The sequence below is a fragment of the Eublepharis macularius genome, chromosome 2, assembly GCF_028583425.1.
Source record: "Eublepharis macularius isolate TG4126 chromosome 2, MPM_Emac_v1.0, whole genome shotgun sequence".
In the NCBI taxonomy this organism is placed as follows: domain Eukaryota; kingdom Metazoa; phylum Chordata; class Lepidosauria; order Squamata; family Eublepharidae; genus Eublepharis; species Eublepharis macularius.
In genome coordinates this window covers 66,765,188-67,053,545 of record NC_072791.1, presented here as the reverse complement: position 1 = coordinate 67,053,545, position 288,358 = coordinate 66,765,188, and the positions used below count along the sequence as shown (strand labels likewise).

General features: G+C 43.4%; 1 protein-coding gene across 1 annotated transcript; it reads left to right on the top strand.

Moving 5' to 3' along the window:
- The first annotated feature begins 113,954 nt into the window (after positions 1–113,954).
- LTK (leukocyte receptor tyrosine kinase) lies at positions 113,955–285,000 on the top strand. Its single transcript, XM_054969925.1, has 29 exons — positions 113,955–114,909; positions 158,249–158,362; positions 163,611–163,763; positions 171,139–171,355; positions 182,090–182,229; positions 183,751–183,888; positions 184,580–184,729; positions 186,738–186,838; positions 189,030–189,196; positions 210,219–210,313; positions 216,394–216,495; positions 217,180–217,357; positions 219,376–219,526; positions 224,979–225,110; positions 227,243–227,399; positions 230,066–230,248; positions 232,480–232,578; positions 233,680–233,832; positions 253,736–253,846; positions 256,855–257,041; positions 259,988–260,078; positions 264,457–264,521; positions 268,655–268,784; positions 272,806–272,903; positions 277,568–277,660; positions 279,155–279,256; positions 280,682–280,816; positions 283,230–283,320; positions 283,704–285,000. The coding sequence occupies exons 1-29, from the start codon at positions 113,955–113,957 to the stop codon at positions 284,475–284,477; spliced, it is 5,262 nt and encodes a 1,753-aa protein (XP_054825900.1). The 3' UTR covers positions 284,478–285,000.
- The last annotated feature ends 3,358 nt before the right edge of the window (positions 285,001–288,358 follow it).

The following is a 288,358-nucleotide window of genomic DNA, read 5'->3' as shown; positions in this document are numbered from 1 at the left end:
AGTACAACATTTCAAATTACATAAATACAGTTAAAAACAGACAAAACAGTATACAAATAACATTTAAAAAACTTTATACAATACAGCTTCTCTTCAGATGGCGATGATAAAATACTGCTTTTCAAGCCCTGGCTCATATGTAGGGTGGTGGACAGGTCTTTAGTGTGTAATTGGGCATTACAAGTGATCCTAGTTATATCCAGAAATTTAATACTTATGGTGGCTAAAGAGAGGTGTAATCTCTGTTTAACTTATATGTAATATGATCGAATCTATTGATTAACCCCAATTCAGCAATTTCTCATTGGAGTTTCCCTTTGAAGTTCCTTTGGCAAAGAATGATGGCTTCCATGTCAGCAGAAGAATATCCCAGTAGACTAAAATGTTCTCCAACAGATTTTGAATGTTACCATTTTAATGTCAATTTTGTATTCATTCTTTTGCATTTAGGCTGACCTGTTTTCCCTATGTAGACTGCAGAAGGATATTGCTTATAGATGATTGCATATATTATAGTAAAGAGTCCAGTAGCACCTTTAAGACTAACCAACTTTACTGTAGCATAAGCTTTCGAGAACCACAGTTCTCTTCGTCAGATGCATATATTATGTTGAGCAATGAGCTGGTGAATGAACACACGCTGCCTATTGATAAGAAATAGGTGGAAACTAATGGCATAATCACAGAAAAGTCTGCTCTAGACCAGTACTGGATATTGTCCCACCTAATTAAAAAATATGCCAGTGGGACAAGGAAATCTTTGCATATAGCTTTTGTGCGGCAAACATTGGTGTTTCACCCCACTCACTAAAGTCTGTTCTGGTACAAATAGTTGTATATGAACAATTATAAATGTTTGATGATCCTGATTTGAACCTGGGAAGCTATACTGAGAATCATAAAAAGCCTCAATAGCAATGCTCTGGTTTCTCTTCAGATCACATAAATCTTTTGCCTTTTAATTAAGGCAAAGTTTCCAACAAGTAATAATACTGCAAGTGGACTCCATCAAAGATATTGACTGACCTCATTTCACTCAAGTTTTGTGCAAACAAAGAAATACAAGCGGTATCTTTTCTATTGTTAATAGTTCTTGGGTAGTTTCTCTTCTGAGGACTGGCCAAGTTTTGTTATTATTTATTAAATTTTTTTAAAAAAGGACTGGCCAAGCTTGCATAGCTTCAGCAATCTTAACTTCATCATGTGTCTTCTTCAGTCTATGACTGTGGAGATGGGTCATCATCTGATGTGAAGCCATCAGGGCTCTAGTGGTGCTCAAATGAGACTACAGTTTACAAAGTGATTTTAATAATGGGTTGTGTGAAAGTTTGCAGAGCAGGGCAATTGCATCAGAAGCTCGGATCTTACAGCTGGAAAAATGCAGTTTCCTCACACTGCATATGCCAGACATGATAAAATGTTAGGTTTGGAATGACTAGCTGTAAAGAAGACTTTTGAGTCCTCTGTAGCATTTTAGAAGTAGTTGGACATTTTCTGTGTAAGAAACAATTTCTAGCCCCTCCCCCGCCCTTTGCTGTGGTTTCTGGTCTTCCATTAGGACGAGCAGGAAGAGATAATCAGTCCATTCCCGCCTTTATTATATTCAGGTCACTGCAGCGGCATTATTTTTCTTAAAATGTTGCTTAAAAGGTTTCAGGATGGTTGTGGAACACAATGTAGTGATTCAAGAGTGCACATTTTAAAATGCCTCATTTGTTTAAAATATTGATGGAGGGAAATTTTGGTCTGCTGACCATGCTGGTTTGCAGTGCAGTCCTATCAGTTATACACACATTCCTGCAATTTTTAGTGCAATACAGCAGAAACTTGAAATGTATTTTTTCATTTTAAATTTAAGAACTGCTTGGCATCTGCCATTTCTAATGGTCTGCTGAATACCCCGCTATTGATTTTATTTAGAAGATTTATGCGCCACCTCTCCAGAAACCTGCTCAATGTGGCTATCAAAGTAAACAATGACAAAACAAAAGACAAGCAAACAAAACATAAAACAAATTCATAAAACCTCTCAAACTATTGATAAACTCCCTATATAGAAGCATAAAACAGGAATAAGTTGTTCAAAAAGAAGTCCTAAAACAGTGATAGTCCTAGAAGCTATCATATGGAGGACATAACTCACCCCCCCCCCCAGGTAATAAAAGATGAGATAAAATTTCAATTAAAAGAGAAATATTTTGACCAGGCCTCACAGGGACCAGGCAGGCCTACTTTTATTTTCTCTAGATTAAGTTTATTCACTGGATGCTTAACGGCTCTCATCCAGTATGTTACTGGATAGCACAGGGACATCTTCGCTTCACACAGAGGGGGAAATTATTTATTTATCTATTTGTTTGTTTGTTTTTTGTTGTTAACAACATTTCTACTCACTTTTCTGCCCAGCCAGGGACACCAAGATGGTTAACAATTAAAACAACATAATAAATACATATATAAAACAGAGGGCAGCAAAATAAAATACAAGGTAGGAAGGAGGGTAATGAAGTTGAATATCATTCAACATTGGAGAGACACTGCATTTCATGCACTGCATTCCTACTATTCTGCTCAGCACTGGAAGAAGGCTTCAAATTTTGCTAAGAGAAGAGGTAGGATACAAGCTCATCATGACCTTGGCTATTTCACATGGACATTAGACAGGGAGACCAAACAGATACGCCTCAGAAGAACTTCCATAGAATGTAACAAATGGTCTACTCAGAATTCCCCAAGCTCCTTCTTGGAACCTGCTTTCCTGGAAGAGGAGAACCATCACAAAGAAATTCCCTCTCATACCCCATGAGAAAATAAAAAAGGATACTAGTGTAAATGGCATCAGAAACTACTGAGAGGTCCAGAAGAATTAAGAGGATCACAGTCTATTACTTCCAACACAGATTAATCCATCAGGACAACCAAAGCACTTTCTGTCAACAAACCTGGTCTGAAACTAGATCGGAATGTCACTATAGGTGAAACTAGAAGGAAATTCTGTGAGCATTAAAGGTCTTAATTGTCTCTTACAGTGTGTTCAAACTAGCCAATTTTTATTTTGCCAGGCTTATTGTCTCTGAGCTTGTTCAGAGCACTTTTGTAAACTCCCATGTAAAAAAGGCTAGTCCATATGTTTAGAATTGGGGGAAATTGTGGGCTGTGTCTTGCAGACTAGCTTGAGCCTGGGATGTCTTTTGTTTTGGAAGTTAATCATGGACTAATGGGCTGTCTTGTATTCTATGAAGGGAAGCAAGAGTAAGGAGCCACGTGTGAATAGATGTCCACAATCTCTAAAGGGTTAATATTCTCAGGTTGTCCTTTTGCACTTTGACTGGAATAAACCTACTCAGCTTTATTGCTTCAGTATTTCATGTCTTCAGTAGATGAGGCTGTGACTTGCTGTCAGGACGGAGGTTTATTGCTTTTGAAGGGGATGAGGTTTCTTGCAAAGTGTGTTTGCCAGCACTGTAGTGTTTACTTCCTGTTTAGAGACTATTGCTGACATTTGCATTTTGTTTTCTTTTCTGTGTACAAACATCCCTCCCCCAATTTGACTTGTTTTATTCCTTTAAATTTTTGTTTGAATTCTTTAATATTGTTAAGTCGTTGTTTGGGGTTGTGTGACTGAATCCAAGTGATGTTTGGAAAACTCATTTCCATCTGTAAGAATTGGGATGAAATTCTCAAAGATTGTATCCCTCACCCAAGGGATCCTCTCTCCCAATTTTCAGAGAGAAGATATGATCTTCATTTTATAAACTATTTAAATTCTTTCTTCTACAGCAGGTGCACATAAACATGGTGATGAGGTTTCTTTCCTTCAGCCTTTCCCACTGACGGGATCATGTTACAGAAGGGCTTGATGGGGCCTATTTCAAATGGAAACAGCAAGTATTGCTAAGCCCTGCACCCACACATGAACGCTCCACTACCTTCATTCGTTTCAGCATGTTTTTCTAGCCTTATTCTATCTTATGTTAACTTTCTTCCTAGTATCAGTTGAGGAGCTGGTAGACTTGCTTGGAAAAAGCTAAATATTTGACACTGCAGGGTTCAGCATGATAAGGGCTGAATCCACACAGCTCAAGTTTGCTGCTATTTTCCTGCCATTTATGCGCTTCTCAGAGGGCTGTTCACATACTCTTACCTCAGTCCCGCCATTCTATCGTATCTATTGCGCTGCGCCTCAGATGAGGTTGTCACGCTTTCAAATGCTTCTCTTGCGCAGTTCTCATCATGGATGTGAACAAACAGATGCGGTTCCCAAAGAGACTGCCCCCTCTTAACCACCCCCACTTCCTTGTTTCTTGCCTTTCCGGAACACCGTCCCTCTTTGCCAAGTGATTCTTATGGTCCTAACTCTGTCCGAGGCATGCCCGCACCCACGCCCTGTTTATTTTTTTTAAAAGGGGGGGGGCATTCCTAGCGCTATTGCACAATCCCATTCATGAAGATCACCCACATGTGGTAAAAAGTCCGTGGAGGCATCAAGGGGGGGGTGTTGCCATTTTTTTTACAGTAAATTATGTTTCACTGCCGAAAGAGAGCCTAGGTAATTTCTGATAAGCGGACTGTGCCTGCAAAGGTTGACTCTCCGGTTTTTTTTTAAAAAATTAAAATTATCAGTATAGTGAAAAATTGCTACCCTATAATTATAGTTGAGCAGTAACATTAACCAATCACAGGCCTCAATGGGGGTGTAGCCCCGCCATTGCAATTGAGCAGAAAATCAATATAGTGAAAATCTAGCATTAAATTTTTTTAAAAAGGCTACGTGATGTCGTCTTTGGCGATGGCGGATCTAAACCCGTCCTGTATCGCACGATTCTCCCAGGGATGTGAATGGAGTATATAGTGTGATGCTGGTGCAGTAAAAGAGGGGATGTGAACACAGACTGGGACATTGTGGGATAGAATCCAGCACAATTATTGCATATGAAAAGCGGAAGGTAGGGAAGTGTGGATTCAGCCAAGATACAAGAGTGTGCATGCTCCATTTTTGGTCTGTATGCTCCACTTTGTTTTTAAAAAACTGACTACTTAAATAAAAATGGGCAGTAAAGCTGTAAGCCAGCAATGAGATAGGCATTTCTATTCAGAGAACTTCCACTAGCTGGGGGTGATGTTGTGTGGTGTAATCATGAGCTAAGTGTTTTGGTTGGTGAGTGTACCTGTCAGAGGCACATCTTTTCCATCTCCTGGTCAGTTTAACCTGTCAATGCAGAGTCAGTAGCAGCAATTATCACATTGCTATATATTGTTTAGCAGTGGCCCCAGCATGCCCATATTAACCATAGGTAAAGGGATGGGGACTGTAGACTTTACGGCTATGTACTGTGTTGCTGTAGGAATGATCCTGCTGGGTAGTTTCTGTAGATAGGGACTATAGACTTTATTTCTATGCATTGTCTGTTGCTGTAAGTGTGGTCCTACTTACCAGTTTGTTGTCAAGCTTAGAATTGCTTGTGCTCTATTTCAGCGTTTCTTTTGCTGTGTTGGATTTCTGCTGTTTTTAAATCTTTGCAAATTTGCATTTATATACTCCATTATATTATTTATTGAAATATCTTTTGAACTGACTGTGCTGACTCTCACTGTGTAATCTACCCTGAGTCTCAGTGAGAAAGGTGGACTATAAATACTGTAAATAAATAAATATCCTTTGTAGCCAAATAACTGACTACTGGGGAGTAGGGTTGCCAGGTCACCTGCGCTCCCAAGTGGTGCAGTGACGTCACTTCCCAGAAGTGACATTGCTGCGCAGGCCTGGGAATGCGTGCGCTTTGCAGCGGGCCAGTTTCCCCTCCCCAGATGGGCCCAGTTTGGCCTGCTGCAAAGCAGGGGAGCAGCCACTCTCCCCTGCTCTCATTGCACAGCCAGTGGGAGGGCAGCCCAGCTCACCCCAGGTGCCATGTGAGCTCTGTTGCAGCGGTGCAAAAGTGGCCAGGGTATGCCAAGACAGCCTGCTATCAGGAGGCAGCTTCAGGCCGGGTGGCATCTCTCTACTGGGGCTGGTCACTGCCATGGGAGAACCACATCCCTTGCTCCACCATCTATTTTCCTTCCCTTGCTCAATTGCTCTCGCTCAGCTACCCATTCCTCCTTCCCTCTCCCAGAGCATGCTGTGGCTGCTGTGGTGCCCTCTAGTAACTGAAGTCCAGCATGCCAAGGCAATGAGCCGTGTGAAAATTGGTTAGCTAGACTACAAGCCCCATGATGCTCTGTGTGCCACCCTCTTAGAAACTTCCTGGGAAATGTAGCCCCAACAGACAGGCCCTGGAGAGCGTGTATGCTTCACAGTGGGCTGATGTGGGCCCCAAATGGGTCCGCTCCAGCCTGTTTGGGGCCCAAATTGGCCCGCTGCGAAGCATGGGAATGCTCTCAGGGCAGCACAATGACATCATTGTGATGCCTCGGGAACGCACCCAGGAGACCTGTTCCCCGGTCTTTCCCCTGTTAGCCAGGTGAGTGGTGGTGGGGGCTAAGGGTTGGAGCGGGGTATCCCCCACCCCCTCCGGAGGAATGGCAACCCTACAGGAAGGTAGTAGAAAGAGGGGAGGAAGACCTCAGGTGCTATCAATCCCTTCCCCTCTCTGGTCAGAGGGCTGAGGCTTCCACAAGCAGGGTCTGGAGTCTGTGTCGGCCCTGCCTGATGTTAACAGCATAACAGATGTTCATACGTATAAGCAGGAAGGAATGGATGACAGGACTAAGTCTTCCTTTAACAGATAATGTGTATTATGTTCTGATGCACCTGTATGCAAGAAGGATCACAGCAAAAATGGTTTATCTGGGATAGAAATTGCTAACTTCACTCATTTCTCTCTCACATACATACACAGACCTTTGTCAGTTCATCTGTGTTGTCTCAGCTCTGATCCTCTGCAGACCGAAGTAGTTCATCTCGAGTAGTGCTTGTAGAAATGTTATCTACTAGCCAGTGAGCTGGTTTCATCCCCTTTAATAAACAGGCTTACAGCAGGCAATCTCTAGGTAATCTTCTCTGGCCTAGTTACCAGCACATCACTTCCTAATGCAGATCTGAACAATATGAACCACTAATCCTCCTACAGAGTGCCATTCATGGCATGTGGGTGCTTGGTAATGGTCCTTTTTTTTTTTTTAGTCCTAAAACAATTGCAATAAATATGAGGCTTATCAAGCCCTTGTTGAACCACCATATCTATCTGATGTGCTATATTGGCTTGTTAGGGTACCAGATGTCCAGACCTGATATAAAGGACTCAATACCCCTTGGTTTAGACAAATTACAAAGAAGGGGAGAAGCGCATACCTGCATTTGTTTGAGTACCACTGAACAGAAAAGGAGATTAATTGAATTAATGTCTATTATTGATGCTAAAACCCTAGCGTAAGTGTGTCAAGTAAGAAAACCAAAATATAGCCCTTACTACTAGACTTCTCTGGAAAGTCAAATGATGTCCTGTCAGTACACAGAAGTGCCACATCACTGGTTCACCTAATTCCATTGAAGAATATCCATTTTGTATGTTTGTAAATGTCAGGAGGTTTCCTACACCGTAATGATCACCAACAATGGGAATGAACCATAAAGTCTTGCAAAAATGTGCTGTGTGATCTTTAATGGCCCAAAGAGAGCAAGACCTCCAATTTTATGTCTCATCTGAAACGTAAAGAATTTATAACTTACAATGTTCTTGGTGACTGATCTGTATCTCCATTTTTGAGGTTGTCGTTCCTTTCAAGAGATTAATATTGTAGCGCCTTTCCCTCCTTTTCTTCCACTCAATTCCTTGCCTAAAGGAATTTCTGATTGCTTTCTGTCTTAATATATTTTATCCTCTGCCCAATTTCTTGTCCTCATGGCAGAAAGCATTGAAATATGAATTGATGTGAGTCATTTTATACTAAAGTGTATAGATGCAATTTCTCACCGTTACATTTACAGGTTATCTTATTGGGAAAGATTTACTTGGGGGCTTTCTCATTTCACACACATATTCAGTGTCCATTTCCTGTTTTGAAATGAAGTAACCTTCCATCATCACATACTGTGATTTTTTTTTAAAAAAAACACTCTTAACTGCCCACTCACACTCAGTATCAGCTCACGTTAGGCCGGTATAGTGTACGAAATCCTAGCAATTAGTAAGTTAAAAGCCTCTGTCTGTCTGTCTGTGTTCAGATTAAAATTGATGTGTTCTTACAGGCTCTTTTTTCTAGTAGCTTGTTATTCTTTAGATTTGTTGATTTAGAATCTGAGATCTGCTTTCCTACCTGTTTTGCAACTAACAAAGAGTCCTTACTGTGGATCCTATTGGAGAATGGGTTGTAAATTATTAGAATGGCTTTTGGCTCCTCTGGCTCTGAATGGCAGCCGCCTGAATGCTGTTTAAAGTTGTTATTGCTGGCTACTTTAATGGTTTATTTTTAAATGAGGTAATAATTTTATTTATATTTTTCATCATCCTTGGTATTTTGACCCTGCTTGGTCACTGCTACCCAGTCTTATACAGTGAAACCCATTAGTCAAGATCTCTTCTTCCTTTCCATTCCTTTCCATTCTGGAAGCATTGCAATTTTTTTTGGCATTAACATATTGGCTTCCAATTTTTTTGGCAGTATAGCTATTATTATAGCAACATGATACAAAAATTCAGGAGCAGGTAGAAATATTCTCAATCATTACACTTAAACTCTGATGTGCCTCTTAGCCTCAATTTAAATTATCTTAAATAGTTGAAACTATAAGATGCTAGTGACAACCCCTATCCCCATACTGATTTCCCAGACACTGACTGAATCCACATGCTGTTGAATATCGCACCATTGTAATAAATTACCACCTGGGTTTTCCTCTGCTCTGTAAGATCCAGGAGATGACCAATTATAATTGCACAATATCCAAAACCAGGTGGATCCTAACTTATTTATTTATTTATTTTATTTGATGTATACCCTGCCTTCCCCACTGATGGGCTCAGGGTGGCTAACAACATTAAAAAATACTTTAAAATCACAAAAACATAAAACCAACAATAATTTTTAAAAAATCATTAAAATAGTCCAGGAGCAGGCTACTTAGACAAATATTGGGAGTCCATATACGGGCATAGCAGATGGCTGAGGGCAGCCCCAGAAGAAGTGGTGGTCTTAGATGGAAGAACGAGGACACCCACTGGCACTCGGCCGAAGGCCCGGCAGAACATCTCCATTTTACTGGCCCTGCGAAGCTGAAACAGGTCCTGCAGGGCCCGGATCTTCAGCGGGACAGCGTTCCACCAGGCTGGGGCCAGGGCAGAAAAAGCCCTGGCCCTGGTTGAAGCCAGATGGATGTCCTTTGGGCCGGGACCACCAGGAGTTGCTTGTCTGCAGAGCGCAACACCCTGCATGGGATGTAATGGAAGAGGCGGTCCCACAGGTATGCAGGTCCCAGTCCGTGAAGGGCTTTAAACACCAAGGTTAACACCTTGAACCGGATCCAGAACTCCACTGGGAGCAAGTGCAGCTGGCACAGCACAGGATGAATGTGAGCTCGGATTGGCGTTCCGGTAAGGACGTGTGCTGCTGCATTCTGGACCAGCTGTAACTTTCGGGTCAGGACCAAGGGCAGCCCAGCATAGAGTGAGTTGCAGTAGTCTAGCCTGGAGGTGACTGTTGCATGGATTACTGTGGTCAGGTCCTGGGGCGAAAGATAGGGCACCAGTTGCCTGGCCTGTCAAAGATGAAAAAAGGCAGACCTGGCAACGGTCGTGACCTGGGCCTCCATTGAAAGTGTGGCATCCAAGGTCACACCCAGGCTCCTCACCGTTGGCGAAGGTTTCAATTGTACCCCGTCGAGGGCTGGGAGCCGGGTCCCCAGCTTGATTGCCCCACGACCCACACACAGAACCTCCGTCTTCAGGGGATTCAATTTCAGGAGACTCTGATGTAACCTTACCGTCACAGCCTCAAGACCCTTGGCCAAGGAATCCAGAGCAAGATCAGACTGGCCGTCCATCAGCAGATAGAGCTGAGTGTCATCCTCATACTGGTGACAACCCAGCCCAAAGCTGTGGGCTAACCGGGCGAGGGGGTGCATATAGATGTTAAATAGCATCAGGGAAAGAATCGCCCCCTGAGGGACACCACATACCAAAGAATGGCGAGCGGACATCTGTTCCTCGAGTGCCACCCTCTGTCCCCGATTGTGAAGGAAGGAGTTCAGCCATTGCAGGGCTGTTCCACAAATCCCCACATTGGCAAGGCGGTGGGTCAGAACATTATGATCAGGGCCGGCCCGTCCATTGAGGCCAGTGAGGTGGCCGCTTCAGGGTGCTAAGGCGCCAAAGGGGTGCCAACCTGGGGGCAGGGGCGTGTGCCACTGAGCTGCCGCTGCTGCTGCCGGCCAGGAGCGTGTGCTGGCAGCGGCAGCGTGGGGCAGCTGAGCAGGCAGCCTCCCGTTCAGTTGCTCTGCGGGCCAGGCGCAGCCGGCGGCCAGGGCCACCGGCTGTGCCTGGCCCACAGAGCAACTGAATGGGAGGGCTGGAAGGCTCCCCATGCTCCTGCAGCCCCTGCATGATGACATCACGCGCAGTGACATCATCACGCAGTCTGGTGTGTGCGCGCGCATGCGTGCACGCTCAGAGAGGCAGCATTAAGCTGCCTCGGGTGCCAGCAATGCTGGAGCCAGCCCTGATTATGATTGACCATGTCAAATGCTGCTGTAAGATCTAAAAGTATCAGCAGTGCCGACCCACTCCGGTCCAGGTGTCGCCGCAGATCATCTGTGAGGGCGATCAGAGCTGTCTCTGTACCATGGCCAGGCCTGAAGCTGGACTGGAATGGATCCAGGATAGAGGCATCATCCAGGTATACCTGCAGCTGTTCTGCTACCGCCCTCTCAATTACCTTACCCAGGAAAGGAAGATTCGAAACTGGGTGGTAATTGGCTGGATCAACAGGATCTAGTGCTGCTTTTTTAAATAAGGGCCGCACCACTGCCTCCTTCAGTGAGTCTGGAAAAAACCCAGAACTCAGAGAAAGATTAATGATGTCAGCTAATGGTGCCCGACATCAGATTTATGTCTGTTGAAATACCCCAAAGTGTGAAATAAGTGTTTCCATTGCATTAAAGTTGAATGTTCATAGTCCTCTTCAGTTGTCCAGACTGACATGATTTAATTGCTCTTTCTTGATCCCCATCTATCCTTCTCTGACCCACCATCCTTCAACAAGCTTTTACTAGTGAACTTACCTAGAGTGTCAGTTAAATGTTTAACCAATGAAGCTATGTAGACAGAGGTATAGAAGCAAAAAAGATAAAAGTATTTTTAAACTTTCACTAACTTGGAACCAAACAAAAAAAGTACTCCCCGCTCACTGCTCATCTAATCTTTTCTATGTTTGAGTTACAGCAGCACGAGGAAACAATATTGAAATCAGGAGGTCTTCATTTCATCAAAATAAAGGGCTCTTCTCCCAGGAGTCACCACTTTATTATTATCGTTTATTGAATTGGAAAGATGCTTATGCTGTTAGTCCATGTGGCTGGCTGGTGGTCTGTGAAACTTCATCGTTGATCACTTTATGAATAGTGAGTTGTGTAGAGGTAGTCACCTCATGGTTCCGGAGTCAAGCTCTGGAAAGGTCAGAGTATATAATCTCAATGGATGAGTCTGGCTTATTTTACAGGTGCTGAGTGGAAAGAAAGCATTGCAAAACAGAAATACTGGTGCGGAGGTCAACGTTGATCTCAGTGCATAACATCTCCCAGAGTTAGTAAACTGCATTGTTTTTGTACTTTGGTGGCACAAGAGCCATCAGCTGGGTTTGGTGAATCACACAACTAAGGAAGAAGGTTTGCAGACAGTTAAGGGGAGCAGAAGTATTATATGCTCATATATTACAAGACTAATTTAACTGGGCACTCTGTTCTGTTTCTGATACAGTAGCAGGCAGTTCTTCCTTACAGACTTCCTTATAGACTTCCTCTTCTTGAACTTCTTGCCTTGAACATGTGGAAAGCATCCATAGCTTAGTGGCACAGCATACTATGATTTCCATGTTGAAGATCCTGCACTGAATCCCTAAATCTCCAAGGCAGCAGGAATGAATGTTTCTAAAAAACAAGTGAGGGCTGAAGTATAATTGCTGTGCTAGGAAAACAACAGAGCTTTGTTCTTGCAAGATATAGGAAGCATAAGGTCCAACTGTGAGCTCCTGTGACCAGTGGTCGCACCCAGCCTGGATTGCACACTCCACCTCTTTCATAACTTTTGCAACTGATTTACATTTACATGGCCCTCGTCTTGCACCATCTTTCCCCTCCCCTCCCCATCTATATATCTCTTACCAGTTTCTTCATATCCTCCATGCATCTGATGAAGAGAGCTGTGGTTAGTCTTAAAGGTGCTACTGGACTCTTTACTATCCTGTAGACAATGATAACTGCTGGAGTATGGAAAAGCACGTGTTTGAGGGTGAGAACTTTGAGATTGCTTTGGAAAATTACAAGGATATGGTACATTTATTTGTGAGGATTGGATAATAGGTGAACATCAAAACTACCACAAAGGTGCATTACAGTAAAATTAACCCATATTGTTAACTAGGACATTTTACCCTAAGAAGTGAGAAGAGGTGGGGGCTGGTGCAAATGTCGTAACAAATCAGCTGATGAGAATATACTCATAGACAGATAGTGTTGTGGGCCAGGTCAGCACAGGCAGGATAGTCTGAGTCCGGTCCAAGGTCAGTGCACAAGTTTCAAGTCCAAGCCAGGTGAGTTTCAAGTCCAAAGTCCAGAATCAAGAATCCAAGTCAAGAGGTCCATATGTCAGTGACCAGTCAGAGCAAGGGCTATCCAGAAGCAGAGTCAAGTCACGGTCCGGTGGTCACACGGCAAGGCAAGGGCAGAGCAAGGTTCAGCGGAGAGGTCGCAGCAGGAACAGGATTCCAACATGTTACTTCCACACTTCCTGGTTGTCTGTGGCAGGGTTTTATAGGTAGGCTGGGCTGGCAGGCAGCTGCTGGGGAGCTATCCTGTGCTTACTTCCTCATCACTCTCCACAAGCAGCTGGCGTCTGGCCAGGAGGTGTGCACTTTCCTGCCTCTCCTGCAGCTCCATCTGCTGCTTCTGTCTACAGCGCTCTCTGGGTGAAGCTGGGGGTTTGGGCGTCCTTGGCAGTGCTTCACCAGTGGTGGTGGAACTGGAGGGCATTGGTGCTGCTGGCTCAGCTGCTGACTAGACATGGGCACGATCGGAATTACGGTCTGAAAATTGCCCCAATTTTGGCGTTTGCACCATTGGGACTGGGCTGATTGGTTCTGTCCACGGCTCCGGTTCAGCAGTCGGGTGGGGCGCTCTATCGGGTCTCGATCGGATCGATCGGTTTACATTCAGGATTGCAGTCTGCAGACAGTCTGGCGCCAGCCAACTGTTCCCGAGGGAACGGAGCCCTGTGGAAACGGAGCCTGGGGAATGCCGGAGCTGTTTGCCCTCCTTCTGTCGCCCTGGAAACGCGAATGGAAGCCCAGCTTTCCTTGATCAGCAGGGCTTCCTTCCAACCACGGAGCAGCCAGAAAAGCGCATGCCCATCTCGTCCATTTGGGAGAAGAGAGGGGAGGGCGGGGGAAGGGGGTGTTCTTCTGTAGCCATGGGCACTCGAATCTCATCCCTGCAAAGCCTGAGAGGCAGCTCTTACGGCCAAACACAGCCCTCCAGCATAGCAGACCCAGGCTTTATAAATAGCCATGTTCTGCGCAACAAAGTTTCACTTTCCGCTCGCGGGTGGAGTGGAACATAGGCGAGCTCTCGCTTGCCGCTTTTGGAGAGAGAAAGCGCATGAGAGAGAGAGAGGGAGCTTTAGCTTTGGGCTTCAGCGGATAGGGAATTAGGGAACAGGGAGCTATCTCCTCTGGTTCCAGGGCTGCCGCCTAGCTCTGGGGCCAAGCTCGGTGGGCACCTCGGCTGAGGGCTCAGGTCTGGGGTGTGTGTGTTGCAGCTGGGGTTGGGCTCTATTCCTATTCTCTCTCTCTGCTTCCAGGGCTGCCGTCTAGCTCTGGGGCCAAGCTCAGTGGGCACCTCCTTGGCTGAGGGCTCACACAGTATTACACACTCTAGTGCCTGGTCACTCTGGTCTGGGGGAGTGTTGGTGGTGGGGCGCCCTCCCGCGTCGGCCTTCCTGATTCCCGATTCCCAATTCTGTAGCGGAAATGGTACTTGATCGGCGAGGTTCGGGTACCTGGGTTTGGCGCCGCCGCAGAATCATGATCAGCTAAATCGGGATTATTTTTTGGATCGTGCCCATATCTACTGCTGACTGAGGGCTTTGGGTAACTGCTGGCTGGGCTTCACCAGTGCTGTTTTGGCTGCAGGGTGTTGGGGCTGCTGGCTCAGCTGCTGGCCGTGGACTCTTATCTGCCAGCAGCTCTTCCTCCTGATTACCGGCTTCAGCTGCATCATGGCTGGCTTGGCTGGTTATACGAGGCTCCTCTTCCTCTGAGGAGTCCTCACCCTCACTGAGCCCCATGACAGATAGTAAACTTTCAAGCAACTTAGGGAAGAACACAGTCAGGGCTAAGCAGAATGAGCAAGGTGCTTGCTGTCATTCCTGGGAGATCTTGAACCAGGAACTAGGGATGGCAGCCCCCACATGGAAGGAGCTCCAAAGCATGTGGTGAAATGGCACACACATGCCCCCAGAGGCCACAATAATGTCACTTTCTGTGAAAAATTGGAAGTGATAGGGTCTCAGCAGGACCAAATTGGCCCCAAACATAGTAAAAATGTTATGTTTGGGACTGATTTGACTCCAAAGAGACACTATTGCTTCTAATTCTACACTGGAAGTGACATCACTGGAGGGCCTCCGCAGCGTGTGCATGAGTAGCAGAGATCAGAGGCTGCCACCCACCTACCACCCCACACCCCTTGCTTTCAACGTAAGGAGGGCTGACAAACCTACCACGAATTGTGACTTCCAAATTGTGCTACTCAGTAGAATAACTGACATTTATACATCAATATTGACAAGAGAACTTTATTCTTTCCCATAGGCAAACTTGTATGTAAGAATATATGAAGAGCCCTGCCAGATCAGACCAGTGGTCCATCTAGTCTAGTATCCTGTCTCACACAGTGGCCAACCTGTTGTTCTGGAGGGCTGACAACAGGACAGATGCTGTGGCCTTTCCTTGATGCTACTGCCTGGCATTGGTATTCAGAGGTTTATTCCCTCTGAATGTGAAGCTTCCCTTTAGGCAAAATAACTTCTGAATAAATTATCTGAATCACAAATCAACTTGTTTACCCAGACCCCCCCCCGCCAGGCCTAATTACCCTCCCTAATTATCACTCCCTCCCCCTAAGAAGAACCCAGGTTTTAGATCAAACTCTTTGGATCAAGATCCAGGTCTTTGCTGGAGCAAGAATTCATTTGGCTCTGTGCTCTTTCATGATGCATCAGCAACTGACCTCTTCCTTACTGCATTAAGTGGCAGTAATCTTTCTTGTTCTTTCTCCAGGTTCCCTGGGACTGACTGCCTGGCAGTTGACTGCTCACTGGTTACCCCTCCTTCCCAGTGATCTGTTATCTGTATTGGGTGGTGCGTGACTTTCTGACCGTGGCTGCCTTCCAGCAATTTTTCTTTCACTTGCCTCTGGGAAACTTGCTCAGAGAATACCCTTACAGATTATCAAATCTTGTGTCTAACAATAATAAGGGGGGATTGAAACTATGATTTGCAAACTTCAAATTCTCTGGGCTTCACAGAATTGCAAGGAGTATAAAAATGGTTCAAGTGAAACTAATAATTCAAACCAGGCTTGGTGTTTTGTAAGCATTGTTTATTTCAGCTGCGTGATCTGCTGAATGAAAAAGGGGGAAAGGAGTCATTCAGAAGGGTCCAATGAAGGAAGGGGAGGGAAACCTAAATAAGGCCAAAACTAATATTTAAAAATAGGACATCTGGGGGATATTATGCAAGGCACACAAGGAGAAAAAGATAAATGTGCATAGAGAGAATTTTCTCTCTCTGAAAATAATAGAACTTGAGTGCACCCAATGAAGAAGGTAAGCAGTAGATTCAGAATAGACAAAAGAAAGTGTTTTTTTCACACAATAGATCATTCTTTACTTATTTTCCCACCAAAATAGAGTCCCGAAGGAGGCGAACATCAAAACATTTCAACATTTAAATAGAATTTAAAATAAAGCATACATAAAATAAACAATTCAATAAAGTATCTAAACGGATAAACACACATAACACAATAAATGAGGAGGGGACCAATAATAGTTACCGGGGGTGTGCCATGCAAAACAAAAACAAAAACATTACTTGCTAGTGGAAGATAACAAGAGGATAACAATTATAACATTACAGCAATGCAGCATTTACTATTTTTTTAAAAAATTGGAAAAGCCATTAGTGGTAGAGGGGGGAGGAATGGGATGCTTCAGCAAGGAAAGTACAGTGATATCTGCTGTGTGGATGCTCCATTACCACTGTGAACACTTCTGCATTTGCAGTGGCAGAAAGCGCTACACAGAGGATCACTACAGTGTGGAAGCAGCCATAGGACTGCATGGAAGATACTAATCAAATTCTCCACAAAAACTCTGTGTTTGTGAGACCTGGGCAGAGAAAGCTGAGCGTGTGCCAGCGCAAACCCTTGTCTCTGGTGTGTCCGAAAGTTCATTTACAGTCACACATAATAGAGAAGCATTGGCACAACACAGAGTTAGGTTCTACCCACCAACAAACTCATCATTCTTTTGTGTGTCTAGAATAGCTGCAACGTATTTGGCCATACTGAAGTAAGCAAACAAGTGCCTTGACAGGATTCTCTTTTCTTTTAAAAGTCACACATTCTTTGTATGCTCTTAAATTATGTCCTTTGTAATACAGCTTTACCAGTGACACAGCCTTTTATGTGTGTGTGTGTGTGTGTGGCATTCTGTGATCTGTTTGTTGGATTATCAGAAGCTCTGTCCTATCCATGGGTTCCCTCCTGTTTTGTTTTGCTGCTGATCTGTCTTCCTCTGTCTCCATAATTGTTTCTTTTGTTTTATTTTTAATGGAATTGCTGTGGACCCATTTCCTATGCTTCAGAGATAAGCCAATCAATTCTAATTAAAGTACAAACAAAGCTAATTCCCTGGGGGTGGGGAGCATTGATGACTTAATGTGCCCTGTACAATACAGCTCAACTGTCCCTAATAATTGTGCATCTTGTTGAGAGCAGTTAATGAGAGTTAAACATATTCCTGCCTCTGGGTTTGATTGCAGAGGGTTGGGTGTGGATTAAGGCAGAAGATGGGTGCAGCAGTGAGTAATGTGGGACTGTGTTTATATACTCTGTTCTCTGGCTAGGTGACCCATCATTGTCCTAAAGAAGCCCCTCCATCATCAGCAAGGTCAGGGATCTGGCTGAATCAGAGAGGATGCTTTTTGTCCAATGAAGTGTGAAATAGCATTCAGAGCGTGGCTTTATAAATATTGATTCAGAAAATGTCTCTGACCACTGGCTTTACAAATAGTTTCTTCTATCCAGCAAATGGGAAAGAAGACAAGGCAGAACTGGTTCACCCTGACAGAAGGGATAGGAAATGATGGGTTTTTAAGCAGTACCAGCCCTTAATAGCAGGTAGATTCAATGAAGTCATCCTTCCCCAAGACCATCATGAAAACTGGAAGAATACAAAATTCCCAGACTAGACAGCATAACTGTTACATTAGCAAACATCCCCATCCCACCATCTAGAAAGATTGCCTAACTTCATAGAGAAGGTTTACTTTGCCAAAAGTAGACCAAAGATGTCAATTTAATGGTGGTAATAATAATAACTCCGCTTATACACCGCTCTTCTAGACAGATTAGTGCCTCACCCAGAGAAGTGAACAAGTTAGTGTTGTTGTTATCCCCACAATACAGCTGGGTAGCTGAGGCTGAGAGGAGTGGCTTACCCAAGGCTACCTACTGAGCTCATGGCAGTAGAGGGATTCGAACCAGCAGAGTGCTGATTCACAACCCAACCACTTAACCACTATGCTACAGCTGTTGGGAAAGATCATGACATAGACAGAGCTTGCTATGGCCTATACATACCAAATTCAGAGAATCAGCTCTAAACATCATAATTTTTAAAAATACATTAATCCTGAGGGGTAAAGAGACATTGTTATAGTAAAATTATTTATAAGCCCATTTTCTCTAGTGGTCCTAGGAGTGGGGCAGCCTTTACTTCTGGGTAGTGCTGCCCCACCCACTTGCTCCCCTGCTCCCACCTGCCCCTTCTCCCACCCTCCCCCTGCCCCCACTTACCTGGCTGGCAGGGGGCGTGCTTCCTGGAGTATCCCCCTGGGTGGTGTGGTGCACCCCCAGGCGGTGTGGTGAGCTCCCATGCTCACAGCAACTCAATTAGCACCCCATAGCGGGCCGATTTGTCCCCCTGGTGAGCACAGGAGTGCTCCCAGGCTGCCCTTTGACCCGCTCAATGACATCACTTCCCATCATCGTGCAAGCCTGGGAACAGGGACACAGGAATACAGCTAGGTACGTGCCAGGCTCCTGTTCTCCTGCTGGGGGAGTTGGGGGACCTGGCAACTCTACTTCTGGGATATAGTTCCCCCTCTCTGAAGGTAGGGTCAGTCAGCTGATTTTGATCCTAGAGGGAAGGGACCTAGCCAGCTCTCAGGCCTCAGAGAGCATTATCTGTGGCCAAACTCCCTAGCCTTGGCCTCCTTCCAGGCCTTTCAACAGGCTAGTGAAAGGAAGAAGGTCCAGGGTCTGGTCCTGTCAGGCAAGGACACAAAAAAGAGAGAGACGGAGAGCTACTGTAGCTACTACTGTAGCATAGTGGTGAAGTGGCTGGGCCTCAAATCACCACTCTGCTGGTTTGCGTCCCATGATTGCCATGAGCTTAGTAGGTGGCTCTGGTAAGCCACTCCTCTCAGCCTCAGCTCCACAGCAGTATTGGAGGGATAATTATAATACTGACCTTGTTCACTGCTCTGGTTGGCACTATTCTGCCTAGAAGAGCAATTTGTGCAGTTGTTGTTGTTATAACAGACCTACTGGTGTGGCTCAGGACAGAAATAAGAAGGAATTCAAAGAGGCCTTGAATGAGTACAGACAAGTAGCCTACTGGCTGAATCCTCAAATAGACAAGAGGGGTAATTCAGGGAGGATCTGACTCAAAGAAAAGAAAAAAGGGTTGGGATCTCTCCCTGCCCTAGATCAAAGAGGAGGCAAGTGCCATAGAGAGCACAGCCCTCTGTTAAGCCTCCAACCTGAGAACTCTGAGTTATCTTATACTTCCTCAGCCAAGGAGGAAGGGGAACTGCCTCCCCCTGGGATACTCGGTCCTTCATCAGTCTTGAACAGGAAGCTGTGGTGGGGAGGTGTGGCAATCTTTATCTGAGAGGCTTTCTCCCTCAGGCCACTCCTTCTCCCTGAGATCTCTGGCATTGATTGTGTAGGACTGGTGTGGAATGCTGAAGAAAGTTTGGCTATCTGCTTGGTGTACTGACTGCCCAGCGCACCAGCAGATACCCTGCCATGCCTGCTAGAGGTGGTCACTGGGTGGGCCTTGGAGTATGCCAGACTGATAGTGTTGGGGGACTTCAATGTCCACGCTGACGATGCCGCCTCGGTGCAGGCTGCGGACCTGGTGTCGGCCATGGCAACTCTAGGACTTTCCCAATTTGTATCAGCTCCCACACATAAAGCAGGCCACATGCTAGACTTGATCTTTGGGGTGGGGTTGGATGTGGTTCTGGATAGAGTAGAGTTGGTGCCATGGTCAGACCATGCAGTCTTGAAGGCTCAGCTGGGGATGCCACACACACCCTGCAAGGACTGGGAGCTAATTTATGCTCACCCGCGGAGACTCATGAGTCCAATTGGTTTCCAGAATGCTCTGCAGGAACTGATGCTCCATGATGGTTCATTGGATGAGCTGGTGGAGGACTGGCAAAGCCGGCTCTCTGAAGCCATCGATGAAGTTGCACCCCATCGTCCTCTTCGCCCCCGAAGTCGCCGAGCTCCTTGAAATATGGAGGAGCTTCAGCAGAGGAAGCGGGAGCTAAGACAACTTGCGCGTGTGTGGCAGCAATCTCAGGACGAAGAGGCAAGAACATCTTATAGGTTGCTTATGAAATCCTACAAGGTGGCAGTGAAAGCTGTGAAGAAGGAATTCTACGCAGCTTCCATTGCGTCAGCTAGCTCACGCCCAGCTAAATTGTTTAATGTGGTACATTCATTGGTCTCCTTATTGGGTGGAGAACATCAAAATTTGAATTCAGCCATTAGCTGTGAGGCTTTTGCAAGCTTTTTTGCTGATAAAGTCCTGTCTCTCCACTACGATCTGCCGGTCACAGTTGACATGGTATGTGAACTAGAGGCCCCTTGGCCGTCTTTGGGGTTGGTATTCGATCATTTCAGCCCTCTCTCTGGGGAGGAGGTGGACAGGATCCTGCAGGCGGTGAGGCCTGCCTCTTGCCTCCTGGACCCGTGTCCGTCGCAGCTGGTGAAAGCCAGTGTTGGTGGACTACGGGATTCCTTGGAGGCTATTGTCAACACATCCTTGGGGTCTGGGGTTTTTCCCGGGGCACTAAAGGAGGCTGTGATGAGGCCTCTGTTAAAGAAACCATCACTGGATCCCGCCGACCCGCTCAGTTACCGCCCAGTCTTGAACTTCCCGTTTCTGGGTAAGGTGATAGTGTGGGCGGCGGAGAAACAGCTGCAGAGTTTCCCGAAGGAGACCTTGGCCCTGGATCCCTTCCAGTCCAGCTTCCACCCGGATCATGGGACCGAGACACTGCTGGTCGTTCTCACAGATGATCTTCACAGATACCTGGATCAAGGTGGAACGGCACTGCTGATTTTACTAAATCTTTCGGCAGCATTTGATACGGTCGATTATGATCTTCTGACCCACCGCCCTGCCGACGTTGGAATTCAAGGGATGGCATTACAGTGGCTTGTCTCCTTTCTCCATGGTCGGGGACAGAGGGTGGCGCTAGGGAAGAAGTTGTCATCCCGCTATCCACTAGTGTGTAGTGTGCCGCAGGAGGCAATACTCTCCTCGTTATTGTTCAACATCTATATGAGCCCCCTCGCCCAGCTAGTGCGAAGTTTCGGGCTTGAGTGACATCAGTATGATGATGACACCCAGCTATACCTGTTGATGGACGGCCAGCCTGGATTGGCCCCGGATGTCCTGGAGCATGCTTTTGAAGCTGTGGCTGGATGGTTGAGGGAAAGTCGGCTGAAGTTAAACCCCTCGAAGACAGAGATCCTGTACATGAGTCGCGGGAGTGTGGATTTGGGGCCCAGGGTCCCTACACTCGATGGGTTGGTGCTTACACCAGCTCTCCGAGAGTTAGGAACCTGGGGGTGATCCTGGATACCTCCTTGAAAATGGAGGCCCAGGTCATGTCGGTTGCCAGGTCGTCGTTCTTCCATCTCCGACAGACCAGACAACTTGCCCCCTATCTTTCAACCAGCGACTTAACTACAGTGGTCCAGGCAATGATCACCTCTAGGTTAGACTACTGTAACATGCTCTACGCAGGACTTCCATTGAACTTGATCCAGCAGTTACAACTGGTCCAAAATGCGGTGGTGCGTGTCATCACTGGAGTACCTTCTAATGCACACGTTACACCGGTATTGCGCCAGCTGCATTGGTTACCGGTGGAGTACCGGATCAGATTCAAGGTTTTGGTATTAACCTATAAAGCCCTATGCGGACTGGGACCGGGACCGCCTCTCCCTATACGAGCCCCAGGATGGTTCGATCCAGCAACAAACAGCTGTTAATGATCCTTGGCCCCAGGGAGGCCCACCTAACGTCGACCAGGGCCAGGGCCTTTTCAGTCCTGGCTCCAACCTGGTGGAACGCTCTGTCTAAAGAGACTAGGGCCCAGCTGGATCTGTTATCCTTCCGCCGGGCCTGCAAGATGGAGCTGTTCCGCCAGGCGTATGGTTGACACTGGTTTGACCTCCCCACCGGCCGACTAGAAAACATACCCCCCTACCCACCCAGTCTGTCAAATACTTTGGAGATGGTTGGGTGGTGGTTATTGGAGAAGTCTGCTTCTGTGTGTTTTAAATATTTATGTGGTTTTATTGGTTTTAAAGTTATATGTATTTTAAATTACTATACTGATTGTATTCCGCCCTGAGCCTGCTGATGCGGGGAGGGTGGAATATAAATTGAATTAAATAAATAAATTAAAAAAAAAACGATTAGAAGAGGGGAAACTCCCTAGTCCTGCTCAGACCCCACTTGAATCTCTCAACAGCTATTTTCTACTGTTTAATAATTCCCTAGTACAACATAGTCACCCTGATGCAAACAAGGCATTTTCTCCAGGAGCTGTATACTAGACTGTTTCTTAAGGTGCTAAAGATCCTAGAGATTTCCCATAAAGCCAATCTGCTCCTCAAATTCTCTTCTTGCATACCTAATTATTAACTAACACTTCTTTTGCCAGAGCCTGTGGTCCCTTCTGTTCACTTCATGAGGCAGACCCTCCACTTTTAAAAAGAACCCTTTTTGCTTTTTATTGTTTTTTTTACTTGGGCCGTTAATCATGTAGGATTTTTTTTAGACTTGACAGTACCTTTCCCAACCTGACATATGCATTCTATCTGGGTTTCAATTACTGTGACTTTAAATAGCTTCCATGTATCCTCTAGGGATTTGACTTGTGTATTCCTTTCAGCTTCCAGGGGTTTTTTTTCCAGTGGGAACATATGGAACGGAGTTCCAGCACCTTTCATGTCAGGTGGCCCCACCCCCTTATCTCCAGACAGAGATAAGTTCCCATGGAGGAAATGGCTGTTTTATAAACGGGCCAGTGTGTTTCTCCCTCATTCCCCTCTTGAGAGTTCCACCACCTCTTTTCCCAGAAAAAAAGCCCCCATCATTTTTGTAAAGTTTCCTCTTTTGAATCAAGTGTGTGCTTTGGACTTTAGGGGTAACTTTCAATTGGTATGAATGCTGAAATTAATAGCATTTTGGTTGCTGTTCCCAATTGGTTCAATAACACCTATATCTCTCACTATGGCTTGAGCCCCAGTCTGAACAAAGTCCAAGGTTACTACCCTTCTGGTTAGTTCTGTGACCGTTCCAGTACACAGTCATTTATGATGTCTTGGAATCTCATTTCTACAGCATGGCTTAAGCACATGTTTATCCAGTAAGTATGAGGGTAGTTGAAGTTACCCTGTATCACCTTATCTGATTAAGCCACCTCCCTTATTTCCTTCTCCATCTTGAGATCAGCCTCAAGGGTTTGATCAGGAAGGTGATAGATCACCCCAACTTTTGTTACCTTGAGGACCCCGTATTTCCATCTATATCACCTCTTCAGGGGGGTTCATTCCCCTAATGTTTTCTAACTTATTTGCCCTCTTTAATATAAAATGCAACACCTCCTCAACATGTCCCTCCCTGTCATGGCTATATACCCTGGAATTGCCACATCCTATTGATTTTCCCCATTCCACCATGTTTCTGAGATGTCCACTGTATCTAATTTGTCATTTAGAACTAGCACTCCAGCTCTTCCATGCTGGCGAGGAATCTTCTAGCATTGGCATGTAGACACCAGCAACACGTTTCCCTCTCCAGCCACCCTCACCTCCTTTGGCCCCTTTATTATTTCTACATGTGGTCGTCCATTGCCATCCTACTCTCACTCCCAAGTTCTGTTGTGCTCCTGCCGCTATTACCCTGCATTTTATACGTACTATTGTTCTTTTGGACTGATTTTCCATAAACAGAGGCCCTTCCCAGCCCTGGCTCTTGTCAGCTTTCTCTCAGGATAAGTTTAGAAGCTGCTGTGCCACCTTTTTGATATTAAGTGTCAGCAGTGTGGTTCCCTTTTGGTTCAAGTGAAACCAGTCTCTTTTGTACAGATTCAGCTTGTCCCAGAAAGCTCCCCAGTACCTACCTAACAAATCTAAGCCCTTCCTCTTGGCACCACTTCCTCATCCATGTGTTGAGATCCCTGTCTAGTTGGCTCTGTGCATGGAATCAATAGCAATTCTGAGGATGCTACCTTTGAAGTCCTAGCCTTATCTTCCTGCCTAATAACTTAAATTTTTCCTCCAGTACCACATGAATACATTTCCCAGTGTAATTGGTGCCAACATGCTCAATGACCATTGACTCCTCCCCCTCACTATCAACCTAATTAGACAGTGTGTGAGGTCCACAGCCTTCACACTAGGCAGGCAAATCACCATGCAGTCAATACACTGGTTTCTATATTTCTAATAATTGAACCACTCACTATCAAAATTCCACCTTCCCCCAACCCCAGAGAGATATTCTTGGCATGAGAGGTAAGAGAGAATATTGCTCTCTCATCCAAGGAAGGATATTGGTCTGTCATCAAAAGGATCGTATTCTTCCTCCTCCTCTGCCTGAGGAGGCTTTTCATATCAACCACCCCTCCATTTAATCCTCACAACAACAATATTGTGAGGGTAGGTTAGGCTGAAAGAGTGTGACAGGCCCAAGGTCGCCTGGCATGCTTCCATAGTTGAGTGAGGGAGTAATCCCAGGTCCTAATCTGACATCCTAACCACTACACCCCACCATCTTTTCCTTGTTAGAAGTCCTGTTCAAAAGCACTGAATGCAAACCCCCGGAAACCTGTGTGCTTCTTATAGAGTCAGACCTCTAATGAACTCTGCTTTACAGTTGCCTCACCAGGAAGCTAGAAGGGCAGGGGACCTCTGACCTCTTCTGGGAAGCTATCAGGGTTTTGCTGAGTGGAGTTAACGAGGTTACCATTCTGTGCATTCCACAATATAGCTGTAGCCCTATTTGCATATTTACACTGATGAGATCAGTCTTATTTATTATTATTATTATTATACTTCCATCTCCTCAGAAATTCCTCCTTGTCGGCCCCTCATATTACTGCACAGTCTTGGTCCTTTGCTACAGTGTTTCTGACTTGGTGGAATGGTCTTCCTGAAAAGATCTGGAAATCTTCAGACAGTGCTCCCCTCTCCCAGCACTGTTTCCACATGTGATGCTCCTCTGTGATGCAATCCTGAATTGGTCCATTGCAGCACTTCTAAATACAGTTGCCACTGAGAACTCACAGCTGTAGTATGGCTGGTAGTTCCTGTGGCAAACTTGTGTAATTTGTAATGCGTAGTTTGGTCCTAAGGCTGAAATATTCAATAGGTCTTTGAGGAAAGTTAGAGGTGATGGATCATATTCTGCTCCTGAATGTGTTTTAGAGAGCAATCCTGAGCAAGTATGTTCAGTGAAGTTTACTTCCAGGAAAGTGTTATTAGGATGGCAGTGTTATGGTTGTTGTTTTTAAATTCTGTTATAAGTGTCTGTTATAAGTGTCTTTGAATCCCTTTTCTGGGAGAAAAAGAGGGTAGAGATTAGTTAAACTCAAAAATAATTTTAAAATACCAACAGAAAATATGGCATGGTATGAAATAAAGAATAATGCCATATTAACAGTGAAAACCCCAGCTGGGAAGGAAAAATACAGAAATCAATATTCCAGAGTGGGATACTTTCAAGAAAGAAAAACTTTTGAAACCTTATAAGCGTGAAATACTGAATTTAGTTCTCTTAGACACATTCCAGCTCTGTTTGCCATATGTTTGCCATAACTTGCTTTGTGTGGTACAAACACAAAACAACATCTCTTACTTTCATGCTTAGATCGTTTTTTTAAAAACTAAGGTACTAAGAAATATATTAATTTCATGGAGGCTGCCTAGAAGGTCTTGCTCTAGAGAGAGAATTTGTCATAATCAGGTATCTCTTCTCTGGGGTACAACCTTCACAGGTCATTGTGCACTAATATACTACCTGATAACCTCCTTCAACTAGCTGGATACACTCTGGGGACGATAAAGTAAATCTGTTTATTGTGTCTGACTAGAATCAAAAGAGCTTGAGTCTGTGTGTAGACATTAACTTTTTAGATCTTCTAAAAGTGTAATCACAAAAGCAATACTATAAATGAACTTTAGTTGTATGAATGTGTTTGTTGTTACTCTGTACAAGAGCCCCACTGCCTAAGGCTATAACAATGACATTCTAAATAGAGTTACCCCATTGTAATAGACTTAAAAGTGTGTATATCTACATAGGACAACATTGTTAAGATTTATCCTTGAGCTCACCCTGTGTCATTCCTGAAGACAAATTCCAGTTCATCTAACCCACAACTGGCTAGTTTCTTTTGTCTCACAGATTACATGGGTAACTGAAATGCAGGAGAGATTAAATGAACACTCACAAGCAGGTGGAACACTTTGCAAACTGATACACTGATACACTTTAATCTCAACAGCTGGAAAGCCCTTTAATCTCAACAGCTAATCAAAACATCAGGGAGCTCACTTTTACCATAACGCCCAAATCTATGCACATCATTCTCACTGGCATTCACTTGGTTTCATACACAGAACTTCTTTTCAGAACCTCTAGAACACTCAGATTTATTTAACTACTTTCCTTCCTTTAAACCCTATATTTCTCCCCAATGGGAATCCAAAGTGGCTTTTGTTGTTCCCCTCTCCTCTGTTTTATCCACATATCAACCCAATTCCCAGGGTGTGGAATGCTAAATACCGCAGGGTATGCGGTGTACTCCTGCAGAGGTATACTCCTGCAGTAGAGACCCCCTCACTTCTGCAGGAGTATACCACATACCCTGCAGCTGTGGACAAGTTTACATCGGGACCACACAGCGTAGCATCCAGACAAGAATAAAAGAACATGAAAGACACTGCAGACTTGGCCATCTGGAAAAATCAGCAGTGGCTGAACATAGCCTAACTCAAACAGGACACAGTATCCTATTCCAGGACACTAAAATACTGGACAACACTTCCAACTACTTTGTCAGATTGCACAGGGAAGCCATTGAAATTCATAAACATAAGCACAATTTCAACAGGAAAGAAGAGACTTTAAGAATGAATAGAGCATGGTTTCCAGTCCTGAAAAACACCAGGCTAACAAAATTCTCTATACCCTACAATAGCCCTGCACAGAAGATTAGCATATCAAGCACCAATCCATATGCAAAAGAACCTCCTCAGGATACAGTGAAGCCTCCCTCCATTAGCATTCCACACCCTGGGAAACTCTTACAGGATGACTCAGCCCAACCCCAACTTCCTGAGTAAATACAAATTACCTGCCAACATCTTTTCCACACTGTGACACTGAGAGATTTCTGTCTTTTGGTGCGACACCTCTGAAGATGCCAGTCACAGCTGCTGGCGAAACGTCAGGAACTACAATGCCAAGACCACAGCTATACAGCCCGGAAAATCCACAACAACCATGTTTTCATATGTCCATCATTCTTAGATAAGAGCATGGATGCCAGTGTACCAACTACAGGGAGCCAATACCGCTGTAGTTACAGCATTTCCTGAATATGTCCTATCAAACCATTGTTCTCTTTGTCGTATTTTGCTGCACAATTGCAGCATTTAATTAATAGTAATATAAGATTCTTAGAACCAATTATTAATGATCATGCAAGTATTGCTACAGCAATACTTGCATGATCATTAATAATTGGTTCTAAGAATGTTTGCAGCAATAACATTTTTCTCTAGAGCATTGGCTCTTCGGGTCCTGACAATCTCAATTACATTAAATTAGGATTTTCTTTTAATGAACCAAAATGCTAATGACAGGACAGATGAGATTCTAAATAATTTTAATAAAACACTGAGGGAAGCCAGCATGGTGTAATGGTTGGAGCGCCATACTAGGATCTGTGAGATCCACTTTTGAATCCCTGCTGTGCAAACTCACTGGGTGATAGGGTTGCCAACTCTGAGTTGGGAAGTTCCTGGAGATTTGGGGATGGAGATTGGGGAGCATATTCTTATTCCTGGTGTCAGGCGCCACTAGTCCTTCAAGCCCTCTTTAATTTTACCATCATTCAATGGCAAGAAAGACTTGGCCCATCCAAATAAAATCTCAGTCAAAGAAAGTTTTAAGCAGTTGACTGTAGACAGACTACAGTATTCTCCTTTTTCAGCATCATTATAGTCAACAACAACACACGAAATGTCCTCAAATGAACTTAATATTGTTTTTCTGTGTAGTTGGATAGAAAACAGGGCTGCATTTTATAACTAGATAAGAAATAACCTATTATCTCAAGCATGGCTATGACTTCCTCTAAAATGGGAATTGCAGGAACATTGCCATCCAGATGATCAGCATAATACACAGTTTTAAACTGGAAACAAGTGAACAAAAAGGCACAGGTCTAGAGCTGTCAACTAGAAGGTTCAAAACCCACCATCTACTCAAGATTCCCAGCCCTAGCCTCCTCACCACTACCACAACTAGTACTGATCTCTCTGTTCACGCATCCAGATCAGGTTAATCCCAACAGCCTGAAGTAAAAAAAGTCCTGTCAATTAGACAGAAGTAAAATGTGTGGAAACGGGCTGGTGAAGCTTTTCATGGCATGGAGGTAATTAACACTGGCTGTTTCCACACTACTTGCCTTCAGTCAGAACACTGTGGAACGTTGCTAAAAAACTGCGGAAGATAGCATTTTCTCGGGCGAGTTTTGTACGACATCACGCACAACTTGTGCGAGAAAACGCTATCTTCCGGTTTTTGTTCGCAATGTTCTGTGGTGTTCCGATTGAAGGTGAGTAGTGTGGAAACAGCCAATATCTGGTAAATAACATCCCATTACGCTTCTATTAAAAGGGTAGCACATTATTTTTCTCCAGGCGGTTGGCAACCCTATCTCCTATATGTAGTCAACATCTCCCATGCCCAGTTTTTCAGAGCAGCTTATTTCCCTCTCTTGAACAACTGCCATTCATTCCATAAAAGTTTTAGCAGGAGAAAGTGGGGTGGAAATAAAATCACTACAATGATCAAAACTATTTAAAAAAATCTCTTTCAGAACAACTTTAAGAGCATAAGTGCATAAGCAGAGCCTGCAGGATCACACTATTGGTCCATCTAGGTCAACATACTATTTCACACAGCAGCCTACTGGTTGCCTTAGAGGTAGGGTTGCCAGCCCCCCTCAACCTCCGGGCAGGGGATAGGGGCTGCACGTGCATGTGCCCCCCCCCACAGGCGCGATGATGTCACTTCAGAAGTGATGTCATCGCACAGCCCCTGGGAGCACGTCCAGGCTCCACAGGGGCTCAAATGGGCCCGATCCACGCTGTTTTTGAGGTGCTGCAGAGCACAGGAGCACTGCGCTCCACAGTGCCTCAAAACAGGCCAGTTTCAGTGTGGATTGGGCCTGTTTTTGAGGCGCTGTGAAGCGCAGGAGCGCTCCTGCGCTCCGCAGTGCCTGAAAACGGGCGCGATCAACGGCAGAACGGGCCCATTTTTAGGCGCTGTGGAGCACCTCAAAATGGGCCTGATTCGCACAGAAATGGGCCCATTTGGGGGCTTTGCGGAGCGCAGGAGCTGTCCTGCGCTCCACAGCACCCGAGCTCTCCAGTGCTCCACAGCGCCCGAAAACGGGCCCCTTCTGCCTTGGATCAGGCCCATTTTCAGGCGCTGTGGAGCACAGGAGCACTCCCATGCTCTGTAGCTTTCCTGATCCGGGCCAAAACGGGCCCGATCCCAGTGGCTGCTGCGCACAGGAGCGTGCAGTGCCGCGGGGGAGCCCGCAGGGAAGGTGCGCACCCCCTTCCAGTTAGGTAAGTGGGGTGAGGTGGGGGAGCGGGGGTGGGGAATCCCCGCCCCCACTGGGGGTCTGGGATCCCTACTTAGAGGGCCAACAAACAGGGCATGGAGGCCTTGGCCTTTCCTGGATGCAGCCTCCTAGCACTAGTATTTGGAGGTTTAAGATCTCTGTATATATGAAGGTTCCCTTTAGTCAACATGGTTAGTAGCCATTAATGGACCTCTCCTCCATGAAACTGTCTAATCCTATTTTAAAGCCATTTATGCTTGGGCCATCACTACCTCCACCAGCAGTGAATTCCACTGTTTCTTTCTTTTTAAAACAAATTCTATGCTGTTTCCACCAGAATAGAGCCTTTAAGGTGGCGAATGTGAAAACATTAGAACATTTCAACATTAAAACAGCATTTAAAATAAAGTATATATAAAACAATCTAATAAAAACATATAAACACACAAAATAATACCAAAACCAAAGTCTTCATCTGCTGGTAGAAGACAATATTAGAGGGAGACACACAAATCCCTCTGGGGAGGGATTTACAAATTTTGGCACCACAACTGAGAAGGCCCTTTCTTGGGTTGCCACGTGTCAAAACTCCGATAGCAAGGACACCTGAAACATAGCCTCCAAAGATGACCAGAAAGGACTGGTAGATTCATAGGGGAGAAGGTGTTCCTTAAGATCTGCTGGATCCAAACTATATAGTCCTTTAAAGGGCAATACCAGTATGAGCTCTCTATGTCCACTTTCTTCATGACATGTATAATTGTATAAATCTTTATCATGTCTCCCCTTAACCATTTTTGGTCTAGTCTGGAAAATCCCAGACTCTTTAGTATTTCCTCATAGGAACGGTACACCAACCCCTTAATCATCTTGGTTGTCCTCTTCTGTATTTTCCCCCATTGTGCAACGTTCCTTATGCGATATGGTGACCACCAGAACGGCACATCATATTCCAAATGAGGCCACCTCATATATTCATACAAGGGCATTATACAGTATTGGCCATTTTATTTTCAGCCGCTTTCCTAATAATTCGTAGCATGGAATTTGTCTTTTTCACCGCTGCAACACACTGGGTCAACATTTTCATCACACTTTGAATTACAGTCCAAAATCTCAATGTAGCCAGTTCAGACTGCATCAGCATATATTTAAATTAAGATTTTTTGTTTCAATGTGCATCACTTACATTTACCCACTTTCAAGGGTAAATTTGTTTATTTTTGATTTGTGGTGGTGCTCACCAGTATGGAGTACTGCAGGATCTGAGTCTAGTGGTCTGAAGAGGGGAACTCTGACTCTCGAAAGCTCGTACCCTGAATTTTTTTTTAGCCTCTAAAGTGTCACCGGACTCAAATCTTGCTGTTGTACAAGTCCTGAAGAGGGAATTGGTGGAAGTCAATGCAAATATATATGCATACCAACACCTTAAAAAAAAAAAAGCTGTGCTCACATTTAACTTTGATTGCCATCTTGTTGCCCACTCACTCCGTTTAGAGAGACTCTCTTGTTAACACTTTACAATCTGCCTTGGTTTTCACCATCCTGAGTAATTTACTATTGTCTGTATATCTGGATACTATACTGCTCGCTCCGAATTCCAAACCATTTATGAATAAATTAAATAGCACCCGTCCAATAGTGATCTTTGTGGATAACAAGAAAAAACACACATTTCTAAACATAACACACTAACAATACACACTAAACATAACATACTAACAATACATAGAGAACAATTCTTGTTCTCTATGTTTGTTGTTTATTGTCTTGTGGTGTGTAGTTTATAGTTTAAATAAAGAAAATTTTAGAGCAATAGTGACCTTTGTGGGATCCGGCTGTTTACTTCCCACCGTTGCGAGAACAGTTCATTTATTCCTACTCTCTGCTTCCTGCTGTTTAACCAATTGTAATCCATAAGAGGACCCATCATCCCATGAATAAGGTTACTCATGAGTCTTTGGTGAGGTACCTTGTCAAAAGCCTTTTGTAAGTCCAAGTATGTGCTGTCTACCACATTGCCTTTATCCACATATTTGTTAACCTGATCAAAGAACACCAAAAGGCTAGTGACGCAGGACTTCCCTTTGCAGAAACCATGCTGATTTCCCCTTAGTAAGCTTTGTTCCTCAATATGCTTAATAATAACTTCCCCAGATTTGTACAATGCATCTAGAAAAGTTGAAGCATAGAGGCAAACATTACACTCGTATGGAGTGTATAATGTTTTCACAGAACTGATCTATAGATAGAAGACACAGCATTGTGTAAGTTGTGCCCCGGATGTACATGCATTCGCTTTAAATTGTTTAGAGTTTCATGTGAAGTTGTGTGAATGTACAGGAGTTTCTCAGAGTTTCCATTCACACATTTGTAAGCACATAAGACCATTGCACAGCTCCACTCAAATAGTACATACATCTAGGTGGAGCTTGTCATTTCAGTGCCACTTTGGGCATCTTGTTCACATTAAGTTTCCATGAATATGGTGTGTTAAAAGAACTCCCAGCACACACTGCATCCTAGTTTGGGGTCTCAATGTCAGGTCAGGATTTTATCCTTTTAAGGTAGAGCATCTCCCATCAAAAAGTTGATGGGGGGGGAGGGGGGAATAGGGAATAAACTACCAAGTGGCCAAGAAAAATGTTTCTCATGTGCTTTCAAAATGTACTTGGTGTTCTGAAATCAGCAGATAGAACATTTAATGCAAGCAATATTGCCAGTGAAGCTCCTATGTCTCTGCTTGGATTGTAATTTGACAGCAATTTACCTTTAAAACCTGGAAAAGTTAGGGTTTTTGAGGGGCTGGGATTTAAATTTTTCAATATGGAATGATAAATGCTTTGCACATATGCATACTCACAATATTTCTCTATTCTTCCATCCCCCATCTTAGATTATAAAAGTTATATTTCGATCCAGGTGGGTTGGGGACAGGACCTGTAAGCTGCATGGCTGTCTCTCTATTCCACGTTGCTTGTCTGATTCTGGGTTGCAACCAGCCAGCTTTTTCACCAGCCTTACCCAAATCTCTTTACCACTACAGTCTCTACCCCACATAGCTTTTGAACATACATTCCCCTTGATTCTCAGCATAGCCTTTTCAGGTGGTTGAAGAAGATACATTCTTTCTTTTTTGCCAGCACAAAGCTACCTGGATCCAACCCTCTATGTTCCTTCACGGAACTGTTCAAAAACAAGCTGTCTGGCTTAGTGCCAGTCTTCTTCCTTTTGCCTAATAATGTTGAGTACATTTATATTGAGATTCTTGCACTACTGCCTGAGAACCACACCTCGATCTTTTAAGTTCTGAGCATGTGTCAACTTGTTAAATGCCATTGTTTGATGAATGCCAACTGAGCCTCTGCAAAAGCAGCATGTACGCTCAAAGATAGTTGATTTTAAAGGATACATGACGTGACCTGCCCATTATGTCCTAGGAGCACAATCACCTTGGATATGTAAACCAATCAAATGTTGAGCATTCAGCAACTACCATTCCAGGTGCCAGGCTGAACACCCCCCATCCAACCACTCCTGCATACAGTTATTTAACTGCAAAGTTATTCAAAATACTGTTCACTTTAAATTGCAAGCAAATCTTTGAAGAGATTCCTGAATACCACTTTGCCTCAAGGAAAAAAATTGTCAGATTTCTTCAGAAGTATAATCGTTGTCTTGAACATATGAAGCTGCTTCATACTAAATCATACCTTTGGTCTATCAAGGACAATACTGTCTACATCTACTGTAACTGGCAGTGGCTCTCCAGAGTCTCAGATCAAGGTCTTGCATGACACTTACTTGATCCTTTTTGCTGGAAATATCAGGGATCTTGTGCATTCAATATCATTCATTTCAAAATAGCCAAGATAGGCCTTTTAACATGATATTTATATGCCACTCCTGAAGCATATAATATCTGCCTTGGATAATGAAAACCAGCATATCTTTCCATAGAGCGAAAGATTTCATGTTGCTTCTGAATGTTTCAGAGCCAGTCATTGTTGGGGGCAGAATGCCAAGGTTTATTTAATGCCAGTGCTGAGCTGACATTTTAGCGTGTAGTCTAATAAGAACTGCAGCAGATACCTCCTACTCCCAGAGCCATTAATTAGAGCTTTATTGACCTCTTTCTGAGCAAAAGGCAAGGAAATGAGCACTAGAGAATTTCCTACTGGCAATGTGTACTTTGAATCATGCTGACATGCTTTGGCCAGGTTTCCTCTGTGTACTCAAAAGACAATTTTCCTCCTGCCAACAGAAACATTTTTGAAGGCTGCTTTTGAACATTATTCTAAAATGTACCTTTCATGAGCAGAAGAGATTTTATACAGCTAATGCATATCTTACAATCTTCCTAATCAGAAAACCACAGCTTTCTGACCATCATAGGTATCTTGAAAGGGCGAGGTGCACATGTAACGATTCTGAAAGACTTTACATGTAGTTCCAATACGAAGTTCTTGAAATGGATAACATTGAGTAGAACTTTCAGATTTTCACATTATTTTCACAAATAATGCTAAGAATGCACCATAGTTCTTAATGTGGTTTCCGTATGCAAATATCATCAAAACAAATGGTATCAACAAAATGTAGTATATTGCTACAGTGTTCTTGTGTTACCTGAACAGGCAGTCTTCTAATTAGTTGGCGGAAGTTAGCTTAAAGGAGACAAGTGAGAGGGGGTAACAGGGATTCTCTACCAATGTTTATGGGGGGGTTTCCCTTAAAAGAACTCTTGAAATAAACCAGCCAGATGTTCACCCAGAAAGATTTTTTTATTAAAAGAGAAATAAAAGGGCAAACATACAATCACACATAGAACACATACAAGGCTAACTAAGAACTGAACTACACAAGACAAATCACACGTGGAGAACACGTGATTCCACTTATACTTGTTTTCCCCATTACTTTCCTGTTCATTTGCACACTTCAGGCACATGGCAATCAGATCCTGTGTAGGGACTGGCACAGGTTTCCTCCCTGTTCCTCTGATACGAGGGATGGTATTTCATGATGCAATTTCTCTTTGTCCATGCTCAAATCTTCCTCAGCAGTACAGAGCAAATTCTGTAAAATTTGGCCATTGTTTCCAATGGGAAATATGATTCATGGCTTTCTGGGAGACGGGGGTGGGGCTTTTTTGACCAAATTTTACCAAATTTGCTGGGGACCTATTCCTAACTGTCCTCTAGCAATCCCCCAAGTTCCATGAATATAGAACTTCAGGGGGGTGCATTTTATGGCCATCCAAAGAAGGTGCCCCAGCCACCTCTAATCACCATTATTCCATATGGGGAAAACTATGGGAACTATCCAGGGGGAGGGGGTGGCATCTTGTAAAACAACTCTTCAAAGTTTTCAGGGGACATACTCCTGACTGTCCTCTAAAGGCTCCCCAAGTTTCATGAAGATTGGACCCCGGAGGGCCATTATATGGCCCCCCAAAGAAGGCACCCCCCCAAACCATCTCCAATCTCCATTATTCCCTATGGGGAAACTAGGGGAGCTATCTAGGGGGCTGGGGTGGCATTTTGCAAGTAAAATCCACCAAATTTTCAAGGGGCCTACTCCTAACTGTCCTCTAAGGACCCTCCAAGTTTCAGGGAGATTGGACCCTGGGGGCATTTTATAACCCTGGAAAGAAGGTGCCCCCAGCTATGCCATTCATTTTTATTGTAGGAAAAAACTGACTCCCACTGCAGAAATACGTGGATTACGGCTACCATGGCCGCAGTCTCACTCTCAATTACAATCTACACACCAGAAAGCCCAACAGAACCAAAATTAAGCACCCTCAACCTGCCCCCCAGAGCAGGCGGAGCAGCCACTCTCCATTAGTTTCTATTGAGGGAAAATGATTTCCACTGCAGAAACACATGAATAATTGCCCCCCCACCAGGGTCCAATTTCCCTGAAATTTGAGGGGTCTAGAGGACAGTTAGGAGTAGCTCCCCTGCAAATTTGGTGGATTTTGCTTGCAAAATGCCACCCCCTGCCCCCTAGATAGCTCCTCTAGTTTTCCCCATAGGGAATAAAGGAGATTGGAGGTGGATGGGAGCATCTTCTTTGGGGAGCCATATAATGGCCCTCCAGAGTCCAATCTTCATGATGGATATAGATTTGAAGAAAAGGGATTTTATATACTTTTTATATACTACTTCTGTGCCTTTTCAGTATTACATGCCTTGCACTTTTTCTATGCTCAGGAGCCAATGTAGTATTTGTAATGCAACCTGTAAGAATATGACACTTGAAACAAGAAGAATGTATGCTGAACCTCTGTAAGAACTGAGGACTAAAAATATATATTGCTTGTAGAGCTGCACTTATAAGAATATTACACATATGTTACATTATTCTATAAGATTCCAATAGGAATCAGTATTAGAGAACCTTTTGTAGAAAACTGATTTGATGCAGCAAGCTGGTTTGGCCATCTGTGGCATTATCTCCCTTAAGGCTGCAGGAAAAACTGGGGGAAAGGGCAGAAACAGGGGAAACATCCCTTTCTGCCCACGGACTTCAGTTATCTGAAGGCACCAAGGCTGCCAGATTGAGACTCCCTGGCACCATTGAAGGTGAAAGTGTTATGCCCAGAAGGAAGTAGGTAAAAGGTTGGAAGGTGTCCTTCCAAAATGAGGAAGGTGTCCTTCCAAAATGAGGACAAGATAAGAACCTGGAACCTGGGGGGTCTTTCAGGAGTATATCCCTTGTAAATTTTGTACATTTCTTTTGGAAAATGCCACCCCCATCCCCTTGGATAGTCTCCATATTTTCCCCATAGGGAATAATGGTGTTTAGAGGTGGCTGGGGTACCTTCTTTGGGTGGTCATAAAATGGTTATGCTGACCAAAATCAGCACTCTGCACTGGTGACTCTCTGATTATGACCATGGACACTCGCAAATGCTGCTACATGAAGTTACAGGACACATGCATGGACTGAAGTTACAGGACACATGCTCAGCTTGGAGAAAAGTCAACATCAGGAGGTTGGAGCACACATACTTCTAATCACTTGCACAATCTTGCATAAGTCATCTTGTGTAGCTTAGCTCTAAGAGGAAATCAGGGAGAAGAGGGGAAAAAGCAATTTTGGGGAAGGCTATAATTACCAGTCTTAAAGATGGAGGTCTGCAGAGGCAGCAGCAAATCAACCAGTGTTTCATGGTGAGAAGAGAAACACAGATTTGGAGGTGTATGTATGGTCTCAGAGCACACTCACACACTGGTGGCTAGGGACTCCAGACATAGGTCCAAATGCTCCCTGGGACAAGTTGACATATTCACCCCCAAAACAATAATGTGATGGGTTTTTCAGAGGTGGATAATAGATGTAAATAGAGCTTGATGGCCCGGTGAGTATCAGATGGGAAAAGCTACCAGGTTTGGTGAATAGTGTTATATGTTGCTTAACTAGAGTAAATGGGTGAGGGGAAGTGAGGCCAGGCGTTGATGAGATTAGTCAAGGGCTTCTTGGGAGACCCATTGTCCCAAATTATGGCTTTCTTTGGGGCATGGAGGGCTCATAAGTCAGTCAGCCGCTCTGACTCCCTTTAAAATGGCATCCATTTTGTTTCATTTCAGGCCCGGCAGTGTATTTGAGGAAGGGTGTTTATAGTTTTATATCTATAAACTACCTCTCAGTGGGAGGAGGGGTCTGACTGCTAACACTTGCAGAGCTCCTATTCTTTTAAAGTGTGCACAAGAATTTTCATGTAGACTCTGAATATGAGGAGGTGTATACTGCAAGAAATGTCTACTGTTCATTTGAATCAATATTATATCTTTTATGTAAGTGTATATTCCTGGTTTTTGGAATGAAGATCTCCAGCAGAATCCTTTTGGGGAGAATATATGTGTGTCAGGCCAGGGGAGGGCAGTGGCGAGGGTACAACAAGGACAGCCCAGGGAAAGGAGGTGCAGGCAGTTAACGTCTACTTGCAGTTCTAACTGCTGCATTCTCAGCCACAGAGGCACGTGTCTTATCAATGAACCACCATATCAAAATGTGTTGTTGCTGAATTCCAAGTAGTCTGAGATAGAACATACCCAGAAGTTAATACCGGGGGGGGGGGGGGAAGGCTGATTCGATCTACACCACTATGACTTGGCTGGAGGAGAGTGTTGTTGTTGTTGGTGTGTGTGTGAGAGAGAAACCTTCTGAGATGTGCAGCACACAGATGAGTGGAGCTAATCCTACTTCCCCCTTATCTTCCTGTACACTGCTGTTTGAAACCCATCTGCCTTTAATACCGCTTGAGCTGGAAGAAAAATGTCAAAATATATGGAGCACAGTGAGGTAAGGTTTGTGAAAGGGAGGATTCAGCTCTCTTGCCATGGAGTCCATTTTTAATGTTTATAAAAAATGAGATTCACCTCACCCTCTGCTTGAAGATCTTAGAAAAGGATGAAACACCTCTCTCGCGCAAACCAATTCACATCTGACTGTGGCCAATGTATAAATAAGAATTTAATTTACTTTAAAGAGGGATATATTCTATTAACCTGAAAATTAGGAGGGAGAATTGTGTGAGAGGCACAGTCCCTGAGAATTTCAGCACAGTTGGATAGGACTAGCTTTGATAATTTTGTTATTGCAGACTTTAACTTTTTAAAAAATGACAGGTATTTCGAATGTGCATTTGACCTTCCTTGGTACCACCCTACCACATGCATAAAATCATACAGTTGAGAATTGTTTTGGTCCAATAAAAAATTAGCAATTTTAGATTACATTAACTTAAATTAACATAGGCTTAATTGCTCCATATAAATGAGTAGGACTGAAACATGTTTAACTTTGATAGTGCAACAGGAACATTTTGAAAAGCAGTAGAAATGGGAATAATTTTAAAGACAAATTATTCTGCTAGTCTAACTATACATAATTTACTCCAATTTATTTTCCTGAATTATGGAAACTGAACAGTCTCTAGAGCTAAAAGAAAAAGAATAAGATGATTCTAGGATGAATAGTCTGAAAAGGGATTAATATCTTCCAAGAAATCAGTCCTATCCCATCCAGATGCTATTGTATCCTGGTAAGATTGAATTATGTCAGACTTCTATAAGCTGAAATGAATATTAACTGCACTTAGCAAGTTTTTGCTCACAGGAAAATCTAATGATCAGTCATTGGAAGAAACAAATTCTGTTCTTTGGATGACCTTTGGAAGTGATTTACTAAGGGGCAAAGAACTGAGCAGCCAGGCAACCCAATCTTATGCATGTTTATTCAGAAGTCCCTCTGAGTTCAATGGAACATGCTCTCTAATAAACAATAATTCTAAGCATGCTTACACCCCATTGAAAGGCATTTTCAGACATTCAGTTCTGGCACTTCAAACATATGTATCACGAGTGCATGTTATGTGTGATCCTCCCAATATGCATGGTTGCCATTTTTTGTTGGCAATGCCATCTTTGGAATGTGCAAACATATTCCCTCAAAAATCAGGGCTTATTCATGCATGCCGAAGCTGAATGCACATGAAAATAGTGTGTGTTGTCCCATTCATAGAAAATACAGGAGGATTGCACATAACACATATTTCCATTATGTGTGTCAGGAGTGGCAAAACTGAATGTCTGAAAAGGTCTCAACTCAATAGAGAATTAAGATCTCATGTTATGCTGATGCCTTGAAAGTGGCTGCAGCATAGCTACTTACTGGCTGTGTTGCTAGGGTTACATAAGAAGTCCTGAGCCATGTGGGAGGAGACTGTACTCTGGCTTCTTTCCATTTTCCAGCAAGGACAATTGTGATGGGGGAAGAGCCACGGGATCAGCTTTCCACCTCCCGTGTCTCAATACTTCTCATGTTACCTTTGCAGAGCAGAACAAAGCTAAGACACAACAGGCTGCCAATGGAACATAAGCACAGGACCTAACTTCTCAGTGAACTAGAGCTGCAGCATTTTTATGCACAGAATAGCATTCTAAGACCTAAACCTTTTTAACTACTTGGCAGCATTATGGCTGGGATAAGGACTTCATGGACTGGGAAGAGAGTTTCCTAGTATTGCTTTTATTGCTATAGGCCTATATTAGCTAAGCAAACTGACTGCTTTGGGTCTAAGAGCCAGTGTGATCTAGTGGTTAAAATGTTGAACTAGGATCTTGGAGATCCAGGCTCAAATAACCACTCTGCCACAGAAGCTTGCTGGTCTCATGAGATTATCTAAACATTTTGAGGGTGGAGGGGTGAAGAGATGACTTATTTGAGTAAAAGTGCTTCCTAAGGATGCCCGGTCTGAAACCATTTAGGGTTTTATCTTACCTAATCACTGCAGTCAACCACCTTTTTAAAGATGCCCTTGTCATCTGAGGCTAAATGGGTAGAAACCTGAGAAAGGGCCTTCTCACTTGTGGCACCAAAATTATGGAACTCTGTCCCCAGAGAGATACCTCTGTCCTCCTTGATCTCTTTTGTTTGATGCTCCCTCTCTGACCTTACTTCTTGTTTATGTTTTCATTGCTTGTGTGTCATAATAGTTTATAAGCTTTGTTTGCTGACCCTAAAAATGATCTAAATAAATAATAAAGAATAAAGAAATAAATCCATTCATTTATCCTGCCGTTCTGATTCACCTGCATCCCTCAACAAATGTAGTATCGTGCAGCAAATATGGGAGAAAATTTGTCCTGTCTTTAGCCTCATATAAAGTCTAGAGATGGTAGGAAAAGTGGCAGCTGTCAGCATTCATCTCCTTTGCTCCACTTAGTTTATTCTGATGAAAATGAAGTTTCCGCTGCATTTGGACTTACTTGCTCAAGAGAGCCTCTTGAGAACAAGAAGAGCTGACAGAATGACATTTCCTGCTTAACTTTATTTGGCTGATGCTGCCTGCCCTCTTGTCCTTTGCATAGCCTGCTCTCACCAACTTCCAAGAGGCATCAGTGAATGAATCTATATCTCACGCAATCCATGAACACACGGATTGGGGATCTTTCAATCCTGGGAAAGCCGATTCTCCGGGTTACAGGAGCTGTATTGACTAATAGCCATGTGGGTGGGGCAGCTGCAGTGGGAAGGGAGGAAGGAGTGAAATCACACTTTTCTCCCTCAATTGTCAGTACAACGCTGCTGAAAAAAGAGGCAGAAAGGGGTATTTTCCCTTCCCCCTCCCCAGTCCCAATGCAAGCCGAACCAAGAAAGCCCAAAAGAACCAACATCAAACCAGAGAATCCCAGAAGAACCAAAGTGAAACAAGGGACACTGTTGCAAGCCCCCCAAAACAGCATCACTCGCAGAAGCCTGGCAGAACCCTGGGCCAATGATATGACAGAAGAGAACCAAGTACCAAGGCATCATTCAGCTGCACAGCAGCAGATCACAACTCCGCACAAACACTCAGCCCTATCAATGGCAAGCATGCACAGTTGTTGCAACTACCTAGAGCAAGCCACAAGCTGCTAGTGCAACAAACTCTGGAAAATGAACAGCAGGCAGGCAGCAGGAGAAAGCAACTCCTCCACTGCCGAAAAGCAGCAAAGAAGCAACCAACAAATTTAAAAAAAAACAGCAAATAATTCCCCCGCACACGCAGAACAGGAAAACCCTTAAAAATTCACAGTACCGAAAAACCTCTTCAACCAGGAAAAAAGCAATTCCTTCCACAAGAACATTCAGACAGCAAACTTAAAACAGCTAACAACAAGCTGTTTGTGCCTCTCCCCACCAAAACAATTTTTTATCAAAATTAACTTTCGTTAACAAAAAGGTTGTCTCCCTTTACCCTACCTCTCCCAAACCCCAAAGAAGGCCAACTCCTCCCCCTCCCAACAAGAAAAAAAGCATGTCTAAGACTCCAAACCTAGATGGTGCCCCCCTCCGTCAGGCAGACAGGCAGTTCTTTCCTCCAGGCAGGTAGCAGTATTCCAGCCAGGCAGTAGTTAACCCAAAAGCTTGGGAGCCGTGTTCGCTGAGTATCCTGCATACGTTCAGGATAGTCAACATTCAGACATATGGGATCCCGAATATATTCAGGATTCTCTAATTAGTTTCAGTATAGCAGGATATATGCCAAATTGGCATATATCCGGATGTATATTAGGTACAGTAATAACGAATCTCACACTCTTACTCCTAACCAATATATAGGCAGGCCATTAGTACTCTACTCATCAGTGTCCTTCAGCCATAAACTCTTGTTGCTCTCAAACTATCATCTGCTCACCTTCATGTCTGATCTCCAAAGTAGACAAGGAGGGATGTACTGTCTGACACCTATTTTGAGTTAGGCAGCGCTTTTCTTCTCTGAGAGGGTTCTTTCTCCATTTTCATGGGCCCAACTCTGTGTAGCTGGCTCTGCCATTGAATTATGTGCTGGGGCTGTGGTGTTTTTATTGTAGAAACCAGTTGCTCCCATCCCCGTATCTTCTTGCTAAGAAACGGATGTTGTTTTGAACACGCTCATTTCTGCTGTGTGAATCTAAGAACAGGAAGCAGAGCGAGTACTCTATTCTTATTTGCAAGCAGAAGGGAACATCACAGGGACTGCTTAGCTTGGACTTGTCTCAACTTTGGCCGAATCCACACTTCCCTACCTTCCGCTTTTCATGTGCATTAATTGCGCTGGATTCTATCCCGCAATGTCCTAGTCTTTGTTCACATCCCTTCTCTTACTGCTGCTGCCTCGCGCTACACTTCGTCCTCATCCCTGGTAGAATCGCACAATATGGGGCGGGTTTAGATCTGACATCGCCGATGACGACATCATGTTCATTTCCCCCCCATTTTTTCATCAGATTTCCACCATAGCATTTTTTTGCTAAATTGCTATGGCGAGGCCACACCCCTATGATGCCTGTGATTGGTTAATGTTATTCTATGCCTTCTTCTTTGAAATCCATTGGACCATTATTCTGGTGGGATAATTTGAACTGATATTTAAGGTGGGGGTGATCCAAACTCTCCAAACGGGCAGACTAATTATTTGACACTTGAATGTAATGTTAGAATGATGGATTTCCAATATAACGGTAATTTCAACAGTAAAAAACATATTAATTTTAACAGCCACCGATATTTCCGACTGTCTGGCATCCTAAAAATGACATGGAAATGGAAATGACGCCGCCCCTTGATGTCCCCGCAGGGATTTTGGAGCACCACAATTAAGATTTATGGCTGGGATTGTGCAACAATGCTGGGAAAGTCCCCTTTTAAAAAAAGTGGGGGGGAAAGGGCGGGTAGGCAGGCATGCGGTGGAGAGAGTGGAGAAACTTGATAATTGCACGGCAAAGAGGGATGGTGTTCCAGAAAGGCTGCAAACACGGAAGTGGGGTGGTTTGAAGGGGGCGGTCTCCTTATGAAACGCTTCTATTTGTCCACATCCACGGTGAGAACTGCGCAAGAGAAGCGTTTAAACGCATGACAAATTCGTCTGAGGTGCAATGCGAAAGACATGAGACAATGGCGGGATTGGGGTAAGAGTATGTGAACAGCCCTCTGAGAAGCAAATAATGGGCGGGGGAAAAGCGGAAAACTTGAGACGTGTGGATTCAGCCTTTGTCTCCCAAAGTTCTGATGAGGTGGCTGGGCTTCCATTGAAATCTTGGAAAGATTCTGAGATTGGAAAAGCAATTGCTGGTTCTGTTGCGCCATCTCTGGTTTAGCCACGAGCATCCTGTGCCCCCTCCTGGCACTCCCTTCCCCCCTCCATACAACTCATACTGAGACAAACAAGCTTCCAAGCCATTCATGCAGTAAAACTATTTCCATACAAATTCTAATACTTTTCACTTTTAAAAAAGGTCTACATTTAAATAATTACTCATCAATGTTGGAAAATATTACGAAGGGCTAGAGGGCAAGAGTAACAACATTGTTTGAAATATTCTATCATTTCTACTTTTAATTTAATAAACTACCTGAATTCTCAGTCTCTTACCCTGGTTTGTATGGTGCCTTTTTTAAAAATTTAAACCTTTGGACCTGTATAAGTGCCAATCAGGAAAAATTGCTGCCAATTTAGATTCATAATACTGATGTTTGGTTTTCTCTTGAAGGGGATTAAGAAGCACTTAAAATGAATCAAATATTTTTTTAAACATGGATTTTGCTGTAGCTACTTCAGGGAAGCTATTTGATTTGCTGGCAGGAGACAGAAGGGCAGGAGACGAGTGGGAAGTTTGCATACAAGGCATCCTGTATTTTATATGCCCATGCTGTGTATAGCTTAGCTTCTGTCCTGTTATTAACTATGATTTAAGATAAGTGATTCTAATTCTTATTCTCAATATTATGCAGCTGCGTTTAAAACTAAAATAGCGCTACCAAAGTCAGGGGCATTACATTGTTTTGAACTGGATGTTAGCAAGAAGAGAAGTTGACCTTTGGGGGAAATGAGAATGAGTAATAATCTTCCAAATCTAAAGATAAACATAAACTGTCCACGTAAAAACACCAGTAGAAAATATGACTCTTGAACATATCAATTTGGGTTTATCTCTGGAGTGTGCAGTCTCATTTTTAAAATATTATCTCTGGAGTGTGCAGTCTCATTTTTAAAATATTAGTCTTGCATGCCAGCGAAGGCCCTTTATTAGAGGAGACAATACAAAAATCCCACCCCAGCTGCCTGAAAATTTCCTCTCCAGGATTCTCTAAACTATCAGGGACTTTAATGGACTGGTTTGCCTGCTGTCCCTGCCATTTATTTTAGCTGATTCTCAGTTGCTCTCAACATTCCTTTTCTTCTGGAACATTTTCAGTCCTGATCAGGTTGGTTTTTTAGATTTTTTTTGTTAACTTGCAATGTCACATTGTATACCTGGGAGTTCTTGGAATTGGACAGAGACTTCTACTTTGCCACAGGTGGCCACATTGTGCTGCTTTCCTTATCTACAGATGGCCAGCCAGCTGATTATTAGATACTGTGAAGCTGTAAGAAAATAGGATAGCCCAGTGGGACAGTCTGGTTCTGTGGGCCCGGCATCCATTCTTTGCCTATCTTCCCCTTACCCTGTCCAATGAGAATGCCACTGGGTGGTAGTTGAAGTTTTGGTAAGTGAAACCATGTAGGGGTGAAAGAATTAAAATGTTAAAAGAGGAGAACAAATGCTGTCCCTCAAATTTCAGAGGGGGGGGGGAAACAAATAAGAAAGTTAGAGAGAGGTCAGAGATCTGTTTACTCTCTACCGCCTTGAACTATCCTTTGATGTGTAGATTGGTTCTTCCTCCTTGTGACACCTTCTTCCTTTCTTCATCACAATCCTCACACTCTCTCTCCTCTTCACAATCTTGCACCATAGATCTGCCCTGCCATCCAGTGCCATCCTTAAACTAGACAGATAGATAGGAATCTATCTCTCCTCTTTCCTATCAGAGTATGGAGTTCTTATGAAAAAACCCACTCATTTCTTTTCTAAACTTAAGTCAAGCCTCTGAGTGTAAATTTATTATTTTCTCCCTCACATGCACACTAGCCAGCAAAGCTCCTGAACACCCACGTTTCCCTGCAACAATGCAACTCATTTAATATAAAATCCTTCTCCCTTAAAGTGCCTGCCTTTGAATAAGATCAGCTAGGGCATGTACAAAGTGAGGGACAGAAGAACTGCATGCTTATGTGTTTCTTCTAGATCCCTTGCTGAATAAATTGCTGTGCAGAAAGTATGCATGTGGGATTCTTACTTTTAATAAATACTTTACTATTTTGAATGTTGGCAGTTGTTCTCCATGACACATACATCTCCAACATTCGAACATGCTATTTAAAATGGGAGCTAGGGGAAGGGAGCAGTCAGTTGCCAAACCACAATTTCTTACTCATTGTAAGAAACAGCAACCATGATAGACCTATGGGTTGGATCCAGGCTAAGTTTTCTGCTAACAGAAGGCACTTCCATCAGGAAAAAGAACCATTTTTGATTGTTCTCATCCTGCTGCACCCGATTACTGTCCCTGAAATGCCGTTTCTGGGTGGACAGGAGACCCTCAGGAATGTCACCAGGTCAGCAGCTGGAAGGGGGAATGGGCTGAAATTACATCTTCCCTTGCATTAGTGGAAAATTTAGTTTAGATCCATCCCAATATTATAATTCATTATAAGTCAGCTTTATATTTTTCATATGTGTTTGTCCAACAAAGCAGCTTTTTATTCACTGAATATCTTCTTTATTTGTGACAATCTCTTGATTATTTCTTCCAAACATTTTTATGGGCTTTGCCCCTCGTTCAAAAGTAAAATCGCTTTCTTGTTCCTGGGTGTGTTTGGAGTGGGAGTAGAGAAATTTCTATGGTGTTCTGCCATGGTTACAGCTAGAAATTGAAATTACGTGGGGCAGTATGATAAGGAACATGAACATGAAATCATAAGCACACATGGAACACTGTTACAAACTAAGTAAGAGAAAACTTTTTAAAAGGCTTGATGAGAAACCTAGTAATTATTGAGACTTTTTCAAATTGAACTGAAGGGAGTACAACCAATACTAATGCAAATAGTTTTGTCTGACAATTTGCAGTAACATACCTCTAAATATCATGCTGGCAAAAATCAGCTTTTGGCTGTCTGTCACAACTGATATTTGAACTTGGTCCCACAGGATATATGAATAGCTAATTTCTATTTTTTTCTCTTTCCATTAAAATATCTATATAGAAAGTTGGTTGGTATTAATTAATTTATCATTTTTAATTAGATTTTTATCCCACCTTTCTGCCATCACAGGGCCACCAAGGCAGCTAACAAATTTAAAACATACAAATTAAAACATTATCTTAAAAGCTGTGAATACAAACTCATACATGTATCGTTAACACAATTCAAAACTAGAATTTAAAATGAATACAGAAGTTAAAAACAACAGTTAAAAATATTGGGGAGGGAGGAGAGATCACTGAGGGAATGCCAAGTGAAACAAAGAAGTCTTCACCCATTGGCAGAAGATAGCAACAGAAGAGGATGGGCAAATCTTCCTGAGGAGAGAATTCCAAGGTTTGGTGCCACTACAGAGAAGGCCACCCTCCCAGGTTATCACTCGCTTAAGGCAGGGGCATTCCGAAGATGTCCCCAGTGGTCACGTGGGTTCATAAGAGAGAAGTCTGTCCTTCAGAGCTTCATTTCTTGACAGAGAAAAGAGGAAGCATTCCTGTTGTAGATGTGTGCTTGTTACATGGCTGGGTCTATCTATTCATCACATTTTTATCCCTTCGTTCCTTTATGACAGAATCTGTGGAAAGTGCACATAGCTTCCCACCTACGATTTTATCCTTACAACAATGCACTGATGCAGGCTAGGCTGAAAGAGAGCAACTGATCAGTTCTTACTCCTAGTTTGATGCTAAGCCCCACTGGATCTCACCAAAGGTGTGCACCTGCATGATGGAATAAACTGCTCCAGGAGAGAGGTCACCAAAGCAACTCTCTAGCTCTCTTCAAAGCCATTGCTATTTCCTGTATTCTGATACGATACTTCTACTCATCACTGAATGAGAAAAGGGAGATGCAATTGGATAAATGGAGCACGTAGAAATGGTGAGCAGGAAGGCAACATTTGGAGTCTTTTTATAACTAGTCACATAGTAACATAATTCCACAACAGTTAAAAGAAAACCTTAAAAGTTAGTCTTTATAATAACACCTTTCAAATAACCAAACATGGGCCATTTCCTCATGGGTAATTTGCTCTGGGTTCAATGCTGTTGGGAAGTGGGGTTTCCCACAGTATCATGGTGCTTTCATGAACTACTTGGGTTTTCCTTTTGTGCAATCTTTGCCAAACCTGCTTTGCTGCGATGTTTTGAGAAATAGTACAACAAACCCAGATAGGTCTTTGTGTGAGTAGGAAAGTTTGGATTTTCCCAGCCCTGCCCACACAGCAGCTATTTTCCCTGCTCCTGTACTTACAGAATCTATTCCTCTCCGCTGCATGCCACCATATCAATATAACGGTATATCAGTCTGGTATATTACTGGTTTTAAAAAAAACCTCAGAAAAGCCACAGACACCCCCAATAGCATGAGAGGGGAATGGCTGGCTTGGAAACTGAGTGAAGCAGACATCTGAAAGACCCACTGCTACTGTGCTGCATCAGCACTGGGGCTTCCACAGGGAAGCATCGCAAGTGTAAAAGGCTCTCAGAACTGCACAAACGACAAGCAGTTGCCACCTAAGGGCTATGTCGGACTGCGCTGCAGCTGAATAAACACACCAGACACTTGTGTGGGTTATAAATGGCCACAACTTTATTGATTACAGCTATATGGAGCATTGGCCTGGCATCTGGGCTGGATCCCCGTTGGCATCGTAGGCCTCACTGCCAAACCGATGCATCACCCGCCAGCCTGCCGCTGGCCATCACGGCACCTCTGCTCCGTCGCCGGCCCCGCCTGGTGACCCGTGCCTCCAGATCCGTCAGGGTGAGCAGCTCGCAGGCCCGCTCACCCTGCTGGGATCCAGCCCAATGCCTCAAAAACCGCCAACACCTAAAGTTGTGACAGAGCCCCCTCAAAAGCTCTGAAAATGCGGAGGGTGGGAGGGTGCATGTTGTTCCTGCAGATGCTCGAGCAGCAATGGCGCTGACCATGCGGCTGCTCCTTGCGGGATGGCTCCGCCTCCGTTCTTCGTCCCGCCTCCACTCCGTCCGGCCCCAGGTGGCAACTCAGCTTGCTGGTGAGTCAGCCGCTTCCTTTTAAATAGCCCTTGGATGGACTCTTTCCACTCACTTTGGGTATCTACTTAAGGCTGAGAAATAACAGTGAGGAAAAGAACAGTTTACTGTCAGTTTCCTACTTAAGCCATTCTCCCTCCTAATCAAAAGAAGATAATTAGCTGCAACTGTAACATCAATAATAACAATAATTATAATTCTCTTTTCTTACAACTGCCACATAAGGGGGAGAATTCAAATCTGCACAGGGTATCCAAGAGACAATGCCTCAGTGACTTCCCTCCCCCTGCTCCCAAACTCAACTGTGGGTGACTTTCTGCTTCATTATTTCCCCCATCTTGACTGCTTGTGAACAATGCAACAGAATAGATGGAACTATTAATTAGGGTTATATTTATATTAGAATTATAAAATGAGCAGTCATTTTCCTTTCTGTAAATGCCATTTAAATGTTTACATCATTGCAAATGTAAGTGACTGCTGAATTGTTCCCTTAAGATAAAGATAGTCATATTAAAGCAGCTGCGCTGTTGAGGAAGAGTTCAATCTTGGCTTTGTGTTTTTATCCGGAAGGGAAAGCCTTCATGGAGATAGAATAATTGTTTATCTGTTTCAAAGATTTGCATCTCGAACTTATTAGCCAAACATTTCTGAGGCAGCTTCCATCAGTTAAACATAACACAATGAATAACAATTAAGAAATACTAACTACAACATAGTTACATAAAATCAAATATACTATAGCAGCATTATAAAATCACCAACTACAGAATAACATTGGAACAACAGAATCATAAAGAAGGCAAGAACATAAATGATACATATTTTAAATGCCACAACAGTCTTCTCCTTCATGTTCCCGTGCATCACTCAGTAAGTACCGCCTTGTCTAAGACATGTTCAGCAACAGTTCAGGCTCAAGCCTTTTCAGAGGCTGCCCTATGCAGGGTTGCCTGGCCCCCCACTGTGGTCCCCTGCTGTCACTCACCTGGCTGGTGGGGGGGAAAGATGCCCTGAAAGGGGGAAGGCAGGCCAGCAGGCACGTGCATGAAGCCACATCATTTCTGGCATGACCCAGAAGTGACAGGTCAATCTGTGGCCAAGTTTTAAAGAACCAGCCCCTGGTGCAACCCATCACTTCAAGGTTATGCCAGAAATGACATAATCACAGGGGCTGCAAGCTCACTCCGATGAGTACCCCCACCCCCATTTTGACTTGTGGGTACTTTTCCACACTGGCCCCATGCCTCTGGAACACCCTCCTGGATGAGGTCAGGGGGACTCTAACTTCCTGGCTTTCTGGCGAGGGTTCAAAACAGTTATTCTAGAGAGCTTTGGGATAGCCTGGCCTGGACAAAGGGGGAAAACACTACTAGTGAGGGTATAAGGAATTTTAGATTGGTTTTTAATGTTTTTTATATTTGTTTTTTAATCATAGAATCATAGGGTTGAAAGGTACCTCTAGGATCATCTAGTCCAACCCCCAGCATAATGCAGGAAATTCACAACTACTTCCCGTTCCTCCCCACACACCCAGTGATTTTGCTCCATGCCCAGAATATGGCAAAACACTGTCAGGATCCCTAGCCAAACTGGCCTGGGGAAAATTGCTTCCTGGCCCCAAGGTGGCAATTGGCATGTAAGAAGGAGTCATAAGAACTAAGCACTGATGTAACTCTTTCTGCCCTCCCTCTTGTGACTTGCCTAAGTTCACAGAATCAGCATTGCTGTCAGATAGATGGCCATCTAGCCTCTGCTTAAAAACCTCCAAATAAGGAGAGCCCACCACCTCCTGAGGAAGCCTGCTTCACTGAGGGACTGCTCTAACTATCAGGAAGTTCTAGCCAAAAACTCTTTTGATGTGATTTCAACCCTTTGGTTCTGGTCCAACCTTCTGGGGCAATGGAAAACAACTCCACGCCATCCTCTATATGTCAGCCTTCAAGTACTTGAAGATGGTTATCATATCACCTCTCAGTCATCTCCTCTCCAGGCTAAATATACCAAGCTCCTTCAACCTTTCCTCATAGGACTTGGTCTCCAGACCTTTCACTATCTTTGTTGCCCTCCTCTAGACTTGCTCCAGCTTTTCTACATCCTTCTTAAGTTGTGATGCCCAAAACTGAACACAATACTCTAGGTGAGGTCTAACCAGAGCAGAGTAGAGTGATACCATCATTTTGCGTGAGCTGGACACTATACTTCTGTTAATACGGCCTAAAATTGCATTTGCCTTTTTAGCTACCACATCATACTGCTGACTCATGTTCAGAGTATGGTTACTAAGACCCCTAGATCCTTTTCACACATACTATTGCCAAGACAACTCTCCCCCATCCTATAATTATGCATTTGATTTTTCCTACCTGAATGCAGAACTTTAAATTTATCCCTGTCGAAATTCATTTTATTTGTTTTAGTCCAGTTTTCCAACCTGTCAAGATCATCCTGTATCCTGACTCTGTCTTTGACCATATTTGCTACCCCTCCCAATTTAGTATCATCTGCAAATTTAATAAGTATTCCTACTATTCCTTCATTCAAATCATTTATAAAAATATTGAACAGAACAGGTCCCAGGACTGATCCCTGAGGCACTTCACTTGGCACTCTTCTCCAAGAGGATGAGGAATCATTAACAAGCACTCTTTGGGTACAATCTGGCAACCAATTACAGATCCACCTAACAGTAATAGGATCCAAACCACATTTCACCAGCTTGTCAATAAGGATATTATGTGGAACCTTATCAAAAGCCTTACTGAAATCGAGATAAACTATGTCTACAGCTTTCCCCTTGTCCAGCAAGGTAGTAACTTTCTCAAAAAAAGAGATAAGGTTAGTCTGACATGACTTGTTCTTGAGAAACCCATGCTGGCTCTTAGTAATCACAGCCATCCTTTCTAAATGCTCAAGAACTGACTGTTTGATGATTTGTTCTAAAACTTTTCCAGGTATATACATCAACCTGACAGATTGGTAGTTACCTGGATCCTCCTTTTCCCCCTTCTTGAAGATAGGGACAACATTTGCCCACCTCCAGTCTTCTGGCACCTCACCTGTTCTCCACGAATTCTCAAAAAATGATGGACAAAGGCTCAGAAATTACGTCCGCAAGTTCTTTTAATACCCTTGGGTGCAATTCATCTAGCCCTGAGGATTTAGTTCCGTCTAAAGAAACTAGGTGTTTATGTACTACCCCTATGCCAATCTTAGGCTGTAACTCCCTTCCCCCATCATGTGTTCTGTTATTGCCATGTTGAGCACCATTTCCCTCATAGGAGAAGTCTGAGGAAAAGTAGGAACTGAGGTGCCCAAAACAGAACACAATACCCTAAACTGAACACAATGCCCAAAACTGAACACAATAATGTTTGTTTTATCAAATTATTTTTATGTCCATGTTACCCATCTTGGGTCTTGAGGTGCTCAGGAGAAAGGCAGGCATACAAATACTTTAAAATAAATCAACTGTAGGGAAAGGAAACTACCTATGGAGAAAACCAACCAATCCATAAATGCCTAGGATAATAAAATGTTTTCAGTTGATTTCTAAAGCTCAGGAAATTTAATGTCAGGCTATGAACTGCAGGAAGGGAGTTGAAAAAATAGTGCCCACAACAGTAAAAGTTCTTCACTGGAAGCCATTTGCCTTTCCTCAGAATGTAGGAGCACATGAAGCTGAGCCTTGAAGGACCATGGGCAGGCAGGATCAGATGGGTGTGGGTAGTCCCTAAGATACCCTGACCTCCAACTACAGTGTCTCTTCTCCCTACATACTGATAAGACGTCGGTTTAACTTTCCTTAATGTGAGAATTTTAATAATGGGAGTTCCATTCTAAGAGCTAAACTACAAGAGACAAAATAAATGAAGACACACACATAAAGGGAGTTGCAGTGTTAGCCGGGAGGCTGTTTTAAAAGACATATCAGAAAGCTTTGTCAATTTCCCCTCTCTACAGAGCCAGCAAAGATCCTCTTGGCCTCCCCAAGGCTCTGTCAGTTTCACCTACCCTTCTAGGAGGTGAAGAGGAAATAAACAAACCTTCTGAGGAGCAATCTTTGCAGCTTTGTTGAGAGGGGAAATTGACAAAGCTTTCTGATCTCTTTTAAAACTCAGTTTCCCAGCTAATATTGCAACTCCCTTCATGTGAGCGTCCTCATGTAATTTGTCTCTTGTAGTTTAGTTCTAAGAGGGATTAAGCAAGAACAGCGTGATTTTAGAAAATCTGTTCCCCTTTGTTCAAACACCAAGGATTATGTTGTGTTTACTCTTTAAAGAGCACATATCCATACTAATATTATCATAACATTACTATGAATTATTTATAGACTCATGGAGGATCTAAATGGGAAACGAGTCCTGCTATTTCTTCTACTTTACAAAGGTTGGATACCTTGCTATCCTTGGATAAGTAGGTGTCTACAGTGGTAATGTTGGCATTCTACCATCTTCACAGGGCTCAGCAGCTGGCCCCTTACCTGTCTCGGTCAGATCTGGCCCAGTGATTCATACCACAGTCACTTCCAGGTTAGACTATTGTAATTTGCTCAATGCAAGCGTGCCCTTGAATACGGTCCAGAAACTGCGAGTAATTCAGAATGCTGCTCCTAGGTGCCTAGCTATTCATCACACTCTGCCCATATAGATCAAATTCAAGGTGCTGGTTCTAACTTTTAAAGCCCTACATGGTCTGGAACTATCATACCTGAAGGACTGTGTCTTCCGATATGATCCCCCATGAAGTCTGTGTTCTTCTTCTTGTGGCTTATTGGTGGTGCTCAGCCCCAGAGTGGCTTGTCTCTCTTCCACCAGGTTGATGGCTTTCTCTGTGGTGGCCCCATCCTGGTGGAATGCTCTGTCTGACTGTGTACATGCCCTGCAGGACCTATCTAGGTTCCTCGGGGCATGCAAGGCAGAATTGTTTCAGCAGGCCTTTAATTAGCCATGATGTATTGTGGAATCTTTGCCACCTGGTTGTGTTCTTTTTACTATTGATTGTATGTTTGTGGGACCCCTCAATTGTAGTAATACGTTTTTCAGTTCTAATATATAATATTTATTGTTGTTTTTAATTCTGTAAACCGCTTTGGGCCTCATTCAATGGAGAGGTGGTATAAAGTCAAATAAATAAATAAAAATAAATGATATGCTTTTATTATAGGATTTTGCAGCCCATTCATTATCAATTACTTCGAAGTAATTCACACTGAGTTTAAGTGCCTACTCTTTGAGTATAATTTGTTTAATTACTGTTTGCAATGTTTACAGAGAATTTGTGGCAATTATTGGTGGAAAGGGATTATATGTATGGTATTGGTTGGATTAAAATCTTGCAGGAAAAGTGGAGAAACATGAGTAAGATACATCACGTGACAGCATTACAAACTCGTACGGTTGTATCCAGACTAAATTTTCCAATAATGAAAGGAACCTCCACCAGTGGAGTGGAGCTTTTTGCCCTCCCCATTCCTGATGCAGTCCTTTGACCTGAAAATGCTGCTCCTGGGGGACAGAGGACAATTCCAAGGAGCTCAGCGGGCTGGAATTGGAGAGGGGAGGCAGAAAAGTTCTATTCTGCTGATGCAGTTTCCTTCTGTTAATGGAAACTTGACTTTGTGCACAATGTACTACTGTGCCTGTTATGCAAGGGAGAATTTTATTTGCCTCTAAAATGGGAACTCTTCTTATTGTTGGAAATGTGGCCTAGAGAATCTTTAGTATGAAGAGAATTTTATGTGCGTGCTGTCAAGTTCCCCAATTGGACGGGGAAATAAAAAGTCAAAGCTGGAGATGTGTTGTGTCATTAAATGCCTATCTCTGATCTCCATGAGATTTTGTAGGCAGGATCTGTGGTCAAGGAGTACAATCCCCGAACATTTCCAGACAGGGTCCAAAACAGAAAAATTGCAGCTAAAAATGTATTTCACATTGAAACCAATGGAAACAAATAAAACTTAAAAAATGGAAACAACGAAAATGAATTAGAGTAATAACTATAATTTAAAAAATTAATAAAATGATTAATGAACTAAATTAATCAAAACCAAATGTGTGCGGAAAAAAACCAAACCAAATGTGTGTGCATATAGGATACAAATGGGTTCTATTGCCTGTCTGGGGATTTCATTTGGTATAGTGTGTGTGCGCGTGCGTGCGTGCTGTCAAGTTGCAGTCAATTTACGGCAATCCCAGCAAGATGTTTTCAAGGCAAGTGAGAAGCAAATGTGGTATAGACTGGGCAAGAAATATGACCACTTTCTAGATTGTCTGTAATGCTTTCTGGTAATATGGAAGTGTCAAGCTTAGTGATGAGTAAACTACCCCTGCCTTAAACTGAAATCCAGAAAATTATGAGCAACACTGGGAAACTGAGCGGTTTTTTTTTTTTTAGAGGGAGCTCTAAAAACTCTGGAAGAGTGAGAGCTCTAAAACTATCTGTAATTGCCATAATCCCTCCCCATGGTCCCTCTTTCTTCTGGCAGCTCTACCACCAGCAGCATGGGATGGAGGCCTGTCCCATGGGGCTACTGTGGCAACCCACTGCAGCAAGACACTTAATGGGAAGATCATGACCTCATCCTTTGTACCCTCCTTCCTGTTCCTCTCATTCTGAACTTTGCTACAGAAGCATAAAGGTGCTGGGGAAATGAGGTTGGAAGAGGGAGAGGAAGTGGGGCACAGCAGAGAGAAGAAAAATTAAAGCCTCTTCATCTCTCCTCCACAGTCCCAGGGGGAGAGAGGAAAAGGCACACTCTGCTCCTTCTGTGTCTCTGCCAGAGCTGTAGCAGTGGTCAAGTAAGTGCATGAGCATGTAAAGGGGACATTCACGTCAGTGAGGAGAACTCAAGGTTTAGCCGGTCCTTTCTGCTCAAAAAGACATCCCTCAAAAATCACTAGGCCAAAGCCTGGAACTGTGTACACAAGGAAGGACTGCAGACAAGGTAAAGGAAGTGGCCAGTCCCATTTGTGACACATCTTAGTGAAGATACTGAAGACAAATATATATGTCTGTGGGTCTCTCCAACATATGATGGTTCTTAACCAGTGAGTAAATAGTCACTTCTGCCATAGTTGTATCTTTGGGGGAAGATGGAGTCTGATCCAGATGTACCTATCAAAAAGCATTCTGGGAGCTGGCCTTAAAACAATGGACTACAGAGGCTCTTGGAAGGTACCATTTAAAAGAAATGAGAAATCTGCCAAGTGTTTCTGTCACTAAAGTATTGAAACTGGAAAAGCTCCAGTACTTGTTGGGTTTTTGCCCCCTTTCTGTATGTTTCTGAAAGATAACAGAACTCCCTGAGGTTCTGCTTCCTAATGATCTTTAAGAACAACCTCAGTAAACATAAAAAGGGTGTTCAGAGCTAAAAGAAAAACAAGCTCATTTTCTTTGGCAGCTGCATTCAGCATGCTGACTAATAACTACAAAACTCTTATCTAGCACGGCATGTGGATTTCATCTGCTCGGATAAAGGAGGAAGAGCTGCATCCAACTTCTTATTGCCGACGATGGCATATGGCTGTGCTCCCATGCACTTCCAGCAGAGGGCACTATTAGCTCTGAACTCCTTAATTACTTAGGAAGTTGGCTAGTGTGAAAGAAACAATATTCAAAATTAATGTTCTGCCTTGCAATTTTCACCTCCTTCTTTTCCTCCTGATTCAGCATAAAATACAGCTGAAATACCTCTTGACCTGTTCTTAGAACATAAAGCACTCCCAACCCAGCTTAAAAATGGATATCATGCCAAGTTCTGCTCTTGTTTATGCCCTCAAAACTTAGTGAAGCAATAATGTTGCACGGTTGTAGCTAGGAATGCAGCTTGGTCTGCTGCTGGGGGGAAAGTCATTTGTTTTTCAGGCACAGTACCCCTCTCTTCTCTCTCCTGCTCTTCTGTATTTGGCCAGTATCTGTATCAGGCATCTGACGAAGAGAACTTGATTCTCGAAAGCTTATGCTACAATAAAATTGGTTAGTCTTAAAGGTGCTACTGGACTCTTTTTGATTTTTTTACCAGGGCTGTATTATTCATAAGGCTGACTAGGCTGAAGCCTAGGGGCCCCGCAGGGACTAGGGGCCCGTCAATTTTTTTTGCTAAGGCACATTCCCACATAAATTACAACTAATTGATTCTCTTATATAACCTCTATTAATAAGATAATTAACTACTTTCTTATTGAAGTGAAACAAATTGTCTCTTATATTAAAACAATTATCCATAAATTATATATTTTTAATAAATAATAACAATTTATTCACTTCAAAATATTACAATATTGAACAATTATACCCCCAAAATGTACTTTCCTGAAGAATTCTACTCACGCAATAAAAATATTCTTAAAATGTGAATAGAATTCTTCAGGAGACCCTCAAAATGGATCCAGGGCTATGTACTGCGGCCCAGGACCTACCGTACCAGGGTCAGGCTGTCAGTTGTAGTGGGGTGAAAGACTGAAGTGCTGGAGGATGCCCAAAATACCTGAAAGCCAAGGGGCCCAGCCATGGGTTAATACAGCCCTGCACAGCACCCACATGCAGAGGATCCTAACAGGGCTCAATAAGGTCTGGTTTCCTTACCTTACTCCCATGTGCACAGGCACACACTTAAGCAGCAATTTGAGACCTTTTAAAGCATGGAGAGAAAAACTTGGATGGGAATATGGAGACAAATGTGGACTTCCAAATCCCTAACATCCCATTGTGCTTATGTACTAGTGTTTAGGTGGGGAGGGGAGAATGGGCTCCGGCCTACAGGAATTGTATTTGCAGCGCAAGTGGGCTATGCTCATGTTATCCATCCTAGAGCCACATGCATTTACATTTGTTTCCATATAGTGGCATTGATGGCCACTGAAACGTGTTACTACCTTGTAACACATCCCCCAGTGATGTTGCAAATAAAGCATTCATGGTTGCCCTCACTTATTCTTTCTCTAGTCCTGCCTTAGGAAGCAGAACTCCACAGCAGCTGCACTAGTGAAAGAAGAAGCGGGTAAGAGGACCAGAGGAGGGGGATGGGTGGCAGGCACCACCACAACCTTTTCTTCCTTTGTAGTGGGAGAGCTAAAGGTTTGTGTTAGGTTGTGAAGTGGCAAGAACATATTTAGTCCTGCAAGAATCTCATTTCCAGTGGGCAGATAGGGAAGGTTGAACAACAAAGGGAATCATCATACTGGAGCCCGTGTGGGGCAGTAGAGAGAATTTAGAACACCTGGGTTCAAGATCTTCAGACTGGGTGATCCTCCTGGGCCAGAAACACAGTCTCAGCCTAATTTACCTCATAGGCTATTTATGAGGTCAGAATGGGAGAAAAGAGTCAGGTACACTGCTTTGAGCTCCTTAGAAGATTAGATGGAATAAAATGTTCTAGATGGAAGATGGAATAATCCAAGTGTCAGGGTATATGAAGGGGCAGTGAGTTAGTCATGATGCAAGACTGTTTCTTGGCTAGAAATCTGGCTTCATGTCTCAAACCTGTTCCTTTATATGTTTGTATTTGTTTATGTGAAGTGTTTATCACTCTCCTTAGTCCTTTAGACTCATGGCAGCTAACAATGCAACGAGTTGCAAGGACCTAATAACATAAAGGAATCTGTTAAAAAAATAAACACACAGAAAACCTGCATGGACTATAAAAACAGCCAAATCTGCCAGAACACTTTGCTCCACTAGTTGCCCTCGTCAGGGTTTTTCTGCATGGGGCTTTTTCATCGGCTCTGGCCCGTACACCTTCAATTTATCCCGATTTCTGCATGCATTTTTGCCTTTAGTTTTCACCTTGGGTCTTTTTGTTTTCCCCAGTTTTTCCCCAATTCTTTTTACTGCAATCTTTTTTTAAAAAGCCGATTCTGAGTCACCTTTGTTCCTTCTGATGAATGTTTATTTTGGTTTAGTTTATCCTGTCCCATCCACCCACCTCTAACCCGCTTTCTGATGGTTGGTTGTTCATCATAGTCAAATCCCTCCTTCCCCCTTCCTTCTCCCTCTTGGTTTCTCTTTCAATATTTTTTAAATCATCAGTTTCATAATATTATAACAATTTAATGTTGTAATAATAGATGCAGAAAATTCTCTGAACCTCCAACTTTCATTTTTTTAAAAATAAGTCTCCAGCACAAGTGAAGGGATGCCTTTTTCCTTATATCTCTACAAGGGAAGGAGCTAGAGACTTTTATTACTGAAAACTGCGGATTCAGAGAACCTGCTCCATCTATTATGACAATGTTATCATAATGTTATAACAACCTAATGTTATGAAACTGACAATTTAAAAAAATCACAAAAGTCCCACAGGGGACTTAAGCATGTGCTAAAAAAATAAAAATAAAAAAGAAGAGGTGTCTGTGTAGAATAAGCCACATCTACATGCCTGGCTTGAGTACTTTGGTTCAGGCTCGTAAGTTCTCACAGGCCCAGTTCTGGCTTGCCACCCTGGGAATGGAATGAGCAGGCTCCTTAATTAATTGCACCTGCAGCCTGTTATCGCGGAGTAAGATGTCATTGGGTGGAAGGGAGTCTCAGCTCCGGTCGCCCTCCCCGCTTTCTCAGGCCTAGCAACGCTGATATCGAAGTGTGTCCTGTTTGGCTGACAACCCTAGAAAAGATGGCTCCTCACAGCACTCAGGAAGACACACGCTCTCACTTGGACACCTGGTTTGACCATTCTATTGCAACAATTATTCTACCAGCATGTAAGAGTCTTTGCTCCATGTCAGGCCCTATGATGACCAGAGCTGCCTGGCATGGTTTTGGAACTTTTTTTGTCAGTATGAACAACCTGAAAGCCTCAGAGAAATGTAAGTTAGCAAGCCTTCATGTCTAGTCAGTTAGTTTTAGCTAAAGTTAGGTAAGCTGTTATTTTATTGCCCTTTGCTTGTGCCTTATAGAGTGGTTCCTGCCCTGCATACACTCTCCTGAATTAATAAACAACATGGAGTCTCTGACCACTTGTGTGCAAGTTCTCCCAAAACGAACCCGGAGACTGGGAAAGTCTCAAACAAAAAAGAGGACCTCAACCCTCCAGAGGGCTGCTAGAGGTCTCAGGTGGCTGTGTTCAGCACTTGGGAATGGTAGCCAGGGGTTGAACCTCTAGACAGGGTGCTCTGATGCCACTGATGATGACAGCACCCTTGCTTGAAAATCCTGATTATTTAGGGCAGATTAGGAAGAAATATGACCCCCATGGCTTTTTTTCAGCTGGAACGTGGTGGAACGGAGTTCCGGAACCTCTTGAAAATGGTCACATGGCTGGTGGCCCTGCCACCTGATCTCCAGACAGAGGGGAGTTTAGATTGCCCTCCGTGCCGCAGAAGTGCGGAGGGCAATCTAAACTCCCCTCTGTCTGGAGATCAAGGGGCGGGGCCACCAGCCATGTGACCATTTTCTCTGAGGACAACCCATTGAGTTCCACCACCTCTTTTACCAGAAAAAAAGCCCTGATGACCCCACAACTGTTGAAATGAAAGGGAGGGCAATTGTGCAGAAGACCTTTACCCAAACCAACTCTAGTGTTTGTGGATCAACTGCTAAGAAAAGCCTGAAACTGGCCTGTCTTGCATGCCTTCCTAAATGCAACCAGGGAAGGTGCCCTCTACACCCACTGATGGGCCATTCCAGAAGACTGGACCTATCCAGGAGAAAGCCTATGACCTGTCAACATTCTGATAACACTAGAATGTTCATTCTATTGGGATCACTTCTCCTTTGAGTGTTAATCAGAGATCCAGGATATACATCCAGTTATTTCTCCTTATGCCCCACCTCTTGCCCCATCACTTGAGCTGAGTTGGAGAAGAGTAAAGGGGTTAGGAAAGATACAAGTGATACAGTCAGGGGCAGAGAGATCCATCTCTACTTAACTTTGTATAAGTGAAACATACAAGTACCTTATTACTGAAAGTTTGAAATGTTATAGTTAGATGTTCTAAAGAAACAGATTATATTCCTTTGGTTAAGAAGTTCACATTGACTATTGTTGCATACTTAGAACTGAATTCACACAGTGAATACCCAAACAACTGTGAGCTCAAAAGATGCATGACTGAGTTCTTCAAATAGAAATCTGTGCAAATTAATTGCAGCATGGTCTACAGAAATACAGACATGCTTGATTGTTTAAGTGTAACCAGCTGACTTACTGAGAAAGACTCTCAAATGCCATTTAACAGTTTGGCTTGCTTATTTGAAATCCTGCTTTCCTCTGTTTTCCCAATACGCAGTTTGCACCTTACTCTAGTTTTTCAAAGCAGCTTTGTAAGAAATTGAGATAAAATACCATGCTAGCAAAATGCTCACTTTCATTGCACCACTTTTGTTGTACTAACTACAATGGCATAAGGCTTCAGTGTAGGAGCACTTTATCCTAACGTGAACATGCTGGTGGTCTTTGCCGTGTGGCAGCCAGGACAGTTGCCCCAGGCTTCACACTAGCCCCCCCCCCCATTGCCACTCTGCAGTTGCCCTGGTGGCCATTACCATCTCTGCTGCTGCCACAGGAACAACTCAAGAAGTGTCAGAGAGGGATAGTGGCTGCCCTCTCCACTGGGCAGCTGGGCTGCCTCTGGTGTGTAGTGACCAAGGCAAGGGGCAGAAAGAGACAGGGTACTGCAGGGCTCCCACTCGTTCATACACCCACTGAGCCAGACCACCCCAATCATGCAAGTGAGCAAGATGAACTGCCTGGCTGGGGTTGGCTGGTGGGTGGGCAGGCAGGTGGGTGAGCAGGTGGGTGAGCAAGAGAGTACTATGCAGTGACCCCTCTTCCCTCTATGTCCCAGTACTGCCTTGTTGCAGGATCTTCCATTGTACAAATGTGGAGATAACAATTAATTAATTGTGTAAAAACTATACATCTTCTGCAAAGCAATACTTTCTGCAGGAATAGCACATTTTCCAGCACTGAAGCCATAATATTTTGCTGCTTGGAAAATATAGTTCTTCCTCCACTTACTGTATCCATTGTTACAGTACTGTTGCACATGGCCACCTATTAACTAGGGCTTGTGACATATGAGTGATGTAACTGCCTCTGCCATTTTGTCTAGAAAGGTTCTTAGCAATCATGTGAAAAAGCACTTCTAAGAACAAGATATTTGTAGCAGTTTTCAGCTTACTCTTTTCAGTCAAGGACAACCAATCAAAGCAACTCCTATCTTTATAGTCTTGCAGTGAATTTTTGCCATCTTGAATTGTGATATTGTATTTTGGTGGGAACCAGATCCTGTACAACAAATGAAGAATTGTATATTTGGGAAGACAAATAAGGGGATCTGTGCGTCAGCAAAAAGAAAAACAAAGAACAACTATGATATCCCCCCTTCCCCCTTTCAGCCTTTTTGGTGTCTTTAACAACTTAAATGGCACTGGAGGCGTTTTTAAATTCAAAAATAACTAAATATTTTATTTAACATAGAGGGGAAAAGTCTGGTGAAATTAGGGGTTGAAAATTACTGAGGTAACTCAACATAGATAACTTTATGGTGAAATCAGTACATACAGACTTTCTTATGTTTCAGACTAATAAGAGTTTCTTAAACTCTTCAAGGTACTTAAATCTTTATGTTGGGAGGCTTTTGTTCCAGTGTTTTTCCAGTCACTCTAGTACACTTTCTTTAAGTATTCTCTTACTCTTTTGGTTTTAAGAAGGCTGGTACCCTCTTTCCAGTACCCAAATTCCTTCTCTTCAAACACCATTACTCGTCTTCAGTTTTAAACTGAATCTTAAGGTCTCTAAAGGCAGTTTCTAACCACACCAGACCAGGGATCTCTTCACTCTTTAGAGCCAACTCCCTGTCTGACTCGGTAGGAAAATTCTCTTATCCTATCACTAGAATATCTATCCCCTTTCTTTGGCCCAAATAGAAGTCTTCACCTACTTCCCAAACTTCCTTCACCAACTTTCCCCCAGTTCTCCTGTCTGTGTTAATCTGCTCTCAGTCAGGGCTGAATCTCCAAACTGTCAGTACTTGATTTCTCTCAGCTATGGATGAAATCCAACTCCCCTCTCCCTAGCATCCATCTCAGAAGTCTTTCTCTGTTCAGCTCCTGCTACCTAATCAGATTCCTTGGAGTACCCTGTCACTCAAGGCTCTCTGTTTTTGTGAAGAATTAACTCTTAACAGCTGTTTGTACAGCACTTCTAAGCCTTTAAAAAGTGCAGCCCATCACAACAGCATCACAAAAAGGCATGTAAAACGAAGTCTAAAACAAATTCTAAAGTTAACTAAATACTCAAAAGTTGTCATTCATAATTTGTATTACAGCACAATTTGTTGTAGCAGTCAGATTTCTCAATACTGTTCGAGCCATCATATACCACAACCAGTGCCTCCTTCCTCATACTACTAACCAGCCTATGAGGGCAATGTGTGATTTCCACAAGTTTCATAGCAGGAAGGTAAGGCCATCAGGCCAGTAAAAAATGCCTGTCACAAACCCATCCCTTTATATTCTTAATGACAGGATCACCTTCCACTACCACCCCTTTTCAAACTCTAGATGGGTATCCTTGGTACAAACGGTTACCAGTTCTTCATCTAATGATGAAATGGTGGTAATGCAGCATGCAGAGTATCAGGGAAAGGTGTAAAAACTGCTCCTATAAACTCACCTCAGGGATGAAAGATTGAGTATAAGTCAATATTGGAAGCGTTTTGCTTGAGTGTGTGCATTAACTTCAATGGAAATAGTGGTATGTAATTCTGCTTAAAGTTGCAGTTAACATCCTAAGATTTTTATCCCTCTGAACATCCCATAGGATCTTACGACAGTTAGCAACGTATTAAAACCAATAGAAAATGCCACAAAACAATTCAGAATGATAAGACTACAAACGCTAAAATGGCAATGAAAAATCTGGACTGGGAAAGTGGGGTGAGGGCTAACTTTTCTGGAAACAGCTCTAGAATTTCCTGAGGAAGCATCTATAGGACCTGAAATGCATTAGATGTTAAAGAAAGATTCACATTTATGAAGTTCTATTTTCTTGTAGCATGTCTGTCTGCCCCAGACCACCTTAGTGTTCCTTATCCAAGCACTGGGGAGCTTTCATCTCCAAAATACTTCCATTTCAACTCTCCTGCTAATTAACTAACTTTTACAACACTGTAGATGTTGTGCCTCTCAATAATCCCCTATAGTAAATTTGCTTTACTTTTGTTCTCTTTCCTGCATGATGAAAAGCTTGCCTAGTCTAACAGTCAGCATTGGTTTCTTTTTCTTTCTTTCTTGGATTTTTAAGGTATCTTAACACTTACCCTATAACTTTTTGTGCCACTTTAATAAATGATTTTTCTCTTCTTTGTCATACAAGCTTTGCTCTGGATGCTTATTAGGATTTTGGATGTAACTGAGATGTCCTGGGTTGAGGACTGATGTTTTTTTTAAAAAAAATGGCAGTAAAAATCCTTTTCACACTATCTACCTGGCAGCTGCAAATATCTTGCCAGATACTTTTGTACTCCAATGCTTTTAGAATGTGTGTCCATTTTCACTTGAGATTTAGAAACTATGTACTTGGGGTTTTTTTATAAGAGATCAGATTTCATAAAATCAAGTGATTCTAAAATACTAATCTGGATTATGTTTGTTAAACTGGAGAGACAACGATATTGCAATTTAATATGTATTATACAAAGCGTGCTAGATGCTGTACAAAGCACCAAGTCCCTGCCCCCACTGCCCAGCAATCTAAATGAAATGAAGATGACAGCAATGAAAAAGAGGTCACAAATGGATTGGACTATGGTGGCAATAGTATAGACAAGCAGTTTTCAAGCCATGGGACACTCAGGTGGGGCATGGATCAGGGTGGCTGTTGGGGGCCAGGGCTTCTGGGAGGGCCTACTGCCACTGATCGCCGAGCACACACACCTGTGCACTCTTTCCCTGCCTGTTCACGAGCTCTCCACCACCAGTGCTCTTGGATGTATGTTCTGCCTGGTGCTGTCAAAGAAGGGTGGGGAATTGGGCACAATGTTGGATAGTGGTGGTGCTCCTAGAGGTCATGGCAGCAGCACTCCCAGCCTCACACACTGCCCAATCTTGTTGGGGAAAGGCTATGCAGGCAGCTGTGAATACAGGCAGTGAGATAGTTGGAGTTGCCAGCCCCTCACTGGTAGGAACGGGCTCTCCCACCCATAGACTGCACCCATGGCCACCATCAGGTGGCCAGTGGGGAAAAAATAGGGGGACTTACTGGTCACTCTCAAACCTTCCAGGTCATGTTGTGACATTACTGGCAATGAGATCACTTCTTGTTTGCCTGTTTGCCTAAAGAGTTTTTACCAAATAATCAGAGCAGTTCCAGCATGATTTCATTACTGGAAGAGATGTCATCATGTTGTTGGCAAGCACATGTGCAGATGTGCACATCATTGTAAGTCTACTCCACTGCCTGTTGTCTTTCCTGTGACCCAGCAACTCTGGAGAGGGTTCATGAGTGGGCAGGGAAGGATGTATGGTCAGCAGGGCTTTTTTTCAGCGGGAATGTGGTGGAACGGAGTTCCGGCACCTCTTGAAAATGGTCACATGGCCGGTGGCCCTGCCCCCTGATCTCCAGACAGAGGGGAGTTTAGATTGCCCTCCGCGCTGTTCCAGTGACCATTTTCACCGAGGGTGATTTAAACTTTTAAAAACTCCCCCCTTATTCCAGCTGACCCAAAGTGACATCATTGTACTCTCCTGAGTTCCACCACTGAGTTCCACCACCTCTTTTCCCAGAAAAAAGCCCTGATGGTCAGGTAAGGGGCTTCTCTGCCCAGTAGTCTTCAAAACTTGAAAACTGCCCTGGCAGCAGCAGGAAGGTGAGACAAGGTAGAAAGGTGAGAAGGATTAATTCATGGTTCTAATCCTTGGTTTGTTTGGTGCTTGGTTTATGTTTTCTGTACCCAGTTCTCTTGGGTCGAATCCACATTCACCCATTACCCGCATGTTTATCGGATATCTTCCGTTTGCCTCCAATCTGCGATTTTTTTCCTCTTCGTTCACATTCCTGCTTCCAATCCGTCTTTCTCGTGCGTCCCTCCAGTCACATGGCTGCTCGAAAACCGCTTTTTTGGGTGGGACCTTTTTTCCCGCCCATTTTTTTTATTTTTTTGAGCGCACTTTTCCGTTATTTCGATCTTGCCTTATAAAGAAACATCATTGAAGATAATGATGCCTCTCTTTCCCCCACTGACAGCACTGATGGCTCTCTCCCGTTTCTTTTTTGGAAATTTGGAAGCATGTGGGAAGCTTTCGTGGGCATTTCCTATGCAGGACAGTTCAGTGCCTGAATTTTACTGAAGTTTCACTTCCTTGGAGTGTCATTATTTCGATATTTCATAATTTTGATATTACAGTAATATAAAATATGAAAAATAAAAAACAGTTAAAAAGGAAGTTTCGCGAGTCCGTTCTGAGGATGGATTCACCCCAAAATGATTTTTCAAACTACCAGATTTGATTCAGAAACACCATAATCAATAAATCCAATGCTATGAAGTCAAAAACAGTCTTTTGCAGACTACGGAGCACTTGCAAGTTGAATCAGCCAATAGGAACTCTTGGAATGGCCGGAGAGACAGGAAGGGGTGTGTTTTTTAAAAAAACCGCGTAAATTGCGCATTGGCCCATTCACGGCCACCGTGAAACTCCCGTTGAAAACCTGTGACCACATATTCGGGAGAAATGCGAATGAAATGTGACCGGCACTCGGGATTGCGTGGGGAATGCGGGGAACATGCGACTTAGAATGAGTAATGTGGATTCGACCTTGGTCTGCTGCCCATGGCTCTTGCATTGAAACTAGTAATGTCCTCATTCTGGCTTCCTCTTTCCCTGTCTTTGATGTCATTCTTGCAGATCAGTGGGTCCCATGTTCAGTGGGTTCAGAATCTAGAAAGGCTGAAGACCACTGAGATATGTGAATCTCAGGAAATACTGGAGATACAGGTATGATATGGTTCAAGGAAAAATTTGCTAAAGAAGTGTACCTTGAAGGAAGAAAGGTGTCTTGATGAAGAGACGGCAGAACTGGTGTTCCTTGGCTAGCTGGTTGAAAGAATGTATTAGGAGAGATGACGATGATAAAAAGAGCCAACAGCAGACGAGTTTCTGCATACTAGGTCAAATGAGAGGAGATGAGGAAAAGGTAAGATCCTAGGAGTCATAAGAATAAAATGGAGAAATAAATTAATTAGTCCATATGCATATTTTTTTTTCTGGTGAGAATATGCAACATCTCTAATGAGGTCTTCATCTGGGAGGGAAAATACCACTTTAGATGTTTTTAAAAGACTCCCTATAGTTCTAAGAACAGATCAGAACGATATGGTTTGCTGAATTAAGAGTGATTTATTAATAGAGTACTTCCAATGACTGGTTAAGTTATGAAAAAATATCAAAAAGTACTATTTTTGTGACAAACTATTAGATGGGGCAGTTTCTTTCTAAGGGTTTGCTAGAACAGTATGTTTTGTCCCCTAATTTTTTCATGGTTAATCCATATGACTTTTCAGTAGAAAAACTGGCCTTCAAAAAGAGATTTGGATCTATAATGAATATCCTGCATAGATTTTAAATTCCTTCCTTCCTTCCTTCCTTCCTTCCTTCCTTCCTTCCTTCCTTCCTTCCTTCCTTCCTTCAACTTCTAGCCCACCCTCCCCACAAGCAGGCCCAGGGCAGGTTACAACAATTTAATACATATTAAAATCACAAAACAAACAATGACAGCATCAGTTATAATCAGGGCTTTTTTCTGGGAAAAGAGGTGGTGGAACTCAGTGGTGGAACTCAAGACCACACAATGATATCATTTTGGGTCAGCTGGAACAAGGGGGGAGTTTTTAAAAGTTTAAATCACCCTCGGCAAAAATGGTCACATGGCGGGTAGCCCCGCACCCTGATCTCCAGACAAAGGGGAGTTTAGATTGCCCTCCACACCGCTGGTTGTGTAGAGAGAGATTTGGTCACATGGTGGGTGGCCCCGCCCCCTGATCTCCAGACAGAGGGGAGTTTAGATTGCCCTTCGCACTACTGGAGCGCAGAGGGCAATCTAAACTCCCCTCTGTCTGGAGATCAGGGGCAGGGCCACCAGCCATGTGACCGGCCATGTGATCATTTTCAAGAGGTGCCGGAACTCCGTTCCACCACATTCCCGCTGAAAAAAATCCCTGGTTATAATAAAAAAACAATTTCAGAACAGCGACTTAGTGCAGCCCACCCCTACCAGTAGTGCACAGGGCAGGGCGGGGGGAGGAAGCCATCATTTCTTCCCCCACTACAACTCATATGAGGGGCCAAGATACTATACCACATTTACTGTGGAAGAAAGAAAATGGAAATCTAGCTATTGGAATTGTGTGTGATGGGCAAACAACTAGGGTAACCAAACTTGAGGTGGTGTCTAAAGATCTCCTAGAATTATAACTGATCTCCAGACTACAGAGATCAGTTCCCCTGGGGAAAATGGTTGCCTTGGAGGGTGGTCACTATGACATTATATCCTGCTGAGATCCCTCCCCAAACCTTGCCCTCCCCCAGGCTCCACCTATAAATCTTCAGAAATTTCCCAATGAGGACCGTTTTCACACACGCCCCGGGAGATCGCACAAACTCACAGCATGAAGCGTCTTCCTAGCATGATCTGCTGGCATGATCCCCTTTAATGGCCCGATGATGTCAGAAAAAGGGCCATCAAAGGGGATTGTGCTGAGAAATTGCGCTAGGAAGACGCTTTTATGCTGTGAGTTTCGTGCGATCTTCCAGGTGCCTGGCTGTGTGAAAACGGCCCTGGAGCTGGAAATGCTACAGATAACCCTAGTGAAGTTTGGCTATACTGATTTTGAGGCTTCCATACCAAAGTTCATTTTGACTTTATTAGCAAACTTGTGAGTAGACATGGGCACGAACCGCATTATGAACTTCAAAAACCCATGAAATTGGCGATTGCGTGATCGCAGTCTGGCAGATCGTGATTGTCCACGGCCAACAAACCAGCGTTCAGAAGAAGCCTGGTTCGGTGTGTTTGGCCACAGTTCGGGAAGCCAGACAGTCAGGCGCCATCAATCAATTCCCCTGGAAATGGAGCAGGGGGAATGCCTGAACTCTGTCTGCGCTCCTTCTGTCGACTTGGAAACCCGAATGGAAGCCCAGCTTACCTTGATCGGCAGGTCTTCCTTCCAACCATGGAGCTGCAAAGCGGTTACAAGTTGGGAGACGACACCTGGGGGAGGGAGGGGGGGAGGGGGTGTTCTGTAGCCACGGGCATTCCAATCTCATCTCTGCAAACCCTGATAGGCAGCTCTGACAGCCAAACACAGACCTCCTGCGTTGCTCAATGGGACCTCAGCTTATAAAAAGCACTGCGCTCCCAGTTCTGGTTTCACTTTCAGCGAGCAGTGGAGTGGGACGGCACTCTTGCTTGCTACTTGCTAGCCTTTGGGGAGAGACAGAGAGAGTATAATTGAGCTGGGATTTTTGGGATAGGCATCTATCTCCTCTGGTGCCAGGGCTGCTGCCAGGCCCTGGGGCCAAGCTCGGTGGGCACCTTGGCTGAGTGCTCACAGTATTATTACTAGTGCCTGATCTGGTCAGGCCTCTGGGAGTGGTGGGCTAGGGCTCTAGTTCCTCCCTCCCTCTGGTGCCAGGGCTGCTGCCAGGCCCTGGGGCCAAGCTCGGTGGGCACCTGGGCTGAGGGCTCACAGTATTATTTCCAGTGCCTGATCTGGTGGTCAGGCATCTTGGTGTGCTGGGCTAGGGCTCTAGCCTCAGCCTCTGGTTCCAGGGCTGCTGCCAGGCCCTGGGGCCAAGCTCAGTGGGCACCACGGCAGAGGGCACACAGAGTCATCTCCTTTCCTGTCCTCCTTAATTCTAGTTTGGTGGCACAATGAGTCTTCCTGTTGTGTTGGCCACAAAGGGTGGTTGTGGGGTGAAGTGCAATGGCAGTCCTCCTGGTTCAGTTGTGGAAAGCAGTATTGGGTGTGGCTCGGGGGCAGCAGAGAGTACTCTCGCTCCCCCCAATTCACCTGTGGGGGCTGTGGAGGAGGCCAAAGAGGTCTTTCTGCAGGGGGGAGAGAATCTCTCTCAACATTTTGAGGAGGGGTGGGTGGGCGATGGATCCCTGGAGGAATGGTTTGTGTGTTATGAAATATCCCTCCCGTCCCCATCCCAAACTCTTGGTGGTGTCTCCACCTGCAGTCCACCTCTCACCCCGTCATCTGTGGCCAGCGCTGCAGCGCAGCCTGTAACCGTTCGTCCTCCTTCCCCTGGGACAGTTAGCGGTCCACGTTTCAACGCCTCCGAATGGAGTCACTTTCAGGCCCTTCCTAATGACCCCCATGTGGTGCGGTGCCGTGCCTGTGATGTCCTGGTGCACAGGGGCAAAAACCCAAAGCACCTGTCTTCGACAGCCCTGACTCGGCACCTGAAGAAGCACCACCCGAGCCTGTCTCCCTCCTCACCCAGTGAAACATCCACTGGGGGGAGAAAGGGGGTGACCAGCTCTTCTGAATGGGGGTCAGTGGGAGGGTCACTTTGCCCTGAGGGTGACGCTGGTGGGAGCAGAGTGCTCTGGCAGGCCACACTCGTGGAGGTTGTCCCCTCGGGGTCTAGGACAGCACCGCTTAGAACCTTGAGGCTGATGGCTCAGGAGGTGGGCCTTCGCATCTTGGCAGAGACAATTGCCTTACATGGCTTGCCTTTATCCATCGTGGAGTGCGTGTGCTTCCGCAGGCTACTAAAACATTTCACCCCTTGGTTCTCCATGCCTTCGCCACGCACCCTTGCCCATCGAGTCCTGTGGGTATCTTGAATGAGGGCTGGCATGTTTGGGTCAGGTTTAGCCAGGTCCAGTCCCACTGCTAACAGGCTTCTGAGACCTTGATAGGCCTTCCTGGCCCAGCCAGGTCATCATGACACCTCCTTTCTGCGAAGGCAGGAAAGTGGGTGATGCTGGAGGCAGCCTCCTTTGGGCACTTCCGCAGCAGCTCAGGAACTGTTTCACATATAGTTGAGCTGCACAGTGCCCCTATCCATCGCAAATGCTGAGCCCTCTGAGCAAGGGGGAATGGGTCCCTTGACTCATGTCCTTCCCGCAAAGGCAGGAAGGTGGCCGATGTCAGCTGCTGCTGCTGCTGTCCCATTTCTGTCTCCCCCTCTCAGGAACCACTCTGACCTGTCCAAGCAATGTCTCCTGTCCTGCCCATCCCCTACTTTCTGCAAAGGCAGGATGGCGGGTCATGTCAGCTGCTGCTTCACGAGGGACTATCCTGTTACTGCTCCCTCCTTGGTTACACAGCTTGGTTGCGATCGCACAGCTGATTGTACCATTATAGGGATACAGTCGGTTGCACAGCGTGGCGGCTCCCCTGTCAACGGGACTGACGGGACCCCTTTCAGCTGGGTGGGAATGTGTCCCGCAACTCCCGTCCTTTTCGTCAAGGCAGGAAGGTGGGTGGTGCTAGCTGCCGCCAGAGAATTCCTCAATGGGACCCTCGGGTGAGGACCCGTGGTTGCTGGGGGATCTTGCTGCTCCCCCTCCACATGTCAGAACAAGACAGAGAGACAGATAGAAAGATGTATTGAAAAACAAAAACAAAACCATTTGAAAAAGATGGACACACAAGCATACATATAGATGAAGATAGAGAAAGGAATGTAGAAAACAATATAGTTATAGAAAGAAAAAAAAGACAGCTAGAGATGGAAAGAAATAATAAAGGGCAGATATACGTAGAAAGAGATAGATTCGGATAAATAGTGGTGGAATCACATAGGAAGAAACAGAGAGAGATAGACATTTGCAAATAGACAGTGAGAGGGAGAGACAGAGAAACAGATAGAAAGGGGCACGCAGATGTCAACTGTTCTAGAACTAGAAACAGAATGTGAATGCAACAAAGAGATATAGAATCGAACAGAACACGACACATCCATGGAGAAAAGGATTGAAAATCAAAAACAGAGAAAGAGACAAACATTACAGAATGTATAAGTAGAATGAACAATATGCTAGAATATATGCGCACACTGTAGAGAATGTCTGTTAACAGTGAGAGAATGGTATATATTGGGAAAATTGTATATAGAAAATGATAGAGATTGAAATAGAAAGAGAGGGGACATCACCTGCCCTCTGGCCCTCGCCAGGAATAACTGCGCGCTCCTGTGAGGCCAGGCGGCTGCTGGGAAATCTTCGCCCTCCCCCTCCACATGACATGTCCTCTCCCTCCCATCCTTTCTGGCAAGGCAGGAAGGTGGGTGTTGTTGGCTGCTGCCGTATTACTCCTCAGTGGGACCCCCGGGTGAGGACTCGCGGCTGCTGGGGGATCTTCCCACTCCCCCTCCAAATAGAAAAAAATAGGAAGGGGCAGATATACATAGAAAGATATAGATTCAGAAACACATAGGAAGAAACAGAGAGAGAGAGACAGTAGCGACTAGACAGTGAGAGGGAGATATAGAGAAACAGAAAGGGGCACACAGATGTCAACTGTTCTAGAAGTAGAAATAGAATGCGAATGCATCAAGGAGATATAGAATCGAATAGAACATGCCACATCCATGGAGAAAAGGATTGAAAATCAAAAACAGAGAAAGAGACAAACTTTACAGAATGTATAAGTATAATGAAAAATACACTAGAATGTATGTACATACATTGGAGAATGTATGTTAACAGTTAGAGAATGGTATATGGTTGGAGAACTGTATGTAGAAACAGATAGAGATTGAAATAGAAAGAGAGGGGATATCACCCACTCTCCACGCCGGGAATACCAGCACGCTCCTGTGAGGCCAGGCAGTTGCAGGGGGATCTTCCCACTTACCCCCCACATGACATGTTCTCTCCTTCCCATCCTTTCTGGCAAGGCAGGAAGGTGGGTACTGTTGGCTGCTGCCGCGCTGTTCCTCAGGGGGACCCTCAGGTGAGGACCCGCAGTTGCTGGGGGATCAGGCCCCCATCCGAATGACATGTCCTCTCCCTCCCAAGCCGCCATCATGACCCACTGTCCGGCCTGCACTGGGAATACCAGCACGCTCCTCTTTGGCCTGGCGGGTGGGCATATGGGGGATGCCACTGGCAAGCAGCCAGACCCCCGCCCCCTGAGGGGAGGGGGCTCGTCGCCACCTCCCCATGCCCGCCAGGCCTGGCGGCCACCGTCACAAACCACCTTCTGTACACTGGGCCAACGTCAACCAGTGGCTCTAATTGTATCAAGTGGGAGTTTCCTGGGGGCCTTGGATTGGAGAGGATATAACTCCAAGATCCCTTTTGCAATCATGTCCAAACATGGGTGATGGCTGTAGGAGAGCCTGCAAAACACTCCCAAGGAATATGGGCTCTCTAAGTGCAACTGGGGCCGTTCTGAGCCCCATGAACTGCGAACCGGTTCAGCAACAGAAAATGTTCATTGCAGTTCGCGATCTTGGGATCGTCGTTGTTGAGCGCTTTGCTGCCCTGGGCTGGCGCTGGCAGGTCCGTTCCTGGAGGGGGTGCATCAGGCAGGTCCATCTTCCTGGCGAGCCTGCTCTGGCGGCTCCTGTGGCAGGGCCCCTCCCACCTTGGAGTTCCGCTGTGGCCTCAGCCGGGGCACTTGCTCTGGAGTTCCTTCACTCCCGAGACTCCGTCCCCTCTTTACCCTCCTCGGCCCAGGTAGGAACCCGCCTAATATACCCTCCTCCCATCACCATCCCCACCCAGACTCCAACATTCCCGCCCCCAGCGTGCTTCCCATTACCTTGGCCAGGTGGGGCCACACCCCTGTGCCCCACCCTGCCTGGCTGCCCCCGTTGGCCCTCGTGCCTGTCTTCCCTCCTTTGCCCCTATCCTGTCTCCCCTTCCTAGTGGTTTCCCCGCCCGCCTTCTCTCTCCTCCTCCTACCCAGTTGTCCCTCCCCTAAGAGCGCCTGCTGCGCCTCTTCCCCTTCGCTCAGCCGGGCCTGCTGGCCCTTCCCCCGGCCTGGAGGGTGGGGCCGCAGCGGCGCCAGAGCTGTTTCAGTCCCCGTTGGGGAAGGTGAGGCCTGCTCGGAGGGTGCCTGTGTCGGCGGCCGCCGTGCGCCCTGCCATGCTTGTCGGGCAGCGCCGGCTCCTGCCCGTGTTGGCTGCGAGCCCCTGCCGGCAGGGCGCGCCTGGCCACAGCCTTGGCAGCGCCAGGCAGCAGGCTCTGTGCCACTCTTCCCTGGCCCTGGCCCTGGCCTGGCTTCAGCGGCAGTGGCAGCGGCATAGGAGGTGGCTGCTGCGACCGCGGCCACTTCGCTGCCCTTCCTTGGCATCTCGGCCCACTCGTCAGGGGGGGGAGGGTTCCACGTCGGCCGGGTAAGTTGCTGCTGGGACCTCAGTGGACCGCGGGAGTCCGGGGCAGGAGGGCTCGTCCCCGGACAGTCGTCGGCACCAAACCACGAACCACGGATTCGTTAAATTTTTTTGGTTCGTGCCCATGTCTACTTGTGAGTAAACATCTGCCTCATTGCTTGCGACAAATAAGACTCAGCGCCAGGCAAATGTCATCCAAAGAAGCTGAGAGAGTTACTTGGGATCCCCTGGCACTGCCAGCGTAGCAGTGCCAGGCTGCTGTGCCAGTGCAACTCTCACATTCACTCATGTGATGCCTAGTCAGCTCTCTGAATGCTCCCCTCCCTAGGATTGTAGTTCAAGCCTAACAGGAAGTACAGACTAGGTACATTTTTCACACTGGGGCAGCCACCCAGGATAATTTCAGCACAGCAGGGTCCCAGTTTGTTTCTGGATTTATTTAGCACATCTCCTACCCAAACTTGTGTGCAGAAATGAACTCCACATCCTTTTGAACTCTCGTTGTTAAGGCACAACAGGCAGACAGGCAGACAGACAGATAGGCAGACAGACTAATGACTTAACATGAGGAAAGGCTATTCAAGGTAATGGGAAGGAGCACCAGAACAGAAGACACTGGAAAAAAGAAGTGAAAATTAGAAAGCATTGAATACTGAAATGTGCTACGGAAATGATAAATTCACTATGCTCAGATAATTGTGTGAATTCTTCCTAGTGAGACTGAACATGTCACTGCGCAACCCCAATCTCTTTCATTTCATGCAGAATGATTCAATACATTTCCACTAAGCGATTCAATGTTTGGAGCTAATTAATTAAAAGGGTGTTGAATAAAGATCACAGTGGATATTTTTTTATCAAATGTTTCTATACTGGGATTGTGAGAGCAGAAAGTATGTCTTTTTAAATCTTGGGTGATGTTTTCCACAGCCATCCAGACAAATTAATTAGTCCCCCCATAAACTGTTTGGATTAAACAGGAATATTTTAACATTAGACATAATACAAATAGGAAACAGACTGAAATATCAATTAGTTTGGCCTGCATCAAATTATTTCAGATGTGTTCTATTATTTCTTGCATCTATTACATTTGTTGTGCATTTGCTAGTTTTTCTGGGACAAAATAGATGTGAAGGGGTAGCCAAGTGTATTTATTCTAGGACTGAGACAAGAGTTCACTGGCCCTGCTTTTCTAGAGGGGCCTCCAGGTTTTTACAGGATATGCTGTGTGGGTTAAAGGCAGAGAGGGGGAGGTGACTTTCCTTGCTGCAAAACTCTCTTTGACCAAGGATTACCTGGGAAGCACCCTGGTAATGTGTGCCACCACCACTCCAGGACTTCCTGGGAATGCTTAGACCTGCTAAGAAGGGTTCCTTCAAGGGCAGTAACTAGACCACTAAAGAAATAGCCTAGAGAATACCTTGTGGAAAACTGGGTAGTGTCTGTGCAGTCTAGCATGTAGGGAAGATATTCAGAGAAACATCCCAGAGAAATATAGTGTATTAAGGAAGCCAAAAAGCATCTTTTTTTTTTTAATAATTTTTTTAATTAAGCTTTATAACATACAACAAATAGAAATCAACGATGAACATCAACTGTAACACAACAACTAATCAATAATAGTTTACAAGTTTTGAAGAATATGAACATTACAATAACTTTTAAACAAAGCATACATAATATTACCAAATATCAGAAAACTGAGTCAACGTCTGAGCAATTCTTATTTTGGGATGCAAATCATGCATGTCTATAAATTCAAGAAAAGGGAACCATTTGTCATAGAAATTAGACCTGGCAGGAAAGCGTTCAGCATTGAGGAGATTGTCATCAATTTTATCCAGGATGAAATGGTCCCATATCTTAGAGAGCCCCATCTCTTTAGTTGGCACTTTCTTCAGATTCCAGACTGAAGCTATCGCTGATTTCGCTGCAACTAAAAATATTGCTATAAGATTCCTGATAGCTTTTGGGATCTGCGGAATATTCCATTGGTCTAGAAATATAATTGAAGGCGATAATGGAATATCGTAACTCGTAATCTGTTTTATTACTTCCAATATGTCTTTCCAAAATGTGGCTATCCGTGGACAACCCCACCAACAATGAGAGAAGGATCCTACCTCATTGCAACCCTTCCAACACAGGGGAGAGCAAGAGGATGATATTGTAGACAATCTTTTAGGCGTCAAGTGCCACCTGTGAATAATTTTAAACGTTTGGAGTCTTATAGAAATTACTTTTGATGTAAATATTGAAGATGACCAGATTTCCTCCCATTTTTCCTGTGTTTTTTCAGTATTGCAATCCTGATGCCATTTGGATTGGCAAGGTAAATCAGTACTTTTTAAACAAGAGAGCAGAATAGCATATATTTTAGATACCATCCCCTTTTTCTCCCTCTGTGTATAGTTTAAAATTTGTTCAAAATCAGTCAAAGGGGTACTCATAATTTTTTAAAGATTTATACTCTCTGTCATGTTTTTAATCTGCATGTAAACATACCAATGAATTTTCTTTTGCGTTTTATTTTCCAGTTCTTGTTTTGACATAATATCTTTCCCAGAAGTTATGTCTATAAGCCTATTGAGTTGCATATCTTTGAGGACCAAGTTATAATTACTGTTTTTTCCTGGTGGAAGCCATGTTTGATTGTGAAAAGAAGAGAATCTTGAAATCTTAGGAACTATTTTATCTCTTATTAAATCCCATTCTGATAGTACTGCTGACAGTAATATGTTATTATTTAATGGAGGGCGATCCTTTCTTTGATTCCAAATCAAGTCTCCAAGTGAGAATGATTTTGGGAGTGAACACAATGGTATATTCCAACTAGAGAGTTCAGGCGCTGATAAGAGTTGTAGAATGTTAAACAGACTAACTGCTTTTTGGTAAATTGCCAAGTCAGGAAAGTTTAAACCTCCTTTTGAATGTTTCAGCGAGAGGATATTAAAAGAGACCCGTGGAGGTTTGTCTTGCCACAAAAATCTATTCAGAATTGATTGCCATTTTTTCAGTTGGGTTGTTGATATTTTCACCAGAATAGATCTAAACAGGAATAGAAGTTTTGGTACATAGAAGGATTTAATTATGTGGAATCTATCCCACCAAGAAAGGTTCAGTTTTTTCTTATTTTGCATATCTGATTTTATGTCTGAAATTATTTTATCATGATTAACTTTAATAAGATCATTAACATCCACTGATATTTTAATACCTAGATAAGTTAACTGTTTATTAGTCCACTGGAAGTTGTATGAGTTTTTTATCTGAGTTATCCTGTGACTAGGCAAATTCACTGACAAAATTTGGGATTTTCCTTGATTTACTATCAGTCCTGAAATTCTACCAAAGATTTCTAAAAGGTGATGTAAATGCTTTAAAGACTGATTGGGGTTTTTCAGATAGAGCAACATATCGTCAGCGAATAAGCTGATTTTATACTTGGATGTCCCTATATCTATACCATTTATGGAGTCATTTTCTCTAATCGCTATCGCTAGTGGCTCAAGGGCGATGGCAAACAGTATAGGTGACAACGGGCATCGCTGCCTAGTACCACGTCCAATGTTGATTGAATTTGATAACTGCCCATTTACCTTGATATTTGCTTTTGGTTGATTATAGATAGATTGGATTATAGATAGAAAGTTATTGCCAAAGTTCATCATTTGCATAGTTTTAATTAGGTATTTGATTTCAACCGAATCAAAGGCCTTTTCCACATCTAAGGACAGAAAGGCCGCTTCTATTTTATTGAGTTTACAATGAGCCAGGAGATTTAAAGTTCTATGAATGTTATTAGTTATGTCACGTTTTGGGATGAAGCCTGCTTGATCTGAGTGGATATATTTGTCTATAAAAGTATTAAGACGTTTTGTCATTATTGCAGTAAGGAGTTTGTAGTCGTGATTAAGTATTGAGATAGGCCTGTAAGAAGCTGGATTTAATGGACCTTTACTGTGCTTTAGAATTATTATTATCGTAGCCATTTCCCAAGTAGGTGGTGTTTTCCCTGATATTACTATGGCGTTGCATGTCTTTGTTAGATGAATGGCTAGTAACTTTGCATATTTTTTATAAAATTCCACAGGGAACCCATCTGGACCTGTCGTTTTATTATTTTTGGCATTTTTTATAGCTTCTAAAATTTCTTGTTGGGCAATTGGTCTTTCTAGAAATTCTCTATCTGCCATAGTCAATTTAGTAAAATTTCTAATCTTTCCTAGAAAGTTGGTAATTCTAACCTCATCCGGGGCCTTTGAGGAGTATAAATTAGAATAGAAATCAGTGAAGATGTTTAAGATTTCCTTAGTAGTAGTTTGCACATTTCCTTTTTTAGCCTTAAGACTATTAATCATGGTAGACCCTCTTTTCTTTTTTATTCTGTTAGAAAGCATACGAAGGGCCTTAGGCGAGTTGAACCAGTATTTCTGTTTAAGATATAACAAGTTTTTGTGAATATCCCTTGTTTCTAATGTTTCCAAAACCTTACGTTTGTTAAGCAGTTTTCTATAGTTTTTTTCATTACCTGTTTTTTTATGGTTTGTTTCCAACTGTTTAATTTCGGCCAAGAGTTCCTGTTTTTGCTTTATTTTTTCCTTATTAATTCTGGAAGTTAGTGAAATTATATGTCCCCTAGCTACTGTTTTAATAGTAACCCAGAAAATGTGTGGGTCTACCTCTTGCGAACTATTCTCTGCTATGATTGTCTCTAAAAAATTTTCTATTTCTGCTGAACTTTGTTGATTATACAATAATTTTTTAGGAAAGCACCACTGCCTATTCTGAGATTGGCACCACTTATTTTCAAACGTTATGCTGACCCATGCATGATCTGATATTAATATATTACCCATTTCAGAACTTAAAAGTTTATCACCTAGAGAGGAAGAAACAAGGATATAATCTATCCTTGTATAAATTTTGTGTCTGGGGGAGTAATATGAAAAGTCTTTTTCTCCTACATGAGTGTGCCTCCATGCGTCTAGGAGATTGTTATTCTGAAGCAATGTGGCAAGCCTTGCAATAGATTTCCTTTTTTGTTTTTTCTTTTTGCTTTTAACTGTTTTGGTATTGAGCACTGTTTTGTCTAGAGAGTGGTTAATGATATAATTCAGGTCTCCTCCTATTATCAGCTGACCTTCCTGAAAGGAGGATAAGGTGTTAAGAGTTTCCTCTATGAAGACAAGTTGTTGGTTGTTTGGTGCATATATTGAAGCAAAAGTGTATGCTTGTCCTTCTATCATACCTTTAACAAAAATAAATCTCCCTTTGGGATCCTTGAGAAGCTTTTTCTTTTGGAAAGGTAGGTTTTTAGTTATTAGAATGGCAACTCCCCTAGATTTGGATGATCCTTCTGCATGAAATTGTGAACCTATCCAATTGGCTTTTAATATGTTGGAATTTCCTGGTCTGAAATGAGTTTCTTGTAGTAGACTTGACTTGTGTAGTAGAATGACTTGTGAGTTTGTTTTTGCTAGAGTGGAAATTATGCGCTTACGTTTAATGGGGTTTCCCAATCCTCTAACATTAAAAGATGTTATTTTAAGTTTAGTGCACATCCTGCACTCTTGTCCTCTTTTAAAGAGTTAAACAATTTTCTATTTATTAGTCCCAGTGTACTTGTAACAGAGTATACTATGCTTTAAAATACCCTTATAAAGTGATAGGATCTAGAATTATTCTAACCCACCAAGGGGATCTTATTTTGTATTTATTTATTATTGTACTTAATGTATTTATTTAATTATTCAAATTTGTCTAAGGTTGAGCAGGTTCTTTAGAGCATGTACAGAGTTCCTGGTAGTACCAAGATAGTGGAGGAAGCTTTAACCCCTACCAACTGGTTTCGGGGTCTCCAGATGTCATGCTGTTCCAAAGTGGGGATGAAAAAAAGGTCCAGAGCGCTGAGATATTTATTGGCAATGCACTCTGACCTAAGCCAGCCTCCTCTGTGAGACTGATTAGCAAATTCAACAAATCCAAGTAAAGCAACACCTCTGATGTAAGAGGCTACTGTAACCAATCAGAAACTTTTATCAAAATGATATTTACCACTCAGGAAATTCCCAAAATAGCAGTCCCATCCAATTAATGGCTTGGCACTTCCATGACAAATAGAGGATCTGGCCCAAACTGGTTGTCCTTTGTCAAAAAAAAGGATTAAATCTGACAAAGGTCACCCAGTGAGGACTGACAGTCAAACTAGACAAGACACCAGACATGAAAACAGCATGTGTCAGTTTTCCACAAGTTTTGATGGGAAATGCAGTGAGGTATCTCGTCTGACTGCTGCCTGTGCTGTTTGCTTCGCCTGGCCTGGGCCTGACGCCTTCCGCTTTCCTTCAAGTGGAAGGGCGAGAGCTCTGGGGCCTCGCCTGCACTGTGGCGCTCCCCAGCCACGGAGCAGCATGTGGACTGGCTCCCCGGCTCCCTCCCATGAGTTCTGCCTGCCAGCAACCCAGGCACTGGATGAGTGAGTGATGGGTGGGAAAGGGGGGAGCCACGGCTGTTCTTCTCCAGTGGCGGGGAGAGGCGTTTGGCTCTCACTGTCGAGGAGAAGCCAGCCAGTGTTGCCCACCACCTTCCACAGTCGGCGTCTGGTGGGCTGACCCACTGCCCTGTTCTCTATCCTGCCCAGGTCTGCATGGTGTGTTGCCTTACCCGCCCCGCCCCGCCCCTACTTTGACCAGCTCCGGTGCCATCCCAGAAGGGTGCTCTTCCAGCCCGGGCTGGGAAGGGGGGCATGTGGGGCAGCTGCACCTTCCTGGGCATGAGGCTTTGGCATGGTGCCAGGTGCCCTTCTTCTGCCAGGGCCAGCAGAGGTAGTCTGCTGAGAAGCCTCACTACATTTCCCATCAAAACTTGTAGGAAACTGACATGTGCTGTTTTTGGATCTGGTGTCTCATCTAGTTTGACTGTGAGTAACAAGGAGTTATTTTCCTGTAAACCAGAAGGGTTTGAGATTTCAGTTGCTTTAGGAGGCACTCGTGAATCATCCTAAATTTAACGTTTCTACCACACTAAGTAAGCTACAGTTTCAGGCCTAAGATAAAGATAATGCCATGCCATTATAACTAGTGTCATGCCCTTGTAGGCCCATTAACTCCCCCCCCCCACACACTCTTTTTCTTATTAGAAAGCAGATCTACACTGTTACTTTCAGCAAAAAGAAAAGCAAAACATCACCTTTAAGAGATGCAGTACTTTAAGCTACAGTTTGTTTAGATGGTTTCTTTCCTCATGCTCACATTTATTGCCTATCTTCCATCTTTCTGTGTTCAGTAGTCTGCAGGTACTGGATCTGAAGAATAAACCAAGTTCCATTGACTAGGGTCGCCAGATCTCCCTTACCTTCTCGGCAGGAGGTGGGGACCCAGCACAAACCTCTCTTTTTCACTTCTGACTTCTGGGAAATGACATCATTCTGCAGGCTCGGGAGTGAGCGTGCACTTCACACTGGCCAATTTCAGCCCGTTGGGGCCCAAATTGGACCCATGCAAAGTGTGAAAGTACTCCTGGGGCGGCATGATGACATTACTCCTAGGAACGATGTCATCACGCCGCCCTGGGAGCACGCCCGGGAAGCCTGTTTCCCTGCCTCCCCCACCCCGCCGGCCCACTGAGAGGTGTGGGGGAGAGTGGGAACTGGGGATCCCTTACCCCCACCGGGGGAACAGCAACCCTACCATTGACTCTCATTTAAACATCAATCTTGTGGTGAATAAATTTTCAAAAGAGAGGCAGATTGAGGCAGTACTGTAAAAAAAAGATAGGATCACTTCTGACACCTGCTACAAAGGGCTTTGTTTTTACTATCATCTGCTTTTGCAAAGCACATTGTGGATTTGTGAAATGTTATTTACCTTTGGAATCAAATATCTAATTCTCAGCCTGGTCCCAGGGTCAAAAAATCCACACAGTGTGAAAAGATTGGCAAAATGGCTCTGTAGGAAGTCTTAAGCTGAACCAAAAAGAGAGAAAGCGAAAAAAAATGAAATGAGGCTACATGGCGAGATATAAGTAGCTATTTTAGATTGCTAGGCAACCATAAATAACATCACTGATTTCTGTGATTGCCTAAACAATAGAGTTGTCACTGTCAGGCATCTGCTTGCAACAGCTAGAAGATTTCTGGGGTGGGGCTTGGGAAGTGTCACATCTGACCCAGAAGTGACATAAAAACCATAGAGATTTGAGAAATTCTTACAGTGTAACCCAAAAGTTACATCACTTCTTGGTCAAATGTTCCTCCCTGCTTTTCTCCCACTATTAACATTAGTGATTGTGGGAGTTGAAACATAGAGCTGGAAGTCAAGAGTCATCTAGTTCAGCCCCCTGCACAATGCAGAACATTCACAGCTACCCCCACCTCCCTCAGTGACTTCTGCTCTATGCCCAGAGGAAGGCAAAAACCCTCCATGATCCCTGGCCAATCTGGCCTGGAGGAAAATTCCTTCCTGACCCCAAAGTGGTGAACAGCATTACCCTGGGCATATAGGAAAGGGCCATGAGAGCCAAGCACCGGCTCATCCCTTCATGCACTCCCTCTCTTGATCTGGGTACGTTCATATTAAGTCAGAGAATCATCATAGCTGTCAGATGACCTCTTCTTAAATATCTCCAAGGAAGGACATCCCACCACCTCCTAAGGAAGCCTCTTCCATGGAGGAATTGGTCTGTCAGGAAGTCCTTCCTAATGTTTAGCCAAAAACTCTTTTGCTTTAATTTTAACCCACTGTTTCTGGTCCAACCCACTGGGGTAACAGAAAAAACTCTGCTCCATCCTCTATGTGACAGCCCTTCAAATACTTGAAGAGGGCTATCATATCACCTCTTAGTCACCGCCTCCTCTCCAAGCTAAACATACTGAGCTCCTCCAACCTTTCCTCATAGGACTTGGTCTCCAGACCCCTCACCCTCTTCATTGCCCTCCTTTGGACATGTTCCAGCTTGTCAACATCCTTCTTAAACGGTGGTGCCCAAACTGTACACAGTACTCCAAATGAGATCTAACCAGAACACAGTAAAGTGATGCCATCACCTCACATGATCTAGACACTAAACTTCTGTTGATACTGCCTAAATCACATTTGGCTTTTTAGCTACAGCATCACACTGCTGACTCATGTTCAGTGTATGATCTACTAAGACCCCTAGATCCTTTTCACATGTACTACTGCCAAGACAGGTCTCCCCCATCCTATAACTGTGCCTTTGATTTTTCCTACCTAAATGCAGAACTTTACATTTATCTCTGTTGAAATTGCATGGTGGCAAGAGACTCAGCCACTGGAAGCAGGAACTTGGTAAGCCTGTGAAGCAATCTAAAATAGTTGCTGAGATCCTATGGGGTAACATTGTGAAATTTCAGTGGTTGTTTGGAAGATGGTCATTGGATGGAGAGGAGTAGGTGAGCATGAAGATCAGGGGGTGGGTTGGTAGCACAGAAGCAGAGTCAGAAGCAAAGAAGGGAGGGAGCAGACTCTGCAATATTTAATGTTAATAGTGAAATCAAAAAGAGTCCAGTAGCACCTTTAAGACTAACCAATTTTATTGTAGCATAAGCTTTCGAGAATCAAGTTCTCTTCGTCAGATGCCTGATACAGAGACTGGTCAAATACAGAAGAGGAGGAGAGAGAAGAGGCAATTAGGGGGAGGAAGGGGGAGGGTGCAATCAAAACATTCCTTTGCTAGTATATGTAAACATCTCCTTTTAGTTTGTGTATCAGTTGGCTTCAAAGGAGTTTGCCGTGTTAGTTTGTAGCAGCCAAACAGCTAGACCATCCATTTCCAATGCAGTATGAGCCTTCGACAACCACAGCTCTCCCTGCCAGATGCATCTGACAAAGAGATCTGTGGTTCCCGAAAGCCCACGCCAGGTGCCACTGAGCTCCCCCAGACCCCACCTCTGTAAAGGAAATCTGTTACCTGTGGTAATGTGATAACCATTCATAGTCCCTATTCAGTCCCAGCTTGACAGAGTCAAATTTGCATATGAATTCCAGAACACCACTGGTTGTCACCTATAGCTCCCAGCTCAAACCCATCCAACGTATCATCAGTGAGCTACAACCCATCCTGGAAAATGATACCTCTCTCTCAGAAGCCCTGGGTGGAAGATCTTTCCTTGCCTACAGACAGCCCCCCAACCTTAAACGACTTCTCACTCACAACCATGAATCGGCCAGCAGAGTTACCAGCACAGGTACCAGGCCCTGCAACAGACCCAGATGCCAGCTCTGCCCCTATATCTACCCAGAAAATACAATTACAGGACCCAATGGCATCAACTACACTGTCTCTGGCTCTTACAGCTGCTCATCCTCCAATCTGCCCTCATGTGCCAACAATGTCCTTCTGCTCTGTACATTGGACAAACCAGCCAACCTCTACGCAAAAGAATAAATGGACACAAATCTGACATTAGAAATGGAAACGTCCAGAAACCAGTGGGAGAACACTTCAATCTACCAGGACATTCCATCAAAGACTTAAAGGTCGCTGTAGTTCAACAGAAACCTTTCAAAAACAAAATCCAACGGGAGGCTGCTGAACTGGAATTCATATGCAAATTTGACTCTGTCAAGCTGGGACTGAATAGGGACTATGAATGGTTATCACATTACCACAGGTAACAGAGTCTCCCTGCTTCATAACCAGGCGATACAGACGCCTCGTCAAGGCTATGAGGGATCCAGCAGACATTCTTGCATACACAGTTTTTAAAGCATCCCACGCTTGCTTTGCCGTCGTCTTCCCCCGCACATATAGCAGTTGGTCATCTGCCAGGCTTAATACAATGTGCACAAGGGCTTTTTCATCGGCAGTTATCTCGGCAGCTGTGGGAGCAACTGGAGAGTCGTTTACATACCTCCAGATTGACTCCTTCTTTAGATAATGCTCCATTTTGAAGGACCACATAGAGTAATTTGTTGCTGTTAGCTTATCCACCAGCACTTCAACCACACACTACACAACCAAAAAAGCTCACCCCAGGCGGAAAAATGCAACTTTAAGCAATTTAAATGTGTAATACGAAAAATACAAGGAACATTAAGTAATTCCAAAGAACAGTAATTATACAATATTATTGCCAATAATAGCTGAGGCTAGTATAGTCCCCAATTTCATAGAAAGGGCAACGGCCCTAGTAGACATATATAACAGCCGTAGTCCAACAAGCTGTCCCGGTCCAATACATGTAGAAACCGCTGAAGGTAAGCAAATTAAAGCCACTGAGGCAAAAAACGTCCCGGTCCGACGCTTGTAGGAGCCGCTGTAGAATGAGCGGGAACAGATGAGTAAGGCACTGGGCCAAACACAACAAGCCGTCTCAATCCGACGCTTGTAAGAGCCGCTGCAAGGTGAGCGGGAACGGAGAGCTGAGGCAACGAGCATAAGCCGGCCAAATCGTTCTCTTTATCTCGTTTCAGACCTAAATACGTCTTTCATCAGGCCATAACATCTAAGGAGTAACATAAAGCAATAATATGCGTCGGAGTTAAAGAAAACATGCTATAACGTAAAACACCCTCCCCCAAGAGGACATAAGAGTAGTACTTACAACATAAATTACAATTGTGAACTCCCAGGAAATTATCCAACATATGCGGAGTAAAGGGGGGTGGGGTAATACAAACGCTTAAATATATATCAGGGTGGGACCATAGTAACATACATACGTTCATTTTAAAGACACAGTACAGTAAATTATTTTAAAAGCACAGTACAATAAATTATTATTCACAAGGTAGTTAACAATTTATATACAAGATATTATTCAGTAGCGATTTATTTCGACCGTCAACCAGAGGAAGGGGGGAAAGGGGGGGGAAGAGAAAGGGAGGGAGGGAGGAGAGAAGGAGAGGAGGGGGGGAAGGAAGGGACTAAAAGGGCAGGGTACTGACGACCAGGGAAGAACAAGGATGGAAGATCAAAAAGGTCATAAAAAGGAGGAAAGTTCCAATTGGTTATTAAGGCCATGCGGGATCATGGACCGAAGTCTAACGATCCACCTAGTTTCAGCCTGGAGGAGAAACCGGTTACGAATTCCCGGTGTAGAAACAACTTCCAACACAGAAAAACGGAAGGGTCTGTCAGAAACATGTCTAGTCCTAAGGTGTTCATACAGTGGAAGGTCCACGCTTGGATTTTTACATCTAGAAATATGTTCTTGAATACGTAATCGCACCGGGCGGGTGGTGCAGCCAACATAAAGCTGATCACAATCACAAATGAGGAGATACACTACATTATGAGTGCTGCAGGTGGAAAAGAATCTGGAATAAAGATATTTTCCTGATATTGGATTTTTGACAGTGGTTAGTTCTATACTCAACGCGCAAATATTGCAATGCCCACAGGGAAAATGTCCCTGTGGCAAACTGGAAACCTCAGATTTAGGTCTAAAGTCAGAGTGGACTAAAAAATCTTTAAGATTCCTAGTACGCCGGTATCCAATCTGTGGAAAGTTGTTACACCCTGGCAAATCAGACAAAATGTGCCAATTCTTTCGGATGATATTGGAAATGGCACATGACAAGTGGGAGTAGTCCAACGCCCAAGTAATCCTGTCCAAGGACATATCCCGATGGCGGTAATTCAATATATTAACTCGGGGGGTAGCATCAGCCTTCTTCCTTGCTCTATTTATAACCCATGGGGGGTAGCCGCGGGTAGCAAAAGCCGAGCTCATGCGAGCCGCCTCGATGTAATAATCCTGCCAGCACGTAGCATTTCTCTTAGCGCGCAGGAACTGCCCCACTGGAATGTTCCGTTTTAAGGTGGGCCGATGATGGGAAGTATATTGAAGGTAGGCTGATCTATCTGTGGGCTTTCGATAGGGTTTAACCCCCAGCCCCCCGGAGGGCTGTTTGTAAACAACCACATCAAGAAAAGGAATACTCTCATTACTACTCTGATGGGTAAACTTAATATTAGAATCTAACCCATTTATCCATTCCATAAACTCTTGGATTTTATTGGACGTGCGCAGCACACAAAAGATGTCGTCAATGTACCTCCGAAAACAGACAATTTCTGAGTGGAACGGGTTGGCCTCTTCATTATAAATAAATTGCTCCTCCAAATTGGCCATATACAATATTGCAATGGAGGGGGCTGCCGGGCATCCCATGGTGACCCCCCTAATCTGATAGAAAAATTGAGAGTCAAATCTAAAGTAATTTCTCTCCATAATGATATCTAACAGATCGAGGAGGAAGGAGGTAGGTGGAAACTTACAGGTGCGCCGATCCAATGCCCCCTGAACAACTGTCCTAGCATCTGAATGGGGGATGGAAGTGTATAGAGATTGGACGTCCATAGTTAAAAGCTCCACTCCATGTGGAACGTCCATATTCTCCACCAATTGGATAAGTTCAGTGGTGTCTTTAATAAACGATTTGACTTGTGAAACTAAAGGTTGTAAAAATTGATCGAGATAGAGGGCCAAAGGTTCCAGGAGGGAGTTGCATGCCGAAATGATTGGTCTACCTGGGGGAGATATCAACGATTTATGAATTTTAGGAAGACAATAGAAAACAGGAGTTCTAGGTTCAGAAACGAGAAGGGCTCGGTGAACTGATTGATTTATAAAATTGTTCCCTAATGCATTATCTACTATTAATTTAATCACACGGCCGATCTCTTGTGTAGGATCATATTCTATAGGGCGATAGAATTCACTATCAGCCAGTTGACGCAAAACTTCCTCCTGATAATCAGTTCTATTGAGTAAAACAATCCCTCCCCCTTTGTCGGCAGGTTTTATAACCAAATTTGAATCTCGCTGTAGGGAGCGCAAGGCTGCCATCTCTTGGTGAGTCATATTATGCCACCGAGAGCGCTCCCTCCCTTCTAGTTTCTCCACCTCGCTAAGAACTAATTTTTCAAAAACATCCAGTCGTATATCAGAAACCTGAGGGATGAAAAAAGACTTGCTATTAAGGCCATGTGAAGGAGCCGAACCAGTGTTGCCAAAATATTTCTTTAATTTCAATTGTCTGAACAATTTGAACAAATCAACACGGGTGTTGAGGGAATTATACTGTGGGGTCGGGACGTAACCTAAGCCTTTATTCAAAACCTTACGTTCAATAGGGGAGAGCACATGAGAAGACAAGTTAAAAACTACGTCTTGTATCTCCCCCTGCGGGATAGCCGTCCCTTGGTCAAAAAAGGCCGTCTGGCTTGTGAGGTAGGAATTATACGACTTCTGAGAGTACGTCCCCCTTCATCTCCAGACTGCTCCGTATCCGAGGGGTCAGTAGTGTCGAAATCAGGACCCCCTGAGGTAGATGGCGCCCACGTGACCCTCTTTTTAAAGGCTGGTTCCTTCCAGTTGTAAACATTACCACTGGAGTAGTCACGTCTATCCCTATTTAGTTTTTTCATCTTCAAATCCTTTAGTTTCAGTTCACTATCTTTAATTAATCTATCAATCTCACTAGACCTGTTCTTAAATTCCTCCTCACTGTAATTAGACTGTAAGTTTATCTTTAGACTCTCCACTTCAGTACCCACCGTATCCTTTTCCTGGGCTATACGTTCAATTAATAGTAACATTAAATCAAATGAACACTTGTTAAGAATTGAAGCCCATCTTTTCTTAAAGATTTCATCCTCCTTATACATCCCCGGGGGCTTATGCATCCGAAGCCCCCTGGGGATGATATTTTCCTTGCTATACTCTGTAAGTGAAGCCGCATGTAAATTCAATTTAGTATATTTCATGAGTTGCTCCGTGAGGAGATCCCAGTCCTGGGATGAAGACCCACCCCGACCATCTGATAAGGAAGGGACAATGGACAAAATTCTTTCCCTCTCAGAATGAGAGAAGGCAAAAGTATCTCTGTAATCCGCCATGAGACCCGGGCACGACTAGAAAAATTGCAAAAAAGGGGGGGTAGAGAGCTTAGCCACAATTCAACCACACACTACACAACCAAAAAAGCTCACCCCAGGCGGAAAAATGCAACTTTAAGCAATTTAAATGTGTAATACGAAAAATACAAGGAACATTAAGTAATTCCAAAGAACAGTAATTATACAATATTATTGCCAATAATAGCTGAGGCTAGTATAGTCCCCAATTTCATAGAAAGGGCAACGGCCCTAGTAGACATATATAACAGCCGTAGTCCAACAAGCTGTCCCGGTCCAATACATGTAGAAACCGCTGAAGGTAAGCAAATTAAAGCCACTGAGGCAAAAAACGTCCCGGTCCGACGCTTGTAGGAGCCGCTGTAGAATGAGCGGGAACAGATGAGTAAGGCACTGGGCCAAACACAACAAGCCGTCTCAATCCGACACTTGTAAGAGCCGCTGCAAGGTGAGCAGGAACGGAGAGCTGAGGCAACGAGCATAAGCCGGCCAAATCGTTCTCGTTATCTCGTTTCAGACCTAAATACGTCTTTCATCAGGCCATAACATCTAAGGAGTAACATAAAGCAATAATATGCGTCGGAGTTAAAGAAAACATGCTATAACGTAAAACACCCTCCCCCAAGAGGACATAAGAGTAGTACTTACAACATAAATTACAATTGTGAACTCCCAGGAAATTATCCAACATATGCGGAGTAAAGGGGGGTGGGGTAATACAAACGCTTAAATATATATCAGGGTGGGACCATAGTAACATACACACGTTCATTTTAAAGACACAGTACAGTAAATTATTTTAAAAGCACAGTACAATAAATTATTATTCACAAGGTAGTTAACAATTTATATACAAGATATTATTCAGTAGCGATTTATTTCGACCGTCAACCAGAGGAAGGGGGGAAAGGGGGGGGGAAGAGAAAGGGAGGGAGGGAGGAGAGAAGGAGAGGAGGGGGGGAAGGAAGGGACTAAAAGGGCAGGGTACTGACGACCAGGGAAGAACAAGGATGGAAGATCAAAAAGGTCATAAAAAGGAGGAAAGTTCCAATTGGTTATTAAGGCCATGCGGGATCATGGACCGAAGTCTAACGATCCACCTAGTTTCAGCCTGGAGGAGAAACCGGTTACGAATTCCCGGTGTAGAAACAACTTCCAACACAGAAAAACGGAAGGGTCTGTCAGAAACATGTCTAGTCCTAAGGTGTTCATACAGTGGAAGGTCCACGCTTGGATTTTTACATCTAGAAATATGTTCTTGAATACGTAATCGCACCGGGCGGGTGGTGCAGCCAACATAAAGCTGATCACAATCACAAATGAGGAGATACACTACATTATGAGTGCTGCAGGTGGAAAAGAATCTGGAATAAAGATATTTTCCTGATATTGGATTTTTGACAGTGGTTAGTTCTATACTCAACGCGCAAATATTGCAATGCCCACAGGGAAAATGTCCCTGTGGCAAACTGGAAACCTCAGATTTAGGTCTAAAGTCAGAGTGGACTAAAAAATCTTTAAGATTCCTAGTACGCCGGTATCCAATCTGTGGAAAGTTGTTACACCCTGGTAAATCAGACAAAATGTGCCAATTCTTTCGGATGATATTGGAAATGGCACCTGACAAGTGGGAGTAGTCCAACGCCCAAGTAATCCTGTCCGAGGACATATCCCGATGGCGGTAATTCAATATATTAACTCGGGGGGTAGCATCAGCCTTCTTCCACACCGTCCAGCACATCCTCTGGGCTGCTCTCACCGTCGGATGTGGACATCCACCTTCTGCTCCAGGCTCTCTCGTTCTTTCTCTTGCTTCAGAACCTCCACAGCCTAGTGCAGCCACGCGGGAACTGGGCCCATAACCCTGTCGCGGTTTAGTATGCTACACAGGTGTCAGTGGCAGGTTCAAGAGAAGACACGACACACCAAGCTTCACTACAAATGGTGTATTATACAATTTACAGGTGGATACATTACAGATATATTACGTTGGCTGACAAAGTGCTTTGCCAGCAACCCACAGAGCTGGAGCTCTTTACAGTAAAAGACTCTGCATCTTTATATATTACTCAGTAGCCTATCCCCACACAGTGCTGACTCACTGTGCCAGCCCAGGTGTCCTTGACATTTACAGAGAAGTATATCACCTGGCTGGTATCACATGATAGCTACCTGTCATCACTCTGTAACTACTGATGATACAGATCAGTCACTGCTAGCTGCCTCATCTCGGTGTTTATTTTATTATCTTGACAGTTTCCTCTGGCTTTTTTGTGTGTCAGAAGCTCAGCGCCATCTCTCATTCATGGTGAGTGTTCCATCTCCCACTGTGGTGGTTCTGTTGCTTGGGCACTATGTCGACTGTTTCCAAAAATAACTTAACATCATAGTCCCTTTGCTAGGCTGAGGGAATGTGACATCAATTCATTTGTCTCTCTAACTTACCTGGCAGTGTGACAGCCTCTCCAACATCCCCATGCTCACTCTTGTCTTCAGTTGTCTCTCCAGAAGGAAGGTCTGTCTCCATCACAGTATCAGAGGAATCCACATAAATTGGGTCTTCACTTCGCTCAGGTTCTGACTGCGTTCCCCGCTCTTCTATGGGGTTTTTCCCATACAGTGCTGTAAACATGAGATTAGAGAAAGATAAAAACCGGCCACTTTTTCAAATCATCCATTGATGGTGTAACGGCAAGCTCTAGTCATGACAACAGTAATCTCTGACTCCATGCAAAACAACTGCGATCAGTTTGCTATGATCGGCTTACAGTCACCTCTCATTTATTCCACATTTTAAATGTAGCAAAGTAGATTTGGTTCTACAGCTCTCATGAGAAATGATCAGAAAAAGTATTGCTTTCAGAAAGCTTTACTTCCTGGTTGTTAGTTTGATTGCCAGTGTGGGCAGTGACACCACATTTGTCTGCACTATAAGTAATCAGGAAGAACAGTATTTAGGCATGGGGGAAATGTTATAAAGAGCAGTTATAAGGGCACGGCAGTCATGCCTTCTTGAAAACTTCGGCTTACCCTTGTGATTTCTGTCTTTCCATCATGGTCAGCCTGCCACCTCCCAAAGATGTATCATTTCCTTATGGTGTCGAATGCGACCGCTGCATCTCGAAATTCCTTCCCACTCCTCAAGTGAGGCGAAGAAGTCCGATTTCAGGCACTTAAATTTGGTCCTGCACTGTTCCGGCGTTTGTGGGAATCCGCAGCTGTGCAGCGTACGGGACAGGGTCAGGTATATCGACTGATTGCTTGCCATCAGTTTCCCCACATATCCTTTTTCTTGGGCAGTGTTCAGCAACAGGGACACCTCCGTCACCTGCCAGAAAGTTCCCCATTGTGAGGCGGCCATTTTTCCTCAATTGGTTTCTGTGTGCATACGCATGCACATGGGTGTTGTATGTCAATATTGATTGGCCAACAAAGGATGGCTAAACCTATTTTTAATTTACTCCTTCCCCCATCCCATGGGCTAAGCTACAATTGGACCTGATGAAAATTTTCACTGCTTCCGCATCTTGTAAACATTGATTAGTGTTTCAGTGGAGGTGATGCCATGAGTGGAACCTCTATCAACAATCATGTTAAGCGAGTATAATCTTTCACCTCGAGATCACTCTGAATTACAGCTGATCTCCATTAGATAAGACTGCAGAAATGAGGGCCTCCAAAGACATGCTCCCTGTGTAAGGCAAAATCAAATTCCCCCCCTCCACCCCAGTCACTCTGTGTCCACAAAGTGTTCCCTGTGTATCCCAGCACACACCTGGCATTGTTACATTTCTTTAGGGCACAAGCAAGAAATAAAAGCATGTTGGAAAAAACTGAGTTTTTAATAAAAATGAACAGGTTTGAACATGGAACACACAAGCAACATTTAGAACCCTCAGCACAGCATTGGTAGGGTTGTTTCTAGCAACAATCAACAGTCCAGAATGGTACTTGGAAATCCAAAGGCTATTACTGTTCAAAATGCAAACACAATTAGAGTGATCGATTGGAAAGGTGCTTCATGGCCTGTCCATAGTAGGTCACACCTTTCTTTCTATGAGGAGTCACAGGAGCTCTCTATGCCTATACATGTATTGAGCTACTGCATCCCTGACAACTTTCCCTTCCTCGCAATGGTGCCTGTAGTTCCTATCATAAATAACTTCCTCTTCCGGAATCGCCACTTGGGGATGGTCATTCGAGGTCAACATTATGACCCTTTTTTCACATATATTGTGAAGGATAACGCAGGCAGTAATTATTGCCACCACATTCTCTTCAAAGACATTAAATTTCGACTGCAGACAACGCCATCTCTATTTCAAGCATCCAAAAGAACATTCAACTATGTACCTCACCCTACTTAATTTACGGTCAAAGAATCACGAGTCTGCGGTCCTCCCATACAGCTTCATTAGCCACTTTAGCGGGTATGCCACGTCTGCAATGATCAATGGTGGAACGGTGATTCCGCCAAGATTGATACTGGGATTACCAGGTACAAAAACTCCAGAGTCCATTGCTGTGCAAAGCGCAGAGTTAACAAATACAAAGGCATCATGGTTTCAACCACTCCAGCCCACTTCGATGTCAATGAAGTGGCCAGAGTGGTCAACTGTGCTCTGGAGCAGCATTGAGCAAAATTTTTCCTGTTTCTGTATTCCTCTGCCATCCTCTGGGTGACCAGATTGGAATGTGGGTTCCATCCACCACGCCGATGCAGTTTGGGAAACCAAGGTGCAGGAATCCATCCATGAGCTGTTAAAAAACGAAAGCAAATGCCGATGTAAAATAATCAGTAATAGATAATACAGTGAGCACATCAAGCCATGAGAAATTCCTGAAACAAACAGCACAAGTGATCGTATTATAACGCTCAACCATTGTGGCATCATATGCTACAATGGTAAAGGGGAAAGAGGGCCGCACGCTGCTGGGGTACATGATAGCATTGAGGCGCTTTACTGTTAAACGGTGGTTACCTACCGACCCCACTGAGTTTCCCAGGCAAACAGTCTTCTGTAGAAGCTGCTTCTCCATTGTGAAGCACACTTTTAGCATGATCTCTCCCATGGTGGACAGTCCGAGGCCAAACTGCTCAGTAACTTTCTTGTAAGTGTTTGAATTTACAAGGTACCAAATTGTTGCCGCTACCCTTTGCTCCACAGACACGGGTTCCCTCATCACTGTTGACTGCCTCATCAGTCTTCCACGTAATGTGGCAACAATTTCCACGAAGGTACCTCATGTCATGCAGAACCGTGAAAGCCACTGCTCATCGTCCCAGAAGCTTTGAACAAAATTGTCCCAACAGTCAAGATTGCGTGGGTAAACCCAGTAGCGACAAGGCACCTGTATTCCTGCAAGAATAAACCAATTTTGCCATGATTTCCGACAGAACCTTCTGCGGTGCCTGACATCAAAGTGGTGCCTGGCACTGATGTAAAGAAGGGAGTTTTGAATCAAATGTTCCCGCTATCTATGGGAAAGCTTATGCATGAACAAAGCACATGCATCAATGGTTGCTTTCATGGCCAGCAGGATTACCCTTATCATAGCAAGCAGCAGAATGTATTTTGCCCGCATTATTGAGGGGGGAGAGAGGGGGGAGACCGGTGTCGCAATTAGAGAAGCAGTCCAGCACCAAGCGGGAGAGAGCCTAGACAGATGGAAATCTAACTGCTTGCAATTTTCCCTCCAATTTTCAACAGCCAGTCATATTAAGGGTCTGTAATCATGCAAGTGTCGGTCCAATCAGATGCAGCAAGCATTCAGAGTAGGAGGGGGAAACAGATCGGAACATGTCACCATTGAAGTGTTGATTTATAGGGGAAAACTTTTTTTTACAAGGGCTGGAAACTCAAGCCCAGAAAACTCAGGGCAGTGGCAGATTTGGGGATTTACGGAGGAACACCAAGCTGAAGTGAGCACAATGGTGTGGAAATGCTGGGAAACAAAGATGAATTAATCAACAGCGGATCTAAGGTGCAGAAACCACAAAGTAGGTATGCCGTACAGAAAGTCTCTTTGCCCAAGTGACTGCTAGGGCCGTTCAGAAAGGCATTGACCCTGCTCTTGCCAAAGAAGTGAGGTAAAATGACACTATGCACAGGGAGCTTCCTTTGTACTGCCTTGCGTAGGTAATATTCTACCACTAGCTCTCTTTTCTGGTGCCCAGCTTGGTAACTTCCTTATGCCAGATTAAAAGAATTTTGTTTGCCTGGGCTTTTGTGAATTGTTGGTGTGATGTTTTATATAATTTAGCAGGTTGTGTTTTGTGGGTATGTCCTTTTAACTTGTTCGGGTTTATGCCGCTGTTTTAGTGCTGGCCCTATTACTGCTGATGCTTAGTTTTAAAATGTTTTTTATGCCTTCAATGTTTGGTATGATTTTTTTTGGTCACTCATTTTTATCCTTCCCTTTCTCCAAGAAGCTTAGAATAGTGTTTATGGTTCTCCCCCCTCCATATTACCCTCACAACTGTTAGAAATTTCAATGTTGGTGTACTGCAGCAGCAAGGGAAGATGAGCCTTCTATGCAGGGTGCAGCAAGGATCACTTATTTAGGACAGTGAGAACAGCATCTCTTGTTTCCTGGGGGTCATTTCCTTGTCTTGTCTCCTATTGGGCTAAACAGGGCAATATCCTGCTTCTTCTCTCTCCTGCCTTATTCACTTCTTCTACAAGATGTAGTCAGATAGCAAGGACTCTATCCCTATTAGAGGTGGGCATGGACTGGCATTTTCCCACGGACCGCCGGTCCGGGGTTTGTGGGCTTCCACGGACCACGGTCCACGAACTTTTAACGGACCGGTCCCAGTTTGCGGGCCCGGTCCATGGACCGGTTCGGGTCAGAAAAGGCCTGGTTTTCCCACACATTTTCACTTCAGGCGACTTTCCCCACCAAAGGTTCTCATGTAACGCTCCTCAATTAGCACTTTTCCAAAGAGACAAACAACAATTGCCCCTCCCCTATTCTGACTGACCCTTACCCGCCCTTGGGGCAAGGAGGGAGACTTGTGCTCCTGTCCAGGAGAGGTGGCTGCACACAAAACCCACCTACATGGGGCTGCATCAACAAGAGATGCCCTTCCTGGGGCATCTCCATGATGGGAAATGAATGGATGGACTTGAGTGAAAGCCAACTCCAAAACAGGAGATCATGCAGCAATTCAAAGGCCCCTTGCTGGAATGGAAGGCACGCGAGGGAGGGAAAGGATGTCTTCCACACCTTGAGGGAAGGAACTCATGCTACCCTGTTCAGAAGGAGCCTCTTTGGGCAGTGGACAATGAGTCCCATTTCAGTGATGTGGTGTGTCAGCTTGCTTGCTTTCAAGCAAGCTGACCTGGGCCACTGTCCTCCTTGTCACCGGACTGTGGGGATTGACCCTCAGAGGGGCCCTTGCGCTCACGGGAGCAGGACAGTTGCCGACGAAACCCACTTCACCGAACGTGGCAGTGTTGTCAAAGGAAGGATATGCTGGTTGGGGTTCGAGTGGCTGGCGAGAGGGCAGCCACCATGTGGGAGAGGTGGGTTTCGATGGCAGCCACCCCCTCCTTGAGGGGGCCCCCTTCACTGGCCCTGGTTGGGCTTTGAGTGGCGGGCAAGAGGGGAGCAGGGTGGTATTCCCCACCAGGAAGGAAGGTGTCTGCTGGCAGCGGCTGCTGGGCCCAGCAGGCCCAGAGAGGTGGCACCCAGTCACCTCCCCTGAGGGGGCGGGGGGGTCTGGCTGCTTGCTGGTGGCACCCCCCATGTGCCTGGCTGCCAGGCCAAAGGAAAGCGGGGCGGAATGGGCCCGGCAAGCCCGGGGAGGTGGCACCCAGCTGCCTCCCCTGAGGGGGTGGGGGGTCTGGCCACTCGCTGGCAGCACCCCCCATGTGCCCGGCTGCCGGGCCAAAGGAGAGCAGGGCAAAATGGGCCTGGCAGGCCCAGGGAGGTGGCGCCTAGCTCCCTCCCCTGAGGGGGCGGGGGGTCTGGCCGGGCACATGGGGGCAGACGTGATGGGCCACACCCTGCCTCACCCCGCGGTCTGGGTCATGGTGGAATACCTGGGGGCGCTCCACCACATAGAGGTTGTCAAAGTAGCCCACTTACCCCATCCAATGCTACTGGGAAGAGATCCCCTGGAGTTCAACAAGCTACTCAGGAAGGCAGCGGAGGGGGTTGGCAAACCCCCAGTTCTCCAGGCTACTCAGGGAAGTGGCGGAGGGGTCGGCAAACCCACAAGTCACCCCAGTTCTGCAAGTAGAGGAGGCAACTGACCCAGACGAGGGTCCCTCTGTCAGACCAGGGGCAGACCCAGCTGGATCTCCACAGGACGGTCGGTCGCCGATGAAACCCACTTCACCAAACATGATGCAGTCAATCAAGGAAGCTCACCATGTGCCTTAGACTGTTTTGTAAGTATACAAATTCTAATGGAAGTAGTAAAGTTTATAAAGAATAAGAGGAGGTACTTAGAAGGAGCCAAGGACAGGGCTTGTCATCACGAGGAGGATACCAGGGACAAGGCGTGTCGTCAGGAGGAGGATACCAGGGACAGGGCTTGTCACCAGGAGGAGGATACCAGGGACAGGATGTGTTGTCAGGAGGAGGATACCAGGGGCAGAACTGGTCAAGAGGAGAATACCAGGGACAGGGCTTGTCGTTAGGAGGAGGATACCAGGGACAGGGCTTGTCATCAGGAGGATACCTGGGACAGGATGTGTCGTCAGGTGGAGGATACCAAGGACAGGACATGTCACAAGGAGGAGGATGCCAGGGACATCCATTCAGCTTTGAAAGAAGTGAAGCAGAGAGCCCCCCCCAAATCGAGCTGCTGGTCACCAGAGAGTAGGTGTTTAACAGAGGCCAGTAGCAATCTCCCCCTGCACCTCAAAAGCCAGGCTGGAAATATCCCCCCAAGTCACCCACTATTGAGGGAGTGAAAAAGGCTTTGAAAGGAGAGAAGCAGACACAGCCCCCCCCAAAACCTGCTGCCAGTGGTCCCAGAGAGTAGGTGTTTCACAGAGGCCAGTAACAATCGCCCCCTGCACCTCAAAAGCCAGGCTGGAAATATCCCCCCAAGTCACCCACTATTGAGGGAGTGAAAAAGGCTTTGAAAGGAGAGAAGCAGACACAGCCCCCCCAAAACCTGCTGCCAGTGCTCCCCGAGATTAGGTGTTTCACAGAGGCCAGTAGCAGTCTGCCCCCTGCACCTCAAAAGCCAGGCTGGAAATATCCCCCCAAGTCACCCACTATTGAGGGAGTGAAAAAGGCTTAGAAAGAAGTCAAGCAGACAGAGCCCCCCAAAACCTGCTGCCAGTGGTCCCAGAGAGGAGGTGTTTCACAGAGGCCAGTAGCAATCTCCCCCTGCACCTCAAAAGCCAGGCTGGAAATGTCCCCCCAAGTCACCCACTATTGAGGGAGTGAAAAAGGCTTTGAAAGGAGAGAAGCAGACACAGACCCCCCCCAAAACCTGCTGCCAGTGCTCCCCGAGAGTAGGTGTTTCACAGAGGCCAGTAGCAGTCTGCCCCCTGCACCTCAAAAGCCAGGCTGGAAATGTCCCCCCAAGTCACCCACTATTGAGGGAGTGAAAGGCTTTGAAAGGAATGAAGCAGAGAGCCCCCCCAAAGCGAGCTGCCGGTCACCAGAGAGTAGGTGTTTCACAGAGCCTAATAGCAGTCTTCCTCCCCTTGCATCTCATCAACAGCCAAAAAAAAAAAGTGCGGGAAAGATGGCAAGAACTGAAGCAGACAACGCCCAAAGCTGCCTTGCACCCACTGTGGGTCTATGAGTGGGGTGGTGTCACAGCACAATAGAACCCACCAGCAAACCCAGAAAAAAGGAAGAGATTTGGGGGGGGGAGGGGGGATTAAGCCCGAGAAGAACCCAAGGACTCCCAACGCAGAAAAAATCAGCGCGGTAAAAGGATTTTTTTTAAGTGCTCTGAATAGAAAGGAGGAGAAATGGAGAAAAGAGAAAGCTCTCTTGCAGCTGAAGCCCAAGCCGCGCTCTCTCTCACACACACACACACGCACACAAAAATTCCCCACAGCAAGCAGTTGCTGAGCTTAGAACTAACTCGCGTCCCCGCGCCAGGAGAATGGAGCCGACGCTTTGCGCGCGTTGTCTGTTATACAGAAAGAGTGATCTGTTTGGCTGACAGAGCTGCCAATCAAGGTTGTCTGTTATACAGAAAGGGTGATCTCTGTTTGGCTGACAGAGCTGCCAATCAAGGTTTCCTGAGCTAAGATTGGTGTGTTCCAAACGGGGAAGGTGTTTCCACCGTTGCCTAGGAAATTGTTTGAGAGGGAATCCTGGCATTAAGGGGCAACGGACACACGGACAGAAAGCCCCAATGTTCGGCGCTTTCGTGAGAAAAACACAAGCCCACGGCCCGCGTGTTCGCGAACCACGAACTGGGTAAGTTTGTGACGAAATTAGGTCCGTAATGCGGTCCGTGCCCATCTCTAATCCCTATCTCTCTTCTTCACTCTCAAGTATGTATTACTTAAATAAACTTTTTGCCTCTTTAATCAGCACAGCGTAACTTCTCTGCTCTGTTTACACTCCGCTAACAACAACCCTGTAAGTTAGGTTAGGCTGACTGAAGTGACCTGGTGAACATAATGACTGAGCAAATATTCAAACATGAGTCTTTCCAGTCTAGCCCAATGCTCTACCCACTAACCCACATTAGCCCTCCATTTGAATCCTGCCATTTGTATGCACTGGTTTTGTTGTGTGTTACTGTATCTTATTTTGTTGTTTTTTATCTATTGGATGTTGCCTCTAGAATCTTGAATAAGACTACAGTATAGAAATATAATTTCTTTAAATAGTAAGCTGGTGCCACAAACCCACGTCCAACACAGGCTTAGGCTGACCTTCCCCTACCCTGAGGTAAAACTTCTCTTTAAGCCCATGGAGCTATATACTGGGCTGGGAAGCCTCTGGTAGTGTGGTTGATGTTAAGCTTCAACTTTCCTTCTTGTCCCACCCTTAAGGATTATTAAAAATAGTTACCCAGCCAAGTCTTAGTAGGGAACAGATCAGGGGTTTGCGCTTCCCTTTAGCAAAAACTGGCACACAAGGCTTGGGGAGGTTCAAAAGGTAACAGAAGGTTTATTTACAGAAAGTTAAAGTCAAAAGGCAGGTAGGCAGGTGTTTGAACTGAAGAAACAGAAAGGTTTTTGTACAGGAACTTCACTGGTGTGAGGCACAAAACACTTGGAATAACACTAGGTTGCTGGCTTCGTTCAGAGGTTGACACTGCTTCACAGATGTTACACTTTATATACTCAAACACAAACACAGCACGACTTTCCCTCCTCTCCAGACCTTAAGGGTGCTCCACTGAGACAAACCCTTCCTAGATACTGGGCAGGCGTTATAGTTATGAGCTATAACCCTGTTCCTGGCACTGAAGGGGAGACTCCTCTCTACCTACTTCCTTGGCCCTCTACAATTCCCAGATCTCTTGAGTCTAAGTAGGAGTTAGTGCTGGTTTTCTCCACTTTAGTCCTAGGACTAAAAGTGTTTCACAAACATTATTTCCTCTCACAGAGGATTCTCTGGCTGACCCTCTCTGGTTTAAAGCCAGGCTCCAACTCCCTTTCACTCTCTTGTTTACTCTCCAACTCCAACTGACAGCTTCCCCAACATTCCACCCCCAACAGCCATTTCAGGCTATCCACATGGCGGGGGGAGGGGGGGAGGAAACATGTCAATCATAGCTCACTGACTGGCAATCTCAGCATCTGAAGCTGAGTCCGTCACAGCTGGTTTGCCCCTGTGCTGAGGACACAAGCAGTGAAACCAAGCCAAAGTAAGGGTCTCTATCTACTGGAGTGATTTCCCAGCTTTGCAGAAGACATATGACTTTGTAAATTACTTAAGGAAGAAACACTCTTTAAAAAGGGTCTTCTATGGACTAAATAGACTCTTAGAGCATGGAATATTAAGAGAACATGTAAAAGTCAGTATGGGACATATAAGAGAACATATAAGAGAAGGGGGAAAGGCAAACGAGCCTGCTCCTTCAAGAGAGGTAGTTTGGTGTAGTAGTTAAGAGCAGCAGGACTCTAAATCTGGAGAACTGGTTTTGATTCCCCACTCCTCCGCTTGAAGCCAGCTGGGTGACCTTGGGTCAGTCACAGCTTCTCGGAGCTCTCTCAGCCTCACCCACCTCACAGGGTGATTGTTGTGAGGATAATAATAACACACTTTGTAAACCACTCTGAGTGGGCATTAAGTTGTCCTGAAACACTAAGCATCAATCTCTTTTAGATAGCCCAGTTACTCAACAGGAAATATCAGACGCAATAAAATCATTGCCAAATAATAAATTGCCGGGTCCTGATGGATTTCCATCAGAATATTACAAAAAATTTATCATGCTTATAAGCAAACCTTTAACTGAAGTTTGTAATGAAGTCTTAGAATGTGGTAAGATGCCTCCTTCTTGGACAAATGCTTCAATTACTGTAATACCAAAACAGGGCAGAGATGTCACCAACCCGGAGTCTTATAGACCCATATCCCTTTTAAACCAAGATTATAAAATCTTCACTATGGTTCTAACTAAAAGGATAAATTCATTCATTTCCCGCTATATTCACCAGGACCAATCTGGTTTTATTCCATCTAGAGATCTGACTAACAATATTTACAAAACTCTAAACTTAATCTCATATTGCCAAACAAATAATATAGAGTCTGCTTTTATTTCTCTCGACATTGAAAAAGCTTTCGATTCCATTGAGATCCAATATTTTAAATCAGTGTTAAAACATATGTGTTTTGGTGATAAATTTCTAAGAATGATAGACACGATTTACTCACAAAATACAGCTCAAATTAAAATCAATGGTTTCTTTTCAAATAAAATTGCCATTCAGAGAGGTATGAGACAAGGTTGCCCACTTTCCCCCATTCTATTTATTTTGGCTATAGAACCCTTAGCAGAGACTGTTAGGAATGACACCCAAATACAAGGGATTACCACCAAAATTTACAACTTTAAATTAAGCCTTTTTGCTGATGACCTATTGCTCTATTTGGTAAATCCAATTAAATCGATTATTCCCCTACAAGAGACACTAACAAAATTCAGTAATATTTCAGGGTTAACAATTAACCAAATGAAATCTCAATTGCTCCCGGTCTATATTCAAAAAGATTCAATTACCCATCTAAAAAAAATCTGCAATTATCGCTGGGTTTCTAAATACATAAAATATTTGGGCATTAATATCTCTACAGATTTGAAGCAACTGTTTAAACTAAATCATAATGCAGTTATAGAACAAATAAAATTGAACTTAGGCAAATGGAACAAATTAAACCTCTCTTGGTTTGAAAGGTATCATATAATTAAAACATTTATTCTGCCAAAACTTTTATTTCTTATGAGAGCAATTCCACTCAAGATCCCGCAGAAAACGATAAAAAATTGGCAAAGTTTGTTAAATAAATTTTTATGGAACTATAAAAAACAGAGAATTGCTTTTACCACACTCCGACTGAAATATGGGAAAGGGGGTTTTAATTACCCAGACCTTAACACATACCAAGTAGCTACCAGGTTATTGAATGTAGTCCAGATTTTACGAACCCCAATTTCTTTGAATTGGGTTACAACGATACATCCTAATTATGCACCTCTTGTAATACAGAATTTAATATGGAATGTTAAAAATGATCATTTATGCAAATTGATAAATAATCCTTTTTTAGTGGATATACTGAGCATACTGAGCAATACAAAAAAAAGATTTTGCCAAAATTATCCCGGTTTTCATCCTTTTTAGGACAAACATGGTTTCCCCCAGGCCAATCTAATTCGTTTATGTCTTTCTGGCAACAACAGAATTTAACTCGTTTAATTGATATATCCACAACAGGTTTTTTAAGTAAACAAGACTTAGAACATAAATTACAACAAAAAATGCAATGGTTTACTTATCTTCAACTTTCTCACATGATGTATCAAATTGGAATTAAACAAATCCTTAGTAACCCTATGACAGAATTTGAACAGCTCTTAAATCAAACAGATTGGACGCAAAAAGGTTTGATATCCAAACTTTATAATTTGCTTCTTAATACCTTTGAATTAAAACCTCAGAAATATCAGCTAGACTGGCAAACCGATTGTGGATCTGTAATTCCCCCAGACCAATGGGAAAAAATTTGGTCTTCTAATATAAGAGATTCTCGCATAATAAACAACAGAATTCAAGCTTATAAAATTATCCACAGATGTTATTTAACACCAAAGAGACTCTCATTATTTTCACAAACTCAGTCACCTTATTGTTGGAAAAGATGTAATTTGATAGGTTCTTTCGATCATTGCTGGTGGAATTGTCCCCTAGTTAAAAACTATTGGATAGAGATTTTAAAGAATATAAAAGAAATAACAGGTTATGAAATACCCTTTGATATTAAGCTAATTTTTCTAAATCAATGGGACAACATGGATATCCCAAGCATTAGGAAAGAATTAATTAATGACCTCCTAATGGCCGGAAAATCCCTTTTGGCAGCTAACTGGAAGTCCCCCAAGATCCCATCTATTGACAGTTGGTTTTCCAGAGTCTGGGATTATTATATCCAGGAGAAAGTTTATGATTCTATTTATATATCTCAGCATTTTCCAAAAGAAACTGATTTTATGACAAAATAGCTCCCTTTCTTTGACTACTTATTAACCAATGATATACACCCTCCAAAGCATTTATTGTTTGTCTCATGGTGTTTCTGAGCAATATGTTAGGTTTCATACAAACTGTAAAGAACCTCCTTCTCTGCTTAGGTATATTGCAATTCTCTAAGCAAATTTTCTTTTTCCTTTGTTAATATTATATTTGAAAACTGGTAGTATATTATAAGCTATCTGTTTTTTCTTGTATTATAGTTGACTTTAATATTGTGTAATTTGTTTTCCTGTTTACGCATTGTATGTTGTTTTTTAAAGTTAATAAAAAGTTTATTTAAAAAAAAAAGTTGTCCTGAAGGATGGTATATAAATCAAATGTTATATAAATTGAATGTTGTTATCTACACGAGTGATTAAAACATGGAATTCACTTCCAGAGGATGTAGGGATGGCCACAGACAGAAAACTTTAAAAAGGGATTAGACATATTCATGGAGCTTAGGTCTCCCAGTACCTACCAACTGTGGTGACTAAGGGGAACCTCTATACAGTAAACTCTGAATACCCATGGAATTCAGGCCTCAGCATCTATGACCTGTTGTTGGCCCTCCAAAGTAAATGGTTGGCCATTGTGTGAGACAGGATGCTGGATTACATAGACTAGTGGTCTAATACAGCAGGGTTCTTGCATTCTTAAATGTTTGGGATGGGTGTGGGTCTCCCCCTCCCAAATTATCCTGACACCACAAATTCTTTGGAGGCCTCCAACTTGTCACTATATCTAATAGTAAATAATAAAATTTGATACAGTACATCATGCCATCTTGCTGAGAAGCAGAAGTAGGTATCAAGGTATGTGCCTTGTGCTGGTTTAAGTCATTTCTCATGGAACGGACTCAAAGAGTTGCTGTCGGAGACCAGCTGTCTTCAGAGTGGGAAATATCTTGCAGTGTTACATGGGGTACAATCTTATCCTCCATGTAAAGCCTTTAGGGGAAATAATTTGTAGCTATGAAATTGGATGTCATCATCAATATGCAGATAACACCCAACTCTATATTTCACTATCCAAATCCCCTGGTGATGCAGTAGAGGTCCTAAGTCGTTGCCTGACAGCTGTTGTCAATTGGCTGAAAGTGAACAAATTGAAACTGAACCCAGATAAGATAAAAATGATGCTGGGTGGAAAGGTGGAGATCTTGAAGGACATTGTGCTCCTCACTTTCATTGGGGTTCAATTGACCCTTGCAGACTAGCTTAAGAGCTTAGGGGTTATACTGAATCCAGCGCTACTGCTAAAATAGCAAGTCAACACAGCTACAAAAAAATGTCTTCAACAATCTCAGTTTAGCCCAGAAGATGGCCCCCTACTTTAACACAGCTGATCTGGCCCCCTGGATTCATGTTACGGTAACATCGAGACTTGATTGCTGCATAGGTGTCCCCTCAAAGTCAATTCAGAGAGTCCAGTTGGTGCAGAATGCTGCAGTTCGATTATTATCAGGAGCTATGTGGATCATGCATATTACTCCCATTCTGCAGTCTCTCCATTGGCTACCTATCAGTTACCAGGCTCAATTCAAGGTATTAGCTAACACATACAAAGCATTTCATGGCCTTGGTTCTTCATATTTGCGGAACTGCCTCTCACTCTATGCTCCATCATGGCAGCTTTGCTCATCTGAACAGCGCTTTCTTTAGGTGCCAGCCTGCCACCTGGGCAAAACCAACAGCTGCCCCTTCATGCACATTCTCTGTAGTGGCCCCTACCTTATGGCAGTCTGCCCAAAAAGTCAAAAAAGCTCAGATTCTCTGGCTTTCCACAAATTGTGCAAAACTGAATGATTCAGGAGGCCTTTCTTATACAGGTGATAGAACTGTGCTGTAAGGAAATGGTTTGGAGAGGTGCACTGATATAGAGATAGGGACTGCAGACTATACTACTGTGCACGGTCTGTTGCTGTAAGCACACTCCTTCTGGATAGTTCTGTGCTGTTTAATATGTCATATCAATCTGTTTATGTTTTTGTCTCAGCATTGTTTTTCAGATCTGTATTGGACTGCAAATTTCTGCTATTCTTACCCTATTGTATTATTTATTGAATGTCTCAGCAAATGTTCATATTATCCTATGTAACCCACCTTGCATCTCAGTGAGAAAGACAGATTATAAGTAGAATATTTTTTTAAAACTAGGCCATGCAGAAACAAAAGAAGGATTCCCCAGGGGATTCTCCAGACAGGTAGAAATACAGGACATTTCAGATTAACTAATAAAAAATCCTCCATCACCACAACCCTGGAAGCATCTTGGTGAGAACTGAAAACACTCCAGGAACACACAAGGTTGAGATCAGATGAGTGTCAGTTAAGAGGAATAAAGGGGGGAGGTGGAGAGACCTTATACTTCAGCCCCAGAGAACTTACAGAAGATGATAGGGGGAGATTTGGGGGTGGAGTGGGATTTCCACATAGTCCTCCCCATCCAGTGATTACTTGCAGACCCCAAGCTAGCATTAATTAAGTAAATCAACTTATCACTATTTAGATTCCAAACTCTCACTCATGAAGTGTAAATCTGGCATTAGAGAGGTTCGGGACTAATTTCGATGGACACTTGCCAGTGCAGATACACTCATAGGAAGTATTTATGAATTTAGAAAAATCCAGGTATGCAAATTATCTGATATAGCCCTTTCGTATTTTTTCTTAGAAGGAGACAGAAATTTAAGCCTGCTTTAAGTTTTCCTTTGTAGTGTATGTGTTATGTTCTGTCAAGTAAGACTTATAATAACCCTATGAATTAATGACCTCCAAACTGGAGGCTGTGACTTCCTTTATTGAGTCAATCCATCTCATGTTGATTCTTCCTCTTTTCTTACTGCGTTCAAATTTCTTAGCATTATTGTCTTTTCTAGTGAGTCTTCTTGTCCTCTCATGATGTAACCAATGTATACAGTTTCAGTTTAGTCATTTTAAGTTCTAGTGAGAGTTCAGGCTTGATTTTCTCAAGAACCCAATTTATTTGTCTTTTTGGTGGTCCATGTTTGGTAGTCCATGGTATCCATAAAACTCTCCTTCAACACCACATTTCAAACAAATCAATTTTCTTCCTGTCAACTTCATTGTCCAACTTTCACATTGTAGTACTATACTAAAAATATATAACATGGGCAATGGACCCGATTCTAAATCTGATTTTATGCTATTGCAGTAGTATGGTATTAATATGGACAGACAAAATTAAGAATTAAAATCTTCATCTGTCTAGTCATTACTGTAATGAGAGCTGGTGGACTCTTTCTGGATATATATTTATATTACTATCAAGTACTAGGAAAAGGTTCTTGTTTTATCCAATCTTGCTTCTTTCTTAAAAGCCAATGTGAAGCAATTATACCTAGGCAGCTGCAGGAAAATGACTGCTAAGTTTTCCAGATTGGCTTTTCCAACTGACTGCTAACATGAACAAGCAGAGGTGTTAATAATTCATGCCATTCCACTTCTTGAATTGCTGAAGGAGCGGAATGTATAGCAGCAAAACCACGAGGGCTTTAGGACCCATGAGAGTCTTCCAGAACAGGAGGTGGGAATTCTTCTATAAGCCAGCAAGAGTCCTAGCGTTAACATCAGAGCTTTTGCAGAGCCTTAGAGAGAAGGAGTGACACAGAGAAGAGGGTCACTACAGGCAGGAAGCAAAGTCATGGATTTCTTCCCACAGCTGGCCATCTCCCTTCAGCTGATGCTCTGGACCACCACACTAGGTAAGACTTTTGGTGGTGAGTTTTCAGCCATTCTACTACAGAGTGCCCAGTGCCTTCAACTTTAATTCCTTTGTCATTTTATTTTACCTTTATAAACGTTTATTTTAAATAAATGTTTAAAGGGGAATATATTTATAAAAAACTTTCCAAGTGGCTATTGTATAGGACCATTGCGCCCTGTGCTTATCATCACTGAACAGATTTTTATTATGGACATTACTTTTGTTTTGGAGGACAAATGCTGAGGTGTGGGTTTTGAAGGCTGCAGAGAGACTTTGCCAGTGCATGGCGATTCAGACACGAAATGAATTGTCATATCTTATACTGGTGCTAAAAATGCTCACTTCTTGCTTTGGCTGGAGCTCTTCATGGAGTGAATTGTGAGGTTGCCTTGGACAGATGATATTTAGCTGCTGAATGCTTTTTAGGGCAAGGAAGAAATTTGAGTGAAAGGAAGAAACTTCAGAAAGCAATAGCAGAAAAGCAAGGCAAAGCATGTGTGGATGGGAAAGAAGAGAGAGATCAGAGATCTGGCAGGAAGGGGTGTGACAGTTATCCAAGGGCTGGTGCATAAGATGAGTTTCAAATAGAGGCTCTGTTTAGCTTTCTTCACCATTGTCAGCTTTATTTTTGAACCAGCAAGAAAGGGATGAAATCAAGGTGCTCTGAAAGTTGCAGAGGAGGGAAGGAAAACTGGATTAGTAGAAAGAAGATTTTGAAATGCTCTTAATTTGAGGGATGGCTGTGAGGTGGGGGAAGAAGGAATTTATTCTTTTATTTATTTAATGTTTACCTTATGTTTCAGCCAAACAGGCTCCCAAAGCTGATGACTACATTAACAAGCCAATTTATAAACTCATAATAAACTACAGTATAGGACAATAACTGAATATATCATAGGCTATAGTGGCTGCCTTTAAAACTAATCAAGTACCAAAACAGTCTGAGATTTGATGAATTACAGAAGATTGCAAGCCCTGGGGGGGTACAGAACCTCTGTATAGCTTTTTCCTGTGGTATACTGTGGTTGGTATACTGACACTAATGAAACTCATAGCGGTCTCTGGTCTTTTTTGTTACATTGAAATAAAGTATTTATTCATACAATTCTGATTTATTTTTTCTCAACTCACCAAAGATTTGCTATTATGCCAACGTGGCTTTCTGATATTTTTACAGTGAAATCCTGTCTGCTTAGAATTTTACGATTAGTGTTGTTTGTCTGAGAGAGAAGATTTAAGAAAAAATAAATTATTAGTTCAGCAGTAGGAGGTGCCTGATTTCCACCCACACTTAACTTAGGGCTGAGGAAATGCATCTGTTTATTTGTTCTCGTCATAAAATGCTTTAAGCAAGCAACCCTCTATTTCTATGAGGCAATTTCATTAAAATATCAACTATATTTCATAGTTGCCTATCAGATTTTGTCCCTTGCCATTTTAAACTTCTCCTCTTGTGATGGGGCAAGAACTGCAAAGAACTCTGTGTCTTCCTGGTTGCCTAGCACATGATTAAAATCTGTCAAATATTAATCCAGAGTACAGGATTTTCAGTTTGTGTGCAACAGCCCCATGTTACCTGTTGGTTTAATCTGTAGTTTATATAGCACCAAATAGAGGAAGTTAAAAGCAATGTGTTTTCTGAAGAACAGAAAGAGAGAGCTATTCTTTGTCTAACCTTATCACAAAGCTGCCCTCATTCAGCCAAGGAGCCAGCCAGTCTTAAAAGAGCTTTAACTGGGGCCATGTGTATTCTGTGCAAAAGCGTAAAAAGAACAGAAGTTGGTATTGGGTGAAGAATTTAACACCTTGAAAATCACAGGTTTCGAATCATCCTGTTGGTTTTAAGCAAGTTTCCAGCTTTTTGTGGCATAGAAGCTACCCTTGGTATTGGAGGAAAGTCTTGATGAAATGGAGATGGAAGAGATCTTTATATTAGGTGCAGCTTTTGACTTGAACTTTCCTGAGTTCCTAGAGATGATGTTTTCATAGAGAGGGTGTGTGAGTATTTGGGCTTGGTCCCTTCATCCATTCTTTCTCCATGTTAAAATCCCAAATATGTATTGGCAAGAGGAGTTATGAGCCTCCCTGGCAAACCTGCCCCACTAACTGATGCAGACCGTGTCCTATTAAGCTATAAGGGAACTTCACAGTGTTAGCCTGTGAAGGTCAGGGTTTTAAATAGTGTTTAAACAGAGGTAGCATGTTGTGTCATATGACCAGGGTGGTCTTTACCCCAGCCTTTTACTGACAGACTGAACCCACGTGGTCTTGTAAATGCAGTTATTTCATATGAGGCATCAGGGAAACAGGATAAAAAAACAGTAACTTTATTCACTGCCGGGGATAGGGGAAATTTTCAGTAAAGAGGCTTGAAACTATTTACAGATAACATGCAGCTTTTGTTGGGTTCATTAAGTTATAATGTTTCAGTTGCCAGCTCCTGGGTGCAGGAGACAGTTTACAGCCAAGCTTTTTATTCTTGAGGTAAAGATTATCCTTCCTTCAACCTCAGGAGTCTCTATGCAAATGTGAGCTCCTCCAAAAATTACAAATAATTAGTGTTTCCCTGAGACAGCCACAGTCTCTTTCCAAAGCATCCCCTGTGCTAACCTGCTTTGCCACAAAAGCAAGACTTTAAGACCTAAATAGTCTCCTGACTCCTGAGACAAGTTCTCTCTCACCTAATACTCTGGACACACAAACCATATCTCCAAACATTCACTGTTTTAGCATGATTACACTCAAAACAGAGACAAGATCCCTCCAGTCTCACTCTCTGAAGGCTTGGACCCCATCTGCTCTGAGCAACAGTTTTTCCTCTCTGTGTCGCTCTTCCAATCTGGCTTCTTCAGCCATCCATGGGCCCTGGTCAGCTTCTAGCTGCTCTGCACACACACACCAAACAGGCATACAGTGGATTGGTGACTGACAGAAAAGGGTAGGATCCTTGCCCATCTAACAGCCTATTTACTGTTCCACCCACAGCAGATTTCCACTGCTCTCTTTCCTGCCCAGTGCTAGAGCATGTGCCCCTCTTGCTGTAAACCAGCATATGACTTTAATATTAATAAATTGAATGGAGTGTAGAAACACAAAAGTGTTTAGAAGTCATATTTCTGCCATGAATGTGTTGAATTCTTTGGTTTGCAGCACACATTTCCCTCTGCACTCTATATTGTCCTGGTTTCATGTGTGCATGCTGGCAGGGCCGGCTCCAGCATCGCCAGCACCTGAGGCAGCTTAAGGGCTGCCTGTGTGTGTGTGTGTGTGTGTGCGTGTGTGCGCACGTGCGCGCGCGCGCGCGCACCGGACTGCATGATGATGTCACTGCATGTGACATCATCATGCAGGGGCTGGGTGCGCACATGGGGGGCTTTCCAGCCCTCCCATTCAGTTGCTCTGAGGGCCAGGCACAGCTGGCCGCCCTGGCCGCTGGCTGCACCTGGCCCGCAGAGCAACTGAATGGGAGGCTGCCTGCTCAGCTCCCCCACACTGCTGCCGCCAGCACACGCTCCTGGCTGGTAGTGGTGGCGGCAGCTCCGTGGCATGCACCCCTGCCCCCCGGGCTGGCGCCCCTCCGGCACCTTAGCACCCTGAGGCGGCTGCCTCGCCGGCCTCAATGGGCGGGCCAGCCCTGCATGCTGGAATGTATTGCCCTCAAGATGGAAAGTCTTGGTAGTGTTGTATTTATGTTACTCAGAGTTGGTTATGTGAAATTCAAGAGTCATTGTACCAGATAAACTCTCCTAGAAAAACATCTTTGTATATGTATTTAATCTTGACCAGAATGGCCTTGAACAGAAGGGTTTAAGAGTTATGAGAAATACCTTGTTTGAGACTTAGTAAAAGAAGCAGGAGGCATATGCAAGCAGCAGTGAACAGTTTTATTGTATTTGAAACTGAATTTTTTTTCAGAGCACCTCAAAATGTCCAGTTTTCCCATTAAAAATGTGATATTATTTGAAAACTTGGCTGCCACACTGCTCACTCCCAATTCCAAATCCATTTATGAACAAATTAAATGCCGGTTCCAATATTGATCTTTGTGGAACTCCTCTACTTAGCTCCCTCCATTGCAACAACTGTCCATTAATTCCTACTGTCTGCTTCCTGTTGTGTAACCAATTTTTAATCCATAAGAGAATCCATTCTTTTATCCCATGACTGCTAAGCTTACTCAGGAGTATTTGGTGAGGTACTTAGTCGAAAGCCATTTGCAACTCCAAGTATATAAATGTCTACCAGATCACCCTTATCCACATGCTTGTTAACCTGCTCAAAGAAGTCCAAGAGACTGGCGAGGAAGGACACCCCTTTTCAGAAGCCATGCTCATTATCTCTCAGCAGGCTTTGTTCCTCAGTGTGCTTAAAAATTTAAATTTCTGCTAATTTACCTGGAACATGTGTTAGCCCAACTTGCCTGGATCCCTCCTGAACCCTTTTTAAAAATGGGAATGACATTTACTATTTTCCAGGCATCCAGCACACAGGCTGATTTTTTAGTGACAAGTCACCCAGCACAGGCAGTCATCAAACTGTGTTTTCAGATCCTGGTTTGACAGACCTTAAGTAGTAACTATTAGTGGTGTGGTCTGTTTTACAACAATCAATTAACCATAGTTAGTTTAATTAAGCCATGGTTTCACAAGATGCCTCTGTGGTCCCTCTCCTAAAACAGAGGCTACAAAATACTGGGAACCAAGAAAGACAAAGATAAATAGAATTGCTGTTCTGAAATTGGGGTCCCACTGGTTTTAGGAGAGCTAACCCTAAAGTAAACCCTTATAGCATACATTTCAATGCTGATTGCTATTAGGTCATTGTGTCCTCCCTACAGAACGCCTGTGCAGTAAAATAATATTCAGAGAATCTCAAGAGAAACTTGCTTGTAATGGTTGGGTACCGGAGAATGGACTGTTCTTCTTGACGGTCTCTGTGTAATTCAAGCAATAGCTTTGTGGATTGTTTCAAGAGTCATTCAATTCACTCTTTCAGTCTTTCTTATTTTGTGTGCTGAAACCTATAAGGCTTGAGAGGAAGAAGACATATGCATAACATATATTCTTTGGCTTAATCACAACTGTAAAAGGTAGAAACTACCTGACTACCTACTTGCTACAGGCAATGTCTGGGCTGGAAAGAAGGAAAAAATGTTAAAGGTGGACCATACATATGTGTGTGTGTGTGTGTATGAGAGTACTTATAGTCTGCATAAACCTAGTGTAGCCCTGTCTATTACATTCTTATCCCTTACTTTCTTCAAAGAGCAAAGGGTTTCTTCCTTTCTTCATTTCATCCTTATAAGAACACTGTGACAGGTAGACAGGCTATGAGACTGTGTTTAACCCAAGATCACCCAGTGAATTTTCATGGCTGAGTGAACTGAGTCTTCTTAAGTTCTGCAGTCTAAGCACCAGTTTAGTGATTGGGTTCATGAAGACAAATTACTACAGTTCAAAGACTGAGAGGTGCAGCTGCTCTGTGTGTTTGTGACAGCTTGTATATAGGCAACAATGCTTTGTGTATGAATGAATCTGAATTTAAGTGTTAGGAAGAGAAAATGACTGGAGCAGGAACAAGAGTATCAGAGATCACGGTCTGCAAATTCCTTTTGGTCACATTTTGAGATACTTAATGGTCTTTTGTCAAGCTGCAACTGTGAAATAGCAATGGTTTCTGGACCACGTGCTGTAATTTAAACAGGAAAAGATTCTGGTTTATTTTTGTTTCCATTTAATGTATTTATTTTATTGAACAGGGGTGCATAACTGGAACGCTTGGGCTTATGATCCACCCCCTATGGTTGAACCTTGTTTCCTCCAATCGAGCTATTATGAAAAAGCTTTTCTATGCTTCTCTCCCTTCATCCTTGCATTATAGCATAGAGGTTATTATCAGTTAGCATGACAGAGCCTGTTGATGTGGAGAAATGATAGATGGTGAGGAATGTGTGTGTGTTACACACAGAGAGAAACTGGTGACAGGTGTGACAAGAGGCCTGTAAAGAGCAGAAAGTGAATGAGAGCTTTACTGAGAGATGTATGATAGAAAAGACTTTAGCTTTCTAATGAAGAGCCAGTTGTAGGTACGGCAGCAAAGTCCCAGGTGCCAGAGATGGCTTCAGACACAGGCTGTATGTGCATATCTTTAAACAGATAGAAGGACACCCTGTACCAGGAGCCCAGCATGGCCACAGACAGTAGGGTTGCCAGGTCCCCCCTGGCAACCAGCAGGAAGTGGTGGAACTTACTGCATCATGGGGGGCTCACCGGTGATGCCCTCATTGCCCTCACTGTCCTCATGCACCTGGAAGCGATATCAGCATGTTGCTGGGGGACACGGGGGGCACTTTGGATTTTGAGGAAAACTCTATGGTTTAACCTCATACCAGAGTGTTCTTGTCATCCCCCAGTGATGCACTGGTCTCACTCTCGGGTGCAAGGGAAGTGACACCAGTGCATTGGGATGCTGCCTGACTACCCCTCATTTACCACCACCACCCCCAGCCAGCTGAGCGGTGGCAGAAAACACAAGCTGGTGGCAGGGGATCCTCCACCAGTACTAGGAGAATGTCAGGCCTGGTTGCACATACAGGAAGCCTATTACACATACTGAGAAGAAACCTGGTGGTGGCCACATCATATCTGCAAGGGTTCTTTCTGTTAGATTAGAGCTTGTTTGTGCACAGTAAAGGTTGGATCACTGCCTTAAGAATAGAGTTCACATAAGTCTTGTTACTTTGGGAAAGAAATGAAAGTCCTTTATTGTGAAGAAACTACATAGTAGTATAGGAAAGGAAGAGTGACCGTTCTAGCAACGTATCTAGGCTAGGACTTAAAGAGATTGCCAAGAGCGCATCTTGTCTTCTTGGTGATTACTCAAAGAAGCAGGAAGAGGACAAACTAAAAGAATCTTCAAAACCACAGAGGTGGGGTGTGGCATCGCTGCCTGCGGGATGGATGCTTGCTGAGAGATCTCCGATCCTCCCATCCCCTGAATCCCCATTAAAAGCAACACAACGGATCTTTTAAACAATAGAGTATGAGAAATTCAAGTGCTAAAAAGAAGAAAAACGATTCTAGAGCAGTGAAAAACTTACAATCATTCTTTTCGGCATCAAAAGAGACACTACTAAGCGAAGAAGGAAAAACGGAGCAGGCCAAAATGGCCGACGGAAGCTTTACAAATGGGACTGAAAAGGTAAATAATTCTGAAATTATACTGGTTCCACAGCTTGCAAAACTGAAAACTGACATTCTAGACCAAATGTCTAAATTAATTGCCCCATTAACTTCACAACTTGCTGAAATAAAATTCGATCTGCAGTCAGCAAATCAGAAAGCAGACAGAGCCTTGGATATGAGCTCTGCTGCACAAAGTGAAATAAAAACGCTGCAAGAAACCATCGAGACCCAACAAGAGAGACTAATTAATCTTGAAATCAATGTCAGACAAAATCACCTTAAACTAAGAGGAATTGATGAGCTTTTTACACAAAAGGAGGACTTAACATCTGTGATTACAAGCTGGCTTGTAAAGCAAATTGAATTAGAGGAGGGTATAGCCCCCCTAATCACCAAAGCATATCGAGTTGGAACAATCAAGCAATATAGAAATAAATCAGTACCAAGGGACATAATTATAGAAATTCCTGACCAAAGAATAAGGATGAAGATAATCGAAAAGGTTAAAATAACTGGATCATTTTTATTTAATGGATCCCCTGTGCAAATATTCAATGACTTGCCAAGAGAAGCCTTACTGATACGAAAAGAACTAAAGCCTATCACAGAGACACTGAGGAAAGCCAACGTTAGATATAAATGGCTAAACTACGTGAAAATATTAGTAATACAGAATGGGAAGCATCATATTGCTACTAACTTGGAAAATGGAACAGAACTTCTCAACAACATCGGGGTGGAGATCCCTATGGAGACAAGCAAACAGAACCAGAAGAGGAAATCAACGGACTTACTTTCTCCGCAGAAGGGAAGTAAAATTCCCATAAGACATGCTTAAGGTGCCTTGGAAGACAGGATTGATATCTCAGTAACAAGTAGTTTTCGTTGTGTACTAAATATCTTTAATAAATGCCAAATGGGGATTTGGGGGGTGGGAGAAGGGTGACCTCGGCATAGCTCCTTATTTGTAGAACTTTTCATTTGGAAGCTGGGCTGTCCAAGACTAGAGTGGGTATTGATCGCTCTAGTCTGAAAGTTCTATATTGAGCTGGAATTGTTGATATCAGGTGATAACTAGTTAGAATATACTTATATATAAGAATATTTACAGAGTTATTAGACAAATTGGGAGGTTGGGGGGGATAGAGAGTGTTTATAGGGCTGTTAGATAGTTTGGGAAGAGGGGGAGGGGGTGTTGGTTTATAGGGGGGGAATTCATTGTTGGAACAAGGTTCAAAGTGTTTGGAGAAGAAAGGGAAGAGGTGCAGAATTTTGCATGTTTAAAGAAAAGTTAAACTAATAAGAAGTCATTTGTTATTTACAAGTTATAGAAAATTAAGCTTGTTTGAAACAATTTTGAGGAAAATATATATTAGTTTAAAAAGTGGTTAAAAGTGTTAAAGTTGATTGGGAAAGTCATAAAGTTACTTGATATTCTAGGGGTAAGGGAGTGGGGAGGGGAGGGGGGACGTTTGAGGCTTGTATTCATTCTTATTGGAAGTTTTATACTAAGGGAAAGAGGGGGGGAGTGTTGTACAGGATAGTTTAGTGCAGGAGGTAGTAAAATCCCAAAGGAACGTAAAACACAAGCAAGGATAACATCGTTTGTGAAACTGTGGGAAATAAAAAAGAAGGAAAAAATACAGAAGCAAGCAAGGTTGATCAATAAGGTATTTATCTAGGGACAAGATTCAAGGTTTGGCTGCACGTATATTGATAGTATGTAAACTTGTAAAATTATATAAAGTAATATATTGTAAGCTCATCGCTGCTGATAATATTACAGGAATTCTGAAACGATATTTTAGTGCAACAGTAGAAATTTAATTAGTATAATATGGCTTCCAAATTTAAAGCAACTACTCTGAATGTAAGAGGTTTGGGAAACCCTATTAAAAGACGAAGAGTGATATCAATGTTAGCTAAGACTAACTCTCAAATAATCTTTCTACAAGAAACTCATGCTAGAAACGATGTTCCATGCTTACTAAAAGCAAGCTGGATTCAATCCCAATATTGTGCAGCAGGTAACTCTAAGTCAAGGGGGGTGGCAATAAGGTCTGCCACCCCCCTTGACTTAGAGGGGGGCCAAAGGTCTTCCTTTCCAACACAAAAAAACTCTTAAAGACCCTAAAGGAAGATACATTTTTGTGAAAGGTTTACTGGGGAATCAACCTTATACCTTGGCATCTATATACGCCCCCAATAGTCAACAACTGAACTTCATAGAAGAAACTTTAGATAAATTGGGAACATTTCAGGAAGGTCATCTCATACTGGGGGGGGACCTAAACCACATAATGGATTATAAGTGGGACAAATCAAATTTTGGGAAAAGTTCCACTCAGAAACATAGTAAAACCAAACTGTTTCCCATAATAATGAAGCATAAAATTACTGATATATGGAGACAACTACACGAAGGGGAAAGAGATTATACGTACTATTCCCAAAGACACAACACATACACTAGAATTGATTTCATATTGATCTCTAATTCAGTGATTGATCAAGTGACTGATTCAGATATTGGTTCAAGCACATGCTCTGATCATTCTTGGGTCAATGTGTTAATAACAGTAGAACCACATATTCAAGGCTCTAAACAATGGTGTCTGCCTAAGCATTTGATTTATAACCAACAGTCAGCTGAAGAAATAGGTAAAATTTTAAAAAGAACCATAGATGAGAATATGTCAGAAGAAATAGGGGCTAGCACTCTTTGGGACACGATCAAGACTGTGGCTAGAGGTCATATTATAGCTTTGTCATCAAAAATAAATAAAGAAAACATGAGGAAAAGGAAGGAATTAGAAGAGTCCATTAAAATATTGGAGGAGAAACATAAACTAACAGGAAATAAAAAGACATACATGGCTCTAACGGCTCAACGTAAAATCTTGGAGACGCTAGAAACAAATAAAGTACATAGAAGTTTAATTAAGACCAAGCAAAGATACTGGTTTAATACTCCAAAAGCTTTAAGGACCCTATCGAAAAGAATAAAGCAGAGGAACACTCAGAATGATATCCATCTTCTTCAAGATGTAAACAAGGTTAAATTTCACGATTCCAAATCAATTCTAAACATTTTTAGGGAATTTTACACGAACTTGTACTCATCAACGAACCCTAATCAATCTAAAATCATGGAGTTCTTACAATCCCTCAAAAATGTCAAAAAAATAGAAAGTTGCCATAGGACTCTCTTAGACAAACCTGTCTCTTTGCAGGAAACATTAGAAGCAATCAACTTGGCAAAAAATAACAAAGCTACGGGACCGGATGGTTATCCATCAGAGTTCTATAAAAAATATGCGGTTCTTTTAGCTCAACACTTAACCAATGCATGCAATGTAGTTTTGAATGAATGTAAAATGCCCCCTACTTGGAACATGGCTGACATTATCGTAATACATAAACAAGGGAAAGACCCATTAAATGCAGAATCATATAGACCGATATCACTGCTCAACCATGATTATAAAGTATTCACATCCATTCTAGTCCGGCGTCTAAACTCATTCATAAGCAATTATATCCACCCCAACCAGACAGGTTTTATCCCAAAAAGAGAAATCACAGATAATATCTACAAAACTCTGTCTTTGATAGAACATTGCAAAAACAACAAAATTGAAGCCTTATTTTTGTCTTTAGACATTCAAAAAGCTTTTGACTCTGTGGAGAAAAATTACTTGAGTAGTACCCTCCAATTTTTTGGATTTGGGGAAAAATTTTTGAATGCTGTAGGGGCTATATACTCACACACCTCGGCCAACATCAAAATTAATGGGTTACGATCAGAGAAAATTGTAATAAATAGAGGTACCAGACAGGGTTGCCCACTATCGCCCATACTTTTTGCAATTGCCTTAGAACCACTTGCAATAGCATTAAGGGAAAACATGGACATTCATGGTATTCCCATTAAAAATGACTCCCTTAAATTATCCCTCTTTGCGGATGACATGCTTATTTATCTATCACATCCAGTAAATTCTTTGAAACATCTCCATCCCTTATTATCGGAATTTGGTAATATCTCTGGCCTGAGGGTTAATCAATCAAAATCTCAAATTCTCCCCATAAATATAGCTAAAAATTTAGAAGATCAAATTGGCACACAGTACAAATTCCAATGGGCATCAAAATATCTAACATATCTTGGCATTAATATTCCCTCCAATTTAAATGACCTTATTAAATTAAACCACCAAAGGATAGAAAAACAGATCAAGATTGAGATCTCTAATTGGAACAAATTACAACTTAGCTGGTTTGACAGATACCAACTAATAAAAGCATTCATTTTACCCAAATTTCTCTTCATTTTTAGGGCAATCCCAGTGGTAATTCCCATAACTCTAATCACTCAATGGCAGACATTAATTAATAACTTTCTATGGCAAAATAAACACCCCAGGATCCCATTCTCCACACTACGTCGGAAATCCAGAGATGGTGGTTTTAATTTCCCAGACCTCAACCTATACCAAACAGCAATCAGGCTTCTCAATTTACTTCAACTTATCTCCGAAAATAATACAGCAGGCTGGGTCACTCTCTTCAAGACGCTTATAGACACATACACTATCAACGATCTAATGTGGAATAAGCAAACAAACAGGCCCAATAGCATTCATAAAAATAGGTTTTTATTTGCAATACTGAACTCATGGGATAAACATAAAAATAAACTGGTTCCAGACATATCCAGATTCTCTTCCTTCATAAATCAAACCTGGTTTTCTCCAGGTAAAGATCCAGTTTTCCAAAACATTTTTCGACAAGCCAACTTGACAAGATTAATTGACTTAGCGTCACCCGCGGGTCTGCTGGGAAGACTAGAACTAGAACGTAAACTGAAACAAAAACTGTTATGATGTATTGTCGAAGGCTTTCACGGCCGGAGAACGATGGTTGTTGGGGGTTTTCCGGGCTGTATTGCCAAGACCACGGCAATACAGCCCGGAAAACCCCCAACAACCAAAAACTGTTATGGTTCAGATATCTACAGGTTAAAAGCATGTCAGAACAAATAGGTCTGAAGTCAATTATGAAAGAACCACTGACAGAATTTGAAATGGTGCTACGCTCCTATACAACGCAAAAAAAGGGTATGATATCGATACTTTATTCTATCCTTCTAAACACGGTGAATAAAAAACAGATTTCATGTCAATCCAGCTGGGCCAAAGACAGTAAGGTAGACCAATCCTTGGAAACCTGGAAAAAAATTTGGACATCAGACATTTTCAAATCAAATGTTATTTCAACTAAGTTACAATCTTTCAAGATTGTGCACAGGTGGTATCTTACCCCTAAGAGAATATCACATATATACCCATTGGCCTCCCCACAGTGCTGGAAGAAATGTGGAGAGGTAGGAACGTTCGCCCACTGTTGGTGGGAATGTGCACTTATTAAAAATTATTGGGGTAAAGTGCTTGAAGAAATCAGAGTAATAACAGAGTATATAATCCCGTTAGACCCCAAGATTATCTTCTTGAATCAGTGGGGTGATTTACCTATACCTAAAATTAGAAGAGATCTGATTGCAACTTTTCTTGTAGTAGCAAAGAATGAGATAGCTTTGGTTTGGAAGAAAAACTCAGCTCCCTTAATTGAAGCATGGTTGGAAAAAGTGTGGAATTATTTCATTGTGGAAAAAACACACAACCATCTCTATGTAGCAGAGAAGTTTCCGGTGAGCTCTAATTTTGTGGAGAAATGGTTCCCGTTTTTTGAATATGTTGAAAAACATAACATTCAGCCGAAATCAAAAATCCTTCAAACAATAACTATGTCAAAGGGTTTTACACTATAAAGTTCCACAATGTATATAACTTTGTTGACATGTGCTGACTCTCCTTCTGTAACAAAATTCCATGCATTGAATTGATTGTTTGTTTGTTGTACATGTTCAAGTTTGTATGTTGTAATTGTTTTCGTTTAATAAAAAGTTTATAAAAAAAAAAAAAGAAGAAGAAGCAGGAAGAGGAGGAGTTAGCTGGAAGGAAGGAAATCCCTGTGGGTAGCAGTCTGGGTAAGCAGAGACAGCTACAGAGGATACAAAGAGGAAAGATACAGAAGAACCAGGCCCAGGGCTTTTTTTCAGCCGGAACGCGGTGGAACGGAGTTCTGGCACTTCTTGAAAATGGTCACATGGCTGGTGGCCCCAACCCTGATCTCCAGACCTCTGTCTGGAGATCAGGGGGCAGGGCCACCAGCCATGTGACCATTTTTGCTGAGGGCGATTAAAACTTTAAAAAAACCCTTGTTCCAGCTAACCCAAAGTTACGTCATTGTGCAGTCCCAGAAGCGTGCACACACTTTGCATGTGCACATGTTGTACCGGGGCACCACCTCCCACCAGAAGTTGCCCCCTGTGCTGGCAACCCACTGAGTTCCACCGCCCCTTTTCCCAGAAAAAAAGCCCTGACCAGGCCTATCTAGTGTGCTAGTTCTACTGCCTCCTCTGGAGTACTGGCATAGTCTATACAAAGACACTGTACAGTTGTTCACGTTCAACCATCCCCTGTCCTCTGATGCCCTTGCAGTGGATACAGCTAAGCCTGCATTTCTAAACTGGACCTGCATTTGGTCTGTTTCTTAGTTACCCTGAAGCAAGACTGAATGTTGAGAGTGCAGGACAGAAAGTTGGAAGGTGCCTTCTATTATGGAACATGGGTTAGGACTGAATTAAGGCTGCCAGCCCTCTGCAGTGAGGGCAGGGGATCCCCCAACCCAAGCTTTCGTTGTCCACTGCTGCTCCAAGTGGCAGTGGGAGGAAATTCTTTTCAAATGTTCCTGTCACCGGTGTGAGAATGTCACTTCCGGAGAAAATCTTATCTTTCCAGCAACTCCTAGAGTTACCTGCCATCACTTCCAGATCTTTCCCGGAAGTGATGTTGTCTTGCTGGTCCCCATCCCCACCCCAACCTTCCTGCCAGTTTCCAGGCTTGACGTGGCAGTCCTGTGAGTGCATGTGATGTTCTCTATTGATGTTGTATTCCTCATAGAATTGAAATAATAATTATTTAATTTGTTAATCGATTTAATTAATAAAGGCAGCCAAAGCCACCTGCCCCTACCATGCTGCCTGCTGGAGGCTTTTCCAGGTTGTGCTGACTTCCTCGGTGGCTGAAATAGCTTGTGCTCGGGCCCTTTTTTCCTGCTGCTGTGAGCACACATTGAGTAGAAGGAAGACTAAGATAAGCAAACAAATTTTGTATATTATATTATAAAATAGCATGAGGGACTCAAGAGGAAAGCAATTAAAGGACTTTAGTTGGAGGGATTTTTCCTTGTGATCAGATATTATTACCAAAACAAATGAGTTAAAAGAATGCAAATACTGCAAAAGTAAATACTTTACAGTGTAGAGCTGTCTGCAGTAAAGGAGCTTCTTTCTTACTTGTGTTCCTTTGAGAGGTAATTTACGATCACTTCCTTCACCTTTGCTAATGCTTTAGAGGCAGGGAAAGTGCAAGTGCAATAGAAATAGTGATTATTTATGTTACCCTGCCTTTCTGCCCTCATAAGGGCCACCAAGGTGGCTGAGAAATTCAAAACAGACATCATAAAATCATATCTTAAAAACCATTGAAACCTACAAAATACATCTTTAAAACAATTAAAACCAAAGCTAAAATACACACACATGGACACATGGAACTGGCTTACACTGAATCAGACAATTGATCCAATAAGCTCAGTGTTGTCTACTCAGACCGGCAGCAGCTCTCAGGCAAAGGACTTCCTGATTCTTGTAACTGAACATGCTGGGAATTGGACTTGCGAACTCCTCCATGCAAAGCAAAGACTCTGCCACTGACCCATAGCCCCTCCCTTAATTGATACTATAATTGATGGTATCAAAAGCCAACAAGAGGTCCAGGGAAGCTGTCTGGAAGCAGGGGGGAAGGGGTAGGGGGCGGCACGAGGTGTCCAGTATTTGGAGAACATTTCCCTTGGACAGTCCACAAAAATACTGGACAGTCTGGGTGAAAACTGGACACCTGGCAACCCTAGTTGTATTGTTTCCAGTTTCATTTTTGGTCTTCTCCTGCTCTGAAACTGAAAAGGGAAATAACTCATAACTTTTTGGCCAATCCTGCAATTGTTGTAAGAGAATGTTCATCAGCTGGAAATGGCTGTGTTCTCTCTATTGGTACATAGAGGGAGTAGGTACCTTCTTTGTTTCTTTTTTTGGGCATCAGGGATCCTCTTACTACAGACTTCACTCTTGTACTGTATCCTGCTGAAATGCAATTTGGTGAGGGGAATGCCCCCTAAACGATTTTCAGCCCTGGAAGGAAAATATAAAAGTACCCATATTGCTAAAAGCAGGGTATGGAAGAGTTAGCTCTTTTTTGCCAGCATCATTGCCCCAAACCTAGGGTTGCCAGCTCCAGGTTGGGAAATTTCTGGAGATTTTGGTGGTGAAGCCTGGGAGGGTGGGACTTGGTGAGGGGCTCAGTGAGGTATAATGCCATAAAGTCCAGCCTTCAAAGCTACAATTTTCTCTAGGGAACTAATATCTGGAGATCTGTCATAATCCCAGGAGATCGCCAGGCCACAGATAAAAGTTGGTAACTCTCTCTCACTCTCTCTCTCTCTCTCTTTCTGTGTGTGTGTATGTGCATGTGTACTCGCATGTGAGTGTGTGATATGCCATCAAGTCACCTCCAACCTATGGCTACCCTATGAATGAAAGACCTCCAAAACATCTTATCATTAACAGACTTACTCAGGTCTTGCAAACGGACATGGCTTTTTTTATTGAGTCTTGTTTTGGGTCATCTTCTTTTCCTACTGCTATATATTCCCACCCCCCCTCTGATTTCTAGGGCCAAAAATATAAGAAGCACCAGTTTCAAAACCCCATTGTCCTTTGTATGTTTGCTTTCAATGACTCCTGGTATAATCTGCTTCAGTGTATTTCTTTTGTCTTTACATCAAATATATTATAATTATACATTTTAGGCTTGAAGTGTTACTTCACTACAGTTTCTGAAAACAGCACAAGACAAAACACGCATCTGCAAATTTTTGTATGTATAGCTTCCTCCAATCTTTTTATAGCTTGGGAAACCAAAAACTGATTTTAAAATCCCTGCTTCTCTAAATAGACCAGCCACTAGAGGGAGATGAGGCACATGATTTCAGAGGAGTATAATAAGCGTTAGGTGACTTGACAAGAGCCTGGGTTTCTACTAAGACGCAAACTCTGGCCCACTCTATGAATCTGCAGAGCATAGATGAAGATGCTGAAATGTCTCGTTTAACAATCTGCAAAACTTTTAAAGTGTAGCATACGCACAGTTAGTACATCTTAGCGTCTAACCACATGTGCGCACTACTGAATCTCCCATTGTTTGTTCAGACTTAATGATAATGCTCGTGAAGACCTGATTTGAACTGGGACCATGGTGCAAGGAGGGTGGTTATTGCACACCCTTTTCCTGACCTGAAACAGCCCAAGAGAACCACTATTTGCCCCTTTGGTGAAACATATAGATAGGAATGTACACAAGTTTCTCCAATGGGGCAAATAGTAACTCACCAGTGCCATTTTAGATGCTGAAAATGGCAAGGGGTAGCCTCCCATTTAGCTATGGTCCCAACCCAATTGGGCCATGATCATTAAGTCTGAAAACAAGCTGGTAGTTGCAGAAATATGCATGCCTTGTTTGATCCTGAAATAACTGATCTCTCCCTTGCATTACTGGCTCCAATCTGAGACGTACCTTATTATGATAGGGGAATGCAGGATACCTTGATTAACACTCAGGGAGATCCTGATCGCAGAGAAAACCTTATTTCCTGGGAATGAAGCAATAAACCTGTCAGATTTCAGGATGAGAGGAGATGAGTTTTCCTTTATGGAGACAAATAGGCAAAATGGAGATGACCATTTGCTCACCTGCCAGGTATGGGCAAGATACATGGCTATTGAGATATCCTGAGTTGGGCCATAAAGGTTTTGGGACATGTGTATTGATTTGACTGGAGAAAGGGTGAAAAGTAATACATGTGGTGGCTCAAACCCAATTTTATGAAATGTCAAAATGAAACCCTTTAAGGAGCCTCTTATGGGTTATGAGCAGGGCCTGTGAGCAGGGCCCAAGCCAAGGACTGGGGCACAGGGAGGACTCAGAGTGGAGTCTCTCACAGATCAGCCTCTGTTTTCAAAGTTCTCGTGAACTTGTGTCCATTTCATGGAAGAGAATGCCAAGGTAACACCAGGGACTTTATAACTTAGCCTCATGTATTTATTTTTTTGCTTAGTTCTGTAACACCATGTAGTGTTTTGATATAGTGTTTTCCAGTGCCCTAGTGCTTTAGTAAATTGAAGTTGTATTCTAGTAAATAAAGATCTGTTCCTTTTTAAAGATCTCAGATTATGGTCAAAGATCTCACCTAGGGTGCCAGTCTGCTCATCCACACATAGACCAGAAAGTCCTTACTAGGCTACAGACAGTGGGCCAGGAAGGAGGAGTGTGTGAAGCAGTTCACACACACATATGTAGCCCCTATCTGTGCCTCAAGCAGCAGATAACAAGAGAAAAGACAGAGGCTACTGAAAAAAGTGAGGGCTGGGGGAAGCCAAAATGTTCTCTCGGTAGGGTTGCCAGCTTCAAATTGGGAAATTCTGGAGATCTGGGGAGTGAAACCTGGAGAAAGTGGGGTTTGGGGAGCGAAAGGACCTTGGCATGGCATAATTCCATAGAGTCCACCCCAAAAGTAGCCATTTTCTCCAGGTGAACTGATCTCTGTGGCCTGGAGAGCAGTTGTAATTCTGGAGGCTGGTAACCCTATCTCTCGCACATGTAGATTCCCCAACTCCTCTTAAGCAAAGACAGTGGGAACAGGAAGAGAATCTTTTACACAGGGCTTGTTTTTTGGGTGGTGAGCATCACCAGGACTGAGTACTGGCATCTTGAGGGGGGGCGGTCTCCCAAGTCCTGAGGGGAGAATTGTTTGAAAGCAGTGCAGCCTTATATATGTGTACTGGCACTGTTGTTTTTTAAAAAAAAACAAAAAGCACTACTTTTACATACCTGAACCATGTATCATTATATTGTATAAACTATCAGTTTTCAGTTAAGCATATGGAGTTTAAGAAATAAAAAATGCATACTATTTTCTCAGAAATAATAACAATGATACTGTTAACATATGTGTATCCTTCCGAGATCGGTAAAATGACCTCAAAACTTTCCTGGGGGTAAAGTGTGGATGACTGGGGAAGGCAACGGCAAACCGCTCCGTAACAAAAAAGTCTGCCAAGAAAACGTTGTGATGTGACATCTCCCCATGGGTCAGTAATGACTTGGTGCTTGCACAGGGGACTATCTTTACCTTATGTGTATGTGTATGTGTATATATGTACAGGAAGTAAGTAGATTATATTGGCATCTATGAAGATTATGTTGTGTAAAAATATGGGCACAGCCCGCATGTACTTTTATTAGGAAGCAAGTGCCAATCAATAAAGTAGGACCTTTCCCTGAGTAACTGTCAGACAGGCAAGCCAGCCTGCCTGCCTGTGTCTTTGCTACACTTTGTTTGGGCTGAGCAGTGTTATCAGTACAGCTGGGAACCGACCTTGAGAAACTCGGCTCTGCATCTCTTCCAGGACTTTTGCACTTCACAACTCTGCACCAACTGCAACTGACTATTGTTTGGACTGGGGGTATAACCTTTCTGAGAGGACTTTGCTTTGGCATTCCTGGCAATTACTATGTACAGTGAACTTCAAGGGAGCAATCTCTAATAAAAACCTTTAACTCATACAACTGTGTTTGATGAAGTGGAGAGTCTGAGAGAATCCCCTAGCCAGGCCTGACAGTAACAATGCATAGGATCTGACTGCAAGTCTGTTTCACGTGAATCTGAATGACAGGTTAAAAGTAGACAGAATATCTTCTGTCCTGCTTGTTTGTGATTGTAAGATCAATATACTTTTTGAGAATACTCTTTTTGCCTTTGAAATATGTGATATCATTTGCTTTTAACTCATTAGCCGTGCACATGTGGAAATTTAAGTATATCTGGGAAGGAGCCATATCTCAGTGGTAAGATTCCCAATGCTGTCTCATCAAATGCTGGGAGGTTTGGAGGGTGCCTGGGGAGGGTGGAGTTTGGGGGATTATGTGATGTCACTTCCTGGTGATGCTATAGGCTTCCTCCCTTAGTCTCGATGGTCTTTAACAAAGAGACAAAGGGAAATTCCTAGAACATCACTATGTGGAGGCCATTTTTTTCTCCTGAACCTCAGTTCCTTAGGGTGAGAAATTGAGGCTGGGAGCTGATATTTCCCCACACCTAGTTAAGTGAGAGGCCTACTCAGTGGTAGAGCATCTGCTTTGCATGGAGGAGGTCCCAGGTCTAATCCCCAGCATTTCCAGTTAAAAGACGTGAAAGACCTCAGCCGGAGATCCAGGAGAGCCTCTGCCAGTCAGACAGTGTATGTGTATATGTGAAATCAACTTCCAGTGACCCCAGCAAGGGGTTTTCAAGGCAGGTGAGAAGCAAAAGTGGCTTGCCAGTGCCTTCTTATGCAGTTTGTTCTGATAACATTTTCTCTTATAAAATATAAGCTGTATGGAGGCTGCAATCCACGATGGAAAATGTAAAGGAGATTCCTACGCCTGACATCTCAGGGGGTATTTCTGCTAGCACTGCCAACTCCAGGTAGGGTTGCCAAGTGTCTAGTTTTGGCTCAAACAGTCTGGTTTTGGCTCGAACATCCCTCAAATACTGTGGGCTGCCCCTCCCCATGATTTTTATCCAGTGAAAGGGGAGAGATCTATTTTTCATGTCTGTATTGCAAAGTCACTTTAGCATTAGCAGTCCCTCCAAAGAATCACCTATATTTCTAAAGGAGGATTACTATGAGGCATGACTTTTCCAGTTAAAAAGCCACCAGCAGTGACCAGAATTTCCGCTGTAACCAAAATTAATCAGGTATGTGATATGGTCAGGGACAGGCTCTTCTGTGCTGAGAGTAATCACGGGTCACTGGAATTTGTATTCAGCTGCTGGTTTTAGACTTGAAACTTCATGCCTTGATTACAGTGAAGAACACTGTGAAATAAAAATAGTTTCTAAAGTCCCTGTTGAGTTTTCAGGCATCTTCGTGTGTGCTAATTTGCTAATGACAACATTTTGTTATCGATAGGTTTAAAAGCTTGGCATTGGGTAAACAACCAAATGCTAACAGCAGTTAAAAGGTACAGGGAAGCTGTTTTGTGAGATCCTAGTCCGGAGAGAGTCGGAAAAGAAAATTATGGTTTCACCATTCCCTAGAGTATTTCCAGATTCTTGCTTCGTGTTTCCATAGTTGTTGTGGGTGACTTAGCTGTTCCCTCAAGGCGTGTTACTGTTACAGGGAAGATGCATTTCCCCCACACTAACCCCCCCTCCAATATTCCCCCACTCTACCCCCCCCCCTCCACCTAGGTATCCCATTGTGATCTGTTGTGCTGAATGGAGTTTGCTTGCATGATGGTCACTTACCAGTTAGTAAATTACTGTTATTTAATTGGTCTGCACCAAAATTGATTCTTTTTATTTGGAGGATAATATTTGGTGTCTTCTGCCACTCTGAATTCCTGCCTTACACATTCAGCAATGGACCCACTCAGCGATCATGAGCTCCCCCTCCCCTTTTGATGATAAAACAAAAATCCTACCAAGTTTTCAGGTCATTTCTTGCATGATGCTAATCTGCTAATCATAGCCCTTTTGTTATTATTCATGGTTGAAGAGTTAAAATCCAGGTGCTGAATAAACAGCCGAGGGTGAAACAAGCTCAAAAGTTCAGAAGGCTGGGACACTCACAAGAGTTGCTCTATATATCAGAGACTGTCTGAAGGGTAACTTTTTCATGTCACTATAGTGAAAAATGAGGGCATCTGTGGTATTAAGAAAAAGTTTCCCCAAGGCATTATGAGGATCCTGTGCCGATACATGCATGGACTCTAGTTACCTCAAAGTCTGCTTTGATTAAAGAACATATAATTTTGAATCAACAGTATTTTCAGGTAGGAAATGTCACTCTTTGCTGTTAAGTTGCTAAACCATTTATTATTTATTTAAACATTTATATGCCATCTCGTCACAGACCTGCTTGAGGCAGCTTACAACATGAATCATCTTCACCTTTCCAGAGCCAGGACCCACTTTTAATTCCATATATCCAACTTTCTCCTCCTCTTCTGTACCTCTGACTGACTTTCTCATACTCTTTTCCTTGTTCTATTTTTCTCTTTCCCCCTTTTGTCTACCTCTTTCTTTCCTTCTTTCCATTTTTCTGTCACTTCTTCTCACTGTCCATTACTTCTCCTCCCTTTCTTACCAACTGTCTTTATTTTCTCACTCTCATCATTCATCTTTCTCTTTTTCTCCCTCATTTCTTTCTTTCTGTTTTTATACATCCTTCTCCCCCTCTTTTTTCTCCTTCATTCATTTTGTGTGTGTATCTTTCCACATTTCCATCTTTTTTTCTTCTCTCCTTTTTTCTCTTCTCACAGTTGCTTACAATCCTCATGTCATCCATAAAAATTAACTGAAAGTTTTTTAAAAGTCTTGTTGGTTTGGTGGCTTCTGGAAAGAATGGGGTACCTAATTCATGATAAATAGTATCAGTGGCAGTGGCTGCCTTCCAAAACTACTAGTGCTCAAAGCTCCTCTCCAACTTTCCCCCAAACATCGCCCGCTCTTCTTACCTGTTCCACATGTACTTCTTACTCAAGCCCCTTCCTATACCACTGTGGAGAAAAGCATTCCATTGTTGGGCTATATAACACCTACATTCATTTTGAGAGACTTCTTCATCAGCACAAGGACAGGAAAAGTAGAGAAGTTAATGGTTGTCAAGCACCCCCATCCCATTGATGGGCTCCCTCAAACACCCTATATGTAAGGCTTGGATATGCAAATGTTTCTAGCCTGTAGAGAACAATCAATGAATTAACATACACCCTAGCAGGAATGTGTCCCCTTGGAGGGGACAGAGCTTTGGGGGAGGCCAAATGCCAGATAGTATCTCTTCCTTGGAATAACCGGAAGAGGAAGGAATGAGCCACAAGGAGGTGTGCAGACAGAGGACATCTTGATGGCCACCATTAGCATGTGGCGCTAACAAAGGACCAGCAGGCCAGACAAAAACTGGAAAGTAATGGGAAGCTTCATGTATGGGGCTGCATGTTTGCTCCATTTCTTTGTATTCCTTGCTTGATCCATTGTTGTGAAGAGTATGTGTGTGGACTTTCCTTTTTCAATAAATTCTTTCTATTTTAAATGCTGGTAGATGTTCTCAATACCAAATAGGCCTCTATTGGGAGGTGGTTAGTTATTAGATTGCTCTCTCCACAGGAATGCACAAGTGTGATAAGTCGTCCCCATAGTAACCAGTGGGTAGTGGGACATGCAGGCACTTGGCGTTGCCTTTAAACAGCATCATGGATGGAGAGCTAGGTTGGAGTGCTGGTGGGTAGTACTCTAACCAACCAGCTGGTGGCTGTAGAAATTCCAGAGAGAAGTTGGAAAACCCCTCCAAGAGTTGGGTAGACTCAGGAGAATGCCTCATCTCCTGGTGGAGAGTTGGTATGACAGATAAGCACCTGGATGCCTTGGACAGTCAAAATAAAACAGAGTTCACAGGTCAGCAGGGCCATTTTGTAATAATAGAGATTGAGGTAAAGTGACTTGTCAGATTAGTCTGTGGCAGAAAATCTTTAAATACTATCAGTGCATGCTTCATTCTTTATCCTTGTATACAGATTAGGAACTAAAGCTAAGATAAAAAGATTTGACCATAGAATGAATTTGTGGCTAACCCAAATCCAAAAAGGGTTCCTGTGACATAAATAATGATGTAGATGGGAACATTTGATAAGACTGATTTTCCTTGTGATATTGCTTTAAGAGCCTGTTTTGGGATGGTAGAACATAGCAAGAAATCTTTGGATATGTGCAGAATGTTCCTCCCTCTCCAATAGATAACCATAGTCAGCATTAATTTATCTAATTAAGGTTAGGGAGGATCTTAGGTGTTAATTATATGAGTTCTATTTATTTACTTCATTTATACACTGATTTTCTTCCCAATGAAGATTCAAAGCAGGTTTTAGATACTTTTATGATTCTAAGCCACGTTGACTATCTTTGGAGAAAAGTTGGTTAATAAAAAAAACCAAATAAAAGATCTGCACTAGTTACCTGTTTATATCCTAAGTTAAAGTGCTGGTTCTTACCTTTAAGGCCCTAAATGGTAGGGTTGCCAGACCCCCATGGCCCAAACTGGGGGATGGGGGTCATGGGGAGTGCATGCAGTGGAAACTTATTCCAGCCAATTTTAAACAAAAATAACCCCGCACTAAGGCCTTTTCTTCCTTGTCATGCTAGGAACTCCTGTTCCCATTCCCTGCACCTTCTCCCCTTCCTGCTGGCCAGGTAAGAGGCAGTGGGGACTGGGGATAGGAGCAGAAGATCCCCTGACCTTACTGGGGGAATTAGGAACCCTACAAAATGGGCCTTACTATGTATCCTATGCCATACTGTCCAGCCCACCGGTTAAGATCTGCCTCTGAAACCCTGCTCTTTATGCCCCTGCCTTCAGAAGTGAGTCAGATGGTAACTAGTGACAGAGCATTTTCAGTGGTGGCACCTGGCCACTGGAACAGCCTCCTCCTTGAGGCGCACCTCGTGCCTACTTTACTCTGTTTAGGCACCAGGTCAGAATCTGCCTTTTTAATTAAGGGTTTTATTTTTTAATGTAAGGGTTTAATTAAGGGTTGTTCCAGATTTTATAGTGGTCGATTGTGGGCTGAGATATTTTTTTGCTGTTTATGGCTTGTTTTAATGGCTTGTTGTATTTAAATTGTTAATTTACTATTTTAATTCTAAGCTGCTTTGGGCAGGACTGATGAAGTAGCATAGAAATCTAAATAAATAAAGTGCCCTTCAGTACTCCAAAAGCTCTGCTGGTTGGCATTATGCATGTGCTATAGTTCGGGTTGCCAGGGCCCCTCAACCTCCCAGCGAGGTTGAGGGGAGAGGGAAGAGGGGGTGCGTGCGCGCAAAGCGCCCACGCGCCCACAAGCGCAATAACATTACTTTGGGAGTGATGTCATCGCATGGTCCCTGGGAGCGCGCCCAGGCTCCGCAGGGGCTCACAAGGGGCCTGATCCGTGCCAAAATGGGCCCGTTTTGAGGCGCTGCGGAGCACAGTAGTGCTCCTGTGCTCCACAGGGCCTCAGAAGGGGACCGGTCTGTGGCAAAATGGGCCTGATCCTGGCAGCTGCTGCACGCGGGAGCACACCACTTAGGGTTGCCAGCCTCCAGGTAGTGGCTGGAGATCTCCCAGAATTACAGCTGGCCTCCAGTCCACAGAGATCAGTTCACCTGGAGAAATGGCTACTTTGGGGAGGGGGACTCTATGGAATTATGCCATGCCCAGGTCCTTTCCCTCCCCAAACCCCACTTTCTCCAGGTTTCTCCAGGTTTCACCCCCCAGATCTTCAGGAATTTCCCAACTTGGAGCTGGCAACCCTAGCGCCACTCCATGGGGGAGCGTGCACGGAAGGTGTGCACCCCCTGCTAGTTAGGTAAGTGGGGACAGGGGCTGGGGAGCGGGGGCAGGGGATCCCCTGCCCCCATCGGGGGTATGGCATCCCTAGCTATAGTGGTAGGAAGTATGATATTTTCACCCTTATCTCTGGTACAACATAGACTTTCAAGCAGGCCTTAAACTGTTTGGTTGGACCTCATTTGCTACTTGTGTGGTCACAGTCATCTAGGCTTGCCAGCCTCCCCACCCCCTCCCCACCAACATGCCATACCCCAGCCCCTCTCACTTGACCAGCAGGAAGGAAAGGCACTGGGAGAGGGGAAGAGCATGCACACACTCCCCTGTCATGCCAGAAAATGATATCTGCAAGGGGGGAGTTGCAGATTTCTCTGAAGCCCAATTCATTAAAAATCACTCCCAAAAAGACCTTTAAGACTAACCAACTTTATTGTAGCATACGCTTTCGAGAACCACAGCTCTCTTCGTCAGATACATGTTGTTCTTGAAAGCTTATGCTACAATAAAGTTGGTTAGTCTTAAAGATGCTGCTGGACTCTTTACTATTTTGCAACTACAGACTAACACAGCTAACTCCTCTGGATCTACTTCCAAAAGAGTGATTTTGAATTAATTGGCTCAAGCTCCAGCTCCCCCTTCACACCGAAAATGTCATTATTTTCTGTTGTGACAGGGGATCACAGAGGCACACATGTGCTTCACACGTGCATAGGAGGTGAGTACCCCACTGTCCCCCAACCCCTGTACCCCACTCGGGCCCCCATGGGACCTGACGACCCTACAGTCGTCCTTGCTGCCTCAGTTCCTGAACTTCCTTGGGAAATTGGGGAGCTACTCATGTTGTAGTTTGTGGGAGAGGAATGATATTATTAAGGCTGAATATGGAGAAAGCAGATCCGTTTTTTGGTGGTTTCACTCTGACTTGATTGGCCTACTTCACAATATGGTGATGGGGGACTGCTGCTTAGCTCTGTAGTATTTTTGCTAGGGTTGCCACTTACATACTTATGGTGTGAGTTCTCCTACTGATGCTCCTTTGTCCTTTGTGCTCACTCAACAGTGGCAGGGAAGTGGCATGGATTGACGTCATGATGTTCTGGGAAGCTGGAAAATTGGGGGGATCCCTCAAGTGTTATTGTGCTCAGGTGGGCCAACAAAATGCAAACTGTAAAGGGAAGTGGCTGAGTGATGTCACTTCTAGGGAAAACCACCGGAATTTCTGGTGATTCTTAGAAAGGACTGATGTCACTTACTGTTTTTTCCTGGAACTGATGTCACACCATTGGTGATGGCATCTCTCCCCCTCTATGGCGGTAGGAATGGTAGTGGGAAACAAGAACCAGGGGTGGGGGATCCTCAGTCTCTGCAAGAAGCTGGCAGCTTTGACGCACCAATAGATGCCACTGGTGAAAACAACGTTGTTTTCCTTTTGAGTTAAATTTTAGGCAAAATTGTTACTACTCTTTGATCACCATGCCTTCACAGCTGTAGCTCAAAACGGTAGAGTGGCCTCTTAAATGGAGTTTGACACATTTGCCTGTAAGATAAAAATGCTTTGCACAGCCCACTTAATTCATAGAGTACTTTTTAGACCTGACTCTTGAAGGAACTATAAATTTTCTAATTGAATTTTTTAGTCATTTAGCTGCTATGTTTTAGCTATTTAAAAGCGCTTTTCTGTAAACATTCTGTAAGATGCTTTGCATGCAAGATGGTATTAATGTTATAAGTTTTTAAAAATGGGTAGAGCTTTCTGAGGGTCAGTTAAAACTTGCTCCAGAGTCCAAATCTGATTTTCTAGCTGCTAGTTGGCCATCCCTCCTCAAATAGCTGTATCTGTTGTGAGGAAGGGAAGGCAGGACAGGGGGCTGGGTTTGTTTGGTCTCTCTCATTGGTTTGGCTGCTACGTTCGTGTTGCAAGAGAAGGATGGCAGTGTTTCTTGCAGCGAGCATACCTGTATTGTGGAAGGGCAGTAGGAATAGCAAATCTCCTTCTGTGTGCTTTCCTCTTGTCTGTTCTGCTGCTGTCTTTTTACTGTCTACATTGCTAATCTCAGGGACTTCTTCCATCTGTCTGACTCTCTCTCACACCTTTCCTATCACAGCATCAATAAAGAATTTCCTTTCTTAAAACAAGAAGCCTCATGTTGATTTTATTTTAAGGCAGTCTCCCTTCTGCTTGCATGCAGCCGGCTCAGACTAACAATAAGGACCTCTGAAGATTTATACAGAAAAATTAATACTGGTTTTCCCTTGTGCCTGTAAAAGGAGTAGGTCAGTGCTGTTGTGAGAGGTTGTCTCTAGCAGCTGGATTTTTTGGTACAAACTTTGCTTAATCAATTCAGCTACGGTCAGAAATGAAGAGGGAAATTTTCCCAAGAGTCTTTGTTTCTTGAAGACACTCCTTCTGTGTTCCTCGCCCTTTGATGCTGGGGTGCTGATTTCATGCTGAGGCCAAGGCAGTTCGATATGTCACACACTGACGCTGGTCTGCTTCATGCATTTAAAGCGGCCTCAAGCATCAGGGGGTAAAAAAAATTGCAACAGAAAGGCCCATATATACCTTTTCTCCCAAATGGATCAGGCCAGCGCTGGTACAACCTAGTTTATTCTAAGCTCTTAGCAAGCCTGTCTCTAGTGCATAGATGTAATCACTTGCTTCTGGAAACCAGGGAAATTTGCCAGGGGTCTCTGGCTACACTCTTGCTAGTAGTAGCCTTTCTACCATTAGGAGAGTGGGGGAGATGAGAGTTCATTCACATTGGGAGAGGCACTGATGTGAATATCCGTCACCTTAAGGAAAGAGGAGGAGGTGATATGAGCTGTCCAGTGTTTGATTTTGGAAATATAATTGTAAGGTTAATTTTTAAAATGTCCATTGTCACCTGTAAAAGAACAACAACTATGTGCATCAAAAAGTACAGACTTTTAGGCTAATGCCACATGGTGAGAATTCTCCTCATTTTCAGTAAAGGCACGAGCATTGGCACTTCCAGATGTGAATATTTTCTGCACACTTTCCTGTCATTTTCCTGACTTTTACCTTCCACACGTCCCACAGTAACTCACATTGAATTTCAGGGTTGGGATCATCATGGCTGCCATGGCAACTCATTGACCCTTTGTTCTTCACACATGCACTGAAGCACTATAACAGTTCTATTAAAACGGACTGTTGTAGTGCCACAGTTCTATAGTGCAATATCAGTGTGCAATTAATCTTTCTCCAGCTGTCTTGCAGATTTCTCCTTTCCAGTCAAGACAAAACCTGCCTGCATCTTTCCCCTTATAGCTCTGCAACAAATAGAGCTGGACATATCATTAAAAAAATAAAAATGGGAATTCAAAGGACCTAAGGTCTGAAACTAAAATAGATAAGCAGCCTTAGATTGTCACAATACTTGTGCAATAGCAAATATCTTTTTTAAAAAGGTCCTGCAGTGGTACAGCAGGAAAAATGTTGTCAACTCTCCATGTAGAGACAGCCTACAGTTCCTTTTAAAAACTTGTCTAAATCCTAAATTTACTGTGTTTATGTGGATTATAATTTCCCAACATCTCTTCCTCAAAAGACAGCAAGACATTTATTTCTTTTGCTCTATTTTATAATACTTAGCTCTATTTTTTAATACATGGACGCATATGCCCAAGTTAAAACTACATGCACTTCATATCAGTTGTGAATGGTATGCACATTTTGGGGTGTCTTCTGGAATTTCTATTGAAATTTAAGAAAGTTGCACCCAACATAATTTTGCTGTATATAATTTGTCTTTGATACATTGGCTGTTACTCTAACTCTTTACACAGAATCTCTTGCATCTGTTTGAGATATGAGCCAAGTCTGCACAGGTCTGTTTTACCAGTCCAGTTCCCATACTGCGGCGTTCTTTCCTTACCATCTGCACCAATTTGCCACCATGAGTAGTTACTCTTGCCGCTATGCGGCTTTTCTCCGTCTTTCCAAGGAGCGCTTATACCACTACTTTTTTTAAAAAAAAATCTGCTTTGTGGACTGCTGTTTCCCTGTGCACATTCTTTATTCAATTTTGGAGTGTTCTACCCTCTTTCCCTCTCTCCCATCTCCTGCCAGCCCACATCATTGTGATTGGCTATTCTCATCTATCCAGCCACTCCCTCTCTCCTCCTTTCCATTTCCCCTCCTATCTTCTCTTTCCTCTTTTTTTTTAAAAAAATGTTATGTCCAGTGCAGGATCCACAAATTGCTGGTTTGAAAGCATTGAGGGGAAGGCCCCCTTTTCATTCTTTCTGCAGAGAGACCTACAGCTGAAATTGACCAACTTTCATCAATTTCACCTCCTAGCTAGGTAGAGGAGGCCAGTCAATTTCGTCTCCCTTGCCATCCACAAGTGTTGTGAATAGAACGTTTTTAAAAAGCTGCCTCCTTGTTGAGAATGGGCAGGTTGTCATTGTCCATGCCTCCCCTGCCCCCAGTTCTCAACCTGAGAACCAGCCCAAACGGAGCTGCCCAAGTATGACAGCCCCCCCCCCAAACCCAAGGCCACACAGACCAAACATGAGAGGTGCAAATAGCCACATACAAGCCGATTCCATGTCTTTCAGCTTGACTTCAGGAATAGTGAGGAATGTCCCCAGTGCAGAAAGGACTATAAACGTAACTTCATGAGCTGGATGGCTTCTTTCCATTCCAAAAATGTCAGCGACAAACTCATCCATCACACATGGTAAAGAATGAGAGAGAACTATAAAGAATGTCCAAAAGAAAATTTACATCCTTGGCAGAATTACAGATATGTATTTAAACAGCTTTACATGCTCAGAGATACTTTTTTCTTTATTATTACTGTACATGTTGCAACAGTCTGAATCCTGAAACACATGAAAATAACTTGTGCCAGAATTCATTGTAGAAGTATAATATGTTAACTATAAGAAAATTTATGAAATAGAATGTGTATAGACGAGACATTCTCAGGGCAAGTTCGCGCCAAAAGTCCTGTTTACTGTTGGGAGGGGGAAGGAGCAAATGTGTGTGTTAAGAGGAAGGATTTTCCCACATGTTACTATTCCTGTCAATCTTGCTCTTACTGCTTAGATGCCTACCTTGCTTCTGAGTAACCCTATGGACATATCTATGGAAATGATTTGATTTCTGAATAAAGCCATTTAACCAAGAGCCTGGATTTCTTGTTGCAATGGCACAGGGGTCTATCTGCCATAGCCTGTCATCCATAGCATGGCAATGTGCTTATTGCATCAAATTTGGATTTTTAAAAATTATTAGGCACTCTATTAGATTTTAAAAGATTATTCCAAATATATGTCACATTACATTAACCCTTCCACCGAATGCAAAAATGACAGAATACATGTTGGAAAAGATAGAATTGACATGGAAAAACAGCAGGGGAGGACTGGTTGTGATCTAAAAAGCAACTATAACTTATTTTTAGTCATGTTGATATACTTTTAAAATTTTGCCTTATGAGTTTTGTTTGTTATAAAATTATCTTTTTGTCTTATTGTTAAATCCACCATGTCTTCCAACCATATTTCAATGTGAGGTCCAGTTGTGGCTTTGCATTTTTGGCAATCATAGAAGGTTGTACAAGTCTTTTTTCCTGTGGTAAGCTTATATGAAATCATTTAAAAATAAAAAGTCCTGGCAGAAGTTTCAAAGTTATGAGTTCCACAGTTATGTCTAACACAAGTTGGTGTGTCTGATGTTTATATTTGTAATAATGGGAGAAGACTAGAGCACACGTAAAAGAGTTGCATTAGGGGTGTCTTGTATCTTTGGCAATTAGTATTGTTTGATGCATAATCTATCATACATAGAAAATGAACTTTTAAACATTTTGTAGTAATTGTAAATCTAGAGATGATAGTTTAGCTATTTTAAGAATCTCCATTGATTGGAATGGTTGAATTGTAACACACAATTCAGCAGTTCATTTTTCCTCTCCCTGTATATGAAACTGGAAAATCTGTTAATGCTGCTTAACCATGTTGGCCCACCGCCTCGCCAACGTGGGGATTCGAGGGACAGCCTGGCAGTGGCTTGTTTCTTTTCTCCACAGTTGGGGACAGAGGGTGGCGCTGGGGGAGAGATTGTCTGCACGCCAGCCTTTGGTGTGTGGTGTCCCTCAGGGGGTGATACTCTCTCCCCTGTTGTTCAGTCTTTCTGTGCGCCCCCTCGCCCAGCTAGTGTGGAGGTTTGGACTGGGTTGTCATCAATATGCGGATGACATCCAGTTGTATCTGTTGATGGACGATCGACCTGACTCTGCCCCTGATGCCCTGTTGAGAGCTTTGGAGGCTGTGTCTGGATGGGTGGCACAGATCAGGCTGAAGTTGAATCCCGCGAAGATGGAGGTCCTGTACTTGGGCCGTGGGCTGTCAGAGGAGGGGATCTATCTCCCAGCCTTTGGGGGGGCACCACTTGTGCCCGTACCATCGGTAAGGAGTTTGGGCATGATCCTGGATTCCTCCTTATCTATGGAGGCCCAGATTGCGACGGTTGCCCGGGCTGCTTTTTTCCATCTTTGGCAGGCCAGGCGGCTAGCCCTGTATCTCTCAGCCCAGGACCTAACAACAGTGATCCATGCAACGGTCACCTCCAGGTTGGATTACTGTAACTCACTCTACGCAGGGCTGCCCTTTGGTTTGATCTGGAGACTACAGCGGGTCCAGAATGCTGCTGCACATGTTTTGATGGGTGTTCCTTATAGGACACATATTACACCAATTCTGCAGCAGCTCCACTGGCTCCCCGTGGAATTCTGGATTCAGTTCAAGGTGCTGGTTTTGACCTATAAAGCCCTAATGGACTGGGATCAGCATACCTAAGGCACTGCCTTTCCCCATATGTGCCCCGGAGAACGCTCCAATCAGCTGGAAAACATCTGCTGGTGGTCCCTGGCCCCAGGGAGGCTCAGTTGGCCTCATCCAGGGCCAGGGCCTTTTCGGTCCTGGTGGAACTCTCTGTCTGAGGATACCCGGGCCCATCAAGATCTTCAATCATTTCGGCGGGTCTATAAGACGGAGATGTTCCACCAGGCGTATGGTTGAGGCCAGTATGAGATCCTCACTGAGCCTCCCACCAGCCTCCCACTAAGTGTGGGGTTATACAGTGTCCACTGGCCGGCTGCCTGACATATGGGTACAGCACGGGGATATGTAGTGCCCATTCGTTTGCTGACCCACATATGGGTTGCAGTATGTTATCTGCCCGCTTCCCTCCCCCGTATGTTGATGGGCAGGAATCTGGAATTGACCCCATCTTGGGACAGTTATTATCTGTTGTTGATTTTATGATGAACTGTTGTTTTATGAATTGTTTTAATATTTGTATTATATTTTTATAACTGCTGTACCTCACCCTGAGCCCGCTTGCAGGAAGGGCAAGTTAGAAATGTAATTAATAATAATAATAATAATAATAATAATAATAATAATAATGTGCATTTAAGAGATTTTATGTCCAGCAATTGTTCAGTCTTACAGTTCTTTGTACTAATCAGGCCTTTATTCACAAATCTAGTCCGCCTTGGCACTGGTGATAATGACAACCAATATGCTATCCATTCATTTTTTTCCCTGCCAAGAGAAAATTCTTGAATCAAAAAGCGGTACTTTTAGAGATTCTGGTAATATCCTCCAATCAATAATGCTGCACTTTGAAAGAAAGTAGTTGGCAAGTAAACCAACTGCATAGCCAACTATAGTGACAGGGCATTTACAAGGGTCCTTTCTGGATTTCCCTAATTTTTGCCTCATTACTGGGGCTCTGGGACAGAAAAAGCCAGTGGTTAAAAAAAACTAGTGAGGTATGTTCCCTGTAACATAGCTGCTACATCTTCTAATCAGCAACATTACAACACTTGATGCATTTTTTCTCATTGAAGTTGCCAAACTGTCTTCAAGCATGTTTTTAGGAAACATTTAAAATGTCTAAGGCTGCTCTACTATGTATACTGGTTTGGAGGGTTGAATTTACTCCTGAATAAGTTAGGATTAAGAGCCCCATGGTGCAGAGTGGTAAACAGCAGTACTGCAGCCCAAGCTCTGCTTATGACCTGAGTTCAATCCTGGCAGGAGCTGGGTTCAGGTAGCCGGCTCAAAGTTGACTCAGCTTTCCATCCTTCTGAGGTCGGTAAAATGAGTACCCAGTTTCCTGGGAGTAAAGCGTAGATGACTGGGGAAGGCAATGGCAAACCACCCCATAAAAAGTCTGCCAAGAAAACGTCATGACGCGACGTCCCCCCATGGGTCAGTAATGACTTGGTGCTTGCACAGGGGACTACCTTTACCTTTACCTAAGTTAGGATTAGAATGAGTGGCTACTGACTCATTCATACTTCACTAATTGTAAGTTTCTTGGAAACCAATAAAATCCTAGTGAAAACAGTAGAAGGTAGCAAAATAGTAAAGAGTCCAGTAGCATCTTTAAGACTAACCAACTTTATTGTAGCATGAGCTTTCAAGAACCACAGCTGTCTTCGTCAGTAGAAGGTAGGTGCACATAGAATAGCAGCCTAATTCTTATCTCTGGTGATAATGAGGAATTTCCATTTCTTCTAAGCAAAGGCTATATGCTGAAAACTACGGTGTGTATTTGTTTTTAGTATTTAACAGACAGGGGTTCAGGACAAATAAGAACCTCCTCCATGGGAACTTCTAATTGTGCCTTACTTGACCAGATACAGAAAGCAGAGACCTGGAGCCTAGGGCCTTGCTTCATATTTCTCTCTCCTCGATAAACTGTTGTTGTTATTGCGTCAGGAGAGAGTCTGAGCAAATGAGGTAAAGAAATATTTTCTGTGGCATTTTTGAAGTAGTTAACAGGAGGAGATGCAAAGCAACCTGGAGACAGCACAACAATCAAGGTATTTGATTTGTGTAATTAGCAAACAGTTTGCATAATACGTAAACTAGATTACATGATTTGGGGGGAACTTGAATATTGGTACCCCTTCTTTGTCTGCTTTTAGAAAATTCTGCAAGTGGTACTTTTTAAGAAGGCTCTTCATTAATGGCACAAGAAGTCAGTTATGAGATTATGTTGCCTCCTAATAAGGAGTTATTTGTATTGATCTGTTTTAGTTGTATTATTGATGGTATGTAGGGCTGCCAGGTCCCCTTACCCTCCCAGTGGGAGCTGGTACTCCCCTTTTTTAACTCCTCACCCACTAGCTTTGTGTGTGAGTGCTCCTGGGACTGGTGTGATAATGTCACTTGTGGAGATGGGTAGTGGGAGATGTACAGCCACTTGTTGTAGGGAGACCTGGCAGCCCTCTTTTCCACCACCAATGAGGAGGAGAAGTTGGCCAGTAGGGCTAGGAGATTCCTGAAGATTTGGGAGTACAGTTTGGGGAGGGAAGAGTTTGGGAAGCAGAAGAAGCTCAGAGTCTGTGCTTCCATTTAGCCCTTTGACCTGGATAGCCCAGGCAAGCCAGTCTTGTCAGTCTCAGAAGCTAAGCTGGGTCGGCCTTGGTTAGTAACTGGATGGGAGACTTCAAAAGAAGTCCAGGGTTGCTATGCAGACACAGGCAATAGTAAACCACCTCTAATAGTCTCTTGTCTTGAAAATCCGAGCAGAGGTCGCCATAAATTAGCTATGACTTGATGGCACCCTCCACCACTACATACATGTTTAAGATCACACTGTTAGAGCCAAGCTACAAGTGACGCCTTACACAGGTTGGACACTTGTCAGCTTCCCTCAAGTTTTGATGGGAAATGTAGGCATCCTGGTTTTACAGCTTGGCTCTCCATTACAGCTGCAAGACCAGGATGCCTACATTTCCTATCAAAACTTGAGGGAAGCTGACAAGTGTCCAACCTGTGTCAGACATCACTTGTAGCTTGGCTCTCAGGCTGCAATCCTATGAATGCCTTCCTGGAACACTTCTCTCTGTGACGCTGTTCCTGTTAAAAGTGTCGGTAATAAGGAAACAGACAGTGAGCTTCTAAAAGAAATGATATAATTTAGAAGCATGACTAAAACTGTAAGAGATTCCTCTTAATTTCAGACCCAGACTGGTACATTTTTTTAGAATGAATTATGAAAGAACAACTTTTGTTGGCTAGAGAGTGCTTCTTTGAAACAAAGCTGGAGAACAGCACATCAGACATGGAGTGAATAGTACATTATAAGCAAGACTTTGCACATCATGGATTCCAGCTTAGTTAATGACAGATAAATTGCCTATCACTCAGCTGATTGGCAATTTTATTTTACATGCAATTCAAATATGCCACAGTAAGATATTTCTATGTCACATAAAAGCAACTTGGGTAGTAAAGGCACAACACCATACTCAAGAAGCCCAACCTTGATTTCTACTGCAAGCAAGAGGAAGGAGAAGGGTGAAAAGGCAGTGGAGACATACCAGCTTCAAAAGCATGCATGTGGAGTCTTTACTCACTCCATTTATACCCTACCTTTCTCCCCAATGGGAGAAGGTCTCCAGGAGGCTTACCTCATTCTCCTCCCCTCCCCTTTATCCTCTATTTTATACTATGAGTGTGTGTGACATGCCCAAGGTCACCCAGCAAGCTTCCATGGCAGAGCAGGATTTGAAGTTGTGTCTACAGATGGGCACGAACCACAAAAAAAACGAACCATGAGGTTCGTGGTTCGTGGGTTTTCATGAACCAGGAACCACAAACTGGCACAGAACTGGGGCCAGTTACAAACCAGTTCGTGATTCTTAGGGTTTAAATGCCCCTTTCCAGCCGCTTAGCAGCAGCAGGAAAAAAGACATTTGACAGTTTAAAGGGCCCTTTCCTGCCTTGCAGGCGGCATGGCCCTTTAAACTATCAGCTGGCAGGTGGCAGGGGGTATCCCCCCCTTGCCGCCTGCCAGCTGATAGTTTAAAGGGCCCTACCACTTGCAAGGCAGGGCCCTTTAAACTGCCCAAACCCCAGCTGGATCCCCCCCGCCACCTGCCAACTGATAGTTTAAAGGGCCCTGCCGCTTGCAAGCAGCAGGAAAAGTTTAAATGGCCATTTCCTCGGGGAAATGGCCATTTAAATATGACCCAAATGAACCAGTAGACCAGTTCATGGAAGTTTGTGGAAACCAGCTTCCATGAACCACTGATTGGCGACCCATGAACTGGGCTGGTTTGTGGGGGGTTTTTGGTCGTATTCAGGTTCGTGCCCATCTCTAGCTGTGTCTCCCAGATCCTAGTCTGACACCTTACTTAGCACACAGTTGGCTGAAGGTGCACATGCCAACTTGTGGAAATCAAGCAGTGTGTAGTCATTCTTGTATACATATGTACATGTTGGATATACCTGCTCTGCTTGCATGATAGCTCCAAGCTATATTCTGCTGCAGCTAAAGAAGAAAATGTACTAGATTTTATGAACCATTAACAAAGAAGTATAAATCTCTTTATAAAATAAATCTCTCCAATTTCTCCCTCCTCATGAGGGTCAGGAAACAGAATAGGGTACAGGGCTAGGATTGCCAGATGGCACAGTAAAAAAACCCAGACGTTCCTGTTTAGATGTTTACGCATATGTGCGCAGTGTGCGCTCGCTCCCAGGGCCAGCACGATGATGTCACTTCTGGAAGTGATATCATCCACCACCTGAGCAGCTCCACAGGGTGAGGGGTGGAGTGGCAGAGCAAGGTCAGCCCCAGCCACAGGAGCACCTCCATCTCTCACCCATCCAGCCCCACTGAGAGGTGGAGCGCCAGAGCGAGGCCAGCCAGCTGGACCAAGTGTCCTGTAATTTAATCTCATTCACCCTGGAATGCTGGGTGAATACCAGATACCTAGCAACCCTATGCAGGGACGGACACCCCAGTTCAGGGGAAATGGCCCGAAATGGCCTTCCTCTTGTACAAGTTTTTCTGTAAACAAAGCAAGCACTCCCAGAAGAGGTTTGGAGGGGATTCCTAGCAGCAGCCTCATCTCCTGGATCCTACTGTGTTCCCAGATCCCACTGGCCTTCTTCTGGGGCAGCTTTTCAAGATCCTCAGAAGACTGCAGGCAGCCACAGAAGGGAGGAGATTCATTCCGAGAATCTGTTAACAGTTCCTCAGAGACAATCCAATCTCTATATAATATCTACACTGGCTCAATATTTGGTATGCTACTACTGAAAGAGATTTTAATCAGTCCTATTTGAAAGATTGCCCTACTGCTACTTTTGGATTTCTTTTGAATATTGGAGGCTTGAGTGACAATGGAAAAGCCTCTCATATGACAATAATATTAATTTTTCAGAATCCTGACCTGGGTCAGATGTAAAGGTTGGAGAATGTTACATAATTAATACTGCATGAAGGGCAAGACAAAATGTTCTAAGAGATACTAAGTCTGACACCAACATCTGATCCTACCTTCAGTCACTACACCCACTCTTTGTCACTGCCTTCTTAACACTGAACTCGTTGTTATTAAACATTGTAATAACCTCATTCCTTGAAGCTGCTTTCCATTCACTGGGACAGAGTGACATTTGGTTTTATTTCAAAAGATGCCTTTCCCCCTGTGTTTAAAATGATTAGCTTTGCATTCCATTTCTATTGCTGAGGAAATAAGACACTAGCCACATGTCCTGTTGCCAGCTCTCCCAGTTGGATGAACAACAATGAGAAAATAGGAATCATCCTTTCTTAAATAACTTGATTAGTAGAATGGTTGCTTTGAGGAAGATGAATTAGGCTCTCCTGACATTTCCCATACACCCTACAGCAAATTGCTTAATAAGGTTAAAAGATCAGACAATTCCTGAGTATTTGTCACTCAGGTCAGGCCACACCAAAGATAAGGGGTGTGCCTGATCCTTTTGCCATCTGGAAATGCTGAGAGGACCCTGAAGTAAGCCAGGCTGCAAAGTTACTTTGGCTTGGTTTTAGCTTGCTCGTTGGAAGAGTTGGAGAGATACAGCATTGTCCTAGTGTTCAATTTTTACTTGTAAACCAAACGAAAGGAATGATTCCCCTCTGTGAGGGCTGTTCCACTTTATAATTACAATAATTCTCAGCTGCTCTAGCTACAGGAGGCTTGTCCAGGACAGGTTCCAGGCAGAGTTCTGGCTGTGTTTAATAAATAAATTTGCCTTTGCATTTAGCCACTACATGAGAAGAAGTAATTCTAGGTAAAGCTTTTCTTTGTTTGCAAGTTCTGTGCTGAAGAAAAACTTACCTTTTGAATGTCTGTCCTATCATCATGTATTGCAAATATGAAGAAATATACATCAAGCACTTATTATAGTTGCTATGTTGTTCATTGTTGGATGCAGAGGCCAACTCAGATTAAAAAAATGGAACAATGATCTACTTCCTGCTCTCTTCTAGAATTCAGCTGTTTTCTTCTTTAAAAAAATAATTTTACTGTAGACCAACCTCTTCCCTCTCTCTCATATTTACTCAATTAATACAGCTGTATTCATATGATATGTTTGGGCTAGCCGGAAACATGAACTTTGAAACATTTCAGGAGACAACTCAGCGTTGTGATATTGTTGGAGCTTTTTCCCCTACCCAAGGTTTCAGGCATCCAGATTTTTAGGCTTGTAAGTATCACCCTTGAAATATTTCTACAGTAACTTAAAAATGAAAGATAAATAGATGTTTTCTAAGTGTTAAATGTAAAAAATTGAATATATGTAGGCTTTTGGATATCAAAGAAACTCCCTTAAAATTAAATATGGCCCCTTTGTGAATATGGGCACTTTAAATATTCACTAAAAACCTGTTTTGATATAACATGGAAAGCATTCTATACACGGCCAGCAGAAAGCTATTATAGGTGTAAGGTCCCCCTTGTTTTAACTTTTGAATGGGGTTGTAGTTTTAAGTTCTCCTGTGGAGAAATGTACTCCACTTTGGGCTACATCTCACTATTTAGAGATATGGGCTTGCAAACCTCCCACATTTGTTCCAAGAAACTTATCTGTCAGGTACAAGGACAAGAAACAAGAGATCAGTTATTTGATCTCAAGTACCCCTATTCCGTTGCTGACTCTCATGAGCTCCTCATACTTAAAGCTTTGTCTATACAAATGATTTGAGCCTTAGAAAACAACCAAAGGGCCATTTCACACAACCCGGTCAGGTGTGTGACACCCAGGAGGTGACAGAGACTTGGGGATGCCAAATGCTACATTATAACTCTTCCTGGGAAAGACAGGAGGAAAAGGACTGACTCACCGGGGTGTGGGTGGGTAGGCAGGCAGAGGTAATAAATTCCATGGACATGGGAAGAATGAGGTTCATTTGGGAGGAGTACATCTGTGGACAATTTGCAGGAAGGAGGGCTCACACCTGGGCCACATCTTGATGGCCACTATTAACATTTGATGTTAACAAAGGGCAGGCAGCCCACACAAAGACTCGAGGTAATGAATAAATGATAGAATGCAGTGCCTTTAAGAATGAGGAGCCTACCCTAGAATAACAATAGTCAGTGTATGTTTAGAGCAAAGGGACGGAGGATTGTGTGCATGCATGTTTACTCTGTAGCCAGGCTCAATCTGTTGCTGGGCAGACTATGTGTGTAGACATTTTTTTTTAATACATTTATTATTATGGTGAATACTGGAAGTTTGTTCTCCATAGCCCTTATAAGCCTTACTCGAATATATTCCTAAAAGAGTACTGGGGAAGGGAGGTGGTTGGTCAATATATTGCCTGGGTAGACTAAGCAAAATCTTGGTTTCTATGTATACCAAGTTCCAGTGGGTAGGAGGACTATCCCTGGTTATCAGCAGAAACACCACTTAAAACAGAGAGAATGATCTCATGATTCTCCTCAGTTATACTCTGCACAATGGAGAATTAATGTTATCTGATCGACATCAAAGAATACATATAGACAACTCTTGAGGCTTAAGCAAGAAAATGTTTACCAGCTCAAAATAGGAATGATAATGAAAGCAATAGATAGATTGTTGGATTTACCTGTCTACCCTTTCAGATGATGCTTCATGTAAATGTGATTATGGACCATTTGTATGAGGCACAATGCCCCCTGTATCCCTTAATTTGGATTGGGCTGAACCCTTATAGTATACGTCGGGAAAGTTGGGAGGATTTGGGGAACTTTTGATTTACAGCCACCTCAATAATAATGGTAACAAGTCTCTGTACCTGCACAAGCGTATTTGATGTTTCACACTAACACCTGAAACAATAGCATTGAGGGCTGGGAAGATGTGAGAGTCTTTTGAGAAAGATATCCTGTTTTTCCTGGGGAACCTGAGAGAATGTATTTGTATTATAAACAGACAAATATGTCCTTTGAAATTTTAACTGTGAGCACGGAGACTTGTGTTTGGAAGTGCAAAAACAACACTTAATGAAATATCAGGAGGCCTCTTCTTTTGTATCATGCAGGAATAGTGAAGGAACTTTTTGTATGGTGAGAGATCAAACAGAACGAACTTTGAACCTTTAAATCAAACAGAGTTCCCTATTCATGATACAGTGGACATAATGCTTACATGTCAACAGGGCATTTGGCGACATCTCCTTTGGGTAGAGTTCTAGATTTTCTTTCTCTAACAAAGGTGCCAGATTAAGGTTTTGGTTTCTATGTATGTATATCTGTTGCAAGGAAATTATTGTATAGTAGTTTTGTATCACACAAAATCCTGAATCTGGCCCTGACAAAGTAGATGTGGCTAGAAGGTGGGCCAGTATTGGGCTCCATGCTGTTAGCCAATGACAGTACCCCTGCTTGATCCATGCTATCCATTGTATCTCAATGTCTTCAATTCCCTAACCAGCCATTTAACTGGTTTCAGGAGAAGGGAGTGATTACATTCGAAATTTATTTGCCTTAATAGAAATATTTCAGTCCCACCTTCCCCTCTAAATACGGTCCCAAAGCAGCTTGTGGGTACTGCTGAACCCAAGCCTCCTTTCGTTTAAGCAAGTGGTAGCAGTGTCCAGTCTTGTTCCACCTGCGCTCATTTCTAGTCAGCATCCAGGCCCAATTCCAGGTGCTGCTGGTATTGACCTTTAAAGCCCTATATGGCTAGAGATCAACATACCTTAAGAACTACCTACTTCCCTATGAACCTACCCATCCACTGTAGTCATCTTCAGAGGCCTTTATTTTTGCTTCCTCCACATCTGAGGTTAAATGGGTGGTAACCTGAGAAGGGGCCTTCTTGGTTGAGGAACCAAGATTGTGGAATTCCATCCACAGGATAATTTGTCTGTCCGACATCATCGCCTTCTGCTAGCAAATGAATACTTAAGTGATACTTCTTCTTGTTTACATGTTTTTTATTGTTGTTTTTACTTTTATATGTATTTTTAAAAGCTTGTTTTAAAGGTTTTTGTAGCTTTTATCATGTCTGCCTTGGAGACATTATGTTGAGTGGAAAGGCAGCACAAAAAGGTTTTTAAATAAATAAAATAAAATACAAAGTGGCTTTGTATTGTACAACAATGTATGAAAACTAGGTGAAACATAAAATATTGTGATGTGCACTCTATGGTCATGTTTGAGGGACATTGTGGAGACAAACATGTGATGCCACCAAAAATCATGGAATTAATTGAAATGCAGGCCGTTGAAAAAGGCTGTAGGTGTAAGGAGGAACCAACAGCCCTATCACTTGTCTTCACTTTTTGCTCTCTCTAAAAGAAAAGAAAACCCTCAAAATATGGTTAAGGGGCAAGTCAGTTTAACTGATGTTCTCTTTGATTTTGTGTGTTTAGAGAAAAAAGAAAACCAAATTAGTTTATGGATAAATTTAGATTTGAGGGGGGAAGGGATTTTAAATAACTAAAGGGAAGTGTACTATCATTCAGAAGTGTTATGGCTCCAGGGAAAGTCGAAAGAACAAAGACTCCCCTCACGACAAAGAAAGAAAACAGTCCACTGGCCCATCAGACATGTGATGGACGTTATCAGCAGGATTTACAGACAGAACTCCGAAAAAAGGCTTAAGTTGTCTTTAGAGGAGAATTGAAGTGGGATAGAGGAGGAGAGACTTTTAATCTTTTAACAAAACAACTGCACTTTTGCCTGTGGGTTTCAAACAAGTTTTGTGGTTTTTGTTATCTCTTTGTTTATAGACACAAGACTAAATTTTACCAGCAGAGCTGTACAGTTATGCCAAAACTCAGCTCAGGAGAAATTCTTGTGTACATACATTAAATAGGCCTGCAAATTCACTCATCATAGTTGCCGTGGTGAATGTCTCTTTCCCTACTGGTAAAGTGAAGCTGAGTATAATTGGAAAGAGCCTGAAAAACTTTTCTCAGCTCACAGTGGAGGAGGTGGCAGCAAGGGAGCTTGTTCCTTGATTGTCCTGGGCTCTAGCCACTGCAAACATCCATGTGACATTTGAAACATAACCTCATGTCTCCCTCCTGGTGCAGGAACAGGGTAGGTGGTGATGAATAATTTTTTATGGTCACCAAAGCCAGGCCAAACTAGTGTACCTCCCTGCATATATATTATATCCCTGGTATTTAGAAGGAGGAAAGGTCAACCTGTATATGCATTTTGCATATATTTTAGGCCTTTACTCATGTAGAATGGTATTTAGAATGTGTAGGTGGCTGCATTTGGCTGTCATGATAAACCATGGTTTACAAATTAATGTTAGATTGGATCCACTGGAATAGGGAGACATGGCTGCACCCCTTGCCCCATAGTGCATTTTGCCTGCAAGGCTTTTCTGATTCTCAAAGCAAAATTTTGAACTAAATGGCAGGCTGGTTCAGGGAGGAGAAAGTGGATCCACTCTACCATCATCTTTTCACTCTTGTTGGATTGAACCCTGGGTTTGTGACAGCATCTGAACCAGGACTGACCAACCATTCAGGGTTTAAAATCAGGGTTTTTAAAAACTGATTTGTTAACCTAGGCTGTATAACCATAGTTTATCATGATATGTAGATCAACAAATCATATTTAGTTGAGTTATGCTGCCATCCATGATTTCCAGGACGTAGAAATGTCACCATAGAGGATGCCCCTTAACCACTCCAGGGGTTTTCAGATACCACAAGCAATTTTTCAAACAGTTTCATCCCCCCATTGACTTTCGAATCTGTCACCCACCTCGTTGCTACGTGAGACTCACAAGGCATTGGTTTGCAGTTGTAGAAATGTTCTCAGGAGTAAAGGGGAAAAAAGAAAGCTAGTGGTACCAAATAATTCGAGTAGTTAGAACTGTGTTTATTGAGTTTATCACCAGGCCATATTACTAGGGGTGTGCACCAAGAAAGTTTCAGTTCCAGGGGTTCTGGAACAATTCTCTTCCATTACTTGTTCTGGGTTGGCTGGTGCCAGCTTGAAACTGATCCATTTGGTTTCATGAATTTAGGTCCCTTATGTGCACATTGGCCACTCATGCACAAACATATGCTCTTCTTTTCAAGGGATGGGGTGGAGAAACAATGTTCTGGGGCAGCTGTCTTTGCATTCAATGGCACCAAAATCACACAGAACACAGTATCCTCTATAAACCATCAACCCACCAAGATTGAGAACTGGGTTCTGTATTTATGGACCCCAAGGAATGCTTAGGGAAGGCATGCATCAAGGTGAGTGTTGTGCAGCACAATGTGCATGCATGCATACACTGTTCTTTGCTTGGGGGGAGCTGAGGAAATGAGGTTCTATTCGCACTTAACTAAAAACTGCGTTGTCCAAAACCACCTTGATCCAATGAGTTTCTCCTCAACCACATGAAAACTCACACAACAATGGACCCCAATGAAGGCGAGTGTTGGTGGGCACACACAGTGACAGGAAACTTACTGGCAAAGTGGTGCTGGCAAGGCATACCAGCATAGTGCGCAAGCAGGAAAGTGTTCCATTGCCAACCAGCAAAAGTGCAGCAAAAGAGAAAAAAATTGCTGAGAAAAAAACATTGTTTCGTTATGATAGCAAAGCCAATAAATTGTTACCTTTGAGTTCTGTTATGCTGACCCAAAACTGGGAAACTAAATTGAAATGAGTCCCTCACCCTAAAAAGTCTCTGTGTTTCGTTTCATACCTTCAGAACTGGGCAGGCTTGCCTTTCAGGGCAGCACAGCAGCTTATTTTCCTGAACAGCGCCAATTAGATCCCAAGGGGAGAGAGACCTTACATTATTACTTATCTTTATTGGTGGGAAGAAGGAATGAGACCAATGCACTTGAGTGCATCTCCTCCTCCCCGCCAATTACGGGAGACCCCTCCCTTCTATGCCTATCAATTTTGAAAACATTTGGAAGGGAGACTTCAATCATAAGCTACCATTTAAAAGATACTTCGTCTGATGAAGAGTTCTGATAAGTCTGAAAGCTTACACAATTTTTTGTGTTAATTTGGTTGGTCCTAACAGAGGTATCACTCAGATTTTGTTCTTATTTTTGGTATTTGGTATGGATCAATATGGTTATGCAACTTTATCATCCCCTTACATGTCTTTCTTTCTAGATGATATTGTTGGGGTTGCCACTTTTTATTGGCAAAGGTTCCATGCTTTAAGAGACTCCATAATGAAGAAGTCTGCATGATATATTGAGGCCCCAACATCGGCCGGCGAACAGAGCACCCGGCAGGGGGGTGCATGCTTATACCTGCACCCCCGCCGTCTCCTTTGCCCACCATTGTCAGGCCCGAGGAGGAGCTCCTCAGCCCCAACATCAGCAGGCAAATGGAGTGCCCAATGGGGGGATGGAGGCTTAAGCCTGCATCCCCGCCGCCTCCTTCGCCCGCCAGTGTCGGGGCCAAGGAGCTCCTCAGGAAGCCCCCAACGAGCAGCTGATTCAGGGGTTTAAATGCCCCTCTCCCTGCTGCTCGCAGCGGCAGGGAAATGAGTATTTAAGCCTGAAGCATTACGAAGCTTTGTTTCGGGATTTCCGAATCGGGGCCAGCATGCCTAAGCTTTCTCTAAGCTTTCCAGATCGGGTCCGATTTGGGTATTTTACCCAAATCGGATTCCCGAAGCACACACCCCTACTCACCACATGAGAGCCCCAGAAAGAGAGGGAGATCTGATGAAGTGGGCTGTATTCCACAAAAGCTGGTGCTGAATTAAAATTGTGTTTGTTTTTAAAGTGCCTGCATCCTCAAGGTAATTTTGCCATGTCCCAGCAGCAGCTGCTCGCTTCTTCGTCTGTCTTGATTCTAAAGCTGCTCTTTCTTTGCACAGCACACACATCTGCCCCTTGCCTTCAGCAGGGAGGAGACATCATCTCTTATGAGCTCTTCATGGGGATTTAAATAGAGCCATTTAAGTTCTATTGATGAAATAGCTACATCATTAAGAAATATCACAATGCCTTTCAAGGGCAGACTGGCCTTTTAATTTGCTGATGAATTTCCTTGTGGGTTGCTGCCCTGGAAGGCTGCTGGCACATGTGAGCAAGCTGAGCCGAGTGGCTTGTGTGGTGTGGGCAGCATTGCAGGTCTACTTTGCAGTGTACTTTGTTCAGGCACAAATTTTGGCAACAGTGACCATGGTGGGTAGACATGCCCATAGGCAAACCTACTCCTGTTGCCATTGTCACTGAGGACTGGGTCCAAGCTGAGCAATGTTTGTGATAGTAGAGAGCAGGAATAGGGTTGCCAGCTCCAGGTTGGGAAATTCCTAGAGATTTTGGGTGTGGAGCCTGGAGCCTGGAGAGGGCAGGGAAGGGGAGAGACCTCAGCGATATAATGCCATAGAGTCTACCCTCCAAAGCAGCCATTTTCTCCAGGGGAACTGATCTCTGTGGCCTGGAGATCAGTTGCAATTCTGGGAGATCTCCAGCCACCACCTGGACACTTCGGCTACTATATCTCCCTGGTACCAGCGGGAGACTTACCTGCTGCTGTGGGACCTTACTGCCAATGTCATGACAGTGCCAGCGATGTGCTTGCATCATTGGCAACCTGCTGAGGTTACTCCTGTGTGCCTGGGAATGACATAAGTGCATCACTGAGGTGTTCTGGTATTTCTCAAAACCTCTATGGTTTTCCCAGGCTCAGTCTGGCAACCCTATGGGGTCCACAACAGAGAACACATGTGTATAGGCAGCTGTATGAGATAGCCACCACCTTGAATTGAGCCTGGTAACTGATGGGCAGACAATAGATTGAATGCAGAATGGGTGTAACGTGCATGTGCCGCCTAGGTCATGATAGTAGCCGAGCTGTACCAACTAGAGTTTCCAAGTTGGCTCTAAATGTAGACATATGTAGAGTGCATTACAGCAACCTAGTCTCAATCTGATACGGTTTTGCAATATTTGCTTTATTGTTAGTAGTAAAAACTATTAGTAAGGAAAGATATTATTTCTCTATGTGTAGGGACAAATATTAATTAACCCTCATTCTCAGAATGCTCCTATACCAGTGCAAAAGCTGTTAAGGTAGTGATTGTGCTGCCCCTTTGGCTTCACAAAAGTGTTCACAGGGTCTTCACATCTAAATTCCACTAAATTTTTATTTTCTGACTTTGGCGAATGTATGAATTCATAATGTATAACATTTTTTATTGTACAAAGTATGTTACTGTAATTACTTAATTTGTTCTCAAGATAACCCTGTATGGTAAGCCACCAACATACCACATTTTACATAGAAGGAACTGAAGAGATCAGGATATGATTTACTGAAGGATATATAACAAATTTCATGGGTAATCAAGGCTTAGGAGAACCCACAAATTGCTGAACCAGATGGAAAGCTGTTTCCAGTTCGACATGCTTAACCCCATCCCTTTCTTAAAGTGAAGATTACTCCTCCTGACTCGCAAAAGCTAATACACTGGAAACCTAGTTGGTCTTTAAGGATCTGCTGGTCTCAGATCTTGCTCATGGAACAAAAGTGAATGATGCACAAAGCAAGTCAATTTTCTGCCTATTAGAGCAGAACCACAAGTGACAAAAGGCACAGATTGGACACTTGTCAGCTTCCCTCATGTTTTGATGGGAAATGTAGGCATCCTAGTCTTGCAGCTTGGCTCTCTGACTGCTGTCCAATGGACTTTTCAACTGTCACTTGTCCAACATTCCGCCAAGCTGCTTACATTTCCCATCAAAACTTGAGGGAAGCTGACAAGTGTCCAATCTGTGCCTTTTGTCACTTGTGGTTCTGCTCTTAGTGTTGTTACTGTTATTCCACATGTAGCCTTGTGGTACAGAGTGGTAAGCTGCAGTACTGCAGCCCAAACTCTGCTCAAGACCTGAGTTCGATCCTGGAGGAAGCCGGGGTTCAAGTAACCGGCTCAAGGTTGACTCAGCCTTCCATCCTTCCGAAGTCGGTAAAATGAGTACCTAGTTTCCTGGGGGTAAAGTGTAGATGACTGGGGAAGGCAAACCATGTAATAAGAAAAAATAAATACAGTGAGTTTGGCTGACTACAATGCAAAGAAGTAATATTTCAGCTCATCCTTCACATTTCATAGGGGACAGGAACTGGAGATTGATTCATGATTCCCTGGAGAGAACAAGAGGAAATCAATTAGGCTGAAAATAAAGGACCGAATGGAATATTGCAAGAAGAAGTAGGGCTTTTGCTAAAGAGGACTTACATTTGAGAGACCTAAAGTAGAAATTTGCCTGTGGAAATACATTACAAGGGCTGCTGCCTTTCCATACTGTGACCCTTGTAAAAGGGTCACAGTATGGAACCAATATATAACAGCAGTCTTGATCTGGTAAAAGGTACAAGCACCGAATCATTACTGACCCACGGGAGGACGTCGCATCATGACTTTTTTGGCAGACTTTTTGTTACGGGGTGGTTTGCCATTGCCTTCCCTGTAACGCAGAGTGGTAAGCTGCAGTTCTGCAGCCCAAGCTCTGCTCACGACCTGAGTTCAATCCTGGTGGAAGCCGGATTCAGGTAGCTGGCTCAAGGTTGATTCAGCCTTCCATCCTTCCAAGGTTGGTAAAATGAATACCCATTTCCTGGAGGTGAAGTGTAGATGACTGGGGAAGGCAATGGCAAACCATCCCATAACAAAAAAGTCTGCCAAGAAAATGTCATGATGCAACGTCCCCCCATGGGTCAGTAATGACTCAGTGCTTGCACATGGGACTACCTTTACCTGTTATTCCACATTTCTCATTGAGATAACTTGAAACTTTTGTAAACTTTCAAGTTTCAAGAATGTGATCCAATTGTTTAATACCTATTTTATACTCCTTAAACATGTACATAAAAATAAATTGTTTATTTATTTACATTGCAAGCACATGTACTATACAACAGCATTATAAGATACAGTGCCTTGTCAAATATTTTGAAATGAAATGCATTTCCTTTTCTCACAGGTTTGTTGAAAGACAAATAGTTGATTTAGGTTTAGATTTGACCTTTTCTGGTCAAAAAGAATTGGGGAATATATTATCAATTTTAGTTTCGTGTTCCATTTGTTTTTATAGGTTTGTTTGTTTGGCTTAAGTAGCTTCTAAATCAGTTTGCTGTGGGAACCGCATAATTTTGAATTGAGATACTGATGATGGAATGGATATTTGTAACAGTTTCACCATTTTTACAGGAAACCGTTTCTGTAATTCAGCCTGTTCCAAAAAAAATTCAGTAAGACTAAAAACATAAGAGTAAGTTGATCTGGTTCTTCTAATTGATCTAATAGACTATTTTGCCAGCCCTGAAAGAAAGGGCTTCCTTAGTCTCCAGTGATCTCTCCAATAACGGCCACATTCTCTGCCCAATTTCTCCAGTTTTTTTTTCCAGAGCTGCTAATATAGTCCATGTACATGTGAATCAGCAGCAGCCTTCATTAAATATGTATTGCTTGTCCCAGCCGATTCTTGATGTTCAGATTTCTCTCTTTTTCTTCCGTTTTTGCTTCTTGCTTTATAACGCCCACATCAGCTTGGAAATCTCTGTACCATTTCATAACGCAAGGTGACATCTCAGCCGATTGAATCCTTTGTGTAGTACAAAAATGCATCCTCTTTTCACCAAAGGAAATTTGTACAGTCATATCATTTTCTCACATTTTAAGTATCTCTTTCATTGCTATTTCTTTGGTAAAGATTCTACTTCTCAGGCTTTCCCCCCCAGTCTCATGGAGTTTCTTGTTTCATAATGTCTCCACTCTCCAGTCCCCCCAGTTTGCAACAATGTAACTTAATTTGCATTGTTTAGTCAATGCAAATAAAGATTTCTGGTCATTCTTCTGTTGATATCAGAGATGGTTGTTTCTAATTGGTTTTATTAATGAACTGTTTATTCTTACACTGCATATCAAACCTGTTAAATAAGAACAGTTATAATCTTTTTTAGTTTAGTTTTTGATTGGGTGGATTTTCAAACTACAACTTTTATGTAAGATAGACACGGGGTCTGTCCAGGATCCTGGGAAGCCAAACATTAATGTTTGTTCTTGGGAAACAGAACTGTTTTGCTGGATTGTAAATATGGCCAGTATTCAAATAATTGATACTTGCAGGTACCTAGGCAATTGACAGCATAATTCTGAGGCTGGTCTGTTCAGTGCTTAGGATGGCAACTAATCTTGATGCCAACTTAACATAGAGTCATGCTGGTGTAGCATCCTGGCAATACTGTGATAGTATAGATGTGATGCCAACATGAGCAGGCATGACAGGGGAGGGGCATGGCATACTCAATATCCTAAACTGCTGCCCGCTCTGCTTACGTCCTGGTAAAAGGAAATTGGGGTAGGGATGAGAAATAGTTTTAACACAGAGTTTTTGCAAATCCTAGAGCATTCCATGACATCACTGCTGGTTTTCACTGGAAGTGACATCAGTACATTGGAGTGTCATTGGCATGCCAGTCCCTGCCCTCTAATTGCTCATGAAGATCAAGCTTCTAAAGGGTCACAATCTCCCTGATCTCTCTAGTATGTGATAAACCATGTAGGCAACATGATGGGGAGGAGAGCCTGAGAACAAGGGTTGCTAAGCTGAATAGCAGCAGCATGAATCCAGCTGGCTCAAGGTTGACTCAGCCTTCCATCCTTCCGAGGCTGGTAAAATGAGTACCCATTTCCTGGAGGTGAAGTGTAGATGACTGGGGAAGGCAATGGCAAACCACCCCATAAAAAGTCTGCCAAGAAAACGTCATGATGCGATGTCCCCCCATGGGTCGGTAATGACTTGGTGCTTGCACAGGGGACTGCCTTTACCTTTTTCTTGCTCTGGAGAGATGGGAAATTTCAACAAGACATCAGGCAGGATTACTGTTACTACTTATAATGTACAGTTGGCCCCTTAAGCAGAGTATCACTAGTCTAGTGGGAAATATCTTGCTACGCGGCTCATGGGCAACACTTGGAAGAATCTGGAATTTGTAGTCCTCAATATAGGTTAATTGGTGGAACACAATTTTACTTGTTGGAACAGTATAAAGCTGATTAGTGGGCAATATAGCAGGATCTTTTTGAATTTTTTGTTAACTTTTACCACTGCATGTACATGTCAAGGCAGAGCTTACTAGCTGGGTTTCCCACAAGGAAACTGCTTATTTTATTTTATTTTATTTTATTTTGAGTATTTCAAACTTCTGAAAGTATGGTACTACTCAAGAAAACTGCCCATAGGATCTGAATGATACTGATACCAAAAAAGGATGTGGCCTTTTCATTATTCAGCTTTTTCAAATGAATGGCTTTGCTATTTTAGTAAGATTGGATCCATGAGAAGACTAATTTCTTGATATTTGGATCTTAGGAGTTTGTTTATTGGCTTAGATACAAGAAAAATGGGTGGTACAAATAAAAAATATAAATGATTAATTCTTTCTGACTCCTAATTTATTCTATCACATTAATTGTGACAGAACAAGCAGAAGTTTGGATCCCTGCAACTGCTGCAGCACCTCTTTGCTGATAAGGGTTGCAGTGACTTTTGAAGAACCCACCTCTACCTCAAACTTTACAACACTTGCACACAAATATGTTTCTAGGTGCTGATGCTTTAAATCAGCACCATTTTCACTGTAACAACGAAATCCTAAACCGAGTTGCTCCAGTCTAAGCCCAACTCCGTTTAGGATTTCACTGTTAGACTGCATAATCTGTGTACTTCTGTTGTTTACTATGTCAGTCTTAGAATGGCTTTCACTCTGTTTGAGCATTTCTTCAACTCTAAATTGGATTTCTGTTCGTTTTAAATCTTTGCAAATTTGTGTTTATAGACCCTATTATATTGTTTATTGAAATGTCTTTGAAATTGACTGTAATAACTCACACCATGTAATCCAGCTTGAGTCATAGGGCCAAGCTACAAGTGATGAATGACATTTGAACGGCAAGTGAATTGAGTGGAGGGCAAGTGAACAGGGAGAAATACATTTGCCATTCAAGTGTCATTCGTCACTTGTAGCTTGGCCCTCAGTGAGAAAAGTGGACTGTAAGTGATGTAAATAAACCAAAAAATAAGTAAATAATGTAAATAAATAAATAAAATAATTGAATAAGACCATTGTCATATAATGGATAAAGTAACAAACAACTCTTTCCCCCTGTGTAAACATTGTTTGATCAGTAATCATATTTTAATCAACATTTAAGAACTTCAACCATGGAAAAGTGTTACTTATCTGAAAGTGAAATCTTGAACTCTTTCTTTTTTAATTGTTACACTTTTGTCTTTATTGCAGTTGCTCCTGCTGCTTCCAGACAACATGAGAAAAACCCTTCTTTCTTGTATGCACCTCCTAGGCTTTCTCCAAGTAGAAATGGGATGGTTTCATCTGATCAGTCTTCCCATCCAGGTACTTGGGCTTTGGTTCTTGAGGACTCTTTCATCAATCCAGGGTGGAGCTGAGCAGCTTTACTCCATGGTGCAAATATGGATGTGCTGTTGCTTCCATGTTAACATTTGGGCCTTTGTAGATCTGTCTCAGCGTACAAAATTCATTTACTTCCAGAGTTTATTTCATTGTTGAAAGTGGTAAATCAAGAAAGCAAACTAGATAAGCATATGTTCACACAGCTGCCACGGTGCACCATGGGGAGATTTTATTTTACTAAGCTGCATTTGGGAAGAACTGTGGCTTAGAGGCAGAGCATCTGCTATGCATGCAGAAAGTTCCAGGTTCAGTCCCCAATATCTCCAGTTAAAGATAGTGGATGTTGTGAAAGATTCATCTTTCTAACACCCCGGAGAGCTGCTGGCAGTCAGCATAAACAAAACTCTGCAAAATGGACCAATAGTCTGACTTCATATAAGACATCTTCATATGTCCATATGGCTGTCATAATAGGCTCGATGCAAAAAAGTTCTGTAGTAACACACCTATGTGGAACTTCTTTCATAACATTCTATTGGAAGCAGTTTAAATTTTGGCTTTGGCTAATATACGTATTTTTGTAGTGATTGCCTCTTTCATAAGATACTGGTCACTGAATGAGTTTCACCTTGGAATTAACCTCTACACCCAAGACCCTGTCTACAAACGAACAAGCAAGCAGATAGAGCTACACACAAAATACAGCAGCTGATGCAGAAATTACAGTTTCTTTTGTCATGAAGTTACATCATTAATTATTTTGACGAGTGACACAGTTTCCTTTGATTATAAACAACATGTGTATGCATAGTTCTGAAGCTGGGGTGGGTATCCCCAGCTTGGGCACCAAATTGCATTGCAACAGACAATTTTGCTCAGCTTACAGTGTTGGTTCTCTGCCCATGTGGGCCGAGGCAAACTCCTGAGGTGGTAGCAGCACACTCTAGGATTCAGTTAGGTCCTCATGTCCTAACACAGCTCTTGTCTCTTTCCCCGTTCCTTGTTTGCTAGCACAACTACATCTTCATAGTTAGACAGTGAGGGTGTTTTTAGAACCTAGACAAACAAACAAAAATGCCTACCATTATTTTAGACTGTACTCTGCTGGATCTGTGAAAATATATGCAAAATTTCTTACTGGGACATAGATGTGCTTCCCAAATGTGCTTCCCATATATTCCCAAATGTATCCTATATGTTCTTAAGGGCTTGAATACACCAATCTTTCTGTCCTTCCCCCTTTACTGACTCTCAACTGTTCTTAGCATTATATATTCCTAGAGGGATTCTATTCACCCTTTCTCTTTTGGGTGGGGGGATGGTCTTTAGTTAATTTACAAAAGTCTTTTTTTTCCTGCATAGCCGTGGAATCCCTTCTGTCAGGATGTCGCCTGTCATACTCTGCAAGGCGTGTTTGATTCTGTGTGGCTCTGATGTTAGAAGCTGTTCTCTGCTTGGAATGTGCCAGCCTGCTGTTATCTCTTTCTCAGCCTGCGGTTTCTCTTTCACCTGAGAAGCCAGGCCTCATGGCCTTGAGGTTTCTCACACATCATCTCTGCTATGTCTAGAGATGGGCACAAACAGCAAGATGAACAAAAAAAAGCCACGAACAGCCCCATCCGCTGTTCGCGAGCAAGCTGTTCGTGAGGCCCCTTTCCCAGCGAACATGTGTTTGTTCCAAGCCCTCTTTGTGGCATTCATCAGCCCTTTGTAAAGCCAGACAATCTGGCACCTTTCAATCAATTCTCCTGGCAACATAGGCATGGACTGTCTGAACTCTGTCTGAACTCCTTCTGGCTTTCCTTTTGGCTTGTAACCCCTCAAAGTAGCTTCCAGCAGACAGTCCAGTTTTTGCCACTGTGAAGAGAAAATGACAGGAAAGGGAAGGACCCATGGATCATGGCTTTCCCAGGGTCCAATCTCTCTGAAACTTGGGGGGTCTTCAGAGGACAGTGAGGACTACGTCCCTTGCAACTTTGGTGGGTATTGGACATTGGGAAGGTCAGTTTGTAACCCCTTAAAGTAGCTTCCAGCAGACAGTCCAGTTTTTGCCACTGTAAACAGAAAATGACATGAAAGGGGGAGACCCATGGATCATGCCTTTCCTGGGGTGTAATCTCACTGAAATTTGGGGGGTCTTCAGAGGACAGTGAGGACTATGTCCCCTGCAAATCTGGTGGATATTGGACATTGAGAAGGTCAGTTTGTAACCCCTCAAAGTAGCTTCCAGAAGACAGTCCAGTTTTTGCCACTGTGAAGAGAAAATGACAGGAAAGGGAAGGACCCATGGATCATGGCTTTCCCAGGGTCCAATCTCTCTGAAACTTGGGGGGTATTCAGAGGGCAGTGAGGATTATTTCCCCTGCAAATTTGGTGGTGATTGGGCATTGGAAAGGTTAGTTTGTAACTCCTCCATTAGGTTCCAGCAGATAGTCCAGTTTTTGCCTCTGTGAAGAGAAAATGACATGAAAGGGGGAGACCTATGGACTCTCCTTTCTGCGGCTCAAGTTCAGCTAAGTCTCAAGGGGGCCATTCTGGCTCCCATGAACCTCCAACTACTAACATGTTCGTGAACAGGTTATGTTCATTGATGTTTGTGAATCCCTGTTCGTGGATGGCAACGAACAATGAACATTGTGTTCGCTTTTTTCCTGTTCGTGCCCATCTCTAGCTATGTCCCACTGCTCGTTCATTAAACTTAGCTGTTTCCTGAAGGGTGGGTGGGTTAGGGGGTGGGAACTCTGGGGCTGGGCTTAGAATCCTATATATGCTATGTGCTTGTAGAGAAATGCCATTTCTGGCAAGGAGTGTAATAGGGAATGAACTCGTAGGTTATCAAATAAAATGTGTTAACTCATGCAGCTCCTGGACTCATGCAGTGAAGTCTTTGAGAGTTACTTGGCAGAACCTCACACCTTCAATATGTAGTTACCACATCTTGTCAATGGGTTTCTTCCCCCCCCCCTTCACTTTTGTGACTCATACAGAAGCCAGCCACTTTTCTATAAGATGTAGGGACTAGTGCCTCCTCATAAGGCATGTCTGAGGATCTGATTAGTTGAGGTACAATTTGTTCCAGGTGCTCTCAAGTAGTGTGGGCAGCATTTTGAAATCCTGTAATAAACTCGACATGAAAAAACATAATAGAACCTTGAAAAAAAATCTATACTTTATACTTCCTTTGTATTTGCCTCTGCCATTTCCCACTTCGGTAAATAATCTGATTGATTCAGTCATATTGCTTTAGAAAAAGATGTCTTGGCCAGCTGTTTTCTCCCAGTCAAAGCTCCCTTCATCAGACTTGATTCTTACTTTTCTACAGAGTGCAGACCATCACAGCTACACACCTAAAACTGTTTCCCCCCAGAAATTTTTTGTTTGTTTCTCAGAGATTTTTAAATGAAAAAACTGTGCTATGTATAAACAGTCTGTATGTTCTTAATCAGGGCTTACTAGAAATTTACATTTGTCTATTTTTCAAACCACAATCATGCCGGCTTCATGTAACATGTTGTAAATTTATGAGACAGCAGGCAGTTTATCTAATGCCTGCATTTTACTGGAGCGTGAAATGCCTTAGCAAAATCACAGATTTGTAGGATGGCGTGGTTTGCAAGTAAAGCAAATCCCCATTACCAAGACTTATACATTAGAGTAGATATTTCCTAAAAAAGCTATAGATATCCAGATATAAAATTAATGAGAACCATGTTAATTCTGATGTAAATGAATAGATTTTGCCTGGGGTTTAAAAAGGTAAAGGTAGTCCCCTGTGCAAGCACCGAGTCATTACTGACCCACGGGGGGACGTTGCATCACAACGTTTTCTTGGCAGACTTTTTATGGGGTGGTTTGCCATTGCCTTCCCCAGTCACCTACACTTTACCCCCAGGAAACTGGGTACTCATTTTACCGACCTCAGAAGGATGGAAGGCTGAGTCAACCTTGAGCTGGCTACCTGAACCTGGCTTCCGCCAGGATTGAACTCAGGTCCCGCACAAAGCTTGGGCCGCAGTACTGCCGCTTACCACTCTGCGCCATCAAATACATTGTTTTCTTGCTTTGTGTTCTTTGAGGACCTGTCTTACAATTTCAGCTAAGGAAATAGACTTAAATCATGTGCACACAGAAAAATGAACCCTTGGTATTATCTTTTGAACAGCATTTTTGAAAGATATTCTAGTAACAAAAATACAACATACAGCCTCTGTTTTTTTATGTTACATTCTGTTTTATACACACATACACACACTAGCAATGTCTACATGATACATTCTTAAAAATAGTTATATTGAGGGGCACTGCTGTGCTTGTTCTTTGCCAACTACCATATTCTTATATTGAGAAAACCAAATAAGGATAGTTTCTGAATTAAAACTCAGTGTCTTCTGCCCTTCCGTGCCTCAGTACTGTGTTCCTCAGCCAAAGGACTGGTGTGTGGAGTGAAACAAAAGGGTTGCTAAATTGTACATGGGTGTTGTTAGACTGGCATGTGTGCTGTGTTACTACTAGAGTGTGGTCACTATAATAGAAAAATCAGCCCTGAACATTATGACTGAGGGTCTGATTAGACAAGATGTTAAATGCAAGTTAAGTTGGGGAAAACTCGAGTTTAAAATGCGACTGGCACTCATCCTCAAAATAGTGTTTGAGGGGATCCTGAGCACATGTGTGGAGGCAGGAGAGACACTGTAATTCCCTCCACCCAGCATGCTGGAATTGCAAGGTGTCTGCTGCCTCCGCATGTGTGCTTATTTCCCTACACCTGCAGTTTTGAAGAGGAGTGCTGGTCACACAAATGCAAGTTTCTACCAACCTAACTCACATTTGATGCCTTGTCTACTCTCACACCTTGGCAAAATCTCTGGTGTAGCACCTGTGCAAAAAACCGCTGCATGTTCGATGCAATAACACTGGGGCTCAGAAGACACTGAGCTTTGTTGGTGCTCATCACTGTAATTGATGCATTTTTCAGCATTTTTTCTTTGTTTGCTGCTATGTGATACAAAAGATCACCTAGAAGCTCACATTTAAATTTAAGGGTGAAAGACTAATATAAAAAGAATGCTCTTAGCATGTCCCCCAGAATAATCAAGTAGGCTCAGCTTCATCCCAGCTTGGCAACTGAAATGATAGATGTATACATATTGGTAAACTGCTTAGCTATCAATGTTGACCCTCTCCAATAACACACAATGCCCAACTGGTTCTTCTGTGTTTCAAATGACAGAAACTCCATGTAACTTTCGATGGAATTGCTCCTGGGTTTCATCTGCTGATGCTTCTGGAAAACCAGACTGGACATTGTCTTCAGTGTTTGCTCTGACTTCACAGGAACGACAGCGGATCATGGAGAACAGCTCCTCCAACAGAGATCTGGAAGGTACTTCATTTGGGCATCTTAGGGATAACTATCCTTTCCTTCCTTTAGCTGGATTCACAGTATCCTAAACTGTACTTTAGAATGCATACCGCCCAACAAAAATTAATATATTAAAGCTAATTGATTTTTCATATTAATCAGTCTTTGGCTCATGCAAACAGTACAGACACACAAAATATTTTCCACATGAAAATTCTCCATTCATTACACCACATCATGTGCTAAATGCTGTCTATGTATTAAAATAATTATAATGGATACAATAGATATATTGTAGGATTTAAATAGAGCCTCCATTGCAAGGAACTAGTGTTTCCTTTCTTCATCAGAATCCTGCACATTTCCTCCTACAGGAAGTAAAAACCCAGAACCAGCTGACACCAAGGATCAATTCATGTTATTATCAGCAGTGCATCCCCAGGACTGCTTCTTGTGCTTCTCCAGAATACTGGGACCCGGGAACCATGGGGCCCAGCCCAATGACATGGTCTGCTACCACCCAATCATCTTCCTCCCTCCCTATAACAAAAATGGGTAATAAGGAATCACATCATTGCCCACATCCATATGGTCTCTCCAAGTGTCTGTCTTGCCCTCTCGATAACCCTGACATCTGCCAATGGGCATTCAGGAAAGAAATCTTGTATCTCATTGATCTTTGGAGCAGGCTGGAAAGCTGAACAGGCCAGAGAGAAGCACAACACAACACAACAAAGTCAATCTCCCTTCTGAACCTCCTCTCAGTTCTGCAGTACAAACCGGAAGACGTAGACTAAGGCGACACTCTGGTCCGCTGGAGCTCAAAAATTGTTTTGAGGTGCTTGAGATGGTGACAGAGACAAGAGTGGAAGGAGAACCACAAAGACCTGGAGGAGGGAGTGAAGAGGGCATGGGGCCACACGGAAGTGGAAGAAAATGGAAAGTGGTGGTCTTTGGGGACGCTGTACTCAGGGGGATGGAACGTCATGTGTCCAGGCCAGATCCCCTACTCCGAGAGATGTGTTGCTTGCCAGGAGCCAGAATTCAGGATATTACAGACCGGCAGTTGGATATTACAGACCAACTGCCGAAAATGATCAGACTGACTGATCAGTACCCATTTGTGCTGGTTCATGTGGGAACGAATGACACAGCCATGAATACCATCACAAGAATTAAAGAAGACTATGAAGCTCTTGGAAGGCAGTAGGGGCACAGGTGGTATTCTTTTCTATCCTTCCTGTCAAAGGAAGAGGAATGCAAAGGGAGCAGACCATACTTTAATAACAGCAGGGGCCCACCTTGGTAGGACAGATCAAACAAAGGTACAAGGCTACAAGTGCCTATATACCAGTGCCCGAAGTATGGGTAATAAGAAGGAAGAGCTTGAGCTTCTCTGGCAAACAGAGGGCTACAATATAATAGGAAGTACTGAGACTTGGTGGGATGATTCCCATGACTGGAATGTGCTAGTGGATGGGTACAAGTTATTCAAGAAAAACTGGAAGGGTAGAAGAGGAGGTAGAGTAGCATTGTATGTGAGGAGAGGGCTTGATTGTCAGGAAGTTCTGGAGAATGTGGTTGACAGCCCAGTGGAAAGTATATGGGTGGAAATAAGGGGAGGAACGACAAAGGGTATTGTTGTTGGAGTCTGCTACAAACTGCCTGACCAGGGAGAGGAAATGGATGTTGCCTTCCTTGAAAAGATTGGTAGAGTATCCAGACATCAGAACCTTATAATTATGGGTGACTTCAACTTCCCTGATGCTCAGCTAAGTGACAAGAATCAGCTAAGTGACAAGAATCACACAACTTCCTGACCTGCCTGGCCGATAACTTCCTTTTTCAAATGATGAAGGAAGCTACAAGGGGCTCGGCCATACTAGACTTAATATTAACCAACAGGGAAGAATTGGTAGATGGGATAAAGATGGTGGGGACATTAGGGAGAAGTGACTATATCCTCCTTGAATTCCAGTTGCTGTGGGGGGCCAAGGAAGTTTGTAACCAGACTTGTAGGTTAGATTTTCGTAGGGCCAACTTCAATGAACTCAGAGGCTTGATGAGAGTCATTCTGTGGGGGAGTGTGCTGGAAGGGAAAGGAGCGAGTGAAGGGTGGGCTCTTCTCAAACATAAGCTTTTGCAAGCTCAAGCCCTCACTATTCCAGCAAGATGGAAATATGGCAAGGGCTCCAAGAAACCGATGTGGATGAACAGAGAGCTCCAGAATAAGGTAAGGGAGAAAAGGGAAATGTTCAGGAAATGGAGAGAAGGACAGACCTCTAAAGAGGAATTTATGAGGGTTACTAGGTACTGCAGATCAGCCATCAGAGAAGCCAAAGCTCAGTATGAGCTGGATCTGGCTAGGGGGGCTCGCTACAATAAGAAAAACTTCTACGGATATTTGAGAAGCAAAAGCAAGGTAAAAGAAGCAATTGGACCACTGTTGGGCATGGAAGGAGAAACTCTGATGGAGGACAGAGAAAAAGCAGACAGGCTTAAGTACTTTTTTGCCTCTGTTTTCTCCCTGAAGTACTCGAGCCCATCTAGAGAAGGTAGAAGACAGGACAGGACACCTGGGGGCTAGTTGACATTGACAGAGAGGTTGTGGAGAGGCACCTGGCTGCACTGGATGAATACAAATCCCTTAGGCCGGATGGTGTGCACCCAAGAGTGCTCAAAGAACGTTCTAGAGAACTTGCAGAGCCTCTGTCCATCATCTTCAAGGCCTCCTGGAGGACTGGGGATGTGCCACAAGATTGGAGAAGAGCGAATATTATCCCAATCTTTAAGAAAGGGAAGAAGGATGACCCGGGAAACTACAGGCCGGTCAGTCTCACTTCTGCTGCTGGGAAGATATTAGAGTAGATTTTAAAGGGACCAATCTGTAAACATCTGAAGGACTGCTTAGTGATCCGGGGAAGTCAACATAGTTTTGTTCCCAACACATCTTGTCAGACCAACCTTGTTTCCTTCTTTGATTGAGTGACAAGTTTACTGGATCATGGGAACTCTGTCGACGTGATTTACCTGGATTTCAGTAAAGCTTTTGATAAGGTTCCCCATGATATTCTAATGCGTAAACTGGAAGACTGTGGACTGGACTATAGGACAGTTCGGTGGATAGGGAACTGGTTAAAGGACTGCATCCAAAGAGTGGTGGTCAATGGCATTTCATCAGATTGGAGGGCGGTGTCCAGTGGGGTGCTGTAGGGCTTGGTTTGGGGTCAATATTTCTTTCAATATTTTTATCAATGATCTGGATGAAGGAAATGGGCTGCTCATTAAATTTGCTGATGATATCAAATTGGGAGGAGTGGCAAACACCCAAGAAGATAGAATTAAAATTCAACAAGACCCAAATACTCTGGAGAAGTGAGCAGTTGTGAACAGGATGCAATTCAACGTAGATAAGTGCACAGTATTACATCTAGGCCACAAAAATGTGAAGCACAAATCCAGGATGGGGGATACACTTCTGTGTAGTAGTGTATGCAAAAGAAATCTTGAGGTAAGAGTGGACTGTAAACTAAATATGAGCGGTCAGTGTGATGCAGTGGCAAAAAAAGGCAAACTCAGTCTTGGGTTGTATCAAAAGGGCCATTACATTGAAATCGCAGGAGGTCATCGTCTCTCTCTCTACTACCTTGGTCAAGCCGCATCTGGAGTACTGTGTGCAGTTCTGGAAGCCACACTTCAAAAAAGATGTGAACAAAATCGAGAGGGTGCAGAAGAGAGCGACAAGGATGATCAGGGGTCTGGAGACTGAGCCCTACGAGGAAAGGCTGAGGGCCTTGGGAATGTTTAGTTTGGAGAAGAGGAGATTGAGGGGGGGCATGATTGCTCTCTTTAAATATTTGAAAGGCTGTCATTTGGAGGAGGGCAGGGAGCTGTTCCAGTTGGCAGCAGAGGGTAGGACACGAAGCAATGGGCTAAAACTACATGCAGAAAGGTACCGGCTGGATATTAGGAAAAACTTTTTCATAGTCAGAGTAGTTCAATGGTGGAATCAGCTGCCTGGGGAGGTGATAAACTCCCCTTCATTGGCAGTTTTCAAGAAGAAGCTGGATGAGTATTTGTCAGAGATGCTTTAGGCCAAGTGTGGCCAAACTCGCTTAAGAGCCACATAGAATAAATGTCAGATGTTTGAGAGCCACAAGTTATGGTGCATTGAAGTGACTTCAGATGAAGTGGTGGTTTGGGGAAGTGTCCTGAAAGTGACATCATAGGAAGGGGTGGAGTTTTTGTGTAATATGCTGGAAGTGACATCATTAGAAGGGGTGGAGCTTGAGAAGAGCCATCACCTGACCTTTGACTTGAAAGTGACATCACTTCAAAGTCAAAAAGTGATGTCACATCCTTGCTAGGCTTCACTCCCAAAGTCCCCAGGTATTTTGTGAGTCAGAACTGGAAATCCCAACGTTTTATTGAAAATATGAAAGACATGGAAAGAAAGAAGGAAGGAAGGAAAAAAGGAAAAGGGAGGGAAAGACATGGAAAGAAAGAAGGAAAGGGAGGGAGGGAAAGACATGGAAAGAAGGGAGGGAAGAGATGGAGGGAAATAAACTAAACTAAAATAAAACATATGGCCACGGCAATGCTCAGAGATCTCTGGGAGCAGCACAATATGTCTAGAAAAGCCACATGTGGCGCCTGAGCTGCAGTTTGGCCACCCCTGCCTTAGGCTTATCCTGCATTGGGCAGGGGGTTGGACTAGAAGGTCTGTATGGCTCCTTCCAATTCTGTGATTCTGTGAAAGTGAACTTTCCCCTTTCCTCTCCCTCACAGAAGAGAGGTTGGGACATTTTTCTCTCTTGTGCTTTGTCCCTGCTCAAAACCTCATTGCAAGGCCGGCTGCAGAGAACTCAGGGAAGGGATCTATAAATAGCTTGGTTTCCTGCCTCTCCGAAGGCCTACCTAGTGGGTGTCAGGCCTCTTGAGGCCTTGTAATATATTTCTTTGTTCTTGACTTGTCTGTGCTGCCTCATGCTGTATCTTCCCACTTGGTTTAAAGCATCTAATACTTAAAATTATAGCATAAACCAAAGCTGCTCTGAGATTCTGAGCAAACACTCATCTTTTTCAAAAACATAGCCGTCTTTACCTATTTTTAGATATAGGACTGTTGCCCAGTGCCCCATGTCTCACTTTTGAGAAGAAGCTGAGGTCTCCATTGGAGCCAAACAAAGGGGCTCCTCCGAGAACAACGCAGTTAAAGGAAAAGGAACAAACCTATCACTTTCACTATCTCTAAATATTTAATCGGATTTTTGTTTTTTGTTTGATTTATTTTTTGAAAAGCGCAGAAGTGCTAAAAGTGCTATATGAGTGCAATAAATATTATAATATGATAAATAGGATAAATACAAAAATTGGGTCCTAATAATAAATAGTAATTAATATGCTATCAGAAATATTATATGGATGTATTGAAAATACTATTAAAGTCCTGACTTAATCCAGACTGCAATGTTGCAGATCCAACTGGAGAAGAAATGTTTCAAAAAAGACTTTACAGGTGAGTAACTTGTCCCAAGTTTTTTCACTGGTGGTTTTTTCTTTCTTTTACAAGTACAAAAATATATAGTCCAGAATTCTTCAAGATGGCAATCTTATGATTAGAGATGGGCATGAACAGGAAAAAAAATGAACATAATGTTTGGTGTTCATTGCCATCCACAAACAGGAACTCATGAACAACCATGAACGTGGCCCTGTTCACAAACATGTTCATGGTTGGCTCTTCGTGGGGGCCAGCAGGCTCTCTTCCAACCATCATCCAAGTCAAGATCCCTACTGCACCACTCCCAGAAACCTGACCTGAGCAGGCACCAGGAAAGGTACCAATAATAAATAATAGCTTGGCCCAGAGCCTGGCAGCAGCCCTGGAACTTGAAGGGGTAGATCCCTATCCCACCACACACAAAGAAAATTCAAGCTCCAATGCACTCTCTCTATCAAAATGCCAACAGGAACTGTCTCTCTCCCTCTCCACTGTCTGCAAAGTCAGAGCTGGGAGCCCCCCTCCCCCCTGGTCTTTGCTCCCTTGTTGTAACAAATTTGGAGCTCCACACTTGAAAGGAAGACCTGCCTATCAAGCTAAATTGGGTTTAGATTGGGGTTTCCAGGGCAACAGCAGGAGTTCAGACAGAGTTCAGACAATCCCTGCCTAAGTTGCCAAGGGAATTGATTGCAGGTGCCAGACTGTCTGGCTTGACGAACAGCAACGAACGAGGCTTGCAACAACCACCTGTTCATTTAGAATGGGGCCTCACGAACAGCTTGTTCGCGAACAGCAGATTGGGCTCTTCGTGGCTTTTTTTGTTCGTATTGCTGTTTGTGTCCATCTCTCCTTATGATTGCTTCGTAGTTGCTGGAGGGCAGAGCCTAATGGGAATCGCCAGCATTTATATCCAGTTTCTTAATAAAACTTTCTTAAAGGCTCACAAACTAGCAGAACAACCAAGCATTTAGCCAAACAACTTCGTATCACTCAGTTGGTGTGCTGATGATGGAATAATTACCACCAAACAGAAATCAGTTCCCCTGGAGAAAATGGCTGCTTTGAAGGGTGAACTTTATGGTATTATACCTCACTGAGGCCCCTCCCCTCACCAAAGCCCACCCTCTTCATGCTCCACCCCCCCCCCCCAAATCGCCAGGAATTTCCCAACCTGGACCTAGCAACCCTAACTGGAGGCCTTGCTCCTCCTCCCCCTTTTCTCTGAGGCAGAAGAGTTTTTTTCCAAGAGCCATGCCACTTTGATTGTGGAACCCCAATTTATGTGCCTTTTGTCCTTTTGATACCAAGTGAAAGATGCACATGCTTGCCTGGGATTTTTGTTGATTTTTGTCTTCCCTTTTCCTTGAAATCACCATGGGTTGATTTTAAGCAATTGTTCTTTTTTTAACCTGATCTGCTGCTTCAAAACTGTTGTTGCTGTGGACATAACTCTTCTGTTTTCATCTGTAATCTGGTATATGGGACTTGGAGAACTTGGTAGAATTTAGTTCTGAATCAGTATATGTAGGATCAGGCTACACATCTGAAAACTCTGGCCCCAGAGCCTCTCACTCTGGCAGGGCCGTTCTAAGCAGAGTTAACCTTTCTAAGCATAGAAAAGAGCTCACTTCATTCTAAGCATGCTAGTTTCAATGGATTTAGAAAGGTATCACTTCTTAGGAGGGCACTGTGAATATAGTACCATTACAGCCCACTTATGTCAACCTTCTTCCTCCCCCCTTCTCCATTACTTTTTGCCACTTTATCTTCCTTTTCCTACTTCTCATTATCTTTTCGCTGTATGTTTTCATCCTGCTTAGACTTGGTTTTCAGTCAATCTCTCCTCCTTTTTGCTATTAACTCTTTTTTCTTTTCCTTTTTTCCCCCTTCTAGGGCACATTCTTCTCCTGAACTTCAGCAGGATCTCAGAAAAGTGCAAGTTCAGCCTCCGCAGCCCAGTCTTGCCTTGGAGCTCTGATTCCTGTTTGTTGGAAGTGGCAATGTATGCTGAGGGTGCCAGTCTAGCAGGATTTTATGCAGAAATTCAGTATGTGGATTCTAACCACAGCATAACCATCCCTCTGCAAGAGGGAAAGGAAGAAGATGCAGAGTAAGATTTCTTTTAATTTATTGAAATTTGCATTAATTATCCCCCCTGTACTTTTGATTTTAACTACAAATTGGCTGTGCTTCTATGATCCAAAGTTGATCTGGGAGTATTTATGGAGCAGGTCCACTGGCTTGGAGGCCCCTTTGCCTATTATTCATATGCCCAGGATTAGAGTTCTCAAGGGGAGGGCTGAGCCTTTAGGATCTTCTCATACTCATTTTGAGTATGAAACCTTCCAGTTTCAACCACAGGGCAGATGAAATAACTGGATGGATCCTACGTAATCCAGGCAAGAGTTCAACAAGCAGCACTAGAGCTAAAAAATGAGGTTTTCCCAGAGTCATTGCCACTTTTTTCTTCACAAGCAGAAGTGCTTCTCCCTCATGCTTAGTAGTATTGAAATCATCTACTAAAATGAATGTCATCCAGATGATGAACTCAGGGGCCTATTCTACTGGCACTGTGAGCTATGCGTGATCATTTATACTAAACCTCTGAGGAGGAGTTAGATAATTTTGGGCCAAATCTGGCACAGTGTTGGTACAGACACAATGCCAAACTGTTGTTTGGCATTATATGAAACAAGCTGTGATGGTGCCATCTAAATAGTTTCAGGTGGGTAGCCATGTTGGTGTATAGTAGAACAGTAGGTTTTGAGTCCACTGGCACTTTAGAGCCCACTAGGATTTTCAGGGTTTAAGCTTTCGAGAGTCAGAGCTCCCTTCTTCAAATACTTCAGATATCTGAAGAAGGGAGCTCTGACTCTAAGAAGCTCATACCCTGAAAATCCTGTCAATCTCTAAGGTGCCACTGGACTCAAAATCCTGCCATCAAATGAGTAAACTATGGAAGGGAGGTAGAGTTGCCAACTCCATGTATGGAAGTTTCTGGAGAGTTGGAGTGGGGGGGGGCAAGGTTTGGGGAGGGGAGGAATCTCAGCAGGGTATAATACCATACAGTCCACTCTCCAAGGCAATCATTTGTTCCTGGGGAACTGATCTCTGTATCCAGGAGATCAGTTGTAATTCCTGGAGATCTCTAGGCCCCACCTGGAGATTGGCAATCATACATGGAGACCACAACAGTTTTATACAAAATTTTGCAGTTGACATCTGAGTTGGTACTCAAGAGTCCAGGGATTCATGTGGATCTGCCTGTACTTGCAAGAATGCAGTGATAATTTAATCCCTATAAATGTATTTCCAACAGGCACACAGGGAGTGATTTATTGGGGGCAGACCTTATCGCGTTTACAGAAGCTTCAGTTGCAAAATCTAATCAGAGCTTGGTGGTAGAGTGCTCAGTGAAAGTAACCAGTAATCCTAAAGACAAGGGTTTGAACCCAGGGTGCCTGACATAAAATACTAGAGTAATGTAATACATAGAATAATATTTCAATTTTGGGTATTCATTACAGACTATTTCCTGTCTTTTTAAGAAAGAAAAACCCTCAAAGGCAATCTTAGAGTCCATTCTACCTTTAAGGTGCATAAAAATGTAATGTTAGAATGTGAAGCTGTTCCTCAATTTGCCTTGCAAAGAAGAAAGGCAGAGGCAAACTCTGTCTGTATCCCATTACTCATATATCTAATGGCAAGCGTGACTCCCCAAAATGTCTTTTAAAATTATAATGAGAAGCAGTCCTGGGAGTTTCTAGTTGCATCAACTGGCCTTGCTTGAACCTGCTTGTGAAACCCTACTTGGCTATGACTCATGACACTAGATCAGACTAAAGCCCAGCTCTGTTCCTCATAACAAGAGATTGTTTTCCTTTTTTTCTTCATTACTTTTCCTTCCAATTCAGGAATTGCCTCTGCTGGAAAAGGCAATACCTGCGTTTTTGTTCAAACATAGGAAAACATGCAGGGCCCCTGTTCTTGAACAACTTGAGAAGAACAGAGGAAATAACCAGATGCATTCTCACAATACATCTTGCATCAGTTGTAGACAACTGGTTAAATCACATCCCAGTGTCTGACGCATAGCTGCTGCTGCTGCACTGTAGTGCCCCTGCCCTACCAACCTACTTATTTCTTTGTTTACTTCTTCAAATTTGTTTTCTTTACTTGCCCAGAAACTTGTTGAGCCCCACACAGCAGCTTTAATGTCTGTATTTAGAAGGAGAGTAATATTAATCGGCTTATAGCAAGTTGTGTTCTCCTGACACAAAATCAATAGTAAAAGTATTGCCAGGCTGAGCTTATGTGAATTCTTGCTGTGACAATCCATCTTCTGCTGTGTATACAAAGGGCTTTGTTCTGGATTCCATTACGGAAATTAAATTGGCTTTGAATAGCTTCTGTTTGGATATGGCATGAGGAGAAGGTGCTGCAGTTAAATGTGGAAGCTGAGGGTTGCCAAAATCCAACTGCATGAGGAAATACCTGAGCGAGGATGCATCATAGAAGTCGATAGTTCACATATTTATTTTTGAAGATATAAATAAAACTACTTCTCATTCTTTCACATTCTAAGTTCTTTGAAGAACTGTAATTATCCAAAATCATTCCATCAAACCAGTTCCTTCAACTTTCTGCATATGTCCCTACAACTTGAACTCGTTGCCTAGGGCAATGAAATCCAGTGGCATGCCATTTGGCTTGGGGGCACAGTGGAGTGCTGAAGACTTAGAAGGAACAACCACAACAGTGATTGTTCCTTCCAAGGATAAACTTAAATAAGAGACCTTCCCACCCAGATGCTGAGGGATTCAGGTGGGAACTTCAAGAACCACAGGATCCCAACTTAATATTTGAAAATATTAAAAGACCAAAAGTATCCTATTTGGTTCTTAGTTTTCTGCAGGGCTGCTCAGTCATGTGCTGTGCCCTGGAGCCAAGGAAAAGGACCCCAGGGGGAGAAAGAGACCCTGATGAAAGCAAACACTTATTAAACCGAGGAAAGTAAAAGCTATATGTGTTTATCCTTTTGTCATTATAGGAGAACAGTTGCTGGATATGACGTAGAAAGTCATGCAAAATATCTTTGCACACAAAAATGGGGCTAGCCCAGCCCTTTGACTAGTAATATCACAAAGGGAGTCTAGAAGGGCCTAGAACAGAACAACCTTGTAGAGGAGCATGAAACAATGGAGTAACACAGTTGTATGACCTCATGTAGATTAGAAGAGCTGTCTAACTCGTATTACAATATAAAATGTACTAAGCCCCAGGTGCAAAGAGTGTCTGAAAATGGCAGAAATGTCTAACTTCATGGAAGCTGGCAAAATTACTCAAGGATAAATGTGTTGCTTGAGGGCCATACATTCATATGTATGAAAAACTTAAAATCACTAATTTTACATGCCCTTGGTTAAGATAAGAGGTAGCAAGAATGAACTAACTATTTTTATATATTTTAAGATGTTTCAAACATAGATAACCTTGTCTGGTGTTTGAAGTTATAAGATAATACGTGAGACAAGAATGTGAGCTCCTTTGAAGAGAGACAGATAGCTGTAGAAAAGAGGTGGTTCTGAAACCCTATAAATATGACAAACCTGACTTGATCAGGAGCTTCCTCTTAGAAGGACATCCTTGCCTGTGACCTTTGTATCTTTGGGTAAGATACTTTTTTGGATTCATGTGATCTCTCTCTTTTAATGATCTATGTAACGGATGGTATGATTTTGTTGATTGAATTGATATTAAGACTGCCAAATAATTATGTTTTATTAATGAAGGCTTAGAATGGAAGCAGAGATTCTGCAATAGTATTACTTGCATACAATACCCACTAACTAACCTAGAATGTTATCTGTGGTGTACCTCTTGTGGTGGTGGAGTTAAATTACTTGATGTAGGAAAGCTAACTAGACACTCAGGGCTTCTTAACTGCATGCATATATCTGAATCAGGCCTGACCAGAGTCATGTAGAACACTTTTCTTCTGAGTTTTACTTCTTAGCCAATGCTCTTCATTCCAGTCTCCATTTCTTTATTCCCTTTCCCATTAGAATAAATCTTTTGTTTTTACTGGTCTGGCTACTGGGTTTTTATTCTATAGTTCAGGGATATTCAGCAAAACAATCATTGCTAATCAGAGTGTTGTGGCTTGAGTGAAACCGACTAATCCCTTAAGTTTTTGAAAGCAAATTCTAGGTTTTTGGCAGTGTTCCATTTTCCCTTTTCCCTCTCCATATCTGGGTGGGGGGAAGAGTCTACTCTCCAGTCACCATAATTCATATTGCAGAGAAAAGTGTATTAGTGCTGCTAGGGCCCCACTATGTATAGAGTGCCGAGAGTCTATATCAGTCACAATATACTAATGATTAAATGTTTGAGGCTGTTTGGTATAATTTACCATAGTGGTAATGGAGAGTGACTTAGTACTATGAGTTCCTGGATGCAGCAATATACTATAACAATGTGATCAAACGATGAATGGGAGCTGGCAAGCCTGAACTATGCGCAGCTGCAGTAGCCAAAAAAAAAAAAGTGATTCACTAATGGAGGATACTTTATATTGATCAAACAGGTGTAGGATAATGCAGCTTGTTTTCTGAGGACATCGTAAATGTTTTCACAGTGGGCAAGAAGAATGTAAAAAAATATTGTTATGGAACAGTTGCTGTCAAATTGGAGAAGGGGTTATGGGGAGCAGAAATCTGTGAATAGTTGGTCTTGCTATATGGCCCAAGAAATCTTGACAACTGGAAAACAACAGTTCACAGAAAGCCAATCCAACCATCTTTTTTTTGCTCAATCTCACCCAGTTCCCCTCCTTACTATATAGCTAGGGTTGCCAGGTCCCTTGAGTCCCCGGGTGGGAGACTGGGAGTCTGGCACTTACCCCTCACCGGCTTCTGAATCTGCATGCGAGCACTCCCAGCAAGCGTGATTACATCACTTCTGGGAAGTGATGTTATTACGTGGGCCTGGGAGTATTCCTGTGCTTGCCGAAGGGCTGAATCACCCCCCATGGGCCCGATTCAGCCCAAAATGGGCCCATTGTGGAGTTGAATCCCCCCTGTGGGTCTGATTCAGCCTGAAACGGGCCTGTTGCGGAGCATGGGAGCACACTGTGGCAGGTCACAGGGGCGTGCTGCACTGCCTGGGGGGTGCTGCACCGCTGGGGGAACCCTGGGGGGGCGCCCCTCCACTGGCCAGGTAAGTGGGTGTGGGGAAGGAGGTGGGAGCAGGGGATCCCCTGCCGTTGGCGGGGGAATGGCAAGCCTAACTATAGCCCCTGTCCCATGTGGATTTTGTTCATGTAGTTCAAAGGGGACCCTTCTGTCCTTTTCCAGCAGCAGAAAAACTGGAATCCCAATCCCTATCGACATCACTGTGCAGTGAGCAGTGCAAGCTGAGCCCCATTGATTAGAATGTAGAAGTGGAAAATGGGTATAGAAGTTATGTAAAACAGGTATCTTTTAGGGTACAATCCAAAGAACACTTACTTAACTAGAACTTGTGTGTGTTATGTTCCTTCAAGTCGCCTCCTACCCATGGCAACCCTATGAATGAAAGACCTCCAAAACATCCTATCATTAACAGACTTGCTCAGATCTTACAAACTGGAGGATGTGACTTCCTTTATTGAGTCAAGCCATTTTCTTTTAGGTTTTCTTTTCCTACTGCCTTCCACTTTCCCTGACATTATTGACTTTTCCAGAGAATCTTGTTTTCTCATGATGTGACCAAAGTACGATGGCCTTAGTTTTGTCATTTTAGCTTCTAGGTTGAATTCAGGCTTGTATTGATCTAGTATCCATTTATTGGTCTTTTTGGCTGTCCGTGGTATCCGCAAAACTCTCCTCCAGCACCACATTTCAAATGAATCTTCCTGTCAGCTTTCTTCACTGTCCAACTTTCACATCCATACATAGTAATGGCGAATATACTATAGTTTGGATTATCTTGATCTTGGTCCCCAGTAACACATCCTTATCCTTAGGGATGTTTTCTGGTTCCTTCAGGGCTGCTCTTCCAAGTCTCAGTCTCCTTCTGAATTCTTCATTGCAGTCTCCCTGTTGGTTGAAGGTTGAGCCACGGAATAGACAATCTTGAACTATTTCAATTTCCTCATTGTCACCTTTAAAATTGTGTAATTCCTCAGTAGTCATTACTTTTGTCTTCTTGATGTTCAGCTGTAATCCTGCTTTGGCACTTTCTCCTTTAACCTTCATCAGTATATATGGAACGAGAAATGCCAGATGTTCAAGCTGGATTCAGAAAAGGAAGAGGCATCAGAGATCACATTGCAAATTTATGATGGCTAATGGAACATGCCAGGGAATTTCAGAAGAAAATCAACCTATGTTTTATAGCAAAGCTTTTGACTGTGTGGACTATGAAAAGCTATGGGAAATCTTAAAAGAAATGAGTGTGCCACAACATCTGATTGTTTTGATGAGCAACCTGTACTCCGGACAAGAGGCTACTGTCAGGACTGAATATGGGGAAACAGAATGGTTTCCATTTGGCAAAGGTGTCAAACAAGGATGCATGTTATTTCCCTACCTGTTCAACCTCTATGCAGAGCATATCATAAAGAAAACTGGATTAGATCTAGAAGAAGGTGGAGTGAAAATTGGTGGAAGGAACATTAACAGTTTGAGATATGCAGATGACACCACGGTACTGGCAGTGAAGACTTGAAATGAGTGAACTAGAATTTAGGTCAACTAAAATTTGGCACATTCACCAGAATAATTTTTTAACAACAATTTAAGTTGGAAAATTTTTGACATCTTGAACATAAGCAAAATCTAAAATAAACTAAAATGTACAGGTCTTCAGATATGCCTACAATAAATTCCCAAGGAATTTACTTGTGCTTTAAATCTTCTGGACTGTATTCAATAAATATGGTGGGTTTGTTTCCATTTCTTTGTTTGATTGCTTTTCTTTTTCTACATTTTGACATTGTATTTTCAAGCAGGCCACTGCACCCATGAGGGCTCATAATTCACTAATGACAGATGGAAATGCTTCGCAGGGGGGGTGCTCATCTGTCACCTGCCCCAAATAGACATTTTTTTGATAAAAATTTTATTGGATGGGTTAACATACAATCAAATTAAAAGCAACTACATTTCTTTTCAGTTCCCATAGGTATATGTTCCCCACCCCTCCCCTCCCCCCTTTCAATGTTGACTTCCAACAGCACTCCAACCCCCCATTTTCTGATCATATTTCTACACTATAATTATTAGTCTGTTACTACTGGTAAAGATCTAAAGTATATCTTATCTTATTTAATATACTTCAAAAGACCACAATTGTCCTTTGACATTCCATTTTCTTTCTAAGTACTTTCTCATTTTCTTCCAATCTTTGAAAAATCCCTTTGGATCTTGATCTCTCAGTTTTCTCGTTAATTTGTCCATTTCAGCCATGTACAACAGTTTTCGTATCCATTCTTCAATTTCTGGTGTTTCTTCTCTCTTCCAGTATTGTGCATATAATATTCTTGCCGCTGTTATCATTTAGTACAATAATATCCTATCATTTCTATTAACGTCTTCCAAGTGTAAAGATAACTGCAACATTTCTGGATTTTTAACAACATTATACTGGAGTATTAAAGACATCTCGGCACATATTCTAGCCCAAAAGTCTCTAGCCTTGCCGCAAGTCCACCACATATGAAATAGAGAACTTTCATGCTCCTTACATTTCCAACACTTATTAGACAGCTGTTTATTAGCTATGGCTAATTTTTTCGGTGTTAAATACCATCTATATAACATTTTATAGCCATTCTCTTTAATATTGGTACATGTTGAAATGTTTAAGGTATTTTTCCACAATTGCTCCCATGCCTCCATCGTTATTTCATTATTACAATTTATCGCCCACTTTATCATTTGAACCTTGACTGTCTCATCTTCTGTAAACCACTTTAATAACAGTTTATACATTTTAGAGATTGCTTTATTGTTATCCCCTAACAAAAGTTCTTCTAACTCTAAATTTTTAATTCTAAAACCTGTCTTCCTTTGATCTGAGTCAAATAAATCCTTGATCTGTCAATATTGTTGCCAGCCGTATTTGAATTGCAATTCCTCATTTGGTTTGAGTTTTAGCTCCTTATCTTCTATTTCTGTTAATTCTTTAAAGGTAAGCCATTCTTTTCCTTTGTATTCCAAGTTCGGGTTAATCACTTCAGCTGGTACAATCCACAATGGTTTCTCCTGATCAATGTACTTTTTATATTTCATCCAGGTTAAAAACAAAGTTCTTCTCAAACAGTGGTGCTGGAACATTGCATCCATTTTGTGTTTATCGTACCACAAATATGCATGCCATCCAAAAAGTTTATTGTAGCCTTCCAATATTAACAGTTTATGATTGGATAAAGACACCCATTCTTTTAGTCATACTAAACATATTGCCTCATGGTATAGTCGAAGATCAGGTAACTGCATTCCACCTCTTTCCTTAACATCACAAAGTACTTTCATTTTTACTCTAGGTTTTTTTCCTCCCCACACAAATTCCGATATTTTCCTCTGCCATTTTTCAAATTGTTTTTTGTCTTTAACAATTGGTATCGTTTGCATTAGGAACATAATTCTAGGCAACACGTTCATTTTAACTGTGGCAATCCGACTTAACCATGATAAGTTTAATTTGTTCCATTTTATCATATCCCTTTCAATTTGTGTCCAGAGCTTTTCATAGTTATATTTAAATAAATCAATATTTTTAGCTGTCAGTTCTATTCCCAAATATTTAGTTTTGTGTACCACTTCACATTCTGTTACTTCCCTCAATTCTTGTTGCTTCTTCTTTGTTATGTTTTTGGTTATTATTTTAGACTTTTATTTATATAGAAACCTGCCAAGTCTCCAAATTCTTTAATTCTGTCCAGCAATCTTGGCAGAGTTTGTAGTGGATCTTCTACTATGAACATCACGTCATCTGCAAAAGCTCTTAACTTATATGAAGATCCCTTTATTTTGATTCCTTTTATATTCTCATCCTCTCTGATCTGCCTTAATAATATTTCTAAGACCATAACAAACAACAGCGGTGATAGTGGACAACCTTGTCTTGTTCCTTTTCTTATTTCAAACTTCTCTGTCAAGTCATTGTTAACACAAATTGTCGCTTTCTGTTCTTTATAAATTGACTTTACTGCTTTTATAAATTCTTTACCTAAATCCATCTTCTCCATCGATGCAAACATGAAGTCCCAATTCAAATTGTCAAAGGCCTTCTCTGCATCCGCAAAGAAGAGTGCAACTTCCTTATCTGGACGTTTATCAAAATACTCAGTGGCATTTATAACCACCCTCAGATTGTCTTTTAGTTGTCTATTTGGTAGAAATCCAGCCTGATCCTCTCCTACAAAGTCCATTAGCCATATTTTAAGTCTATCTGCCAATATTCTTGCAAATGTTTTGTAATCATTGTTTATCAACAAAATTGGTCTATAATTTTTGACATCAGTCAAGTCCTGTAATTCCTTCGGTATCAAGGCAATACTCATTTCATTCCATGTATCTGGAAGTCCTTTTCCTTGCAATATATCATTCATTATAGTTTTTAATACTAGTACAAGGTCTTCCTTCATTACTTTGTAAAATTTAGCTGTTATCCCATCTGGTCCTGGTGCTTTACCAATCTTTGCTGCATCTATTGCCTGTGTAATTTCTTCTTCTGTTATTGGAGCATTTAACCTCTCCTTCATATTTGTTGGTATCATTGGTAAGTCTATTCTCTGTAGATATTGATCAATACTCTTCTGAGTTACTGCCTTCCTTTGAAATAATTTCGCATAATATTTATAAAAGGCTTGCTTAATTGTTTGATAATCTTTTCAAACAATAATCTTTTCGTTCTTTTCCTTCTTCGATTATTCTGTTAATTATTTTATTCTCTCTCTTTTTTTTCAGTTGCCAGGCTAGGTACTTTCCTGGCTTATTTGCTCCTTCAAATGACTTTTGCTGTAATGTCTTCAATTTCCATTCTAATTCCTTATTTGCAATAGCTCTTATTTGCTCCTGCAGTATTTTGATTTCTTGTATTATGGTTTTTTCCCCCGGGTTTTTCTTTAATTCTTGTTCTTTTTTATGTAGTTTCTCCTGTATCTCTTGCCATTTCTCTTGTTTTTTCTTCTTGTCCTTGTTATTTAATGTAATTAAAATTCCTCTTACTACTGCCTTGTATGCATCCCATACCATCTGGGTTGAAACTTCATTGTTATTATTGATTTGAAAGAATTGCTTTGTTTCTTCCTTTATATATTCCATATTATCCTGGTCTTGCAATAAATCCTCATTTATTCTCCATCGCAGTTTTTTCTGCCCCATTGTAGACATTTGATCTGCCCCAAATAGACATTTGATCTGTTTTCTCCGGAGCCCTCCCCACCTTGATTTTTGTCGTTCCTAGGGTTGCCAACTCTGGCTTGTGCAATTCCTGGAAATTTGGGGGTGGTGACTGGGGAAGATGGAGCTTGGAGACTGGAGTAGGTTTGCTAGGTCACCTGGAGCCCAGCCTGGGGAACAGGGAGGTCATGGGGACAGCCATGCAGGCAGGACTGACTTTGAAGTAGGAATTGCTTCAAATTGCTTCAGATGTCAAATCTCTCCTGACTAGGTAGCTTTAAGCAAGTCACCATCCATAGTCCTCTAACTGCAATTTTAAGATAATAATACCGACCTACTGTGTAGAGCTATTGTAAGAATGATTGGGATGTTGTATGTGAAGCACTTTGGCCATTCAGGAGCACTATATAAATGTTAAATATTCGTAGTGTGATATAACCACTTGCTATTTGCAGGATGAAGTGGAAAATGCTGGTGGGTTCAATCGGACGAATGGAGAGATCCTTTGAGATCACCCTGCTGTATTCAAGCTGTGAAAAAAGGAGTTCTGGTCTTGTGGCATTGGGGTCTCTGCAGCTAAGAAATTGCTTTCATGGTATGTCGTAGTACAACTCGTGCAGAAAGTCTAGAGATTTGTTTTGTATAATTACTTAGCTAGAGGAACCTCAGGTTTGGTTAAGCATCCAAGCAACAACAGCAGACTCAGAAACATGCAGTGAAGTAAATGGCTGAAAGCTATGATTATTAAATTGACTGCTACTTATAAGAAAATTATTTTTGCAGAAAGGAATCCTTAAGACCAAAACATTTTAGTTATATTCTAAAGTATATAAACAGAGAAAAGGGCCAACTTGTCTTTATGTTGTAACTATGTCAATATAGCATATGTAATACAGGTATTTTCCTTAATTAAATTAAGTACAAATTAAATCAAGTCCAAAACTGCATTGAAATTTTAATTTCCCAGTTCTCAATAACTGTAAACACAAGAAATGTAATTTTAATGGAGGTTTACAAGCAATTAAAACAGCACATTGGTGAATACATTTCTGGCTTCATTGGATTTTTAAAATTCTCCTTTATTGCCCTTCTCGATCTCCTTTCCCTGTTTTATTTTTTAAAACTATATCCTAAGTAAGGGATTTATTCTTCCTGTGGGTCAAATACTTTAAATTCTTATACCAGAGAATGGTTTAGTGCAAAATTTATAGAAATGGAAGGGACCAGAAATTATTTAAGCTGAACCAGATGATTTATCAACATACCATTGAATTGTATAATGCAGATGCAAAGACATATGATGACAGGATGAGGGGTGTAGGTAATAATTTTTGCTTATTGATAACCCAACGGACACCCCAAGGGAATCTCATGGCGGGAAGCAGTGGTAAATTCACCACCTGCAAAGGTCACTTCTTTGTTATCCACAAACTGAACTAACTTATCTTCTCAGTATGAAATAATTTGCTGTCTGTCTAGAAAAAAAACCCTTCCAGTTCTAAATACAAATTTCCGTGAAGAAATCAAAATCTATATGACAGCCTTTAAAAAAAAGCGTTTTTGTCCTGAGTCTGCAACTTTTCAATGCTGGTTCACTCTACCCTACAGTAAGGGCTGGTTCACTCTTTTTCATCATTCTCTTTGACTATATCATAGTTTGCATATGTGAATCAGCTATCATAAATTAATTACTGTCGAGCTTTCATAGTAGATGTCAATTCAAAAATAGCCCTTTCCATAGTCACCTCAGATCCAGAAAGTGACCATAATACAAAATTATATTCAGCCCCCAAATATTTGGTGCATTTTGTGTGATTGTAGCCCCACCTGTTGGGGTTTCAATAGATCAGGGGACTGCTGAACTCAAACCCATGTCACAAAGTGAGGAGTGCTCCTTTCTGCAGGTTACTTTGCCAGCTCTGCAGGAGCTTTTGCATATAGATGCTTTCAGTTCATTACAAGAATTCACTTTTCATCAAGAAGCCCCATTTATGGTGTCATCTTCCACTGCTTTCATTGTCATATGACTAAAGAAGAAAAGGCTCATAATGGAGCACTCACAGTCTTCCTCAAGACATTTGTTTTGACTCTCCAAGCTCTGTTATTTTCCTCATAGACAAAGATGAGCCGCATCTTCCTGAATACGGCACGGGTTCCAGTGACCCTTGCCCTCACGGAGGCTGCATCAGCCACCTGTGGGTGTGTGATTTTGACAGTGATTGCACCAGCAAGGAAGGTGATAGATCCATCTGTGGTGAGTGTAAATCTATTTTTCCCTACTGTATCTTTCAGGAGGTTTCTGTTTGTCAGATTAGTTGTGTAATGTTTTCAAATTCAGCCCCTCCTGCCTTTCTAGTTCCCAAAGACAGCAAGGAAAAACAACTTCAGTAAGTGGGAGCAGCACAGGCTCCAGTGCCTTTAGCTGAATGTCTCCCTCCTCTGTAGAGAACCCCTCCCCAACAAGAAGTCACCGGATATCATTCTGCTCTGGGTCTTTGTCCCCCCCATATTTCATGCTGGTACCCTCAGCTACTTTCCAGCTAGGTTGTTGCCAGCTGCACCACAGGCTGCGGCAATCAAGAGACCTCAATTGTAAGTTTGTTTTTTGAGGTGATCTTACTATGGTTTCATGAAACTTTGTATTTTAATATTCTTGGGGAGGGGTGTAATATGTCTTGGGGGAACTTGCATAAGAGCAGATGGTAGAATATAAATACAAAAATAAATAATTACGTAAAAATAAACTTGGTTGTAGCAATGAAGGCTAAATTACAGGGCATTGTATATAGAACAGGATGAAATGAGACCCAAAGCAACGTAGAAATGAAGGCTTTTGTTTCCTTGCCAAATTCAATAAGAGAAAGAACAGTTCAATATATAACACTCACCCTCTTTTTATTTTCCATACTAAGTTTTTTGTTCCCCACCCCCACTTTTCTTCACAGAAAATCTCCCAGAGGGAGCACACTGTTCTTTTGAGGAAGGTGACTGTGGATGGACATTGGAAGGCAACGTCAATTGTTCCTGGTCTATTAAAGGCTTTCCAAAATTGTATAAAGATCTGAATGGAGGCTCTGCCTTGCATGCTACTAAAGGTACGCTCCATTCTCCAGTTTGAATAGCGAACCAACAAAGGGAACCCCCTGGCTATACAGACAACTCAGGCACAACAACCAGGGTCACAAAAATTAATCACGCAAGGTTGATATAAATTTTTATATTATATCCAAAGTGCAAAAGTGCAATATATATCAAACAAGATTTAAAGTGCATATATATACAAGAAGAGGTAGTCTATCGGGTTGCAATAAATATATTTCTATATACAATAAATATTCTGGTGGTGGGAGAGTGTAGACAGATGGAAGCATGCACACGGAAAATGTCCATATGTCCAAGAGTAGAAAAAGGACGTGTCCAAAGACACCTAGCCGACGGGCTACAGCTTGCTATTTCCAATTCCCGTTTTGGTCTTTCTTCATCCTGGGCTAGACTCTATGGACTATAGTCTAGCCCAGGATGAAGAAAGACCGAAACGGGAATTGGAAATAGCAAGCTGTAGCCCGTCAGCTAGGTGTCTTTGGACACGTCCTTTTTCTACTCTTGGACATATGGACATTTTCCGTGTGCATGCTTCCATCTGTCTACACTCTCCCACCACCAGAATATTTATTGTATATAGAAATATATTTATTGCAACCCGATTGTATATATATGCACTTTAAATCTTGTTTGATATATATTGCACTTTTGCACTTTTGCACTTCGGATATAATATAAAAATTTATATCAACCTTGCATGATTAATTTTTGTGACCCTGGTTGTTGTGCCATTCTCCAGTTTGGCTTGATATATAGAGTTATGATAAAGGAGCAGTGACAGAGAATGAGTGAGTGACTTGTCCTTCCTGTTTCCATTATTCTAGGTCACATCAAAAAAATTGGGGATGGGGGTCATACACATCTCCACCCACCCTTGCATGAAGGCTGACAGGAGAGGAAGGGTAAATCCACACGCCCTTGGCGCATCCCAGCATTGCGCTAAATGTTCACTAAACACCCTGAAGTGTAGCGTCTTTCTAGCGCAATTTCAGAAATCGCACTGGAAAGATGCTATACTGGGATGCTCTGGAGGCGTGTGGATTTGCCCGAAGTCTGGGTCATATATTTTCTCTGCACCGCTCCACTGGAATAGCTGAAATAACCTATAGCTTTTTGAAAAATTATTTCAAGGGGTTTGGAGTAATTTTGTCAAATGTTTTCTGAAACCTGAGTTAGCCCAATAGTGTAAAGTAGTCAGTTTTGAAGTTGACATTTTAATCATGGTCCGAAGGGTTAAGTTCTATATCAAAGTATCAAACAAGTTGGTGGTCTGTGAGGAATGCTGGCTGGGCTCAATATTTCTTCTTGTCCAACGCAATTGTTGCAGGAGGGGACGTAATGTTGGTGGGAGAACTGGGGTGGAGGAGGAGGGTTGTTTCGCTGCTGTTGACTCTGCAGGGATTTAACACTAGCTGTACAGCAGCTGAGGGAGTATCCCTCTTCTCCCTGTCTTACACAGTTCAGCCTTTGTCAGTCAGAAATGGGGTTTTTATTTATTTAAAATATTTGTACCCAGCTCTTTCTTTTAAGAGACAGCATACAGAATTCCAATAAAACAGTAAAAACCAGCAGCACAGAAACATTAAAAGTGGAGTAAAAACCATGTCAGAGTAATATTTATCTTTATACTTTGAAGTTCCCAGAATATTCAGGAACCATCACAGCCAGCAATAAGCTCTGAAACCCCTCAACTATGTGGAAGATAGTTCCACCCATGGTCTTGTTGTACTGTGAATCATTAAGTGACATTAAGTAAGGAATTGTTACACTGAATTCAATGGTAGATTATCCCACAGGCTGATTCAGCTTCATAGTATTTTGCAGGAAAAGCACCTTGAGGGAAGAGTGCCAACTATAGAAATAAATGGGTGAAAACTTTTTAGATTCTGCTGGGCCTCTCAACAACTTTTATTAAGTCTTGGGACAAATTTTCCTGTGGGTTCAGACAAAGTAAAACTCCAGATCCTCTCTAAGAGCCCAATTGAAACATCTTTTTTGCAGGTCAGTTGCTGTATCTGCGTGCAGACAGTGATCATACAGATGCTGCTGCCAGAGCTTATAGCGCCAGTCTGCCAGCCAGCCTTGCCAGCAGAGCCTACCAGGTATATTGGTCCTCTTATCCATACGTAACTGATCATCTCAGCATGGAACTGTTTTGCCATATTAAATCTAGTTTCATGTATTTATTTATTAAGAAAATGTATAGGCTACCTTTTCAGGTTACAACTATTTCTGTTTCAAACAGCTCTGGCCACTAGTTGTTTTTTGAAGCCTGAAAGTGAAATTTTCTTTTTGAGTTATGGAGAAAATTTAAATAGAATACTATAAGGATTCTTTTTAAGGTTAGTTAACATGGAGTCCGATATTATCTTTGACTTGAGAAAGTTTTGTTCTGTCCCATGAATGATTCATAAGTACTTGCTTAATTTGGAAGAAAGAATATTCTATAAAAATTGAATATTATTGCTGCTACCTCTACTATATAGCACTTACATTGCATCCGATACATGTTAGATGCTGAGAGATGATTTCTCCCTTCAGTCAAGTGCAGGAGACTGGATTGCCTGCTGTGCTATTTGTACTCTCCAATTTCATTATCATGCTGTACAGGTTCCGAAATTGGTATGGGTATAGAATTCAGCCTCCCAAGAAATTTCAAGTTGTCTAGTCTGGCAGAAGAGGAATAAATTATATGAAATAAGCTAGTATGTTGTACAATTTTTGAATCTATACAGCTGCCAAAATTGAGCTTTTCTTGATCCAAAGTTTCAGTAACTTTGATATAGAAATTTGCATGGGTGGGAAGTAGAATAGACAAATGCAGGGGTCATTTTGTAGAACAAGAGCTGGAGGAACTCATTAGTATAACTCATTAGCATATGCCACACCTTTTACCATCACTGGAAGTGTGTCATTAGTATAACTGATTTGCATATGCCACACCCCCTGATATCACCTATTCTGGCTGTTTTGGACCCAATCCTGGCCATTCAGGGCCCAAATTGGGCCCAAAATGGCAAAAAGGGGCTGAAAATGGCTGAAAAGGAGCCCAAAATGGTCAGGATCAGGCCACTGTGCTCATGGAAGACAAGTAAACTGATTCATTCTTTAGAAACACAGTATGTAATACCCTTCAGCACTATAAATCCCAATAATTTATATGAACTAGCAGCATATCATACTGTACTGTTTATCTATGTCTAACATAGATACATAACTGGTGTAATCTGGGCTGCAAAATAAAGGACTCTACCAGTGCACTGAATGTTTTGGTGCTAGCCCAATTACAATACAAAGTATGCCTTTGTTAGCTGCTATGAAACTATATCCTATTTTTTTCTACCTGGAACTTCAGATTCAGTGCCCAGATTTATGACCATTCATTATTTAGCAAGGGGACTGACCTGTTTGTCCAATATAAAGTTGAAAGGCATTGCTGACACTTGATGGCATATATAATGTTGGATGATGAACAAGTGAATGAGCCTGAGATGGCATAGCTAGTGATTTTGTTGAAGTGAATATGAGGACAGAGTTGGCATCCTAGTTTATTGCGTGCCCTGGCTCCAGAGTTCATGTCCATGCTGGAAAATACATTATTGTGAGCAAAGAGTTGTTTAAGGTTGGGGGAAGGCTGTGGGCAAGAAAAGGTTTGCCTCCCAATGCCTGTGAGAGAGCAGTATATTTGTCCAGCATAGGTTGCACATCATTAATGGTGCATTGAACTGGTTTGAACATGGACATAAATCTGATATTAAAAAATCACAGCATTCAAAAACCAATGGGCAAACATTTTAATCTTCCCAGACATTCCATTGCTGACCTAAGAGTAGCAGCTCTCAAGCAGAAAAACTTCAAATGAAAATTACAATGCGAGACGGCAGAAATTGAGTTTATTTGCAAATTTGGATCAATGGACCACCCAGGGTTGAATTGGAACATCGGTTTTTTCTTCCGTTACAGATGCTAATTTTCTGCACTTCTCACCTCTGCGCTATCAAGCTAATTATGATACGTATTCTAGTTAGGTTCCTGACACTCTAATATAGTTAGGTTCCTCCTGACACTCCAACCCTCTGCCTGGATTATAAAGATGTCTACTTTTCCCCCACTCCTTGTATCTGATGAATGGAACTTTGACTTTTGAAAGTTCATACCTTGGAAATCTAGTTGGGTCTTTAAGGACCCAGATCTCATTGAAGCCTATCATTTTTAAATTTGGTTCATGTATTGAAAAAGTCTAATTCACAACTGCTTTCTTTCTCTTTATTACTCTATCATCTTCCATTTCAGGTCCAATTCTCAGTGTATATATTTGGCCGCTATAATGGTACCATCTCACTCTCTGCTCCAGAAGAGGCAGATGATATCAGTGCCTCACCGCTGGTGTGGGAAAGGAAAGAGAGCTGGAGTGATCACTGGTTTCTCATAACTGTAGACATGCCAGCGCTTCAGAAGCGGTATGCACAAGTATATCAGTGGCATATGATTGTATAACTATAATATGCTCCATCTATGTGCCTTATTTATTTATTTTTAAATGTTATTTATGTTATTTATAGCCCATTTTTCTCACTGAGACTCAAGGTGGATTATACAGTGTAGGTCAATATGGTCAACAGCTGGAATATTCAATAAAAGTACAATAGCGTAAGGATTGCAGAAAAAACAAGCAGAAATCTGATACAGAGCTGAAAACAACACTGAAACAAAACATAAGCAAATTGACATGACATATTACAAGACTTGAGAACTATCCAGACAGTATGCAGTAGTATAGTCTACAGTCCCTATCCCTTTCCAATGGATCTTTCTGAACCATTTCCTTACAGTACCATCCTGTTAATGGTGTGAAAAGCCCCCCTGAATAATTCAGTTTTGCATAATTTGCATAAATCCAGGAGAGTGGGCATTTTTCTAACCTCTTCAGGAAGGCCATTCTGTAAGGTGGGGGTCCACTGCTGAGAATGCATGTGTTAGAGCAGGACAATCCAATCCAACACATTACTATGTGAAATCAAATGGTATGTGTACACTTTTACACATTAGTGTAAACATGGTTCTCTTTCCAGTTCAAGTCCATACCCACTCTAAAGTAGTCTGAGCTTAAGGAAACTACCTCCCTTTCACCCACCTCTCACTTGTATGAACTGCTGGCTTAGAGTATGACTACAAGTGACTTTCTTCACGTGGAAAACACTAGATTTTTCTTGCAAGGTTACCTGGGAAGTGAAGTCCGAGTGGTCCTTCCCCTCTCTGTTAGAATCGCTGCCTGAAGAGCCACAAGAGGGCTTCGTTTGGGGGCGGGTGGCTGCTACTTTCTCCCAGGGCGTCCTGCGGACTGCCTGCTTCTGGGGAGCTGCTCTGGAGAAAGCGACTGCGTCGGTGAAGCTTCAGCCGCAGTGACAGTGGAAGGATCTGCTGCAGCTGAAGCTTCACCGACACTGCCACTTCCAGAGTAGCTCCCCAGCAGCAGGCAGTCCGCAGGATGCCCTGGGAGAAAATAGCAGCTGCCCGCCCCCAAACGAAGCCCTCTTGTGGCTCTTCAGGCAGCGATTCTAATAGAGAGGGGAAGGACCATTCAGACTTCACTTCCCAGGTAACCTTGCGAGAAAAATCTAGTGTTCTCCATGTGAAGAAAGTCACTTGTAGCTTTGCTCTTAGATTCTATGTCCAGTTTAAAAGAAATTCTCACACACAGCACTGCTGACCCATACAACAGTACTAAAGGACTTATAACTAAGGCTCAAATGAAATGTTATGACTTTTAACAAGTATGGACCTGAATCTCATTCCCTAGAGTCACACAAGGGCTGCAGGAAAGTGCCTTTTAAAGATCTGTTTTGGCTCAAGACCACTGTGTGTGGGGAGGAGAGTCCTGCCTTCCTTTCTGCACCGTTTTCCTGAGCCAAAATGTCGCTAAGGGGTTACATTTTGGAACTGCATGCGCAGCATCCCCAGACCCAGCTGTTTATAAAAGTTGTAGGGTCTAGTTTGAGCCTTAGTAGCAAGGCACTGCTACTAAGGCACTTGGAAGGAACACCAAAAACTAATGCAATAGATTCTGCTGGCGAGTAAACAATGATTAATCATTGATTAACACTGATGGTCAGACACTGTGGTCAAATCCACATTCACCCATTACCCGCATGTTTATCGCATATCTTCCGCTTGCCTCCAATCTGCGATTTTTTCCTCTTTGTTCACATTCCTGCTTCCAATCCGTCTTTCTCGCGCGTCCCTCCGGTCTCACGGCCGCTCAAAAACTGCTTTTTTGGGTGAGACCTTTTTTCCCCGCCCATTTTTTTTTATTTTTGAGCGCACTTTTCCGTTATTTCGATCTTGCCTTATAAAGAAACATCATTGAAGATAATTATGCCTCTCTTTCCCCCACTGACAGCACTGATGGCTCTCTCCCGTTTCTTTTTTGGAAATTTGGAAGCATGTGGGAAGCTCTCGTGGGCATTTCCTATGCAGGACAGTTCAGTGCCTGAATTTTACTGAAGTTTCACTTCCTTGGAGTGTCATTATTTCGATATTTCGTAATTTCGATATTACAGTGATATAAAATAAAAAAAATAAAAAACAGTTAAAAAGGAAGTTTCGCGAGTCCGTTCTGAGGATGGATTCACCCCAAAATGATTTTTCAAACTACCAGATTTTATTCAGAAACAGCATAATCAATAAATCCAATGCTATGAAGTCAAAAACAGTCTTTTGCAGACTACGGAACACTTGAAAGTTGAATCAGCCAACAGGAACTCTCGGAATGGCCGGAGAGACAGGAAGGGGGGTGGTTTTTAAAAAAACTGCGTAAATTGCGCATTGGCCTGTTCACGGCCACCATGAAACTCTCGTTGAAAACCTGTGACCACATATTTGGGAGAAATGCGAATGAAATGCGTCTGTTTAATGAGGTAATGTGACCGACACTCGGGATTGCGTGGGGAATGCGGGGAACATGCGACTTAGAATGAGTAATGTGGATTTGCCCTGTGTCTGGAGAGTCTTCTCTCTGGGATACAGATTGGACTGAAATGGACTTGATTGGATTGGATTGGATTGGATTAGGTGCAATCCTGCCTCTTCTGCCAATGGACGCATATTATGGTGTAAGGGTGGGTCCCCACACTGTGTAACAGTCATGCATGAGCTTCAGGATCTTTTCAATTTCTGTGCACTTGGTACCAAATTCAGATCACAACTTTGTCACACATGGTCTGCAGCCTCCCTCCACCCCATTTTCCTGAGCTGAAGCACTGTCCTGGGGGCTGTATTTTGCCTGCTGGCAAATCCCACAAGTATACTCACCAGTTTCCTTGATGGGCCAAATAGTGCACCACTGGGGCATTTGCAGGTAGGGGAAACTTGTGGGGGAGGAGGCTGAAGCCCCTTCCATACACAGGCCACATTCACAATCTGAATTGGGCACCATGTATGTGGAAGGGGGGGTTGAGGAGAACGTGCACCTCGTGTACAACTGTTATACAGAGAAGAGGCTGGGGACTCCAGACCGACCTGTGTATTCTGTAGTGTGTATATGTGATGGCCAGAATCCTGTTTATTGGTCTGATGCAAAAAGAGAAAGGCGAGAAGCTGGTTCTAAGACTGGAAGGGGGGAAACACACACACAGTGGGGGCGTCTTGACAATAAATCGTGGTGGGTAACAACTGAAGCATGAGATTAAAAACTCATCGCATAAGATCTCCCATACATTTATTCAGAAGTGCTTCTTAAACTTTAGTTTGTTACTAGTTAGATCTTCAGGCCTACCAAACTTTATTAATAAGCAGTTCATTTCCATATAAAGGCCTAGTATATTATATTCTAGGATTTTGTTTGCAGATTAGATGTTGGCCTTGCCCGGCTCTTGTCTAGTCTATCTATTTAGGTGTCCCTCTGATCTTCTTAGACCAATGATGTACTCTAGCTGGATATTAAGGAGGAATGTCTCTTGGTATCAATGCACTATCCCTACATAAATCATAAGATTTCACCATTACCATTAAACAGATATTGTGATGCTTGGAAAAGTGCAGTAGAGGACAACCAAAATGATTAAGGGATGAGGAAAGACTAAAGAGTTTGGGACAACTAAGAGCCAAACTAGAAGAGACACCTGACACATGGAGGACACACGTCAGTTTCCCACAAGTTTCCATGGGAAATGTAGTGAGAAAGTACCTCTGTCAGAGAGAAGGAGGAGAATCCCCCCTGTCCCTGGCAGAGGTTCTTTCTCTAGGCATCTCATCTAGACTGCTCGGCTCCCTCTAGCTGCTGCCAGCACGCTTGGCTCCCGAGTGCATTTAGGGGAGCAAGGGGAGTGTGCTGGCAGCAGCCAGAGGAAGTGTGCTCCCTTTGCTCCCCTAAATGCACTCGGGAGCCGAGTGCACTGGCAGCAGCGAGAGGGAGAGGGAGCTGCCGGCAGGATCGGCTCCCTGTCACTCTCATTGCTGCTAGCACTTTACTCCCAAGTGCAAGTGTTACCAGAACTGCTCTTTTATTATAATGGGGAATTAGCTGTAGCAGTCTGTAACTATTAATATTCAGCGAGGATCATAACCTATGTTTACGGAGGTCCTGATTCCAGACACTCTAGTGAAAAAGAGGCAGACAACGAGTCAGGTCCAAACACGTGTATTGAGTGTAGCGTAAGCCTAGCTTGCACAATCATACAAAGAACATACAAGGTCTAAGAAATACAGAGTAGGAAATACAGAGACGTTCGCATTAGCTGGTTCCCAACGATGATAGGGGGAATACTCACTTATCCTGAAGCGAAGCAGAGACACGACAGCGAGGTGGCCCAATGCCAGCACTGGAACCACAGACGGACAGCAAGGAAGTCTGGATAGGAATGGCCTAAGCCACGGGCAGCAAGGGGGGGGGGGTCTGGATAGGAATGGCCTAAGCCACGGGCAGCAAGGGGGGGGTCTGGATAGGAATGGCCTAAGCACCGAGTGGTCTGGGAGACCAGCTTAAATACCCCAAAACGTACCCTGGGGCTGGTGCTGTACTTGGTGGTTCTCACAGATTAAAACAAAGGGTCTAATGGGCTACTGAATGGCTTGGATGGGCCACTTTGGTAATCAGATTGTGATAAGTGACACCTCAGGAAGAGGGGACAAAAGAGGGAGGGGGAAATCCAAGTGGGCTGAAAGGATGTTCCAGCGGACAGGGCTTGTCCTGATGTCATCAGCTTTGGAATGCGGAGGTTTCTTTGAGATGCATTCTCTAAGTGCTTGGGATGGTCGGCACTTAGTTCCTTCTCCGGGGCGGCTCCTAAGATATGCAGAGCGGGGCGAGGGGCTCTCGCTGCGGACGTGGTGTGCCCGCTTCGCCGAAATGGCTTCTCAAAGCAGTCTTCTTCCCAGGGTCTTCTGGCTGCCTAAGAACATGGATGCCGGCTTGGGCATAGCTGGGGCTGGATAGCAGGCTGCCCGATAGCGAGGGCAAGCTCGGCGACCGGCTCGCGGGAGGCTCCAGGCGGGAACTGACCAGGGAGCGCCTAGCCAGGCTCGCTGGAGGTTTCCCCGGCAGGCGCCCGGCTGCTAGCAGCGGCTTGGGCCCATATGAGGCAGGCTTCCATGGAGGCAGGGGGAACAACACTTTAAAACACAGTCCAAAGCAGGGAACAGGCACGGTCCGTGGCAGATGGCAAAGCAGGCACGGGGAACACAGTCCAAACACACGCTGGGAATTCCAGATACAGGCCAGGGCAGGGCTTGCCCAGGAAGAGAGTCCTTGGTGCAGTTAACCAAACATGGAGTCAGTAAACTACACAGTCTATTGCAGCAGCAAGATAATTGACACGCAGGCAGGAAACTGACACGTGTATCAGAACACACACGTGCAAAGCAGTCTTTGGTGTAGCAGTAAAACAGCAACGCAGGAAACTTTAACACAGTTCATAGCAGGCTTCAAAGCAGGGGAGGGGGCCTACTTGGCAACAATTCCCCCCCTCGGAGACCCCGGGACGTCAGGCGCGCGGGTCTCCGAACTTGGCTTCAAAGGCGAGGTGGTTGGCAATGTCCAGTGGTCGAGCTTCGAGCGAGGAAGGAGTGGGAAGGGAAGGAGGGGGAGGCGTCACTCAAAAGTTTAGTTTGGAGAACCACCTAACCGAATAAGTGCAATTTAGATCAGCCAATGGGCTGCAGGTCTCTGGGTTCACACCAGGGGGTGTGCTAAGTGCAATCGTCAGAACAAATGGCAATAATTCATAAGTAATAGCAATTCATAGTAGTAGGCAGCAATGATCAATTCATGCATATAAACAACAACAATTCATATTTGGGTACATTGATCAATTCATGGATGAAGGTAATTCATACATAATTCATGGTGGATTAAAAGCACTAAAAACCAGGAGCAATTCATATACATGGATTAATTCATAGGCATAGAATTAAAAGCGAAGGCAATTCATGGATACAATTCATGAATGTAAGAATAAAAGCAGGCTACTTCATAGGAAGTTAAAACAAAGCTCATAGGTGAGGGAATAATTCATATAAGAAAGTGCAAGTCAGGCATAGATCCATTCATAGAGGGTAGAGCAATTCATAAATGGTTAAAAACATAAATACAGGTATCTATATAGGATAAAAGCAATGATCTAGGGAGTTAAAACCAATTCATAGAGATAGCAGCAATAAAAGCAAGTGCGGAGAAACAATTCATGAGGGTAAGCGGCGGAAGGGCTCATAGGGGGTCAGAAAAATAGAATTCTCAATTAAAAGACCAACTCATACAGTCAGATTAAAACCAAATTCATACAGGCTAAAACCAATGTTTAAATACCCAGTAAAAGAGACCGTTCAGGAGGGGTCTCATTTAAAACCAAATTCATAAAACGATAAATAGGCTAGAATTACCTCGGCGGAGGGAGTCAGGTTAAAAAGGCAATTCAAAAGGTTAAAATCAAATTCATAGGGATAAAGTTAATGGGCGCACTTGCAGTAGATAGAGGGAGGGACTAGTTCGGGGCTAAATTCATGGGAGTAAAATTCATGAAAGCAATGCAAGGAAATTCATAAAACAATAGAGCTACAAAGATCACAGACGGCTCAGTCCGCAGTACAGCTGCTGGACTGGGTTGCATATATACAAGAACAAGCAAACTTAGTCCATGTGCTCCAAAACACACTTCCACCCCCCCTTGCTGTCTGCGTCAATCCGTAGAGCAGGGTCGGCAGGCGGCGAGAAGGGCTTCAGGCACACAGTTCTAGTCCTCATGGAGGTGGCGCTGCTGGCGGTCGTTTGGAGACGGGCCGTGGGCTGGGAGGCAGAGAGATATGTCCCCCCCTAGTCCACAAGAGGGCCTCGGAGCGGAGTCCGGCAGCAGAGCGTCCATGGGGCCGGTGCAGGATCCGTACACATAATAAAACATAGTCATAGTTCACGACAACATAAGCAATAAAACAAACAAGGGTTAAAGGAGGGCGCCAAGAACGACCCTTAAGGCAAGAGGAGGTCGGGGTTGTAATGGTCCAAACGGTAAGACAGCTGGAGCTGCTGGAGCTGTCGGCGGCTCCAACAGCCCAAATAAAGCAGTGAGGCACATAGTAGAACTTGAAAAGCCAAAATAACAATAATCGGGTGCAGAGCCAAATTGTAAATTCCAGTGGCAGTGGGGCTCCAGCCAAAGAGGGTTTCCCACCACGAGTGCTCTCCGGTGGTCTTAATCCGCTGGACCAGATCCAAAATCTCCTTTCCGTTGTGGGACACAACCAAAGCAGTAGTGTCCCCGTCCCTCTGGATGCTCTGGAGGGTGCGGTGGAGCTGCGGGTGTGCCAGGAGCTCGTGGATTAGCTCCAGACCGATACCAAGGGTCTTCACATGGCTTCACATAACAATAGATGGAGGGTGCCACCAGGATCTCTTCTTGGGTCCAGACCGGTACCGTGTAGGTGAAGTCACAGGCTGCCACCGAAGACAGGTTGCAAAAGCAGCGGTTGACTCCCGGAATCACGGGCTTCAGCTGGAACGAGTTCAGGATCACAAAGTCGCAGGCCGTTCGCATGCAGGCACATCCTTTCCCAATGTAGACCACAGCGGAGCTGTTCTCCTGGACGACCTCGAAAGGGCACTCATTGAGGGCGTCGACTTGCGGGGCTACACAGGGGTGATGAGGTGCAAAGGCTTGGTCCTGGCAAATGAAGCCGGTCTGGTCTCGATGCTGGCACCCTTGGAGGCTGACGAGCTGCCATCCGGTTGGGGTGAAGCGGGCCCAATGGTCGGGGTGGCGGGCGTAGAGGACCTCGGTGTCGCTGACTTGGAGTCCCAGAGGCACGACTGGATACACGTGGAATGACTCGTGCGCACTGGCCGTTAATAAAAATAATTTAAGCTCCTGGGTGGTCGGTGAGAATGAGGAATTTACAAGAGACCACCAGGATTCAAGCTCCAGTTCAATGGGTGACAATTTGGGCATAATCAATCTTTTAATTTCCAGGGGCAAATGCCCGTCCGTGGCTTGCCGAATTAGCCCCATGGCCACAGCCTGATTTAATTGTTGGGCTTGCATACATGCCATGGCTATTGACACGTTGCGTTCCAAAGACTGTGTTCCTTTGAGCAGCAGAGAAAAATCTCTTTCAATTTGACTCTCCCAGTTAACTAAAATGGAGCTGATCTCGTGTTGCCCATTCGAAATGGAATTTAGGGACTGCACTACTGGTTTACCTAAGTCAGAGATGCTAGTCGTGACATGGGCAAACTTATTAGCGAGAGTCTCAATATTGACCGAATCCATGATTGCTAAGCCTCCGGCTGCAGGAGCAGTCCAGTCGGCAATGCTTCGTCTGGCACGCGAGAGAGAGGGGGAGGGATCGATCCACAGTTGTAGCCATGCATTCCAACCCTTGCTACCGGCCTCCAGATAGGGAGCGCACTGCGGCAGCCTCTGGGTCACGTTTAGCTCAGCTAAGTCTATGCGGATCTCTTTTAAAGACATTTGCGGGCGGACTAGAACTCTCTCTCGAATGTCAGTTTTCAAAACATGGGAGCCCACTATATGCGTGCCGCCTTGGCTTAATTGTTCATTGCTAGCAATCAAAGGGTCAATTTGGATGGTGTGGGTCTCCTGGGTCCGGATCAGCAGGGAATAATTGCCTGGTTCGTGAGTCAAATTTACAAAGAGCAGCCCAAGCCGGTGAAATTTCTCTACTAGGGGCTTGGTTTGGCATTCGGGCGTCTGTTGAACCAGAATCCAATCGGGTGGGCCGTGTTTGGCTAGGTCCTCTTCTTTTACAATCCAGGTCAAGTTCTCCCAGCGTTCTATAGCAAAGGAGAGAACTGCGCCTGAAGGGGGCGTGATAGTGACTGATGCAGACTCAGTGGTAGTAGTGCCTAGTAGGATGGTCATTCTAAAGGGGTCTCCTGCCTTCCATACTGCGGCCGACACTAAAATAACTTCACAGTATGGTCCGAAAGCCTCAGTGGCAAATGGCGAGGTTTCGAAGTTGGCAGGGGTGGTATATTTGTCTACCACCGGGACTGCGGTGGGGGCTGGCCTGATACGGGGAAGAAACATACATGGAATCGGAGCAAGTGGTGACACTGTGTCAGTAGGCGAGTAACATACTAGTTCCTGGGACATAGTTTTTACTCCCACACATAAAATAACAAGCTCTGGGGGTCGGATCCACTGCTCTTCACAACTGCGGAAGTTAGTGCGATCCGTGGGGGTGGTCATATTGCTCTGCTGCACAACCTTGCAGACCATCATTTCATTTCCTGCCAGGGTATTTATACATCTCCAGTGGGGGTAGGGCATTAGTTTGGATGGGCGTCCCTCTATTAGGGTGCCTGCCAGCACGAGCAAACACAGGGTAGCCAGGTGCCTCATCTCCTGGCCTTCCTTTTCCTTTTTGTGGTGAGAATATCCTGGGGAGACCTGCGGATATAAGTACAGGTTCCCTGAGTTTCTTGCAGCAAAATGAATGAAGTAAAGCGGGGAAAAAGAAGGGTGTTTTTCTGCCAGCACTCTTACTGATTGGGGCTCGAACGAGAAGTCCCAGAGCACTAAGCGAGCCTTCCAGCTTGTTGCTCTGGGGAACTCCTGTGCGAAGGTTTCTTTCTAAGGCATGTATATTTCAGGGGGGACGTCTTTGCGTCGGGCAAGGGTCGGCTATACGTTAGGCGGGATTATGCAAACTCGCCCCAGAGGTCCCTGGGTGCCTAGACCATGTGGCCTTCAGGTGCCCCTTGTTTGGCGGCGGGCTGCTTTTACTTTGCGGGCTGAGAGCTATCGGTCCGGCTCGGCCTGGCCCTGCCGTTTTGAAAGGAAAAAACTAAAGAGCGGTTTCCAGCAACTCTAAAGGTTGCTGCTAAAGGAGACCTTCGTTCCATTTTTCTAAAATAATTTTTAAGTAGGGGTGGTTAGGGTTGAAGGTATGTTTTATGATGGTTTGCTTTTGCTTTGCCTTTTTCCCTCTGCTTTTTTGCAGGACCTCTTGTATGTATTTCGGCGGACCATATTTTTTCCTAGGATCAATTTTTGGAGGGACTCCCTCGGGAGGCCCCAATTTCATGTTAAAAGAAAGAAACACACAAAGCAAAGGCACACGGGCGTGGGTTATTTTCGGGTTGCCCTCACTTGGAAGGCCTGGCAGGGCTTCATTATGACTTCAATATGTCTCCCCCCCTTCTTTTCCCTTGTACGGTACGGGCAAGGGAAAAGATTACGTGGGGCGGGCGGCTGCTAGCGGAAAGGGCCGAAGTGGAGCCGAAGGCGCTCGGCGGCGTTTATCGAAAAGCGGCGGAGGCGGCCGAGATCTGCCGGCGCCACTGGGTCTGGGTTATTCGGGGGTCATCTTGGCGCGGGGGATTCTGGCTATGTAAATGAGGCACGCTGCCCCTTGTGCGTGGCGAACGCACCCCAATAACATATTCCAGAGGTAACATATTTACAAAATACTGGCGGGTCTTTTACTTTTGCACTAAAGCGTACTGGCTGGTGGCGCCGTATAGCAACTCACCATGACGAATATGAACATTAGTAAAAGAGAGGTGTTGGGCTATCTGGGGGACCTTTTCCAGGGGAGGCACGGCCCTCAAAGCCAAAGCCGACCATCATGCGAAAGCGTGGGTCTGGCAGGTGAGACCCCGAATCCACGTAGATGCGGGATCTTCACCAGCACGGCGGGTGAAATGTCTTCAAACACAGAGATCACCCCCATTGGTGTGTCTCCAATATTGGAAATGCATTCACTCTTGGGCTAAAGCCTCTCCAACCACCTTCACACAGCAAATCTCTTTTGCCTGTGCAATTTTTTTCCGAACATGCGGCTTACAATCCAATTAAGAATCACTTTCGGTGGTGGTCCTATTTGGCTTTGGTTGCCGTGTTTCCCCCTAGGGTCCCAACTGTGGGGCCCGCCTAATGAAGTTAAAGAATAGAACTGGAAAAACTTTTAACATTTACACCGATATCTACATATTCTATTGTTTCTTTTATTCTAAAGCTACAAAAGTCTGGTCTAAGGGGACACACGGTATCTCTGGCCCAGGGTGGAGTGATATCTGGCGAATCACTGGGCAGAGGGGGGCTGGGCTGGTGGTGGTTCCCCCAGGGTCATACACCGGAGGGGCGGTTCGCAGCGGCTTCCCTTTCCATTCTTTTAACTGAGAGGCATGAAAGTATTTTAGCCACGTTCCTCCTGTCCTTCTCTGGATGGCTACCTGATAGACCGCTGGGGAGACTCTTTTTGTGATAGGGACTGGGCCTTGCCACTTGGCTGCTAGTGAGTGCGCCTTTTGCGAAAACTTCCTGTACAGAACGAGCTGTCCTTCCTCCCACTGCCTGGGGTTCCTGACCCATCCCAATTTGCGGTCCATATCCTTCTGAGCTGTGCCCAACTTCTGGGCCACTTGCATGTGGACGGCGTGTATGGATGAGAGCAGGTCCTGGACCCAAGCATCATTAATCACTACAGGCTGCATATCGGAAGGGAGCTGCGTATCCAGCCAGAAGGCTTCCGGGAGCTGCATTCTTCGCCCTGTCATTACCATATGGGGTGTGAGCCCGTGAACTGCGGTAGTGCCTCTAATGGCCATTAGGATTATGGGGAGTTTTTCATCCCAGTCTCTCCCGGAGGAGCGAACCATCTTGCGGAGAGCCTCCTTGAGGGTCCGGTTGGTTCTTTCTATGGCGCCTGAAGCTTGAGGGTGGCCGGCTATGTGGAACCGTTGCTGGATGCCTAATGCTTTACAAAGCTCCTGTGTAACTTCTCCGATAAAGTGTGAGCCTAAATCGGAGTCCATGACTCGCACAATGCCCCATCTTGAAAAGACATTGTTGAACAGTAGTTTGGCGGTAGTGGCTGCATTGTTGCGCTTGCACGGAAACGCTTCGACCCATTTGCTAAAGGGGTCTATGACAGTGAGGCAGTAGCGATTGCCGCGAGCAGTGGGGGGAAGGGGGCCGATAAAGTCAATCTGTATGCGAGCCCAGGGTCCATCAATTCTCTGATGCTGGAGGGGAGCTCTAGGTCCGGTGGGGTCTGCATTGACCATAGCGCAGGACAGACAGTTGTCTACCCATTGCGCTACTTCGGTGCGCATGCCAGGCCACCAACCAACCTCTTTTACCCTTTCCAGAGTCAGATCCTTGCCTCGGTGTCCCTGTTCGTGGACAAACTGAATTAAGTCAGCCCTAACTTCCAATGGCACTACCCAATGGCGTTCGCCGGCTGCATCTACTGCCCAAACTATGCCTTCCTCTTCCCTGACCATGAGTCTCCCTGTCTGATCCCTTCCTGCGGCTAGGAGGTCAGTTATTTCTGGGTCAGATAGTTGCAGTTGTGCTAGGTCTAGTGTTCCTGCGGTTCCCTGAGCTTGGCTGCGGGCTTGTGCCCGAGTGGTGACAGGGCGGAGGGGACAATCGGTGGCTAGTTCCGGTGGGGGAGCACTCTCAGTGGCGGCTGCCTTGGCTGCAAGGTCTGCCTGGTCATTCCAATAAGCGGTCTCTGAGTTCGTCTTCTGGTGTCCCTTGACATGGGTCACCTGCGTTGGGCCGGAGCGAGACTGGAGGAGTGCTGCTACTTGCTGCCATAGCTGTAGGTGGGCTACGGGTTTCCCATCGCTGGCTCTCCACCCCTGATTCTGCCACACCGGGAGCCAGACCGTGGCGGCTTTGGCCGTCCAATCCGAGTCTGTATAAATGGCAAGTGGGCTTTCTGGGGGCTCAAACTCAAGCACCGCCAGAAGCGCTTGCACCTCAGCCGCTTGGCTGGAATGGGGGCGGGCTGGACCTTTGAGGGTATGGGCGTCGCTCACTCGCACGGCGCCGTAGCCGGTCCGAGGGGAGCCTCCAACGTGAAAGGAGGAGCCGTCACAGAACCAGCATGTGAAGCCGTTCTGTCGGGCTTCCTCTAGCGGGACTCCCCAAGTGACTGGCCAGACAACCTGTGATGGCGGGTCCAGGGGGCACTCGTGCTCGGTCCCGGTTACCAATAGGCCATAGGGGGCTGGAGGTTCAGTGGTTTCCTTTTTGAATTCTACTCCGCGGTTGACCAGGGCCAGGGTCCACTGGGCTATGCAAGCGTTTGAAACTTGTCCGTCTTGTATCTTTCCCGACAGGATATATTTGAGGGGCGTGTGAGTGGTTTGCACTATTGTACGTGAACCTCCTATGATAAATTCCCAATGGGTCAGACTCCAAACCAGAGCAAGGCATGTCTTCTCGCATGGGCTAAACTTAGTTTCTACTGCGGTTAGGTTGCGAGAGGCATAGGCTACTACTCTAGCGGTCCCTGCTTGCTGCTGGGTGAGCGTGGCTCCTATGCTCTTGTCTGATATTGCTAGCTGGATAAAGAAGGGCTGGGTAACATCTGGATGGGCTAGGGCCGGGGCTGCGGCCAGACTGCGCTTTAGCTCGGCTAAGGCTGTCTGTTGCTCCGGTCCCCACTCCCAGGGAGTGTTCTTCTTGAGGAGAGCATAAAGGGGGCGAGCTTTGTCTGCAAAGGACTCGATGAAGTCTCGGGAAAAGTTAAAAGTTCCTAGAAGGGCTCTGAGGGAGGGGACATCGGTGGGTGCAGGCAGCTTGGAAATGACCTCCATTCGCTGGGCGTCCGGGGTGCGACCCTCGGGTCCCAGGGTCAGACCCAGGTACTTGACGCTGGTCTGAACCAATTGGGCCTTTTCCCTGCTTGCCTTGAACCCAGTCTCGCGGAGGAGTTCCAGGACTTCCCTGGTGATTTGGCGGGCTAATTCTTCCGTGGGAGCGTGGACTAAAATGTCATCCACGTAGCTCAGTACGTGGGGCCTCGAGGAGGGTTGGAGGCGTTCCCACATCTGAACTACATGGGCATGACAAATACTGGGGCTGGAGTGGAATCCCTGGGGTGTCCGTTTGAATGCGTATTGCTGGCCGCGGAAAGTGAACGCGAACTTGTACCAGCAAGACTCATGCAACCGGATGGAGTGGAAAGCATTGGCCAGGTCTATGACCGAGTAGAACCGGGACCCAGCGGCAATGGCCGTTAGGATCTCATTATACTTGGCCACAACCGGGGCAACTGGAGGGGTGGTGGCATTCAGGGCACGGAAGTCGACCGTCATTCTCCAGGTCACTCCATCTGCTTTCAGAACTGGCCACAATGGGGCGTTGCAGATGGACTGCATCGGGAGTATGACGTCCCACTCAAGGAGTCCTTCTATGGTCTTGGCTATCCCTGCCTCAGCTTCTGCTGGGTACTTGTACTGTCTTTGGGGAGGGGGGTCCTTTCCTTCAATCAGGACGCAGGCGCCCTTCACTATCCCACACTCGGCCTTGTCTGTCACCCACACTTCGGGAAAGTCCTGAACCCAGGGGTCTCCTGTGATGGGGGCGAGAGGAAGGGGGGCCTTGAGGGCTGCGCATCGATGGACTGCATTAACAAAGTCTGGGCCTCCCGGGATGCGCCACAGGAGCCCGTTCGCTAAGTCAATGGTCAGTCCCTCGGCACGGAAAAATGGCATGCCCAAAAGTCCATCGTCTTCTCCCCGGTTTGCGCATGCCGAAATCCGGGTGGTCAGGTTCCCAACGGAAAGGGGGATATCCTGCCAGACCGGGGATTCCTGCATGCCGCCTCCAAAACCGGCGAGCTGCATGGTTGTGGGGGTCTGGGTGCCCTTTGTGACTAAGGTGGGCCGGAGTATATTAAGTGAAGCTCCGGTATCTATGAGGAGGGTGGCAGGCTTCTTCTTTTCCCCGGGAGTCCCGATCCCTGCCTTCACTGTCGGTCTCCCCCATGTATCCGGCTTTAGTTTGGCAACTATGCCCACGGAGGGAGACTGGGACTCGGGGCAACCCTATTCTGATCCTGCACCCTGATCGGTGGAAGCGGCACTTCCTCTAAAGGGGTTGTTGGGGCTCGGGCGTTCCCGAACCGCAGCTATTGGGGGACTCGAGAAGGGAGGGTCTGGCGGCAAAGGGGGCGCCGACGGAGGTACTGGGGGCTGCTGCTGGTCTTCCCATTCCATGATCGCCTTCATTAGAACGGACGTGGGCTTACCGTCGAAGAGCTCCATGTTCGCTCCAATGTTCTTGAGGCACATCCAAAGTTCCCAACGGAGGGAGTCCCTGGACTGGGGCGTGCTGCCGCGGTCCCGGTAGCCCTCGTGGTCGCCCTGCGATGCTCCCCAAGCATTAGACTGGTCTGGAGGCGGGTAGACCTGATGGTGGTACGGGTGCGATGCTCGCGAGTGAGAAGGGGCTATGGGTGCATCCTGTAGTCGGGGCTTGTGGGGTCCCTGCTGAGAGGAGGAACTGTAACTCGGGGTAGGCGCAAAGGAAACTCCCGGACGGTAGTCCCTCGGTCCTCTTCCCCGGTTAAAGCTACTACTCCTTCCCCTCAGGATTCCTCCCCTTGCCTCCGGATACGGGCTGCGTCCCTGTGGTCGGTACTGAGAGTGGGGGCCATGATTGGCATAGGTAACCGCACTAATCGGCTCGCTTTCCTTCCTACGAGAGGCTGGGGACTTCACATGGCGGATGGCGCCGGTCTCTCGCAACAGGCCAGCAATGCTTCTGATGCGGGATTCCAGCTCTCCCCATGTAATGCTCCCGGGCTCGACTCCTGCTAGGGCTAGGCGAGTGGTGCTGTTGAGTCCATCTATGACTGCTCTCCTGAACTCTAAGTCGTCGAAGTCCGGCATGTCACTTAAATCTAAATCTACCTCGTCTGCTAGTTCGGCTAGGAGCTGTTTCCTGGCTAAATATGCCTCTGGATCCTCTCCGGGTTTTTGAGATTCTGCAATATATAGGGCCTTTAAACTCTTGGTGGGCCACAGGAAGGCGCACAACTCTTTCATGGCACCATACTGACTGCGAGTGGCTAGTCTCCGGTTGGAAATATATGCGTTAAGAGAGGTGACTATTTCGGGGCTGGCACAATGGCGAGCCAGCTGAGCTACATCGGAGCCACTGGCAGAGGGCTGGGACATGGTCACGTGTGCAAACCATTGTATAGCTGAATCTCGGTTCAGGGGTCCCATGCGGTCCGCTATGGCTTGGAGCTCATCGGGCCTCCAATTGCGGGTTTCCTTAACTATTCGGTCTGTCTTCCTGCCATCATCGTCTGTGGTGACAATTTCTTTGGTAGCTATCAGATGGAGGGGCTGTGGAGCTTCCTCGGGCTGGGGCGAAGGAGGTGACCAACTGTCGGTACTACCTTCGGGGAGGGCCAAGAGGGCTGAGGGGTGCACGGCGGAAATTACGGCCTGTTGCATCCCCAAGTGTCGCTTTAGGGCCTCTAGCTCCCTCTTACAAGCTGAATGGTCCGCGGCTGCGGCTTTAGACTGGTTGTGGTCCGCCATGAACCGGGCGGCATGGGTGAGCTTAGTAATTTCTTCTTGTCCCTCAGTTAGTGCGTGCTCAGCCATATCGGCACGAGCGGTGGCCGCTTCAGCCTTGTGCTGAGCGTCCTGGAGGGCGGTAGTTAATCCTTGTTTTTCCAATATGAAATTGACGCGTTCGGCGCGCCACTCAACTGCTTTCTCCTCATGGTCTCTTTCCTGTTCGACTAGTTTGGCCCTGAGACTCTGGATTTCTAGATGCAGGGCGTCCTGCTCTCGTTTTGACCTCTCCTCTAACTCCTCCTGTGCTGTTTGCAACTTGCTAATTAGGGACACGCTGTCCTGCAGGGCGGTGAAAAGTGCCCAGGCTCCATATCTGTCCTTTTTGCTAGACCTAGGTTTCTCCTTGTCACAGAAGTCCTGGAAGGCGCTTCTAACTATCTGGAGTGGGTCGGGTCCCTTGAAGGAACCGGCTTCCCAAGGGCAATCTCCCTTCTTCACTAGCCACTTCTCCAGACGGGGCACGGTGGGGTTTGCCCGGTACATTTTTCCTTTTAGTTTAGGGCTGATCTCGGGGAGGTTAAAGAGTAGATCAGCGACACCAGGGGTGGGGCGATTAAAGCTGCTCAAGGGTTTTAACAACTTCTTCCTCTCTATGTTCCTTTTGGGAGGTTTATCCTTCCCTCAGGTCCTCAAGGGTTTTTACCAGGGGGTTTTAAGGTCCTACTTTTAGGGTTAAAGGGTATTTTTAAGGGTCCTACACTCTGTTCTTCTCCACCGGGGGAGAAGGAAAAATTCCTATTCCCGTTTCAAGCTTGCCTACAAGCCACGGGACCAGGAAAAGTTTACTGGCTCAGAGGGTGCTCTCAAGCTCTCTAAGCCCAAGAACCAAAAACGCTCAGTGCTTCCAAGCCTCTGCTCAGAAGCTAAAGCTCAGGGGTCTCCCAAGCCTATACTCGGAAAACCAAAGCTCAGGGGTCTCCCAAGCCTATGCGCTCAGAAAACCAAAAAGTGTTCCCAAGCCTCTGCTCAGGCAACCAGAAATGCTCCCAAGCCTCTGCCTGGAAACTACAACTAAGGGGTCTCCCAAGCCTCTGCTTAGGCAACCAGAGATGCTCCCAAGCCTCTGCTCAGAAGCTGCAACTGCTCTCAAGCTCTCTACTCAAGAACTAAACTCAAAGTGTCCCCAGGCCTCGTGCTCAGAGACAAACGGTTAAACTGCCTCCAAGCCAAGACCAAAAGACTGAAAGCGCTCGAGGACTGCCTCTGCAAGTCCCCAAGCAAAAGTGCTCAGGAGTAAATTTACTGTACTCCCAAGCGGAAAAGCGCTCAAGAGTTCTAACAACTCACAAGCAAAAGTGTGCCCAAGAGTCCCACTGACTCCTAAGCGAGGTGCGCCCACGAGTCTAACTTAAAACTCGCAAGCGGAAAGGCGCCCAAGAGTCTACCTTAAAACTCTCAAGCACGGTGCGGCCGGCTGCCGCGGGGCTTCAGGAACCTGGCTTCAGATTCCCAAAGCTAAACTGACTGAACAACCAAACGGACTATCGATCCCTTCACGTTTCCTCCGGAGCGGGGATTGAAGCCTAAGTGCTGGCAGGAACGGGGTTTGGACGGACTTAGGAGAGACGGGGGAGGGCGGAAAAAGAATTTTATATGTGCTGCTTCAGGATATATATATCTATAGAGCCTACTTCTGGGATCCCACCCACATAGACGCGTTTAGGCGGCCCGGAAGGTGGCCAGGAACTTCACCAGTTCAGAGGTCCTCACCCACAGTACACCGGTTATAACGGCTGGAGGGCCTCGCGGTGCACCACAAAAGGCAAGTAGTCCAAAGCTGGCTGAAGGAGGAAATGGGGGGAAAAGCCAACCCACAAGATAGAAATGCTCACTAGAGCCACACACAATCACACTTTTAATTCCCTGAGCTAAATTGCGCTCTTTACACTGAGGTCTGGAAAATTTTCCTCTACGTCAGTTCGCTGAAAACACGCGTGTCGACTCACGTGTATTCACACGAACTGGGTTATGCCCGCATTCTCCACCAGTAAACTGTTACCAGAACTGCTCTTTTATTATAATGGGGAATTAGCTGTAGCAGTCTGTAACTATTAATATTCAGCGAGGATCATAACCTATGTTTACGGAGGTCCTGATTCCAGACACTCTAGTGAAAAAGAGGCAGACAACGAGTCAGGTCCAAACACGTGTATTGAGTGTAGCGTAAGCCTAGCTTGCACAATCATACAAAGAACATACAAGGTCTAAGAAATACAGAGTAGGAAATACAGAGACGTTCGCATTAGCTGGTTCCCAACGATGATAGGGGGAATACTCACTTATCCTGAAGCGAAGCAGAGACACGACAGTGAGGTGGCCCAATGCCAGCACTGGAACCACAGACGGACAGCAAGGAAGTCTGGATAGGAATGGCCTAAGCCACGGGCAGCAAGGGGGGGGGTCTGGATAGGAATGGCCTAAGCCACGGGCAGCAAGGGGGGGGGTCTGGATAGGAATGGCCTAAGCACCGAGTGGTCTGGGAGACCAGCTTAAATACCCCAAAACGTACCCTGGGGCTGGTGCTGTACTTGGTGGTTCTCACAGATTAAAACAAAGGGTCTAATGGGCTACTGAATGGCTTGGATGGGCCACTTTGGTAATCAGATTGTGATAAGTGACACCTCAGGAAGAGGGGACAAAAGAGGGAGGGGGAAATCCAAGTGGGCTGAAAGGATGTTCCAGCGGACAGGGCTTGTCCTGATGTCATCAGCTTTGGAATGCGGAGGTTTCTTTGAGATGCATTCTCTAAGTGCTTGGGATGGTCGGCACTTAGTTCCTTCTCCGGGGCGGCTCCTAAGATATGCAGAGCGGGGCGAGGGGCTCTCGCTGCGGACGTGGTGTGCCCGCTTCGCCGAAATGGCTTCTCAAAGCAGTCTTCTTCCCAGGGTCTTCTGGCTGCCTAAGAACATGGATGCCGGCTTGGGCATAGCTGGGGCTGGATAGCAGGCTGCCCGATAGCGAGGGCAAGCTCGGCGACCGGCTCGCGGGAGGCTCCAGGCGGGAACTGACCAGGGAGCGCCTAGCCAGGCTCACTGGAGGTTTCCCCGGCAGGCGCCCGGCTGCTAGCAGCGGCTTGGGCCCATATGAGGCAGGCTTCCATGGAGGCAGGGGGAACAACACTTTAAAACACAGTCCAAAGCAGGGAACAGGCACGGTCCGTGGCAGATGGCAAAGCAGGCACGGGGAACACAGTCCAAACACACGCTGGGAATTCCAGATACAGGCCAGGGCAGGGCTTGCCCAGGAAGAGAGTCCTTGGTGCAGTTAACCAAACATGGAGTCAGTAAACTACACAGTCTATTGCAGCAGCAAGATAATTGACACGCAGGCAGGAAACTGACACGTGTATCAGAACACACACGTGCAAAGCAGTCTTTGGTGTAGCAGTAAAACAGCAACGCAGGAAACTTTAACACAGTTCATAGCAGGCTTCAAAGCAGGGGAGGGGGCCTACTTGGCAACACAAGGGAGCAAGGAGAGCGTGCTTCCTCTTGCTTCTACCAGCGCGCTCCCCTTGCTCCCCTTGCTCCCCTAAATGCACTTGGGAGCCGAGTGCGCTGGCAGCAGTAAGAGGGAGCCTAGAGAAAGAACTTCTGCCAGGGACAGGGGGGATTCTCCTCCTTCTCTCTGACAGAGGTTCTTTCTCACTACATTTCCCATGGAAACTTGTGGGAAACTGACGTGTGTCCTCCATGTGTCAGGTGTCTCTTCTAGTTTGGCTCTTAGTGGATCATGATAGATGTGATAAAATTATGCATGGGTAGATTTCATTGCCAGTGGATATAGTTATGACCTGTAGCATAGATCACTTTTTAAAAAGAGGGCTTCATGGAGGATAGATTTATCAGTGGACTGGCTACTGGCCATGATGCCTAAAGGAAGCCTCCATGTTCAAGGGCAATAAATCTTTGAGGCGATAGGAGACCATGTCATGCAGCTTTGACCTCTATGTCCTGTTTGTTGAATGTCCAGAACTACTGGTTGGCCATCAGGTGAAAAAGGAGGCTGGACAGGATGGACCAGTGGTCTGATACAACTGGATGCTTTGTAGGTTCTCACCAGCACAGGTAGTCCTAGTGTGCCAGGTGCTTTTAATATCATCCAGATGTACTACATATTTAAACATCAAGACAATTCAGCTTATAGCCATTAAGAAAACCTTCAGGAGCCTATTTTTAGCCACCCTTAATTAGCAGAGTATGCAATGTTGACTTCATTCACTACGTTATTGATCTTTTTGTCCTCTTAAATACATAAACAATGTTAAGATTACTGCTACTGCATCTGTAGCGTCAATGATAGTGCTACTTACCTAGATGATAGTGAAAAACTTATGTTTTATGCTAAGCCTTTTCTGGAGATGATCATGGACTGATAAATCTATCTTGTTAATGATGCAGTCTAATTTAATTATCTGTTCTTCCTTATGGAACCTCATAAATGTAACAGTGTATGGAACATTTTGAGTAATATTTTACTTGCAGTTTTCCTGTGTGAATTGCTTGTCCTTATGCATCACTTTGGAAATCTGAAAGAAATAATCTGATTCATTCTAAAATTTAAGATGTGTTGATTTTATTTTTAATGTCTTGTTCTCTCTTTGTATGTCCCCTCGAAACAAATGTCTTGTGACAAAGGTTTCGTCTGCAGTTCCTGGCCACCTGGGGCTGGAATTCACATGCTGACATTGCTGTGGATAATATTACCTTTGGTCTAGACTGCTCCCCTGATGGTAAGTTATTTATTATTATGGGAATTTTGACTAGGTAGTCATTGTGCCAATTCATTCATTTGTATTATAATATTTCTATCCCACCTTTTTGCCATCAATGACAACTCAAGGCAGCTTCCAAATAAATAATCACCAACAGTATATTATGATGGTTGTTGTGGGTTTTCCGGGCTGTATTGCCGTGGTCTTGGCATTGTAGTTCCTGATGTTTCACCAGCAGCTGTGGCTGGCATCTTCAGAGGTATAGCACCAAAAGACAGAAACGTCAGGAACTACAATGCCAAGACCACGGCAATACAGCCTGGAAAACCCACAACAACCATCGTTCTCCGGCCATGAAAGCCTTCGACAGTATATTATGAATTTAAAAATGAGCATAAGAAACTATCAACTACAGGCTAAAAGCAGCTATATACATCTCCCTCTCTGGCTACAGTGGTCCATTTGCCCACTATTGAAAGTCCGACAGCCCTGGAGAACCATTGGAATTGGACCTGCAGAGGAGAGCCCTCCTGATCTCCTAGGCGAGACCATTCAAGAGGGTTGGGGCCGCAAGTGAAATAGACCATTTTGGGGCTATGGCAGTTTGAATGATTCTGAGGGATGGAACAGAACAGTTTAATTTCTAGAGAAGGAGAGCAGATGAAATCCAAAGAACAAGTAGTACGTATGTGTACATACTAAGCTTTAAAAGGCATCCTCAACATCTCCCCAGAAGGAAAAATAGGGACAAAATAAAGACAAGTTTAGGTTACAAAAATGGGGACACTTGTGTATTTATTTTGACATACTATGCAAATAAAGATATACATGTTTCTTGAAATACTTGAGTTCATAATTCATACTTGAATTCCTGTAAGCTGGCATTGTTTTGCCGCTCTGAGTACAAGCCATTTCATTCATCATCTCATCCTTTTAATTCAATTAGATCTCGGAGAAGCCCAGCAGCTCTGCTTTGCTTTCAGTAACAAAATTACTTCTCTCTTTGCCAGGAGAAGTTTCAGATGTCACTGACAGATCCACTTAATAGCCAGGCAAGGGAGGTTATATTGGGAGCTTTGCTGAAGGGAGGAAAGAGGGAACCACAACAAGCACGAAAGAATAATTCACTTCTTGGATAAGAAGGAAATGCTAATTTCTTTATATGTTCTGGCTGTGCAATTTACCACCCTTGAGAATGTCATATTATAGAAATCACGTATGCATGTCTAAAGGAATGAGATGTAAAAGACCAACTGCCATAGGAGGGCCTGAATTGTAGGCTTTAGGATTGAGGGACAGTATGAAATCATAGTGGTGTAACACCATGCTAACATACAATCTGATCAGCTTTTATTTTTCCTGATTGGAAAGACAGAAACTTTCTGCCATTTGTCTTCCATTCTTTGTTTAACATTCTGACCCAAGACCTGATGACTGAGAAGCATAATGGCTGCTCTGGATTTCCCTAAGCACTGCATTCGGTCTCATTTGTGACCTTGTTTCCTTCCTTATTGCCAACTTCCACATTCTGTCTTCACAACCTGCCATAGAAAAATCATAGGATGTGCATGTCTCCTGGTGGAATTTTGTGTGACAGATAAATAGCAGCTGACAACAGACTCTTAATTTACTGTTTAAACTGGTATTAGAAGCACTTGGCAGGCATTGTGAAAAGCTTTTGAATAAGGCACACTGTCAGGTTTGCCAGATTCCCCACTATTTAAAACCAATTGCTTCTAGGTCACACCAGAAATGGCTAATATGGGAGGAGACTGGGGGGGGGGGGTTGTCACCACATACTTTCATAGATTGCACAAATTCTCTTTTATGGGCCAAGGCAGAATGTGTTAGAGGGGATCTGAAGCTGCTGTCTGGGTCCTTGCAACACGAGGAAAGGGGTGGCCAGGCCAAAGGATCTTATTTCTGATGGGGTGTGTGTGTAAAACAAGTGATTCCTCATTGAGATCAGGCAACTTGGGAGCAGGACAGCTGAATAATTTCCACATGGTGTTGGTAGAACAAGGTACCTGCAGGCTTTGTTTTGCCATGGTGGTGTAGGTGGGAAGTCTCTCCCAGATGGGCACTAATCATAGTATTGTACTCAGTTTTCCTAGAGTGGTTGCTCTAGGGAAGTAGACCCCACTGGGGAGAGGGAGGCTTCAAAGGCCCCTTTTGCACCACTTATGACTCAGTGGGCAGAGACATAATTGATTTTCCTGTATCCCTTGCTCAGTTTAAAATGTAGTCCCTGTTTTGTTTTTTTTAAAAAAAAGGTGTCAGCCAGAGATATGATATTGGGTGCATTACCTCTATATTCATCTTTGATTACAAATCCAAGAATTAGAAGAATTCATGAATAATGTGGATAACTTGGTCATTGATGGGGGTAAATTAATTTTAGGTTTGTGGGCATGATGTAGATGTAGCCAAGAAGAGTTTGAGTGTGTTTGAAGAAGGGGAGAGGCTATTTGTTTGGATATGAAGAGCTGCCTGAAGGCAGCCACTGAGCTGTAGATCAAGCCAGTGATGCAGTTCAGGGCTGTGTTTTAAGGAGACGTTTACTTCCTGCTGAAGTGACTGGGTTTATTGTATAACTCTGGGAGTCAGCAGCTGAGCTGGAAGGAGACTCTGGCCTTTACTTTCCTACGAAGTGCCACTGAAGGCTAAGAAGACCAAGAACCTCTTTGTACTCAACAGGAAATAACTTAATTTGGTTTTCCTTTCCTCCAGAGAGCTCATTTTGTATTAATTTCTGGTTCTGTCATAGTTGTTGATCTGATACTTTATTGGAAAAGAAGGCTGTCTGGCCATATAGTTTGGAAACTGTCCAGGGCAGGTAGCCTTCACTATACCTCTCCTATGATTTTGCACTGGACACATTCACGATGAGAATTTCGTTTTATTTTTGCAATATATATATTTTATTTTCTAAACAGTAAAAGGGATACAGAAAAAAATGAAATTAATGTTTCTATACCCTATTTCAGAAAATTTGAGACTTAAAATAAACAATATGTCTATAACCTCTATTAATCAGAGCTCATGTCCAGATTTTTATTGTTAATTCATATCTTTTATTTCTCATCTTTATCTATAATAGGCAAAGTAATTTTCCCATTTGTTTTCAAATCCTTTAATGGGTCTTTGATTTATATAATTCGTTAATTTTGCCATTGCTGCATAGTCTGTCATTTTATCTTTCCAATTTTCTCTAGTTGGACTTTTTTGTCTTTCCATTTACTTGCCATTACTATCCTTGCTGCTGTTAACGTATACTTTAATAGTTCATGTAACAGTTTCTCAACATTATCTGGCAATATTCCCAACAGCATAATCTCTCATTTCGTTGCAAAATCCATTTTTAAAATCTTTTGAATCTCTGCATGTATTTCTTTCCATTTCTTTTTGGTTTTTTTGCACATGCACCATGTGATAAAAGGTGCCTTCAACTTCTTTACACTTCCAACACATCTCTATGTATTTCTTACCCATTTTTGCAATATGTTTTAGAGTTATATACCATCGCTAGAACATCTTATTCCAGTTTTCTCTTAATATTCAGTTAGCAGTAAATTTTATACCCTTCGTCCATAAATGTTCCCACTTTTGGAATGTTATCTCTTTTCTACAATTCTGAATCCATTTTGATATACACATTTTAACTTGTTCTGTTTCTGAATCATACTGAAGTAGGAGTTTATAAATTTGCCCTAACATATGGTCTTTCCGCTGAATGATTATCTTTTCAAAATCCATTAAATCTCTTAATTGGCCTCTGTGATCTTTCAAAGCTTCCTTTAGTCCGGAAATTGCCTGAAGATATACCAGCCATTGTATCTTTTTTCTTCTTCATTGACTGATTGCCACATTTTGATTTTTCCTTGAGAATTTATCATATCTTTATAAATTATAAAATCATTAGTTTTCCTTGTATGCTTATTTGGTGTAGTGGTTAAGAGCACGGGACTCTAATCTGGAGAGCCGGGTTTGATTCCCCACTCCTCCGCTTGAAGCCAGCTGGGTGACCTTGGGCTAGTCACAGTTCTCTGGAGCTCTCTGAGCCCCACCCACCTCACAGGGTGTTTTGTTGTGGGGATAATAATGGCATACTTTGTAAACCGCTCTGAGTGGGTGTTAAGTCATCCTGAAGGGTGGTATATAAATCGAATGATATTATTATTATTATTTTATTGTTTTTATTATATTTTTATTCTGCCCTCCCCACGAATGTGCTCAGGGCAGATTACATCATTTAAAATATAGTCATAGCAATGTTACATGATTCAATAAATACATTTTAAAATCCCTAAAAACATTTAAAATTTTAAGTAATTACATAATAAATAATTAAGAAGAATATCAAGAGGGCAGCCACCACAATATAGCTTTTACATATCTTCACTCGGATAAAACCCCATAGGCAATACTACTACACTTTCCAGGTGTAGCAGAGTGGTGGTAAATACAGTGGTGATGAAAACATCTAGTGGGAGGGATTTAAAACAGTTAACTTGTGGGAAGTGCAGTAAAATGATACGCAACATTAGGTTGAGGGGAGGCAGGGTTATAATAGCTCAAACTATATTTGACTGAACTTTCCTTTTCATTGTCTGTCTCCTCTCTTACAATGTCACCTTAGGCAGAATTACCTTGTAACCCACAGACTTTAGTGGACTTAGGGCTAAACTACACGAGATGCCTGACATGTGTCGGGTTCTCTCAAGTTTACCAGGGTAGTTTAGTCAGGCCAACAGCAGCAGCAGGACAGGAGGGAAAGGGTCAGCGAGGGGAGCCCAAAGACAGCCGAGCCAAAGCTGACAGGCAGCTAGCAGTGACAGAAGGCTCTCTTTGGGCTCTCTTCACTGATTCTTTCCCTCCTGTCCTTCTGGCCCTGCTGCTGTTGTTCTGACATGCCCTCCCCTGAGCTCCTGAGTTCAGATCCACTCAGGTTTTCCTCTGTGAGCTTGGGGGTGGGGGGAGGGCATGTCAGAGCAGCAGCAGGGCCAGAAGGGTCAGAGGGAAAGAGTCAGCAAGGGGAGCCCAAAGCTGGCAGGTGGCTAGCAGTGGCAAAAGGCTCTCCGCAGCCTCCCCTTCCTAACTCTTTCCATCCTGTCCTTTTGGCTCTGCTGCTGCCGCTCTGCAAAAATCCTCTCCGTTTGAGTTTTCCTCTGGGAGCTCAGGGACAGGGGGCATGTCAGAGCAGGGGAGCCCAAAGGATGGAAAGAAAGCAGAGCCAGAAGCAGCAACAGAGTCACAAGGACAGGAGGGAAAGTGTCAGCAAAGGGAGCCCGAAGCTTCCAGGCAGCTAGTGGCGGCAGAAGGAGCTGCTGAGGCTCTCACCACCACTGCTAGATTCAACCATCTCCCCTCACAGAGAGTGGAAGGAGACTCCTTTCCCTTTCTGTGAGAGCCAAGCTACAAGTGACGCCTGACGCAAGTTGGACACTTGTCAGCTTCCCTCAAGTTTTGATGGGAAATGTAGGCATCCTGGTCTTGCAGCTGTAATGGAGAGCCAAGCTGTAAAACCAGGACACCTACATTTCCCATCAAAACTTGAGGGAAGCTGACAAGTGTCCAACCTGTGTAAGGCGTCACTTGTAGCTTGGCTCTGAGAGGGGATGGTTGAGTCTAGTGGCGACGGTGGCAGCAGCTCCTTCTGCCACTGCTAGCCGCCTGGCAGCTTTGGAATCCCCTCACTGACTCTTTCCTTCCCATCCTCTGCTGCTGCTGGCCCAACTACAGCACCCAGGTAAACTTGTGAGAACCCAACACATGTCAGGCATCTCATGTAGTTTGGCCCTTAGTTTGGCCCTTAGAAGGGTGTAACACTGCTTGTGATTGCACTGTTAATTTGTCTTCCTGGTGCCATGGTATACCATTGCACATGGCTTATTACAGTCTTCTGAGTCTCCATTGCTCCAGAAGTGTAGCGTGGGGCAGTCAATGCACACATCTCAGTCTTAATTTCTTGCTTTTCTTTAGCCATGTAGATAGAATAACCTTGGTTTCAGCAGGACGATCTAGCTGATTCTCTAACTGAATCCTTCCATTTTTTCTTGTCCTTTCCCCCCTTCACATTCATTCTTTAATTGTGGCAGGAAGAAGACAAAGCTACCCTGATGGAAAGCAACACTACCACGGGGAAATGAATATAATGGATGAACGTTTCTTTAACCCACTGGAAGGACCCCTTCCTTTAGGTGATTTGTTTACTCACTGGGTATCTGCAATATTATTTTGTTACTAGCTTACTACCAAAGGTCAAAGTAGATGGGACCCAACAGAGTTGTTTCTTTAAAAAGGCCATGGCAGGTGGGTAGGGAATCCGATCATGATCTTGACCCTGAGGGGACTAGTGTTGATTCTTTCCCCCATTCTGTTTTCATGTCCCTGGAGGTGTTGTTTGCTCCTTGAGGGTACCTATATAATGCTTGTGCGTTTTCCCATTTGGGAAAAATAACAGCTGGGGAGGAGAAGAAGTTCGCATCAGGAAAATAGCACAGGGGACATAGCTTCTTTTTAAAAAAATCCTCTCTCAACTCTGATCCATGTTCCCTCTTTAATCTTCTATTACAAAAAGCCTTTATAGAAATATTTATATAGGATATAGTTTATGGTGTTACATGGAATATGATTACAGATGGTGGGTGCTGATGTTACAAACCACCTTACTATTAGTAAACCAGGTTTCCATTGCTGACTAGGGCATGAAGTTTGCAGTCAAGATGGCTTGCTTGTTGTAGCCATTGGGAGTTTAGTATGAATAGCAATAGCTGTGGCAAGGGGAGATTTATTATAGGCAGGTTATGTGGAGATGGCATGAGCCTGTGGAATTGGGAAGCTGACGCCTTAGTCCCAACTCCAGATTTCCTTTGGTGTTGTAGAAGAAGCGCCTGTTGCTCTCTGGTGGTTCACATCCTGTGGAGCTAGTGGGCCTCGAGGACCAACTCAAGCACAGTGTGATAGTGCCTATTACAACACCAATATTTCTGTGACTGTGGAGAAAGAAGGGCAGTTACGAGGGGTGCAGGTGTGGAAAGTGCCAGCATCGGACCGATATACGTGAGTATCGTTGTGATGTAGTGATAATCACAATACTTAGCCTTTTAGTAGCACTTCCAAGTGTTCAAAGCACTAAAACACACTATCTCAATATTTATGGTAGCTCTGTAGTGTTCAGCAGTACAATTATTTCCATATTACAGATATGGGTGGCTTGCTTAAGGTTGTGATTTTTCCGCCTCAGTGACTGTCAGGCTTGGGCAAACAGCCTGCAAGCAAGCAAGCAAATCCCAGTCCTGCTCAGAAGCTGGCAGAAAGCCATTTTGGTTGAGGGAAACCGACTCTTCCCAGCCGGGATCCCTTGCTGTTCCCCAACCTCCTCCTAAGTGGGTTTTTGAGCCTTTCTCTTCAGTAGCCACCACTAACTCCTAATCTTTGCCCCTCCTTCCACACCAGTTTGGTGCCAGGAGGAGTATCAACCCCAGCTGCTTTGATAGCATTAGCCACAGCAAGGCCTGCAGGTAGAAATCAGGCAATCAATTCTCTCTTAAATAAATGCAAGCTCTATTCTACTGGCATAATTCTAGAGAGAATACATGCTACAGAACTATAGAGCAGACTAACAAAAGAAATGAAACAGAGAAATATTGCTAACCCAACTTGTAACTTTCAATACCTGAGCATCTGCTCTCCTCTCACCATTGGGAGATTCAAAGGAGTTGTATATACACAGAATGATATCCTTTGCATCATCCCCAGTCACACACACATCTTTCCTCCACATACAGAAGAAACAGCTCCTTTTCCGTTCTTCCTCCTACATATGTAAAAAAAGTCTTGGCCAATCTGGATCTTGGTTTTGGGCAGCAACAGCCCTCCAGAACCTACTCAAGAGATGCTAGCATATCAAAGCGATGCCATGTTTTCACTCCTGGCTGAGAAAACCATGCACTCCCATGCAGGATGGGATTTTACCCAGCCGCAGTCTCAACACAAACACTGGTCAGTCTCAATAAACACCAGCTCCTTCTGCTCTCCCATGGCAAAGATCATCAGGTAAATGTCTGTCTGAAAAGTGATTGGAAGGTTTCTGGCACATACCTCATTCTTTTAACCATTGTGCTACACCAGCTTTCTTGATAGTAGCACTTTGTTGGGTGTTGGATCTCATCTCTGATACCTCTGAGTCCACTAATAATTTCTGCAGTGCTTTTAAATTGTGAAGCGCTGTATGATATTTATTGAGTGGCCCTCACAGGAACCCCATTAGGGGAGTTAAAACTCATTGTGAAAAGCTTTTTTTAGATTTCTAGTGATGTGAGAAACACACGTAGCTCAGAGCTGGACTTATTTTGGCACTTCGTGAAACATTAAAATAGCTAGCACACACATCTTCCCCCAGCATAGGAGCCTGGATCTTTTATCCTCAACTCTCTTCTGTTCTTAAAGCAGCTGAAATCTACTTAATGCCACAACTGCAACAGGTAACCATTCTAGTCAGAGATCTCCTGCTTGTCTACCCTACTGACTACACTCCTGATAGGCTGGTGATTAACCCACTTATACCTCTAACTTGGTCTTGCACCCACTAACAGCAACGTCCTGGCTCTCTTGTGGACTTTGATTCTACCTGTGTAGAGCACCAGGACCACCATCCTTTCTTCAGCCCTTGCATTCCACGAGGAACAGAACATTCTGCATAAAGGTGTATAGAAAAAGGAAAGCTGTTGTTTTCCAAAGCCCTGCCCTAAAGAAGATCTTGAGCCATCTAGTGGTAAGGGCAATCCGTGCTCTTGATGAGAGTGGCTTGGATCCAATAACTTCATGTTGTTTAAGTAGGGATTTAGCCTTCCTTCTCCCAGAGGTAGACCCCCTCACTGGCAAAAGGGAATCACTGGATCCAGCCTGGTGTTCTACTTCCACAGCCTGCTTTGGGAGCACATAGAGTTACTTTGAAGGCTTTTATGTAAGCCCAGGAATATTGGCTTGGTGTGGGGACATCACAGCTGGAGCTAATTGTGCAGCTGGCTGTGATGCTGTACATTTCCTTCCTAATTGCTGCGGCTTTCCCCCCTCAGGATTTCAGCATACGGAGCAGCTGGAGGGAAAGGAGCCAAGAACCACAACAAGAGATCCCACGGGGTCTTTATTTCAGCCAATTTCCAGCTGGAGAAAGATGAGCTCCTGTACATCTTAGTGGGACAACAGGGAGAAGATGCCTGCCCAGGGGTGAGGGATGCAGCCTTTCAACACTTGGGCACAATCACACAAGATATACTGTGAGAGGGCAGGAGGGTCACAGCACTTCTGGGAGGCAATTTCCCCCACCAATGACAGCAGCACTAAATCAGGAAATGGGACAGGAATGAGCTCAAAGGAGTATTGCTAGTATGGCAGTACCTTTGGCACTATCATTTCTGAATTTCCACCAAGTGCCTTGTGATGTACTAGCCAGCGGGGGCTAGTAATAGCCAGGATTGGGAATGGTACTGTTTTCATGCAGCTTGCAAGCACATGGACGTTGAGCTGACCTTCCCCACTCAGAACAAATCCAGTAGCAAATCAGAGACCAACTAAAATTGTCCAGGGTGTAAGTTTTTGTGAGTCAAAACTCACTTTGTAAAATCAAAGCATCCCTTAGAGCATTTCTAATACCACAAAGTCTTTTTGGTTTTATACTACCAGCGTGACTTCCCCCAAAGTAACATGGGAATTGTAGTTGGTGAGGTGCTGAGAGTTCCTCTTCCAGAACTACAATTCTCAGGATTTTTTGAAAGAAAAGATATTTGTGAGACCAATTAAGTCTATAGCATACACCCCCATGGTTGTTTTCACACGTGGTTAATGTCGCACAACATTGCACAACACTCATGGGATGGTGGCATTTTCATAGCGCAATTTCTGACATCACCCCGTCATGATTCTGTTTTCATGGCACGATGATGTCAGAAATCGTGCCATAAAGGGCCAAGCTACAAGTGACGAATGACACTTGAACAGCAAGTGGATCGAGTGGAGGGCAAGTGAACAGGGAGAAAAACACTTGCCGTTCAAGTGTCATTCGTCACTTGTAGCTTGGCCCAAAGACACTAGCGTTCCGTGAGTATTGCGCAATGTTCCGCAATGTTAACGGCATGTGAAAATGGCTATGTGACTCAATCTGTATCTTAAAACAGTGCAGTCCTACGCAGACTTACTCAAGTCTAAATTCATCGATTTCACCTGACTTAGACCAGTATCACTCTGCATAGAATTGCACTGTCAGTGACTTGCGGGGATTTTAAGGGCTGTCTATTCAGCAGAATTGTAACACTTTTCTGAACTGTACCACTTCAAGGTAGAGCATGTTTGGATGCTCTGCTATCTTAAACCAATCTTTGCACATACTAAAGCAGTCTATTACTATGGAGGGTCCAGTTTCTACTGCTCAGTTTCGTTTCGTTTTTCTGTGTGCAGAATGGGAAATTGTTTGGCGATTGTTTTTAAATCAGCAGCCTGATGTGATACAGTCCAGGAGGAATTGTATTCATTTATTTATTTAGAATTTTTTTATGCTGCCTCTCAAGGAACCTGCCCAAGATGGCTTACAAAATAAAAATAATAAAAACAAAACATTAAAATATATTAATTAAAACAGAGCATAGCTTTTTATTCTGTTTAAAGTATGATCTGTCTAAGAAAGGTTGAAATGATAAGCCTGTGAGAAAAGTGAAATAGTGAGAAACAACCCCCATAAGTCTATTTTAAAATATTGATTCTGGCATTCAAAATTAGCTTGTCAGCTTGGTTTCTCCTTTTATTTCCTTTAATGAAACTGCCACATGCTGCCATTCCTATAAAGCATATAGCTCTTAGCTTGTATTTAACTGAGTCTTCTACCAAGCTATTAATGTCTTTACTATTACTTTCACAATAGTCTTGAAAGGTCACCATCAAGAACAAATTCCCATTGTGTTCAAAGGGAGATCCTCTCCCTTCTCGTTTGCCTTGATGGAGGTAACTAGCTGTGATCTGTATGCTGGCCTTCATGCAAAACATATTTCATTACAAATTGGATTTTGCTGAATTTTAGCTCTTGCTAAAACTTGGCTCTGGACAAAGGGAGCGCAAAACTGATTTCTACCAACGAAGAATGTAGAGCCTATGACTGAAGGCCAGAACACATAAAATTTTATAGGTTTTTTCCATTGTTCTAATGAGCATTTAGTTATTCTCTACAAAAAGCAAAACAAAGATCAAACAGCTACAGATATTTGGGTCTCAATAAAACTTGGACTTGAAAAGCAATGTATAGACTATCATTGTAGCAGAATGATACAAACCTGATACAGAAGAATGAAATGTGAATCCAGATATGGACAGGCTTTCCCCGATGATGATATTTAATCATATTCTACTCCTGGCCCATCTAATATTGATTATTATTTGTATGGAATGTGTCCCTAGGAGTGGGGTGAGTGCCAGCATCATCTGTGCTGCTACATCACTGTTGCGAAAACCCAGATGTGATGTAAGGTAACTCAAGGAATCGCTGTAAATTATATGGGGAAACCCGGAAGTAGGGTCATGGTACGCAGGATGTTGCTGTCCCCCATGTCCCTGCCCCTGAATTTCCTGAGCACGGCCTGAGAACCCTAAGGATTGCCCATGTGGAAACAGCAACCTCCATCATAGGAGGATACATACCTTGGAACCGCCTAACATGTGGAACCTCCCAATGTTTTGTGATTGAACCCAGCCCTTTAGAGTAGACATTTTATGATAGGTTCCTCCCTATGGCATCCATTTAATTCTGGCACCCATTACCTTTTCTCAAAATTCAAAAGCTGTCCACAGATTCAACAATTGAGGACCCTTGCTTGAGATAAACATTGTAATGTCTGGAGGAGAAACTCATAGCTATTGAGCTGTGTTGTTGATATGTACTAAAGAGGATGGAAGTGGGGGAAATACAAAAGATGAGCTGTGGTTGTTAAATATCCTAGTGTTTCCTATTGAGATGGAAGCAATAGAAGATGCTAGTATGGCTGCTTGCCAGTCATACACATAATTATTTATTATGCTAATTGGCATGGACTTGACTGAAAAATTTCGCAGTTGTAGGGTTACCAGGTCCAGGTTGGGAAATTCCTGGAGATTTTGGGGGTGGAGTCTGGAAAGAGTGGCGTTTGAGGAGGGGAGGGGCCTCAGTTGGGTATAATGCCATAGAGTCTACTCTCCAAAGCAGCCATTTTCTCCAGGGGAACTGATCTCTGTGGCCTGGAGATCAGTTGTAATTCCAGGACATCTCCCGTCACCACCTGGAGGCTGACCAACAAAGATCCTGATCCCCGTAATTAACACACGACACAAATTGCTTTTATGCAACAATATTAATAACTCTACTAAAGAGCAAGCGCAAAAGGTAAGTGCAAATTCACCAGTACTTTAATACTTAACTCTATAAAACTTAAGGAAGTCCCACAGGTCATGCATGTAGTGGGATTTTTTTTTTTTAGGGAGAGGGGAGCTGCTGCCAGGGGACCCCAAGTGCCAGCCTCCAGAGCCCCCCTTTATGGCCAGGTCCTCCCCTCCCTTTACCGGGCCGGCCAGTTAGCTGTTGGTTATGGTTCGTTCCATGGCTTTCCCTAGCCAGCCGACCACTTTTGGGGGGAACCTTGGTCTCCTTTTCTTAAGGGTACTTAACACTTACACCAATATAATGCTAAAAGAAATAGAGTTTATTGCAGCAATTAAGAACACAAAGCAGTTTTCTACAAATGGGACACACTTCGATTCAAGGGCTACAGAAAGTACCTTTTTTTCTTCTCTGCCTTCTCTGCGGGGCAGAGCGCTCTCAGGAATTCCTTTAGTGTAGTCAGCAAAAAGCACAGCGGCTTCTGGCTGAGAAGACACTTGCTTAACTCTGCAGGCAAAAGCAGAGGACCTTGATTGTTACCGAGTGTTAAATGTGTTACATTCTTTAGCCAACTCGCTTTGTGTGGGAGATAGAGGAAACGAAAGTTAAAAGAGAAAGGGGGGGGTCAAAAGGAGTAAAGAAAAAAAAACCCTCCGCTTTTGGAGTTTTAAAAACTTGTTTGGATGGAAAGCTGTTAATGGCCTGGGTCTTTCAGAGCCAAACCCTAAAATTCCCACGTCAATGTACAATTCCGAAGAGGGGTGGTGGAGGTGGAAGATGTTCTTCCTCTGTGGTGTATAAGTTATAAGTGTATTTATTACTAAATTTTGTATACCCTGGGTTACTGTCTCATTGATGTATATTTATTATTGAGCTGTAGCTGATAGGATGATTTGTACCAATTTCTTAATAAGCTCCTGGTAATATGAACTGTTGTAAAGTATTGGTGAATTTGCACTTACCTTTTGCATTTGCACTTTAGTAGAGTTATTAATATTGCTGCATGAAAGCAATTTGAGTAGTGTGTTAATTACGGGGATCAGGATCTTTGTTGGTCAGCATTAACCCGTAATTGCCCTGTTTGTTAGCAACCACCTAGAGGCTGGCAACCTTACACAGTTGTCACCATGCCTTAATTTAAAGTAGCCAGAAAGAACAATATAACCCCCACCAACTAACTAATATCTCACTGAAAACACTTGGCAAAATTATATGCAAAAATACAAAATTTTACTAGTGCAAAAAATGAACTCTAAGTGGACAATAAAGCAAGACTGCTTAAACAACCAATGGTAGAACATGTATCACACCCACACCAAGTGGTGGTGGTGGTGGGGGGAAACGTTCTAACCAACACTCAATGTCCACGGAGTGAATACAGTTATAGTATCTGTATAGTATCTGTATAGTATCTTCAAATCTTGAAGATATCTTGCCATTTATGGTTCCATTTCTATGGAATTGTTCGAAAAGTGAAAACTAGGTGTCAAAATCTGCCGATGTTCAGGTAACACCTTTAAACCAAGATAATCTACAGTACTAATGAGCTGCCACTTGTTTATTTTAAAAGCTGTTTTTTGAGGTAAGTTTTTGTAATAAGGGCAGTTTTTTATTTCCAAGTTTAATTTTAACAATAATTAAAAATGACATTTTCATCTAATTTTGGATAAGCTGAACAGAATTCAGAAGAATTTTTTAATGACTGGGGAAAATTGAAACAGTATTTAGAGAAGAAATGGGACATGAAGGGGGAGTTATGGGGGCTAGATAATTATTAACTGAATAACTAGAGAGGAGATGTTGATCTTTACAAGAAATATAGATAAGTTAGAAATGTAATTTATGGTTTAGAAATGTATTTTAATACGGAAAGCATTTAAAGAAGTTAGTTAAGGCTATAAGAATTAATTATAGAAGTTAAATAGAGATATTAGATGTAGAGGTGGACAGCGGGTTGGAAAACTGTTGGAAGTCTAAGATAAGGGGGGGAGAAAGGGGGGGATAAGAAAACAAGAGGATTAATGGAAAATCTGTATTTTTTCCTGTCTTTTATTACTCACCCAATAATTTTTTTTTTTTAAGTAATTTTGGATAAGCTGTGACATTCTCCCTTCAGGATACAAGGCTATTGAGGTTTTGCAACATCTAAATACATTTTTCAACGTGATTAATTAATAGTTAAAGCTCAGATTACATGAAAATTTCAAAAGAAACCCTTTTGGGTGGTAGCCTAATAATATAACTTTGCTAGTTTTTAGCTGATGCCTTCTTGTTTCCCTTCAGGGAAGCTTTCTGGCTCAGCAGATCTGCTTGGGAGAATCATCCATCATTGAAGAAGAATACAAGAAAGAGAAGGGTCTGACTGACTGGGCTGGAGGAGGGGGCGGGGGCGGAGGAGCCACTTACATTTTTAGGGTAAGTTTTCATGTTGCTTGTCAATTTCTTCATGAAATGAAGACCTCCAGAGGTGTTTGATTAAAGGATTAATTCAAACATTACAGTTCATAAATGGATACTATAAAAACATGTGTGGAGGATTGCCCCCCAAAGACCTTTGCATGCTGCCAGGTCTTTGGGGGGCAAAAGTGAGGGATGGGGGTGTCACAGGGGAAGTCACATGGGGGCGACTTGTTTGCTCTGGAACATCCTGCATTGCACTAGGAACCATGTCATTCCTGGTAGTGCGACTCAGAAGTAATGGGTTGTGCCAGGGGCTGACTGAGTAAAAATCAGGTCCAAACACTAAATGTGTGGGGGGGGGATTTTTTGACTCAAATACCCTCTAGCTTGACCTATTACTTCTGTGTGTATATATCTATCTGTGTTATCCCCAAGGTTGGTGTTACTAAACCACAGTCTCCACAAAGGGCTTTAACTCTGAATCATTACCCCTTGAATGATTTATTGCATTGGGGGAGGCAGGATTTTAACTTCAAAAATCTAATATGTGCTTATTTGTTTGATTGTTTGTTTGGATACTTCTACCCTGCTTTTCTCCACTGTGTGTGGAGTCAAAGTGCCTTGCAATATGAAAAAAGTAACAGACCATAAATACCACAAATCTGCCTTGCCACAACAATCTCCCTCATGCAACTGCAGTTCCAAGGATTCCCTGAAAAGAAAGAATGATTTCAAATGGAGTGTAGAGAAGCCCACAATCATGCCAAATGTAGGGTTGCCAGGCCTGCACCCACAAATTCCAGAAACTATGTGGAGCAGAGCCTGAGAGGGGGGAAATGTTACTGATGCTGTGACGTTGCTTCTTGGTGATCACCTAGAAGTGATGTCACAGAATCCCCTGCCCCCACCCCATTATGCTCTAGAAATTCCCCCATAAAGATTGGGGAATTTTCTAGAGCGTCATGGGGGAGGGGGGCCATGAAATCCCCTCATTTTTCCTCTTGCTGCTTGCTTAATCGAGTGCAGGCATTCAATGGTGGGTTTTCATCCACCTTTGGAAGGCACCTGGCAACCCTAGCTGAACTGAGTCAAAACAGACCATCTCTCACCAGAGCCTTAACATTTTAATAGAAGATGTACTTTTTTTTTCCTTCGAGAGCTAATAATAGTTTGCATGTGTCTATCTGTTTAGATCTGTACTCCTTCCTCCCCACAAGGTCCTTATGAGGCCACCACATGGTTTATATTAAAATTCTGAGAGGATCTGATCACAAATCTCTCAGCATATCATTATTTAACCCTGAGGATCATGTAGTGTGGATGTGCACTGTAAAATCAGCTCTGTAAACATCTGGGACATCCACTGAAAAGTGAGACTCTCGGGGCCAAGCTACACATGACGAATGACACTTGAACGGCAAGTGGATTGAGTGGAGGGCAAGTGAACAGGGAGAAATACACTTGCTGTTCAAGTGTCATTCGTCATGTGTAGCTTGGCCCTCACACTAAGGATTGTTCAGTTTTGAAAAGGGCAGACTTTCTTGGCTGAGTGTTGCCTGTCTAAAAGGCAGGCGGATCATTTTCCTGCTCTTCCTGGTCCCAAACTTGGAAGTGAATGGTTTTATGAGGAGATGGTGAGGGATTACACATTATATCTAATAGTGTAGCTGTTTTGATAAGAGGTAAATATATATGGTGCTTACTTAGTTACAAGTAGAAATGATTGCATTTTCCATGCATCAATCAGTTCTGGACATCCTAGCCTTCTTCGTTGAACTACTATTCCTAAGGTTCTCTGAAGAGGAAAAAAAAGTAGGTTAAACCAGTTTGAGACATTTTTCAATTAAAGCTGAAAAATCCCTAAAGCTCAGGATTTTGCATCTACTACTAGATTTTTGATTTAAAAGCTAGATTCCATGCTCCGTGGCATAACTGCAGCTACCTGCTTGTGTTGAATTCATGTGCAAATTGTCTCAAGTCTTTGCATTACATTTCATGCTTATAGGGAGGGGTAAATGTTCCAGCCATTCATATCTGATTTTTTCTTTTTTAAATTGGTACCTAATGTTGAACCTTGATACTTCCTCAACCTCCTCAATGCATTCATTGTGTACTGTTCATATATATGTGTGTGCCTTCTTGAGCAGCAGAAGGATGGAGCTTTTGAACCCTTGCTCATTGCCGCAGGAGGAGGAGGAAAGGCTTACTTGAAATATCAGGATGTTTTGCTAGAGGATGTCTTCTTGGAAAAATATGTGAACAGCACAGCAGTACCTGGAATCAATGGGAGAACTGGAGCAGCAGGTAAGGATCTGCAGAGGACCATCAATGCAAGTGAGCCCCACTGAACAGACCTGAGTACGATTTTGATTGGACCTGCTTAGCATTGCTTTCTTTCTCTTGGATCTAGCAGTTGAAAAACAACTTATATGTGTTTTAGAGACAAGTTGCTCTGGATCTATTGGGACAGTTGCCAATACTTTAATGGGAACTGTCCACTAATTTAAAAAATGGTCCCCAAATTTCAATACAAAGAGTCAGGAAACTATATTAAGGTTTGAGGCACTGAAAGAATTTTTCCTAAGAGTTAGAGAATGGTCAGGAGTGAAAAAAGTAGTGAGATAATCTTGGAGAAAGGGGAAAATCTAGTGGAAAACATGACTAATGAATGATGCACAGTACATTGCTACAAAAGTGTCCTGGTAGCATGAAGGAGCAGGTTATATTTCAAAGACATGTACAGCAAAATTGAACCTGTGCTCAGCTGAGAATATTTCTCATCAATACAGCAGTTTGTGCTAGAGGTCCTGAAATTTCACTGGCAGTGTATTTATTAATTAATTCAAATATTTATACTACACTTTTTCTTTTTGACTCAAAGTGGCTTACAAATCAAAATGAAAAACATGCAAGGTACAATAAAAAACCCAATTATTTCCCCATCCAGTTATTCATAATTCCAAGTAGTTGTAGTGCATTTCCTTTTTCAGGACCTGAGTTTCCAACCAGTTCCTATGAAAGATTTTGCAGTCATTTCACACTACTACAATTCCTGGATCTCCGAAACAGTCCTCAAAAAGGCTACTGCCCCTTGTTTATCTACTAGCAACATCCAGAACTCAGAACACTCTATCATTCTTATGGCTTTTGATAAGCTATTGTACCATACGTTTGTCTGGTCCCTCTGTAACACATCTAAAGGTAGCCATCACCAGATCTTGTAGCAGTAAATTCCTGAAGAGAATGATGTATAGTGTGAAGAAATGCTGCCTAATGTCTGGCTTGAATCTGACACCAATGTCACTGTTAATGTTACGAGACAGGGAAAAAGTAATCTCTAAACACTTTCTGCTCACTGTTTTTAAGTCTATAAACCATTATCATGCCTCTCCCTCTGCTACCTTTTTCTAAAAAATTGAACCACCACTACTTTTTCTCTCTGCTGTAGGCATGGGCTAATCCTTTAGGGAATCCATTAGGTGGTTAATTGCCTCTGTATATTTAAATTTAAAAGTACAGTTCACAACCATTACTGTTTATATGGTAGTTTTGACTTGAAAAATTATTCAGAATTAAAATCCATTTCCATTAAACCTAAGTTTGGTAATTGTAAATCCCATTGAACTTAGAGGAACCTTCTTGGAAGTGAGCCACAATAGAATTCCGCTGTCTACAAGCATCTCCAGTTAGTCTCAGAACCTTTTGCTAAACACACAGCAGATCTATTGCCCTACTAGGGCATCACATACTATCCCAGTAACCTTACAATGACTCTCTAAGGTAGGCAGATCAGAGTTCTTGTCACCATCAAGAAAACTAAGAATGCAAGAGGTGATGCGGGATTTTGAGCACACATGCATGAACACTTAATGATGAATATACTTACTACACAGTGAAACTTAATCCTGACAAATTGGAGGTGCTACTAGTGGGGAAAAAATCTGACTCAGGAAATGGGATTTCTCCTGTTCTAGATGGGGTTGCACTCCCCCTAAAGGAACAAGTTAAACCCTTGCGCTACAGCCTCGCTGTTACAAGCACACTTCAGTTGGACACCTGGGTACTGAGATGTTTCCTGTTCCAGATGAGGTTATGCTCTCCCTAACGGAGCAGGTTCACAGCTTGGGGGTGATGCCGGATCTGGACCACTTTGTTGGATAAAACAGTGGCAGTGGTTGCCAGAGGTGCCTTTTGCCAGCTTCAGCTGGGATGCCATCTGCGGCCTTCCTGGGCAGAGAAGATGTTGCCACTATAGGATGTGCTCTGCAATGCACTCTACATGGAGCTGCCCTTGAAGAGTGACTGGAAGCTACAGTTGGTACAGAATGCTGCTGCTACAATGCTGATTGGAGTGGGTTGTGCGGACCGTATCATTCTACTCTTGTTCCATCTTGTTCCATTGGCTCCCAATTTGCTTCTGGGCTCAATTCAAGTTGCTAGTATTGAACTTCAAAGCCATATATGGCCTGGTGCCAACCTACTCTCCCATATGAACCTACCTGTTCACTCTGGTCATCTTCAGAGGCCCTGCTTTGGCTGCCCCCACCATCTGAGGCGGCAACCCAAGAAAGGGCTTCCTCAGTCATGGTGCCAAAACATTAGAACTCCCTCCCCAGGGAGATTTGCCTGCCCTGCCCATTGTTGTCTTCCGCCAGCGCTAGTCTGGCACACCCCCAACAACTGTTATTGGCCAGCTTGCCTGTTCTTCGCTTTGTGTGTGCTTATTGAATTATTTTATACTATATAAAATGTTTTAAATTTAAATTGTTTAAAGTGTTGTTTTAAATTTTTTAATGTTGTAATGTCCACTGCCTTGGGGACCCTATTTGGGTGGAAAGGCAGCATGCAAATGTTTTAAATAAAAATTAAAAATAAATCTGCAAAGCCTGCAACCATTTTCTGTGCCTCTGTTACATTCTGTGAAATGAGATTTTGGACTCTTAGATTACCTCTTATGTACATTTCTACAGGTGGAGGAGGTGGTTGGGAAGATGTTACCCAGTTTTCTTGGGCTGGGAAATCTCTTCTGGAAGGTGGACAAGGTGGCAAAGCCTGCCACCAATCTCTAGACAAACTCCAATGGGCCACATCAGGTGGCTTTGGTGGTGGAGGAGGAGCCTGTACATCTGGTGGCGCAGGTGGAGGATACAAAGGTGGGTCAGGCTAGATCTTCATGTAATCAAAATGTATTACATTAGCTGAAGTTTTATATAATCAGTGATGAAAAAAGTATACCAAGAAGATTTTTGCAGATAGTGTTCTAGCAAACCAGGGAGAAGGGGATCTGAGGAATTATGGACCGGTATGTTGACTGGGAATCAGATATGGATCAGAACCAGAATATTATAAGCCCTTATGCACTTGAACAGGTCTGTTTCCCCATCTGCCTCTGTTTCTTTCCTCCTTTCCCTGCTTTAACTGAGTCTAACCTGCTCTTGATATTCCAAAGTTTAGTCCTCACTAGGCAACTTTTTTGTAGGCTTTCTTCTCCCCTCCCCACCCCCGTAACTTGCAAACTATTTTCTGCATAGGAAAGTCCCTTGAGTATACAGAACCTGCTCCTACTTAATTTGTAGATGGGTCTCTTCCTCTGCCTTTCTGATAGGTGTTTGACAATAAAGTTTCCTAGAAAAGGGGGCTACAACAAATCACTGGGGAGCAAGGGATAAACCATTTCGAAATTCATGCATGCATAAATCTTAGGAGGTTGAAGAGCCAAAATTCTCCACCTCCTTATGAGTATTTTCCTTTAACTGATATTTCCCTTCAACTGACATTGATGTTTCTTGTTTCCTGACACATGCTCAGCCTTCATGAAATATAATTAATTTACAAAGTCCTAGCTTTTTGCATCCTAAATATGTAAAAATTCCTACCTTGACTATAGTGATCCTGGTTTTGCTTTTATGATTGGCATGAGCTATCTTTACTATTGGATACAGAAACTGGGAACTTGCAAGAAATTACATGGGGAAGACAAACTTCAAAAAATTTATCCCACCTCACCATCAAATATTTTCATCAAGCATTACATGAATACTTAGAGCCTGAGCAAGCAGATTTTTTTTTTGTGAAACTGCTTTTCTTTAGGTTTTGTTGTGTAGTTGCATTTCTTTTTTTAAAAAATTATTTCATTAAAACAGAAAATAGCATTGGACTGTAAAAAGAATATTCAAAGCCGACTTTGTAATAGAAAGTAACTTTAGACAATAAACATATCAAAACAAAATATGTAACAAAGTATTTATGTAATAATATAACAAAAAGTAACATTAAAGAGTAAACAGTATCAAAGCCAGAATGAATAGCAGATTATTAAAACTACATAACATTTCTCCTCTCCATCCCTTCACTTATTTATGTTAAAATACATTATATTCACCATTTTATATTCAGTATATTAAAAAAACCTTATCTTTCAGCCACATAATCAAAAAAGACTTCCCATTTTTCCTGAAATTCTGAAATTGGTCTATTATGCATATAAGAAGTTAATTCAGCCATTGTCATGTAAACATAAGTGTAGTTTCATTTCTGAGTCACATGAGATACTATCTAAACTGCTAGTAGCACTTTGTAATGAGTTTCTGATAAGCAGGCCACAGTATTTGGTATTTAGAAAGCTAAAATAATGGAAATTGAGCACGTTGCTATGATTGTGAATCATGTGCAGAAAACCGAGAATTGTGAAAGATATTTCTTCCTAATTTGGAAGAGTAAGAACTAAAGGGTTTTCCTTGGACAATAGGGCATATTTAATGGTAAGCCAGGCTCCTACAATCCTGAAACGAGTCTAGGTGAAGCTTGTAAAGTTTAATGAAGTCTCCCTCGCTCTCTTGTGAGAACTGTACCCACTGCCAGCTGAGGATCTGCTTTACCCGATTATGGTCACAAATTCAGCTAATGGCACTCCAGATAGAGGCTTTCAGGTAGCAGGGCTAGGAAGTGCCTTTGTTTGAGCCCTTGGGAAGCTGCTGCCAGGAATCAAAGATTCTGGGTTTCATGGATCAGGCAGCTAAGGTGATTTCATTATAATTCTAAAAAACATAATGGAATTTTCACAAGTGATTCTAAGAACTTCTTTGGAACACAACACATGAATGGCGTTAATACACTGAAGACAGAGAGCAAGCCATTTTAAAATCAAGTGTACATCCTAGCTAATACAGGGTTTGCTCACTTGCTTTTATAGATACTAGGAATGGGGAAAAAAATGCATCACTTGCAAAAACGGCTTAACAAATAATATGATCTTACTAAAAATGCATATGTCGATCCAAGCTTTTAAGATTTTTGAGATAAACTGAAATACCAAATGACACATGGAACCCCTTTGCACCCTCTAGGAATAATATGAAATAGTGGCTGTTTCTTCTTCTTCCAGGTGGTAATGCCTCTGAAACAGATGACATCACAGCTGATGGACAGCATGGCCTTTCATTTGTGAATCCAGTTGGAGAGATCTTCTTGCGTCCTTTGGCAGGCAAGATATTTCCACTGTTTCAGCAGCCTCCCACCCTTGTGCACAGTGGGCTGGATCTTGCAATCTGTCCGCAGAAGCTGCTGACAGGTGTGGATCTTTCCTGTGTTCTGCTCTCCCCAGCAGTCCTTTCTGTTTCTGACCTAAAGGAAGTTTATTCCTGGAGCTGCAGGATTCACATGGATTAGTAGCCATGTGGGTTGGGAAGCTGCAGTGGAGAGGGGGATGGAGACTTAATTGCTGTTTCTGCCTCTTTCCCTTCCCTTCTATCTACAAAGCTATTAGTCCATGTGGACTAATGACTCTAGGAATAAAATTTCCCAGGGTCTGCAAGGACAGCTGGGGAGAGGGAAACGCGGGAAAAATCCATGATCCTTGCATCTGTGGGTTACTGAATCTAACTTACTGTCTTCTTGTAGTTTTATATCTTCACTTTACATCTTTTTATCCATATGCAATTTTGTGCTCCCCTCTTAGGTAGACAGAGGGTTGGGAGGGAGGTTCTATACATCCCCTGCTCACAAGCCCTGTGCCAATCAGAATGCTGGTTCAACAGTAGACAAGATGATTAGTGCTTTGCAAACAGTATGGTGACACAGACCAAATAGAAGCTTGGTTTCTGCACAAAACACTGTGCAGCTTTAAACCTTAGTGTTACATGTCCTGCACTGTTGGCTTAGTCTGTTGGCTACAGCCATTTCCTATATTGTGACCCCAGTGGGCATACCCTGTGAGTGAGGCTAGTCCAGTGCAGGGTCTCAGTGCCAGGGCTGCATATCTGTAGTGGCTGCAAGCATTAATGTGTAGCATTCTACATACAGTAAAGCAACTTGCTGGCAAGTACAATACAAACATTTTGCCTGGCATGTTTTGTGCTGCCATGTGGGTGTGTTTTTCATACAGGGTTGTAACATGTGATTGCTGAATTTAGTTCTGGACACTTTTCACAGTGCACGGCTGATTGAAGTATTTCTGGGTTTGATAGGTACCAGGTGACAGAGGAAAGATTGAAAATCTCTCACTTCTTTTCCTTTTTCCTGGACTGTTCTTTATTTGTGGACAGGGATGGCATCATTTAAAACTTAGCTTTTCCTTCTCATTCAGTTATGGAAAGCCATGGTGAAGTGGTGATTGAAATCTACTTGAACTGCACCCACTGCCAGTCAGGTATCTGCAAGCCAGGTCCTGACACTGCCCTCCCAATCTGTATCTGTGGGATTGGAGCCATCTTAGCCAATGATAATGTCTCTTGTACAGGTAAAACATGAAATACTATCTCAAAATAAAATTTGTTTTCATTGCTTGTTTTCTCCCACTATTTTTATGTATGGCTCAAAGGTGATAAACCTATCTACACTACAAAGTTGAACTGGTTTAATAGTAATTTTATTTTCCCAAGGAATCCAAGGAACTGAGAAGCTGTGCTGTGAATGTGTTGGGTTTGTTCTGCTGGGGTAGTTATTTATCTGATTGTTGTATTTGTATGTCACACTTTTGTTGAAACATCCAGAGTGGCTTACAAAAATCATAATACAGAACTGAAAACAAGTAACATATCACAACACACTTCGCTGCAGCATAAAACTATACAAACCACCAACCCATGTAAAACAGAAACAAATCATAAAACCAAGCAGATCAAATCATCATATGAGCAAAAAATAATAAAACCCAGAAAGCCTCCCGAGAGCATTAAGATCAACAAGACAAGTTCAGCCCACCCTCAAAGGCCCCCTGTCTTCACTTGGAAGGCCATTAACGAAGGGCTGACTGTAACTCTTGTGGCTGGGAGTTCCAGAGCCTGAGGAACATGGGTCGGAAAGCCCTCTTTCATAATTATTTTTATTGTATTTTTCAAGTTTGGTTAATTGTTTTAAACTGTCTCATGCCTTGAAGCATTGGAATACAAGTGGATAAATAAGAAAATACATAGCTATCGGATGAGAGGAGGTGGTCGGGAATTGCTAAGAGAATTCTCAGCACTGTCCACCAAATTACAGTTCCAAGGATCCAGGACTGCAGATTTCTGTAGAAGAAGTATTTTAGTGATAGATTTTTGTGTGTGGAATTTTTCTCATATTGTGCCCTAACCCTAGCTATTACTAACACAAACCACTCCTGCAATCTCAAGTAGTAAAACACCAGTTACTCTGTAGTTCCTTTAGTTTTCCTGAAACTCATCTTGCTATAAGGAGCAGGCCTTGTACCACCTAATACAGAGGAAAACTTTGGTTCAGGCTTCACATCTTGTGTGCCTTTTGCTAGGCCTGTTTATTGAGAAAGACATAGGCTCTGTTAATTAGCTGCACCTGGGCTGCTTTCTTCTCGTGAGAAAGCAACCTTGGGAAGGCTAGTTCTTGGTGCTGATTTCGGCTCTAGCCATACCCCCTAAACTTTCGCAGAGCTGCAGTGTCCAATTAAGAAGTTGAGCCCTGATTGGTTCCTCGAGAGGGCTGATGCCCCCCTAGATTTCAAGAAGCCTCTCTGTCTCTAGGCAGTTTGCCATACCATACCAATCTTGCTACCTTATAGCCATTGCCAACCACCTGCAATGTGAGAGAGAGAGAGAGTTCTTCAGCTCCATGCCTCCAGGATGCCTGGAATAAGCTGGCATGGATGGACTTTGGTAAGATCAACCAGCTTTGGAACCAAATCAGAGAATGCTTAGTCAGTTAGCCAGTAGTATTTTAGCTAGTTAGAACACATTTAGATCAGCAAACTGTTATTTGGTTTCTGCTTTTTAAAGAGCAGTTTCTGCCTTGCACACGCTCCTATGTTCTTTCTTTAATAACCTCCAATAATATATTTTACCTGCCTGTGTACAGTGTTGCTTGCCAAGGAGGTACACACACTCAAAAGAACTCAGAGCTGTTAGAGACTCCTAGGGGACCTGAGTGGCTAGGAAAGTCGTCAGGGACAGGGGATGAGAGACTCTGGGTCAATGCACTTGCATTGGGTTTTAGAACTTGGCCACCTTTTCACAGGCAGGTCCTACTCCTTATTTGTCATTTACCATATGAATCTTAAAAAAGAGGAAGGCATTTATTTTTCAGTCTATTGCATTTCGTAAATTGTATTTGTTTCATAGATTTTTATGACTATTGATGGTTATTGGATTTTGTTACAACATACATTATGTCAAGCTCATTACTCACCTTCATCAGGAGGGCAAAAGAACCTCTATCATTGTTTATCAGCGGCTATTAGCTAGGATGGGCACCATATTCAGAGAAAGTATAGCTCTGGTTATTAAACTGCAGATAAACAACACTGGCTTTGCTTGTGAATTTCCTAGGAGGTGACCACTATTGCTAACTGAGTGATGAACTGGTTGGATCCAGGGTCTGATTTAGGTTATGGATATTTACCGCTGTGGTTAGGTGGGGTTTTTTTTACTCTGGACAGTGATCTTAGGGGGAACTCACTTTAGAACTGAGCCGTTTCCCCACTGCCTTACTGTACTGCTTTTTTTGCACCATGATGACGTTAGTTGTGATCCCGCTATCATGACACACCGTTCACATACCTGCTCAAATGCCTTGACTTGTGCATCTGCATCACACTTCCAGAAGTTTACATTCCTCTGAAAAAGTGCTATTATGGGTGGTGGATGAGCATGCATCACGGCTGATGAAAGCACATTCATGCTCCTTTTGGATATTTTTTAAAACCCCTATTCAGATTTGCACTATGTTGATGTTTCAGTATGTAAGCTTGGAACCAGCCCTGCCCCCAAGGAAGCCTGTGATAGGCTGTTATTTTGCCTGCCAATTTCATTTAAAAGTCATTGGTGGCTCATCATGGTGACAAATTTTGAAAAACTTTCAATAGCAAATGTGTCTCCCAAAAACCTTTGTCGGAGGAGCTCATCCACTCCAAAGACTCTCCACTATGGCCCCACAGGGAGCAGTTCTGCTACTGATGGCACAAGTGGTGGTAAATATGATTCAGTGTTCGATGGATTTGTGTCTGGTGTACCTACAGTACATTATGAGGAAGAGAAGGGCTTCTGCCCAATTCGGTCTCTCTTTCCGACAGCGACTAGCTTGGAGGAAAAGTCTCAGCACCTCTTTCAGAAATAGGCTGCATGGGCACATGGGCTGCGTGGGCACTGGTATGCCCTGGCTGAGTTGGAGAATCCGAGAGATTTCTGGTTTTATCAAGAAGGGAGTGGCTGTGGCACTGTGGTGTCTCACGAATGGTGCGAGTTACCAACTGGCCAGAGATCAGTTCGACATTGGGCTGTCCATGGTCGGATCAACAGTGCTGGAGGTCTGCTTCATGCTGGAGATCGAACTGCTGGCCAAGACAATGTGTCTCGGATCAGAAGATGGAAAGGTGAGCCCTTTTTTAAAAAATTAAGAGATTATCGATATAGTGATGTTATGTCTTCTAAAACAAAGCCTTTTGACATTGAACTATCTTTAGTGATCTACAACTTTTTTTGTTAACGACTTTAACACTGACAGATTAATGATATCAATTGCATGACCATCCACCATGTATTCCTTATCAAAGTTGTTTTTCCTCCAAGCAGGTAATGGACAGTTTCAGGGCTCTCGGCTTCCCACACTGTATCAGTGCAATAGATGGAACGCACATTCTGATCAGTGCACCTGGAGGAAGACCTGACCCATAAGGGAACTGGAAAAACTTCTCGTCCATTCTTCTCTAGGACACCATGGACCACACCAGGCAGTTCATTGACATGAAGGTTGGCTGGAGCAGTAAGTATTATGATGTATTCATGTTCTGAAACTCCACCTTCTGCATTGCCATGGATGCTGGATCCTTTGTTTCTGGCAATCCTAGCCTTAATTTGGATGACATTTCAAGGCCACCAATCATTATCTTTGACAGGGCATACCCTATGCAAACGTGGCTCATGAAGCCCTATGGCAAGAATGCTGTTGACCATAGTCACTGCCTCTTCGACCGCTCTGTCTTGATCATGAAATGATTTGGTCGTCTGAAGAGGAGATGGTGATGTCTGGCAAATTGGTTGAAAGCCAGAGAAGAGAAAGTTATCTACATTGTGGTAGCCTGCGTTATACTACAAAACTTATGCAAGACGGAACATGTAATCCTGGGTGACCTGAGAGATCCCTTGCTGGTGCTGCTGCCCTATGATGAGGTCAAGTTGATTGGCACTGATAGGAGACATCTTGACAAGAGGCAGGAAATCTGGGTTGCCTTGGCAGCATTTATGTCCAGGAACAATGGACAGTGACGACTGGTGCCATGACAGCAATGATTGTGTTGCTGATTGTATATAATTTTGCATTCTTGTACATAGTTATCTAGTGTTTGAGTAGTTCACCATGGGATCAGGTTAAATAAAATCTTTTGTTTTTGAAAACTGTAATTGTGTTTCATGGGGACCTGCAATACAATCCCTATCATAAATATTTTAATTTTGTGGCCAGCCAAGAGGAAAATCAGCCTTTAAATGTTGATGCCTTTGATAGCCCATCCGGCATGTGGTCATATTTCTGGATGTTCTTTATGATCAAAGGCATTCTGTGCCCATTAAGGGGAGTTTGGGTAAGGAGTCAAGAGTGCCTTCCTTTGTGGAGGAAACACATTGTTTACACCCAGAAATGTCTTGTGTGTACTCCACCTTACCTTTTCCACAACTTCACTCCCATACAACTATGGAAAACTGCTGCATAATGGAGAGTAGTTCATCATCAACTTGGAGGCAGACTTAATAGGAATCTAGACTCCCAAGTTGGATTGCCAGCCTTCGACCCACACAACAGCCATCAGGACAACCAAGGGATACACTCTGTGCTGTATATCAAAGTATGTGTACTCCGAAGGTCCCCAGCCTTTTGTTTTTGGAGCATAGTTCTTGGTGTGTCTTTAGGGGGGAAGGGGAAAGCCCTGCACATGGCTTAAAATGGCTTAAAGTGTACAGCTGGTGCAGCATCATTGGTTAGAGGATTTCCTGCTCTTGGGCAAAACACATATCCCCTTGAATTTATTTTTTGATTTGTAGTGGGGTCTATGTCGCATTATATGTCGCTGAGAACATTTTCATGCGTTCATCGGCTCCGTACATCACTCCTCGACTCAGCAATCTGCAAAAAAACCCCGATTGCACAGTGACCGATACATTGTATCAGGTTGTGATCTTGTCTCATTCAACCAATAACATGCCTTGTGACTTATGAGGTTTGCCTGCTCAAAAAAAAAGCCATGTTCTGGGCATGCTCTGTAGTGGTTATTCAGTTTTGCACTACAACACTGTACTGCAGCAATGGCACCAAAAAGACGAGGTGTCTTCTGGAAAGATGAGGAGGTAGAAACCCTCTTGTCACTTCTGCTGTAGTTGGGCAAGTCTGGCAGACAGATGAGTAGCACTCATCTGCATATCCATGCCCTATTTGCGGGCACAGCTCAGAGGCTGACTGAGAAGGGGGTTGCAGATGTTCAGAAGAATAAAGGGCTCCTTCTTCGACGCCTTGGAGGCACGGCAGGGCATTCTGCACTACAGTGGAAAGCCCCTCTACTTTGCCTCCATGATGAGACGGTGAGAGCAGGCTGGGGGACATGCTGGCAGGACAGAAGACATGCTTGTAAGTTGAGTGCGCAACTTCATTGTTCCCCTTGGGTTCTTGCTTCTCTAACCCACATCACCTTCTGATTGATCATGGTATGTGTAATTTTTATTGCAACTGTGGGAAAACACTAGAATATGAATGTTCACCCTAACAATATGAAATATCAACATGGCGTGTGGTTGCCCAGGTCACTGATTGCTAGAATGGCTTCTTTTGGGTGATGCTGATCTGCACATCAACATCCTGTGTGCTTTTGGGATTGAGTGTATGTAAAACCTTCTAACATTGTATTCAGGGCGAGGAACAGTGCAAAATGGAAAGCACACAAAGGAGAGGATATTACCCCCACCCCTGCAGCCCAGTCTTTTAGCCTTGAAAAAGGAGGATGAACTCTGCCGGCGTCAGTCTAATCCTAAGCCCTGTCCACCCTACCTTTGATGGTTTTAACAGACATGGGCTCAAAAATCCAGATAGCTATCAGGGGTCTGACCAACCTAGCCCAGACCGGTTCCCTTGGACCCATAGTGCCATCCATATCCCGCTCATACTTTTGTGCATTCTTCAAGCCACCACCCTGCTCCTCTAAGTTGCTGCCTAGGGGGCTTTGAGCAATTTGCAGCCCTTTGTGGAAACTTGCCATTCCTGTGGACAATACAATACTAACTATGATGTGCTTGGATGTGCATAATGTGTTGTCTTTCAGGAAGGTATTCCACATATACTCTTTTCCCTTGGTTCATCCCTTCAAAATCTGCTTTAAAGGATGGCAATTTTTAGGAGACATTTCAAAAGGATGTTGGCAAGGGATAGGAGATTAAGGTTTGGTTGTTCCACTTTTAATTGAACTAAGCAAAAGTTCACACATTGCTCTTCACACTTATTGCATGTCATGTGAAATAACAGTGATACAAATGTGCCCGTATCAAAGGAGGGAGCCATGGATCACATGCCGATGAGTCATGAGTCCCTCATCTGGGCAACTGTTCATAGTTTGGGATGGGAGAACGGCAGCAAAGAACTGCCTCATTGTCAAACACACTGTTAATGATTTCAAGAACCAAAAGAAGGAACCCAAATTGGAACCCATCAATGGCTGTCACTTTGTGTCAGCAATACTTCAGGGGTCTCCAATCTCAACAATGAGGCTGCATACTTCAAACATTACTTCTTTGGGCATAACCTAAGGGAAACTCATTTAACACAAGGACACTAAACCACCAAAAATGTCTGCAGCTGTTCTACGTGGAAGAGAGAGGCAGCCTGAAGATCGGAGTTGCTGCCTGGAGATGCTGGCCTGGGGCCTGAACAGCAGCAGGCAGAGGAGGAGGTTTCAGCACAGGGCAATGACCTGGAGTCAGTAGAGGTTCCCCTACTGGGTGAGGACGAATTTGTGCCTCCTACCTTAACAGCCATTCTGATTATTTTGGTTGCTGTTCCGTGACAAACCTTTTAAACCCTCTCCTTCCCAATCAAATTGCAGTCATTTATGGTGACGGAACACACATCCGTTATGTAACACCAGGAATTTTTATTTATAACAAGTAATGTCAATAACTCAACATGCGTTTCCTAGGAATGACTTTCAACTGTACATTAGATGGAGTCAACAACAGAGATTGTTTAACATTAGCAGCAGCATCTATTCCTTATAGAACAGTATATAAATATGACAACTTTGTAACAGTAGCAACTCAAATTTGAAAAAAAATCAATATTTTGGAGAAACTATCCCCTTGTTTCCACATGTCATGCTTGATAATCGCCTCAACCAAAGGAGATTTCCGTACCATTGAGCACAGATTCATCAGAGGAGTATAAATAGTGCTCAGTACAGAAAAAAAGTTATCAACCATGCTGTTAAAGCATCCAGTCAAGATATATCTACGCCTCTGTGGATTACTGCAGTGATATGCCTAACATTTAAATCTTTGCCCTGGCTTTTCCAATGTGAGTCACAGAGGGTGTTTTCTCCATTGTACAACAAACTCTTTTCAACACACAACAACAAAAATTGTTATAGAGAGGCATGGTACAACATTTTCCTGAATGTGAAAGTGTCATTCTGAGTGCTAATACTAATTGCACAGGTCAATGCATAAACTGGAGATATAATTTCCACAGTTGAATTCAGGTGTTCCCTTCCTTTGCATACAGATGTGACAGGTGGAGAAGAGAGCAGCATGGAGGACCTGGAACCTACGCCACTGACCAGTGGCATGGAAATCCACCCTTCCACCACATCATCTCGGTTATTTTTATTATTATTATTTTTATTGATAAGTTACAAGATACATAATGATACTTTTTACAAATTTTCAAATTTTTAAACAAAACACACAAAACAACTTACAACTATTTACAATATTGCTATTCGTATCATAATGTCTACTTTCTGTAGTCATACTATACACTATAATATTAATAAGATGTTGTTTTCTATAACACCTTACAAACTTATAAATGATTGCTACGAACCTAAAAATGGTTGATTGTTATTAATTGTAATATACTCAAAAAAGGGGAAACATTTTTCTAGAAAGTCTGTTGTATTAGGATAATGTTCTGTCTGATATATATTCAGGGCTGGTGCCAGAGGTTTTGGCGCCCGCGGCGGCGTGTGCGCGCGGGCACGCCACGGACTGCGTGATGACGTCATTGCAGACGTCATCACGCGCCGCAGGGGGGCTGGGCGGCGTGTGGAGGACCGCCGAGCGCAGAAGCTGCGAGCTGCTGCTGGAGCGGCGCGTGGAGGCTGCTCCGTACGCCGCCCCAGCAGCAGCTCACGGCTTCTACGCCCAGCTGGGGCGGAGGAGTGCACAGCAGAGCTGGGGTGGCTGGCTGCAGCAGTAGCTGCAGCCAGCCAGCCAGCCCCGTGCTGCCGCCGCCACATGCCCCAGCCGAGCGCAGAAGCTGTGAGCCGGGGCTGGGGCGGCGCACGGAGGCTGCTCCGTGCGCCACCCCAGCAGCAGCTCACGGCTTCTGCGCCCGGCTGGGGCGGAGGAGCACGCAACGGAGCCAGCCAGCCCCGTGCTTCCACCGCCGCCGCCCCCACACACCCCAGCCGGGAGCAGAAGCTGCGAGCCGCTGCTGGGGCGGTGCGTGGAGGCTGCGCCCGGCTGGGAAGTGTGGCGGCGGCAGCGGGGCTCAAGCGGCGCACAGAGGCTGCGCCCGGCTGGGGTGTGTGGCAGCGGTCGTGGCAGCAAGGGGCTGGCTGACTAGCTGCAGCAGTAGCTGCAACCAAGTCATGCCAGCTTCGCTGCGCGCGTCTCCACCCCCCAACACCCCTTCCAGCGCCCCTCCAGTGCCCACGCGCCCGAGGCCACCGCCTACCTGGCCTCCATGGGCGTGCCGGCCCTGTATATATTATCATTTATTTTAGCAGAAATATAATGATCCCAGGTTTTTATAAACCAACTGTCTATTGTTGGTGGATTATGTGATTTCCAGTTTGCAGCAATTGTGCTTTTAGCAGCAATGAATAGATTATTAATAAGATCACATCTAATCCGAGGAATTAAAATATTTTTCCACTGATCGAAGAATAATATTTCCGGTTCCAAAGGAACTTTGTGTCCTGTTATGTCCTTTATTTGCCTTAGCACATCTTTCCCAAATTTTTCAACATATCGACATCCCCACCAACAATGTGCAAATGTGCCCACCTCTCCACATCCTTTCCAGCATAAAGGAGAGATTGATGATGAAATCAATGAAAGTTTTTTTGGTGTGAGGTGCCACCTATTCATTATCTTATGACTGTAGTTTGATTAATGTATTCGAAGACCTAAAAATTCTCAATGGCCATATGTTGTTCCATTGATCTGTTGTCAGCTCCATATTACAATCTTGATGCCACTTGATTTGATAGTTAGTAGTCTTGATTTTTGGTATAGCCAACAAAATATTGTATATTTTAGAAATTAAACCTTTTCGGATAAACAATGATGTATCTAAAAGGTGTTCAAAACCTGTTTTGGGGATATTCATGATTTTTTTTTAATGTTAAGTTGATTGGTCATCTGATTAAGTTGTAAATATGTAAACCATTGGATTTTTGTTGTGTTTTCTTTACCAGTGCTGACTTCTCTAATATACCATTTTTTGTTGCTATGTTGAATAGACAAGTAGTATTGAATTGTCTCCATTTTATACTAAAAGTTTTATTTTGTCCAAGAAGGAACCATTTTTCTGAGATAAATGTAAATCTAGATGTTTCATGTAGGATTTTATTTCTGTTTTGAGGCTAAGAAAATATTATTCTTAATATCTGTCTGACGAGTATAGGGATTATTCCAGATTATATCCTGAATAGTAATCTGATTTTGCAGAGGTTGAAAGATTGCTATCCAATTGAGAGAGTCATTAGATAGGAGAATTTGTAGTAAGTTTGCTAATCTTATCAACATTTCATATAGAGTTAACTCTGGATAATTAAGGCCACCGTGTGTGCCTTTTAGATTAAGAATAGAAAATGCAATTCTCAAATGTTTTCTATGCCATAAAAATTTATTCAAACTACTTTGCCATTGCCTTAGCGTATTAATTGGTATTATAATTGGAATAGCTCTAAAAAGAAAACACAATCTGGGTAAAATAAACGATTTTATCAACCAAAGTCTTTCAAACCATGAAATGTTTAGCTTGTTCCAATTGAACACATTTCTAATTTTATTTGTGATATTGTTTTAAGGTGATTTAGCTTTGTCAAATTATTAAGATCAGATGGAATTGTGATGCCTAAATAATTCATTTGTTCTAGTGACCACTGGAATTTTGTAGTTGGTTAATTTGTTTTTCTGTATTATCTTTGATATTAATGGGAAGAAGCTGTGATTTGTTTTGGTTAATTACTAGATCAGAAATATGGCCAAATTCTGAGAGCGTATATTGTAAGTGATGTAATGATGATGTTGGTTTAGTTATATAAAGTAGCATATCATCTGCAAACATGCTCAACTTGTATGTATGGGAGCCAATTGTAATACCTTCTATAAGTTTATTTTCTCTAATTGCTATTGCTAGGGGTTCTATTGTGATTGCAAACAAAATGGGAGAAGCGACAGCCACTGGACTCAACTGCGGGCTGGTTTGCAGCTGTCTGGTGGTGAGGAGAGGCGAGGCATGGTGGCTGCCATGTTGTGGCTCGCCCGGCATTCCCTGGGCAAGCCTGCACCCAATAATTTCAAATTCTCAGCCGCCCTATCAGGGTTGGCTGGGGACAGGCTGCCAGGGGGGCAGGGCCTGGCGCCGGACCTCAGGGAGGCAATTCTCCCTCTGATCCAGCAGCATAGTATTTATTTAGCTGTCTGCCCCACTCCTCCACACTCTGCTCTTGGGCGGCGAAGAGCAAAGAGCAGAGAGGAGCAACAGAGCAACGCAGCTGAGGAAGGGCGCCAAGGAACAAGCGGACAGCAGCAGTTTGAGGCTGAAGGGGAGAGGTTGGAGCTGAGCCTCATCTCCAACTTGGTTCAGCTGCTGTGCAATGCTGCAGAAGACCGCTGGAGCAAGAAGCTGCTGGGATTTGGAGACAGTGGGGTTTAGCTGAGCCCCGCACTCTGGAGTGGCAGTTGGCAAGGCAACGGCACCCAGGGGAGTGGAGAGCATGTGCTTCCCAGGGCTCCAAAGGGGGCCCAAATTTGTCAGCCAGAAGGTCATCGGGAGCACAGGAGCTACAGCAGCCAGGGCTCCAGTCAGGCGGCCAGGGCTGGGAGCAACTAAGGCGGGAGCCTGGGTGGGCAGAAAGATGTGGGCTCTTCTTCTGGTGTAGGGTCCCCTTCTACCTTTTTGGGGGAAATCAGGGCTAAAAAGCCAGCTCGGCTCCTGCATGCCAGCAGCAGAGGGCTTTCTACAGTTCAGCCAGCCACCAAGAAAAGGCCACCAAAGGGCTAGGAGAGGCCTGCAGGTCCACCGGGGGGGGGGCGGCAGCAGTCCTTGGCAAGGCTGGGCATGCCTTCCTCCTCATCAGCTCTGACCAGGGTGGGCAGAAGGAGCAGGGCAAGCCCAAGCCCCCAGCCCGGGGCAGGGCTTGCATGGGAAAATCCAGAGCTGCTAACCTTGAATATCCTTCTAGTTCCCTCCAGAGCATCAGCCGGGCTTTAGAGCTGCTCACAGCCTGGGTGGAGTACCTGGGGAACTCCAGGCCCAGGATGGCTTCGCCTTCCCTGGAGCCTGTCGAGGTCCCCCAACCAAGGTCAGCCAGAAAGGGCAGAACAGCCAAAGGACACCAGGCAGTGCGGTCCCCCTCCTCTTCTTCTGACAGTTCCAGCAGCTGGGAACAACAGCATGCCTCCAAAAGAAGGAAGACTTCTCAGAAAAGGACCCGATGGCACAGGTGGTGTGAAGACTCAGACAGTGGGGGAACCTCAAGTGAGTCCTCTTCTTCGGACGAGGGGGCCCAATGGGAGGATTATTGGGGCACGACAGCCACAGACCCTGGCCTCCCGGCTTGGGCCCTATGATGAAGGGGAGGTCACATGGGGAAGGGTGGCCCTCAGAAGGTTTGGGATGGGGATCAGGCAAAAAGTACCCCCCATTTCATCTTTTATGGATGACGAAGCCCCCCCTGGGATTCACTTGTCTTGCAAGGTAAGCGTTATTTTCTCTAATTGCTATTGCTAGGGGTTCTATTGCAATTGCAAACTAAATGGGAGAAAGTGGACACCCTTGCCTAGTTCCTCGATAAATTATAATCTCTTCTGAGGTTATACCGTTTATCTTAATTTTGCTGAAGTTTGTGAGTAGATTGTCTTGCTTGCTCTAAGAAAATTATTGCCAAAACCCATGTGTAATGATTTCAAGTAAATGGGTGCATGTGTCTTTAAATGCTTGGTTTGAGCTAGGTGAAGAGTGGGGGTGAGAGAGGGAAGAGTGAGTGATATGATTGGTTGATGACTGAGAGTGTGGGCGAAGTGAATGCAGTTTAGACTGAGAGTGCAGAGAGAAAAGTTTGGAGAGAGAAGAAAGCAGGCTAGCTGTGTGCTGCCTGAATATGTTGAAGTGTTTTATGAGAGAAATATAACCTATGTGGAACATGAACTGAGCATGTTTGTGAAAGGACACTCAGTCAGGGAAAGAGAGGCCAGCTGTGTGCTGCCTGAGCAGGTTTCATATTTCTGTGAATAAGAAAAAGAGAGGCTAGCTGTGTGCTGCCTGAAGAGTTTTCGGTAAGAGAAATATAGAGCCTAGAGAAAGAGGCTAACTGTGTGTGAAGCCTTACAAGAGATCTGTGTGAATGAGTTTAAATGAAGTAACATTAAGAACTAAGAACTGCTTTTATGAAACCAATACGCTTCTTGAAAAATAAACATTTATTTTGTTTTGTTATATCCCAGAGTAGCTGTCAATGTTATATCCCATTCCTATCCTCAGGGCCACATAGAACCACGAAAAAGCCTGACACTTAGGAACATTACCAAAGGGAAAACTTAATTAAAACATATTGGAATATAATATTCCTGGTGGCAGCTAACTACACAGAGGGTGTAAGGGGAAGATTAAAAGAAAAATCTACCCCCCAAAAGTAAAGGTCATAACACCATGTATTGAAGTGTTTTATAAAGAAAAGGAATTTCAATAGAGTCAAAGGCTTTCTCTATGTCAAGGGATTAAAAATCTGCTTCTAAATTTTGTTGTTTGCAATGTGAAATTAAATTTAAAGTTTTATATATATTATTGGTTATATCTCTTTTAGGAATGAAACCAGTTTGATCTTGATGAACATGGTTATATATGTACTGATTTGTCTTGCTATAATTGATGTGAATATTTTATAGTCTTGACTAAGTAAAGATATTGGGCGATAATGAGGCTGTTTTCAAAGGGTCTTCACCCTGTTTAGGGATGACAATGACAGTTGCCCTATACCAGGAAGAGGGTAGATTTCCTGATTCCCAAATTGTGTTACAAGCTTGTATTAGTGGTTGGCTGAGTATGGATGCAAACTTATAAAATTCTGATGGGTATCCCTCTGGACCTGCGGTTTTGTTATTTTTTTAGGTTTCTTTAATTGCCTCTAACACTTCTTGCTGTGTTATTGGGTTATCTAAAAATATTCAGTGGTTGTCTTCTAATTTCTTGATGTTTTTAAGAGATTGGAGAAATTGCAAAATCTTGTTTTGGTCTGGGTTTTGGGATAAGTAACGTTGGTCATAATAGTCTTTTAAGGTGTTCACTATATCTTTTGATTTAGCATATAGTTTTCCTTTTCCTCCTTGTATTATTTTGATGTTTGTAGTTGCTTTTTTAGCCTTTATTTTATGTGATAGAAGATGGAGCGATCTTGGTGAATTAGACCAATATTTTTGTTTTACGTATAAAAGATTTCTTTGTATACTATTTGTATCCATAGCCTCTAGTAACTTACGCTCTATCACTAAGTTGCAATATATCTTTCTGCTGCCTGTTTTTTTTTATATTGAGCTTCTAGAGTTTTTATTCTGTCACATAATTCTTGTTTTATAGCTTCTTTTTCTTTATTTATTCTTGAAGATAGTGCTATTAGGTGGCCTCTCATTACTACTTTTAGGGTGTCCGAAAAATGTTAGGCTTGGTTTTGCTTGAAGTATTTTCTGAAATTGCCAATTTGATGATTTCTTCAATTTCTTTGACTGTGTTTTAATTATGCATTAGTGCTTTATTTAAAGTCCAGTGTTTTTCCTTGAACTGTTGTAAATTAGTAGAAATTATATAGTTGACCCAAGCGTGATCAGAGCAAGCTATGTTACCTATTTCTGAGCGAATCCCATTATTAGCAATAGATTTTGAGATTAAAATGTAGTCTATTCTTGTATAAATATTATATCTTGGAGAAAAATATGTATAGTCTTTCTTGTTATTATGTAATTGTATCCAGATGTCAATTAAGTGATAATTTTCTATTATTGTTGCCTATCTTGTTTTTGGTTTCTCTTTTTGCATATTTTCTTGCTATGTCTTGATCTGTCTAATTTATAATAAATTATGTAATTTAAATCACCTACAATTAGAGCACCTTCTTGAAAGTGTGATAATTTATTTAAGATTTCTTCTATAAAATTCAGCTGATTTTTGTTAGGAGCATATACTGATGCAAATGTATATGGGTTGGTCTTCTATATGGCCTTTGATGAAAATAAATCTGCCTTTTGGGTCTTTGAAAGGCTTTTTATGCTGGAAAGGAGTGTTTTTTAAAAATATTATTATCACTACCCCTCTTGCTTTGGATGAGCCCTTGGCATGGAATTGTGATTGGATTCAATTGGCTTTTAATTCTAGATTTTTATTTGAGCAGAGATTAGTTTCTTGTAACAATATAACATCAGACCTTATTTTGGCTAAATTTGAAAGAATGTACTTTCTCTTAATTGGGTTACCTAATCCATGAACATTGTATGAGATTATTTTTATTTGGGAGTTCATGATTCTTTCAAGTGTATGTTTTGCAAATTTCTTATTGCTTGTTTTTGTTTTTGTTTCCTTTCTTTTCCACTGCTTTCACCCCCCTTCTTTCCTTTTGGGTTTTAATTTACCCCCCTTTATCTATATATATAAAGACAAGTGTCCTGACTGACTCGTCAATGCCCAGCCCAAACCCCTGGACCTAGAAGCATGAAATTTGGGGAGGGGATTCTTTTTGTGGCTCACTAAGAAGGGATTTTAAGAAATTCGCCCCCTAAGGGGGTAAAAAAGGGGTAAAATGTGTTTTCTCATAGGGATACAGTTTCCCTGTGTGGCTGGCAGGGTGCTCCTCCCCCTCCCCACCAACTGCCAACTCAGCCTCCCTGAGGTCATTTGCATATGTGGCCTTGATTGGCCATCAGCCCAACATTCTAAATAGCATGCAGGACACATGCAATACTCAGGACACATTCAATGACTCCCAGTCTCATTGAATGTGTCCTGAGGTAAAAATACACCTCCCTTCTAGGGTTGCCAATCTCCCTGTGGGGCCTGGCTTTCCTGATTGGCTGGCAGGCTGATGCGTCAGCTGTGGAACTGTGTTCTGAGGTAAAAATTAGGTCAAAGAAATTGCAGACAGATGAAGAAAGACAGTACAAGACTCCTGAAAAGGGTTTTTATATAAAAGTCAGTATGGCAACTGAGTTTTTAAATGTTCCTGGGGAGATGGTGCATGACCTTTCTAGGGGCCATTTCAATGCAAACTTCTCACATGAACCTGCTGAAGGGCCCACTACACCACCCCTCCCTCAGTCCAACTCCACCTCACTCCTCTTGCAGCCATCACCTCTTACTGCCCTCAAAAAGCCTCCTGGCAGATGTTGTGCAAGATATACCAATGCTAAAAGGAGGAAGCAACTTAGAGATGCAGCAAAGAAATATGCACAACATGCAGTGCGCTGAGCAGCAGTGGGCAACTACCAGCAAGTCCTGAGTCCAAAGGAAAAGTGACCATCCCTGCAGGCCTGGGCACAGTAGTGATGACCCTAGCAGGCCTAGCAGCCACGATATACCCTGATATCATCATTATCTCAAGAAGTCCATGGATGGGCTGTGCAAGCATGCCACTCTGATCCCCAAGAAAGACAAGGCTGCCATCATTAATGAAACACAACTCCCTCGAAGGCACAAAAATGGAGTACAGATCTGTGAACTCAGTGGTGCCAATGGGATGATGCGGTCCACTACCCTGTGGAGTTCCTCAACATGCTCAACCCTCCTGGCTTCCAAGCCCACAAGTTTCTCCTCAAAGTGGGGGCTCCAAAGCAGGGGGAAACCACCAATGAGATCTACAAAGAGGTCCTTCTGTAGAAAAAAAAACCCAGTTGTACATATTTTTTCACTTTATTTATTGCACTACAATCTTTTTCTTTTAAAAATCTCTTCAATAAATGTTACATTTAGAAATTCACTTCATCGGTTTTAGGCAGCAATATGCTCCACTTTATTCAAACACTTTTGTGAAGTGTGGGTACTATGCTATTATACTACAAAACTAACTCAACCCCCCCTCCAAAACAAAAAATGTTACATACTCATAAATATAACTGGATTTAAAGTAGTTGAATACTATAGTGAAGCATGGGCATCAAGCTAGTCTCAATATAAGATTCCTCTCTCTTAAAAGTATTGTAAGTAAGCAAATCTCAAAAGAGCGGTAACAATATAGTTTGGTTCACAAAGCTAAATAAACACTCTAGGTTTGTATTTCTTTGCTTTGGCACTTTGATATTAAAACTTGGAAGCAGACCTAGAACAATAGTATAAAATAAACAAAACTTTTACTATGAATGTCAATCTTATCTGAACCTTTTTTTTAAAAATGTAACTCTTAAATAACAGTTACTGATTCTTTGATATTGTTTATTTATATTTTACTAAGAAATATTATAAGTAGAAGAACAAAAGTGATGTAAATAATTTAGTTCACTAAGTAGGAAAAACTTCCTGAGTTTGTATTACTTTGCTATGATACTTTGGTATTAAGTCTTGAAAGTAGTCTCACTATAAATGAAACAATACTCATTAACTGTTAACTATAATCCTATCTAATCCTTAACTAACAATAACTGTCTTTAATATTGCTTAGTATTATCCTTTCCCCCCCTCTCTTTTTCTTTTTTTTTAACTTTTCCTTCCCACTTGTTTCTAGTCAACAATATCTGTCTCCAAAAAATAAACAAATGCTGGCTATGAGAGGAGTATGAATGACTCAACGTTACCTTAATTAAACTTTGTATTACTAAACACAACTATTTAACTGCAATCTACAATCCTATCTAAACCTTATTCTTTTAACACCTGACTGCTGCTGTCTTGATGGGTTGTTGGGGGAGGATTTGGAGCTGCTGGTTGATGTTGCCTGAGCATCACTTCCCAAAGGGTTTTCAATGTGCTTACTGCATTTTGCATGATTTCCAAATTCTGCTACCAAGCTTTTTGAAAAACCATTAGCTCCTGTCTAGTCTCCGCAAGAAACTCAGTGTGCCAATAGTTCTCCTCATGATGCCACTGCCTAGCCTCTTGCTGCTCTCTTCTCCACTTTTCCATCTCTGCACGATATTCATCCACCGACTGACTCATCATTTTATCTGCTACATAAAACAGACCAGCGGCCCTCTTTCTCCTGGTCCTAATATTTGCCAGACATGTTCCTGGAGACAGTTCTGCTATGCTCTTGGGTGGTGTTCTTGTTTAAACGAGATTAAAAGTGAGTTCATGGTTAAACTGATTCCTTTTTAATCATACAAGTTGTGATCATCATGGCATCACTAGGTAATCCATGGGTACGCATTCCATTCTTTTCCTGTGCAATGATGGTGCATCTGTATAAAGTATATTAATCATGAAGAACAGCTTGATGTACTGATAGAATGTAATCATGAGGAGTATCAAAAGCAAAGGCAGAGATTCATCGGTCTATCCTGATATCACACACGTTGGGCTCAAACTCACTTTCTACCAACTCACTCAAAGCAGTCTCAACTTAATTTATCGTTTTGTGTTTCACAATTTTTTAAAAAAATGTAATAATGTTGGGAATGTCTTCCTTTGTAACATATTTGGCTTCTCCTCACAATCACACTCTTCTTCCCCATTAATGCACATCCATGTATCGTGCACTGATCAGTGTTGCCTACTGTATCTGCTGCCTTGTGATGAAGGAGACAAATTTTCCTTTCCCGATTTGTCTTCCTCAGTGCTTCCAGAGGGTTCCTCATTCCCTGCAACAAAGCATGGATCCAAATGTCATTCTCAGCACATTTTACATTCCCACAGTTAACTGGCCATGTAATGCACTTGAGAAACTGTTAAAGAATTGATTTTTGATCCTTGCCATCCACAACCCAGTATCCCTGTCCACAACTAGTACCCACTATGACAGTTACACCAACAACATCACCATCAATCTTGCCACAGCACTCAGAGAGGTGCAGAATGTTCTTTCAAGGCAAACTTAAATATCGGCACCACCTCAAAATAAACACCTTTAAACAAAATTATGAGGCCACTATCCCTCCAATATTACGTTCAGTGTAATATAAGCTCATTTGCGACTATCCTATGTTGACCTAACTTACTTGTTGGGCAAGATGTAGTGGTCTGTATCTGTGCAGGATTGATAGTTATCAGGTCATGTGTGAAAAGCTCCTCTGAGCCCTCCTGAAGCTCCGTGGGGTTTGTCCTTGACTACCCATGACCTCCAGCATGATGCTCTTAGAAAAATGTTTTGGCTTATACACTAGCATCACCTCACAGAATACTATCCAGCTCTTTGTGATAGGGGCGTGTTGTAGGCACATTCCCTGATCTGCTGTTGTGTGCCACCACCCACTTGTAATCAAGTCTCATTGTCTTAGTTTTAGACCTGCACTCCATTGCTGTTCATTTGTGTCCTCATAAGGCCATCTGCTCAGGAATTTCCTCAAAGTGGCCGATGTTGCAGTGTGAGGACCGTAGAGCCTCCTGGATTTTGTTCTTACCCGAGAAGGAAAGGAGATTGAGAATCTCCTTCTGACACCAAGACACCTCCTAGCTACTGTATGCTTGTTATTTTCCAACATATTTACAGAAGTTTAGATACCTTCTCTCTCAGGAATGGTGTGCTTACTGTCGTGGCAGTGTAATGGATGTGAAAGTGAGATTAGGTACCCCAAATATCTTAAATCAGATTAGTCAATGGTTTTGGGGGGGAGACTCTTGGGAGTCAATGTCTTGGTTTCAATATGGCGCATGCATGCTCAGCACACCGCTTCCAACCGTTATGTTCCCGCTCGAAACTGAGCTTGTAATTTGTCAAATGATTTGTGCAATAGCACTGTCACCATTTAAAAAAAACAGAAAATCTGCACTGCTTAAATTAACCACTGTAGGGGTGTACCGTTATTTGCAAAGTGCACTTCAAAAGTTAAAAACCAATGTCCTGGGCTGTTATATGTCAACTCTGAATAGGAAATAAAATCGACTCCTTTTAAGTGAGAGATCACAGCAGCACAATAAACAATTTTTTTTTTCAAAAAAAGGGTTGGGGGAAAACTTTTGACCGGAGTCTGTAGAGGCTTGCAGGATTCCTGTTCATAGGTGGGAGAAACTGTTCCAAAGAAGCACAAACCGAGAAAGAAGGAGTGACTGAGTGGGCTGTCTCTGGAGAAGCATTTCCAAGCATTCTCATTCGTGCCAAAAATAGCACTAAAACGTGTTTCAAAGTGGGAAAAGCAGGAAATCTGCATTCTTGGAGAAAGTGCAATGATAACGGGAGAATGACAGGATTTGTATGCCTCGATTATGAGGACGTGTGTACTAATATGAATGTAGCAGAAGAATAGCAATACCATGCCACTTAAATAAGGACGTGGGGAAACAGCTCATGTACACATCAAAGATGAAACACAGAACGAATCTTCAACAGGCTTATCTAACCCCATCCCATGTTCTTCTCAGATGAACACACTTGGTGTAACCTGATTTTATGCATATTTTTTCAGATTCAAATCTATTATGCTCAATAGGGCTTGCTAGCTACACTTTGCATTTGGGGCCTGTGGCCCTAGACTTCCTGCTGCTAATGGCCTCACTGGGCCGTCCTTATGTTCTTGTGCCCGAAACACTATATAGGAGCTGTAAGCAAATGCTTGTATGCTTTTATATGTTCTCCCCAGATATCCGTGGACCTGTTCCAGAAAGCCACCTGCCTTTCCCACTCCTCTTGACTGTGGTAGCAATCATTGTGGTGCTTGGAATGGCTCTCACTTGTGGCAGCCTATCAGTTGGTAAGAAGCATCTTTCTTGCATATTTGCAAATCTTATCTGATTGTATTGTCGAAGGCTGATTGTATTCTGATTGTATTCTGATCTTATCTGATTGTATTCTGCCTTTTTATCTAGTCTGTACGATGGCTACAATGGAAAACTTGAGCCTAACAGGAGTGCTATGGAGTGACTGGAAAGCCATATGATAGGAAAGGAATAAGGAGGAAGAGCAGCATATCACTGAAAAGAACCATGGCTTTGGGTTATGATATAAAAATTATTATTAATAATAGTTTTAAAGTTCCTGGAAAATTGTACGTTCAGAAGAGCTGAAAAGAAAACATAGATCAGTCTTGAGCTTGTAATTTTTGATCTGAATTTCTTGAAAGAAGAAGAGTCTATATAAAGTGTAAATAAATTCCAGCAAAAATATAAACAAATATTCCAAGGGTCAACTTACTAGCTCCTGGCTAGCCTCTTTCCGTTTCTGTTGTTGGTATTCGCATCCTTAGAAGACTGAAGAACCTGGAGTCCTCTAATTAAAAAGGACCCAAAGTCTTCTTATCTTCCTGTCCACAACATCTGGAGCATCTTTTAGTTAGCAACAAATGGGCTGGGGTTGTTTTGCCAATCCTGCCTGGCTGTTAAGCCCAGAATGCGTTGTGGCCATGAGAGCACACAGGCATGTGTGCTATCAGATAGTTGCCATAGAGGGTTCCAAAAATGATTATTATTAATAGTTTTAAAGCTCCTGGAAAATCTTAAACATTGTACAGAGAAACATTTATACAGTCTCACATTATAAAACAAATTGTGCAAAAGGAAAGAGGAGGGAACAGAATAACTGGACGCTCGCTAAGTTTGCTTATGTGTGGATAACATTGTCAGTGGTGATAACCTTCCAGTACAATCCCTAAGCACAGCAAGTCATTGACTTCAGTGAATTTAGACAGATATAGCTCTGTTCAGGATTTCACTGTTCCTCTCTGTTTGTTATCTTATTTGTTAGTTAAGTATTGCAAACATTTTCCCTGAATGCAGCTAATCCATCATTGCTGGTTCTGGAGAACAAATTGTTAGAGAGCTGAGGCTAAAATTATTTTATTTGTTTAATTTATTTAAAACTTTTTATGCTGCCTTTCCACCGAATTTGGGCTCTCAAGGCCCAAATTTTTTAACAATAAAAAACCATTAAAAACCAACCTTAAAAACAATACACAGATACATATATAAAACAGAAAAAAGAAAATAGCCAAAAAAAGAAACCAACCAATAGGGCTTGGCTGTGGATGGTGGTCTGGTGGAAGGCAAACTGCTGGTGCTAGCATTTCCACTGTTCCCCACTTGGGAGGAGAACATGAGGCTCTCCTGCCCCAAGCAACTGAGTAGTTTCTCACCCTCCCTGAAAGGAGTAAGCATAGTTCCCCCCCCCCTTTTGAGTAAGCATAGTTCAGAGTTGTATTGTACATGTTGAGGAGGACTGGTTTTCTGGCAAGTTACCTTTCACTCATTTATATTGTTGTTTTTTTCCTTTCTCCTTTTCACTTGGAGACCTGCTTTGCCTGGTCTGCCTCGCCCACCCACTCTAGGCTGGCTGTTCAATTGGAAAAAGCAGACAGCTTCTCTCACTCTCTCTCTCGCTGCCATAGCAGGAGATCTGGCAACCCCACATGAAAGAGTCCCTGTGATCCACAGAATTTTCAAGACATTCCTTCCATTTGCTTCATGTATACCCCATCTTTCTCCCTAGTGGTGACCCAGAGCATCTTACATAATTCTCCTCTTCTCCATTTAACCCTCATAATGCTCTGTGAAATATGTTAGACTAAGATTGTGTGAGGCACCCTGGGCCATCCAGCAGGCTTCTGTGGCCAAGTGCAGATTTGAACCTTGGTTTCCCAGATCCTATTCCAGCACTCTGACCACTACAGTACACCAGCACTCCTTTCTTCAAGGGCAGTCTCACATTGAATACATTTCAGGTAACTAATCTGGATGTCACCCGGGCATGTACTACAGTGGCAACATCTTTTTTTACCCAGGAAGGGTCGCAGCTGGCTTACCAGACAAAGCTAGTAGAAGGCACCCCTGGCCACTACTGCCACCTGCTTATCCAACAGGAGGCTCAGGTCCAGCAGCATCCCAAGCTGTGAACCTGCTTCTTTAGGGAGAACATAACTTCATCCAGAACAGGAGACACCTCAATACCCAGGTGGCTAACTGAGGTGTGCTTGTAACAGCAAGGATATAGCACAAGGAGGCTGATGTCATTGTGATGAAAGATTCTGTCTGCACAAAGCAGCCAGTTCATAATATGGTAAAATATAAAATTTATGAATTTATTTATGAATCCATGGTGTTCAGTCAAGCTTTAAAAATATTATTTTTGCTTCTGCAAAAATCCTGATGAGCTTTAACCCTTTCCCAAGGATATAGAAGAAGAAGATTCAGGTCTCTATCTTGGCCTCTCAGTGTTTGAAACTCCCTGATGTCTTTCATTCACCCTTGAAAAAGGTCCAGGAGACCTAAAACTCATCATGGATTTTACAGAAGCAGGGAGAATGTTTTTAGGCTTAACTGAACAGTATGGATTTATAATCAAAGCTGTATAGTTCATCATTTTTGTGTACCACAGCTGTTTTCAGTGGGCAGTATCTTACGTAGTCACCAGTTTATAGCTTAAAATTGTGCAATAGTATCTCACAATTGCACATGTCTTGGGAAGGAAAGTTGTTTTTCATGACGCATAACCATGTGTACTTTTTACTGAGGATGTATTCTGATGTAGCGTTTATGGGTAGATCTGCCAGTTGAGCAGATGGCTTTCCTTCCTCACAATCCTTTGACTTTCCAGAAAGATCACAATAAAATTAGCCAATATTAACTAAAAACAACAAAGGTTTGGTAACCAAATAAATAATGTCCAGGCAGAATGTCTAGAATGTTCCTGTGTTTTGCATTATTTCAGTTCTTCTCTTCTGCATCCAGATATTATTTTCACCCCCATTTCTGCACTATTCGTCTACAGTTTATCATCGTAAGAAGCAGCAGCTGGAAAGGACCCGTGCACATTTGCAGAGTCCAGAATACAAACTGAGTAAAATCCGTACCTCCACCATCATGACAGATTATAACCCCAACTACAGTTTTGCAGGAAAGGCAGCCACCCTCAGTGAACTCAAGGAGATCCCACGCAAGAACATCACACTGCTTCAGTAAGGCTTGACTGTGGAGCATTCTTAGGGGGAATCATAATCTTCAGGATCGGGCCACTGATGAGCGGGAGAGTGATCCACCACCCGTCAGAGGCCCCAATCCAGGCCATTTCGGCCCCAATCCAGGCCAAAACAGGCCCAAAATGGCCGAGAATCAGGTGGGTGGGGCCACCTGCCGTGTGACCTTTTTGGGGAACTGCCAGAACTGCATTCCTGTGCGTTCCCCCTCGAAATGAGCCCTGCTCTTGCTGCAAAAAAGGCAGCATTTGAAAAATCCGATGTGATTTTTCTGGGTGCTAACTGAGACAGGAAGTTCAGAAGGACCCAGAATGTATGTGGAAATAAAAGAGTAAAGGCAAAGAGGTTTGGGTTACAAAGAGAACTAAGATTTGTAGTAAGCCATTGACTAGCTTAAACTTGGCCCAAACCTCTCAACATTTGTAACTACAAATGTCAGTGGGATTTAAAAAGCCTAACTACATGTCAGATTATAATCTTTGTGTCTAGCAATCACTGCCTGCCTATTTTCAGCTTTTTAAGAAATGTGTTCTTTTTAACAGCTGAGGGTCCTGAAGCAAGTTTCTTAAAAAGTTGGAAACAGGTGAGCAGTGATTGATGAATACAGTGGAAATGAGTCAATTTTTCAGTGCAGGTCATGACTTCTAAATCTCCTGCTCATGACTTTCTAAATCTACTGCTTGTAAGACCTGTGCATCCTCTGGATTTGCATTTCTAGTTGCATTTACTAAAGCAAAACACTGTTTTGAATGTTTTCCTTTCTCTTTATCCACGCTTTTAATATCATCACTTTCATCTGAGAGCGGGACCACAAGTGATGCCTGACACAGGTTGGACACTTGCCAGCTTCCCTCAAGTTTTGATGGGAAATGTAGGCAGCTTGGCGGAATGTTGGACAAGTGACAGTTGAAAAGTCCATTGGACAGCAGTCAGAGAGTCAAGCTGCAAGACCAGGATGCCTACATTTCCCATCAAAACTTGAGGGAAGCTGACTAGTGTCCAACCTGTGTCAGGCATCACTTGTGGTCCCGCTCTCAGTATGTTCTGTGATCTCAGATGCTGTGGGAAGGGCCAATGCTGGAATGGGAAAAAACCCTATGCCATTCACCTGGCCCACATGGTCCCTTCTGTCAAGCATTACTGGGTCAGCTTGGGTTCTATCCCTGTGAGAGCAGCTCCCACCCACACTGGTTTGGTAGCACCTGAATTGTAGTGCACAGAAGTCTACTTCCACTTATTTGAAAGGCCATTCATCCGGAGCAGTGCCTAGTGTTACTAGCACAAACCCTTCTAATAAATATCTTTCCAAACACTGGCAATTTCTCTATGGTGTGTTTTAAAGCAACCATTATATAGAGGCTGATGGCTAGATCCAGGCTGCCTTTTCATGGGGGTAATAGAATAATAGGGCCTGCTCGTTTTAGTACTGTGGAAGTTGCACAACTTTCTTTTAGTCAAAAGAGTAACTCCAGAAGATAACTTTTGTCTCCTGGTTGAGAGAAAATATACAGGATACATTACTGGAGCTTATAGTAACTGGAATGCTGTTGTATCTAGAGGTGGGCACGAACAGGAAAAAACCCGAACACGATGTTCGTTGTTCATTGCCATGCACAAACAGGGAATCACGAACAACCATGAACATGACCCTGTTCACGAACATGTTCATGGTTGGCTGTTCATGGGAGGGAGGGGGAGACATGGAAGGAAAGAAAGGTCCCTGCGCCATTTGGCGTGGGGAACCTCCTTCCCTTCAAAGTCTCCCTCCTTCCAGCTGGCTAGAGGGAGGGAGGGAAGACTCTGAAGGGAAGAAGGTTCCCCATGCCGTTTACAAATGGTGTGGGGAACCTCCTTCCCTTCAAAGTTTCCCTCCTTCCAGCCAGCTGGAGGGGGGGGGGAGACTTTGTCAGGAAACCCCTGACAAGCAGCTGAGTCGGGGGTGAAGTGCCCCTCTCCCTGCTGCTGTGCAGCAGCAGGGAGAAGGGCATTTCACCCCAGCAGGCTACACTCAGCCACTTGCCAGGGGTTTCCCTGACAAGCAGCTAAGTGGGGGATTTAAATGTCCCTCTTCCTGCACTGTGGAGCAGCAGGGAGATGGAAATTTAAACCCCAACAGGCTGCAATCAGCCCTTGTCAGGGTTTTCCCTAACAGGCAGCTGAGTCGGGGGTGAAGTGCCCCTGGGCTTAGATTGGGGTTTCTAGGGCAACAGGAGTTCAGACAGCATTCAGAAAGTCTGTGCCTACTGTTGCCAAGTGAATTGATTGAAAGGTGCCAGACTGTCTGGCGTAACAAACAGCTGATGAACACCACAAACAGGGCTTGGAACGAACACATGTTCATCGAGAATGGGGCCTCACGAACAGCTTGCTCGTGAACAGCTTATTGGGCTGATCGTGGCTTTTTTTTTGTTCGTATTGCTGTTCGTGCCCACCTCTAGTTATATCAAGGAAATTTCTTTTATATAACTTGAATGCTTTCTAATAGGCACTGAAGGTCAGTCGTTGTTTTTAAAGCTAGCTGAAAATACTTGTTAATAGCCTTCATAAGCTATCTGGCAGCCTCTACTTGTTAATAGCCTTCATAAGCTATCTGGCAGCCTCTATTTACAGAAATTTGCTCAGTTTAGTAGTTGGAAGCCTACAAAGGCTTCTGTCTCAGTTTTGAAACTGACTGGCAACTCCAAATGCCTGCTGTTTGCTTTAGGGGGAAATAGTGCTGAAAGATCAGCATCATCGGGCCTCTTGCTTGCTCCGTGAAGCTTGTGGTCAGTTCATAAATAATCTGCCAATAAATAACATGTAGGATTCCAGTATTATTCCCACAAGAAAACTGACCCTATCATACTTGCTCTGGAACCTTTGAGAATACAAGAGTGTTTGCTTGGCTCAGACATGGGCTGATGCAAGCTTTCTCCCTCTCCCTTTCAGGGCTCTTGGACATGGAGCATTTGGTGAAGTTTACAAAGGGACAGTGGTAGGAATCACAGCAGATCCCAGACCTCTGCAAGTGGCTATCAAGGTTAGTGTCAACAACGAATGGACAGAAATTTGCATTATAAGGACAGGAGCTCTCATGAATGTTATGAATTCCTGTAGTCAATATACTGATGTTAATATCTATAATACATATTTTAATTCTTGCCTCTTTTAAACTCTTTTGAACTAGAGATGGGCACGAACAGAAAAAAAAATGAACATGATGTTCATTGTTCGTTGCCATCCACGAACAGGGACTCACGAACAACCACGAACATAGCCCTGTTCATAAACATGTTTGTGGTTGGCTGTTCATGGGGGCCAGCAGGCTCTCCTCCAGCCATCATCCAAGTCAAGACCCCTACTGCACCACTCCCAGAAACCTGACCTATGCAGGCAGCAGGAAATGTACCAATAATAAATAATAGCTTGGCCCCAGAGCCTGGCAGCAGCCCTGGAACTTGAAGGGGTAAATCCCTACTGCACCACTCCCAGAAACCTGACCTGAGCAGGCACCAGGAAAGGTACCAATAATAAATAATAGCTTGGCCCAGAGCCTGGCAGCAGCCCTAGAACTTGAAGGGGTAGATCCCTATCCCACCACACACAAAGAAAATTCAAGCTCCAATGCACTCTCTCTATCAAAATGCCAACAAGAACTGTCTCTCTCCCTCTCCACTGTCTGCAAAGTCAGAGCTGGGAGCCCCCCTCCCCCCTGGTCTTTGCTCCCTTGTTGTAACAAATTTGGATCTCCACACTTGAAAGGAAGACCTGCCTATCAAGCTAAATTGGGTTTAGATTGGGGTTTCCAGGGCAACAGCAGGAGTTCAGACAGAGTTCAGACAATCCCTGCTTAAGTTGCCAAGGGAATTGATTGCAGGTGCCAGACTGTCTGGCTTGATGAACAGCAATGGACAGCAATGAATGAGGCTTGCAATGACCACTTGTTCATTTAGAATGAGGCCTCACAAACAGCTTGTTCGCGAACAGCAGATTGGACTATTTGTGGCTTTTTTGGGTTGCTTATTGCTGTTCGCGCCCATCTCTATTTTGGACTGTAAGTAGAATGAAACTGGGTACTTTTCTTTTGCCTGTTCCTCCTCTTTGTTTTTGGTTACCTTTCCCTCTTTCTCCATGGCCTGTTCCTCCTCTAACTCCTCCTCCTGGAAATTAAAACATCCTCCTGCAAAGAGCCCAAGATGGCTGTAGGGTAGGTGTCACGGGCTGGGCCAGCCCAAGCAGGGTGGTTCAAATCCAAGCCTTAAAGCCAAAGTCAAAGGGGAGTTCCAAGAGCAAAAGCCAAGTCAAACCGGTGGTCAGAGCACGAGATAAAGCCAGGAGTGAGTCCAGAGTCCAAAAGCAAGGTCAGGCACAGTCCAAGGTCAGTCACCGATCGTGTCAGGTCCAAAAGCAGGCACGGGCAAGGTTCACGAAACACGGAGTGGTTGCAAGCAGTAGACACGTTGCTTCCATGCCCAGCAGTTCCTCCAGACTGGCTCTTATAGCCAGGCGTGGTTTTCAGCCAGCTGCTGGGGCTCTATCCTGTCACTACTCATCATCACTCTCCAGCAGCTGGCGTTGGCTTAAGAGGCGAGCACTGCGCCATCTCTCCTGCAGTTCCAGTCTCTGGCGCTGCCTGCGGCGTTCCTTGGGCGTGGGTGAACCTGGGGGGGTGGAGGCTCTTGGCTGCGCTGCACCTGTAGAAGTCCCTGGCTGAGCTTCCTCTGTAGTATTGGAGCTTGAGGGTGCTGGTGCCTCAGCTGCTGGCTGTAAGCTCTGATCAGCCAGCAGCTGTTGCTCCTGATTGCTGGCTTCTGCTGAATCAGGGCTAGGGCTGGCTACACAGGGCTCCTCTTCTCCTGAGGAGTCCCGGCTGGCTACACGAGGCTCCTCTCCTCCAGAGGAGACCTCACTCTCAGACTGGGCCATGACAGTAGGGTTGCCAGCCACCAAGTGGTAGCTGGAGATCCCCCGGAATTATAACTGATCTCCAGGCCATAGAACTCAGTTGCCCTGGAGAAAATGGCTGCTTTGGATGGTGGGCTGTATGGCATTATACCTTGCTGAGGTCCCTTTCCTCCCCATCCCCTGCCTTCTCCAGGCTCCACTACCAAAATCTCCAGGAATTTCCCAATCTAGACCTGGCAACCCTACTGTAGGGTGCCTTGTTTCCCCAACGAAAAGGTGGTGGGCAGGAGGTGCCAGCAGTAGAGCAGCCAGTGCATGTGAATATGTCAGTACTAGATTAGCTGATAAATATAGTGAAAACCGAACTTAAAGTACATTCACAGTCCTGTGAGCCTTTTTGAAATCAACATCAGTATGAAAGCTCAGGCTTTTCCTTTGATTAAAAATTCTAAGGTATGCTTCCTAGTGCTTTGCTGTGAGCATTTTGTTATGAGCATACTAATAAGCCAATAAACTGGAATGATTCTTAATATCCTAGAAGTGTGGGTCAAAAGAGATTAGAGGATCATCTAGTTGAACTCTCATTCTGTCTCTCAGGGATCCTCCATCATGTACCACCAAATTCCAGCTCCTCCCTTCCCAATCAATACTCATAATAATGCACAACAGAGTATGCCACAAAAACAGGTGATATCAATTGGTCTTAGTTAAAGGTTCTTACTGATGATCCCAAACTCTAGCCCATGCCATTTTGTTCACACAAAGTTACCTCTTTGTATATTTCTAGTATAGACTAATATGTATGCTGTGGTACGCGATGAGAACCTGGAAATTCTGTTTGTACCTTTGTATTGCCCACCTGAGTGATATGAAGGATAGCAGACATGGGCAGAAAGAGGACTTCTAGTAATTTCTAGTTGTTAGGATTAAGATGGCTGAATTACATAGATATTGATCTGGTCAAGCATAGCAGTTCTTTGGTTTCAAAACAAAAGAGAAATTCAGGATTGTATGGTAGAAATGAATTGTGCTTTAGGTGTTAAAGGGATTCTGACTATGCAGCCCTTCTTTTTCAAACCAATAGAGTTTAGTTTGTCCCTGAACAATAGAAAAAACTACTGATAGAAGCAAAATAAAACTGTTTCCTTAGCTTGATTTTAATAATATAAAGACAGACTGTAGCTGGCCTTTGTATGGGTAAATACAAACATTCTCTGAAAACCCATGTGAATATACAAAACTTAACATACCTTGGCTGATTCCACACTACCTTAGCTCCCGCTTTTCTTGTACAATGATTGCATCATCAGTTATTGCGCAGTCTTCGTTCGTTTGTCCACATTACCCCTGGAACAGCGTTTCTCCTGCGCAATCAGATGATCACATCCCCTTTTAAAAAGATGCATCCAGGGGCGGGAAAAACCTGAACGGCCCTGGTTTATTTTATTTTTTTAAAAAAAGTCAAATTGACGCTATATCGACAAGTAAGCATCCTGGTTCAATGGTACAACGACACCATTAATATAATATATTTTTAAAAATCACCCGAGACACTTACGATGAGCGCTCGGAACATCACAGCCTGCATGCTGGTTGAAATCATCCGGGAATGGGTGAGCGGTCACGATCACCTACAGCAGCATCCCACAGCAGAGCTTCATTTTGTCTTTGGAAAATTGACATCTGTGCCTAACTCGTCGGCACAGTCCGTGTCGGGCGTAACATGAGCCATGATTTCAGTATCATGTGGATGCCCCCCCCCAAAATATATAAATTGAATTAACATATGAAATTGTTCCTCTGATATTTGAGGTCTGCACGCTTTTTTAAAATGAGATTAATATGATGAGATGTCGCCATATCAACACGGTACTCTATTTTTTTAAAAAAGGGGTGGGGACAAAGGCGGAGAATTACTCCTTAATTGGGAGGCAGGTCAAGAGAGGCTTGGAATTCAATGGAGGGCAGTTATTCGTCAAAAGATAACCCGCGGCGAAAGTGCAATGGGCTGTGGCGACGCCATGCCGAATTAAAGACGGCTTCGGAGACAATGCGTGTGAACAGATGAAGGAATGGCGCTGCGGAAGCGAAAAACTGCCGCGAGAACGATGGTAGTGTGGATTCAGCCCTTCTTTCTCTCTCTCCTCTCTCACTCTTTAGTCACTCTTACTCATAAACTCCACAGACGAACCTCTCGCTTTACTTTGGATTGCAAGATAGACTGTTGCAGATAATGTTTGTATTTAATGTCTTAAATGCAATATCCACTGCACACAGGCAGCGCCACAGATACGATGAATGTTGTTTTAAGGATTGTTTTAAAATGGCAGTTTAGGTGTTTTATTATATTTTAGCCTGAGGGGTTCTTTTACAGGCCAAAAGGTAGAATAAAATATGAAACAATAACAAACTAGAGATATGATCCAGTTAAAGACCTCAACTTTTTTATTATCGTGTGCCAGTAACATTGTTCATTTTGTAATGGAGCCACACTTTTCTCTCACTCTTTACAGACATTGCCAGAAATCTGTTCTGAGCAGGATGAGATGGATTTCCTGATGGAAGCACTTATAATAAGGTGCATTTTAACTCTCCTACTTGGAAGTATCATTGGGTTTTTCTAAACAAATAAGGCTAGAAAATAATGCATCTTGGAGGATTTTACTCAAGGCATGGGCTGCTTCCACACACGTTGGATAATCCACTTTCAATACTCTTTAGTGAACATTTGGAACAGCTTTTCCATGTGTGGAACAAAAATCCATTTCCAAAAGATTGCTAAAGTGCATTGAAAGTACATTATTCAACGTGTGTGGAAATGGCCATGGTTTGATTTCAGCAGTAAGAGCTTGAAAAGCAGAGCGTAATTGTGTTTGTTCTATTTCTTATCTCATTGTGTTCTATTTCATTCTATTTTGTATCTCTGTTAACAGGGCAAGTTCCCATTTCTGTGTTCTCCTTCCATGAACTGGCAACAGATCAGGTTAAGAATCAGTGTGGACCTTTAAGGATAATGAGAAGCAGTATTGTTGCTAGTCTGCCTGACTTGCTACCCGCATTTAGTTCTGAGCAAGCTGGCATATGGGTTTTAAAAAAAAATCTATGTCTTGAAAATGAGCTTAATTCTTCCACACCAAGAAAACTGTATAATGTTGACAATAACAAGTGATTATTTTACAGTCATTTAAAAAAACACAACTGTGGCTGCTGCCACCATTTTAGAGGTGAATTTAGCCATTTAAAAATTTCCACGAGGTGGCGTAGAGGCACCATGTAATTGTTAGGGGAATTTTTGTTATAGTACTCTGCTGCCACTCCTCTCCCATCCTTTTCAAGTGTCAAAACAGCCTCTTGTGACTATTTCCACACTTGAAAAGGTTGGGGTTGGGGGACACTGCCCAGTGGTCCTAATCCACATTAATTTTTACATGGCTAGATTCTCTTCTAAAATGGTGTCTGCGGCCACTGGTTGGACCTGCTGCTGCTGTAACATGTACTTTGGCTGTATGAGAACTGACGTATCTGAGCTGACCTTATATCCAGAGTCTTGGACAAACTGTAGAGTTCTAGACAGCTGCAAGCAGAAGCCTTTGTAATGCAGAAACCACATCATCTGCATAGAACATTATTTTTGTTTGTCCCTCCTGATATGTAATTCTTATAATTTGTTCTTTCTGCCTCACCTTCTTGGCTAGAACCTTAATATGTAGGTTGAAGAGGAGGGGTGAAAGAGGGCACCATTGCCTAACCTCTTGCTCCAGATTAAATGGTGATGATTGAAAACTATTAACCAAAATTCTGGCTTTATGATGATGTCACATTCCCCCCCCCCTCACATACTTGGAATCTTCTTTCAAATCCAAATACCATTAATACTTGATACCAGAAAAGGCCAGCTTATTTGATCAGTACCCACAACATAAAAGACTTACAGGCCTCTTATTTTCATTAACCACATCCAATGGAATGATTAATCATTTTATGTTCCAGGATAATTTTCTCTCTTTTAAGAAACCTGCACGATCTGAATCAATATACCAGCCCTAAAATCTGCTGCTAAGTCTTTTTGCAAGGACAGCTGTAAATATTTTATAGTCGCCATTTAATAGTGACATTGGTCAGTATATCTTACCCATATTTCATGATCTTTGATGCCCATCTTGTAACTAGGTCAGGGAGCACCCACCTATTGCTCCGCCCTAGTCAGTCTGCTATCTCTGGGGTTGTGCTGAACATAAGAATCAGACAAGGGCTGAATCCACATTACCTCAGCACGTCCCAGTGTCGCACTAAATGTTTGCTAAACACCTGGACATATAGCGTCTTTCTAGCATGATTCAAATTGCGCTAGATTTGAATCACGCTAGAAAGACGCTATACTTCTGGGTGTTTAGTGAACATTTAGTGCAAAACCGGGACCCGCCAAGGTAATGTGGATTCAGCCAAGCTGTGTTTGCGGGAAGGCTTTGCAAATACTATACGTTTTTCATTTGCCAGTTGAGAATAAAATAGTTGGATCATTCTTGGAATTCTAAATAATATTAAAACGAAAGTGTACTCCGCCGAATAATGCCACCTTACTTCCACATACATGTACAGTCCTTAATGCTGAACATGTTCCATGGAAGCCGTTCCTGGATCATGATGACTTGACATGCAGATTCTATAAAGTGATAGCTGGCCATAAAGAGCAAGAGCCAGATAGACAAGTGGGAACAGGACCAGGAAAATCTAGAGTACACAAGCAGGGAGCCGGGCAAATATGCAGAAGTAGGTGGGATCCAGGGGGCTGATAATGGCTTAGAGAAGTGAGAAGGCAAGAGAGACAAAGAAATCTAGGCAAGAGAGACAAAGACAACTAGCCAGATTACAGGCTACTGTGTTACTCCCGCTAAGGAGAACCAAATATAAGCTGGATCCAGAGGAGTTAGCCATGTTAGTCTGTAGTTGCAAAATAGTAAAGAGTCCAGTAGCACCTTTAAGACTAACCAACTTTATTGTAGCATAAGCTTTCGAGAACCACAACTCTCTTCGTCAGATGTTGCATCTGACGAAGAGAGCTGTGGTTCTCAGAAGTGTATGCTACAATAAAGTTGGTTAGTCTTAAAGGTGCTACTGGACTCTTTACTATTGTGCAAATATAAGTTGCTTCCCTTGTGCTGCAGATAGGACCAAGGAGCTGCTTCACACATGAAATTCCCATTTATTCACTCTGCGATGGCCATGTAGAGGAGAGCCAAAGTCTGCAAATCTATGTGTCCCTAGGAGGCATTGTTAACCATGGCTACTGGGTGTAGCCTTTCTCAGTGACCCAGGTGAGCTAAGCAGCTGAAGATAGGACTGACATGATTCCTCTTGATTCTTCTTGGCAATCCAGAAGCTATGCTGACGGCTTGTTTTGTGCCCCCTCCTTGACACACCTTAATGGCACTCCTTACAGAGTGAGACACGCCTTAGTAACATTCCTTACAGGCATTTACTCTTCAAAATAAATTTGAAAGATTGCATGTTTGTGGCTAGACTGATGAACCTCTGTGTCTTTGCCACTCCCTGAGTGTTCGGGACAAAAACATTCCTGGAGGCATTTGTAGGAGATATCCTACATAGATAAATAATTATGGGGATATTTGTGATTTTTGAAATACTCATTTCTGTATGCTGAAGTTAAAGTAAGAAACCATCCTGTAAAACTTTGGGTGGTCCATGGTTTCTCTGCACACTCAAAGCTCCGTAATAGCCAAATGAAATACAGTTCTTGACTCCTGGGATTGTAATTTCAGGTGTGTTATTTGTTCCTATATAACAGGGGACTGGGGTAAAGGGGGGCAATATTGATTGGGGCTGTGGTTCTGAGGAGGAAAAGGCTTAACTCCTGTCCCTTCTGTATTATTAAGAATGGTTCCAATGGGCTGCTTTAAGGAGGAAAGACAGGTAGGGTGAAAACAAATACCTCAGTTACTGGAGCTTAAAGCAGTGTGGGATGGAGAGAGGGAAGGAGATAACATATTTTCAATATTTGCTAAAGGCAGATGTGCACTCCAGCTTTTGGGGAAGGCCAGGTGGCACAGCCTCAAATTACCAAATAAACTTAATTATTTTTTTAATTAACTGTCATGATGACATTAATGCATTGGGAAGGGCTGCCTACCCTGTGGATGTGCTCCATTAAGGAAGTATTTGTCCTCAAATAATAAAATACAATTATAAAAAAGAAATAGAATTTGCAACATGATGCAGGCCTCAGAAGAGTGAGTAGTTCTCTTTAGCCATTTGTGAGTTGGCATGTGCAACCACAAACCACAAACTTCATGGTGTATGCAATAACAATTGGAATGCTAGCAGGGGGAAGGATCCCATTTTCCGGGCACAAAACAATTGTGGCTTGAGTACTAGAAAAAATTTCTCCTGCAGCAGGGATTCTTCCATGAGGGAGCCAGCTATATCCCAAAATATAGATAGAGATGACTCTCTTATGGGAAAAAAAATTATCTAGATAGGCTCTAATACAATGGGGAGTTTCATCTATGACCGCTATTATGTGGCAGAGTTTAAGCAATTTCTCACAGTTCCTTTTTTAAAAAAATATAGGTTATAGTGCTTATTTCCAGGAAAGCATTCATAATACTGATGCCTAAGTCAAAGATCATGGCCAATGTCTGACACGGCTATCAATTCTCTCTCCTCTCTACTCATGTGGTACTGGTTTTGCAGTAAATTCAATCACCAGAATATTGTGCAGTGTGTTGGGGTAAGCCTCCAGACCTTGCCTCGCTTTATCCTGTTGGAGCTTATGACTGGTGGAGATATGAAGAGCTTCCTTCGGCAGAATCGCCCTCGGGAGGTAAGCTAGCCCTTTCTCCCTTCCTGTTTCTTTAGCGGCCCATATCTCTTTGGACAAGGCTTACTGTAGCATGCCCAGCTTCTGCTATTCACTGACAATTTTCCCTTGCTGCGGTGGGGTGGGTGGGGTGGATTCATCATGGAATTTATTATATTTGAAAGTAAAGAGGAAATAGAGGGTTAAAACTATTTATAAGCAGAGTTTTAGCCTGAAAACTGCAACCAAATCCTGTTCTAGTGTTACCAACCTACAGCAGAAAGGGTCAGTTTAAGTTTTGAACAAAGAGAACTGCTCACATGTAAATCCATTGACTTAAAGGATGAGCATCCATTTTGTAGAAATATATAGAGCTGATTCTGTAGCAGTGATGTGTACACAGGATTCAAATGGCCCAGAAGGCTATTAGAGTAGGTAAACTCGAAGAGTGTACCTTTCTGTTTTTCTCCATGTCCTAATCCTTATGCAGTATCTTTATAAAGACTGGATTAACTCCTGAAGAGTTCATTTCACAGACACGTAAAGGAAGAAGAATGAGCCTGTAACCACATCCCTGCAAACATGTGAACATGCATGTTCTGACTGGCATGGGCAATTGGCTTACTTGTTTGTGCTGGGAGGGAACAGGGATCTTCACCTAATAAGGTGGCTGTGAGGAGTGTGATTCAGCAGGAAAAGAACAACAGAAACAGGTTTAGAGAGAAATATGGAGTTTATTGATGGATTAGGTACAATTTTGTCCTGACCAGGATAGCTCAGGTGAGCCTGATCTCATCAGATCTTAGAAGCTAAGAAGGGTCAGCCTTGGATAGTAATTGGATGGGATACCTCCACCAAAGATCAGGATTACAGAGGCAGGCAATGGCAAACCACCTCTGATAGTCTCTTGCCATGAAAACCCCACCAAGGGTCGCCATAAGTCAGCTATGACTTGAGGGCACTCTCCACAGGTACAATATTAGGAAGGAGGGGGAAGGAACTTAACCTGAGTAAATACTAGCAGTTCTTAAAACAAAGCCCAAGCAAATAGTACATTTCCTAACAACATCCAGAAAATATCAACAAGAACTATTCCAATTTGGAAAAGTAGTTGCCTTTAAGCTTAAATGGGGAACAGGACAGAAGTGTCTAGCCTTCCTACCTAGCAGAGAGAAGCAGAACGCCAGTTCTCTGGGTGGCACAGTATGACTTGAAAAATAAGTGGAATAGGGGAAGCAAAGATATACCTTTCCTATTCTGCGTAGCAGTCAGGAGGAAGAAAGAATGATTCAGTGCGTTGGAAGCCTATGCAGTCCATGGGAAGTCCAGAGGACACTGATTTCAGCAGGAGTAGATCATCTGTGGGGCTGGGGTAGCAGGTAGGATCCAGACAGCAGCTGCCACAGTTTGGGGACTGAGAAGTGGCTTTTATGCATCTTTAGTTGCATTGAGAGGAGGACAGTGTCCTGCGATGGGATTGAATCCAGGCTGAAAACTTTGGCAGTTTTGGTATTCTCAGGCAGCATCATTTGAGTCATTAATCCTTGAGAATTGACAGAAACTGGGAAATCTCTTAGAAAGACACACAGTCTTTTGTTTGCAGAACTCTAACCTCCAATAGAAAAGGGCTTATGTATGTGCTGTGAGATGATTCATCGAGATGGTAGCGCACCAGCTTTATATCTCTGGAATGCTAATTGCATGGTGAAAGGCAGTAAGGTGAACAAGATAACTACAAGGGAGGCAGAAAGGAATACATATTTCTTTGACAGATTTAAGAGGCCTCAGTCAACTTTAAGTGGTGATTCTCCTCTAACCTGCACTCCCCTAAAGAACTGGAAAAACACTTTTGCATAACTGTTTTCCTAGTGACACACCAAGGAATTTTCCCCATGGGGAAAAACGTAAGTAGGCGGAACTCATTAGTTCAGCATCTTGAGTTCTGGGAGGCTGAATTGTTGGGGCTAAAATCTGCATCAGGTCTGCCACAGTAAGAGAGAGAGAGAGAGCAAGAGAGAGAGAGAGAGATCATAAAACCATATACAAGACTATCCTTAATTAGTAATGAACAATCTCCTGTTCTTGATTGCCAACCAGCCAAATTTGGCAACCTTAGTCCACCTTTCATTATGCATTCCATATTTGCCCAGGCAGTGAGAACTTGCAGGGACAAGCACTGCTGGAGTTAATTTTCTTCAGATTTCAGACTGATGGAGACTTAGATAATTTTTTGGAATTTTTTCTTTATTTTCAGCTGTACAATCAGAGCAAATTAAATAGGCACACTTGCATGGCAGCAGATTTATTATCCCACATCATCTCTTCAAAGAGGCACTCTTCAGCCAACTCACAGTTCTTTGTTCCTCTTTTGTCTCTTCCAAAGTGTCAATTGCTATTTGCAGTCACTTTCTCTAAACTTAGATGGGTACATTATTCAAGTACACAGAGATTCCGTTCCTGTCAAGAAACCATTTCTAAAATTAGTTCCTTCTGACCAGACATCCGCTATCCAGTCTGGAGTATTAGCCTATAATCTGCCTGACAAAGGAATGGTTATCTAGCAATCTTAACAGTGTCTGCTTGGTTTCAGTGGACTTTGAAGTATGTAACTTGGTTTTTGATCTCGCTATTAGTCATTTAGCAGTAGAAAAGAGAAAAAGTCTAGTAGCATCTATAAAACTAACAAAATTTGTGGTAGGGTCACAGCTCACTTCTTCAATTAAAAGGTCTATAGCCATTTAGTGGTCCTGTTTAATCTCTTTAATGAAGACAGTTTTAGGTGGGTAGCTCTGTCGCTCTGCAATAGAACAGCTAGGTGCTAGTTCAGTGGCACCTTAAAGAACAACAAGATTTCTAGTGCATAAGTTTTTGAGAGAAAAACTATCAAAGAGATTTGACTCTCAAAAGCGAATATCCTGGAAATGTTGTTGGCCTTTAAGGTGCTACTGGACTCAAATCCTGCTAATCTCTTTAAGCGATCCACCAAACCAGTTTTTATCTTCATACAAAACACCACTAGCAGGAAGAATTTCTTTTTTTCATACATCTTCTAGGTTAATTTTTGTACAGGATTCGGTCTTAAAAATGTGAAAGGAGGGCCACCTCATTCAAGTCCTTCTACAAAGACAATTTCAAATTTCCTAGATACTGTTAGAAAGAAAGGCAGATGCCTCAGGCAGAAGATTCTGAGTGAGAGGATGTTTATCCTTATTTTTTACTGGGAAAAGAGAATCTGGAGGTTCTATCTCAGGCCACAAAATGTCCTGTGCCAGTGATGTGGTAGAAGTTTATAAAAAATACATGTGGTATGGAGAAAGTGAAAGGAACAATAGCTTTCAATCCTTTTTGGTTGAGGGTCCCCCTCCTTTATTGTCTTGATAACCTCTAGACCCCCACTGCCCTCCCAAGACTGTAAGAACAAAGTAGAGATTAGTAGTAATTTATTTAACAATTCCAAAATTCAAATGCAAAAACCACCTATGCTAATTAATAATTATAGCTTGATGAAAATGAAATGTGTGAGGTGGGAGGTAACATTTTGCAGAACCCCTGAGGGATGTTCACAGAACCCAAAGATTTTGCAGAGTCTTACTCTGGACTAGAAAGAACTTTTCTCCACTCCCAAAATGCTAGAACTAGCATTCATCTAGTGAAGTTGATAGACTGTCAGTTCAGAACAGACAGAAGAAATTACTTCATGGAATTCATAACTAGATTGGGGGATTCACTGCCATGGAGTGTAGTGTTGGCCAGTAGCTGAACTGGTTTTAAAAGTACATTAGAAAAATTCATCACGAATAGGGCCCTTGATGGCTATCAGCCATGACGTTTAAATGGGATCTCCATGTTCATAGGCTACCAGTTTCTGGAAGCCACGACCAAGACAGGCTCCGTGTCTCTGCCATGAGTCTTATAGACCATCTGATTGGCCACTGTGAGAAACAAGATCCTGGATTAGAGAAATGATTTGTCTGTTCCCGCAGGGTGCATCTTATGTTTCTAATTTTTTGTTCATCTTCCTCTTTCTCAATGGAATCTCCCACAGAATCAGCCATCCACTTTGACGATGCAAGACCTGCTAAACATAGCCAGGGACATTGCTTGTGGCTGCAAATATCTTGAAGAGAATCACTTCATCCACAGGTAACAGAGGCTTCGCAACATAAAGAACTTCATACTGTAGTCCTTGGTTTGCTTCAGGAAAATCATGAATGTGTTCTTCAGTACATTGGCCCAGTATGGCTTAAATTCCCAATGCAGATTTGAGTTTTACCATCTAAACTGGAAACTTGCTTTTTAAGAGCAGTGAAAGTTCATTGTTCATTATGATATTAGATGCAGCATTTTGAAGATGGGAAATTCATCCCATGAATGCTTACAAACTTTGTACACAACCCCCCTTTTAACTACACTAGAAAAAAGAGAGAGGATGTCATTTTTGATTAGGGAATTGGTACAAAGGGAAGCATTAATCTTGCTTTTCTTCAGTGCTACAACTCTGAACCATAATACCCTCCTCCAGCTGTTTTTTAAGATCACATATTCCAGCCCACATGTTGGAATATGCAATCACAGTAGGGTTGCCAGGTCCTCCTATCCTCCTGGTGGAAGGTGGGGGACCCGGCACCTACCTGCGCTGTTGCTCCTGGGCCCGTGTGATGACATCACTTCTGGGAAGTGACACCATTATGTGGGCTGCGGCCACCTTGGGAGCGTGCATGTGCTCCACAGGGGGAGGGGTGAATTGCGCTTGGATCAGGCCCAAATCAGGCTGGATTTGGGCCTATTTGGCCCAAATCAGGGCACTATGGAGTGCGGGAGCATTCCCATGCTCTACAGTGGCCCGATCAGGGCCAACTCAGGCCCAAATTGGCCCAGTTCAGGCCTGAATCAGCCCAGAATGGGCCAAGTCGAGCAGGGGAGCACTTGTGTGTTCCGTAGCAACCCAATCTGGCCAGATCCAGGCCGATTCGGGCCCAATCTGGCCCAATTCAGGCCCAAACAGCCCAGAATGGCCATTCTGTGCAGGAATGCTTCCCAGTTCGGGCCCGATCCAGGCCAATTCAGGCTCGAATTGGCCCAGATCGGGCTGCAGCAGAGCACAGGAGTACTCCCCCACTCCACAGCAGCTCGATATGGCCTGGATCGGGCCCATGGGAGTGAGCCACGTCACCCAGAAGCGTGGTCCCAGGCAGCTTGTGCCTCCCTCGCCAGTCAGGTAAATGGGGGCAGGGGCTGGAGGGTGGGAGCAGGAGATCTCCCGCCTCCAGCGGCCCAGAGACAGAGATTGTCACAGAGGCCAACCTCAGGCAAGCCAAACCTTGTAGAATTCTTGTTGACCAGGTGAGATGTTAGATGGCATGAACACATGATGTTTCCTTATACTGAATCTGACCATTGGTCACTATTACCTGATTTGATTGGCAGCAGTGTTCAGAGTCTCAGGTCAAAGTCTTTCACACAGTCTTTCTTTTTAACTGAAGAGGTCGGGGTCTGAACCTGGAGACTTCTGCCTGCAACGCAGATATTCTACCACTGAGCTATAGGAACCTCATACTAGTAAATTACATTTTCAAAGAGGGATGTGTTGGACTTCACAAATTATTTCCAGTAAGAAACAGATGAATACTAAAGGCCCTTAAAAATTACTTATATGCAGTTCATTTATACATATATTATGTGCTTGAAGATCTCCCTGCTGTCCACTAGATGGAGACGTTGTATTATAGAACTAAGGACATGCTTTTTCAAAACCAAGTCCTTTATTGTGTCAGAACGTGGATGGATATATAATAGCATCTGTAACAAGGCTTGCCATTCAACAAAGGTAAAAGAGCCTATTAATGCATAATAGAACAAGTAGGGGTCCTGTATTTAGAAACACCAGCTTTTTTTTCTTTAAAGAAACAGACCTAATGCTATAGAGCACCCACATTGAATAGACAAGTGAATATGATTAATTGTGCCACTCCTGAGCTCCAGAGTGTGAATGGGCCAGTGTTGATCATTGGCTCAGCATTCAGCCACTTGAATCTCCTAAATGACTATTTAGTGCACCATATAAAAGGAGGGGAAAGCACCATTTGAGAGCCAGGTGGCTGCTGCTCTTATTTGTACTTCAAGTGGAAACATTTCTTAGGATGGTTCTCCTCCCTTGGACTGACTCAGGTGAGGTAACTTTGTATTGCCCAGGGGTCAGCTCTGGCATTAGAAACTGGGCCAGCCATTTAAAGACCAACCAAGTGGTAAGCCCAACAATTTTTAAACCAAATTTGAAAGGTAATTTTCTGTCAGAAGTGTCTAATCCACATTTCCTTTCTACAATTGTACATCTGTCCCCAGATATTTTAGACCATGAGTTAAAATAATGAACGTGCAGATAAATAACTTAATCAAGTCTGGCCCATACGTGCCACAGAAGGAGGCATTAGATCAGGGGTCCCTGATGCAGTGCCCATGGAAGCTATGTACCCACATCTTTCTTGGGGCCTGCCACATATTTTTAGGAAGTGGGCAGGGCCAGGTGGGGCTTTTGTCCAGCAGGACTAAATATTTTAAAACAGTATATAACCTCCTCAGGATACAGTGAAGCCTCCCTCCATTAGCATTCCACACCCTGGAAACTCTTACAGGATGACTCAGCCCAACCCTACCTTCCTAAGTAGATATAAATTACCTGCCAACTTCTTTTCCACACTGTGACACTGAGAGATCTCTGTCTTTTGGTGCTACACCTCTGAAGATGCCAGCCACAACTGCTGGCGAAACGTCAGGAACTACAACGCCAAGACCACGGCTACACAGCCCGGAAGATCCACAACAACCAAACAGTATATTCATTATAAAAAGTTTCCTGTTAAGTGGAGCTTCTGCCTGAAATGTTGAAAAGTTACTATTTGTTAAGCATAACCTCACACTCTGACATTTTGTGGTTGGCTCAATCTCTGGCAGCAGCCATTTTGTTGTTGTGCCTACTACCCTGTTTCAGAATTCCAAAGGTGTCCATATATATAAAATTAGCATATGAGGAAGATACATTCTGGCCCAGTCCTTAGCCAGCTGTGCTGGCATCCTGTTTGCAAGCAATTTATTTTAACACAATCCTTCACCTAAAATATGAAGTAGGTGCCATCTTTTCTACAATTAAATTATTTTATAATTACCTGATTTTGCTGCATGTGTAGATTGGGCATCTGTTGTACTTAAATTTTTTAATTGTTTTGCAGTAAATTTTGTTATTCATAGACCAGTGTTACTGAGACTTTGGTCCTTTTTAACTTTACCTGTACACTAATTCTATGTAACCCAAGCAGAAGACAACCTATCAAAAGTTAGCTAACTTTCAAAAGTTAGTTAACAGTTTTGTACATCTTAAGATTTGGAGGCCCATCTAAGTGATAAGTTACCTTCTTTGCTGCTTAAATGGTTGTGTATTATATGTACAAGATTTTTTTAAAGCAAAACTGTCCCATCTAATATAACTCTTGCTTTAAGGCAAGAGATCTCCACAGTCATTTATAGCTCCTTCAGCACTGCTGCAAGCTTCATGTTAATTACACTTATAAATAAGTTTTTTCTTGCTGTCATCAATAAATTACATCCTATTCCTTTGCATAGTTGCTTAACATGTGTCACTTGGATGCTATTCCAAATGCAGTGAGGAGACTGAGGCTGTGCAAGATAAGTTGTTTGATCTGCTTTAAAGAGGCTTACTAGTGGCCTCTTTCTCACACACAGACGCTTGCATTGTCTTGGGGTGCCACTTCCTTGTGATGACGCTGTGACATACATATTAACTATCCAGATCATGTTGGTGGAACAAACTGCAAGGCTTTCTCCCCTTTTCTTTTTGACCACTTGGTTAGAAGGAAAGGTAGTGGTTTTTAAAAGGAATTTCTACTGTAAAGGAATGAACTCTAAAAGGGCACTCTTAAACCATGCAAAAGACATACTTTTATTTAAAAATACAAAGAACATAATAAAGCAAAACTGTGAACAGTATTTTAATATTCTATGCTATTTAAAGTAATTCAGCACTCACTTTTAACTAAAAATGTCCAGTTTCCCAAAAGGTGCCTTTCAGGCATGGGCAAAGAGACAGGAATAGCAGCTTTGTTTCTAGCCTGCCTCCCAGGCATCTTGCCCTATTTATGATACTCTGAACAATACATTTCATGGAACCAAACATACTGAAAGGGACATGAGATGAAGGGGAAATTAGAGGAGGGGAGAGGGCTGTGGCTCAGTAGCAGCTTAGAAGGTTCCAGGCTCATTCCAGAGCAGGAAGAGGTGATGCAAAAAACTTCCAACATGACACCCTGGAGAGCCAATGCCAGGCACAGGAGGGGATTCTGATCATGACAGACCCGTTCTAATTCTGTAGAAGGCAGCTTCATGTGGTCATGTGACATTGAGGTTACTGAGAAGGGCCACAGGGAAGGTGAGACAGAGGGGTTCAGGTACAGGAAGGGGGCAGATGAAACCCTCCCACTTTATGGGGAGGATTCAAAATAAATAGCATGATAAATCGTACCTATATAGAGGGATAATCGGAAATAAAGATGTTCTGTTGTGTGACAAGACAGACTATAAAGTTAAAATATTAATAGCAAACAGTATTTGAATGAGCAAATGTAAAGGTAAATACCTTTCGGGAATGTGGTTGAGTCCTAGACCTAGATCGGATTGATTGCAGAAATGATAGCACATTATATCCCGCATGAGGAATTAGTTAATTGTATTCTTTAACTACATACTCATGGCTTTGGCTGAGGTACTAGTTTCCATTACGTGTATGCCCTTTTCAGGGATATAGCTGCAAGGAACTGCCTTCTGACTTGCACTGAGCCTGGACGTGTAGCCAAGATCGGTGACTTTGGAATGGCTCAGGATATCTACAGGTAGGGTATAAAAAGCAGCTATAGCTTGAAGGAGGAGATAAGATGAAATTCATCCCTTCTGTCTGGTCCAGGGAACTTAGGAAAAGTTGAGAACACTGAAATGCAGCAATGGCTGCACCCACACATCACTTAATATTGCGCTTTCATTTTGCCGTAGCCATCATTCACAACTGGGTTATCCTGTGTGGACAAACCACACCAGTTGTTACCAATGTGACGTTTTCTTGTTCTCCCCCCTTATGTTTTTGTGCCCCTCCCCAATAATGACAGTGCTCCTGGAAAGGACCGTCTACTGTAGATTGGATTCAAGACTCTGGAGCAAAGGAGTGTAGAGTATAATGGAAAAACATTATGATCAAAACCAGAAATCTATGATGCTGGAAACAATTTGCCTATTCTTGCTTCTGTGTTCACCATATTTCCAGTATATTTAACTCATTCCCAGCAGAAATACTACAGTCTAGGGGCATGCAATCTGGGATTCATGATATGATTTATATCTGGATCTGGATTTATGCTGATTTGGCTATAAAGCCAAATCACATGAGAGAATCCCAGATCGAATCCAGGGAACTGAACTCTGCTGAGCTGGATTATTAGGCTGCAGGTAGCTACAACAGAGGTGGGCAGGAGAGTGGATGGGGTGGGGGAGGATGCAGCAGGCAGAGAGGATCCCCATCTCATCTCACCCCTCCACCCCAACTGGAGGTCCAGAAGAGCCCTTCAGACACCACCAGCCACTTTTAGTTATGACGACTTTGGTATCTTGTATTTTAATAGTCCTTGTAGTACACAGTTTTACACCTGCTTTGCTTGTCCCCCTTTTTCTCCCCTTCTTTTCTGTACCTTTTTTACTTTAATACAACACCACCAGCCACCTTTTAAACGCCGAGGCTCCAGCAAGCTTCACCCTTTCCCTTGCTTCACTTTGGGAGGATTCTCTGGTTTGACTTTGGTTCCCTTGCTATAATTTGGTTATGTTGGGCTTCATTGGTTCAGCTTGTGCACAAGTGGGACTCGCATTGGAACTGGCTTTTGGCCAGGGAATGCCTTTGCCTAAGGCTGCCCTTTGCCTGGAAAGCCTTGGAAATGTTTCTCCCACAGAAAACAATGAAAAGTGGTTAGGGGCAGCTTGTTCAGGGGCCCACAGAATCGGACCCTAGGGTCCAATCTTTCTAGAATCAGGGGGAGGGGTCTTTAACAGACAATCAGGAGTAGGTCACCTGCAAATTTGGTAGAGTTTTCAAAAGCTTCCCCCCCCAATTATTCCCCATAGTGAATAATGGCTGGATACATTTGGGACTTTCTAACTAGATTAATCTAATCAGGATTTCAGGGATACCAAATTGCAGATACAGATTGCCTGGTTGTGTGTGTGTGTGTGTGCGCGTGCGCGTGCGTGCACACACATCCCTACTACGGTCTGTGGAAAACGGGGCCTCATTTCTTCTGTATCTTTTTCAGGCCTTAATTCTCTCTTTTTGGTCTTACCAGGGCAAGCTATTATCGTAAAGGAGGACGAGCAATGCTTCCAGTCAAGTGGATGCCCCCGGAGGCTTTCCTAGAAGGAATCTTCACCTCCAAGACGGATACTTGGTAAATATCTTTTAAGTCTCTGTAGGGAATAAAGTGAAGTTAACCAGCTGAGGACTTGAAAATACATGGAGAATGATGCCACATGTTCAGCTGAACTGAGAGTTGAAAAATTCCAGCTCTGCATGGCAAGATAGCTATTTGCATATAAGCAGTTGGCTTGTGTGAGTTCAGTACTGTGGATAACCTTAACGTCTCTTCAGTAGGATAAGCAAAATTTTGTGCTTTTCCCCTTATAGTAGATGCAGAAGAGACATAGTTCAGTGGTACAAATTCTCTTTGGTGTGTAGATGGTTCAGTAACTACCATCACTAGTTAAAAGGGTCAGATAGCAAGTTTGAGGGGGAAATTTTTTTGCCCGCCATCCTGGAGAGCTTCTGTTATTCAGCATAGACAGTATCTTTGTAGGTAGACCCATGTTCTGATTCTGTGTAGGGCAGCCCCATATGATGTTATGAATGTAGCAACTGGTGAAGAAATAGCTTCATTGGTATTGCAGCAAACACATATGCTGTCCCGGTTGCCCTTGGCAGTGTTATAAAGTTGAAATTTAAAAAGATGTCTGCTTTATTTGAAAGTACCAAGTTGTTGCTGAGGAAACCAGTTGCCTTTACAAGAACTCTGGCTCGGAGTTTTAGAGAAGTCTGCATCAACAACAGTTAATCTATAGTTATTGATTTGAAGATTGAAATGCTGAGGGTGGAGAAGTCCTTGGACATTGCTCTCATCTTGATTATGCTCCCAACACATTTTACTTCCTCTGTGAGAAATACTTCCAGAAAACAATGATCAGATCAGCCAGGGGAGTGGCCACATAACCAAAGGAATATGCAACTTAGGTCCTCTTACCAAAATCCTGAAAAATATCAGCCTTTTTTTAAAAAAGAAAGATAACTACACATTTTTAAATTACTGAAAATAATTTAAATTTTTACTGAAAAATTAAAATTACTGAAAATAATTTTCTTCCTTAACAAAAACAACAGTAGGCCCCTAGCTTTTCATTTGATATAAAAGAGTAAACACCCCTCTCTGCATTCCAAAACGGCTGATTGACATTGGCACTATTTCAGGAACAGTGAGGGAAGAACTGTACTTCAGCACCCATTTGCACATGTGGAGATAAATACAGTCACAGAAGTATATTTTTGTATTCAGATGCCCACTACTAAAACGGAGGCAATGGGTTGATCATCTTTTTTAATTACTTACTTGGTATAGCTATGTTTGCAAAACTAACTCAAATGTTTTCAAAAATATATTACACAGCCACACCCTGTACCCTGATGCTCATCATGTTTGTAACATAAGATTAAGTCTTCTGCCTTGTAACACATTTCCAGCATGGATCTTTCCAGCTTATACCACTGGAACTCTAAGGTCCCTATCAACAGATAATGGCTTGTCTTTGCCAATCCTCTGCTTTAGGTCTTTTGGGGTACTGCTTTGGGAGATATTTTCTTTAGGCTACATGCCTTATCCTTGCAAAACCAACCAGGAAGTACTAGAGTTTGTCACCAGTGGGGGACGAATGGATCCACCAAAGAATTGTCCAGGACCTGTGTGAGTATATCTTGCTTTTTTTAAAAGGCAAAAGGCAGGCCAGAAAGTATTTATACTGGGAACAATCTATATTAACAATAAAATATACTTCAATTTCATTTTGTGCATGATTGTACTGGTAATAACTAAAGCCAAGCAACAGCTCAGTAGTGGATGTACCTGCAATACACATTATAGAAGTGTAGTAGTTAGAGTGTCCAACTAGGATCTGGGAGAACCATGTTCAAATCCCTACTCTGCCATGGAAGCCTGCTAAATGACCTTGGGCCAATCAACACACTCTCAGCCTAACCTACCCCTCAAGGTTGTTATGGGGATAAAATGGCGAAGTGGAGAATTATGTAAGCCACTTTGGGTCCCCATCCCCATTGGGGAGAAAGGTAGGGTATAAATAAATAAATTATGACACAGTTGCCAGGCCAAGCAACAGTTGCCAGGCCTGGCAACCAGCAGGAGGGTTGGAGCAGGGACATGGGGGGAGGTCAACATCAGTGGCATCTCAAAGTCACTTCTGGGGAAAACTAGGAAGTGACATAAGGTAGCTCTAGTAATCACCGGAAATTCTATGGTATGGTTTTCCCTGTAAGTGACATAGCGTTGCAGCCAATATCTCTAGGTTTTTTCCTCCTCCCACCAACACTCCGAGCCCTAAGGTATGATAATTTGCTGAGAATAGAAAAATCTATTTTGTGTTTTCCTTAATACCACTTGTAATAAGAGGATATGTGAAAATAAAAGCAGAAAGAATAGCTCATTGTACCCATGTTTTAGCAAATCACAAAAATTTCTTGTACCGCTCTCTTAAAAACAATTTAAATTGGAAATCTATTTTTGGCTATTTTTCAACCAAGTTTCTCCCATGAAAAGACTTAAGCATTTCAGCGAGTGATTGAATTACTGATTTTGAATTACTTGTTTGAAGTCAACATTAGAGATGGGCACGATCCAAAAATTTTTAATGATCCAGAGGATTGTGGATCGGCGCCGATGACGATCCCGAAATAACGATCTGCGCCAATCATCTCCTGTTCCCGAGCCGTGGATCATGATCGTGGAGGCCAAAGCAGGGCATGCTGGTATTATGTGGGAAGGTGGGTGGTGCTGGCGGCCACCGGGCCTGTCAGGCATGGGGAGGCGGCAATGAGCCACCTCCCCTCAGGGGGTGGGGGGTCTATCCACTCGCCAGCAGCACCCCCCATGTGCCCACTTGCCAAGCCAAACTGGAGCACGCTGGTATTCCCAGCGATACATGAATGGTGGGTGCTGGCAGCAGCCACCAGGCCTGGTGGGCACGGGGAGGCGGCGACGAGCTGCCTCCCCTCAGGTCCCATTCAGCAACACAGGAGGTCTGTGTTTGGCCATCAGAGCTGCCTATCAGGGTTTGCAGGGATGAGATTGGAGTGCCCATGGCTACAGAACACCCCCTTCCCCCTCCCTCCCCTGGGTGTCTTCTCTGCTTTGCTGCTCCGTGGTTGGAAGGAAGCCCTGCTGATCAAGGAAAGCTGGGCTTCCATTCGGGTTTCTAGGGCGTCAGAAGGAGGGCAAACAGAGCTCAGGCTTTCCCCTGGCTCTGTTGCCAGGGGAATAGATTGCTGGCGCCTGAGTGTCTGGATCCCCGATCCAAGCCCGAATGCAACGATCCAGGCCTCTCCTGATCGCTGATTGTTGGCCATGGACGATCACAATCCGCCGGGTCACGATCGCACGATCGCCATTATCGTGGATTTTTTTCGATCGTATTGCGGATCGTGCCCATCTCTAGTCACCATTCTGAATCTAGTCTGGCCCTCACTGTCTTAATTTTGAAGCAAGATGCTAGGAGGTTCGTAAAAAGATAATCACATAACAACATTCAATTTATATACATTCAATCTTCCCAACATTTCTTAAATGGAAATCGCAGTTGTGCTGCTCCCCTTTTGAATTAATCACAGTGTGTATAACCTGAGATATGCCAATAAAGGCTTTGTTGTTGTTGTAACAATTTGCTGATATTGAAGTCTATGGTCCGAAAAAAGACCTTAAAGATGTAATCTCTTTTGTCTGCTAACAGGATTAAATGAAACTTTGGTTTATAATCACAGTGTGGGAAAAATAGAGGTTTAACCCTTCCCCCCCAACCTCACATGCATTTTTACCAATCAAAACTGACCCAATCTCCTCCCTTGGCTGAGAGAGAATAGACGAGTGAGCGAGTCCTTCTATTTTCCTTGGCTTTCCTTCCTACTGAATGTAGCAGCCATTGGGGTAGGTAGTTTCAACTGCCATGCAGAATGGAAAGGAGGAACACCTTCCGTCACCTTTTAGAACTGTCCCTTTAAAAAATGCTAGGAAGATCTGTTCACGGAGGAAGGGGAAATATATAAATGTGGATTTTTTTTCATCTGTTTTTTTTCTTGATATCTTTATCAAGATACCGGATCATGACTCAGTGCTGGCAACATAGCCCTGAGTATCGACCCAACTTCTCCACCATTCTGGAAAGAATCAAGTACTGTACACAGGTAAGGGGATCTTTTTATGACATATAACTATCTTTAATTTGGCATAGCAGAGAACACTATATAGTCCAGGATCCAAAAGGTCCCACACAGTGTTATGCATGTAGTGCATCTAGTCTTTTCCTTCCTAGCCTAGTCGCTTGTGCCCCTGAAAAGGTTCTTAAAATGTGGGGACCCTCTGTTCTTTGTAATCTGACTTCAGCCAGAGAAAGACAATCAGCTGCTCTCATATTGGGGAATCTGAACATGGGTTACAGTTATGCACATTCAGATACCATCAGGATGATGTTACCTCCATATGCCTGCTGTATGTGCAGGTGAGAAAAACTGGTATGGACTTTTGCTGATAGTACTTGGAATATCCAGCATTCTTACTTGTGTTGCAGGACCCTGATGTGATCAATACAGAACTGCCTATTGAATGTAGCCCAACGGCAGAGGATGAAGGAAATACATTGTTGCACCCTAACAGTTCCACCAGGATGGTTCCTTCGTTGGGGAACCCTTCTCCTACACCTCAGACAAGCCCAAGAACATTAGAAGGCTATAATCCAGTGCCCAAATATGTACAGTATCCACAGGAGCTGCTGGTGGATAATCTTGGTAACTGGACAGCCAGAGAACCTAACATACCTTGCTTCAGTGATTCCAGCACTGGAATGTGGGCCCAGCCAACCCTCAACCAACAACAAGCATCAACAAGTCAACCAGCACACAAGTTGAAGAATAAAACCAAAAATCTTTGGAACCCAACTTATGGGTCCTGGGTCTTGGAAAGTATTTGCCAGCCTGGACCCAGCTCCAAATTCAAAGTAACACGAGACCGAGAAGATTCAGGATTCGATGGGAACTGCAGTTCTTCCCCTAGTCCTAGGGCATCACCAGCATCTCCCAGTCAGAGCCATTTTCGTCACACTGATATTGGTGGGATTGAACTGGTGAAGCTACAGAGTTTCCCTTGTGGCAATGTGAATTATGCTTATGATGATCTTTGCTATGAAACAAATCGGCCTTCAAGCTTGGCAGCAGAGCCCACCACACTGCTGAGGAGTGCTAGCCTTCACAGAGATGGCAAGTTTTTCAGTAAACCAGAGAAAACCTCCAGAGAAAGGGACTCTGGCCTTTCCTTGTCTGATGACCTGAATATTACACCAGTATAATGGTGTGCTCCTCCAGAAAATGAAGATTCACTGTGGGAGTGAGCTATTAACACAAAAGCAATTGAAAGTCCTCATTGTTGTTGTTGTTGTTGTTTTATTCCTCCCTCTCTCCATGTTCTAGAAGCAGGTAGTTTAAGGTCTTGATCAGGCCTGAAGCCCTTGAGTGCCCAGTACCCTTCAAAACAAAACGTGCTTCAACCTATTAACCAAGTACCAGGGGTTACAAAGGTAATGATGTCCCTGGGACAAAGATTCAATGTCTAATAGTTTACAGTCACAGTAACTCACGCTGGTGGGGGGGAAAGTATCTCCACAGTCAAATAGAGCATGTAAGAAACAGCCAGGTCATTGATTTGGCACATTGCTGATGCACCCTGCAAGTGATTCACCTGTAAGACTGGCCTACTGAGTGGGAAATAAGACTATCTGGGCATGCACCACATAACATGGCTGAAAAGGTAAAGTAACAAAGAAACAGAACCAAAGTGAAGGAAGAAAGTAGAATTTTTTTTTTTTAACTACTAAAAACTCAATACAAAACAGTGTTTTTGGAGGGGCAACTGGAATTGATACTATCCAGGAATCACTGTAGTTTAAGCTCTCACTTCCTGGCATTGAAAGTCTCAGGAGTTACCATTCTTTATGTTTAGGGAGGTAGACACTTTCTTTTAATGGCTTTATTGATAACGAACACTTTTTTTAAAAAAGGGTGTTAATTTAAAGCAAGGCCAAAAAAAATTATGGAGGACCCTGTCTTAATGCAAAAACCACTATCAGTTTTTGTGCTCTTATCAGGTTAAGCCAGGAACAGAACACAAAAGTATTCTTTACAAGCTTGTGGCTCCATTGCAGAACATAAATAGAGCGCCATAAATCAGTGGCCCTATGGAACTCGCCCCTGCCCCCATTACTTGTCAGTTCAGGGATACATTCTTTTTACAGATGAAAGCTCTCTCTTGAGGATTCCTTGATAAAAGAAAGTATCCGATATATTTAAATGCCTGGCTTCATATACTCAAAGTGCAGGCACCTGTTTTGCCAAAAACAGGATGTCCGCCACAGTGACCAGTGTTTCAAGAGGTACAGGAAGCTGTCTCCTCTGAAACCACTGACTGCCACCTCCTTTCAGATAGTTACAACAGGTAGGTTCCCCACAACCACACAATATGTACAAGTGGGTGGGGTTATACACATAACAAGCCCTAGCATGCTTGAGAAGACCTCCTTTTACTACGCATGATTTTTTTCTTCCATCCCAGCAGAACAATCCTGGAGGAAAAGTGGGCAAGCAAAGATGCATTTTGACATCTTAATTCCAAAATGAAAGATGCAAGCATCCAGGAGACAAAAGGACAGTAATGATGACCTCATTAATGTAGCTCACCTAAAATGTCTGTTCCTTACACAGCATTTTTTTCCTAAACATGACCACCTTTAGAAAACCATTCCATTTCAGAATCCAAATCCTAGAATCAGCCCATAGAAGCAGGTATTAAGACATCTTAACTACACCTCATCCCTTATCCACCATGTACTTTCTTAACTGTCACTCTCTCAGTATCCTAAAACAGCATTCCCATTAATCAAAATTCTGAATGTTTTGGTTACAATCAAACATATTTACTAAGAATCCCACTAAAATAGGAGCAAACCAGTTCTACTACAGTGATATGACAAACCTACTTCATAAGTTAACCTAAGCTTTTCAGTACCTGTATGATGTTCATGTTGTGTTCAATCTTGGTTCCATTCGGCGATCCTTAATTATTATGTGCAGAAAATTACTATCACATTTCCATTCTGTATAAAAATGCATATGGGAATTTGTGCCTCATTTTAGTCATCAGTGTAATGAACTTCACAGTCCTCATTGACTTGGATTTGCCATTTCCATTGGTTTGAGAGAATTCAGATTCAAACACCACTTTCCTATACTAAGTAATGTTGTATAAAAAAATCAGGCTCTGGTTTATAGGTCACTATGTTTTCATGTTATATCTGTGTGCTTTAAATTGATAGATTTTGTAAAGCACATCTTATAGAAAGGTCTTTGTAATATAAATACTAACCCAAAAACTGTGAAGTTCAAAATTACCGGCTTTTTTGTGTGTGCAATTTTAACAATGCCTAGCCACACTCCAATTTCCGCATCTTCCATCTTTCTTTACTCTACATACGTTTTATGCCATTCAGTCTCGCATTTACTTTATCTTGACATCACCTAACGCAGTATCCTGTTCCATCACTACTCTATGTTGAAAACCTCATCTCTCCTTGAATTTGGCTGTAAGCAACCCCACTTCTTCTTTCACGCTTCCTGCACTAGCAGGGAATCCTGACAGAATCCACCTTTCTATGAGAGATGTCATCTGCTTTACACTTATACTTAAAATTGCTTTTAATCTGTGATTACCTCTGAGAATGGCAACACTGCTTGCCATTCTGCCCTTTGGGGATAATGTAAATAAAGCAAATAACCAGCCTGCTTCTATGCAATTTCAAAATCAGATAAATGTATACTTCTATATTTACAACACAGAAATAAAGACATCCTAACACAGCTGTTCCATCTCCTGTTTGATGTGTGTTGGATGCAAGGAAAGAGGGGTTCAGATATCAGAGGTATCACCTAGATTGTTAAAAAAGGAAGCTCATTTTTGGAGATTAGTTGTCCTCTACACCAAACATCCACCTAGATACCAGCTAATGGGTTGTAGGCAGGAGGCAGGCACATGTGTATTTGTGTATTATTTTTTCATACATATCATGATGTTACACAGCCCTCATTGATATTAACTAGTACTTTTCCACTGGCTGTTAAGAGAGAATTAGATCAGGGTCCAAAAAGATCAAAATAATTTTTAAAAAGAACTGAAAGTAGCCTGAGGCACACCCAGTTTCCCTTGGTATATAAACACACACACACATTTTTGTCCCACTGTTGCCTTCATCAAACATATGCAGAATTTTTTTTTGAAACAATATGAAATGTGCACACTGCAAGTTGTCTTGCACACTGCAAGTCGTCTCTGAAACCACCTTGTAATGAACCAGGGTGTGGGGGGTTTCCACTCTTATTGCGATAGGTGGGACCAATTCAAATGAAAGCCCTGAAGTAGGATTGCGTTCTTTACTGTGCCTCTGATGGGTGTGCAAAGTTCATGGGGATGGATCAATATTTCCTTTAAGCAGGAACAGCAGGATATTACCCTTCGGCATTCTGTTGGATTCAACTAGTTTCTACAGAAGGTGATTGTAGACAGACTTCCCCATCTCTCCTTTTGCTCAGCAAACCAAGATCTCCAACAAGCTAATTTTTTTCCTAATGAACCTCCTCAGAGATGGATAGCATGAACCAGAAGGCACAGAGTAAGATGGCACTGAATGTCACAGGAGCTAGAAATCAATTCTAGGCCCTGGCTGATGTGACAGAATCACTGCCAGATGTATAACAAGGACTGGCAGGAACAAGTAGAGGTGCCATGGGGCTACAAACATTAGAACGAAAAGGAAAGTCTTGGTGATTGGTGACTCTCTGCTGAGGGGCATGGAATTTGACCCTATGGCCCAAGAGGTGTGTTGCTTGCCAGAGGTGAAGATCAATGATATCACAGACCAGATGGCCAAGCTAGTAAAACCAACAGACCAATACCCATTTGTGATGGTCCATGTGGGAAAAAATGACATGGCCATGAACACCACTGAGCACATAAGGGCTAACTATGAAGTCCTCGGGATGCAACTGAAAGGAATGGGGGCACAGGTGGTATTCTCTTCAGTCTTGCTAGTCAGAGCAAGAGGAATGCAACAGGAAAAGAAGATTATGGAGGTGGACCACTGGCTGCGGTCATGGTCCTGGCAGGAACAATTTGGATTCTGGG

Excerpts from the sequence above, each read along its gene's own strand:
- LTK (XM_054969925.1), top strand. The coding sequence starts at position 113,955 with ATGAGAAATTCAAGTGCTAAAAAGAAGAAAAACGATTCTAGAGCAGTG. Across the intron at positions 171,356-182,089 it reads GGAAAGGAAGAAGATGCAGA|GATGAAGTGGAAAATGCTGG; the intron begins GTAAGATTTCTT and ends TGCTATTTGCAG. Across the intron at positions 210,314-216,393 it reads TCTAGACTGCTCCCCTGATG|GAAGAAGACAAAGCTACCCT; the intron begins GTAAGTTATTTA and ends TAATTGTGGCAG.